Here is a 279,404-nt window from a genome sequence, read left to right on the forward strand (position 1 = left end):
TGAAACTTGGAATATAAGTCACACCTGGCGATAAATTTTACGATCAATTGTCGTTCTGAATTTCCACCACTAGGTGGCACTATAATCAAGGAGTTTAAAATCAAGTGCATTTGGTTCACAACTCCCATATACTTTGTCGCACATTCAAAAACCTTATATCCATGCGTTCAATGAATTGTGCTGAATCTTGTGATATAGGCCACGCCCATTTCCACCTACCGTTTTTTTCCGCAAATTCGCAAAATGTCGCAAACTTACTTTTTCGAACTCCTCCTAGGCAACTTCACCGATTGGCATGAAACTTTGCACACAGCATCTGTGGACCCTCACAACAAAAAGTTATTAAAAGAATTTTGATATTCCAAACAATACTCAAGTTATTAAAAACAACTTCCTGCAGATTTCGTTGTAAACAGGAAGTGCTGCATATCTCCACATTGGTGTATCCGAATGACATAAAACTCAGTTTACTACTTCCCCATGAGCCCATGAGGCTCTGTGCAAAATGTCAGACGATGACCACCAGGTGGCGCTCTTTAAATTGAAGTATTTTATATCTCAACATTGGTTGGGCGGATTAACACGAAACTTGGTATAATTATTGTCAGTGCCCTCCTGAGTATATCTGACGAAGGACTAATCGATCTGCCACTAGGTGGCGCTGTGGTGGCAGTTCAACTTAATATTTGGCACTGTGCCAACACCATACACTGTGAAACCTTCTATTTACGTGTTTTCTGAATTCAGCTGAATTGTGTGGTGTAAGCCACGCCCACTTTCGTGGTAACGTTCCATTCACTAAGTCGCGACAAATGAAAAACTCACTTTTTTGAACTCCTCCTAGGTGATTTGACTGATTTGCACCAAACTTTGCATGAAGCATCTGTGGACCCTTCTGACAAAAAGTTATTAAAAGAATTTTGATCGTCCAAAAAATGCTCAAAATATAAAACAACAAATTCCTGCACATTGTTTTCAAAACAGTCTTTCATATCTTGACCAAATACAGTCTGATTACCACTATACTTTTGCTGATTGTGTTCCATGGCCCAATGACAGTTTGTGCAAAATTCGGTGCAAATCGGCCAATAGGTGGTGCTCTGGTGGCAGTCTAATTAGTGTGAATGGAAGTAAATTGGAAAATCCTCAAATCCTCTTCAAAACTCATCAACTTTCAACCTCTTCTTGTCCCTCATCCTTTGAGCTAGAGACACCATGTCAACTTTTAAAGAGTCAGAAGACCTTGAACACATTAACTGTACATAATTATCTATCTTTATCTTTATTTTGGCCATGACCAATATTCTTTTGTTTATGAACACTGGTAGATAACTATCTTGCCACCAGGTGATCTTTGGCTGCTCCTGACGCTACCGTCATAAAAAACAAGAGACCGCACATGCGCAGTTGGGCACTCTCAGCTGATTGTAAACAGATAAGATGGCGACAAGACGCAACTTCAGTGTTCATTTAAAGCTAGACATTTTGAAATATTCCGAACAAATGTCGGGGGAATACGCCGCGGGGCATATGACGCCTGGTATGCAGAAAACGGCAACAAGACCTTCACAAAAGGAGGGAACATGAGAGCAGCTGACAAACGCAAGATAATGGCTTACCGTCTCCAGGTCCAGTAATATCCTCTTTGGTTGGTGTCATGACTGCCCAGTACCTGGACAACCGAGCCGTGGCGAAACACAGGTATCTGGCATGTCAGAGGAGAAACGAGCTGTTAACATTTCTCTTTGTGTTAGGTAACGTTAAAGGCATTAGGCTGACCAAATGTTCTCTTTTGCCCGGTGTTTCGGATTTACTCGCAACCCTGTTAACTGGCGACCTTCAGCCGAATGCGTCTGCGGTTGTCGTAGTGACAACAGCTGTTTTCAACCAGGAAGAGAACACGTAGCTGTCCTCGCGAAGGCCTCTTTATTCAGTTTTTCGGAAGAATATCAAAACATAGCCGACCTGATCCGTCTTTGGACTCTTGTTGGAGGATCCCAGTCACGGACCGACACTCAGTCGCGGTTTGAATCACACTTGTTATGACGGAATGTTGAAAACACGAAGAGGCCAAGTTGCTTTTCCTGTAAATCTAACTCCTATCTCGAATAAATTTTCTAAATAGGCCTACACAGTTTCGTCTCTGGTGCCTGCCTAAATAAACATGTGCCATATTAAAGAACCGTTCAGCCCTGTGAAATGTAAAAAAGAAAATTTTCACGGGATTCGAACCCGCTTCGTCATGGGAAAATAAATTAAGAACGCACCATTAACGGGGTACGCCACTATGACAACGCCACTTTACTGACAGATCCATTAAAAATCCGACAACGTACAGCCAGCTATGTCTTCACATTGGGAAGTAGCTAGATCAACTTGTGACCACACTGTCCATGCACTGAGGAACATTTTACATTCTCACTGCTTTCCAATACAAAAACCAGCGGTTTTAAATCCACTTAATTCATAAACATAACGTTTATTGTTGTGCTACAGGTCGATAAAGCCAATATTCATATACTCACGTGGAAATACTTTATTTTAAATTAAGCAATAAAGCAGCAGCTGTATAATCGATGTATCTCTACGATAAATTATCTATTTATGTTGTAGCATTAAGGCGATTAAAAGCGTACAAATATGACAAACACTAGGCTGTAGGTAAGTCCATTAACCCCTGCAAAGCGTTTTAGAGTACCGACGTGAAGTTAGTTTGACGTTGAATATTCGGATATTCATTTTGGGTTCAACAGTGATTTCCTCTCATAGGCAGAAAATAGTGAGTAACAAAGAGAAGGGCTAATACCCCCATACCCCCATTACTGGACCCAGACACCCCACACCAATGTAGAATGGTTTTCCCAAGTGGGCCTAATAAGGCACACCTCTTTATAAATGGGTTTCAGGCTCTATTTTATCGATTATCCAACGGCAAACTAACTTCAGCCGGAGTCACATGCAGTGCACTCTTGGGATCATTTGGTCTTGCCATGATCTGAGAAAGTCCCTATTTACGTAGAATATTAACTTGATTTTTGACACTTTCACTTAGTTCCGATGTCATGTTTCATACCAGAACAATGCCACCGAGTAAACAATGATCTGCTGGAAACTACAAGCACAGCCACATTAATAAAAGGTGAACACTGAATGCAAGTTTAGTTACATGAATGACAGCCAGATGAGTACATCAGATCTACTTGTGCGTCATCTCAAGGAAATATGACCTTTTGGCCAAAGGAGTTGTGGTTATGTTGCAGGATCTTACTTGTTTCTTCACTGTACATGTTTGGTATACCATATAGCCTACCATGTGTGTTTTTTCTGAACCACCCTCAAATGTATTTATTGTTATTTCTAGGTTTACATAAAAGATGTGATTTTCAGTGTTGCCTATGAAGGCTACAACATGACGTTATCTTGCGTTACGTTTATGAAGTAGGCCTAACTGGATTTATACAGCTGCTGCTTTATTGCTTAATTTAAAATAAAGTATTTCCACGTGAGTATATGAATATTGGCTTTATCGACCTGTAGCACAACAATAAACGTTATGTTTATGAATTAAGTGGATTTAAAACCGCTGGTTTTTGTATTGGAAAGCAGTGAGAATGTAAAATGTTCCTCAGTGCATGGACAGTGTGGTCACAAGTTGATCTAGCTACTTCCCAATGTGAAGACATAGCTGGCTGTACGTTGTCGGATTTTTAATGGATCTGTCAGTAAAGTGGCGTTGTCATAGTGGTGTACCCCGTTAATGGTGCGTTCTTAATTTATTTTCCCATGACGAAGCGGGTTCGAATCCCGTGAAAATTTTCTTTTTTACGTTTCACAGGGCTGAACGGTTCTTTAATGTGGCACATGTTTATTTAGGCAGGCACCAGAGACGAAACTGTGTACGCCTATTTAGAAAATTTATTCGAGATAGGAGTTAGATTTACAGGAAAAGCAACTTGGCCTCTTCCTGTTTTCAACATTCCGTCATAACAAGTGTGATTCAAACCGCGACTGAGTGTCGGTCCGTGACTGGGTTCCTCCAACAAGAGTCCAAAGACGGATCAGGTTGGCTATGTGTATCATACCCAGACGCACAAAAAAATCTCTTAACGTCATGGTAAAATCCCAACAGGAAGTCGGCCATTTTGTTTTGAATTTTGTTTTGGCTTTTTGATGGCTTCATCGACCTCATCTCCTCATGAAAATTGATACACAGATCAAGAATGGCGAGCTCTTACATCTGATAGGGGCATCGCCCATGGGGGGGGACAAAATGCCTCTATAGTGCCCCCTTGAAATTTTCAAAAAACCCTCCACATAGGGGTTTTTTTGGAGTAGGAACATGAAAATTGGTACACATGTGTATGTTGTCCAGACGGACATAAAAGTCTCTTGCACCAATGGTCTACTCCAAACAGGAAATCGGCCATTTTGATTTTGACTTGTCATTTTGGCGTGATTTCCACATGTTGTATTTTAACGAACTTGTCCTAGGGATTTCATCCAATCGACTTCAGATTTTTTACAGATCATCCAGAGACCATGCTGATGAAAAGTTATTAAAAGCTTTTCTCTACGTCAAGGGGTGTGGCCGCTATGGCGCTTCCCTTGCCACCAAATACGTTTGGCATTTTGATGGCTTCAGCAACCTCATATCCTCATGAAAATTGACAAACAGGTCAAAAATGGTGAGCTCTTGCATCTAATATGGGCTTCGCCCATGGGGGGGACAAAATGCCTCTATAGCACCCCCTTGAAATTTTCGAGAAACCCTCCCCATAGGGTTTTTTTTGGAGTTGGAACATGAAAATTGGTACACATGTGTATGTTGTCCAGACGCACATAAAAGTCTCTGGCACCAATGGTCTATTCCAAACAGGATGTCGGCCATTTTGATTTTGACTTGTCATTTTGGTGTGATTTCCACATGTTGTATTTTAACGAACTAGTTCTAGGGATTTCATCCAATCGACTTCAAATTTTTTACAGATCATCCAGAGACCATGCTGATCAAAAATTGTGCTCTGCATGTCTGTAGGTCAAAGGGCGTGGCTGCTATTGGCGCTGCCATTTTTGATCCATCGCCATGCATATTGAAGCAGCTCTCTCTTCCACATAATTCATCCAAACTGCTTCAAAATTTCTGTACATGATAAGAGCCCCACCCTCAACGCCTCTATATGCTCGTAGGCAATGTCGCTCATACCGCCCCCTTGTGCAAACAGGAAATGCCCTATTATACATTGACATTGTCCGATTTGCTTGAAATTTCACATGTGTGATGAGGGTCCGCTCCTGGACACACCTGCACACGTTTAGTTACAGTCCTAGTGCCCATGGTGGATGAACAAAACATTGCATTTTTTCACTCCTGCCAGGTTTTTTCTCCCTCTCGCTTCGTGCCACAGCCCCCACGTGCCTCAGGCCCCTGCAGTTACATGGGGGAGCGAGGGCCCAATCACAGCTGCTTGCAGCTTTAATTTAATTTGATATTTGATGTTTATGGTTTATTTACAACCTAGTTATAGATAGCATGTAGCCTTTTTTTTTTAAGATTTTTTTTGGTCAGTTTTGCCTTTGATAGGAAAGTTAAGTGTGAAAGGGGAAGAGAGAGGGGGAATGACATGCAGCAAAGGGCCACAGACTGGAATCGAACCCGGGCCGCTGCGGCAACAGCCTTGTACATGGGGCGCCTGCTCTATCCACTAAGCCACCGACGCCCCGAGCATGTATTTACTTTTTATTCAGAACCACACGTAGGTCTACCTGTATGGAAGAATGAGCATGTGTTGATAGTGAGGCAGAGATAAAAATGAAAAATAAACGAAAAATACAGAAACATTTGGGTTGTTCTTATCGGACACGATTCAGTGGATCAGGCTTCAGTTACCAGCCAGTCACAGCACCACCTGTACGCTATACCTTCATCATTTACTCTCAGCTCAGATTCAAACCTGTATGTCCTTCTGTTCCAACATTGCTGTTATATCATATATCATATCATATATCTTATATCAGAAATTTCTTAATGTAGGCTGTTTGGTCTAAAGAATGATTTACTACCGTGCTATCATAGACATACAGTACAGGCCAAAAGTTTGGACACACCTTCTCATTCAATGCGTTTTCTTTATTTTCATGACTATTTACATTGTAGATTCTATTTGCTTTTTGTATTCTTGTATAGGGGCCCGATCGCATCGTCTGTGCTGACTTTGGGGTCTCTAGGGTGACAGGGGACTGCACAGGTGCCCCTAAAGGCACTAAAATCTCCAAAAATAAAGGGAAAAATGCTTTTCTTTAATATTTCATAAACACTTTGAGCCAGATGGCTGAAAATTTAGTATGTGCATTGTGACCAGGAGCGTGACGAGTGTGCTGAGTTTCATACCTGAGCGACCTTCAGAAGTGTCAAAGGTCAGGGGGTATCTGGCAGGAGAGGCCTCATCCTGAGCTTAACTGTTTAACCCTCGACCTCAGCCTAATCCTTACCATTTCTGAATATGTTGCTCAACAGAGGGTGTTGTGCATGGATTCGCTGGTCCTGTTGCAATACGACCACCGTAGAGCTACTTAGCTTTCAAAAGGCCTACTGGCTTGACACTCGAGGTCATCAATCTATGTCCAAAATAAAGTTCACACACCAAATTTCAAGTCATTTGGTCCATTTTTGGTCGAATGGCATTCACTTGAAGTTTCCAAATGGCGATTACTTGAAGGCCCGCCCATCAGAAAGTACAGGTCTGAGGGACACCAAACTGACGCCTTTCTGCTCGTCCCAGGCCACTGAACGACATATAAAATAATCAGACTTCCACGACTTTTAGAAAAGAATTTGCTTCAAACTGACCAGCTGTGTCAGAGGCTGTTAGAGTGTATGAACCTGACACCCTCTTGAATTTGATTTTGTGAGACATCCAGTTTAGAAAACTAAATGACTTGAGGGGTTTGCGTTTTGTATTCTTGTATAGGGGCCCGATCGCATCGTCTGTGCTGACTTTGGGGTCTCTAGGGTGACAGGGGTGCACAGGTCCCCATAAGTCACTTAAATCTCCAAAAATTGAGGGAAAAACGATTCCCGGTCGCATCCTCTGTGCTGACTTTGGGGTCTGTAGGGTGACGGGGGGTGGGGGGGGTGGGGGGGTGCACAGGTCCCCATAAGTCACTTAAATCTCCAAAAATGGAGGGAAAAACGCTTTTCTTTAATATTTCATTCATTCATCACTTCGAGCCAGGAGGCTGCTATGTGCATCTTGACCTGGTGTGTGACAAGTGCGCCGAGTCTTGGACCCCAGCGACCTTCCCAAGTGTCAGACGTCTCCCCATTGCAACTTGAAGAGTGGGCACCTCGGTAGAGTGGGCACCTCAGTGTTCAATTCGCAATTTAGTCCAAAATGTGAAGGGGAAAAAAAAATCAATAATTATGAAAATGATCTGAATTATGTTCAAATCATGTCCACTTTACATTATTTCAGTCTATTTTCCAAATTCTTCTCTTTTTACATTTTGGACAAAGTTTTTAAAAGCAACATGACACTCTTTTTATTCTCTTTTAATCATGCCAATCTTTGAATATTGTGGCAAGCCAGGGGAAACCTCTGGGTCACCACAGCAGAGCGGGCAGACCCACAGGCTCAGGGCCTGCAGCCCATCAAGTGATCAGAGAGAGAGATTTACTTGCCTTTCTCCCAAGCACTCAGTTTGGTTGAGGACAAGCAGCAGTCAACATTTCTCTGGTTTCCACATGATTGAAGATCCTCAGTTCACGTGAGATTTGATGAACTTTGATGAACCCCACACCACAATGGAACCATGTGCAAAGTTAATAATGTTTGTGACTCACCTGGTCTCTCTCCCTCCTCTCCACCCAGGGAAGCTGGGCTGCATCCCCCACATCAAGTGTAACTAAATTGAAAGCCTCACCACTCTCTCACTCTGTGCCACCTAGGATTGATATGGCCATGAATCCTTCAGCCACAGGTGGACTATGAGAGAACAGGCCCCTGGCATATGGCCTGGTAAAAGGCCCCTTGTAGAAGTATTTTGAATAGCAATAGGATCTACAGTGCACATACATAGGCTACACTTATCAATGGAGCCATGGTTCCCCCACTTTTTGGTCTGGGGTAGCAGGGTTAGTGGGTCAAGGTCAAATATCACCTATCTACAATAGTTATGGCTATATATCAAGACTATGCCTGCAAGGTCAGTAAAAGTGAACTACTCAAAATGAATAAGTACTACAGTTCCTTGTTCAAAGGCTTTGCTTGGTTGAGTAGTTTGTAATGGGTTTGTCTCAATGAAAGCAGTGTTGATGAGCCAGTTATAATTGTAACTAGGTACGTCTCAGGATCACACTTCTTGTTTGCCTGGGAGTAGGGGTTTTCTTCCTACCTGTTGCATCTAACTGCAATTATACAGTGTTATAAGCAGATGCAAAGCATTTATACTTGACCTTGTCATTATAAAATGCTTTATATTGTGAGTATTTAGTGCTTATAATTGCAATTTTAGTGTTATAAGCAGATTATAATTTATCATAAGCATGACTATAATGCATTATAAACATGGGATGCATTGCTGCTGTTACCCAGCATTCTATTGATATTAAAAAGAAAATGTACTATTTAATACTTTTTTAAAAGCAACTACTCTAGCACTTTAACTCAAATAGAGAATCATCCAGCTTCATAACATTCAAGAGGCTTCTGAAGGTGTGGATTAGGACCAACCAGATCTGTGACCATGTGTAATCACCTCCATGAACTTGATGTAACAGAGCAGTGTACAACAGGGCCATGTGCAATTTCTTAAGCACTTTAATATGCAGTATGCACTTCATATTTATAACTGTACTATTTATTAGTAATATGTAGTAGGACAATGTGCAATCTTCATTTAGTACTGGTCAATTTTCTGTTATGCAGTAGCACTTTATCTAATATGCACTAGCACTTTGTAAGAGCATTGTGCAATTTAGATTTGTATTATTTAAATCTGTGCAATCCATGTTATCTATGCAACAGCACTTTATTTACATGCACCAGCACTTTATGGTAAGCACTTTCCTTTTTTGCACACTAGCTCGACCAGTCTCTGTACTCTGTTCTGTGTACTTGTATGTATATGTCTTGAATGATCTGTGTACTTTTATTGTGTATGTTCTGTTTCTTTTCTTTTTTTGTATTTTATCTGATGTAATATCAACCTGCCAAGGGACTACAGATGGAAACTAGCCCATGGCTATAATCTGGCATATTTACGTGTATATGTTCATTAATATGCACTGTCCCTTTTTAAATAAATAAATTGAACTTGAAATTGAAAATAAAAACTTTGACTGATCACTGACTTCACATTGACCAAAGTAATTTAAGGTTTAGAAACCCTGCTCTAAGCACTGACTCTTAAGGGCTTTGTAAATAATTCAAGAATACACATTTTGGACAATTTACTAGCAGACAAAGCAGCCAGCAGGTGCAAACCTACAGAAAAAACGCTCAACATTTACACCAATAGTAATAAGCTGGTTAGAATAAGTGTATATTAAAAATAAATTCACATCCAAACATGAGATATCAACTAGAACATGGTTTATTTCTTTTGCTGAACAAGCACATTACTGTTTGTTTGGTTTCTTTTTTTTCCTACGCTGAAGGAATCCCATTCTGATTCATCACCCAACTGATCCACTGTGCCATCCAACTCCAAGTCGTCTGAAGAACGATCCACTGCCGACTCATCTTGCGTTTTAATAGTCCGCTACCGGTGCTGTCCTAATGTCTTCCATTTTGTCTGTGTCTGTTCTACCACCTTTTTGTCCACACTTTTCTGCAGGGGGTAAAACAAAGAAAGAGAAACTCATGACTGAAAGTTCTTGTTAAACCAAGTCACAATCTGTGATTTGTCAGAGCATGTGAAGAGCGCATGGTGATTCCTAAACAACTACCACAGTGCAGAACTACTGTATGTTGTTTAGGCGTTATCATTCTAACCTATGTTCTGGTCGTGCTGTGGAATCACAGACTGAGGCTCTTAAGCTTTGCCTTTATGAAATATCCAATCATCAAAATTAACATGCTCTGAAAATGACTGAAGCCCACCCATATAACCCACTTAACACAAGGTCTGCAAAAGCTTTTGAGATTTTGGGGCGTCGGTGGCTTAGTGGTAGAGCAGGCGCCCCATGTACAAGGCTGTTTCCGCAGCGACCCAGGTTCGAATCCAGCCTGTGGCCCTTTGCTGCATGTCACTCCCTCTCTCTCTCTCTCCCCCCCTCACACTTACCTGTCCTGTCCATTAAGAGGCAAAAATGCCCCCCCTCCCAAAAAAAAAAGATTTCGAAGTGTGCCCTGTTCCGGATATGTCTTAAATCTAACAAAAAAGACTGGAATTACACATAGCATTTGAGACCTTGAATCCATGTCCCACCTTGTCACGGGGCTCTGGGCAAGATGAAACGCCTCCCACAGTAGCTGGAGGAGTGTTGAGAGCAGACACCGTAGGCTGTTCCATAAGAACGGCGACTGTGTCCACGAATGCACTGTCAGGCGAGGTTCTTGGCGGACCCTCTGCTGGTTTCTGTAAAACACAATAAAAAAACATGTGTTCCCCAATAGTTAGGAGAGTGGGCCCTGATCCGGAAAGTCTTAAATCTATCAAAAATGACAGGAATCAGGCATAGCGATTGAGACCTTGAATCCATGTCCCACCTTGTCACGGGGCTCTGAGCAAGATGAAACACCTCCCACAGTAGCTGGAGGAGGGTTGAGAGCAGACTCCGTAGATGGAACGGCAACCATGTCCAAAACCACACTGTCACGCTGGGTTCTTGGCGGAACCTCTGCTGGCTTCTGCAAACACAATACAAAAGCATGTGGTCCCCACTAGTTATGACATTGCCCTGTGAGAGTAAACAAGTTTCTGCCTGACAGAAATAGGCTGCTGAACAAGAAGGAAAACAGGCAGCTATTGAACAATAGTGTTTGGCCTTTTAAAGACGTTGCACAAACCACTCAACCTTGCACATCTGAGAAAACATTGCACAAACGTAGTATATTGGCTTGCATAAACTGATACATACCTTTCGCCATGGCCAGTCATTTCCTCCATAATCATAGGAAATTTCTTCGCCTATACTTATGGGCTGGATAGCGCAGAGGCAAATGTGACTCTTCTTATCAACCTCCACTAGCCTCATCCTACTATTTGAGTTCTTGTGGTCGTCGTTAACGAGCCGACAAAGGGACCCATCTTCTTTGGCGCCATCAACACTTAAACAAACAACATCATCCAGTTTTTGAATAAGCGGTGACGTTAAAGCAGTCAGGCAAAATGCAATTCTAACCTACACAACCAACAGTACAAATTGTTTTAATCTCAAATAAAACAATTTGCGCAATTGAATGCAATTGCATTGCATTGAGATCATTGCGAACGTGATGCATTGTGAGCTTGTAGATCTGCTATTTTCACTGTAATTGTGAACTTTTTTTTTTTTTAACAAATCTTCTCTTATGGGGGTCCCTGGCACAAAAGGTGTGTTTCCACCACAGGAACTTCGGGGTAATTTTACGGGGCCAGGGCCGTTGGTGTGTGTCTCCACTGCAGGAACTTCTCCAGCAGGGCCATTTACAGGAACCTTTACGGGGCCGAAAGGAGTCCCTGCCTCGGGGTAGGTACTCAGATCAGCCCTGAAAAATTCCGGGTGGGGCTTGAGATTTACTCTGTGCTGATTGGGCAGACTCAAAGCGGGGTGTGACGCCAAAAGAAAGCCCCGAAATAGCGTTGTTAAAAAAACATCTTCACGTCCAAAATAAGAGAGAATAAGTCAGTAAAAGACGTATGAGAGTGGTAGTAGTAAAAAAAATAAGTATGATAAATACGCAATTACGCAACGATCGAAACGACAATTTAAACTGACTAAAAACAATTTGCGCGATGATTGTTGCACGTCGCCGCCAGAGCCCGGGTCATGGTCTGCAGTGGAGACATGGCCACTGAGAGGGCCGAATGAGAGGACGGTTCCTGTAAATAGGGATGCACTGATCCACATTTTTTCACTTCCGATCTGATCCCGATACCTGAATTTGGATATCTGCCGATACTGATACTATTCTGATACCAGAGCTCTGTTTGCTTTAATATTATTATTATCATTATTATTGTTGATTTTATATGAGGCTGTAACAAACTCTTCTCTACAGGCAAATATGATATGTACGTATGTATGCATGTATGTCCCAAAAGGCAACTTGAGGTAAGTATAAGGTCAGAAAAGCAGGAAATCCTGTTCACAGGAAAAATCCCATCCTGAAAACAAATATGCAGCTGTACGGGTTTCAAATTGATTGTCAATATTTATTAAATTACAAGACAGTGTTAAACTACTAGTGCAATATACACTATCAAAAAACAACCTGTCATATTAATCTGAACAGCACAGATACAAATCAAGTAGACACTACTATGTATTAGTGTTGTCACGGTACCAAAATTGGGACCCACGGTACGATACCAGTGAAAGTATCACAGTTCTGAGTAGTATCACAATACCACAGCAAAAATGAGGCAGATGTGCCTTTTGTCATTTATAAAAAGATAAATCACTTTTCTATAATACATCACTGATATTTCAATGGAATAAATTACTTATTGACTTATTCATGCTTCAAAAACAGCATCAATAAGTGATTAACATAGGGGGGATCAAAATAAAATAAAAATCAACCAGCCACCCTCCTCCCCTGACAAGTTAAGAACAGTCCCTAAAGTGCGGTGAGGTTTGTGGACCGTTACCTGCCACAAAGAGAGAAATGTGAACGGCTCGTTTCTCCTCTGACACGCCACATACCTGTGTGCCGCCACAGTTCGGCTGTTCAGGTACTTTTGTGCAGTCATGACGCCAAGAAGAGGACATTATTGGACCTGGAGTCGGACTTCTCTGATGCCGGTAAGCCGTTCTTGCGCCGTGCAGCACTATGAGCCTCCACCATATTTGACAGGAATACATTCCCGTCTGTGTCTGTGACCCCCGTTCAACCCACAACCGGCAGGATTCACCTTTAGTTTCTGCTGCTGGTTGAAATCTGTACTCCGCGCTGAATGATTTATTTTGCGCGCACAAAACTATTTTTAGTCGCAAATGCGAGTAAAATGCTCGCACCATAGAGCTCTGTAGTGGGAAACAAATCACTGTAGCATATAAACAAATTGAACCTACAAGTAAAAATAAATTAATAATAACTTTAACTGCTTAAAGATACTCAATAGCTCAGTTCATACCTGAAATGTCACTGGATACAAACTACTGCAGCGGCATATCGAGTGCCAGGTGGCCAGCGTGCACCGTTATTGGACGCCGCATGGACACTCATGTTCTTGTGATTGGACTTTGAACTTATCCCACAGTAGTGGTACCTGAGGTACCGTAGTACTACAGTACTCCAACATTATGGTATCATATGTACCGTCGTGTTTTAGTACCGCGGTCAGTGCAACACTACTATGTAGCAATCATCATATCATTCCAGCAGACAACGTGAAAGCACAGACGCGGCTCGTGGATTGGAAATATCAGCAGGTGGATCGGAAATTTCCGATCCATGAATTACGTTGGTATCGGAACCCGATACCGATACTGGATCAGATCGGCCCCATCCCTACCTGTAAAGTTCCTACACCCCTCCCTTTACCAGAACTCCTGCAGTGGAAACGCGCCTAAAATGTTTTTTGATGATGGGGGTCCACGGCCAAATCAGTGTATATCATATCAGTGTAGGGGTCCTTGACATGAAGTTTTTGAAAACCACTGGGCTAAACAGTGGATTTAAGATGGGCACATTATGAAATGAATTATGAACCCAGCATTATGAAATGCAGGGTGAGAACTTGCAGCCAACATTTTCCTTTTTTTCCTGGTAGAGTGAGATGTAAACCTACCACAGAGACTTTCCAGCGAACATGAAAACGTGTTGAGTAGGTGTGTATACCTCTCTCCTCCTCTGTGCTTCCATGTCAGAGATAAGGTCGCCTCTATACTTAAGGATGAAGTCACCTTGGTTGAAGGGTCTTCTGGCAAATACTCCACGCTCCATGCCCTGTAACAAAAGCGGCAAAGTTTATTCAGGGGTCAGGGGAAAAAATTATATGACCTGGCTCCCTGACTTCAGTATCATTACTGAGGCTCAAAATCATTGATTGATATACTATTGATATACTAGTAATATTGGACTCAGATTTAAACTTTGAGCAGGGCTCTACAGTGCGAGCGATTCACTCGCATTTGCCCCTAAAAAAATATGTGTGAGAACCGGAAAAATGATTTAGGTGCACAGTGTGCAAGTCAAGATCAAAACCTGTTTTATCTGCCACCGTTCAAAAACTACAAATCCCACAATTCTCTGGTCACAACGCAGGCGACAACGCCACACTGTTACCTGTTGTATATTGGCCTCAGGCTTGGCCGATTGTAGCACTACAGAGAGTCCAAGAGGATCGGTGTGTGTCTGTGTGGGACTGTTTTTCTTTTAAAAAGAAGTTACTGCACAGCGTCAGGTGTGCAGAACCTGCATTGGTGCTGCTGCTGTCTCACGGGGCCAACACCAATCCATATAATTAACCAACCACAAAGCCGTGTACGATTGCTGCGTGGCTAAAATGAAGACAGCCAGTGAGTCTAACAAGTCAAATATCCGCCGACACGGGTCACTGACTGAAGAGTTTGAAAGTATAACTTAACATGAACGCAGCTCAAACTGACCCGGTGCCTCAGCAGTACAGGGTGTCCTCCCGTATTTTACCTGGGTTGCTGTACCGGAGCTTGATGTTTAAAAAAATAAATAAATAAAATGCCAGGAGCATGTCGCGGCGGAGCAGAGAACAGTTGAATTTACAGCTGAAGAGCTTACATGTGGTGAAGACGTACAGCGGAGACCCGTCAGTCTCAGGGTGCATTTTTCATTAATATAAACTTCAGCCTCAAAGCTGTCTGTCCTCAGACTGTCCTGACCTGTCCCTGAACATCACAGAGAGAACGTGGAGCTGTGTGACAGGCTGCATTTTATTTACATCAGGCTGATAATCATGATAATTAATACATGCTAAGTAACAAGCTTGTAAGCTTACCAAATCAGATGTTACTGTGATTTAAGTAGTTGTAGATGTAGATGTAATTCATATTAGTTCAAACATTATTGAATATCATAACATATAAGGCTAATTTATGCTTAATGTGTCAAATATTGTGTTGATCATAATACAGAACAAGTTATTGTCTGTTGATTAAAAATATATCATGTTTGTATATTCTGGGTCACATTAGAAGTGTTTAGGGTGATTTTTTACTGTTCTGTTTTATCTTCTCGTTTCTGTGGTCTTTCTTTTAGTGTAAAGCAGTTTGAGTTGCACTTTATGTATGAAAAGTGCTGTATACATAAAAATCATCATCACTATCATTATACCTCCATCCATAACAACATAAAAAATGAAGTTTGGAAATTTTGGTTTGGTAGATTTTTGGTCAGTGTTTGGGTCACAAGAAGGAGAGGAGGAGGAGAGAGGAAAGAGATAGAAGGAGAGGAGAAGGGGGGGGGGGGGGAGAGGAAGAGGAGCAGGAAGGAGAGAAGAGAGAGGAGAAGTGAAGGAGACCAGAGGGGAAGGAGAGAGGAATGAGAGGAGGAGAGAAGATGTTACTTTTATGAAAGTTATGTTTTCCAAATTAAAACATAGCTTACTGAGGATCGATTCAACCATTCATTTGTGATTACACTGATCACTAGCTTTTAGTCGAGTTTCTGAGCCTTCTGTGGGTATAACCCATGCCCCATGAAAGGAAGACGGAGCTTAATAAGCGTGACGTGCCCGGTGTTTCGGTTCAACTGGTGAGCGTGTTAACTGGTGACCTCTCGTAATGTAGCTAATATAATGTGAGAAAGTCGCTAGTTAACACACTCACCAGTTAAACTGAACCGGAACACCCGGGCATCCTAGCTAAGCACCCCTGTTTTGCTCATATTTTTTCCTTTTGAAAATAAGTCGCGTATTTGACGCAGCTAAACGGGGCTAAAGTTAGCAACATCACTCGTCGTTTCATATAATCCGTTACTTCCGCCACTATTCCGTTCGTTAACATTTAGCATTGAACAGTTCAAAGTATCAGCAATGTTAGGACAGGACTAATGGTAGGCCTACTAAACCCTCACGCTTTATGAACGTATTTAATGACAAAATAATTAACAAAATGTTCTTACCTGTAGCGATCCATGATGTTAAAGTGTAGACCTATGTAAACGTCACGACTGATCGCTGCAGTAGAACGATTCGCATTGGCTCGATGTGCGGAGGGGCGGGGATAATCGTACACACTTCCGGAAGTGTGTATCAAAATGTAGTGGCGAAGTCTCGCCGCTAGGGGAGCAAGGCATACACACATGATACACACAAATCTCAAAAATCGTGACATGTGGGACCCCCTCTGAAACTTAGCTGTAGCATTCTGGAGGCGCTCTTGAGTTGATTTAAATGAAAAAACTTGTGGGGTCCGATTTTTGGACCCCACAAGTGAAGTGGTCCCCACGAGATTGGTGGGCTAACTCCTTTTTGGCCCCACAAGTTATGGCATGGGAGAGCACACACACACACATACACACACACACACACACACACACACACACACACACAGTGCTGGCAGAACAAATGTGGAGTGATGAGATTAAGAATGTGGAACAGCTGACATCACTTTGTACTAGCAAAGATGTGACTGACTATGACTGGGTGATTGAGTAAGTGTAATATAAACATGAGTTATAATATTTTCATCCTTTGTTTCTACAAGGACCACTCCTATGTCCTGCTTTCATCACCAGATGATCTGAGGGCCAGACTTGGTGATGCCTTGGCTAGGGTGGAGAGTCTGGAAAGAGAGAAGAGGAATGCAAAGGATAGAGAAAGGAGGTCAAAGAACACTGTGTGCAGTCTTCTGGAGGATCTCAGAGGAAAGAAACTCATAAATGAGAGCTGAAAGACAAGCTTGATTCATACTCAGGTAAAATGAAAATACAAATTTGTAGAAAATCTAAACTTAGTTGAATTATACTTTACCGTCTTTGTTTAGATTTCCTTGTTATTTCAAGTGTACTTAATAATTAGCTTCTTCTGATTGAATTTCAGATCTTCCAGTACACCTCCTCTCAAAAAACAGCCATGAGTACACCAAAGACCAGAGGGAGTTTGCCATCAGTTTCCACTTACACGGTCCAAAGGCCTACGCATATCTGAGGGAGTCCCTCAGTATTAATCTCCCACATCCACATACATTTGCAAAGGTATTGTCCATGTTATTTGAAGTCATGTTTTCTACATAAATTGTGCATATTTTATCCCTTTATGACAAAATAGAGTGAACTGCAGCAATAGCTACACTTACACTACACTCTTTATTAACATTACCATGAATAAATAATGACAAAACAATGAAGAGAGAGCCCCCTTCTCTGACTTTAATATTTTGCCAATGTGTAATGGCCAATATGGCTTCCAGTGATTAGTGATCAGCCTCAAAAATCCTGATCAGGGCATCCATATTAAATAACTGCTTTTTCTTCTTGCCAAAGTGGATGAGTTCTGTGGATGCGAAGCCTGGCCTCAACATGGCAATGTTGGACATGTTGAAAAGAAAAAAAGAGCAAGATCCAGGTAAATATGAATGTGTGTGTCTCATGTTGGATGCCATGTCAATTAAAAAACATGTCTAGTATAATCCTCAAACCCAGAAAATGTCTGGATACGTTGACATGGGGGATGGTGTGAATGAGACCGATATTGCCACTGAGGCTCTTGTCTTTATGGTGGTTGGCCTCCAAGGCCATTGGAAGGTTCCAATAGCGTACTTCCTAACCCAGCCCCTGTCCCCAGAGACACAGGAGGTACTACTTGTACACGCACTGGAGGAACTGCATGAGTGTGGCATAAGAGTTGTGTCACAATGGCTGGGCATGCCTCCAATGTAAGCATATGCAACAGACTTGGATGCCAGCTAAAGGGAAACCTGTTGAGCTCCTAAAAACATCTTTTCAACATCCAGTGACTGGTGAGAGGGTGTTCGTGATGATGGATGCTTGTCATATGTTGAAGTTGGCACGGAATATGCTACAAGCATACAGTCCAATCACAAGCACAACTGGCCAGATCAACTGGATGTACATTCTTCATCTGAATGATGTCTGTATGTACCATGTAGACTAACTTAGTTTGACACCTATCTCAAAAGACTTTTATAGCTGCTGGATGAGACAAACAGCCCCAACTCTTCACCAGCATGTAACCAGCCAAGCTGGCAGAGAGGGTGGGGGGCAGGCGAGCGGCTGAGGAAGGGGGCAAAGTGAAGATTGTCTCTCGCTGCGGGGAGAGGAGAGAGGGCTATTCATTGTGCCGATGGTAGCTTGGAAAAACCCCCCTAACTGTGTCACACGGGCAGAAGGGAAGGCGGCCGGAGCTCAGCCGGTCCCCTTCTCCACACTTTGACTTATTTTATCCTACTTGGTTCTATTTCTCCCTCTCTGGGAGCCTGGGCTCACCGCGCAGCAGCCCACCGCATCCATTCACCCCGTCCCTCCCTCGGTGCCTCTCCTTGACCAACTAACCTAAATACTATAAACAGACTACTAACTGTAAACCTACACTAAACTACGCTATGCTAACAATACAATTCTACAAATTACTAGCTATTCTCTCTGCTCTACTACTCTCTCTGCTCTGATCCAACCTACTCGCTATCAGTTTGATATCATAAGGGGAGGAGTTAAGGGAGGAGGGCAGGCTTTAGCATGGACGGTTAGTGATGTCATTCGCCCTGAAAAAGAGTCATTCGCCTCCAATGTAATGTAATGTAAATTCAAATGTTGTAACCAGGTTTCAAGCTGTACAGGGCACTCCATACCACATAATTTAAAATAAAATGTAGATTTTCAACAGTTTGCACTAAACTGTCAAGATTTTGAGCAGGATCAGTCAGTAACACTACTATACAACCAGAAACAATGATTATCAGCTGGAAAAAATGGTTTTAGGGTTTAGTTACTCGTTAAGCGTATAAGTTTGTTTTAGATAGCTACTGACTATTAAAAAATAATAATAAAAGAAAAAAAACTGATGCAGATGGGTTTGCCTTTTGAGGACATACTGTAGCCTATATAGCAAATGGCACCGTTTTTAAAGTTATGAGATTCTTTTCTTTTTTTTTCTTTTAATCATTTATCTTTGAACACAGGCATATTTCCAAGGTGGCAATCTGAATTTCTTGCAAGGGCCTGCTCTCTCTACTGGCCCCTCCACCCAAGAGCCCCAGTGCAATCTCACTGCCTGCACTGTCTACATTTATACCCCTGCCCTTATTATTTCAGTGGAGAGAATCCCTTCATATTATAAAGAAGACTTGTTGTGGGGGATTCAGAGACTTGCATAGTTTTCATGCGGTATTTCAAATGTAGCTCCTGCCATCTGGTGGCACTTTTTACATTACTATAACAACATTTTGGCAGAGACATTATTACCCACAGTGACTGAAATAATAATAATAATAATATTAGGACAAGAATAATCTGGCGACATCATGTACGCCATGAAAGACGACCAGCAACGATTGGACCAACATGTAGTCCGTCATGTCTGTAGTCCAAGCCACAGCAAGATTTTATGACTCCATAACTTCCTAATCTGACATAGAGACCGTCAGAACAAACAAACATGTCATGTAGTCTGACCTAGCATTAGCATTTTGAAATTATTTGCTCCTTTTTATTACCTACCTTTTGCCTGCTGATGTGGATACTTTCCTGTTACCTGCCTCTTGGACTAATTACTTGCGTACCAACCAGGGTTGAAAATTAACTTTTTTTGTCCTCCTGGCACTGTGGCTGATGGATGGCCATTCAATAGACTACTGTTGCCTTTTTGGCTCACTGTAAAAAAAAATACTAATTTTACGGTAAATAACTTTAAATTTTTACAGTAGTTTTCTGTCTTTTAAAAATAGTATACAAAACTGTAAAATTACAGATATTATCTGTAAATTAAGAACCCACCTGTTTTTTTAAAGTGTCATACCAGTAATGACAAACTATGTTTATTTCTCATTTTTTTTACAGAAAATTTACTGTATTAATTATACATTATCTTTCTGCTTTTTTAAATTACAGTCAAATTTATGTAAAATGACAATAATTATCTGTAATTAAACATGTAGCACATTATATTTATGGTTTATTTCTATACTAACAATCTAAAGTTTTTCTCTGTAAATTAACGATAAATCTTATTGTTTTTATATTCATATGTACTTTTACATTCAGTCTCTGTAATTAAACATGTAGCTTGTTATATTAAGGTTTTTTTCTATACTAACAATCTAATGTTTTTCTCTGTAATTTAACAGTAAATCTTATTAGTTTTACATTTATATGTACTTTTACATTCAATGTCTGTAATTAAACATGTAGCTCGTTATATTAAGGTTTATTTCTGTACTAACAATCTAATGTTTTTCTCTGTAAATTAACAGTAGATCTTAGTTTTATATTTATATGTACTTTTATATTCAATTTCTGTAATTGAACATGTAGCTCGTTATATTAAAGTTTATTTCTGTATTAACAATCTAATGTTTTTCTCTGTAAATTAATGGTAAATCTTATTAATTTTATATTTAGCCTATATGTACTTTCACATTCAATGTCTGTAATTAAACATGTAGGTCATTATATTAAGGTTTATTTCCATACTAACAATCTAATGTTTTTCTCTGTAAAGTCTAAGTTAGGGTTAGGGTTGTGATATTAGGGTGTAGAAAACATCTATCTGCGATAAGTTTCTACTTGTGTGTGCTTCAGCCCACATGCCCAAAACTTGACAAAAAACAAGATATCATTAAAAGAAAACATTAACAGAGTGAGTAAAATATTTCTGGGTGGTGATACAGCATCCACAGCAACCCATACAAACGATAGAAAGCCTGGAAAGATCTCTGTAATAACTGACAAACAAAACATCATATGCAGTCATTCAACAGAGAAGGACGGAGGTTTCTCCATTTAATAGAGGATAGTAGTATATTTTAATCTGTCTTAGATCACTGGACAGGACTAATAAAAAAAATTGTATTCATACACTGCAATGAAAAAAACATTTGGACAATCAATTAAATATAACAGCCTATGCGATGAGGGATGTAGGGGAACGTTATTTAATTTATTTATTTATGGGGGGGGGTCTTTTTTTCTTTTTTGTAATAAGAGTACAGTAGATACTAACCTATGATTGATGATTTTGAGTTTCCTGTTATGGGCTCTTATTGTGAAGGGTGAAAGAGCCGAAGTGGTATATGACTATATTGACTGATGGGAAAAAGGGAGAAGTCGTCCTTAAGTTACTGGAGCCTCCGTGTTTATTATTTTATAGTTTCACCAAGGCAGATATAAACCCTTGGCTAAACGGTAATGCAAAAATTTAGATGCCAACCCCTTAAACACAGAAGAAGAAGACAAAGAAGAAGAAGAAGAACTGCCCAATGACAACTCTGCGCGCCTTAATTTGAAAATACGTCAGTTTGAATGACTGCTGCGGGACATCGGCGCGACTGACTGCCCATCAAATAACGTTACCTAGATTAATAACTGGCTTCTTTTACACCTGCTTGCTTATTTAGTGAGTCGTGGCTTGTCATTGTTAACGGAGAACAAAAAAAACTGGAATATGGAGACAACAGAAGAGTCCGGCGGGATCTGTTTCGTCTTCTAACTACACGAACTTCACCTTATTACTATTATTCTGGCGACATCAGGTAAGAAACCATTCCCTGTTATATTTTCTGTAAGTTGATAACCTAACATAACGTTATTGTTTGTAATTTCATGTCAATTACTGTCTGTAACCGTCAGGATACTAGCTAAATTAGCTAACGTTAATGTTACAGGTAAGTTAACATTGAAGTTAGCTAACGTTATAACGTTAGCTTGTTGGCATGATTAATGCCAGCAAAACATAACGTTAATATTGAATGGAGAGTAGTCGGGAGGCTTTGCTTGTTCTGTTTGTAGGCAGCAATTCTTTGTAATGACATTAACATTACGATCGTTACAGTTGGTTGTTGCTGAGTTAAGTTAACCTAACGTTAATTTACGACTCAGCTATAACGTAACGTTCAGCACTGTTGGTGAACGAATTTGAGATGTAAGCTTAAAGTAACGTTGCTGTATAACGCAAACCGTAATGGTCTTCGAAACGTTAGGGGGTTGATATAGACACAACTTAAGAATTTCATCAAAACTGTCATGCCCCTTTTTCATAAAATTGCCTTTTGGAGCTGTGTGTGTGTGTGTGTGTGTGTGTGTGTGTGTGTGTGAGTGAGAGAGAGCGAGAGAGAGAGAGAGAGAGAGAGAGAGAGTACATATATATACTGTATATACATAATATATATACACACAGTATATATATGTATGTGTCTATGTATGTACATATATGTACAGAGAGAGAGACATAATTGACAGATAGAGACAGAGCATGTGAAAGTATGTGTGTAAATGATTAATGTAGATCCTCCTGATGAGCTGGTTGGCACCCCTAGCACCCACTATGAGTGTGTGAATGGGTAAATGATAGACATGAGTTTAGAGCACTTTGAGTGGTTGATAAGACTAGAAAGGTGTGTTGGGAAGAGGAGGAGCTAAATATGATCATTGGCAATAATTCATAATTATTAATATTAATTATGGATTATTAAAATATTTGATTAATTAATTAATAATTAATTAATTATTACATAAGCATAATAATCGAATTAGCTTACAGCAGGGCACCACCGGGAAAACCGGACCAATGATCAGACGTAAATTCAGTCTCAAGAGTGTTCACTTAGGAAGCTAATTCTAGGGAGATATCAGCAACTATAAGATGAACAGGAAGGAGTGGAGCTCAGGCACTGACTTTGTCAACCAGCTTCATCACAGTATACAATGAAAAACCAAAGCAACCTCTCTTTACAGTATAACAGGGTTTATTCACACTGATGACATTAATTTACAACCAACATCAACATTGCTCTATAAACCCTATCAACTATAAAACATTACCGAATCAACCAGCAAGCATCAAGAAGGGTGTGCGTGTGTGTGTGCGTGTGTGTGTGTGTGTGTGTGTGTGTGTGTATGAGAGTGTGGGAGAAAGTGGGTGAGTGAGCGAGAATATGTGTGTGTGTGTGTGTGTGTGTGTGTGTGTGTGTATGTATGTCTGAGCGAGTGGGTGTGTGAGAGAGAGAGGCGTGTGAGCGTAGCAAGATGGCGGCTGTGACGCTGCGAGCTACGTCACGCAGTGGCGGCTTGCCAAGAAAGCATGCACTCAGAAAAAGGAGGGAGCGGTAGAGAGGAAGTTCGAATTGCTCGGCCCAAGTGTAGGTTAGTGGAAGAGAGGAAGAGAGAAAGGGACGACTCAGGAGTGTGGTCACGCAGGCGGTATTGAGATGCAGTAACCCGCCTGTGTTACGCAGAGACGCGCGGCTCAGCTGGTGAGCGGCGTGAATCTGGACATTGAACCAACACAGCCGAAGTACTGATCAATCCCGGCGTGCGGCGGGCGACACAATAGCGGTCCGACGAGGTCGGATCACTGTGTATTACAAGCAGACACAAACGGGCAGGAGAATAACAGACAGCAGCAACACAGGCAATATTTTTACAATATCAATGCAGCCAAAATCGGACGCGGCGGTCCGTATCAACAAGCCCTTACAAACTTAAAAAGAAAACACACACTAACTACTATCTGCCCAGAGCTAAAGCCTCTTACTGTTGCAGAAGGTGGAGTGATGTGTCGGTCGCTCGCACGTCCTTTGTTACGGCAGAGGTGAAGTGGTTAGCGGCTCACAGCGGCTAACGGGTCCTCGGCGAGGGGGCAAGTCTCTGACGAGGCGAGTTAATTCCGGCTCGTAGCGGGGAATCACTCGGGGAAAGAAGGGGGTCCTTGTCCTTCTTCTTGAAGCAGGCAGTCCTTGTTATCTACCAAACTTCGCATCCGCGGGCATCCGGGTGAGAGGGTCAATCCGTGGTCTCGTACCGGGCTACTCTGTGTTCCTCGGCGCACAGAGTGAGGGAGAGGAGAGATCAGCTCGACCAGCGAGGGAAATCCGTAGGCCTAAAACGCGTCTAACTGTGCACAGTAATAACTCTTTCTAAAGCGTTCGCCACGTGGGACGAGTTGCTAAGCTTTAGGAACAGTTGTGGGTACTTCTATTAGCTATGAGGATCACAGCCAGAAGCGTTTCCCTCAGGTACGCTCTGTGATGATATACCCCGGTGTGACGTCACCGGTGCGGGGTTGGCCGTGGCGGATTTCACCCAATGGGAGCTGTGTATTTCAGGGGACCTCTGCTGGTCAGCTGGGGTGCTGTGTTGGGGTTTGAATCAGCTGATTCACACAGAGAAAAGGGGGTTGACTGATTCCTTTGTTCTTTTGGGCGCCAACATGTGGTCTCAGGCTTTGATTGTTACATGTAGGCCCAAAAGTTTATGGATAAAGTGTAGGCCTTTGTTATAAATCCTTGTACGGCACAACAGGTGTTATATAAGTACAGTCCATTTACCATATTCTTCACTGTGTCCAAACTGTATTTCACACAGGACCCCTTGCAGTGCATCACCTGTGAGATCACAAGAAGGCTGAAGAACCAGGAGTGACAAGATATCACTGAATTGTGGGTGCATGATTAAACCCAGGGACAGATGGACAAACAGAGGCAAGACATACATTATTGGATTTGTTTCATGAAAACAAGTTCAGATCAGTTACAATGAGAATGTTTTCTGTGAAGCTGTTGAGTAGTACTTTGCATGCTCATGTCTCCAACAGTAAGCCAGTGGTTGATAATGTTTGTGTATCTGTGTGTGTTTTCCCCTCATGATCCAGAAATTTTGGGAATGAAAAAGCTCCTGCCACAAGATCTTCAGAGCCAGTGAGTATTTATGTTATCCTAACATAAAGACAGTGATATCAAAATGTGGCAATATGCATTGTTGAAATGAAAAAATGTATTGTGGTATCAGCTCTTTTATTACTTCTGAATACCTCCAATAAAACCGGCAAACCTGCCTTGAGGGATGTCACCCACATTTTTTTATTTGCTCATTATTATTTATGATTATAAGCTATAACGTGTTACCACACTAACACTTACCATACAGTTTCATAAGAAATGGAAATACAGTGAAAATGGCATTGTTATGCATCCCTTTAAGCCTTTAAAATAAGCGAAAATATTTTTTTCAATCATACATTTTCTTCATTCAAGATCTGTTCCAATAGGGCTGGACAATGTACCGATAATAGATCTTATTGTGATATGAGACTAGATATTGTTATGTTGTCAGATTTTTTAGATCATAATATTGTTTTCCTGGGCTTAAAGTGATAGTTCAGTTTTTTTAAAGTGGGGTTGTATGATGTACAAATAGCCTCTAAGTATATTAGATGTAGTAGATTGCTCTTAAAATAATACCACAGTTTAAGTGTACGCCATGAATACTATTTTTTCCAGTGCATTAATTGGTCGGGAAAAAGTTTACCTGGAACTAACCAACTCACGTCATATATTCCTCCACGCAGCCTGCGTGCTGAACTCGCCAGCTCTGTGTTGACTCATATTGTTGCAGCTCTATATGATACTGCTTGTGCTTGTCTTGGAGAAAGTTACAAAGATGTAATATAGTATTTGACACAGCCTTGTTATGTATGTGCAACTGCCTGGTTCATTATGAGTACAATTTACAGTCTCACCTCCAACACTGATGACTGCTAATGATGAGAAACTTGCTTATATTTTTTAGGACAAGCATTGGAGCAGGGTTTACGGGGGAGAACAGGCACCCTAGACCATCATTGGTAAGTATCAACTGCAGATGTGACCACTATTCCAAAGCTTAGATTGTGATTGTGATTGTGATATTATTAATTATGATTTTTATTGAGTGTGGAGTGCACTGTGAGGCGCCTCCAAATATGTCATCTGCGTCCAGATAAAATTCAAATGTAATAGGCGGGTTTCAACCTGTAGAGGGCACTCCACATACAGATTTTAAAGGGATAGTTCAGGTTTTTGGACATGAAGTTGTGTGAAACACTGACCATCTGTAGCTCTGATGTGACGGTGTCACTACTGTCAATGAGCCTCCTGCTCTGAGAAATGGCTGTAGCTTACCGGAGAAAAAGTAGTTCTGAAGATAAAAGGGGGACACGTAACCAAAAGGTTTTAAGCTACAAAAAAGTATGCATGTGTTTTGTTAGACTATTTCAATCATTTTAAAACATCCCCGCATTACATTGATAGCAAGGTCTGATGTAATGCGGGGATGTTTTAAAATTATTGAAATAGTCTACACAACTTCATGTCCAAAAACCTGAACTATCCCTTTAAACTACTTGCACTAAAATGTCAAGATTTAGACCTGAATCAATCAACAGCATTGCTAAATAGTAGTAGGTCTTTGTTAAGATGTGCTCTCTCACTATTGGTGTGTGGCGCTAAACCAAAACTACAGTTGCATCCAAATTACCCAGAGGTAAGCAGGTAGCACACACAGATCTTCAGAAAAGGTAGACAGGTCTCGATTTCACCAGTTGATTTGGCCATGTCAACTAAACATGCTAATGCATGAAATACTCTGATGAAAGCCACCAGGCCGAAACGTTAGCATGTTTAGTTGACATGGCCAAATAAACTGGTGAAATCGAGACGTGTCTACCTTTTCTGAAGATCTGTGTGTGCTACCTGCTTACCTCTGGGTAATTTGGAAACATTGCCAAATACCCAGATAGTTTTCTGCTGAAAGAAAGTGGTTTACGGGGTTGACGATCTCATAAAAGTATATTCGCAAGACATTTCCACCAATAGCGATAAAAGAACTAACCTTATTTTTATCTTGTGAGTAGGCATTGGCCTGGGCCGCTGCACTGAACGCACTGCTTGACACATTCTCTCACAGCTCGCGCAGAAAATAGACCAGACACTGAAACAATCGCTGCAGGGCGCGAGCCGGTCACACTGTGGATGACACAATTGGTTAACATGGGTGCCGAAAGGAAACTGGCAGCGCTTCGAGGCTATTTGCAGCGCTTCTGCAGGCCGTGTGGCCCTGGCGTGACGGGTCAGAGAGGAGGGGCAAGCAAGAGGTCCACGGTCGTTTCTAACGTAATGTTATAGATAATTGTTTTATGTGTTTTAATGTGTAAGTATGTAAATGTTTTCAAAAACGTTTATGTTGAAATAAAAATACCTACAAGTAGTTATGTTTCCTTGTATTAATACATATACAAGTATGTTTCCTTGTATTAGTTTGCCCTCTTGTGGACATAATGCGAAAAAATTTTTTTTGAATGGTTCGAACCTATGAGTTATTTTTAGAAGGAATATTCGAACGTCATTTTTAAGCAATTTTGACAGCCCTAGTGTGAACCGTAGGTGAGCTTGAACATGACTCAGAGCTAAGAACCTGAGAATTCTGGCCTGAAAACATGGTGTAAATAAGTCAGCTCTGCATGTTGGGGCTTTGGGAGATTTGGATTACACCAGACCAGACCTGGAGGCATTTTAAAAATGTTTTTCACGTTTGAAATGTAGTCACTGTTTAATGCAATTGTTTGGGAAAATGCTACAACTGTGAAACTCCAGGAGTGTTTTTTGGACTAGAAACTTTTAACAGCATGAAAGAGCATGAAAGCGAGTAGATACTGACTGTATTTTCATGTAAAGTGAAATATTTCTTTAAGCATGTTAAAAGAAATGGTAAAAAAACCCCTGAAATCCTACTTTTTACAGGAAGGACTTCTCAGCGAATCTTATTGTGTCCTTTTTCCCCCTTTTTCCTTGCAGATGCACAAAAGATCCAACTGATTGCTGCCAATTTGGAGGAGGATTCCTCGTTATCTGCCATGTTGCACTGTCACTTCTGGTACAGATTCATTGACCTTTTGTGTTATGTTTTGTTTTTACTTAATGCACTGTATAGGTAGGATTCTAAATTAAAATATGCTTGTCCACAAATATTACCAAAACTACAGTTTACAGAACCCCCAGGGGTCAGGAGAATATTGTAGAAAATAATAGAAAATTGAACAGGAAAAAACAAGCTAAAAACAGCAGACCACCACCCTGTCAATGACTCTCCACCTGTTTCAAAGGTGAAATTATGAACTCATCATGATAGTAATGCTAACAGACAAAATAGAGACATGGAGAAATATAATTTTTAGTTTTCAGTACCTCCTGGGGGGCTCTGAAGAACTGTTTGTAAATAACTGGTTGATATTGTAAATTTATTTATTTATTTATTTATTTGAAAGGGACAGTACACATTAATGAACATCAGTATGTGAGTACACGTGTAAATGTGTCGGAGTTAACAAGCCTGCTAATTTACATCCGTAGTCCCTTGGCAGGTAATAGACAGACAGACACATAGGAGGTAGACGAGAAAAAAAGAAGGAATAATAATAATAACAGTACACAAGGAGTTCACATTAAAATACCCATTCATACATAGACATAAAGTGCAGTGTGGATTCTATAAAGTGCCGGGTGTAAAGTGCCAGTTGTTAAAGTGCAAGTGCATGATAGTTAAATAGATCCACATGTGGTGGCCCACTCCTGCCGCTTAGAGTGGACCAAGACATCGGATACTTAGCAGCAGATGAAAAGTCACATTCACAATTTAGGTACACAAAGATAATACATCACAGTGCAGTATAGTGCAGTGCATGCATACATACGTATATGTAGGCATGCACTGCACAACAACAACAAAGACAGTGCAAAGCATGGCGGACAGTCACAGAGCACGGCACATACGTATATGTATCGCGCTCTGCGAGAGGTCCGCCTAGCCATGATTACAGTGTTGGTTTGTTTTGAGCCAGTTTTTGAGGTGGGCCTTAAAGGTGCTGTAGGTAGGGCATTCTCTTATTGTACATGGTATGTTGTTCCAGATGTTACTGCCCTTAACCGACATAACAGATTGTCCAAAAGTCGTGTGTCTGTAAGGTACTTCGCAATCTCCCCTGGAATTGGCTCTGGTGGTTCTGCCACTGCTAACTTTAAGTTTTATATATTCTTTTAATGGAGAAGGTGCAAGTCCATTCAGTGTTTTGTAAATAATACAGGCGTACTTAAGAACTTTAAAATTTTCAAAACTCAAGAGGTTGTACTTCTCAAGGATATGGCAGTGGTGGTGAGAGATCGGTTTTCTGTCAAGGATTTTTAGGGCCCTTTTATATAATGATTCTATTGGTTTAATTGTAGTTGTTCCAGTGAGAGACCAGTTTGTAAAACAATATTCAATGTGGGAAAAAATCATAGCATGCATAAACATTCTGGCCGCATTAACTGTCAGCGATGGCCTAATCTGCTTGAAGTTAAGTAGATTGAATTTGATTGTTTTTGAAATCTTTTTAACATGATTTTTAAAAGAGAGAGTAGGATCAAGAACAACACCAAGGTACTGGAATTCTTTTACTAACTCAAGTTCCTCTCCTCTCAGGAATACATTTGATTGTGTGACCTTCACTGGCTGTTTGGAAAACATCATACAGTTTTTTTGGTATTTAAAAGGAGACATGAATTCGTGAGCCAATTCTGGATATCGGACAACGCTGACGTGAGGATGAGGGCGGCTTCTTGGGTATTTTTTGCAGATGTGAGAATTACAGCATCATCCGCGTACATCTGTATGTGAATGTTTTTGCATACTAACGGTAAATCGTTGATGTAAAGTGAAAGTAAAATTGGACCGAGCATGGAGCCTTGTGGGACCCCCACTGGACACTCCAGGTATGGTGATTTGACTCCGTTGACCATGACACACTGTTTTCTGCTTAATAGGTAAGATTTCATCCACTTGATGGCTTGTTCCGAGAAGTTATAGTGGGTAAGTTTGGTTAAGAGAATATTGTGGTCAACGGTGTCAAATGCCTTTTTCAAATCTAAAAACACAGCACCAACACAACCATTTTTATCCAGAAAGTTTTTGGTTTTCTCTAAAAACACAGTGATGGCCGACACTGTTGAGTGGTGGGCACGGAAACCAAATTGCATGGGATGCAAGGGGGTATAGCCCTTGTTCAAATGCTCAGTTAATAATGTTACTACCCATTTTTCTAATATTTTAGAAACAATTGGTAGAATGGTGATTGGTCTGTAGTTATTTTTGTCAGTTTTATCTCCAGATTTAAAAATTGGATTAACCACACCTATTTTACAAGCAGGTGGGACAACAGAAAGCTTGATTGACTGATTTATCAGATGTGTAATTGGTGGTATCAGAGCGTCCTTGTGTGCTTTTAAGAAGTTGGTGTCAAGATCATAGATATCCTTGGCTTTAGAGCTATTGAGGGATCCAATGATATTGGCTACTTCAGTTTCAGATATCTCCTTTATCTTGAAGATGGGTTGTGTGTGGTTGATAGGAGTATAGTCGTAGTCAGGTGGATTGAACAATTGCGATATCTCATGTACAGAATTAATAAAATAGTTGTTTAACTCAGTAGCAAGGATAACAGGATTTTTCACCAACTTGTTGTTAATATTAAGTTCCAGCTCTTTGTTGTCTTTTTTGGTCTGTTTGCCAGTTAGTTTATTAATATTATGCCAAATTTTTTTACCATTCCATTTCGCACTTTCAATGATAGTCATGAAGAAATCAGCTTTAGCCTTACGCAATGTCTGAGTCACCTTATTTCTTGCTGATGTGAATTTTTGTCTGTCTATAGTCAGACCCGATTTCAATGCCGATTTAAGAAGGTAGTCCCTAACTTTCATTAGTTGTAAGCAGTCTGAATTTAGCCAAGGAAGGTTGTTTTTTTTTCTTCTTTGGCTCCCTTTTCTGGAGAAAGTCCCCATAACTGTTTTAATTTTTGTTAAAAAACTCTCACTGTTGTAATTTATGTCATCGGAGGAGAAGATGTCATTCCAATCAAGTTCCTTTAATGCCGTTTCTAGATTCTGCTGTTGGCTCTTTGGGATTACATTGTGTGGCATAGTATCAGATCTAGTTTTAAATGAGTTTGGGAAACGCTGTTTGGTGAGTTTTCTTGTGAAAAAAATTGCATTGTGGTCTGATAATCCTGTCAGAAAATTATGGGTATGGGTGATTCTTTCGGGTCTGTTTGTAAATAATAGATCAATTCTGGTTTGTGACCGGTTGGTGACTCTTGTAGGTTTGTCTATTAATTGAGTAAGGCTGAAGTGATCTGCAATGGATTTCAAGTTTTTCCTATCCTTATTGTCGTCCCAGTTTATGTTAAAATCACCGATTAAAATGATCTCATTTTTTTGGTCACATAGGTTAAGAAGTGCTTTAAGTTGTTCATAAGAATCTACTTTAGCTGTAGGTTTTCGGTATATACAGATCACAGTTAAGGACATGTTCACAGAGAGTGAGATATTAACTCCAACACATTCTAATTTGATAGTGTTAGGCCACTCTAAGCTATTGCATTTCAGGTGGCTTTTCACATACAGGAGGACCCCCCCACCTTTTCCCTGAACTCTGTCCCTCCTGAAAACGTTGTAACCAGGCATTGTAATAACTGCTTCAGGTGAAGAATGTGACAACCATGTTTCTGACGAGCCCAAAAAATCGATATTGGAATTAAACATTAAGTGCTCCAGTTGTTCTCTTTTGGGGGTCAAGCTCCTTACATTTAAGTGACCTCCAAGTAGTCCCTTTCTTTTATATCGTGGGTCCCATATTATCTTTGCCTGATTTAATGTTTGGAATAATTTAAAGGACCGATATTTTTTCATTACTGGGTTTCTATGAAGAGCTTTACACTTACCCCCGCTGTTCTTAGCTTGAGGGGTGACCTGCCCTAATGAGTGTGTCAGACCTGTACTAGTCTGTGCATCAATTGAGTGCGGTGAGTCCAGCTGCAGGACCTTTCGCCGTTGCCTCAGGACCGTTGGTTGGACCGGTGTTGTAGTGGCGCCTGAGGGCAACAGGTCGATGTGTTCGTCCAGCTGCTGGGCATGAGGCCGTAGGCGCTGATCCGCTGGAGGGGCCGCCGCCGCCGCCGCCGCAGCATTGCTGCCCGGGAGCACCAGGTTGGAGATAGCATCCAGCTGCTGGGCATGAAGCCGTAGGCACGGACCCGCTGGAAGGCCCGCCGCCGCCGTGTTGCTGCCCGGGAGCACCAGGTTGGGGATAGCATCCAGCTGCTGGGCATGAAGCCATAGGCACGGACCCGCTGGAAGGCCTGCCGCCGCCGCGTTGCTGCCCGGGAGCACCAGGTTGGGGATAGCATCCAGCTGCTGGGCAGGAAGCCGTAGGCACGGACCCGCTGGAGGGCCCGCCGCTGCTGCTGTGCTGTTGCTCGAGAGAAACAGGTTGGTGTGTAGCGGCCAGATTGTCGGCTGAGGTGGCCATGTTGGATGCGGTGAGAGCTGTCGCAGCCTTGGTGGTGGAGGCCAGGTTAGCTGCGGTATGGCAGTTAGCTGTGTTGGTAGCCACGTTCGCTGTTGCGTTGCTAAATTGGTAGTATCGAGGCTGTGTGTGTTCATGGGTAGCGGTCCAGGGTTCGTTTCAATGTCACCAGCCAAAAGCAGGATAACTGTGAGGTGGATGAGTCCCAAGAGACGTCTGGGAGTGTTTGTTTGTTCGTGATGTATTTGTGGCCCGGTTCGGCCTTTGTCCATGAGTCGAGAAAACAAGAGGTGCTGGCTCCCTTTAGCTGCGCGGTAGACTTGTTCACAGTTTTTTGTCATAAACCAGGGACGTACCGTACAGAGAAGCAGATATAGGATCACGAACCCAGTTAAGCAGCACTTCGGTGGTGAAATTGGAGGTTTCTCGACGGCTTTGGTTGGTTTTTGAGGCGAGCATGCAGTACCTGCCTGACTGCGTGCAAGCCTGACGGCAGCCATCTTTTTGTATTTACATCTGAATACTTTAAATAAACGGTTTTAGAATCAGTTGTGGTTTGTACCTTATTTGTAATTATGTTTCCCCTCCCCACTTTAATTGAAACTGAAAATCTTTAGATGTATCTGCTTTGTATTTCTTAAGTATATTTTCAGTTGAGGATATTTCACAATAATCTTAAAGATTATATTTTATGAGGATTGGAAAAAAGTCTGCTATTAATCAGTGCAGTAGTTAAAATATTAAATTCGACAAAAAATTCTGTAATTCTACAAAAAACTGAATCATTGAATATTGGAGTTTGTACTTCTACAGTTTTTTGGGTTTTTTTTTACATTATTTTACATCTAAACAAACACTACAAGTTACAGATAATTTTAATCTGTTTTATGCAATGTATTCAGACTTCTTACTTTGTTATTTTACAATCTTAAGCATGTGTTGGCACTTTATTGAAGGCGTTTGATTGTAATAATTTAGGAAAAATCTGTCAAATTATGGAATTTTCTGCAGAACCTTTAATGAAAATGTCTGTAAATGTAAGCATTTTTAGGATATTTTACTTTCATTTTACAGTTTTTGTTTGGCAGCCGTTGCTGCCAGTCATTTGACTGCATTTTAAAGGTGTTTTGGGGTTTATTGAAGGTGTTTGATTATAATAATTTAGTAAAAATCTGTAAAATTACAGTATTTTTCTGCAAAAACTTGAGAATTACCACTTTATTGAAGGTGTTTGATTATAATAATTTAGTAAAAAATTTGTAAAATAACAGTATTTTTCTGCAGAAAAATTAAAATTATCACTTTATTGAAGGTGTCTGATTATAATAACTTAGTAAAAATCTGTAAAATAACAGTATTTTTCTGCAGAAATTTTAGAATTATCACTTTATTGAAGGTGTTTCATTATAATAATTTAGTAAAAATCTGTAAAATAACAGTATTTTTCTTCAGAAATTTTAGAATTATCACTTTATTGAAGGTGTTTAATTATAACAATTAAGTAAAGATCTGTAAAATGACGGTATTTTTCTGCAAAAACTTGAGAATTATCACTTTATTGAAGGTGTTTGATTGTAATAATTTAGTAAAAATCTGTAAAATAACAGTATTTTCCTGCAGAACTTTTAATGACAATTTCTGTAAATTTAATGTTTTTGAACTTTATTTGAATTACAATATTTTACTTTTATTTGACGGTTTTTGTTTGGCAGCCGTAGCTGCCAGTCATTTACCCTTTTTTTACATTTTTTTTTTTTACAGTGCTGGTGAGTGAAGCAAATCTGACAGCCACTTGCATATTTTACCAGCATTTAGGTCGTGGCTGGTGCTAATTTCCAGTCCCAGGATCAACCTGTGCTCGATTAAAACCTTTTATTTCATAGCTTCTGCCTAAATTAACACCTAAAGCATTTTTATTTGCAATCAAAAATAGGTAAGGCTATAGAACCTCCTTCTCTGTAACTATGTCTTATGCCAGTTTGTTATGCAAGTTGTTGTTAATCACTGTCTCATTCCTGAATCTCTTTAGGAAATGTAGTTTTTGGTTTTCAGTAGGTTTACTGTAAAACTTCTTTAATGTTTTTGTCCGTGGATTTTATGTTTACTTCTCTTTCATGTCTTTAAATGTGAGGGGTATTTGTAGGGATAAGAAGTTCATCTGCAGAGGCAAAAGAAGCCACCCCTCTATATATTGTTTATTCATTTTCTTATTTATTTTTGTTGTTATTTCATTTCATTATATGTATTTAATTTTCATGGCTTATGCAAATACACAGCGAACATTCAGAAGTTATACTGTCTTGTTTAGTGAAGGATGTATAGTTTTATATGGTGATGATGTAGTAGAGCTTAGATCGGGCCCAAAAAATCCACCCGAGCCTGTGCACGTTCTGTCCGAGCCCGGCCCGGCCCTTTAACTGAAAGAGCCCGAGCCCGGTTTAAACCCGAGATTTTTTTTTTTTTATGGATTGGGCCATTACAACTGATGTTTTGAAGTAGAGTTGTTTGAATAACCAAAATCTGTTCAGAATGATCTTAATGAACTGTGCAACAATGAGGAAGGATTATGTCAGAACGGGATGTTTATTTAGGCTATAATGATCCAAAAAACAGTGAGGCTATTAATGCACTTATAATAAACAATGGCTACATAAACTCTGAATGGTTTACTCTACTCTGCTCTAATATAATTTAACAATGTTGAGTGTAAAATGATTTCTGAACAAAAAGGATATTTCTATAAAATAAAAAAAAAAAGTAGTGCAAAAACGAGAGTCACAGGCTATAAAAATGAACAAGGCATGGCACAAACAGGCTATGCAATCTATGACAAATGAACAGTGATAACATACATGAAGGGAGGAATTCACATGCACGGTCAGTGGCGCCGTCAAGGGGGAGGTAAAAACGTCAACTTCCATTTTAATTGTGTATATTGTTTGGTCAGTGGCTATAATTGTTTTTAATCTGTTTCATTTGTAGATCGACTGCCTCTGCTGTTTTGTTTTGTTTGGTTCACACTGCTTTGTTGAGAATATTATTTTGTTAAGTATTACTTTCTGTATAGGGTTCTGTTTCGTTTTCATAAATAACTTGGCCCTTTTGTGGCATTTATTGTTTCTGGTTTTTCCCCAAGAGAGAGACTTTATTCAGTGTGCTAACATCCTGCTCCTTCTTTTAGTGTACGAGTGCTGGGGGGCCGCAGAGGTATGGTGATAGAGCTCTCACCTGTGCTTCACACACCCCCTGATTTCGTGTGCTTGTGGTAAACTTTTTTTTTTGCACTTACCTCACAATTTAGTTTACCCCTTTTAGCGTTGCGTGTGTGTGTGTGTTCTTTTTTTAGTCAATAATGAAAGTATGTGTTTTTTTTTTTTTTTTTAAGATATTTTTTGGGGCATTTTGCCTTTAATGCCGCTAGCCCAGTGAAACCGCAAAAACAAGCGTCATCTGGCTCGGACGTTGCCCTGGTTAACAAGGTTTGCATTGTGTTTTTGGGGAACCGTGGCGACCTGATGAGAAATGGGCTTCTGGAACAAGACAAAGATGGACGACAGGTACCCAATCTCCGAGACTGGGTACCTGCAAGGGAAAATGACCTGAGGTTGAGAATAATGAATAGGCTGGAATATTGGCACCCCCAAAGCCAATTACTAAGCCTAAGTGACAAAGTACCCTCTGAAAGTCTGCTAGATAATGGGAATACAGTACTATCCCATCTCGGACCAATACAGAGACAAATCAGCCAGTGTACACCACAGCAACAAGATGAACACCAGGAGCCACAAAGACCATTAGCCTTCATAGAGAAGGATGCTGGCGGCCAAGATCAAGGCAACACGGAAAGAGGTTAGTCAACCTTCAGAGCTACAGAAAGGTGTGGAGACGAAAGGGATCCCTAGGAAGTACAACAAACTGTCTATACCTGAGTCACTGGAGACTGCCAAGCAAAGGCTCACAGCTCTGACTTTCTGCCTAAAAAGATACACAAGAGAAGTAGAAGCCAGGAGAATAAAAAGGATGTTCTCCACCAACCATCCAAAGTGTACTCTCAGTGGCAAGGTAACAACATTAGAATAGATCCACCCAGGGCTGAAACTGACCAAATTGTAAGAGCATATGGGAGAAGGAGGCATCACATAACACCGCTGCTAAGTGGCTAGTGGATCTAAGAGCAGACCACAGTAATCTCCCAGAACAAGAGCCAGTTACTATACAACAGCAGACATCCAAGAAAGAGTATCAGATATGAAGAGCACCGGGCCCTTACATGATCCACACCTACTGGCTAAAGAAACTAACTGCAATCAATGAATGCCTGGCAGCACAAATGAACCAGCTGCTGATGGATGGGACCCATCCAGAGTGGATGACCCGGGGACGGGCAGTCCTGATCATGAAGGATTCCCAGAAGGGCGCAATGGCGCACATGGCCCAATACATGAGCACGGCCCAGAAAGGAATTGGTAGTAATACCAGGGAAGCCAAGCACCAGCTACTGGTCGATAGAGCAGTCACCCAAGACTGCAAGACCAGGCAGACCAAGTTGTGCACTGCCTGGATAGACTACAAGAAAGCATATGACTCAATGCCACACACATGGGTAATGGAATGCTTGGAAATGTACAATAGCAACTACTGTATCAACACTAAGAGCCTTCATCGAGAATTCAATGGGGCTGTGGAAAACGACTCTGAAGGCTAACTCAAAGCTAATTGCACAAGTTACCATTAAGTGCGGCATATACCAAGGTGATGCACTGTCCTCGCTACTGTTCTGCATAGCCCTGAACCCCCTCAGCCAGCTCATCACAAAGCGTGGCTATGGATACCGGTTCCGAAGTGGAGCAGTCACCTCCTCTACATGGATGACATCAAACTGTATGCCGGGAGTGAGCGTGACATCAACTCACTGATCCACCTCACCGGGATCTACAGCAATAACATCAGAATGTCATTTGGACTAGATAAGTGTGGTCGGATGGTGTCCAAGAGAGGGAAGATGATCAGAACCGAGGGGGCTGAACTACCAGAAGGCAGCATTGCAGATGTTTAGGTCAGCTACAAATACCTTGGGGTCCTGCAGGCAAATGGGAACCACAAGGAGGCTGCAAGAAAGTCAGCCACAGCCAAATACCTACACAGAGTAAGGCAGGTCCTGAAAAGTCAGCTGAACGGAAAGAACAAGGTCAAAGCCATCAACACATACGCCCTGCCACTGGTATAATAAACTGGCCAAAGGAGGAGATAGAGGCCACCGATGTCAAGACAAGAAGGCTTCTCACAGTGCATGGAGGGTTTCATCCCAAGTCCAGCACCCTGAGAGTGGACACTAAGTGTAGAAAGGGGGGCCAAGGTCTGGTGAGCGTCAGAGCCACTGTCCAGGATCAGGATGAAACAACCAAGATCCAGGAATACATCAGGAAGGAAGAGGACCATCTTCCTGATGTATTCCTGGAAAATGACCTGCAAAGTGAATACCTCAGGCAGCAGAAACCAAAGAATGCAGAAGAGGAGGACGAACCATCATGGGAGGACAAGCACCTGCATTTCACGTACCACTGACAGAGTGAAGAAGTGGCCGACATCAAGAAATCCTGCCAGTGGCTGGAAAAGGCTGGACTGAAAAAGAACACAGAAGCATTAATCATGGCAGCACAGGAACAGACGCTTAGTACAAGATCAATAGAAGCAGGAGTCTACCACACCAGGCAGGACCCCAGGTGCAGGGCTGTGCAAAGATGCTCCTGAGACAGTTCAGCACATCAATCAATCAGTCAATCAATCAATCAATCAATTTTATTTATAAAGCCCAATATCACAAATCACAATTTGCCTCACAGGGCTTTACAGCATACGACATCCCTCTGTCCTAGGACCCTCACAGCAGATAAGGAAAAACTCCCCCTAAAAAAAAACCTTTAACGGGGGAAAAAAAACCGGTAGAAACCTCAGGAAGAGCAACTGAGGAGGGATCCCTCTTCCAGGATGGACAGACGTGCAATGGATGTCGTACAGAACAGATCAGCATAATAAATTAACAGTAATCCATATGACACAATGAGACAGAAAGAGAGAGAGACAGAGATGCAGGACAGACAGTAATGACAGTAGCTTACAACAACATTAATGAAAGTAATAATATTATAATTATAGTTCTGGTTACTGTGGTACAATATGTTGAAAGTATATATTAATATCTGATAGTATACATATGTGACAATAATCATATGTGTATAATAACAGTAGAAGTATGACTAATGATAACAGCAGCAGCAGGAGGCATCTGGCAGGACCACGGCAGCAGCACAGCCACACTCCTGAGAGACAGTGGAGCACAAAGGCTCCAGAGAAGAAGCAGGGTGTAAGATGCAGGCAGGAAGAGCATATATGGAACACCATAACCAAGTGGCTGGCATAGTGTACAGGAACATCTGCACTGAGCATAGGTTGAAAGTCCCAAGGTCACAATGGAGGACACCTCCTACTGACCAAGCTAAGATCCCGTGGGTCCAGATCCAGACTGACAAACTGGTGAAGGCTATCCAACCGGACATTGTGTTGATCAACAAACAACAGAAGAGGGCAGTGGTGATAGATGTAGCAATTCCGAGCCACAGCAACATCTGGAAGAAGGAACACGAGAAGCTTGAAAAATACCAAGGGCTGAAAGAGGAGCTAGAAAAGATGTGGGGCAAATAGTGGTGCCAGTAGTAATCGGAGCACTCTGGGCTGTGACCCTCAAACTGGAAGAGTGGCTCCAGCAGATTCCAGGTACAACATCTGAGGTCTCTGTCCAAAAGAGTGCAGTCTTAGGAACAGCTAAAATACTGCACAGAACCCCAAAACTCCCAAGTCTCTGGTAGAGGACCCAGGCTTGAGGAAGACACACCACCGCCCCCATATACATATATATACAGTACAGTACAGTACAGTGTTTTATATATATATATATATATATATATATATATAAAACACTCATCACATATGGACTGACACTGGGTTACATTCTGAGCTAAAAATAAAAATCCTTTAAAACTGAACTTCAACAGGGAACAAACTGTCAGACATGAACATTTTACTTTTGTTGAAGTTGGACTTTAAAGGCAAAATGCCCTAAAAAAATATCTTCCAAAAAAAAAAAAAAAAACAGTTGCCGCATGTCATCTTCACTTGTCTTTGACAGTGTGTCATCCACGGCTCCATCACACACACTGGATAGACATACACGATCAGGCTCATTGCTACGTTTTTCCTCAGTGAATTCGACATTGTCAGTGTAATGGGTGATTTTCTCCCTGATGGCTTTTGTTGATAGCTTTTCCTTGCGCACACCATTTGATTCAAGGATGCTGGAGTAGACTGACTTTAGGTCTGTCAATGATGAGGACTTCTCTGGCCCTGAGTCTAGAGTGAACTAGGCTGACAAACTCAATGTCTGAGGCTACTATGCCAACATTAGCTTCTTGCTTTGGAAGGTCCTTGGCTTCATCACATCTCTTTTTACAACATTGGACATTGTGCACCCAACACTTGAGGTGATACTTGATATCAATTGCACATGCATCATCTGAACTGATAGCAGCACTCAACTGAACTTGTTGTTACTCTCTTGGACAGCTTCTCTCAGCTGTTGGCCTGCATTGAATGACGAAACCTCATGAAGAGGGTATTTTGTCTCCTTCTGACAAAAGAAGCACAGATCTGCACTGGCAGCAGCTGCCGATGAACAGGTGTACCGGTTCTCGCTGGATGAGCCTGGTGGACTTGATTCAGCTACAGGTGCAGAAGGTGGTCAGCCACGCCTTTTCTGAACAAGCTCACTCTCACCTTCTTCACATGCTTTACGGTAGCAAGCTTTTGCACGCTTCAGGTGCACAATGTTGCAGGTGGTTGCATAGCAATTCCTGTGCCATGATGCTTTCCTGTTTTGCAGATCTTCTGTACGATTGGAGTCTATTGCTGATCTGTGGGTAATCAGCATATCCATACTGTCCAAACTCATGGACTAAATGAGGGAATTTGGAATATGTCTCCAGTGATGGTTCTTTCACCAGACCATGCTTATCTTTCTTCTGGCACTGGATACATAGTTCAAAATCTGTTTCTAGTTTTGCTTTCTTAGTGAACAGGTCCTGTGCCATCTTGGTAGGCCTACTGCTCTCTATGGCGGGATAAGATCTACAACACAAAAACACAAAAAGTCAGACTGGGATGGTCACATGTGTAATTCATTATATAAAATTACAGTAATACTTAATACCCAATAATAGGCCTACTCTTTCACATGATAGTCATGACACACATGCACACACACTTAGCTAGTGTGATGGAAAATTCGGGTATTTAAACATATTTAACCTATAATGTGTTGTATAAGTTTACTTGTTTTGATGAAACTGAACTTCTAACCGAATGAGTGTTGAATGTGTGTTGCTCATTTAACCCCTACTGTGACAGCAGTGAGAGACACCAAGGTCATGAGCCAGGGAGGCTCAGACACCAAGATTATGAGCCAGGGAGGACAACAAGTGTCCTTGTTAGTCTCAAGAGATGTTGTGTTTTAGGAATGTCAAGGCGCTACATATTTTGACTGTTGATGTGCATGTGTTATGGGAACTTTAAAGATAGCAGGGTGAGAGGACTTTCTAGGCACTCACTGACTGACTGACTGTTCATGCAGTTGTATGTTTGAGTGTCTCCATTCATGAATGCTTATTAAAACTCAAGAAAGACAGCCGACATGTGAGGACTTTTTCTTTAAACTGTTCATTAAATAGTAGTTTTGCCACCACAAAATTGGCAACCACGAAGGGACCTCATCTGTGAGTGGATTCTGGAATTCTGGACTGAAGGTGTGAAGACTGTGCGCACAGCAAGAGCCAAGGCTCTTACCACCTCAAACTCCCCCACAAAGGAAGGTTGAGAGGAGGGCCTGATGTCTGGAAAACCGGGATTCCCTTCACTGTTGGGGTCCAATGAACTTGGTGGCTGTCAACACCTCGCTGTCTTTTCTGGTGAGTTTTGAGGACTGTGCAAGTCTAGGTTGTCAGACGTGCCAGGCACCGTTTCTGGGAAGCGAAGTGCAGGAAAAGTGGTTAGTGGTTAGGTTAGGAACCTAACACGACACCTGATTATTTGAGCCGTTAAAGGCAGAAGAAAAGCTGTCTGGGTTAAAGGAGAAGTAGAGACACTTGCTGTCAAAGTGGAATAGGCAGAGTTAGTGAAGTGTTTTTTCTATATTTCCTTTTTGTAAGTCGTGCACATTTTAGGGTAAAGGTAGAAAAAAAAATTCCTTTAAAGTTTGCACATTTTTTAAGATTGATTTTTGCTTCCACAAATTTGACTTACTTCTAATACTACTAAGAAAACTGAGAGTTTGATTACAATGGGATCTGGACAGAGCAATACCTCAAAAGGGAAAATTGAGCCTGATTATGGCGCTCCCAATGTGAGATTTATGGAGATTAATTATGGAAAGGAGAGCGTGGCTCAGTTAGATCTGTGGGTCAATAAGTGCTGTTTTCCGAGAACAGGCAGCCTGAGTGTTAAACAGCTTGAGGTTTTAGAGGTGAGGTTGACAGACTTAGAAAGAAGGGGAGTAGAAGTTTGGAGGTAAGGTCAAGTTCCAGGCGGATTGGTCAGCTTTTAGTGGTTGGATGAGTGAAGCCAAGCATAGGCAGGGCCCCAAAGGTTTCCTGGTGCAGTGTTTGAAGCTGGATTCGGACCTCAACTCGGCTCCACCTGAACGGCCTCCACTGTATGTTGAACACCCCCAACCGGAGGGAGCAGCTGACCTGACCAGCTGAAGATTGAAAACAAAGTTCCCTGTTTGTTTGGACTGGGGAAAAGTGGTGGCGGTTAAGCAGGATGCAGATGAGACTGTCTCTGCTTATCTATACCGACTGAGACAAGCAGCGATGCAGTATGGTGGATTGACCGAACTTGAGGAAAGTCAAAAGGAGGACACAAAGACAATGACCGTTGTTTCAAGTGTGGCAAAAAGGGACATTGGGCAAGAAACTGCCGTAAAGGGGGAAACAACAAGAAAAAAGATGGGGCAGATGAGTCCGATTGACTATGTGGTGAGAGTACGAGGACGGACGAATCTGGTGACGACACTGGCCTGGATAACCAACCAACGCTTCAGACACGTGAGAACACTGACACTAACACAAATACAGAAACACACAACACGCACATCATGACTGATGCAGAGTATGAGCTTGTATGAGCGTTTCTGACGCGATTCTGCATCTTGAATCTAAATAGAGATAGAGTGAGCATAGCAATATGCTGGCTGATTTTTCAGCGGAGGCATACAAAAAGGAGGCCTCAATACACGCTGTCAGTTAAAGGTGTTAAACTCTCTTTCTTGGTGGATTCCGGGGCCACAGAATCATTCGTAAGAAGTTGTGATTTTCCTCCTATGGTTAAACCTAACTGAGTGGGAGATATCAGAAAACAGATGGGGTTGCTGGAGTAGTGATTATTGAAAAATACACTGCGCTCACTCCGCTGAATTGTTTTGATTCTGACACAGGGAAATCTTTCAAACACTCATTTTTGTATTCTGACAGATGCCCTATCAATTTGATGGGACAGGATCTCATGTGTAGGTTGGGCATTGTACTGATCTGTACACCTGACGGCATTCAGGTGAGGAGAGTGAATGAAATGAAGGAAAGTTCTCCTTTTTTCCAAAACGCTGAGGGACAGTTTGTGTGCGATCGAGTTGAAGATGGATCTCTCTCTCCCTCTGTTTTGCTGCAGCTCTCAGAGACACACACACACACACATGCTGACGTCACATGCCTGCACTGCACAGCACAGCGTCACTATTTCACACACTGACCGTGATTATGAGGACATCTGATGTAATACAGGACAGGAAAAGGACAGGTTACAGCTAGATTGGTTGTATTGGAATGACATTAATTGTGCTGTCTTGGTGAAACTTCCTGATCGATTGCATGAGTTGATTTTGTCACAAAACTCTGATCCACGCATCTCACTGGTAAATCCCAACTGTGCAGACCTGGGTCTGTGGGTGCGGGAGCTGAACGCCACTCCATGCTGGAAGTCTACAACTGATCCTCATATTGGTTTTAATAACAGAATGAGGGTGTACAGAAAGAAACTAAATTGTGCCATTGAGACTTCCCGTTCAGTCATGTTTGCAGACAAGACTGGGTTTTGATACTGACATGTGCATGGTTAAATCCCTTGCAGACATCCCAGAGCTACAGCAGGTTCCCGCTTATCTCTGGGCCAAAAGTAAACATGATGTGTCCTGTGAGGCAAATTGTGATTTGTGATATTGGTCTTTACAAATAAAATTGACTGACTGGTTGATGTTGGTCTATAAAAAAACTGCGAGCCTGTGATAATAACACCTAAATCAGACAACAGACCCTGTCATAATCGTTATCCTCTCAGATGTGAAGCAGTTGAAGGCATTAAACCTGTGTTTGATGCTCTGTTGAAAGGGGATGTGATTGTTCCATGTGCAGACTCTCCTGTGAGAACGCCTATATTTCCTGTGCGTAAAATACGACCTGATGGCGAAGCTGCAGAGTGGAGATTTGTGCAAAACCTGCAAGCTGTAAATGCTGCTGTGCAGGCCAGGGTGCGTACGGTCCCAAAGTCCATATACAATTGTGTCCCAAGTTCCAGCTGATAGCAAATGGTTTTCAGTTGTTGATCGGTCAAATGCTTTTTTCAGTGATCCAGTACACCCAAACAGTCAATTCTGGTTTGCATTTTGATTTGAAATTCTGCTTTGAGAGATAGTTTGGAAACTCTTGTACTGCCTAAAGGAAGTGTTTTGTTGCAGTATGTTGAAGACCTGTCGATTGCGAGTGCGACCAGAGAAGATTGTGTTAAAGACACCATCGCCTTGCTGACTCATTTGGCAGAACAGGGCCATAAAGCCAGCCTGTCAAAGATACAATTTGTTGCGAAAGAGGTCACATTCCTGGGTCACGTGATCTCTTCCTAATTATGCTGAAATTGAGGCACCATTAGCAGCAATTGCTCATGGGAATGGCCTGAAAGCATCTGATCGTGTCATTTGGACTCCTGACGCAGAGAAATCTTTTGTTGATTTGAAATTTTCTTTGCAAACACCTCCTACTCTTGGACTGCCTGACTGTACACGACCATTTACCCAGACTGTTGACGAAAAGGGTGGGTACATGACTTCTGTACTGTTACAAGAACATGGGGAAAAAGCGACCTGTAGCTTATTTTTCATCTAAACTTGATAGTGTTGCTGCAATTGACACACATGACTGTGTAGCTGTGATAAATTCTGCCTGCTCTCCCAAGCCAGATTTGAGAGACACACCAACTGATAACGAGTTCTTTGTAGATGGATCAGCTTCAAGAGACCCCAGCACTGGTAAAAGTGTCGCAGGTTTTGCCGTCAAAACACTGCAGGAGACAGTGATCACATGTCCTTTGTCATCCTCACATTCGGCTAAAGCAGCTGAATTGGTGGCTCTGACAGAGGCATTTAAACTGGCAGAAGGCAAATCTGTAAATATTTACACAGACAGCAGATATGCTAGGGGTGGGGTTCATGATTTTGGACAAATCTGGAAGGATAGGGATTTCTTAACTTCAACGGGGAAATCTATTGCTCATCATGTGCTGCCATTGTCTTTAGCCTTACATGCTACCTCACTAACACCTGCTTATACTCCTACAGTTGTGGCTACGGCTGAGATAACAGACCTGCAGATAAGGGCCTCTCCGGTGGAGAAGGCCGTTTGACAAAAAGCAGGATGTACTGTGGTTATGTCGCTACCTTTTTCATGTCTTTGCTAAATTGACACATGGTTTGGACCACGTGTCAAAGGGGGAATGATGAGATGAGATGAGATGAGATACAGAGATACTGCTTTACTAGAGGGTTTTCCAGTTATGCCATAGAAGTTTGCATGGGGGTTATGCCACAGAGTTTTGCAAAAGATGTGTGATCTGTGCTACTATACTTTATAGTATACCTTTTATACTAATACTTTTGATCACTTGCAAATGGATATCATTGAACTAACAGCTTAACAAAACAAAGTTTGTTTTGGTGATTGTGTGCATGTTTTCAAAATGGGTTGAAGCTTTTCTCACAGCTAAACAGGATGCAGCAGCAGTGGTGAAGGCTTTGATGACTCTGATTCCCAGGTGGGGAATTCCACCTAAAATCAGCTTTTGTGAGCGTAGCCTTGAAAACTGTTGGTTAGTTGGTGAGTATTGATTTGAGACACCATTGTGCATATCACCCAGCCTCTGGAGGGGCATGTGAGAGAGAAAATGCAACTTTAAAAACAAACTTGTGAAAGTGTGTGAGGAGACTAAGATGTCATGGACAAAAGCTCTTCCTATTGTATTGATGCACATGAGGGCTAGGAGGAGGGGCAGAAATGGATTCAGTCCATTTGAGATCTTATTTGGCAGACCTCTCAATACTGGGATTGGGCCCGTTAAAAGGCAGTTGCCAGACACTGGTCACTGCGAGGATGAAATGTTAAGATATTGTGCAAAATTGTCCTCTGTTTTGTCTGAAATCCACCAACAGGTGAAAGCTGCCCTGCCCAAACCAGCGGAAGGGAAGCTGCATGACCTCAATGCAGGCGACTACGCTGTAGTGAGAGATCTGAGACGAAAAAACTGAAAAGCTCGCAGGTGGAACGGTCCGTTCCAGGTGCTTTTGGTGACGGAGACAGCAGTCAGTAGTGATGGTATGGATCGCTCAGATATCGCGTCTGGGTGTGTGGCAGACATGTTCATCAGGCACTTCAGCCTGGATGGTGTGGCAGGTGCTACTTGGCTAAGTTGCTGCCTGCTGTGACTATTGTTCCTGATTTGACTCATTTTGACACAGACTATAATCACTGCTACCCACCTCACAAAGCAAGACGAGCTGTGGTAAGGGTGCCCCCTGTGGAGAAGGGTTTTGGGGGTTTCCTGCCAAGGTGAGGAACAGTAAACAGTGCACACAAGATTGATGCTGTAGCTGTGGACTTGGAAAATCTCACAGGCAACGTGGCTACAGGATTTAGCTCACTCACATCAGCAGTACAGGGCCTCAGAAATGTGGCCAGCCAAGGGGGGGTTGTCACATTGTGGGTACTGATTGCAGTACATACATACCTGACATCACTGATAACATGACACATGTGGTTGCTCATCTTAATGATCTGCTACATCTGGAGAAGCACCATGACACTGAGTTTGGAGCAGGTATGGACCTGTGGTCCTGGTTTTCTTGGAGTGGATGGAAAGCGTCACTAATGCATCTGTTTGCCCCTGTCGTAGTCATTCTGCTGATGCTATGCATTGTTATGTGTTGTGTCGTTCCCTGTGAGATATCTTTGATTACATCAATGGTATCATCTGCTGTAGGGCGCTACGTGCAGATGGATCTGTGGACTCCTCCTTACAATTCACAGGAGTCACTCATTTAAGTTTTTCTTCTGATCCACATTTATGTGTTTTAGTTTAGAAATGTTTTGATCATTAAAGTTGATTCATTAGTAGTTTGATTAGCAATCACATTTTTACATTACACTACTTCACATTGATTACACTTAGCATTAGTTTAGTAGACACCATATTTACTCAATTTATTCTTTTGATTTTCACTTTCATTATTATTATTTTTTTTTTTCATTTTTAATTTTTATTACTCATTTTATAAACTTTCGCATGACAGTCAGTGTTCCCTTCATTGATTGTGTATTCTCATTAAAGCTGACATTTTTCATTTATGCTTATCTTGCTTTAGCTTGGAGTTTAGTTTAAGGGATTTTTTGTCCTCATCATGTAGAGGTAGTGTAGTTAGACGGACAAGTCTTTTACCTTCTCCTTCATCATATAGGGAGGGGGATGTTTGGCTTACCTGTGCTTGTGGCCTGTGACTTGTGCCTGGGTTTTTGTCTCCCATGTTGGAGACAGGTGGTACTGGCGTTTGGCTGGTACGGGTGGTACTCGTAGGTCATAAGGTAATTAGATAATGGGGAATTTTCCATGCTTATGGTTTAGCATGCTAAAAAGGGTGGAATGTGATGGAAAATTCGGGTATTTAAACATATTTAATCTATAATGTGTTGTATAAGGTTACTTGTTTTGATGAAACTGAACTTCTAACCTAATGATGTGTGTTGCTCATTTAACCCTTACTGTGACAGCAGTGAGAGACACCAAGGTCATGAGCCAGGGAGGCTCAGACACCAAGATTTTGAGCCAGGGAGGACAACAAGTGTCCTTGTTAGTCTCAAGAGATGTTGTGTTTTAGGAATGTCAAGGCGCCACATATTTTGACTGTTGATGTGCATGTGTTATGGGAACTATAAAGACAGCAGGGCAACTTGACAGGACTTGCTAGGCACTGACTGACTGACTGACTGACTGTTCATGCAGTTGTATGTTTGAGTGTCTCCATTCATGAATGCTTATTAAAACTCAAGAAAGACAGCCGACATGTGAAGACTTTTATTTAAACTGTTCATTAAATAGTAGTTTTGTATGGGGTGCCGTTTGTAAAGTGTCTCACGCTGAAAATAACATCAACATTTTGCCACATTTAGCTTCAAACAATGTTTAAAAAGTGTTGTGAATTTTTTAACGTCACCTTTTACCAGCAATATTTGTTAACTTAGAAATATATTAAATAGTTAAATCTAAATATTAAATGTGGCACCTAAATGTTAAATGTTAAATCTAAATATTAGATCTAAATCTAAATCTAAATATTAAATCTAAATCTAAATGTTAAATCTAAATGCTAAATCTAAATCTAAATATTAAATCTAAATCTAAATGCTAAATCTAAATCTAAATGTTAAATCTAAATGCTAAATCTAAATGTTAAATTTAAATGCTAAATCTAAATGTTAAATCTAAATGTTCTGGGTGAAACTAAATATTTAACTAATATGCAAATTCACACTGCTGGTCACTGGAAGTACCAAAATAAAAGCTCGAGATGGTCAGACTGTGTTTATAGAATCAAATGACGAATTAAAACCAACTTATCGGGGGAAATGAACACTTGGACATACATTAACGTGATAATAACTACCTAAAATAACAAGAAACATTTTATTTGACGTGTACTTTGAGTTGTTAGTTGCCCTTCGGAGGGATTAACAACCTAAGCTAAGCTAACAACTGTTAGCTGTTAGCCCCGTTAGCGGTCTGTAATGACTCATTAACTCTTAAACGGTCTGTGAAAAAAATATTTTTTTCCAGGGGATGTCTTAGTTACAACATGATTGAGCTAGCAAAGCAGTTTTGTGTTGCGATGTGTGGTATTTATTCAGTTTTGGGAAATCACGATGTCTAGAAAGCATCAGTGGCCACAGCAGCAGCAGCAAAGCTAACATCAGGACATCATCTGTTAAAAGCCTCCCGTTGCTGGATACGACATGAAACTACTCCAGGTAGCTCAATTATCTTGTAACTAAGACATCCCCTGGAAAAAAATATTTTTTTTACGCACCGTTCATTGAGTTAATGAGTCATTACAGACGTCGCTAACGGGGCTAACAGCTAACGGTTAGCCCCGCTAATCTACGATAACCATGTTATTAATTTCAGAATGCGATAGTAATGTTTGTTCAATCATTGTGTTTATAGACTTTACAAACACCAGATTAGTCTAAACGGTGATATAGTGAGGTAATGTGAGATATTCATATATATGTAGCTAAACTCTGCTGGTTTTCTACCCAAAAGTATTTGTAAACAACAAGGTGATTCCCTCCGAAGGGACACTAACAACTCAAAGTACACATCAAATAAAATTTCTCCAAACATGTTTCTTGTTATTTTAGGTAGTTATTATCACGCTAATGTATGTTCAAGTGTCCATTTCCCCCGATAAGTTGGTTTTAATTCGTTATTTGATACTATAAACACAGTCTGACCATCTCAAGCTTTTATTTTGGTACTTCCGGTGACCGACAGTGTGAATTTGCATATTAGCTAAATATTTAGTTTCACCGAGAACATTTAGATTTAACATTTAACATTTAGATTTAGATTTAGCATTTAGATTTCACATTCATATTTATATTTAGCATTTAGATTTAACATTTAGATTTAGATTTATATTTAGCATTTAGATTTAATATTTAGATTTAACATTTAGGTGCCACATTTAAAATTTAGATTTAACTATTTAATATATTTCTAAGTTAACAAATATTGCTGTAAATGTGGTAAAAGGAGACATTAAAAAATTCACAACACTTTTTAAACATTGTTTGAAGCTAAATGTGGCAAAATGTTGATGTTATTTTCAGCGTGAGCCACTTTACAAACGGCACCCCATAGTTTTGCCACCACACTAGCTAGTGTTGTTTGCTAACTATATAAATTTGATGATATATGACAATAACACTCTTTCACATAATAAGGAATGACACACACCAAACTGTACAGTACTGTTAACTAGCTAAGCTTAGTTTGCTGGCTAGTGTTGATAGGTAGCTAATTTGCTAACATTAGCTTAGTTAGCAATACCCATAAAGTATGAAATATGATGACATCAAATACATAAAAATGAAGATATATACTTACTGTATCTCTATCAGATGTTAAAAAAAATCTTCCCGGGGGATGACACTTTACAACCTGTGGGTCATTTTGGACCCACTTATGGAATCTTGGGTAGCCTACTTGGCAGAACCTTTCTGCCTGAGAAGAACATAATTTCACGTTAACAAAGCAAACAACAAAGCACCAGAAAATGACACACCCAACAGAAACAGTCATATCTCAGGCTAGGAAGGTCGCATCGACTCACCGTTTTTGGTTTGCATCTCTAGCACCTTCACTCCCCGAGTTATGAGCAAAAGAAAAATTACTTTCACCGGACTGGCCAGGAGTAGGTCAGTAAGCCCGGCCAAAATACATCTACTGGATAGCTGAGGTTCCCCAGAGTATGTCAGTCCAAAGCCTGAGTCGATTGGACACTCTGGGCCAGAGAAAGGGCCACAGGCTGGACTCAAACTCGGGCCGCTGCGGCAACAGCTTTGTACATGGAGCTCCTGCTCTACCCACTAAGCTAACAACGCCCCTGATATGTGGCAACTGTTTGATAGTGCCTCCATTTTATAAATATCAATGTTCATATTATTATGTTGCAATTTTTACAGTTTGAAGTTGGCCTGAAAAGACTTTGTCTAAACTTGATTAAAAAAAAAAACAAACTCAGTGATTGCTGGCATGGCATTGTAACAGAGTTCTTTGCCTAGAGGTGATTTTTGCAAAAACAATAAAAGCGACAGAAAACGACGCCCCCAACAGAAACCATCATATCTCAGGCTAGGAAGGTCATATCAACTCACAGTTTTTTTTCTACGTACTCAGTAATAAGTAGTTTGATTTGCATCTCTAGCACCTTCACATCTCGAGTCATGAGCAAAAGAAAATGTAATTTCACTACACTGAGTACAAGACTGTTCTGTTAATTTCACTGGACTGGCCAGGAGTAGGTCAGTCAGCCCAGTCAATAGATAGATGGATAGCTGAGATCCCCCAGAGTATGACAGTCCAAACCGTGGGTCAATATGACACTCTGGGCCAGAGATATGGCTCTTTTTGTGCTGGGTGCAGTTGGTTTTTTTGGCATTTTACAATAAAGTACTGTAATTTCACCAAATCCAACCAAAAAAAAACGAAGACATGTTTTTTTGTCTTTATATGAATCCAAGAATTGAAAATAACTGTCTTCAAAAATTAACATTCCCAAAACATGACCACTATAATTTGTGACATAGGCCCCCCTACTATTTGGTCTTTTCAAATAAACACTATACTGACACACAGTTCACGTCAGTTATGTTAATGCCATCTAATAATTGGTGATTAGTTTATTAGTTCAGGAGGGTGGGACAAAAAGTGACAAAGCAACATTCTGAATAAGTTATTAATAACTTACAGAAACACTGCGTGGAATAGTCCATCTTCAACTTCTCTCCCCTCTCTCTGTCTCTCGCTAAACACTCACAGTTTGAACAGCACTGTGGCACTCGTGTCTGTCGTCAGTCCTGACAGTTGTGCTACTATAATGCTTAAAGTTAACAGTTTGTGGGTCGGGTAGTTAATTAATGGGTATTTTTTAGCATCCAGTGCTTTTGTGTGTGTGTATGTAATTTTAAATGCAAACATTACTTTAAATGTGACAGCTCATTTGGCTTTCTCTTCCTGCAGAAGTACCTCCACTTTAAAACATATTTTTTGTTGTTGTTTGAAGTCCAATGCTCCACCCTCTTCAGACTTTCTGTAAGGCATTTTTGACTTAATGCTCCTCACTTCTTTTTCTGTTTTTTCTTTTTCCTCAGTCTCTGCAGTCTCGTGCCCTTTTATGGGGATTTGCGTAGCGTTTATTCATGCTAATTAGGATCACCTGACAAGCATGTTCAATTTTTGTGGACAATGGGATTTATCATGAAAAGAACACAGGTGCAAACCATGCTGCCGTTTAAGACCATGTAGACTTTTATTAGGACCTTTCTTAAGACCAAATTTAAGAAAAAACTTGAAAGGCATTGGTAAATGAGACCCATTGACTTTACATCATAAAATTTGTTGGAAAAAAAAGAATATTTTTAAGAAGCTGAAGCTGAAGACAGTCACAGACATCCATGAAGAGCTGTACATTTTGTCATTTGAAAGGTTTCTTAAACTCAAATAATGTAGGACGAAAGGCTGACTGAATTACGTAGGGATAAAGATTTGGATAACAATAGTGTGAATTTAGACTAATTAACAAGCAGAAAAACAATAAGGTGCCAGTCAGCCCATCTGGCTTCAACACCTAAATATTGTTTATACACTAGAGGGCGGTGTTGTTTTATGTTTTACAGGGAAGGGGAAGTGCTGAAAAAACAGATACTGCCTGGCCATAAACAAAAGATTGACACCTAGATTGAGACCTGATCCTTGCTTCCCATACCGTTAACGGTTCTTCATCATCTGAGAGCACACAGAGCCAGGCTGTCTTTGCCTAAGCTGGCTCAACATGCCTTAGAGCTCCAGTCAGAGATACCAGGTACCAAAAAGGTGGTCATCAGATTGCTCTGTAAAAAAACAGGCTCAAGGGATGAGTTTTCCTGTCCAGTAAATATAAAGTTTTTTTAGTTATTTTGACAGTCCAGAGCATTTGTGTAGACTTTACATTAAAATTTTGTGTCATGGATGAATTGGGGTTTACAGTGTGTTCTGCCAACTTCTGCCTTTGAGGAGCATAAAAAAAAATTATAAAAAGTATTACCGTAAAAAGCAACATTGCTTAATTAAGGTGAGAGAGATATGCTGGCAGGAAATTACTATTTTTGTAAATTCTTAAGTGAATATACTGATTTTGTCACTTCAGTTGTTTCTAACATGACAGCTGAACATTCTGCAGCTCTGAAACTTTAAACTTGATGCAGCAGATTGAAATATCATGAACTGTTTTTACTGTTCCATAATCAGTAAGATGTAGAAATCTGAAGTGTTTGGACATATCAGAGTGAAATGATTTTTACTGATTGAATACTGTCTGTAATAAATACCAACTGACCAATCAATTTTTTTTAATTGGTGTTCTGTCTGCTGTAGTATACCAGCAGTGTAAAACAGACCATAGCAAATCAGGACCAAGCATTAAAACGTGATCCAGTGGTAACGTTATCATATGGTTTCACAGGGATTAATACCGCACTTCCTGTGCAAGTAAACGTCAGTCTGATTAATAATATAGTGTGCTATTAATTTATAATACTGCCTGTGACTTTATAGAATACCTCATTTAAAGCCTGCATAAAAGCATGGACAGATAGACCAGAACATATTCTGTAATTCAGTAAGAGCAAGAACGACCTTACACACAATACAGTAGGCACTACAAATGATCTAACAAATGCTCATGATAGACTGTTTCTGGCAGCTGTTATGGTAATATTTATAGAATAATTAACTTCAATAAACAATTTCAGAACTTGAACTTAACCACTGCGTGTACAGAAATTTTCCAATAAATGTATACCAGCTAGGTGATTTATCTGATTAGTTAGAAGAGTCAGTCTTATTTTTTATTGAATCAACTTTCTTTAATGAGTTTAATTCATGGTGCTCTCTGTCAGTGCAGGTGGTGCCTTGCTGGAGTGCAGCGAGCAAGAATGTGATCACCGTGAAAAAGTTGGAAGTCTGAATGCCATCAAATATGGACTGTGGCAGCAGGGGCGATTCTAGGATCAGAGGTTTAGGGGTGCTGAGCACCCAGAGAGCTGCCCGGCCAGTCAAGATAAATTTTACTGTTTTGTACATTTTAACTCAACTTCATTCCCACATTTGTGAAAGAAAAGCACAACACTTTTTGAGAAAGTCTGTGACTAAACCATCAAATCTGATAAAGGTTATTTAAATGCTGAGCCACAGCAAAAGAAGAATGGATTGGAATCATAAAAGAAACATATCGTAACCCTAATTTCTGGGGGAGGATAACTCATTTTGATACAGCAGCTCCTCAACATACACATAAACAGTATGTATGTTTCTTCTAAATAGTGAGTACCAAAAATACCAAAAATGGAACTTGGATTTATTTTTTGGACTTTTGTTTGAAATGAAATGCAGAACATGTAACATTAACACATTCACAGTAATTGACTTTTTCAATGTTTGTCTCTGCCTTTTCCCTTCTTGTCTGTATTATATAATACAAATACATAAATAAAAATACACTTCAAAAAAAGTGCTTGAAATCTACAAAATAATAATAAATACACACAATAGGAGTTATAATGTTAATGGGCATCCAGTCAGTTAGCTAGTCAGTAGCACCTTGGCTTTAATCAAGGGCGTAGGTTTGATTTTCACATTTGTAGAGTCATAAAAGTGCTCCATGGCGGCGACCTGTACGTTGATGATTTTTTAATGCAATTTCACGTCATGTGAAACTGATCACTGCTTTATAATGCATATTTAGATATCTACACGAAATACAAGAATGTGTTGGTTAATGTATTCTCTAATGTTATCAGTTACATGAATATACACTGATAACTTCACCACATCTGTCCGTATGTACTTCCCAGGGTAAACTATAATAATAACAATAACAGTATACTCCGAAGGGGCTTAACTTCAGTACCAGCCTGCGGTCTTTAGTTGGGTTGGTGACAGTGATCCGAATTGATATTGACATCGGGTAAAAACATATATTATGCATGAATCAATATTTTTACTTACCTCTAGTCACAATGCTGAATCTCACTATCAACATATCTTTGACAATTCAATCTCACCTGTGAGGCTCCTGTCTCTCCTCTATCTCCCCCTGTCTCTCTTCCATTTCCTTCTGCCTCTCTTCCTGCCTCACCTCCTCCATCTCCTCCAGTCTCTCTACTACTTGTCATCTGACAAAAAATATATTGATGCAAGCCATGTGAACAGTGGGATAATCTGAGATGATGAGTCATAGATTTTGAGTGTTGTAGCCTGAGGAAAACATACTGTATGTTTTACAATTGTGTAATTCATTAAACAACATCTGAATGTATATAGGCTAAAGAACAGCCATAATGTCAACACAGGTTAGTCAGCTTCATCATGTTAAACATAAATAAAATAAATCAACAAAAATGTAAATGCTCCAAAATCATTATAATACAACTTTGTGCAAAATGTTGCACTTACACCCATATCTGTTTTTACTGGGAGCAGTGGATCTCTATTCTCCTAAGTCTCTCCTTCACACACCATGGATGCTGAAGACTGTCACTGAAGGAGCTATTATATATAGTGTTTACACTTTATTTAGGGTATTCAGACTGTTTCTATCAAGTCATCTTGCCACAAACATTAATTTGAACTGTGTCATCACTACATGACATCTATGATTGCTGATGGAGCATATGAAGTGGAATTTCATGTTCTCTGGCATATAATATTGATCTAATAGTTGCCAAACTTAGCTCAGCTAGTATTAGCTCATCTCATTATCTAGCAATGAGTTGCCAAGGAACGCCATTCAGTTAGCCTAGCATCAACAGGTGTTTGTTTATCTTATTTACTGAACCAACCGACTCACCGTTCACACTCGGCGATCCAGTGTGGAGCGCTAACGGTGACGCGCGTGTATGTGTCGTTCCCTCACGAATTGCCGTGAACTGTACGGTGACGTGCACCCACAAAGTCAGTGGAGAGAGCGGCGCTGGGGAGGACCAATCACACGTTACCAAAATAACGGTAGAGCCAGATGGCCCAATTCCAATCCGGCCCCTAAAGACTCAAGCCCTGAACCCTCACTGACTTAACTGACGTCAGCTGTAAGAGAGTCTGAAAGGGCTCCGGATGCTATAAAGAGGAATGGGACAGCGCTTATCCCCCTCTCTACAAAATGTTGTTGACACTGGCGGCTCTGGGCGTGATCATTTATTGGTTATTGTCAGCACGAACAAGACATGTGAGGGATAGACTCCCTGATTAGTCAATCCTTATCCAAGCACTTGCATTGCAAAATGGGCAAGTTGAAATAATGAATTTACTGTGTTTTTACCATATGCATGTTTTTTCTAAACTCGCTTCAAAAGTGTTGTAAGTGATATAGTGATATCTATCTTGTATATATATATATATATATATATATATATATATATATATATATATATATATATATATATATATATATATATATATATATATATATATATATATATATATATATATATATATATATATATATATAGTTACCATTTGTAGATCTGCCGCCTGTGTTTATTTGTTTACGGTTTTTTTTTTTTTAACACTTCTGATGTTCCGAGGGCAACCCCTGTATTTGACGTCACAACGCTATGAACTGTGGGTAATTTCCTTACCGTAAGTCCGCATCGATGCTGACCTATGGTAAGGGGGCATAAAGGGCTCACTCACTGACTCACTGACTTGACAATTTGACAATGGGACAGCCCTCACACACTCACGCACTTCACATGAACGCGCCTCTAAGTCAGTGAGTCTGTAAGGGATCGGATTGGAATTGGGCCGATAAAAACAGAGTAGCCGTTTCTCAATCGTCAAGTTCGGCAGTTCGGACTTGTGGACTTAGCAAGTTCGGACTTGGTAAGTCCACGCAAGGGATTTCCCAAGAACGGGAGGACGGGAGTACAGTCATTTCTGCTTTTGGAACAGCAGCGAACTTGATGATGTCACCACCTCCGCTCGCCTTGGCTGTTGTACTGTGTTGTATAGGCCTACATGCATTTAGAATAAAACAATATAAACACAGCCCAGCCCTGCGTCTTTTCATTGTCATTGTAAGAAATTAATATGTATATGTTTTTAACGTTTCAACATATATAACTGACACACAAAAATATATAAATAGCCAAAATATTTTCATAAAATGTCTTTTAAAACCTTTTCCCCGCAGCTGGCTTCTGATTATAATCTAACGTCAAGTGCGGGGGGGTGGGGGGTGGAGAGTTGGTGGTTATTGTGATCGTGAGCACTGGCGAGATGGAAATCAAAAATCAATAACGGATCGGAGAAGGCGTCTTGGCGCAGTTATTGCAGCAGGACTGCTGTACCTGCAGGCTGAGGAGGAGGCTGCCCAGCTGAGGAGGCAGATCCCAGAAAGACAGCGGAGAATGAGGATGAGGATGAGACGTGCGATGCTTGCATGTCTGTTCGATATGTTTGTCCAGTTGTGGACAAAGTACCCAGGAATATCACAAGAACAAAAACTCAGTCACAAGTAAAAGTGCTGCATACCAAATCTGACTTGTGTAAAAGTATCTGGGTATTGTCAGCAAAATGTAGGAATTAAAAGTTAAAAGTACTCATGATGCAGAGTGACCCAGTTTCAAGTGTTGTGATCATCATATGCATGAATATGTATTGAATATTAATTGATCAACGTCGGCTACATGTAAGCAGCATTTAAATGTTGTCACGGTAGAACTAATTTTAACACCTGTCATTGGTGTCATTGCAACTTGTAAATATGAAACAACCAGGGCTGCCCCTGACCAAAATGGGGCCCTAAGCGAAATTTTATTTGGAGGCCCCCATCCCAAATGTATCATAGGTACAAAATAACCGTACAACAACTTGCCATTTAACTTGACAACCTGTATTGGCAATAACAAATGTACTGTAGATATAGTAGTTTGGCTGTATGAGTCAAATAAAATAAAAAATTAAAATAAAGAAATAAATATTAAATAAAAATAATTTCAAACTGAAATAAATAAATAAACAAATCTGAGTCACAAATAGCCATCAATTACTCATCAAAAGAAAGTAACTTCCACCACCTCAATCGCCCACCCTTGATTAAACACTGAAAATAAAATAAAAGAGGGGGACAGGTTTTTCCTATTTAATCTTATTTTGTTATATTTCTCCCTCTCCCCTCTCTGGAGGCTTCCGATCTCCCTCAGCCCTCCGCCTCTCCCACCTTAATTAAACACTGAAAACAGAAATAAAATACAGAGACATTCTTTTCTATTTTCATCTTATTTAGCTATATTTCTCCCTCTCCCCTCTCTGGGAGCATCCGACCTCCTGGTCCGCACATACCCCCGAGGCTCAGGTCTCCCCGTCCGTGGAGCCCGCCCGCCTGCCCTCCCAACCCTGCACATACTCCTGAGGCTCTTTTGGACGACATGTCGACAACTCTTCACCTGCTGCAGCTCTGCAAGTGCCTGCCAGTGCACCCCTCTGATTGTTCAGATGTGGAGTGCTGTCAATCATTGCAGCGACGCATGGGCGGTCAGGTCTCTTCTCTCCTTCCTCGAGCTGATTCTACGCGCGCCTCACGGTAGCGCATGTGTGCATCCATTGCGCATATGCGCAAATGCGTCCCCTCGCGCAAAATGTGGCCCCCCATGGAAGATGAGGCCCTACACACAGCGCGTGTTCTGCGTTTAGGGAGGGGCGGCCCTGGAAACAACAACATATAAAACAAACTATTTGAAAAGTAACTATAGCTATCTAATAAATGTAGCTTGAGTAGAATGTACAGTATTTCCCTCTAAGTAAATGGAAATACCCAAAGTACAAGTACATGAAATTTGTACTTAAGTACAGTAGCTACTTGAGTAAATATACTTAGTCACTGTCCATCACTGCATTTGTCTCATCATAATGCTTTCTGTCTACTTTTTTATGGAGACTTGACAGTTTACTTGGTACACCTAGAAAAAACAACAGCAGTTTAATATTCAGTCTAACATTTTATTGAGGTGTTGAGTTGTAGATTGTGGTGCTGTTGAACTGTACTGGATTACACTGACAGCAGTTTCTCATGTCTGTCCTCACCAATATAAGTGGGATCAAACAGGTCAGATGTGAAGAGGAAAATTTTATTCAGCCACACTTCAGACATCATACAGGTATACAATTCATATCAGATAATCAATATTTAAAATGCTGTTGAATAAATACTACAATAAATGCAATTAATCTTTAAATACAATAAATAAATTACAATAAATTCTTAAAATCATTATTGAATGGCAAAAATACATGGGCCTAAATAAGCAAAAGAATGCAAAGAACAATAACATGTTACAACATTTAATAATATATCTTATACTGAGACTGAATATTGCCCATTAGACATACCCCAAACGAATTACATTTCATATTTAACCACTACAGAGATATCAGCCACAAATTTCAAAAGGTCTACCAGAGAGAGGCTGCTCTCGGTGGCAGCCTGAGTGCTCATACACACGTTTATTATCTATGAGCGCTGACACCGCTAGATGACAGCGGTGTCAACGCTCATAAACACGAGGGCTGACACCGCTGTCATCTAGCGGACCTCAGTCACATTCAACTGGGCTCTATTAAAACATCGACCACGGGTCTGACGTTTAAACTACGCATGAAAACACTATGTTCTGTGACAAAACAACAGTAACAAAAACAAAAGTATTGGTATGGCTTACAATTGTGCGCCTTTCCCTCACTTGTCATTTTCCAATGATTGTTGCGAAATGCATGCTGGGATACCTGGCTGTCTAAAGTCCACACAAGTCTGCTCCAATGCATCCCCGGTGAAATGGGTGTTGCGACAACACATCCGGGAATTTGGACTGAACTTGGCCAGATGTGAACTTTGAATTGAAACAGTACTTGGGCTGTGACTGATGACGTGTCACAAGTCCACAAGAACACAAGTCCGCACAAGAACGCATATTGAGAAACGGCTAGTGGCGACACTCCCATAGGACTCCGTTGTAAAACATGGCGGACAGAACTTCCGGGTTATGGAGCCCTCTATAGTTCCAAACATTCCTCCCGTGGAGTCGGACCCGTTTATTTCAATGGCAGCATGACGAGAAACTCCTGAGGTAAGGTGATGAAATATCGACCAATTTTAAGTCATTAGGTGTGTTTATTATATCGGAGGTTTTTTGTATGTTCACAATGTAATTATGTTTTTTTTTTGAGTCAGGAATTATGATTGGTTTTCAGACATTGCCTGCTAGTTCGTTAGCTCGACGTCGCCAGCTGTGGAGGTTTAGCACCGTTTTGCACCTGACATTTGTGGTGTCCCTGCTTGATTAATGAATCACAGACAAATCACATATAGTTGGGATGATTACTAACAGGTTTTATTTATAGTGCGTTCCAGGCAACCCATAACTCGTGTTTTCACAACCTGTAACCCATGAAAGTGCACTGGAACGGCAGTCAAACCCGTAACTTCCCACCCGTGAACTTGTACCAGATCGATGTACTCCCAGTTACGCTTTCTGACGTCACACAGCCCTCTAAACCAATTACCGTACTCCTCTAAACAACAATGGCAGCCCTATGGATGCGGTGTTGATGCAGGTGATACACGGTGAGAAATAGACGTAAAATAACCCTAATGTTAACACATTATTGGCAGCCACTCTAACAGCTGGTTTCCAGTGCAAGAATAAATCAAAACAAAATACGTTTTCAAACACACAGATAACGTAAAATAAAAAGTATATTAGCATCTGTGACCTTATGCACCGTTTCTCCTCCTCCGTTTCACTCAAATGAGCAAGAAGTAGGCACCTTTGGTGATAGAAATAATGGAGAAGCACAAACAAACGGTTCGCCATGTTCAACGTTAAACAGGAAGTAACTGGCAGTTTGCTGTAACTTTCCTGCCTGGAGCGTACCATTAGATTTTATCATCCAAACCTGACGGTGTTAGCTAAGGGTAACGTTAATAGGATGTGTTAGCTTTTATTCGTTTTCTCAACTGTTCCATAAGAAGATAATGTTGGACAGGCGCACATACTTCTGCCTGAGTAAGTAAGTAAGTAAGTCAATTTTATTTCTATAGCATATATCACAAAGTGCTTTACAGCAAGAATAAAAAGCAATAAAATAAAATACAGATAGAGACAACACAGAAAAACACACAATGGCACAGAAAACAGATAAAGTCACAGTCACAGAGGCCTCAAAACATCAACATCAGTAACCAGTAAAGTCTTTATTAAATACCTAACTTTACGTACGGTGTATTCTTTTAATGTTTACATAACATTAACAGTGTTATTATCTTATAATTTAATTCGTGTTTATATGTATGCCGTGGGATGACAGACTAAAATAGGACTACTATAGAAGTACTACTACTACTTCTGTCAGCATTTAAGGCATATATTATGTTTAACTTGGAACTATGTCACAGTCACACTATAGAGGCTAGACAGCTTAAAAATGCTATTTCAGCTTGTCTTTGAATGTTACATTCATAAACTTAATCGTACAAGACCAAAACATTGCACAGTGGTTTAAACACTATGGGAGTATATCACAACACCTGTTACCACTGAATTAATGATATTATTTACCTCTGATTTAAAAATATTACATGTTTATATGGATCGTTGAGTTTAAGTATTTTAAATTGTGTCTTTTAGGTGATCCTGAAAGAGCCTTGTGAAGTTTATGCTGTCAAAAGACTCCACAAGTGAGGTAGCTAGAAATTACATGAGCAGCAAATTATTTTGTGGCTGTTCCTTTTCTTAGTTGTGTATGTGTGTCATGTTTTCTTCTTGCAGGGTTTGCTGTTCCTAAAGCTATGCATTTTCCAGCTCCAGTGATGGGAACAAAGTGACCACCCTTTGCTGAATCACTTTTTTTTTTTAAATTGTACTTCTTTCTTAATCCCAAATTTATTCTCTTTTGTTGTGCAAGAGCCCTCTCTGCTCTCTTTCTTAAGAGTGTCTCCACCCTAAGTTGCTTCCTTAGGTCCTCCACACTCGCCCTGTCATGACTGGCACCTAGCACACTGGTCCCTGGATCACCTTCCCCTGTCAAAGTGGCTTCTTCAGTGGCAGCCCCTGACTGACTGGCCCCTGAAAGTCCGCTGACCTCTCCTTCATCCTCTATCTGCATACTGCCTCCTGGTATTTCCCTATCATTTTCAGATTCTGCCTCAATTTCTCCCTCATTCTCTGTAATAATAACAAGGTGTTGTTGCGGTTAATATGCATTTATGCTGCCTTTACATTAGCACCTACTTTCATCTCCTGTTTAGGGGTACACTACATTCCAATTAAACAAAACTGTATCTTTATGTGAAACAAATCATCTGCCACACTCCTGGACTAACAACATGTACATAAAGTTTATTTTTTTAGCAAAAGATGAAGATGCCCGTAGATTATCCATGACATTGCCCGGTTCATTCTGCAATGGATTATTCCACAAGCCATCAGTTTTTTTAATCAATCAATCAATCTATTTTATTTATAAAGCCCAATATCACAAATCACAGTTTGCCTCACAGGGCTTTCCAGCATACGACATCCCTCTGTCCGTATGACCCTCGCAGCGGATAAGGAAAAACTCCCCCAAAAAAAACCCTTTAACAGGGGTTCGACAACCTTTCCCCTATGGCGTCTGCATGTGACACATTTGGATATGACCTTCCTTGCAGCAGTGTTGGCATTTGTTATCCAGTATTTTTTCCTGAGATGGCACAGCATGTGATTCCTTCCTCCGTGTCCCAGCTGTTGATGTATGTGGTGCAGAATAAGCATGGAAACATATATATCCTTGGACAGGATCACAGGGTGCAGTGTTTCCCACAGGACAGGAATCTATTCGTGGTGGTGTGGTCCTGGGGGGGGGGGTGATTTTTCAATACTCATCTGTGTGAAGAAGTGAACATCCAACGTCAGAGTTAATTACTAACGAGCAGAACCTTACAGCCGGGCTCCACCGGCTGCAAACCTATGTCACGTCAGTGTAGCGTCTCGGCGTATTCATTTGGGCTCCACTGACTGCGTACGGAAGCGACACGTAGAGACGCCAGCGGGGTTGTTTACTGTTTGCCGAGCCGAGAGGCTGCATGTAGGCTGCATGAAATGTTAAAGCATTTTCCACCTAAATTATTACATATATTTGAGTTACCTACAAGTTTACTGTACTGTTTGTCACTCGCTTTCAAATGTCCGCCACGGACATTTACACAATATCACGGATAAACATGGGTAAATGCATAGAAAAAATCATCACATATCACCTCTGATAATGGTTTATTAATTTAAAAACACATTGTGCTCGTTTAGCACACTATTTCATATAGTTTTTATCTGCTGGAGGGTCGCGTAGGGGAGCATAGCGCGACAAAAATAGAAGAGCCGCGTAAAATAGAGAGTTGTCCCGCGACAGACGGGGGTTGTCATGCCGCTCCCGTTGCCAGTGGAGCCACTGTAATTGATTAACAGGGTGGCGAGCTGCTACGGGACTCGCACTGCAGTTAACACTACTAACAGCGTGAGTTAATGTCTCTGCACATGTTGAGCTTCCACCTATGTTAATACAGACACAGGCTAATAAAACAGCTAATATAACATGATGAGTTAGAGTTGTTTGGACCACTTTTGGACTTGTTTGCCCACATATTTGTACCGAGAGGTCTTTGGATCCGTTCTGCTACTACGTCTGCTTCTTCTTTTTCTGGTGGACCAGGTGCGTTAAGTGCGTCTTTACGATGCATACCGCCACCTATTGCACCGGAATTGTAACGACAAGCTACATTCACAGACACTGAGTCCCATTATAATGTGTTTATGAGCGAGGTCGAACAGGTAGCACCAAAAGCAGAAAAATCTATATGTGGCGGAGATAATTTATTCGTGGCGCACTGCCACAGATAAATGAATGTATGGGAAACACTGGGGTGTTTACTTTCCTCCGGCATGGCAGCTCTGCTCAAACGACCACCCACTCTCAGTACTCCGTCTTCCCATACTGGATCAAGTTTGTACAGCTGACTGTTCTTCTTGACATTTCTGCCGGCTTTCAGTGAGGCAATTTCATCCTTGAACCTTTGACCTTGCACAAACTAATAATTGCCAGCTCTGCCTTAGCATAATCTTCAGGACACAAACCTTGTCTGCTGACTGTGGTTTTGAAATTGTGCATTCTTTTCTCCAATGTTGTCCTTTGTTTCTTGGGTCATTCTCAGTTATGCTGATGGCAATATAGATTTCCTTTCTTTTCTGTGTCAGTTGTTTGAGCAGTTGTTTCAGTCTCAGAAACCAAGCCACAGTTGTTTTCAGCTTCATCCAAGTTGAGAAGTAGTTGATCAAATAATTGGTGTGATTATCTGTGTCTTTTGTGATGAAGTTAACTGACAGGTCTCTCTTCACCTCTGGGTCATCTGAAGAAATCACACTGAAATCCAAATTAGATTCAGGCCATTCCTTCTCTGGCTTAGAGAGAAACTCTGGTCCATGAATCCACCTTTTGCTGGCTAAGAAGTCATCCACTTTCATCCCTCTGGATGCCTCATCAGCTGGATTCTCCTTAGAACCAATATATCTCCATTGTTCAACATCACTTGCTTGTCTTATGACAGCTGTTCTATTTGCAACAAAGGTGTGGAAGCACTTGGTTTCATTGCTGATGTATTTGAGGACTGTTGTGCTGTCTGTCCAAAACGCTGATCTCTGCAGTTGAAGTTGCAGCTCTCTCTGTAGCATCCTATCCACACACACAGCGAGGACAGCTGCTGTAAGTTCCATCCGGGGAATAGTGGTTTGTTTTATTGGAGCAACTCTGGCCTTTCCAAAGAGGAATGCAACATGCAGCCTTTTGTCACTGTTCTCTAACCTCAGAAAAGACACCGCACCATATCCCTCCTGACCAGCATCACAAAAGTGGTGCAACTGTGCACTGATGGATTTTCCAAAATCCTTTGGTTTAAAACAACGATCAACCTTAAACTCCAATATCTTTCCAAGACCTTGTAGCCAGTCAAACCACTGTTGCGAGAAGGGCTGTGGAATTTTTTCGTCCCATCCATAACTCCTCTTACACAACTCCTGTAATATTAACTTGGCTGGCAGAGTGAAAGGGGCAAGAAATCCCAAGGGGTCATACAGAGAACTGACAACTGACAATATACCTCTTCTTGTCTGTGGTTGTTCTTTCACTTCAGTTCTGAACTTGAACTTGTCTGAGTCCACACACCACTGGAGTCCAAGTGCGCTCTCCAGTGGAAGCCTGTCCTTGTCCAAATCGAGCTCTTTCACTTCCTTTACTTTGCTTTCCTCTGGAATTGATGTTAAAACCGTGCGGCTGTTGCTCATCCACTTTCAGAGGTTAAATCCTCCTTTGCGACAGAGTTTAGTCAGGTCTTTCACTATCTGTATTGCTTCTTCTTCCGAAGACAAGGACTTTAAGCAGTCATCTACGTAGAAATTGCGGTTGATGGTACTGACCACTTCAGGAGAAAAGTGAGGCTGGTTGTCATCTGCCGTTTTCCTTAGTGCATAATTGGCGCAGCTCGGTGAATATCAGCTGTCACTGCAACTGGCTCCTGTCGGAATCTGATAAGGACACCAATGAGGGAGTTTGTCAGATTGGGACCTGGTAACAATTGACAATTTAGTGATGTTCCCTTGTACACTGCTCCACAATCAAACACCACTCTCAACTTTCCTTTCCTGGGGTGGTATACACCGTGGTGTGGAATATACCAGACCTTTCCATCATTCTGATTCAGTTCTTCTGCTGGAACAATCTCAGCATAGCCTTGGTCAATTACATCACTGAGAAAAGATGTATATTCCTCTTTAAACCTCTCATTTTTTCCAAACTTCCTCTTCAGGCTCATCAAGCGCTGTTCTGCAATACAGCGGTTGTTTGGTAGGATGGAATTTTCATGCCTGAAAGGTAAGTCAAGGGTGTAATGGCCATCTTTCAGCACTGCTGAGCTGTCAGCAATATTCATGAACTTCATGTCTTCTCTTGACATTTCAGCCTGTTCCTCTGATGACTTCTCACTGAAATCATGGTTATATTGATTAACCAGCATTTCCTCAATGTTTGCAATGGAAATTCGATTGGTGGTTATAGCAGAACAGCTAGTTTGTTTCCCACCGTCACTTCCACCAAGTGGACCATTAAGAACCCATCCCACTTTGGTTCTCACCGCATAGGGTCCGCCTCCCTGGCTATTAACCAGTTCCCATGGTTCCATCATTTCAGATGCATTGATTCCAATGAGTAAGTCTATATCAGAGTCAATTTCATGAAGTTCAGTATCCCTCAGATATGGCCATTGATCGACATCTTCCTGCTTGGGAATATTGAGCTTTGTCACAGGCATGCATTTTTGTGTGAAAACTTCAGGCAGCTCAATGAAGTTGTTCCTGTCCAGTCCAGACACTGCCAAACCTGATATCACATGACTGTCCACAGTCTTTTCCTGACCCATTGTTCGTAACAGAATGCGGCTTCTTCGTCTGCTCACATTCAACCTTTGAGCCAGACTATCTGTGCAGAATGTACCAGTACTGCCAGGGTCCAAGAAGGCGTAGGTCTGCAATATCTTGTCACCTTTTAGACACTTTACTTGAGCTGGGACAATAGAAAGGATGCTGTCGTCCTCACAACCGGCCCCAATATGGCCACATGTCTGGGGTGCAGCAGTTGCAGTACATACTGTTGATTTACTTGGCTGTTCTGATTGTTCTGCGGATGTTCCTTTATCCTGATGTTCAATATGGAGAATTCCCGGATGCTTTTGGCTGCACACATTACACTCCAGTCGACTCCTACAGTCTCTGCTAATGTGGCCTATCTGCAAACAGCCAAAGCAGATTCCCTTCTCCTTGATGAAGCTGATCTTATCACGGTGAATTTTCCCTTTAAACTGTGAGCACTTGTCCAATGAGTGACCACTTTTTTTACAGAACAAACAGCCTTGATAAGTACAGGTGGAGGAAGAGCTTTCCTTTTTCTCTGTCCACGCTGACTTAGCTTTTCCCTCTATTTCAGTAACGTTGGTGGCAAAACTGCTTCCTTTGTGCCTTTTTGTTTCCTTTATTTGCCTTGGAGTAAAACCTTTAGTTGAAGTTATAGGTTGTGTATCAGGAATGTTGCCAAACAAGGGATCTGATACAATCCTGACTTGTTTTTCAATAAAGCTGACTAGATCTGAAAACAAAGCCCTCTGCCCTCGCCGCTCTTGCAGGTCACAGGCGATATTTCTCCACTTTTCTCGAAGCTTATAGGGCAACTTCAGCACAATACTGTTCAAGATAGTGCAAGCAGTCGCCAAGGTTGTTTGTTTTTCCCTCCACTCCATTTTCAAATGCTCTCATAAAAGCTTGGTACTGAAGAGGATCTCCGGTAAACAGTGGAATATCGCTTGGTGGGAGAGAAGATGAAAGATTCTGTTGGACTAATAAAGTAGTGATGTCATTTTGTCTTTGCATGATATTGATAATGTCATTTTGACTGTTATCCCTCAGCATTGGAGTTTGAGAGTGAACATGGCCCACTGACCTTCTCTGTACATTGGTGTGGGCCTGCATGCTGGACCTCAAATGAGTTTCTTGCACTTGATTTGTCACCTGAGTCTGGATGTTGGTTTTTACTTTTGTTTTTGGAATCTGTTCCTGTGTCCTTTCCTTTGGACGAACAACCAGTGGTGGAGGTAAGATGTCAGTTAGCTCTTTTTCAAGAATGTAAGAAGCTGCAGTAGGATTGAGATTACTAATGGGTTGAGCATTAGCCTTTCAAAATAAGAGTGCATTCCATCTGACACTCTTGAACCACTCCTTGATGCATTAGCTTCCAATACACTGATTTTAGCATTAGCAGCTGCCATCTCAGTTTCCAACTCCAGTCTTTCCTTTTCCTTCCTCAGTTGTTCCTCTTGTGCCTCTATTAGATGTTTTTTCTTCAATGCTGCAACATGTTCCATAAGAGCTGCTCTATCAGCTTCAGCCTTGATGCGTGCAGGTGATGTTTTAGAGATACGTGATAACTGAGATGAAGCTTTTACATGGCTTGATTTAGAGCGTGAGATGTTAGAAACACTATCCCCAGGTTCAATTTCCTCATTATCAACATCAACATGTTCAGAGCACTCAACATCAGGTTGTGCATATGGCTGACCAGCATCAACAAGCCACTTTTTCACATTTTCTACAAAGTCATTATAGATTGTCATGTGTGTGAAACCACTTGTTTTGTCTTTCCACTTCATCCTGGGGTATAGGCAAGCTTAAGAAAGACTCATGCTCCTCCTTTGCTTCATCACAGCATTTGATGAAAGTGGACAATTCATATTGCACATCAGTGACATTTTCCTTTGATTCCATAAGCATCCGAAGACCTTTCATAAGTTTGCTTGCTTGCTTGCTTGCATTTTGATTTTCTTGCTGCTTGATACCTTTCTATGCGGTATGCCAGACCCTTTGCAGTGACTTTGATGTCTCTTTTTTCCGGTGGCGTGGACATGTTACCATCTGGCTTTGCATTAGTAACGTCAGACATAGTGTGTGCTTCGTCTTTAACACACGCGTCAAACTTTGCAGCATAGCCATAAACAATTTATGTGAGCAACATCAAGCTCAGTGCATACTTCTTTCAATGTAGGCTATGCAATACCACATCCACAAACTATATAGAAACTTAATTGAAACAATATATCACACCACAACCGGAACCTACAGGACCAAACAGAAACAATGTATTGCTCAGTCCGCAACCATTTGCGCAGCTGCATCAACAACCACACCGACACATATTACGTGACATTTCACGCTAATAAGGCCCACAAATAAGCACGGCAACAACAATTCAAATAATCAGCACCGGCCTCATTCATGTCCGACACAATTGACAACGCCAAAGACAATACTGAGCAGTGAGAACATGACAGCCAACTCCAATCGTTGCACCGCTTTCCAATAGGGCTTTACAGTCAATGTTTGTCTCATGCACATACCATCTCTGTGCGATGTTTCTTGGCTGTGATGTGGCTCCTTCTGGCTTTGCTGTGCCTTGATATTGCGTGGCTGCAGGTCCTTTGTTTGGCTTGTCGGTGAGGACTTTCTACTACTACTACTACTACTACTACTGAGGTACAATATGTTGAAATTATGTATTAATATCTGGCAGTATACAAGTGTGACAATAGTCATATGTGTATAATAACAGTAGAAGTATGACTAATGACTAATGATGGCAGCAGCAGCAGGAGACATCTGGCAGGACCACGGCAGCAGCACAACCACACACGTCACGCTGTCCAGGCAACGCTGCAATATGAGTTAATCTGAGAGACAGTGGAGCACAAAGGCTTCGGAGAAGAAGCCAAGTTAGTGACATCCAGAATGGCCGAGTTAGCAAGATGCAGTAATAGAATACGAGAGAGAGAGAGAGAGAGAGAGAAGGTGCCCGGTGTATTATAGGGGGGTCCTTCGGCAGACTAGGCCTAAGTCAGCCTAACTAGGGGCTGGTACAGGGCAAGCCTGAGCCAGCCCTAACTATAAGCTTTATCAAAGAGGAAAGTCTTAAGTCTAGTCTTAAATGTGGAGACGGTGTCTGCCTCCCGGACCGTAACAGGAAGATGATTCCACAGGAGAGGAGCCTGATAGCTGAAGGCTCTGGCTCCTGATCTACTTTTGGAGACTTTAGGGACCACGAGTAACCCTGCGTTCTCAGAGCGCAGTGTTCTGGAGGGATAATATGGCACTATGAGCTCTCTAAGATATGACGGAGCTTGACCATTTAGAGCTTTATAAGTTAACAGTAGGATTTTAAATTCAATTCTGGATTTTACAGGGAGCCAGTGCAGAGAAGCTAAAACAGGAGAAATATGATCTCGTTTCTTAGTTCCTGTTAGTACACGTGCTGCTGCATTCTGAATTAGCTGGAGAGTTTTTAAGGACTTACTAGAGCTACCTGATAATAGAGAGTTACAGTAATCCAGCCAAGAGGCTGGTTAAATATGGACAGGAAATAGGATCCAGCCAATCTGGCCATAACATCATGTGCAAATGGAGATACTGTATGTGTGTATGAGTGTTCATGTTTATGTTGTTTTAAGTGTGAAATGACTTGGGGGGGGGGGGTTTCCCCCACTGCAAATCAATTTCCTTGTAATAAAGCCAACTTACTTTTACACCAGATACGCCTCTTTTTTAAATCATTCCTGTTCCGGGAAATCGGAGTGGGAGGGTCACCTGTTCGAGTCCCCGTCCGGACCAAAATATGAGTGCGAGCACACAGTTTGAGCAGAAACAGAGCAGATCCAAATGCAAGCAGAGGCTATTTGAGTGTGAGGGCAGGGTTTCTGAACATGAAATCAATAAATAATGCTCTCAAACTAATTGACCACTCTCTTGAATAAAGACTGATAAAGCTCAGTGACCTTCTGCATCTGTCGATATTACAGTGGGCCTTTCCCAAACCACCCCCTACACTGTCTTCCCAAGCACTGTTTCCATGATCACATGGAATGTTTGCATTAAGTACAATCCCAAACCAACTAATAGATAGATAGAACCAGTCCATCTAAGAAAGTGGCATTGTTGGGCCTGGGCATCTGAGGGTTCATTCCAGAATGTTTTAATATAAGCCCCAGATCTAAATATAAAGGCAATATGTATATTAAAAAAAAAAAATAAGAATAGACCTGGAAATAATGATAAAAAGCTCCCTATCTAATGAGATAAGACAAGATGAGGCAGTGGTGCAGTTGGTAGCACTGTTGCCTCACAGCAAGAAGGTTCCCCACGAGGTCCCCTGTCACTCCCCCTTTCCGTCTACCAGTGTGGTGGAACAGGAGTAGGGCCTGCAGTCTATCTTTATTTATAAAATCTTAGTCTCAGTCATCTACGTAATTCGGTGATGTTAAATCACATATTATTCTTGTAACACTTGTACTCTTTTTAAATCTTGCTTCATTTTCTGATTTTTGCAATTTTGTGTAAATTGAATATTGCTTTTTGGATAACTTTAAAATTATCTTTTGAAAAAATTCATTCATTCATTCATTCATTTATCCATCTTCTAACCGCTTCATCCTCTTGAGGGTCGCAGGGGGGCTGGAGCCTATCCCAGCTGACATCGGGCGAGAGGCAGGGTACACCCTGAACAGGTCGCCAGACTATCGCAGGGCTGACACATAGAGACAAACAACCATTCACGCTCACATTCACACCTATGGACAATTTAGAGTTACCAATTAACCTAGTCCCCAATCTGCATGTCTTTGGACTGTGGGAGGAAGCCGGAGTGCCCGGAGAGAACCCACGCTGACACGCGGAGAACATGCAAACTCCGCACAGAAGGGCTCCCACACCTGGGATCAAACCGGCAACCCTCTTGCTGTGAGGCGGGAGTGCTAACCACCACACCACCGTGCCGCCACTTGAAAAAATTTTTTTTTGAATAATGTGAAAGAATGAATATTTAAAAGGAAAAGTGAAATAACTAATAATTAGTCATGTGATCCATGTATGTTTAGCACACCTGTGAGTGTTCATGTGATTCTGTTACGCGAACCTGAAGCAGCCATGGCAAAAGGTGTTGTTCGCTCCTAATAAAATCACTTTGATTCAGTTCGGTGTGGTTTAAACTGATGATTTTATCTGAGATGTTCCTGCGGCCGACCAGCACCTGATCCTTGAGACTGGCTGTGCAGAGGGAATTCTATTTACTTATTTTTTAGCACTTTTCATACAAACATGCAGTCCAAAGATAAAATTTAAAGAACAGCACAAACAACTATACCTTAAGTTTTGCAAGACTTGAAAATTACAACAATAACACATTAAAATATTAAAAAAGCAAAAAAAAAAATAAAACAGAACAAACTAACAAAAAAGATGATTAGTCCATAGAATAAAGAGAAAGTAAGTAAAAAAAATAAACAGCAGGGATAAAATAAGGTGAAAACCAATGGTGAAAAATAAAGACTGTAATGTTACTCCGCCTAAAAAAGTCTGTTTAAAGTAATAGGCCTTGAATTTACTTTTAAATATAACGTTACCAAGAGAGCTTGGCTTATGAAGTAGCATAGATTGGAAATACTCATGTACACCAACCTAAAAGTTTTCAAAATTGTATTGATAGCACTGGCAAAATTTTCTGTATCTATTCAATACAAAATAATAACCACTATGATTATTTTTAAAATCCCGAGTCAGAAGTTATCTGAGGAAAAACGTTTTAAACGGTAAGCAAGATACCAGAGTGGAAACGCCCCTGAGCTACGCTGTTTGTCCAGTGCAGTGTCCTTCTCTCTACCACACCTTCAAGTGTGTGCGGTTTGCAGTCAAATAAGGAGCCAGCTTTCTTGAGCTTCCTCAGGAAATAGAGTCTGTTAATTGTGTTTTTACATACAGCCTCAGTATGGGGCTTCAGTTACTGTGTACATTATTATTATTATTATTATTATGATTATTATTACTGTTATTATCATTATCTTGTGTTTTAAAATATGTAGGCTACTCTGTCAAGTGCCAACGTGCTTTTGTTTTGCTGCCGCCATTAATGTCAGTTCTCTGATTTAGCTGATTGGTTGATACCAGAGCCCTTGAATAGAGAGTCGAGTCATCCCCATTCACTCTAATGGGCCATTTTTTTCACAGCAATGGTGGTTCGCGGAGCTTCTCAATAGTTCCCGGAAGTAAGTGGCACATGCTAGCAGCGCAATGGAGTTACAGCAGAAAAGACCGGCTGTGTTGTACTTTTAACGGGTAAGATGTCCAAAGACTCAAATTTTACATTATCAGCACAACTTATCTAAATTAACATGTGCATTAAAGCTTGTTAGTGGATTATCTCCCATTAAATTAGCAGATTTATGTAATGTTAAAAGATAAGATAACAGATTAGGCTAGGACACTGTACATACTATACACGCCATTCAGGTAATGCTAACCATGAACAGCCTGTTAGTTTTAAATTGTCTTCTCCTAAACCATTTTATCTAACACTGGCAAGTTAGAGTGCTTCCAGTCCTGATTTTTTGCGATTATTGAATATTAGCTCAGTTAAATATGACATTGCTGCATGATTGTTGAGTGGAGGAGGTGAATTTAAACAAAAACGTAAGTTATGGTCTGTTTTTTAGGCTTTGTGATTATGTTGAAGATACCTGTCTATAATGTGTTACAGCTCAGCTGATATTACATTGATAGCGAAGTGAGAGGGAAGTTTGAGGACCTGAATGAGATCTAAAACACAAGATTAAGTAATCTTGATAAATGAAACATACCAGGCTAAATGGGGAATTATTCTAAATACCAAATGTATGTATATATTACTGTGTTATACATATGATCGTGCTAAACATATATTCTATCACAGTATTAGATATGTAATCTTGTATATTTGTAACCTTCTGTAGGAGCACTGGGTGGTGGCAGAGCAGTGATGCTGCAGGACCACTGTTTGAGAGAGGACGCTACAGGTAAGTGCTGAGTCGATCTTGGTGAGACTTAAAACTTAACAAGGTGTGTTTCAAGTAGTTCCAGAGATAAGGAACCATATTTAATATGTATTATACTGCATTTTATATTAATTATATAAGTAATTATATTGAATATAATATATGATATACAGTGTTGGGCAAGTTACTTTGAAAATGTAATACATTGCATATTCAATTTTTAATTCAATTCAATTCAATTCAGTTTTTATTTATAAAGCCCAATGTCACAAATCACAATTTGCCTCACAGGGCTTTACAGCATACGACGTCCCTCTGTCCTTGTGACCCTCGCAGCGGATAAGGAAAAACTCCCCAAAAAAACCCCTTTAACGGGGGAAAAAAAAAGCAGTAGAAACCTCAGGAAGAGCAACTGAGGAGGGATCCCTCTTCCAGGACGGACAGACGTGCAATAGATGTCATACAGAACAGATCAGCATAACAAATTAACAGTAATCCACATGACACAATGAGACAGAGAAAGAGAGACAGAGAGCGAGAGAGAGAGAGAGAGAGAGATGCAGGTAATGACAGTAGCTTACAACAACATTATTGAAAGTAATAATATTATAGTTATAGTTCTGGCTACTGCGGTACAATATGTTGAAAGTATGTATTAATATCTGGCAGTATACAAGTGTGACAATAGTCATATGTGTATAATAACAGTAGAAGTATGACTAATGACTAATGATGGCAGCAGCAGCAGGAGGCATCTGGCAGGACCACGACAGCAGCACAACCACACACGTCACGCTGTCCAGGCACCGCTGCGATATGAGTTAATCTGAGAGACAATGGAGCACAAAGGCTCCGGAGAAGAGGCCGAGTTAGTGACATCCAGAATGGTCGAGTTAGCAAGATGCAGTAATAGAATACGAGAGAGAGAGAGAGAAGGAGAGAAGGTGCCCGGTGTATTATAGGGGGTCCTCCGGCAGACTAGGCCTAAGTCAGCCTAACTAGGGGCTGGTACAGGGCAAGCCTGAGCCAGCCCTAACTATAAGCTTTATCAAAGAGGAAAATCTTAAGTCTAGTCTTAAATGTGAAGACGGTGTCTGCCTCCTGGACCGTAACAGGAAGATGATTCCACAGGAGAGGAGCCTGATAGCTGAAGGCTCTGGCTCCTGATCTACTTTTGGAGACTTTAGGGACCACGAGTAACCCTGCGTTCTCAGAGCGCAGTGTTCTGGTGGGATAATAAGGCACTATGAGCTCTCTAAGATATGACAGAGCTTGACCATTTAGAGCTTTATAAGTTAACAGTAGGATTTTAAATTCAATTCTGGATTTTACAGGGAGCCAGTGCAGAGAAGCTAAAACAGGAGAAATATGATCTCGTTTCTTGGTTCCTGTTAGTACACGTGCTGCTGCATTCTGAATTAGCTGGAGAGTTTTTAAGGACTTACTAGAGCTACCTGATAACAGATAGTTACAGTAATCCAGCCTTGAGAGAACAAAGCGTGGACCAATTTTTCTGCATCTTTCGGTCAGGATAGGCCTAATTTTCGCAATATTACACAGATGAAAAATGCAGTCCGTGAGGTTTGTTTTAAATGAGAATTAAAAGACAAATCTTGATCAAATATTACTCCGAGGTTTCTTACGGTAGTGCTAGAGGCCAGAGCAATGCCATCTAGAGAAACTATGTCATCAGATAAAGAGTCTCTGAGTTGTTTGGGGCCAAGAACAATAACTTCAGTTTTGTCTGAATTTAACATCAGGAAATTGGTGCTCATCCAGGTTTTTATGTCTTTAAGGCAGTTATGGAGTTTAGTTAATTGATTACTTTCTTCTGGCTTCATCGATAAATACAACTGTGTATCATCCGCATAACAATGGAAATTTATAGAGTGATTTCTAATGATGTTACCTAAAGGAAGCATATATAGAGTAAATAGGATTGGTCCGAGCACAGAACCTTGCGGAACTCCAAAACAAACTTTGGTACGTAAGGACGATTCATTATGAACGTGAACAAACTGAAAATGATCAGATAAATAAGATTTAAACCAGCTCAGTGCAGAACCTTTTAGGCCAATTAAGTGATCCAGTCTCTGCAGTAGAATTTGATGGTCAATTGTGTCAAACACCGCACTAAGATGTAATAAAACACGTACAGAGACAAGTCCTTTGTCTGAAGCAATCAGAAGGTCATTTGTAATTTTAACTAGTGCTGTCTCAGTGCTATGATGCACTCTAAATCCTGACTGAAATTCCTCAAATAGATTATTATCATGGAGAAAATCACACAGCTGGTCTGCGACTACTTTCTCAAGGATCTTTGACATAAAGGGAAGATTAGATATTGGTCTATAGTTGGCTAACACCCTGGATCCAGGGTGGGCTTTTTTAGTAGAGGTTTAATTACAGCTACCTTAAAAGACTGTGGTACATAGCCTGTTAATGAGGATATATTGATCATATCTAATATATGAGTGTTAACTAAAGGAAAGACCTCCTTAAGTAGCCTAGTTGGGATGGAGTCTAAGAGACACGTTGATGATTTAGATGAAGAAATCAATGCGGTCAATTCTTGAAGAGAAATTGGGGAGAAGCAATCTAAATATATATTAGGTTTTACAGCTGTGTTTGAGGTTAGATAGGTACTATCTGAGGACAGGAGGTCATGAATTTTGCCTCTAATAGTTAGAATTTTGTCATTAAAAAAGCTCATAAAATCATTACTGCTAAGGGCTAAAGGAATACAAGGCTCAATAGAGTTTTGACTCTCAGTCAGCCTGGCTACAGTGCTGAAAAGAAACCTGGGGTTGTTCTTATTGTCTTCTATTAATGCTGAGTAATAGTTTGCTCTGGCATTGCGGAGGCCCCTCTTATAAGTTTTGAGACTGTCTGTCCAGATTAAACGAGATTCTTCCAGTTTGGTTAATCGCCAATTCCTTTCAAATTTTCGCGATATTTGTTTTAACTTCCGGGTTTGAGAGTTATACCAAGGAGCGAACTTTCTTTGCTTTTTTAACTTCTTTTTAAGAGGAGCTACAGAGTCAAGTGTTGTTCGAGCCTACAGCGCTATCGACAAAATGATCAAAGTCGGTCGGAAACCTCTGTTACTGAGGACTTGGTATTGAATTTAATGACGGAGTAATCTTTTCCTTAAATTTTACAGCACTATCTGATAAACATCTAGTATAGTAACTGTTGCTGAGTGGCGTGTAATCGAGTAAAAGAAATCAAAAGTAATCAGATAATGATCCGATAGCGAGGCATTCTGTGGAAAGACTTTTAGATTATCAATTTCAATTCCATACGTCAGAACTAGATCGAGGGTATGGTTAAAACAGTGAGTGGGTTCATGTACACCCTGACTGAAGCCAATGGAGTCTAATAATGAGATAAACGCTGTAGCCAGGGAGTCATTATCAACGTCGACATGAATGTTAAAATCGCCTACAATAATAACTTTATCTGATTTAAGAACTAAACTGGATAAAAACTCTGAGAATTCAGATACAAATTCAGAATACGGGCCAGGAGCACGGTACACTATAACAAATAAAAGTGGCTGCGAGGTTTTCCAGGTCGGATGTAAAAGACTAAGAACGAGGCTTTCAAATGAATTATAATCTAGTTTAGGTTTAGGGCTGATTAACAGGCTAGAGTTAAAAATGGCTGCAACTCCCCCTCCTCGGCCGCTGCCTCGAGGAATGGGTATTATTATGACTGGGAGGAGTGGACTCATTTAGACTGACATATTCATCTTGACACAGCCAGGTTTCAGTGAGACTGAGTAAATCAACATGATTATCTGATATTAATTCGTTTACTAACACTGCTTTAGACGATAGAGACCTGATATTTAACAGTCCGCATTTAATTCTCCTGTTTTGTCTTTCTGTCACAGAAGAGGTTTTAATTTTTATGAGGTTGTTATGCACAACTCCTCTTTGTTTAATTTTAGATTTAAATAATTTAGGTGGTCGGGGACAGACACCGTTTGTATAAAACTATGAAAACTATGGCTGGGTAACTGAACTAGAAGCTCAGAGAGGCGTATAGGACTGCGACTCTGAGTCCTGGTCTCAACTCTGGGTTGTCAGGGATTTAAATTACTAATAAAGTTTGCCAGGTTCCTAGAAATGAGGTTCCATCCAAAGTGGGATGAATGCCGTCTCTCCTAATAAGACCAGGTTTTCCCCAGAAAGTTTGCCAATTATTAACGAAACCCACATCGTTTGCTGGACACCACCTGGACAGCCAGCGATTAAATGATGACATGCGGCTAAACATGTCATCAGTGGTCAGATTTGGGAGGGGTCCAGAGAAAACTACGGAGTCCGACATCGTTTTTGCATATTCACACACCGAGGCAATATTAATTTTAGTGACCTCCGATTGGCATAACCGGGTGTCATTGACGCCGACGTGAATAACAATCTTACTGAATCTACGTTTAGCTTTAGCCAGTAGTTTTAAATTAGATTGAATGTCGCCCGCTCTGGCCCCAGGGATACATATGACTATGGTCGCTGGTGTTGCTAATTTCACGTTTCTCAGAATAGAGCTGCCAATAACCAGAGTTTTATCCTCAGCGGGTGTGTCGCTGAGTGGGGAAAAGCGGTTGGAAACGTGAACAGGCTGGTGGTGAGCCGTGGGCTTCAGCTTGGAGCTGTGCTTCTGGCGAACCGTAACCCAACCTCCCGGCTGAAAGGGAGTTACTGGAGGACAGTTAGCAGAGGCTAAGGCTATGCTATGTGGCTCCGCACCGGCTACAGGGGGCTGGCTAACTACCGCAGCTACTGAATGGTTTTCCATGGTGCGGAGCCGCGCTTCTAATTCACTAAGCCTCGCCTCCAACGCAGCAAATAAGCTACACTTGTTACAATTACCACTGTCGCTAAAGGAGGCAGAGGCATAACTGAACATTTGGCACACCAAGCAAGAAAGAGCAGAGGGAGAAGCCATCGCTAACTTTAAAGCTAATGTAGCTACCAAGGCTAGTAACGTGCAAACAACAGCTAAGAGATTAGCGAGAAACTCGTAGAAAGGAGGAGAGCTGTAAGTGCTTAAACAGAACTAGTGTGGGTTAAGACTTGAAGTAGACGTTAAAGCAACGTTAAAGCAACTGAAGTGAGAAAACAGGCTTCTAGAATTCACCAGAGCTGAAACGGGCGTGTTGGTGAACCCAAATGCAGTACCAGGCTCGCAGGGATAGTTGGTAATGACTTTTATTAGCACCACAGCAAACAGGGAATGCAGCAGGCAGAATAAACACAGGATAAAGTTCGTTCTTCGGGCAAGTTGCCCTAACACAGTCTCTGAAGCACAGATAAGGGGAAGAGAAGCGGCTGGGCTCAGTCACGGAACCGAGGGGAAGCTCCAGAGCCCCCGGTTCCACACAGTTCAAAACTCTTTCACAGAGAGGAGAAGAGATGTAGCTTACGGCAGCCGAAGGTGGCGAGGCAGGCGCTCCGTAGGCTGAAACGCCGGCTGATCGAGCTGAGAAGCCGACGAGGAGTGAGCTGAGGCGAGGTCGGGAGCCGGTGTGGGGGTCGTAGCCAGAAGAGCCGTCAGCGAAGGCAGAAGCACCGTTGAGGAGCAGGCAGGAGAGTTGACGAGGCCGGGCGGAGGAGTCGAGACCAGACGAGCAGGCAGAAACCAGAGACGCTGAAGCAAAGCACGAGGTCGGGGACAGAAGGCAGGTGAGTTTACCGGGAGGCAGACGAGGAGAGCAGGTCGGGGACAGGCTGAGTTGGCACCGGGAGATCAGGCAGGAGAAGAACGCTGGAGAGTCTCGCATAATGCAGAAGAACAATCTGGCAGTGAGTGAAGGTGCTGGAGTGGCTTATATGCAGGCCTGATTGCAATGAGCTGCAGCTGTGAGGCAGGTGAGCAGAGTGGCCTGATGAAGTGGGCGTGGCTGGCAGGTAGAGTGGAAAACTACTGCAGCAGTGTTGCAGGAGAGGACTGAGAGACAGGGATTGTGACAGAACCCCCCCCTCAAGGGACGGCTCCTGACGCCCCAAACAGTTCCAGAGGAGCCGGGTGGGTGGCGGGGGCCTGGAGGAGGGCTAAAATTCCTCAGAGGCCTCCGTCCCAGTCTCTTCATCCTCTGAGGCTGATCCCTCCTCCTCCTCCTTAGACCCAGATGCCTCAGATGCAGGAGGAGACTGAGGGTCAGTGTTGGGGCCACCTTGTGCAGAGGTGAAGTTGGAGGGCTGGTCAGGGTGTTGGCGATGGAACTCCCTGATGAGCCGTGCGTCCAGGATCTGACGGGCTGGAACCCATGACCGCTCCTCCGGACCGTATCCTCCCAGTCGGCGAGGTATTGCAGGCCTCTCCCACGGCGAGAGCGTAACAGGCGGTGCACCGTGTAAGCAGGGGCCCGTCAATGCTGCGAGGTGGAGGTGGCTGGGAGGCAGGCTGCAGGGGACTCTCTCGGAATGGCTTGATCCTGGAGACATGGAAGGTAGGATGGATCCGCATGGTGCGGGGCAGCTTGAGCCGAACCGCCACAGGGTTCACTACCTTCTCGATGGGGAACGGCCCAATAAACTTGGGGGCCAATTTCTTTGACTCCACCCTCAGAGGAAGGTCTCGAGTTGACAGCCACACTTTCTGTCCCACCTGGTAGGGGGGAGCCGGTGTACCGGTCAGCGGCTCGTAGGAGGGCCGTCCGAGCCTGCGTCCAGGTCCGGCGGCAACGGCGAATAAAGGCCTCCACAGAGGGGCAGACAGTCTCTTTCTCCTGCGCAGGAAACAGGGGAGGTTGGTAGCCATAGGCGCACTGAAATGGAGATAGCCCGGTGGCAGAGCTGATGAGGGTGTTGTGGGCGTATTCCACCCACAGCAGTTGAGTGGACCACGAAGCAGGGTGCTTGGAAGCCATGCAGCGGAGCGCCGTCTCCATCTCCTGGTTCATCCTCTCGGACTGGCCGTTGGATTGGGGATGAAACCCGGAGGACAGGCTGGTAGAGGCTCCCAGAAGGCGGCAGAATTCCCTCCAGAAAGCAGAGGTGAACTGGGGGCCTCGGTCTGAGACCACGTCGGATGGGAGGCCGTGGAGCTGGAACACGTGCTGCAGAACCAGTTCAGCGGTTTCTTTGGCCGAGGGGAGCTTGGCCAGGGGCACGAAATGAGCCATCTTGGTGAACCGGTCCACTACTGTCAGGATGGTGGTGTAAACTCCTGACAGTGGCAGCCCAGTAACAAAGTCTAATGAGATGTGGGACCAGGGTCGGTGGGGCACAGGCAGAGGGTGCAGGTGCCTGGCGGGAGCCAGCGTGGAGCCTTGTTCTGATTGCAGACTGGGCATGCATTCACAAAGTCTCTGATGTCTTCGTCCATGGAGGCCCACCAGAACCGCCGCTGCAGAACCTCCTTAGTGCGGAGAATTCCGGGATGACAGGTGAGTCGGGAAGCGTGGGCCCACTGCAGAACCTCAGACCTTAGCTGCTGGGGGACGAATAGGCGGTCTTGGGGGCAGGAGCTGGGCCCCGGCTGGTCCTCCAACGCAGCTCTCACCCGCTCCTCCACCTCCCAGGTGAGAGTGGCCATCAGATGAGAAGCGGGAAGGATGTTGTCTGGACTGGAGGGACCCTCCTCCCCGATCATGAATTGCCGGGACAGGGCGTCAGGTTTTACGTTGCGGGAGCCCGGCCGGTAGGAGAGGGTAAAACTGAATCTGGCGAAGAACAGAGCCCACCGGGCCTGACGGGAGTTCAGTCTCTTAGCAGAGCGGATGTACTCCAGATTCTTGTGGTCGGTCCAAACGAGGAAGGGGGTCTTGGATCCCTCCAACCAGTGGCGCCACTCCTCCAGTGCCAGCTTCACCGCCAATAGTTCTCGGTTCCCGATGTCATAATTCATCTCCGCTGGAGACAGACGCCTGGAGAAAAAGGCACAGGGGTGTAGTTTCTGGTCCTTGGCAGAACGCTGAGAGAGCACGGCCCCTACCCCCACATCAGAGGCGTCGACTTCCACGACGAACTGTCTCTCGGGGTCAGGGATCAGAAGGATGGGGGCCGAGGTGAAACGCCCCTTCAGGAGCTGGAACGCCTCCTCGGCAGCTGAAGTCCAGCGGAAAGGGACCTTGGAGGAGGTGAGGGCGGTGAGAGGTGCTGCCACTGTGCTGTAGCCCCTGATGAACCTCCTGTAGAAGTTGGCGAACCCCAAAGCGTTGCAGCTGCTTGCGAGAGTCAGGAACAGGCCAGGAGGTGACGGCTGAGACCTTAGCGGGTCCATCTCCATGCGGTCCCGGCCAATGATGTAGCCCAGGAAGGAGACCGAGGAGGCATGGAACTCACATTTCTCGGCCTTGACAAACAGGGCGTTCTCCAGGCGTTGCAGCACCGTCTGGACGTGGAGGATGTGTTCCTGCTTGGACCGGGAGAAGATCAGGATATCGTCTAGGTAGACGAACACGAACTTGTTGAGCATATCTCTCAGCACATTGTTGATGAGGGCTTGGAACACTGCCGGGGCATTGGTCAGCCCAAACGGCATCACCAGATATTCGTAATGTCCTGTGGGGGTGTTGAAGGCCGTCTTCCACTCATCCCCCTCTCGAATCCGCACCAGATGGTAGGCGTTGCGGAGATCCAGCTTGGTGAAGACGGTGGCCCCTTGGAGCAGCTCGAAAGCTGAGGCGATGAGGGGAGAGGATAGCGGTTCTTCACCGTGATGTCGTTCAGACCTCGTGTCGATGCACGGCCTCAGAGACCCATCTTTCTTGTCAACGAAGAAAATCCTGCCCCAGCAGGTGACGAGGAGGGTCGAATGATTCCCGGCCAGGGCATCGCTGATGTAGGTCTCCATGGCCTCCCTTTCAGGTGCGGACAGGGAGTAAAGACGGCCCTTGGGGGGTACAGAGCCGGGAAGGAGGTCGATGGCGCAGTCGTAGGGCCGATGTGGGGGCAGAGATGTGGCTCTCGCCTTACTGAACACCTCCCGGAAGTCGTGGGAGTCAGAGGGCACCATGGAGAGATCAGGGATGGAGCAGGGGCTGGCAGACGGCGTGGGGGCCCCCGTCGGTCTGAGGCAGATCTGCTGACAGGAGGGGCTCCTTCCCGGGATGGACCCAGAGTACCAGTCTGATAGCGGGTAGTGGCGTCGTCGGCACGGGAAGCAGAGGCTGTGAGGTCGATTGGGAGAGCTCAGGATATGAAACCGGATGGTTTCAGGATGGGTGCCCGACAGGAGCATAGAGATGGGGGGGGTCTGATGGGTGACAGTTCCCAGGAGATGACCATCCAGAGCGCTGGCCGGCATGGGGCAAGGGAGAGGATCTCGGCTGATGTCCAGTTGGCGGGCGAGTTCCTCGTCCATTAGGTTGACGTCTGCCCCAGAGTCGATGAAGGTAGCGAGGGTGTGGGACCCCCCTACCAGCAGGAGCTGGACGTGGAACAGAGGTCGTGGGCTAGGGGCAGAGTTCTGGGACCGGCTCAGCAGAATGCCCCTCTTTACTGCTGAGCCCTCCCTTTTGCTGGACACCGGGAAACAAAATGGCCGGCCTGGCCACAGTAGAGGCAGAGATTTCCCCGGCGTCGTCGCTCTCGCTCCTCCGGTGTTAGGCTGGTCCGTCCCACCTGCATGGGCTCCGCCTCCATGTATGGGTTCAGGAGGTGGGACAGGAGGGCTGGGAACCGTCGTTGACGGAAAGATGGCGGTGATCCCCTCCCTCGTGGCGTTGTTCCCTCCTCCTTGCCTGAATCCGCCTGTCCAGCCTCGTGGTCAACTCGATGAGTCCGTCCAGGGAACTGGGGAGGTCGAACGAAACCAGCTCATCCTTCACGTACGGAGCCAGCCCGTTGAGGAAGGCGTCACATTGGGCGGCGGCGTTCCAATCACTGAGACGAGCCCGGGTCCTGAAGTCAATGGCGTAGTCAGCAACTGTCCGATCCCCCTGCCTCTGGCTCATGAGACCCCCTGTAGCATCAGGCCCCAGGGAAACGGGACCAAAAACCTTGCGCAGCTCCTCTGAGAAAGCCTGGAAAGAGGCGCAGGCTGGTGTGCCTCTCTCCCACTCTGCCGTTCCCCACAGACGTGCTCTTCCAGTGAGGTGGTTGATGGCGAAGGCGATTCTAGCCCCCTCTGTGGCGAAGGTATGAGGTTGCAGGGCGAACAGAATGGAACAGTTTGTCAGGAAAGGGTTACAGCCCTCAGGGTCCCCTGCGTAGCGTTCTGGCGCCCCCACCCGGGGCTCGGGTGCAGTACTGGAGGGCGGCCCCGGGGTCGGAGCAGGAGGGGCTGGAGCCGCAGCAGGAACGGCGTGTGGTGTCATGGCGGCCGCCATCTGTTGCACCTGGACGGCTAGCGAGGTTAGCGCTCGTTCCAGAGCAGACGCCGACTGACGAGCCTCCGCCGCGTTAGAGGCTAACTGAGCCTCATGCTGCTGGAGCATGCCCTCCACCCGGGCTAGGCGAGACTGAGGTGAAGCAGGTCTGCTGGGTCCATTTCTGGCCAGATTGTACTGAAACGGGCGTGTTGGTGAACCCAAATGCAGTACCAGGCTCGCAGGGATAGTTGGTAATGACTTTTATTAGCACCACAGCAAACAGGGAATGCAGCAGGCAGAATAAACACAGGATAAAGTTCGTTCTTCGGGCAAGTTGCCCTAACACAGTCTCTGAAGCACAGATAAGGGGAAGAGAAGCGGCTGGGCTCAGTCACGGAACCGAGGAAGCTCCAGAGCCCCGGTTCCACACAGTTCAAAACTCTTTCACAGAGAGGAGAAGAGATGTAGCTTACGGCAGCCGAAGGTGGCGAGGCAGGCGCTCCGTGGGCTGAAACGCCCGGCTGATCGAGCTGAGAAGCCGACGAGGAGTGAGCTGAGGCGAGGTCGGGAGCCGGTGTGGGGGTCGTAGCCAGAAGAGCCGTCAGCGAAGGCAGAAGCACCGTTGAGGAGCAGGCAGGAGAGTTGACGAGGCCGGGCGGAGGAGTCGAGACCAGACGAGCAGGCAGAAACCAGAGACGCTGAAGCAAAGCACGAGGTCGGGGACAGAAGGCAGGTGAGTTTGCCGGGAGGCAGACGAGGAGAGCAGGTCGGGGACAGGCTGAGTTGGCACCGGGAGATCAGGCAGGAGAAGAACGCTGGAGAGTCTCGCATAATGCAGAAGAACAATCTGGCAGTGAGTGAAGGTGCTGGAGTGGCTTATATGCAGGCCTGATTGCAATGAGCTGCAGCTGTGAGGCAGGTGAGCAGAGTGGCCTGATGAAGTGGGCGTGGCTGGCAGGTAGAGTGGAGTAGAGGGAGGGAGAGTGGAAAACTACTGCAGCAGTGTTGCAGGAGAGGACTGAGAGACAGGGATTGTGACAAGAGCAGTACAGAGACGCTGTCACAGAAACACCGGAAATGACACAACTCGCTTACCGCAATACGTCAGCAATCTTCCATATTAGCATATTACCAGTTACCGTCATTATAATATTATAATATTAGTAGGCCTTATAAAATAGAAGAGGGTCATGTTGTTTCATAGCGGCTAATTAAAGCACAGAGTTTTAATTACAGTTCATTAACTTACAAATCCAGTAGTGGGCGATATTGTATAGTCTGATGAAGGCTCTCCTCTGGAGTGCAGATCTGACCGATTCACGCATTCACATGCAGTGGTTACAACTTTGTATTAAAATCCCCTGCTTATGTAAATAACAGTGTGATGATATTAAACAATTAAATCGTCTAGACCTTTTCAAATAAAGAGATACCGGCAACTGTGGACACAGGGACGACCAGACACAGGATCAAAGTCTGATAACTTATGAGACAGGGATGAATATTTGAGAGCCAGTCATATGAAACACATTAGGCAAATGCTGAGGTTAGCACAACAAAAGCAAATTGGCTTGCCAGTCAGTCACTATGACAAGTGCAAATTAATACACCAGAGCTGGTCGACCCACCTGCTGGTTTCCAGTGTGCTGATCACTTACAACAGCACCCAACACTGAAATATAAGTAAACATTTTAAGGAATTATACTGCAGTAATACTGCGTGCCTCGTGTCAGGAGTGCTGCAGGATGAGGACCATTAATGTTACAGTTCAGGAGTGGCAATAACAATGATGTTAAAGGTCCAGGGGTGCATTGTGGTGCAGGGGCGCTCACAGCATGATGCACAAAAATGGTGGGAATTAAATCTGCTCTAAGCTTTGTCTTGCCCTTTTTGGTCTTGGCAAACTGGTCTGCACCAAAATGTGCCTGCAGTGACTTCCCACACACAACTCACTTTTGTCTACCCACAGACATATCCCATTGTGGTTGAATGCAAACAGTATTCGGGAACACTTTATACATGAGACAACTTCAAACAAATGCAATTAAAACTGATGCCACTTGTCATACTTGTGCCTTATCTCACAAGGCAATGTCAGACCCAGGCATATATACGTGTGCCTAACCATATCTCCTCTTTCTTTTTTTTCTCTTTCAGCACAAGAACAACAGGGGGATGCAATGGAGCCTGAACTCACCCCGCAATGAAACAACCCCTTACCCTCAACTCCCTGGGTTTTGCAAGCCTTTCTCTGTTCCTTATTTTTAATAAACCAAACACTGAGCTTCCCAATAGTTTGGTCTTTGTTTGTGGAAATGTGCTAATGCAGTATTTGAGAATGATAACCTTACATATTTTTGTTGTTGTAGTCTGTAGTGAGTCTCAGGTTACTCCTGCTGACTTAGGCCCAAAAAAAAATTCTCATCTCTGTGTCAATAAAGAAATTGTGCATGTGTACCTCTCTCTCTAAACAACTGGAACATCCCCACACAGCACCATGGTGGAGACTGTACGAGAGGACAACACAGAAGGAAGGGCACAGACAAACTGCTTGACATCCAAGTCATGTTTCTGAGTTTATTAAAATTAATTTGTTATAGTAAATAAGTACATAGTAAAAAGACAAAGATACATAAAATATATATGTCTATAAACTGCTGCTGCTGCTGCTACTGCTGCTAGCCCAGTGACCCACTGTGCTGTCACTTGACAGTCATTGGTAGTCACCCGTCAGTCTCCTTCTGTCCCACTGAAAGTAATTAAGATAACATTAGTTATAAATCATTACAACCATTACATTATCAATAAATGTTAGGATGTGATTACTCTTGACAACCATACAAGACTAAGGACAGAATTGAAAACATCATTTAAAGCAATAAAAGGAACATGCTGTTTCACCAAGGTAAGGAAAGACTGACATATTTAAACAGGGCAGACAATAATATACTGTGTAATAATACATTTCTATCATATAATTATGCTATGTCATTAATATACTGGCCTGTATACATATATAAATACATATCCTTATCCACATCCCTTATATTTAAACTGTGCACTGTGTACATACTGTGTAATATTCCTGTGTGCAATATTTTGCCACTTCCTGTGGGATATCAATACATTCCTATATTTTTACAGTAAGAATACTACACATCATGTGTATTACACTCATTCTGTGCAGCTATTAATCATGAGCATACAGTATCTGTTTCGGTGAAAGGTGTATATGGATTTTCTATTATTTTCATTATGTCTAATTTGTATTTAAAAAATATTTTATCCTTTTTCTATTGCCTCTGCTCTGAGCTGCTGTAACGTGAATTTCCAAGGTTGGTATTAATAGAGTCTTACCTAACTGTAGTAAACTAACACTAATCCTCAAATATTAGCACATTTTACTTTAAAAAACAACATAAAGATGTAACTGTTTATGGCGTGCTACACGTATATTATAAATAAATGTAGTTATTGACAGCTACTTACCAAAAATCGGAGTTCTGTCTTTCAGTATTATGTATTTAAACGGCCCGCCAGTAACTTCCGGGAACTATCCGAGGTCTACATGAGTCACGTGACGCACAAGCATTTTGGACTTCCGTTGTCGCGACTCTGTTATATTCTACGGCACTGGTTGATGGTTGATACATGCATGTCTATGGTTGATACAGCCGTCTAAATACCGCCTACTTTGAGTTGACTTATTTTATTGGTCTTGGCTTTTAGTTTTTGCATAAAGTAAACCGCGTTGATTGGTCCAATCAAATGTCAGTCGCGTTGGCAAGGCAGTTAATATCCCGCCTACTCTTCCTTTATTGGCTAAGAGAGAGACATTGGCATTGGGTTGACGCTGGGGATTGGTTAGAAAGACGTCCGTCACGAATCAATTTTTTTTCCCTCAGAAAAAAAAGCAAACAAAAAAAAAAAAAACAGTCGAACAGGCAGAGACGGCAAGGTATATCTCAGCTATTGTCACTGAAATATAATGTTTTTATCAACGAAGCCGACACTATCCGTTCTGTGGATTTAACGTGACACCTACAAGCATTATAATCGTGAGTAAAATAACTATTTCTGTTTGTCTTTAACATGCGGTCAATCACATACAGTGGAATTTTGGGTAGCTGTCTTTCAAGTGTATTGTTGTCAGAGAAATTAGCTCATTTAACGTTAGTGCTTGATCAGTTAATGAACACACCGGGACATCACGGCCACTGTACTGCGGTGTTAAATTGAAGATAAAGTCTTTGTATCGTGGGTATTACCACAGTGTGTGATTTATTTACAGGCTGTTGTGAAACAAGTAGTAAAGTTGAGGTGCTTTGGTATGTCTATCAGCAACACTGAAGTTGGTAACGTTAACGTTATACATTAGCAAGGATAGATCAACATTGTTTACTGTATGTAGTTAAAGCTACATTTGGTTATTTTCTATTTGATAAAATGGACAGGTGTATTTAAAAGCTCATCGTCATGTTTATTAATCGACACCGTGGTTAGTTAACAGTTACACCGAAGTGTTAACTGGAGCGAGACACTAACTTGCTTCCATTCCATTCTCCCAGTCATGCCAGTGACTGGGAGAATGGAATGGAAGTTATTCAGATATTAGCTTGCAAGCTAACCACTGCTAGCTAATTTCCAATCGCCGGGAGATATTTAACAATTTCGGCCAACTTCTAATTAAGCTTAAATCTATTTATTGTAAAATGTAGACTTCTTACTGTGCGTAAATGTAAATGTGCGTATTAGTAAATTGTAACGATAGTGTGTTCTCGCCCATTTCATGCACGGTGTCCTGTCAGTCAGAGCAGGTTACCTTGTATTTTTTCCCCGTTTCTTTACCTTCTTTTATTAGCATTTTCGTAGCTTCGTGACGCTATTCTGTGATTATTTGCCAGTGCTGGTTAATTCTTTAATCTTTGAGTGTACATGTATATAAACCATTTGAAGGTCCAGGGTGTAGGATTTACGGGTATATATTGGCAGAAATGGAATCTAACATAATGAGGATGTTTTATTTAGTGTATAATCACCTGAAAATACGATTTGTTGTGTTTTCGGTTCTTAGAATGAGCCCTTTATGGGCCAGTGATGTTTCCAAAGCCTTTAATGAAATAGGGATGCACGATGTTGGATTTTTGTTGCTGATATGCCGATATATAACAACTTATTTAGCCTATAACTGATACCAATACAGATATATCCACTTTTGCCCCACCTAATTTTAGTGGTCATAAAGTCTCCTCTGTAGTGGAATTAACATCAGTGTTTCCCACAGGATTTTTGGAGACTATTTTGGACATATTTGATTTAAAGGCATCAATCTGGTGAATTCAGAGAGCCAAGTTATGATGGCAGAATATGCCTGGATTTCAACATGTTTGTGCTTTTTATGTGTGATAAATGTTCTTTTTTTTACTGATAAAAACACTAGTGGTATGTTATGGTGAATGGTTACACTTAAAATATGGCTAAGGATTAGTGGTTAAACATTTCAGTAATCAAAAGAAAAATGACTTGCGTACTGGTCTGCCTCTGGAGGGCTATTTTATTATTTTAAATCATGTGCAGACAAAATATTCTTTTAAAACTCTCTCACACACTCACAAACAGAGTTACAGATAGACAAAACAATACAAAATACACACTACGAAAAGAAAACAAAAGGTAAGACTCAAATTAATTACACACAAACAGACACAAATTACTGCTTCTTTGGGCATTTTTTTTAATTTTAATTTTATTTTTAAAGCATTACTGCTTTCCTCCTTCCCTCTCTCCCTCCCTCACAATTTGCAAGTACGGCACCCTGAATCAGAGCATTTAATTTTACGCGGCTTCAAGAAGATTTCAAAAGCCCTCTGGTAGTTGAATGCCTCAGGGACAGGCCCATTTATGGCAACCCACTGGATCCGTCGCGTGTGCGATGTGGCTGAGGCGCAGGTGCCGGAGCTAATCGCAGCCATTAAAGTCAATGTACGCTGCTCCACCAGAAACGCTGCACCGTGTCCTAGCCGCGGCCTAGAAGCGTCTTGGCACTCTGCTCCACTAAAAATACGCGCTGGGTCTGTTTTTGACTGACGCCGCACGATGGCGCATCAATTTGCACAGACCAAATAATTCAAACAGGAAGTCACGTGCAGAAAAGATGAGAGTATCCGGTCAATTTCAAAATAAAACACTCATGAAAACTCCGAATAATATTTCACATCACTACATCTATCAATATGACGTCAAAGTTGGTGGCCCCAGGCCTGAAGTCAAACACTAAGTGGGGCTCAGAGGAGATTTCTGCAGATTATCGCGTGACTTTATGATCTCTCGATCCGCCAATTCCAGCCGCTTGCATGCACGCTGCTATAGTTCCAGTGGACATTGACACCTGGCACGGGATGGCAGAGAATTCTCAGTAGGCGCTCCAGCTGGTGCACTACAGAGGGATGTTCATTTACCGGAGGCATTTCATATCTGGCCGATTTTTGGAGACTATGGCGGGCCGCCATAGTCTCGTCAATGTATGGGAAACACTGAACATGATATAACGCATGTATACTCTTGTCATGATGGCCCACCAGTAGGGTTGGGTTGGTTTTCGGTAATACCAATTCTTGGACTGGGATTTTTTGTTTTTGAGACCGTCCGGACCGCATATGTCATTTTACAGCCTGTGTCTGCCTCTTCGCCAAGCACACAGCGAGCAGGAGAGAGAGGGGGGTGGGGGTGGGGCAGGGACTGAGCTAGGGGGTGCGAGTGCGCATGCGCCGAGGCCTCTACTTTAGCCTGGAGTTTGTTTATCAGTGACAGGGAGTCGATAATGGCAGACAATTTAGTCTCGAATAAATCAAAGAATGTGCCAATATGGTAAAACTTAGGCTTTGAGCCAGACGAAGGAGGCAACCCCTGTTTGCACTAACTGAGTAAACTAAACCTGCAAATTTATTTGTAAGGAATAAAAGAAACAACGTGTTACTGTCACTCTGTTGTCCTATGGTTGTTTTTTATTTGAAATGAGTCAATTGTGCCCCCAAGTGACGAAAATCCGGTATTACTGACTTGATACGGTTTTTCACAAAAAGCTGACCGTTTTTTGTTTTTTTTTTCTCATACGACCCAACCCTAACGACCAGTAGATGGAGACATGAAATACAGTGCTTTTCAGTGTATGAAATATTCATTCATTGTGCAAAATAAGAAGTATGTCAGCTGATTCTAATAGTTAATTTTAAAGTCAATATTGGCCGATACCAATGACATGCTAATATTATCACGTGACATGCAATTTTGATGTCCAGCACACTTTATAAGTAAGCATAGAGAAAATGCTGATGAAATTTGAAGTTATGAATCTGTTAATTTCTGCTTATCAAATAAAAATTAGAATTTAGAATATTGAATGTCCCACAAAGTTTAAGAAATATTAGTATCAGCGCTGATCAGATCAGACAGATGGATGGAAGTAGCAGCTGTTGGTGAGTGAAAGCAAACTTAAAGGCGCTGTATGTAAGAATGTGGCCATAACGGTTACTGCACTCAAATTCAAAATACTGCCGCGAGTCGTGTCCGCCCCCCCTCCCCTACAGATTCGAGGTTGCTGGACAGCGGCACCCTGGAGACTGATTTGTTTGCCCAATGGACGGCTGCTGTGGCAGGGCCGCGTCGCCGCGTCTGTGCTCTTCGGTTTTCCAGCGAAGATCGAGCAAGTCCGGCTTCTCTGCTGCTAACGCTGCTGCCGGGATACAGCTGAGGAGGAGCCAGCTGCTAATGCTATGTACCGGGACACTGCTAATGCTGCTTGCTGTGCTGCTGTAGCTCAGTCGTAACTGTAACTGATGCTGAGACTCTACTGACTGTGTGACTGGTAGACGGCGGTGGGTGGCGCAACAGGCCAAAACACAAATTCAAAACATAAACGTTTTGATTTGCGGACCGTAATTTTTATTTTATTTTTTAAATGCAAATATTCTGGCTGTGCTATTGTTGTCGGTGAGATCAGTATGTTATATGAACTTTATTCCTTAGTCTCTGTGACATATTAGGAGGATTTTATGACTATTTGTTTTAGATTTCTTACATATAGCTCCTTTAAGAGCCAGCGCACTGAAGACTAAGTTTTACTTTCACTGTGCCTGGCATTCTGCTGTTCCATCGGTGCCCTTTGTCAGTGGAGCAAATAATAAGAGAACAGCAAATACATTCAAATTGCATCAATTACATTCAATTGGGTCCAGCCCCAAAAATACACAATCAAAAGGTGGCAGCAGATGTTTTCATTGTGGTGAGCCTCCAAAAATATATAAATGTGTGGAAAACTGATGGCTATGATCTTAAGTTGATCAAACACTGGGGGTGGTTGCATAAACATGTTAAATGTGTTGATTTTCCTTTTTAAGCAGTGCTTTAGTTGTGAATATTGCAAGAGGCTGTTATACCGATATCTCTGTTTTAGTGTTTTGTAAGGAATGATTGAGCTGTGATGGAGTAAGTGCTCTAGATGTGTAATACCTCTTCTTCTCTATGAACTCAATGCTAGTGGTTTGTTTTTGATCTGAAAATCCAGGTTGTGTCAGATTGGGGTAAATGTGTTTGAGGATGTCACAGTACTCACACAATGCATCCCCATGATGGTTCACTGAAATCTGCATTATGATTAGGGCTGGGGCGACGTGTTGACGTCATCGACTACGTTAATACGTCGACGCAAATAATTCGCGTCAATGCGTTGATTCAAACAAAAAAATGGCAGTGTGCAGCAGCAGTGCTGTGCTATTGTGTTATGGCTTATTCAAGTGCTGGAACGGCTCTGCTCGGGGTTTGGGCCGGGCTCGGTTATAATTGTCTCACTCGGGTCGGGAAAATGCAGCCCAACACGTGCTCTAGTGTGCTCACCTGTGTGTGTATGTGTGCGCACACACACTGGGGCCAAACTCCGCTGTGCTTGTTACAGAGAGCAGAGGAGAATTGTAAACGTGCAACCATGTAGAGACAGAAATGACATATTGATAAATAACATAAGACTATTAATAGGGGTGGGCGATATATATATTTTTAACGATAATATCGTCATTGTTGTTTTAACGATGTGCAAATTTACGTAATCGAGTATGCAAATGACTTCACAAAAACAACTGAAAACACACGCTGAAAGGTTGAAACCCCACACATTCACTGAACAAGAGTTACGTAACTTGCGTGCAGCAGCACGCCACAGTACGCCTAGGTGGTCACATGATCTCTCACTGGCACCTTCCCGTCAGGTTAGCCTGCTGCTAAACAAACATTAGCAAGACAACATAGCAACACCGCCCACGGATGCTCCAGCAGCTTCGGAAGACGTGGGTCAACTGTAGTGACAGGTCCCAGCTTGTCGGGCTAAAGTTCGCAGTACCGGAAGACCGTCTACGGAGCTACCTAGCCTAGCCACAGTTAGCTGAACGAAGCGGCAACATGGCACAGTTTCAAGTCTCCCCGCCGGAAAAGTTCACCTTCAAGGCTGAAGACTGGCCTAAATGGATTAAACGTTTCGACAGATTCCGCATTGCTTCTGGATTAGGGACCCAAGCAGAAGAGAATCGCAGGAATGTGATCTTTGAGAGAGCAAAGTTTAATCAGCGGCTTCAAGAAACGGGCGAGATGGCCGACAGTTTCATTACGGCGCTGCACTGCCTGGCGGAGCACTGTGGTTACGGGGCTCTACATGATGAGATGGTGAGGGACAGGCTTGTGGTGAGTCTGCGGGACAAACGCCTATCTGAACAGTTGCAAATGGACCCGGAATTGATGCTACAAAAGGCCGTCACCAGAGTCAAACAGAGAGAGCAGATAAAAAAGCAGCAAGAAATGTTAAGAACATTTTTCCATTAATATCATCCATGAGAAACAATTAATGAGCTACAACTCAGGCTGTTAAAAACACATATTTAAAAGAATATCGTCTAATTATCGTTATCTTCAAAATCCCCCAAAATATCGAGATATTATTTTTTGTCCATATCGCACACCCCTAGCTATTAAGTTTGTTTAATGAAAGGACAAGGTATAGACCAGGGCCCTATTTCAGAAAGCAGGATTAGTGAAAACTCTGAGTATGTTGAGCTTGAGATGAGGAGAACTCAAAGTTTTCCGTTTCACAAAGCCAGCTCAGTGAAACCCTGAATCAGTTACTATGGCAACTTACTCCCTGAAGCAAACCTGCGAGCAAGCAGGTTTGCTTCATCTAAGCCTGAGGCTGAGCGTGTTGCAGGTGGGAGAAACATGGCGTGTCCTTTTGTGAATGAAGTCGTGGACGTTGGGGCACAGTTCATTTAGAGGCTGTTGCGTAAGGAGAAGGTGATTAGACCCCGTTTGGATGTCCGCCCAGAGGAGTGACTATATGAAAGATATAATTTCACCTCACACTGTATCATTTATCTTAACGATCTGTTCCACACAGATATATCATATATTACACATCATGGATTTACACATCAGTGAGGCAAAGGTTTGTTGGGCCGTAAGAAAAGTGACTCTGGTTCTGAAAAGACTTTGGCCCGTTTTTGTGGTTTTCCCTGGGCATAAACCAGGATTGATTATCAAAGTATTTACAATGCAGCTGCGGTGGCTTAATGGATTAAGCGGATGCTTCGTAATTTGATGCACAGTCCTTGATGCAGCGGCTGCGGGTTCAAGCCCAGCCTGCAGCTTCCTGCACGTGTCGTTCCCCTTCTCCTCTTAACGTTATGCTGTTTTGCCATTAAAGGCAACAAAAGCCCAAGAAATAATCTTTAAAAAAAGAGGAATTCCACAGAACTGCAGGTTTGTCAGTGTTCCATCAGCTCCATCAGATTACAGCTGAATAAGAGGATTTAGCAAATTATATTAAAATATATGAGCACTGTTGTGATATAAAAATGTTTCTATATTTTCTGTATTTTAGACACACATTAACTCATCACATTACAAACGTCACTTCACATTACCTATTAACATGCTCTGCAGTCTGTTCTCATCACACCTCATGCTGTTTGTCTGCAGCTGCCGTATTAGATTTTTTTTCATGTCTTCATTTGCGGTCATTAAAATCTCTGATTCAGCTGGGATGAAACACGTGTCTTTCTGCTTCCTGCCACTGAAAATCTGCACTCAAGGGATGGGCATCTATTTTCGATTATCGATGATTGTTAAGGCTTTTGATTGATGACAAATAATTTTGATCGATAGTCGTAGTGTTTCCCCTACAATGCCTGGCATAGGTCCGGCGAGTCACCGTGCCAATGAGACCCTTCCGCCCGGCGAGCACGGCGGCTCGACGGGCCTACGAGACCCCCGCCGGACCTATGCCAGGCAAAAAATCAGAAACAGACGGAGGCTCTCATCGCTCTCCAAAGCCTCGGCGGCTTCCCTTGAGGCCTCTGAAAACACTACGCCATTGAAAGACGGAGGTTTTGCTGAAAACTGAAGCCTGTAACTCTGGCTGGCAACGGTTGTAAACACCCAGGGGTGAACTGCGCATGCGTGCCATTCTTCCTCTTTGGCCTGGGGGGTTGAAGCTCAAAACTGGGGCAGCTGCGCTCTCTTGCGGCGACAGTCTGCACTGCACTCTTTTGTTTTCTCTCTTTTGAAATACTCTCTTATCAATTAATCGATAATTAATCGTTAATTTTTTTGATGATTGAATAATGAATTTTGATCGTTTGCCCATCCATACTGCACTCAGTTGATGATGGCCTGTGGTGCTCGCCATGAAGGCGCGTTCCTCAGGCTGAACATACTCAGAGTTGATTGAATGATTCTGATCAGCTGTTCTGGAACTGAAAACTCAGAGTTTCCCAGCTCAGGCTCAGTCAACTGAGAGATCGGGATTAGGCTCAGAGTTTGTTCAGCCTGCTTTCTGAAATAGGACCCTGTTCTATAGGAAAGGTAACCTTAAATGACTTCTATTGTGATCTGGTGGGGGAGTGCCCCCCTTATATAATGGTAGGGGAAACACTGATGTTTCAATAAATGTTAATGTTAATCAGAAATGTTTTGGTATTCATATTATTTAAATTGCCTCATTAATAGGGGTGCAACGGATAAAAAAACTCATGGTTCAGATCGTATCACGGTTTTGAGTCACTGATTGGATAATTTTTTTCGGATCAGAAAAAAAAAAGACGACAAATATAACTTTGTCCTCCATTTATTTTGTAAAACACTTTTGCCCATTAAATTAAAACAGCATTCAACTAAAGATGTCCATCCAATGTTTAATTACAATTTTAAATTATATAAAAACAACTTTAAGTGCAATAAGGCATGATATCTTCTTCCTTTAATGTGGACAGTGAATTAAAAATAGACTTGTACCGATTAATCGGCAATGCTCGGAACCGGGCCGGTTTTCACGTGATCGGCCATGACCTGCGACCGGCCGGTCAGTCTAAAATATGCAGATTTAAAACTCCGGTCAAATTCCCAGCGCGCCGCATGATTGACATTGTGTAACATCAGCAGCGCACACACATACACACACGCACACACACATGTGCAGCTCATGGCTTGGACGATGTGAGGAAGTGAAACATGGGCGGCTTCTCACCTTAATCATTCACGCACACCAGGGTCCAAAACTAACACTCGCCACTCGCCAATTATGGGTAGATTTTGTCTCTGGCTGGTAAATTTTTAAGACCACTCACCACTCTGGCGAGTTATTTTTTTTACCAGAGAAAAATGCATTTTTTGTTACTGGAGAACGATGCTGGTATCGGCTGGTTTCCTGGCAGAGTAATGTGTATTTCAGGCAGAGACGATCTTTGGTCACGTAAGTGCATCAGTCATGACGTAAACACAGCGTGCCAAGGTGGATAGCTGTTGTTACGCTCGTTGGCGAGGCGCAGCTGTGAGGCTAGCGGAGCGTTAGCTGCAGCATGACCGGAGGGAAGCACAGCCAGTTAGCCTCCGCTAGCTTCCCAGCTAGCCCTGGCTCTCCGTTTGGATCCAACCAGAGCACCGAGCCCCGAGGTTTGTTATTCAGGTTAAAGTTGGAAGAAGCAGCAGGTTTGTTGGGCAGCTGAGTGAAGCTGAGTGAAGTGGAGCCTGCAGAGGAAACACTGGGACCGTCTGGATGTAATAGTCCGTGGAGGTGCTGTGGTGCTCAGCTGCACAGATAGGAAACCCCTCGGCTGACAGGATGTACCACTCTCTCACTCCACTACTTTGCTAATAGGCTCATTCAAGATGAGCTGCGCCTCGCCTGGAAAGTAGACGAGAGCAGGCAGCCGCAGTGGGGGGCGGTGACAAAAAGCCGCGGTGAAGTCAGACAGTTTCCTGACAGTTTCCAGCAGCCTTCAGTCTGTACAGGAAGTCACAGTCACACTTAGATCCAGTCTGGAATGATGTCAGTTTTTTAAAAAAGTGATCAGACCCATATATCAGTTTGTTCTCAGTCTCCAGTTGTTTTAATTATAATAGATTAATTTATTAAAATGCTTTGCAGGTGATCTGTAGTTTATGTTCATGGTTTATCCTCCATTTTACATGAATTCCCCTGTAAATCAGCATCATATCAGTTTGTCCTGTCCCCTCAACTATACAGGCTAAATAAACTGTGCTTGACTATAAGGTTCATATTTTCAGAGGAAAAAAATACAAGACAACAGCTTTCATTAAGGCTCAGTCAGATACAGTCAGGGCTTCACATCTGTAGGCTACAGATGTTATTTTAAGAATCCTCACATCCCACTGACCACAAGTCTGTGTTGCTAAATACTTCAATAATTAAAAAAGTCCAATATTAATATACAGTAGACTCTGTATAGTTTATGATGAATGTAGAGCTATTTAGTCTCTGATGACTTAACTTCACCATCAGTCACACAACATGTTTTCTGTTACAGAATAAACCTTCAAATCAGACAAATACAATCTTAATCTCTAAAATTCAACAAAAATGAAAAGTTTATCTAACACGTCATCTTGTTGAGTCGACATCTAAACCAATCAGCTGTTAGATCAGGTGAGAGCCAGGCGGTGCAGTCGGTGGAGAGCAACTGCAGCACCTGGCTCTAAAAACTGCGGCCGCCTCGCTCTCGCGGTTTTATCACCGTCCACGTTTGTAATACGTCAGAGCAAGTCGGGATGAAGTCGGACGCAAAACTAACCAGCATGCATTGTGTGCCGATCGCCGGTGATCGAATCTGTGCAGGCCTGGCTCATCTCAAACGAACCTATTGTTAAAGTACCTCCATGGTCTGAACCCCCATAGAAGAAGAAGTAAGAAAAAGTATCGTGGCGATGCTGGCCAGGTATTGTGGAGCCTCCCGCAAAAAAACAAAAAACTAAAGCAAAAGAACCTGCTGAGGCAGGTTCTTTTGCTGAGGCAGACCGACCGACAACCAAGAGACGGAGGTTAATGTTGCTGCTGCTGCTCCCGCTGCTGCCACCCCCCAGTCTCATCCACCGGCAGCATTAAGTGACTTAACTTTTTTTCCTTTAAATTATTAATTATTTGGTTGGCTGGTAAAATATCTGCCTGGCTGGTAAAAAAAAGGAGAAAGTTGTTAATTGTCCGTGTTAAACTGAACTGCAGAGCTCTCACTGCTGCACTGTGCCGCTTGAAACTGACGAGGCGTGTGTCGGCGTGCCGAAGATGTGCATATGAAGACCTGTGTGAATTTTCCACAGGAGATATTTTTACTTTTTTGTCTTGTAAAGAAATTACCCACAAATGCTTTACATCAAGAATTGTTATTTTATTTATCTTTGTTTTTATTTATGTATGCCTTTTTTACTTATTTATTTTAATACTGTACCTGAAGTTATATTTGGGCAAAAAGGAAAATGTTTCTTAACCTGTGTCACTGTTTTTATTTGTTTGTTTGAGATGATTATTGAAAAGTTGGTTGTATCTTTGTTAAAATGTTCTAATAAAGCAAAGATAGAAAATATTGCAATATCTTGTGTGCTGTAAAGTGGTTTGAAAAAAATGAAATCTGAATCGGCCAAAATCGGAATCGGCCATCCAGACACTCTGCAAATCAGAAATCAGCATTGGCCCAAAAAATTGTAATCGGTGCAAGTCTAATTAAAAACAGCTTGAAGTGCAATAGAAGGCATGATATCTTCTTCCTTTAAACATGGAGAGTGAATTAAAAACTAGCCTATGTCCACATCATTGAAAAAGAAGAAAAGAAAGAAAGCAAAGCATACCTGAGCTTATAATTTCAAATTCTTTTTCAAAAAGATAAGGATGTCTACATTGTCTGTGGAGAGTGTAGACCTCTTTGCAGTCACTATGTCCCCTGTTGTCGAGAACACCCTCTCGCGAGCAGGGCCGTCGCAACCGGACAGGCAAACTAGGCAATTGCCTAGGGCCCTGAGCTGGAAGGGGGCCCCCAGAGACTCCTGACATTGGTCCATATCAATGACAATATGATGGAATCCCTATAGACACTGCAACAACGACAACACATTGGAATCCCCCCTAATGGGGCCCCCTACTAGCTGCTGCTTGCAAGTGGCTAGAGGGGGCCTCCCAGAGACTGCTGACATTTGGTCCGTAATCAACGACACAACTTGAAACCCCCTTAGATACTGCAACGACGACACGTTAGGAGACCTCCCTAATGGGGCCCCCTACTAGCTGACACAATGTGAAAGAGAAAGAGAGACAGAAAGAGAGACAGAGAGAGAGAGAGACAGAGAGAGAGATGCAGGACAGACAGTAATGACAGTAGCTTACAACATTAATGAAAGTAATAATATTATAATTATAATTGTGGCTATTGTGGTACAATATGTTGAAAGTATGTATTAATATCTGATAGTATACATATGTGACAATAATCATATATGTATAATAACAGTGGAAGTATGACTAATGATAGCAGCAGCAGGAGGCATCTGGCAGGACCATGGCAGCAGCACAACCACACATGTCACACTATCCAGGCACCGCTGTGATATGAAGCACCACAGTTCCTTGAGAACTGCAGTATCAATTTTGCATAACAATGTCACTTCATAAACTGATCAGTTAACAGTCACTTTATTTGGGTTCAACCTGAGAACTAATTGATTTGATGTGATTTATTTACCTTCTGTAACAACATCAACACTTAGGTTAAACAGATAGGCTTCAATTTGCATTCTGTAAGACAACAGGAGTGCAGCAGAGGCACAAGGAGAAATAACTGGCATACGCCAGAGGGCACTGAGAGCCAGAAAAAATGGCATATGCTACATACGTGTATATACAATCTGCTGATAATAGGCCTACATGCGGCTTTAAGGCTACTTGTAGTGGAGTATTTTCACACTGTGCTATCAGTAATTTGACTTAATGAGTGAAAGTGCAAATGCACTATTGTTTGTTTCAACACTCCACACTGTCACAGGCATTGCACCTTACCTTACCGCTTCATGTCTTCTGAGTGTCGGATGCGGGGGGGTCCTCCAAGGTGCCTCTTCCCTGGGGCCCCCAGAGTGTCTTAAAACAGCCCTGCTCGCGAGGCACTGAAGTGCCAGGCACAGCGAGATAGCATCTTGCTATCATGGCAATGCGAGGGTATTTACGCTCATTGCTTTTCCACCATGTCAGTGGATCACCATCTACTGGAATGCTGCTTGCTGCCTGGTAGGATGCCACCTCCTCTTTGATGGTGTCAGCAGAAGTCTTGCTGCAAAGGTCTCTCCAAAAAGCTCTGCCATGGCCGACTTCTTTTATGGAGGAGATGTGTCCAAGTTTGCTCCTGTTGGCTCTGCAGCTTGACCCTGCAGAAAAAAATACTTGATTAATTAAACCAATTATTTATTTTCATATTTCATAGGCATGAAAAATGTGGCAATAAGATTTAATAAAAGCCATTATTATTCAAAATAAAAATATGTAAAATATAGCATTTTTAAAAAGGATTTTTTTTTTCTTTATCTCTTCAACGCCCAGACTGCTCACAATCTCAGTGGTGAGATCACTGTATGTCCTCTGGCGTAGGGCAGGGTCTAGGTGAGACAGGGACTTGAACCTTGGATCCAGTGCAGTAGATCTGTGAAGGTAGTCCTGTAGAGTAGGGGGTGAAGTGTATCTGGGCTTCAGGTCCTCTCTAATGGCAGTCTTGACATCTCTTGTGATGGTGCTGTCTTCCTCACTTGGGGCTATGGATTGTAGAATCCTTGTTTTCAGAGGCAGGATCATGGACACAGATGGTGCAGTTTCAGTGTTCAACACAGTTGTAACTGTTTTGAGGATTTTGAGCACCTGGAGGACCTCCTCTGCCACTTTCACATCATCATCATCAGACAAGGTGATGATGTCTCTGACATTTTTCTTCAGGGTCTTGTCTGTCAGTGCAGAGTATATAACTGCCTGCTGCTCAAGATAACAATCCAACATATCATAAGTTGTAGCGGTTTGACACATGAAACAAATAGTTTTCTTTTACTCAGTCAAACCCCACAAAGGAACCATAAAACCCATAAAACAGGTCCCTTAACACCACAATTAGATTGATTTTACCTGGTTTCTGTAGAGCAAAAGAATTATACTCAATTTTCAAAAATACAAATACAACAGTAATCAGTTTCAGGAAAGTATATATTTTTTTCACGAAAGAAAAGATCCTTTCCGTTCCGTTCAGTCAGTTCAGTCCAAGTCAAACAAAAAACTCCACTCCAGGATTTCCAAATAACACATCACAGTTCAATTCAGTTCAATCCACACAGTTTGTCAAACAAAAGAAAACTCCACCCCAGGTTTTCCCGTAAACAAGGAAGTAAAGAAAAATCCACTGTTTGCTCTGATTCAGTTCAGTTCCCAAACACATGATAAGTAACCAACTCACGGGACCGTGGGTGAATGCCATAACGCTCCGGTGTTGTTTCGGGTGTGGAGGCTCCATAGGATCCCTTGATATATCCATGGCGGGGACTTCCAAGGTGAGGCTGATGACCAGATGGATGATATTCCACAGGGAAACGTACCTATTTCGCGGACTTTGAACGGTGTAAAATGCTGTGGTAGGCTTAAAACGCAGAGGACTTCTGGCTCATTTCTCACTCGCTGGCGTCTCCTGCCATACTGCCAGGAGCGGCATAATGTAGGGGCCGGTCTACCTGGGCTCAGCTGATCGGAGCCATCCCACTGGCCGATAGCACTGCGCTGAATTGATTTGGTTTTTAGCATTATCTGCTGTGACTGGGATATTAATATTTGGCCTCTCTATCTTCCACTTTGCCACTGCTTCTGTCAGTACCTGCGGCAGATTTGTGCCTGTGTGACTCTCATAGAGGGGGCATGTCTGCAGCACAGGGCTTCTCATCTCTCACTCCTCTGTGATGTAGTGAGCAGTCATAGTTACATAGCTTTCCGTTGCCCTGGACTCAGCTGCCGGACACTCTCCGGACAGCTGCAGCCCACTCACTCACTCACTCACAAGTTATCCAGTAAGACTGAGAGACACAGTGCTGCTTAATCTGTTGGTCTGTATGTTGCACGTGCTATGCCAAATCAGTCTATGAGATGAACTGTATGACCGCGGTAGCAAACGTATGATAATGTGGGCCTTTTTCACCCTAACTTTTGGCTGCGCTGATTTCCGTTCCCAGTTAAGACACGCCATGTCATGCTGAGCTGCACCAGAGATGGATCTTCTCCAGTGCAGATCCAAAGGCCGGGCTGCCGACCCTCAAGAAGGTAGTGGTGACGTTCTCCCCCTCAAACAAGCTTATGGGTTGTGACACTGAACTCACCTCTGCCTGCAGGAGACCAGAGAGAAAAGTGTTTTTTGAAGTCTCTGTGTGTTCAGCTCTCAGTACTCAGTTTCTCTTCAGTGTCCTGTTTTTACTTTACCTAGATATCTGCGAGCGGCACGGTGGTCTGCGGGCGGCGCGGTGGTGTGGTGGTTAGCACTCTCACCTCACAGCAAGAGGGTTGCCGGTTCGATCCCGGGCGTGGGAGCCCTTCTGTGCGGAGTTTGCATGTTCTCCCCGTGTCAGCGTGGGTTCTCTCCGGGCACTCCGGCTTCCTCCCACAGTCCAAAGACATGCAGACTGGGGACTAGGTTAATTGATAACTCTAAATTGTCCGTAGGTGTGAATGTGAGCGTGAATGGTTGTTTGTCTCTATGTGTCAGCCCTGCGATAGTCTGACGACCTGTCCAGGGTGTACCCTGCCTCTCACCCGCTGTCAGCTGGGATAGGCTCCAGCCCCCCGCGACCCTCAAGAGGATGAAGCGGTTAGAAGATGAATGAATGAATGAATAGATATCTGCTTTATTTTACAGTTCCATGTTCCATGTCCACCATATCAGAAGGTGTGGGAAGTTTCTGCTCGAAAACTCAATATTTCCTTATTTTGGTGCTTCACAATAAAAGTTTATAAATTACATAATAATGGAGGACTTTAATTAGAGATGTACGGATACCACTTTTTCCTTCTCCAGGGCTGTACAGTGTGACATATATGTCGCACATGCGATGGAAAAAAATGTTTGTGCGATGAATTTATTTGCCTAGTAGTACGTGTGCAACAGACTGCTTGTGAGCCGCTTGTGTGTGTGTGTGGTCTGCAGTGATGGGAATAACAGCGTTAAAAATAAACGGCGTTACTAATGGCGCTACTTATTCAGTAACGACTAATCAAAAAAGTTGCTGTTTCCCCCAGGGGTCGCGTTAACCGGGTATTCTCAGTCACTGACCGTTTTTTTTACAACAATGACCGGAAAATCTGAAGGCCGTCAGTCATTTTGACTGGTTGCAATTACCACCCCTGCCCACTTGGCGGCAGAGTGCACAGTCAGTGGTTTAAGTGGCTGCAGAGAAAAAGTCATTCATCTGCTTCATGTAGCGTTGTTGACATAACAGCCTGGAAAACACCGGACGTGGAACCGAAGTGCAGCGCCCAGCAGCGGAGGCAGTTTTCAGTCAGCGCCCATGTTAACCTATCTGACTGTCCGCACAGGCCGCTGAGCAGAGCGGAGCGGACCGTACCAAACAGGAAGTTGGACACAGAAAAGACGAGAGAATCCGGCCAATTTTCAAAATAAAATAGCAGCACGCACTGTGGAACGTGAGGAGAAAATACCGTGTTTATAATTCAAAATAACACAACAGTGCATAACCAAACACATTTTTCAATACCCTAATCACTTCATTACAATTTTAATTTTGTGCCACCGAGCCTACAGGCATAACTACATAACGCTCTGGACACACCGGATGTGTTAGTGCTGTCCGGTGTGTCCAGAATGGCATGGGTGTGTGGATGTCTGTTCATCTTTTCGTTCATGTCCTTATTAATGCACACTTTATAACTTGCTTGTTGGATTTATTAAAAACGAACGAATGAAAACTAAATGTCTTTGAATATCTTTATTATCATTTAAAAACGAAAATTAAAATGACCGGTAAAAATAGATTATGACCGGATTTTTATGACCCTGTCGGTCAAAATGACCGCTGATGAAAAAGTCTAGCGCAACGTCTGGTCTCCCCCGTTATAACACCGTTACTGTTACTCACAATAAAATGCGCCGTTACTCGGCTTTACTTGAGTTCACTGAAGCGGCTTTCACCCAAGCAAGCTCCTTCTCAGCAGAGCTCTAAAGTTTTTTTTCTTTGGTGATGGCAGGTGAGGGGGAAGGGAGGGAGAGACAACCGCATAATTGATGATGATTGGCTTAGGGAGAGTAAATTTCATCATAAACCAATCAGAGGCAGAGTAGGGCGGGTATTCACAAGCACACAAGCAGGGTTGTCAGGTCCGCTTATAGACCCGTTCACGGTTTGTACACAATGATGACGTAGTACGTATGCGCGCGCATTTTGGCAACGGAAGTATGGCGGAGATCGACAGTTTGTCAAGCTATGCAAGGGGATTATCAACAAAAGATCGCGAATGTTACCTCAACAAGTTGACTTTGACAAATGGTGTCCGACTTCCAGATCCGTGTGCTATTAATGAGTGGGTTGAAGACGTTAGCAAGTGGCCGAATATACAGTGGCCAGACATATATATACGTATTTAATTGAGAAACCGAGCGTGTACACCAGAGAGAAATTACGAGCCTATAAATCGCTGGATGCTTATGAGTATGTTGTCTGTGGTCATGTACAGAACGTCAAATACCATGACATAGACTCAGAGTTTTGTGTGTTGAAATCAGAAATTCTCCCTAGTCAAAGACAAGGACACAAGACAACGATGTATGAGGCTTGGGTTATAATCAACCAACGAGAAAACTACGTCCTCACAGCGAATTGCACCTGTATGGCAGGGTAAGTAACCTATTATTTGGTGTTGTGGGCTTGTAGCTAACATAGTTCAGAGCTCTATGATATAGTGGTTATGCAAACATGAATTATGCTTCTGTTTTACTGTCCTTTCAGGTTATCATTATGGATCAGCCAGTATGTTTATTATGTTTTTGTGAAATTTCAGGCTTGGGTCATGCTGCAGCCATGCAGCTGCAATATTATTCAAAGTTGAGCTCTATGTTAGGATGGGAAGGACAGAGAAAGCAGCAGTTACTTCTGGAGTGTGCATGTGGAAAGACATCAGCAGGAAAGAAGTCAGACCAGCTCCATTGAGGGAAATCAGCTTCCACAAACCAAAGAGGCTAGGCAGGCAGCTTCCAGCAGCTTCAACATCTGCTAGGAAGAATAGTATCACACCCAGAGGCATGTAATAGTTGACAGAGCCTAGATAAGTTTCCATTTGCCATAGTGCATTTAATTAATTCTCAAGATTTCTCCTCATTGTTTTGACACCATAATGTAGCCTGAGAAAGGTGTTACTTGGTGATTCAGAGATGAAAAACCTAAAGGCCTACAGACACAGTTTGAATAATGTCAGTATCATTTGTTATGTTAGTTTGAATATGTCTGTGCATTTGTCTTCAGATTACTGATTCTAGAAATTAGATTGTTTGTTATCTATTGTACACCTGCGTGTTTAAAGCTCTGCTTAACTGGTTTAAGAAGAATTCAGTCAGTATTCTTAAAATGTGAATATTATGCAGCACAATAATTGTGTCTTTTTGTTGCTCTATTATCAGTGTTGACAGATGATGACATCTGGGAACTGCAGGTTGTGGACCCAGGTGCTGCAGTGCTGACAAGCCTGGAGAATAGTGACACTGACACTGCATCATCTGACACTGATTCAGAGGAGCATCCAGACTTACCTGAGCCCTTGACTGCTTTATTTGATGCAACACTCAGGGAACTCACACCACAGGAAATGCAGGTGAAATGTGAGGATACATTTCACAGACTAAAAACTACACTACAACCTCATCAATGTGAGAAACTGGAATTTGTGACACAGCAACAGTCAAGGTCAAAGGAGTGGCACACCTATAGGGCTGGTCGGATCACAAGTACCAAATTTCACCATGCGACCACAACTGACAAGATTAGCAAAGCATTCCTAAATGATATAATGCAGTACAGCAAAACACAGTTAAATGTCCCATCTGTGCTCTGGGGTGAAAACATGGAGGAAATGGCAAGACAAGCCTACACTGCATTTATGTCCCAAAGCCATCCAGATTTCAGCATCAGCTCATGTGGCTTAGTAGTGCAACCTTCTGAGCCACACCTTGGATCATCGCCAGACGGGATAGCAAGATGTACCTGCTGTGGCAAAGGGGGTAGAGATAAAGTGTCCCTACAAATACACAATAGCCTTCAAGGATGCACAGAAGACAAGCAGTTTTGTCTGGACAAGTCATTCTCATTGAAACATTCACACCCATACTACTATCAAACTCATCTTCACATGTTTGTGTGTGATGTTAGCTACTGTGACTTTGTGTTGTGGACGAAGGAGGAGTTCATTGTGCAACGTATCCTAAGAAATGAGGAGTTTCTGCAGGAGGCTTTGCCAAAAGCACAAGACTTCTTTATCTCGAGTGTGTTGCCTGAACTACTGACAAGAAAGCATGACCCTGTATTGGTGTCACAGAGAGCCTGCAAATACTGTGAAAGGCCAGATTTTGGCAAAATGATAATCTGTGTCAAATGCAACAACCGCTTTCACTACAGCTGTGCACAGATCAAAAGGAAGCCAGAAACATGGTTATGTAGGAAATGTCTGAGAGTTGAGGCCTGAATGCCTTCATTTAGAACTGGGCAATATATTGATATTGTGATATGAGACCAGATATGGTCTTAAATGTTGGATATGGATTGTCTTTTCCTGGTTGTAAAAGTTGCATTACAGTTAAATGTCATTGTCATTGTGTAAATATTTTGTGAAAGCACTAATAGTCATCCATATTGAGGTATTTGGTCAAAAATATCAATCTGAATCTGGTCCATATCACCTAGACCTACATTTATTAAAGTTTGAAACAATGAATTCATCAGCAGCCTTTTCCTTACATTTTATGTTGTTGTTATTGACTGCTGTGTGTAGATGCACTTCAGTGCAACAAGACATTTAAAGTTTTATTCTGTAATGCTATGTATGTATCCATCCATAGAGATAATTTGCGACCTAAAATTAAGGATATTTGACAGATTTGTTTATTTACACTACTGTTTACAACATACAGAACCAGTTTGATTCTAATATATTGTACATACTCCTACTTTCCATGTTGTTAATGTTTAATCGCACTTTAATGGCACCTATGTTGTTTGTATACATTTCTCAAATGGTTATTTTGGAATGAAACTCTGTTAATAACATCATTACAAATAAAAGTGATACTGCACTCTGAATTGTTGTAGTCTGAGATAATCTGGGGGAAAAAGGACCATTAGACACATCAGCGGCAGCCAATGTTGGAAGGTTTATTATAATTCAGTTTTAAGTACAGTTTTAAGTTTTAAGTACAGTAAATACATGTTTTACAGATGTAAATCACTTTATAACTCATACATGGTTATGGGTAACTCATTTGGGAACAACACTCTTACAGAGGTTTGTGAGGGCACCACATACAGTCACAACATCATCTAGTATGTTAACCTGCGACACTGGAATAACTGCAAAATCTTAAAGTTCTTCCACCGACCAATAACTCGTTCCACATGGATCCTCACACGAGAAAGTTGTCTAGATGTGTCCACTTCCTGTGCAGAAAGCTGCTTTTTTCCTTTGGTAAAATGAGGGATACGAAGGGTTGCACCATAAGCCGCAAGCTCATCTCTGATGAGAAATCCTCTGTCTGCTAAAACCTCATCCTTAGGCTCCAAAAGTTTGAAGAAACCTGACTCTTTAGTGATCTGCTTGTCTGAAACCCGTCCACCCCACCCAGGAGACAGAAATGAAATTGCACCAGCTGGAGTGATGCCAATCAAATATTTAATGGTGTTGTTGTGTTTATAATTTGACCATGTCTGGGCCCTGGCAGTCAGATTACTGGGTCTAGCTATGAAAATTTCAGTGCAATCTATTATGCACCGGCATCTTTTAAAGTTGCGCTTGAATATTTTTGGCACATTTTTAAGTATTGCCCCCTTATTTGGCCATTTAATGAGTGGCTTGAGGACCACGGCCATAGCAGGGACCCAGCTCCGCAAAATATTTGATATGGTGGTTTTTGATACCTTAAATCTATATGCCAAGTCAGTATTACTTAGGCCCAACCTTAATTTCATCAATATAACCAATAGGTGGTCCTCTACTGTAAGTTTTTGGCTAATTCTTTGTACGCTGCACGTTATTTTTGTAAGCAGCCACTCAAAGATCACGGAGGTCAGTCCTGTGAGAAAAATCAATTGTCCAATGTTGCACTTAACAGTGGTATAGGAAAATGTAGATTTTTGCAGCTCCTCTTTCAGCTTTACATTTTCAGCTCGTAGTGTGTCAAACTCCTGTCGCAGGTTGACATACTCTTCCTGAAGTTGACTGTGTCTCAGGTTCAGATCATCGTACTCTCTCCTTGGAACTGGGATATCCTCCTCAGCTTTAATATAGAAAAGTGAAAAATTAGCATGTGCTGCAACCAATGCAGACAAGTTCACAATCCAGGGTTCTCTAACATTTTTACCAATGAATTTTCAAAACTTCCATTATACTTTGCCCCATTCCCATAACTTTATTTAAGTACTTTAAAATAGATAGGCCTATATTGTAGTATGATTACAAGGAGAGTAGGAGAACAGGAAAAGAGGGGAAGAATAAGAAGAGGAGGAGGTGAAGCGAGGGAGAAACAATACCCCAAAACAGTGTGTATTAAAAACTTTTCATAAACATTGTTAATTCCAAAACCACTTCAAGGCCTGGAAAACTGTTCTAATTTAATAACTTCTCCTGGAATTTCATGACGGTGGGAACCCTGACAATAGGTCAGTTAACTGTAAGATTAAATATATTCATACCAGGACAATGATCCATACTGCATTCTTGTTCTGGAGTTTCAGAATGAGCAGGTTGATTTACTGCAGTGTTAGGTCTGTCATCTCTCCTCCTTTTCCTATGGTACCTACAGTAAAAACAGCAGAAATTTACAGTTAGACTAATCCATATCACAAAACAGCAGCTGTAGGCACCAAAGCTTATGCAAGAGAGGAAAACAAACTAAAAAACGACTGAGAGGGGGCAACTCTAATTACTCTTACCTGTCCATCTTTGCCTCGGGTTCTGGCTTTGTTTTGTGTACACAAACACAGAAGGCACAAAATCAGGACTACTAGAGTCCAATGATGCCTCACCTGCAAATAAAACACACACACACGTTTGTTTACTAGTCAAATCTAACGCCAGCTAGTCATCAAAGTTTAGCTGCATTTGATTATTATTCTACATCGTACAGACAATCACTAATGTAAACCAGGCTTTCCAGTAAAATCAAAGAGTAGATAGATAACCTTACCTGATACAAAGTGGGCGCTGCAGACGCAAGCATTTTTGATTATGTCCTCATTCCAGTCAACACGTTTAATCGCTTGCAGCCACAGACACCGCCGGTTGCTCTGAAACGGTCGTGATCCTGTCGGAATCCTGTAAAACTTTAGTCCGCCGGTGGAATATCGATTCTGACAACCGTACACGCAACAACCAGACATTTTGATGCTGGAAACAGTTTTTATCCACTTTTAAATGCTTGCTATCTCGTCTGTGTCGGTCAGAACGGCTGGGGAACGCTGGGGAACAACACCACTTCCGTTGCCAAAGTGCGCGCGCAACTATTTGATGACGTTGGCCGTGAAGGGGTCTATTAGCAGCGTCTTTGGGTTTGTTTTCTTGTGAAGTCGCTTACAAATATTGGTAGTCGCGGGTTGCGTTTTTTTTGGGCTTGTTTCTGAAGTGGAGTTGCTTATTTAGGCTTGCTCTCTAAACATCACCTTTCTCTATATCCGTCTGATGTGTTATTTAAATGCATGATAGTATCGTGGACTGCAGGATGTTTCCACAGCTCCGCTCCCTCCGCCCCTCTCCCTCTCTGCATACACACAGGTGACGGTCAGTCAATGAGACTTTTAATGGAGAATTAATGAAGGTTCTTACACATATACGCACAACAGTGTAGTGTAGTGTAGATAAGTGTACAATGATTTATAATGATTTATAATGATTTATTCTATTAAATGTCAATTTCATTCATTTAACATATTTAGTGTTGAGTTTCATTACATACAGTTCCATTGGGATGGGGGGGGGAAGCAATTTGACATATTTGAGCATTATACAAAAGTAACGCTATAGTTACCTTTCCAGGTAATTAGTTACTTTTCAAATGCAGTAACTCAGTTACTAACTCAGTTACTTTTTGAGGAAAGTAACTAGTAACTAGTAACTATAACTAATTACACTGGTGGTCTGTTATTTTCTCGTAAAATCTGACACACAACATGAGCGATGGCTCATCCTTATCCTACAAAAAAAAAAAAAAAACAATCACTAGTCTACATGGTAGTTGTAATCTACTGTGATAACGACCATTCGTAGTATCCTGTATATCCAACTACAATTCCCACAATTCCTGTGTGGTTACCTCTAGCCTCTCCCATCATCACTTCACTTCGCGACGGTGAAAATGAAGAGGTATTTTCAGCACCTCGACAAAAACCCCAAACAGAAAGAGAACGAAAGAGAAAAAGACACACTTAAAGAGGATACTAAGTACTTAAAAATTATGGCAAAAAGGTAGTTTCTTGCAACCCTAGAATTAAGATAAAAATATTCACAAACAAAAAACACTTCTGGTTGCTGATAAGTAGTGTTTAACTTTTGATTTTTCACACTAAAGATTAAAACCCTCGGTGCACAATGCAGTGCAAGCAGACAGATGCGCGACTCAGCAGCATGTGTCACTGACACCAGACTCAGAGCGCAGCGGACCGGTGGAAAATGTCACCATCAGCATTAGGGAAGGGTCACGATTTTCGAATTTTGAATAGTCGTTTTATTTTTGAAAAATCGATTTTTTAATACGACTATTACTATTCGCCCCCCTCCCTCCCCCAGTTTGTGCTGCCCATCCCTAATCAGCATATTATTTTACATCAATAAAATCTATTTACTTTTATTTATTACTGAATTAGCAGAACTTTGTTAGCAGCTTTTCTTCAATAAAGATTAATAAAGGTAAGTCTAATAATATCGCAGGGAGGAAGAGTAAAATCAGAAACAGCCACAGTGTGATGTTAGATTTAGGGCAGAAGACAACAGGCTCTTATTGCACCTCTGCAAACAGCTCACCTCAACAGGTCATTGTCTTGTACCTGCCTTGCTTTGTGATGGAAAAACACATGCAGCAAAAATAACAGGCGACATTAGCCATGGATCAGCTTGCAACTAAACATGTAGCCTATTTGTAGAAAATACCAAGATATATTTCCTGTATCACCATTCAGCCTGATAATACAGAGATATGAATTTTAGTCCATATCACCCAGCCCTAATACTAAGGTATTTAATGTTAGGTATTGGCATTCAAAGGCCAGTTCAGACCAAAGATTCCAGACACAACAAAACAATTTTCGGACATTGCAGAGAAAAGTTGCATTGGTCTGAATGAGTCAGTTGCACATCGGCTCAGGTTGGCTCATGCAGAGAGATTCAACCGGTTCAATCATGGGCATGGCATCACAAACTGTTTCGAATCTTGTAACCAATCAGTGGCAAGCTCTTGCTTTTTTTTTGTACAGCTGGGTACCCACATGGGCCGTACCCACATGGGCCGTACCCATGGGCGCAAGCTGTGGCTGTTGCACACACACAGTAGTAGTAGTAGTAGTAGTTGGAGTAGTAGTAGTAGCTGTCACAGACATTTTGAAGATGATGCACTACAGCGCAAATAAAAGGTAACGTTAGGGCAGGCCACGTGCGGCCCAGAAGCAACCTCTGAGTGGCCCGTGCAGGGACTGGTACCGAGACCCGGTATAAAATGGCCCGATATATACAGGGCGTAAAATTAACACCCGGCAAGCACCAATGGCGGGTAAAATATGAGTTTGGCGTGTTAAACAAAAATACTTACCCGACCATTTCTGCCAGCTGTGTCAGACTATTTTGACCCTCGCGGCTTATTGTACGTGTGCCGGGAATGCATGAGGTCAGCTACCAGAAATTCTGGCATTCTATGATAACTTCTGAGCAAGATGTGGCGACACATTCATGGTGTGAAGCCACTGCCAGAAAAGAGGAAAAACGAAGATGAACATGTTGGACTTGTACAAGAAGAACAGACCGTTAAACGGAGTACAAATGTTGCATGGCTTTTTATTGAAAAATGGAAACTAGATGAGGCTGGCCAGCTGTGTGGCTGACCTACGACCCCCACACCAACACGATGAGCTGCACCTTTGCCGCAAGCACACCAAAGAAACCAAGGCAAAATCCCTTTGTTTTAGGGACACAGAACATGAAATTATAAAGTATTAAAGACCACGAGAGGTCTAGATGCCACAGTGATTGCCTGAAAGCCTCTCAACCTATGAACTCAACCCCTCTGGTAAAGTCAGTGACGGTGACCCAACCCAACGAAAAGAAAAATGATGACCATGTTCAGAACTGCCTTGGGAAAGAAGGGAAGGCCGATGGTGGACTTAGAGTGGCTCTGCGAGTAAGTGTTTTAACTCTTCAGTCACTATAAAATTGGTGAGAACTGTTGAGTTTGAGTTAGCGTTAACATCAATAACGCTTTTTGTCGGCTGCTATCATGTTAGCTAGTATTAACTACTGCTAACTACTGTTAATGTTACCCCATGAACGCTTAGTTAACTTAATACTACTAAATTGGAAACATAACGTTAGTCCTCTAACATAGCCTGAACGACAGATATCGCAGATACAAATGCAATGAAACTGAGCCTAAAGCTCAATACTGCAGTCAGATTCTCTTTACCATTTTCCAATCCAAAAGGACTTTTTCTTTATGTTCTTTATGCTGGAAAAATGTACACATGATTTTACAGAAACTTTTAAGCAGTGTTAAAAATTAAGTAAATCTTGCCTCAAAATTCTGCTTTGGTAGAATTTTGCATTTGAAAATGTATTTCGAGATTTACCTCATTATGTTTGACTAAAACCTTTATCCCAGCGCCCTAAATTTATCCAGTCTGTATACCTCTGATTAAAGCTTCATACTGGCTCACTCAAAATAATATGTTGCAATTTTGTCTTCTTTAAGTGATGCTAAAGTTGGATTTTCATACTAAAAATGTAAGGTAATTATTTTTAGTCAAACAAGGCATGATTGTTTTATTTGGCTAGTGAAAAATTTGTTTGGCTACAGGGTTCAACGTTAAGGTTTTTTTTTTTTCACTTGCCCGGTCGGGCAAGTTGGTCAGAGATCTACTTGCCCGAAGTCAGTTTTTACTTGCCCTATAAAAATTGTTTAATTTAAGTGGCTATCAAATAACAAAGACTGCAGTTATTTTTATGTTATGTAATCTTTATTCACACTGGGTCTCATTCATGAAAAGTGAGTAAATCTGTGTGTAGATTTGCACATAAAAGCTTACTCTACTAAAAACCTACTCCGGATTCAGGAACGCCGCGGGAAACTCAGATTTGATCGTAAACACGTGTGTATGATCATGAATGCCAATCCATCGTAAAGTGACAGCGCACTCCCTGTAATCATCAATTACCATAAATCCCCGCCCATGAATAGCCAATGACCACCATATAAGGAGGTGTAGGTGAATCCTGTCGACCTGTCAGTCATGGCGCAAAGAAAGAAAGAGAAAGAAAGAAAAAAGAATTTTTCTGAAGCAGAGATCGAAATAATTTTGGGTGAAGTGGACTTAAGAAAAAACATTTTATTTTCTTCAGTTAGTAGTGGTGTGACAGGGACAGGGAGGCAAAGCGAAGGCCTGGAGAGAGTTAACAGATGCTGTTAATGTTGTCTCCGTAGTACAAAGAACCATGTCAGAGGTGAAGCGTAAATGGTTTGATATGAAACTGGAGGCAAAGAAACGCATAAGCACACACAAAAAAAATTACAGTGGTCACCAAACAAACAGAAGATTCATTTGTGGGGTTTTGAATGAAGTGGGAATGGGAAACCAGAGATGTTTTGTGCATATGGATAAACTCTAAATCAGTGATGGCTGTCGGAATGTAGAGCTATTTAACATTTATTTTAACAAATGATACGGATAACATATAGCCTACAGCAGTTTGTATGTATCGTCTTCAAATTATTTGAATCTTAATAGCCTAAAGCTCTGTTTTATACAACGTAAATTAAACATTTTTCAAATCAGATTTATTCATTCAATGTATTCAAACAGCCACAAAAAAAAAAGTGTTGTCTCAAATAATTCTTTCAGCTGGCGCGTGCTCCTTCGTGGCTCCACCACCTGCTGCTCCTGCTGCCCCTGCATGCTGAACCCAGGCACCAAGGCTGAAGAGGCTGTGATCAAGCTGTCGTCCTTACGGATATTTTTATTGTCATCATTCAACATGTAGAAAGAACGTGTAATCTACTGATTCGATTTACATAGATAATTCACAATCATGAACCTAATGTGGATCTTAAACCTGCTAATTGCCAACTAATTTAACTAAATGTGTTATATTTTTAATATTTTGTCATGTTTAGGTTACGTGTTTCAAAGGCATCTGTGTATTGTGTACATAACAGAGCGCAATATGAATTAAAATTGTAATTTCCAATAGTGACAAGCAATATTTATGTGTTTTACTAAATTAGCACTACAAGTGGTCAGGAGCAGGAGTAGATTTTGTTAGTAGCTACGAAAAGATCGGAGCTACTAAAATATTGATGAATGCGGACATGCACATAAATTTCCGTCTGCGAACAGTTTACACACAAATTCCTTCTGCTCATGTTTCATGAATGAGACCCACTGTATTTATTAATTAAAACAACATATGTCATGTATTGTAGCTTAATTCCTACACAAAAATGACAGTGTCAGGGCTTAAAGTGAAAAATTTGTCAATTGTTCTCCGTCTATAACAGGGGTCACCAACTATATTTGTCAGAGGGCCAGAATTTTACCGGACAGTCACCTTGGGGGCCGGACCCCCAAATAAAAATTAAATAAAAGTCAAATTTTGGCATAACATTATTATTTGATGTTTATTGTTTATATTTTTTTTCCATTTCATTACAAAACTGAAGGCATTTTTAGCCTTTATGAGTCAGGCTCCTATCACCTATACCATAGTCAACCACCAGGAGTGAGATATTTTGCCTCAACTCAATTAAGTCAACTTTATTTATAGAACACTTGAAAAACAAACACCATGGAAGTGAAAGGAAAAGGCCTCTTAACACAGGTAAAATGGCACTCTCAAAGGCCATGAAACGAAAAGTTGATGTGGAAAACAGATCCTTTAATGATGACTGGACTGAAAAGTATGCATTTATCATGCCAACCTTCGATATGCGTCACCTGTATGCCTCATTTGCAACGAAACTGTTGCTGTTGCAAAAGAATATAATCTGCACCGTCACCACAACACTAAACATACAAATTTCAAGGATTCATATCCTGGGCAGTCAGAGGCCCGTCAGAGAAAAATCGCCACATTGAAATCTGCCTACTCCCGTGCAAGTGGCATTATTACTCAAACTTTAACTGATCAAGAGAGAGTAACGTGTGCATCTCTGCAGGCTGCCTGGGTGCTTAACCGGCCTTTCACGGAAAGTGAGGTTTTAAAGGAGTGCATAGTCACCGTTCTGGAGGAACTTGCCCCCGACAAATCCATGGACAGAGTTATTGCATCTGTCAAACAAATACCTCTCTCTGCTTCAACTGCTGCATGTCGTGTACACGTCTTGGCAGAGCATGTCCAGCAAGCTGTCATTGATGGGATCAAGGAAGCCAAATACATTTCGCTGGCTATTGATGAGTCCACTGACAACACGGATATTTCACAGCTGTGCGTTTTTGTCAGATACTTTGATGGCAAAGATTTCCGAGAGGAGCTGCTGGCATTGCTTCCGCTGGAGGACAACACCACTGCTGACATCATCTTTGGAAAACTGGAGAATTTTTTTAAAAGCCATGGATTGTCCCTGGATAAAATCAACCTGACAGTGACAGATGGTGCACCTGCCATGACTGGCAAAAACAAGGGTCTGGTGAGCAGAATAAAGACTGTCGTTCCTAAAACTAGCGCACTTCACTGTATTATCCATCAAAGCATGCTGTGCGCAAAGCCAAACGGGGAGCTCAAAGAGGTGATGGAGAAAACAATGAAAATTATTAACCACATCAGAGGAAATTCAAGCACACAGCACCGCCTGTTCCGCAAATTTGTGCTCGAATCCCAGGCTTCTCATGATGACCTGTTGCTCCACAATGGCGTGCGCTGGCTCAGTAAGGGCAAAGCACTGGAGTGCTTCATTGAACTCCGTGCCCAAGTAGTGGATTTTTTGAAACAAAGTAAATCAAAAGCGGCAGCTGACCATCTCCGCATCATGCAAGACAGAGAATACATGTGCAACGTTGCGTTTTTAACAGACATTTTCTCCCATCTGAATACACTTAATCTCCAGCTGCAAGGAAAAGAAAAATCAGTGGTGGATTTGGTGGAAAAACTTGATGCCTTTGGGAACACACTTGATCTGTTCCACGCAGATTTGTTGTCAGGGAGGCTGCTGCACTTCAACACACTGAAGACGGTGGAAGAAAGCAACGTAACAGACAAGATGAAGACATTCATCACACAATTAAAAGACAACTTCTCTGCTAGATTCAATGACTTTTTCATTTCCAGGGATGTCATTGGATTTGTGCGTAACCCATTCACCATCAGCCCAAGCGGAGAATTCTCCACAAACGCGGTGAAAATGATGCCGTTGGACGAGGCGGCCATTCAGAGTGAGCTGGCTGAAATCCAGGCTGCAGGCGACATGAAGGCTGCTCTCCGTGGTGCTGAAAGCCTGAGTGCATTTTGGGTGTCTTGTCCCGAGGACTATGGCACATTGAAGACGCTGGCTATGTATGTGCTCACCATGTTCGGTTCAACCTACATCTGCGAGGCTGCGTTCTCCAAGATGAACTCGATAAAAACACACGAGAGGAACCGACTGTCAAACCAGTCTTTGGGGAACTGTTTGCGCATAAGTCTGACAGCGGCCAAGCCTGATGTGAAAAAGTTGGTGTCAGAGGGGAAATGTAACTTCAGCCATTAAGCAGTGTGAGTAGCCCATTTCAGCCTTGTGATTTGAAATCGCTAGCCCACTTAACGTTTTATTTGATGTGCGAACATTATTTGTGACCTGTTTTGTTCTGGTACCAGGTTAGTATTTATTAGGGACCGAGCCCTAAGGCAGAGGACTGCTCAAGGAGCAGTCCTCGCCAAAGGCGAGGACCCTATTGTTTTTGGTGCGTTTCTTAGGGACCGAGCCTAGAGGCAGAGGACTGCTCAAGGAGCAGTCCTCGCCAAAGCGTGCGTTTATAAGTGACGGGGCCCAACAGTAGTGGAATTACTCACAAAGAAGTCCTCGCCAAAGGCGAGGACCCTCCCTATAGTTTTTGCCGCATTTTTTCTCACTGACCAGTCCTCGCCAAAGGCAAGGACACTATTGTTTTTGCTGTGTTTATTATTAGGGACCGAGCCCTAAGGCAGAGGACTGCTCACAGAGCAGTCCTCGCCGAAGGCAAGGACCCTATTGTTTTTGGAGCGTTTATTATTCTTTATTCTTCCGCCGCCTCTTTGAACTGGAATTTGACCCCCTAAACATGCTCAAAAACTCACCAAAATTGGCACGCACATCAGAACCGGTGAAAAATTTTATAAAATGATGACATTAACCCCTAAAGTGCCAAAATGGGCTCTCTAGCGCCACCTAGGCACACAAAAATGGCCGCCACGGCCTGTAGGAACATCGTAGAAACATGAAACCAAAAGTGGCGTGTTCGTCTCATCAAGACCTAAAAATCACGCGCTGACACCCCTGACCTAAATCCAACAGGAAGTGAGATATTTGCCCTTTCAAAGTAAGATTTTGCCTTAAAACTGCCTTTCCTAAAAAATCTTCTTCTCATACACCGCTTATCCAATCGGCTTCAAACTTGCACAGATGACAGATCAACTCCTTCTAATCAAAAGTTATTCGTAATTTTTTCATTACTCGCTTCGTTTGGATTTTATGGCCTCCATAAGGTGAGATGTCAGAAAAACGTCCTGACGATCTTCCAAAGCTGTCCCATAGGAAATGAATGGCAGCAGGGGGGAGAAAGAGACCAATCTTAGGGCTTTTTCTAGCATTTATAGCGTCTCCATACTTTGTGCTACAGACTCCATTCCAACTCTCAAATGTTGCCACAGGTCTCATCTATTCACTCATGTTTTCATCTTTTTCATATCTTTTATCGTTTTTGATCGGTGCCTCTCAAAGTACCATGAGCAAAAGTGGAGAAATTCTCAGTTTACAATGGGTGTGTATTGCATGGAATGCTGTGAGCTAGAGTGGAGAGGGCTCTAAAAATCGTCTAAAACTTTTGTCTTTAACTCGCTGCCATGGCCACAATTTTCACTGTACAGACACAATTTATACCACAAAACGTAGGAAAATTTGTCCAGCTCACAGATATGTTGTCCAGCTCACAGATATGTTGACATGGGACAGAGAAATATAAAACGCGACACGTACGTTCACGAGAAGTGCCTGTCTCTCAAAATCACTTTATTTTCTTGCTTGGACCAACGGTTTGGGCATGCGAAGCATTTGTTCAAGGAGTTAAAACCCATTATAAACAGCCTTTGGTGAGCTGCTCTCCTTAGCTGTCTGTGTGTGCCACAGGTGCTGACAAGTCATTAATCGCCATGACAACGGCTGCACACACACACACACACACAGCCACACGGCTCTCTCTGTCTGTCTCACAATCTTTAAAGGACAGATTACAGCAGCAGAAACTTCATTTCAAACAGAACACACACATTACTAACCCCTACAGTGCCAAAATGGGCTCTCTAGCGCCACCTAGACGCACTAAAATGGCCACTACAGCCCGTAGGAATGTCGTATCAAGATCAAACCAAAACTGGTGTGTTTGACTTACAAATCACGCATTGACACCCATGACCTGATTCCAACAGGAAGTGAGCTATTTGACCTTTCAAAGTAAGATTTCGCCTCAAACGTGGTCTCAAGAAAACACATCTCCTCCTACACCGTTTATTTTATCAGTTTTAAAGATGCACACATGCCAGCTCAACTGCTACTAAACAGATCTTCTGTATAACTTTATCTCTCTCATCATCACATTATTTTCATGATTGGACCAACAGTTTGGGAATGGGAAGAACTTGTTCGATGAGTTAAATCTCCACTGAAAGAGGTGTCTGTCTCTCTCTGCTCTTCTGCCAGGTGCGCCTACTTAATTACCATGGCAACCGCTGTCACACACAAACTCACAGAAACATGATGTCTGTGCGTTTCTAGATCTTACATTCAGACATGACAGAGGGAGCATCTCCATTTTAACCCTTTAGGTGCCAGAGTTAATTGAGGAAAATATTCCATTTTCATTTCAACGTTTCAAAAGGCTGTGGCTTTAAAGTGGTGACAGATCAAGGCATACTGTAAATGAGAAAACTATTCATCATGACCCAAAGTTTGTAATAGGAGTAAATTAACTCATCCAATTTGCATATTGTGGCATCACCAGCAGGCAGCCATATTGGATTTCATAAATCTCAGTCAAAAAACATTTTGAACACATTTACACAGTAGATTTATTTTGTTTTGTGTTGTTTTTGTCATGTCTTCCTCAAAATGAAGGAAGAGGAATCTGATGGGAAGAAATTCGCCCATCTAATTTGCATAATGTGACATCATTTGTACATACCTACAGCTACAGAAAGCATTCAAACATCAAACCGTTCAGCTCTGTAAGGATTTTCTGATGTTTGTGGCGATATGTTTGATATTTCTAAATAATTCACAGTGACGACATATGCTGGGGGCCGAAACGGGCGTGAGTGCGAGGTCCCGCCAAACGCTGCTTGCAGCTTTAATTATTATTATTATTATTATTATTTCTTTCTTCCGCCGCCTCTTTGAACTGGAATTTGACCCCCTAAACATGCTCAAAAACTCACCAAAATTGGCACGCACATCAGAACCGGTGAAAAATTTTATAAAATGGTGACATTAACGCCTAAAGTGCCAAAATGGGCTCTCTAGCGCCACCTAGGCACACAAAAATGGCCGCCACGGCCTGTAGGAACTTCGTAGAAACATGAAACCAAAAGTGGCGTGTTCGTCTCATCAAGACCTAAAAATCACGCGCTGACACCCCTGACCTAAATCCAACAGGAAGTGAGATATTTGCCCTTTCAAAGTAAGATTTTGCCTTAAAACTGCCTTTCCTAAAAAATCTTCTTCTCATACACCGCTTATCCAATCGACTTCAAACTTGCACAGATTACAGATCAACTCCTTCTAATCAAAAGTTGTGCGTAACTTTTTCATTACTCGCTTCGTTTGGATTTTATGGCCTCCATAAGGTGAGATGTCAGAAAACGTCCTGACGATCTTCGAAAGCTGTCCCATAGGAAATGAATGGCAGCAGGGGGGAGAAAGAGACCAATCTTAGGGCTTTTTCTAGCATTTACAGCGTCTCCATACTTTGTGCTACAGACTCCATTCCAACTCTCAAATGTTGCCACAGGTCTCATCTATTCACTCATGTTTTCATCTTTTTCATATCTTTTACCGTTTTTGATCGGTGCCTCTCAAAGTACCATGAGCAAAAGTGGAGAAATTCTCAGTTTACAATGGGTGTGTATTGCATGGAATGCTGTGAGCTAGAGTGGAGAGGGCTCTAAAAATCGTCTAAAACTTTTGTCTTTAACTCGCTGCCATGGCCACAATTTTCACTGTACAGACACAATTTATACCACAAAACGTAGGAAAATTTGTCCTGCTCGCAGATATGTTGACATGGCATCTCTGACACGTACACATTTTTGCTGAGTGGCTCCAAAGCGAAGGGAGCGCCGATTTTTTTCTCATTCACTCCCATGTAAACTCAGAGGAGAAATTTCTGGAAACAGCTTAGGTGCAACACATTTTAAACTCGCTCCCCTGACCACATTTTTGACTCGAGAAATATAAAACGCGGCACGTGCGTTCACGAGAAGTGGCTGTCTCTCAAAATCACTTTATTTTCTTGATTGGACCAACGGTTTGGGTATGGGAAGGATTTGTTTGAGGAGTTAAAACCCATTATAAACAGCCTTTGGTGAGCTGCTCTCCTTAGCTGTCTGTGTCTGCCACAAGTGCTGACAAGTCATTAATCGCCATGACAACGGCTGCACACACACACACACACACACACACACACACACACACACACACAGCCACACGGCTCTCTCTGTCTGTGTGTCTCAAAATCTTTAAAGGACAGATTACAGCAGCAGAATCTTCATTTCAAACAGCAAATACACATTATTAACCCCTACAGTGCCAAAATGGGCTCTCTAGCGCCACCTAGACGCACTAAAATGGCCACTACAGCCCGTAGGAATGTCGTATCAAGATCAAACCAAAACTGGTGTGTTCGACTTACAAATCACGCATTGACACCCATGACCTGATTCCAACAGGAAGTGAGCTATTTGACCTTTCAAAGTAAGATTTCGCCTCAAACGTGGTCTCAAGAAAACACATCTCCTCCTACACCGTTTATTTTATCAGTTTTAAAGATGCACACATGCCACCTCAACTGCTACTAAACAGATCTTCTGTATAACTTTATCTCTCTCATCATCACATTATTTTCATGATTGGACCAACAGTTTGGGAATGGGAAGAACTTGTTCGAGGAGTTAAATCTCCACTAAAAGAGGTGTCTGTCTCTCTCTGCTCTTCTGCCAGGTGTGCCTACTTAATTACCATGGCCGCTGTCACACACAAACTCACAGAAACATGATGTCTGTGCGTTTCTAGCTCTTACATCCAGACATGAAAGAGAGCATCTCCATTTTAACCCTTTAGGTGCCAGAGTTAATTGAGGAAAATATTCCATTTTCATTTCAACATTTCAAAAGGCTGTGGCTTTAAAGTGGTGACAGATAAAGGCATACTGTAAATGAGAAAACTATTCATCGTGACCCAAAGTTTGTGATAGGAGTAAATTAACTCATCCAATTTGCATATTGTGGCATCACCAGCAGGCAGCCATATTGGATTTCATAAATCTCAGTCAAAAAACATTTTGAACACATTTACACAGTAGATTTATTTTGTTTTGTGTTGTTTTTGTCATGTCTTCCTCAAAATGAAGGAAGAGGAATCTGATGGGAATAAATGTGACATCACTTGTAAATACCTACAGCTACAGAAAGCATTCAAACATCAAAACGTTTAGCTCTGTAAGGATTTTCTGATGTTTGTGGCAATATGTTTGATATTTCTAAATAATTCACAGTGACGACATCAGCTGGGGGCGGAAACGGGCGCGAGTGCGAGGTCCCGCCAAACGCTGCTTGCAGCTTTAATTAGGGACCGAGCCCTAAGGCAGAGGACTGCTCACAGAGCAGTCCTCGCCAAAGGCGAGGACCCTCTTGTTTTTGCTGCGTGCGTTTATAAGTGACCGGGCCCAACAGTAGTGGACTACTCACAAAGAAGTCCTCGCCAAAGGCGAGCACCCTCCCTATAGTTTTTGCCGCATTTTTTCTCACTGACCAGTCCTCGCCGAAGGCGAGGACACTATTGTTTTTGCTGTGTTTATTATTAGGGACCGAACCTAGAGGCAGAGGACTGCTCAAGGAGCAGTCCTCGCCAAAGGCGAGGACCCTCTTGTTTTTGCTGCGTGCGTTTATAAGTGACCGGGCCCAACAGTAGTGGACTACTCACAAAGAAGTCCTCGCCAAAGGCGAGGACCCTCCCTATAGTTTTTGCCGCATTTTTTCTCACTGACCAGTCCTCGCCGAAGGCGAGGACACTATTGTTTTTGCTGTGTTTATTATTATTATTATTATTATTATTATTTCTTTCCTCCGCCGCCTCTTTGAACTGGAATTTGACCCCCTAAACATACTCAAAAACTCACCAAAATTGGCACGCACATCAGAACCGGTGAAAAATTTTATAAAATGGTGACATTAACCCCTAAAGTGCCAAAATGGGCTCTCTAGCGCCACCTAGGCACACAAAAATGGCCGCCACGGCCTGTAGGAACGTCGTAGAAACATGAAACCAAAAGTGGCGTGTTCGTCTCATCAAGACCTAAAAATCACGCGCTGACACCCCTGACCTAAATCCAACAGGAAGTGACGTATTTGCCCTTTCAAAGTAAGATTTTGCCTTAAAACTGCCTTTCCTAAAAATCATCTTCTCATACAGCGTTTATCCTATCGACTTCAAACTTGCACAGATTACAGATCAACTCCTTCTAATCAAAAGTTGTGCGTAACTTTTTCATTACTCACTTCGTTTGGATTTTGTGGCCTCCATAAGGTGAGATGTCAGAAAAACGTCCTGACGATCTTCCAAAGCTGTCCCAAAGGAAATGAATGGCAGCAGGGGGGAAAAAGAGACCAATCTTCGGGCTTTTTCTAGCATTTACAGCGTCTCCATACTTTGTGCTACAGACTCCATTCCAACTCTCAAATGTTGCCACAGGTCTCATCTATTCACTCATGTTTTCATCTTTTTCATATCTTTTATCGTTTTTGATCGGTGCCTCTCAAAGTACCATGAGCAAAAGTGGAGAAATTCTCAGTTTACAATGGGTGTGTATTGCACGGAATGCTGTGAGCTAGAGTGGAGAGGGCTCTAAAAATCGTCTAAAACTTTTGTCTTTAACTCGCTGCCATGGCCACAATTTTCACTGTACAGACACAATTTATACCACAAAACGTAGGAAAATTTGTCCTGCTCGCAGATATGTTGACATGGAATCTCTCACACGTACACATTTTTGCTGAGTGGCTCCAAAGCGAAGGGAGCGCCGATTTTTTTCTCATTCACTCCCATGTAAACTCAGAGGAGAAATTTCTGGAAACAGCTTAGGTGCAACACATTTTAAACTCGCTCCCCTGACCACATTTTTGACTCGAGAAATATAAAACGCGACACGTGCGTTCACGAGAAGTGGCTGTCTCTCAAAATCACTTTATTTTCTTGCTTGGACCACCGGTTTGGGCATGCGAAGCATTTGTTCGAGGAGTTCAAACCCATTATAAACAGCCTTTGGTGAGCTGCTCTCCTTAGCTGTCTGTGTGTGCCACAGGTGCTGACAAGTCATTAATCGCCATGACAACGGCTGCACACACACACACACACACATAACCACACGGCTCTCTCTGTCTGTGTGTCTCACAATCTATAAAGGACAGATTACAGCAGCAGAAACTTCATTTGAAACAGCAAATACACATTATTAACCCCTACAGTGCCAAAATGGGCTCTCTAGCGCCACCTAGACACACTAAAATGGCCACTACAGCCCGTAGGATGTCGTATCAAGATCAAACCAAAACTGGTGTGTTTGACTTACAAATCACGCATTGACACCCAGGACCTGATTCCAACAGGAAGTGAGCTGTTTGACCTTTCAAAGTAAGATTTCGCCTCAAACGTGGTCTCAAGAAAACACATCTCCTCCTACACTGTTTATTTTATCAGTTTTAAAGATGCACACATGCCAGCTCAACTGCTACTAAAGAGATCTTCTGTATAACTTTATCTCTCTCATCATCACATTATTTTCATGATTGGACCAACAGTTTGGACCAACATTTACACAGTAGATTTATTTTGTTTTGTGTTGTTTTTGTCATGTCTTCCTCAAAATGAAGGAAGAGGAATGTGATGGGAAGAAATTCGCCCATCTAATTTGCATAATGTGACATCACTTGTACAGACCTACAGCGACAGAAAGCATTCAAACATCAAAACGTTCAGCTCTGTAAGGATTTTCTGATTTTTGTGGCAACATGTGTGATATTTCTAAATAATTCGCTGGAGGCCGAAACGGGTGAGGTCCCGCCAAACGCTGCTTGCAGCTTTAATTAGGGACCGAGCCCTAAGGCAGAGGACTGCTCACAGAGCAGTCGGACCCTATTGTTTTTGGTGCGTTTATTATTATTTCTTTCTTCCGCCGCCTCTTTGAACTGGAATTTGACCCCCTAAACATGCTCAAAAACTCACCAAAATTGGCACGCACATCAGAACCGGTGAAAAATTTTATAAAATGATTACATTAACCCCTAAAGTGCCAAAATGGGCTCTCTAGCGCCACCTAGGCACACAAAAATGGCCGCCACGGCCTGTAGGAACGTCGAGAAACATGAAACCAAAAGTGGCGTGTTCGTCTCATCAAGACCTAAAAATCACGCGCTGACACTGACCTAAATCCAACAGGAAGTGACGTATTTGCCCTTTCAAAGTAAGATTTTGCCTTAAACCTGCCTTTACTACAACAATCATCTTCTCATACAGCGTTTATCCTATCGACTTCAAACTTGCACAGATTACAGATCAACTCCTTCTAATCAAAAGTTGTGCGTAACTTTTTCATTACTCGCTGCGTTTGGATTTTGTGGCCTCCATAAGGTGAGATGTCAGAAAAACGTCCTGACGATCTTCGAAAGCTGTCCCATAGGAAATGAATGGCAGCGGGGGGGAGAAAGAGACCAATCTTCGGGCTTTTTCTAGCATTTACAGCATCTCCATACTTTGTGCTACAGACTCCATTCCAACTCTCAAATGTTGCCACAAGTCTCATCTATTCACTCATGTTTTCATCTTTTTCATATCTTTTACCGTTTTTGATCTGTGCCTCTCAAAGTACCATGAGCAAAAGTGGAGAAATTCTCACTTTACAATGGGTGTGTATTGCATGGAATGCTGTGAGCTAGAGTGGAGAGGGCTCTAAAATCGTCTAAAACTTTTGTCTTTAACTCGCTGCCATGGCCACAATTTTCACTGTACAGACACAATTTATACCACAAAACGTAGGAAAATTTGTCCTGCTCGCAGATATGTTGACATGGAATCTCTCACACGCACACATTTTTGCTGAGTGGCTCCAAAGCGAAGGAGCGCCGATTTTTTCTCTCATTCACTCCCATGTAAACTCAGAGGAGAAATTTCTGAAACAGCTTAGGTGCAACACATTTAAACTCGCTCCCTGACCACATTTTTGAAGAAATATAAAACGCGACACGCGTGCGTTCACGAAGTGCCTGTCTCTCAAAATCACTTTATTTTCTTGCTTGGACCAACGGTTTGGGCATGCGAAGCATTTGTTCGAGGAGTTCAAACCCATTATAAACAGCCTTTGGTGAGCTGCTCTCCTTAGCTGTCTGTGTGTGCCACAGGTGCTGACAAGTCATTAATCGCCATGACAACGGCTGCACACACACACACACACACACATAACCACACGGCTCTCTCTGTCTGTGTGTCTCACAATCTATAAAGGACAGATTACAGCAGCAGAAACTTCATTTGAAACAGCAAATACACATTATTAACCCCTACAGTGCCAAAATGGGCTCTCTAGCGCCACCTAGACACACTAAAATGGCCACTACAGCCCTGTAGGAATGTCGATCAAGATCAAACCAAAACTGGTGTGTTTGACTTACAAATCACGCATTGACACCCAGGACCTGATTCCAACAGGAAGTGAGCTGTTTGACCTTTCAAAGTAAGATTTCGCCTCAAACGTGGTCTCAAGAAAACACATCTCCTCCTACACTGTTTATTTTATCAGTTTTAAAGATGCACACATGCCACCTCAACTGCTACTAAAGAGATCTTCTGTATAACTTTATCTCTCTCATCATCACATTATTTTCATGATTGGACCAACAGTTTGGACCAACATTTACACAGTAGATTTATTTTGTTTTGTGTTGTTTTTGTCATGTCTTCCTCAAAATGAAGGAAGAGGAATCTGATGGGAAGAAATTCGCCCATCTAATTTGCATAATGTGACATCACTTGTACAGACCTACAGCGACAGAAAGCATTCAAACATCAAAACGTTCAGCTCTGTAAGGATTTTCTGATGTTTGTGGCAATATGTTTGATATTTCTAAATAATTCACAGTGACGACATAAGCTGGGGCGCGAGTGCGAGGTCCCGCCAAACGCTGCTTGCAGCTTTAATTAGGGACCGAGCCCTAAGGCAGAGGACTGCTCACAGAGCAGTCCTCGCCAAAGGCGAGGACCCTATTGTTTTTGCTGTGTTTATTATTATTCTTTATTCTTTCTTCCGCCGCCTCTTTGAACTGGAATTTGACCCCCTAAACATGCTCAAAAACTCACCAAAATTGGCACGCACATCAGAACCGCTGAAAAATTTTATAAAATGATTACATTAACCCCTAAAGTGCCAAAATGGGCTCTCTAGCGCCACCTAGGCACACAAAAATGGCCGCCACGGCCTGTAGGAACGTCGTAGAAACATGAAACCAAAAGTGGCGTGTTCGTCTCATCAAGACCTAAAAATCACGCTGACACCCTGACCTAAATCCAACAGGAAGTGACGTATTTGCCCTTTCAAAGTAAGATTTTGCCTTAAAACTGCCTTTCCTAAAAAATCATCTTCTCATACAGCGTTTATCCTATCGACTTCAAACTTGCACAGATTACAGATCAACTCCTTCTAATCAAAAGTTGTGCGTAACTTTTTCATTACTCGCTGCGTTTGGATTTTGTGGCCTCCATAAGGTGAGATGTCAGAAAAACGTCTGTGATCTTCAAAGCTGTCCCATAGGAAATGAATGGCAGCAGGGGGGAGAAAGAGACCAATCTTCGGGCTTTTTCTAGCATTTACAGCGTCTCCATACTTTGTGCTACAGACTCCATTCCAACTCTCAAATGTTGCCACAGGTCTCATCTATTCACTCATGTTTTCATCTTTTTCATATCTTTTATCGTTTTTGATCTGTGCCTCTCAAAGTACCATGAGCAAAAGTGGAGAAATTCTCAGTTTACAATGGGTGTGTATTGCATGGAATGCTGTGAGCTAGAGTGGAGAGGGCTCTAAAAATCGTCTAAAACTTTTGTCTTTAACTCGCTGCCATGGCCACAATTTTCACTGTACAGACACAATTTATACCACAAAGCGTAGGAAAATTTGTCCTGCTCAGATATGTTGACATGGAATCTCTCACACGTACACATTTTTGCTGAGTGGCTCCAAAGCGAAGGGGCGCCCGATTTTTCCATTCACTCCCATGTAAACTCAGAGGAGAAATTTCTGGAAACAGCTTAGGTGCAACACATTTTAAACTCGCTCCCCTGACCACATTTTTGACTGTAGAAATATAAAACGCGGCACGTGCGTTCACGAGAAGTGGCTGTCTCTCAAAATCACTTTATTTTCTTGCTTGGACCAACGGTTTGGGTATGGGAAGGACTTGTTTGAGGAGTTAAAACCCATTATAAACAGCCTTTGGTGAGCTGCTCTCCTGAGCTGTCTGTGTGTGCCACAGGTGCTGACAAGTCATTAATCGCCATGACAACGGCTGCACAAACAGACACGCACACACGGCTCTCTGGTCTGTGTGTCTCACAATTTTTAAAGGACAGATTACAGCAGCAGAATCTTCATGTCAAACAGCAAACACACATTATTAACCCGTAAAGTGTCAAAATGGGCTCTCTAGCGCCACCTAGGTGCACTAAAATGGCCACTGTGGCCTGTAAGCATGTCGTAGACAGATCAAACCAAAACTGGCATGTCCTAAATCCAACAGGAAGTGACCTATTTGCCCTTTCAAAGTAAGACCAACGGTTTGGGAATGGGAAGAACTTGTTCATCAGTTAAATCTCCACTACAAGACGTCTCTTCTCTGTGTTCTGTCTCTCTCACTCTGACCCTAGCTGCACCTGCTTAGTTATCATGGCAACTATTGTCACAAACTCACAGAAACATGATGTGTGTGCGATTCTACAACTTACCTGCTGACATGACAGCGGCACAATCTCCATTGTAACCCTTTAGGTGCCAGATCTTATTGAGAAAAATATTCCATTTTCATTTCAACATTTCAAAAGGCTGTGGCTTAAAAGTGGTTAGAGATAAAGACATACTGTAAATGAGAAAACTTTTCATCATGACCCAAATTTTGTCATGGGAGTAAATTAACTCATCTAATTTTCATATTGTGGGGTCACTAGGCGGCGGACATATTGGAATTCATAAATATCAGTAAAAAAGCCTTTTGAACATATTTACACAGTAGATTTCTTTTGTTTGGTAGTGTTTTTGTCATGTCATCCTCAAAATTAAGGAAGAGCAATCTGATGGAAGTAAATTAACTTATGTAATTTGCATATTGTGGCATCACTAGGTGACAGCCATATTGGCTTTCATAAATCTCAGTCAAACAGCATTTTGAACATATTTACAGTAGATTTCTTTTGTTTTGTGTTATTATTAATATTATTAGGGACAGAGCCCAAAGGCAGGCCCTGAACATGCTCAAAAACTCACCAAACTTGGCACGCATGTCAGGAGTGGCGAAACATTTTAGACAATCAAAAAAATTCAACCCTAAAGTGCCAAAATGTTCTCTCCAGGGCCACCTAGGCGCACTAAACTGGCCACTGCCACCTAGGTGCACTAAACTGGCCACGACATAAGCTGGGGGTGGAAATGGGCGCGAGTGCGAGGTCCCGCCAAACGCTGCTTGCAGCTTTAATTTACTATGCTATTTTAAGTTACGCCAGTTGGTTTTTCCTCCTTTTTTTTGTCCTGAGAAGTCTACTAGTTTGAAGCTTGTTGTTGAGACTTTGAAATAAAAACCAAATGTTAAATAAGGGCATGAGGAAAAGTTATGTTAAAAAAAAAGAACTGTGTGAAACAATAAATGTTAAACAGTGCAGCGAGTCTGTCCTCATTTTGGAATGTAGCCTAAATAGAGTCATAAATGGTGGGGATTACTGATAGTTAAGAGTCTCAGTTGTTGCTGTTTTCAGTTGCTTTAATAGTGTGGACCACATGATATTTTCTTTTTGATCCTCACAATTTTGGAATCCAGTCGCGGGCCGGATTGGACAGTTCAGCGGGCTGGATTCGGCCCGCGGGCTGCCAGTTGATGATCACTGGTCTATAATTTTGCTCCCTACTTGAGCCACACAGCAGTGTTTCCCCTAGGATGGAGTTGTAGCAGTGGAGGTGAAGCACACGTATGAAAAATAATTTTCACTTGCGTCAAACTTTTTGTATGCTTGCAAAGCACAGCCTGCTGGGATGTTTCTATGTATCTACTGGCACCATAAGGGCTCTTTAGGACTAAGTACATACAGTACTTTTGTGCACTGTAATGAGCAGGTGAAATGTCTGTCTAGCTTACATATGAGGTGTCTCAAGATTTAGGACCATGCAATTTTATTGAATATAATAAAAGTAAAAAGTCACATGACATGCTGCTGTTTTGTGCTATGACCTATTTAAGTGTTGGAAGTTGTTATTTACGTGCCAACGCCTGAACACAACACAAGCTTAGCACGAGTGCTGTGCGGTACTGCTGTGCGAGCAGCTGTTTGTCTGTGCGTAACAGCAGTCTCTTGATGGCTATTTACACAGTGTCCATAACAATAACTTTGTCAGCTGACAAACTGCACCGGGCTCGGGGTCAGGTTTGATCAGGAAAATGCGGCCCGAGCCGCTCTAGCGTGCTCACCTGTGTGTGTAGCGGAACTCCGCCGTGCGCAATACAGAGAGCAGAGGAGTATGTTGTTATGTTATTATATGAAGCGTCTGTCGCGCAAAATAATATCAATGGGGGCTGTGGGCAGGACATTGTTACACAGCTGTGCCTGTGACTTCAGGCAGAGAGATCGCTGCATCAGAGCAGAAGAGCATGTTTTAAAATACATTAATTTTATCAATTAGTTATTAACTTTTACTATTTTTAGCAACTTGCCCGATGGGGCAAGTGAGGTTGTTAGTTTACATGCCTGACCTTGAGTTTTACTTGCCCCGGGCAATCGGGCAATCCTTATTGTTGAGCCCTGTGCTGAGATATGCTGTAATAGCAGAGGGGGCTTGTAACCTTGTAGGGAGAGGAAGAGAGAGCGTGTCAGATTTGTTTTCCAGGAGTGGATGTTGGTCTGTCTGATGCAGCATCCCAGCTAGTCCGCCTGTAGGCCCTGTTCTACACAGGTGCAAATGTTAACTGAACATCATTTGGCATCACTGTAAATGTGTGTGGGAATTTCCTGCATTGTAAGTGCTAGATTTGCAGGAAGCTATGAAATAATGTGCAATCCAGTAGTGCTACACGATTTGATAAAAATGTGCAATTGCGATGGACAATATCGTGATTTGCGATTGCGATTACAATATAATTAGAATATACAATCAGGGTGTCTGCGGGGTCTTAAAAAGTATTAAAAGTTGATAAATCAAATGTCGGAAAATTAAGGCCCTTAAAAAGTATTAAAAAGTCTTAATCGTGATTTTATGAAGTATTAAATTTTCTTGGCATTCAAGCTTTGACAAAAAGTATCCATGAATGTATAATTTATTTTCCTCCTCGCGACTATTACAAACAATGATGTGTAGGTAGGCACACTCGGACTGCCACTCGGGGCTGTGCGCGTACCTGTGCTCAGCATATCTCACGTCCAGGCGCCAAACAGAGGAGCAAAAGACAATAAAAAATCCTTCTCATCTTATCTGAGTTCTGTTGTATGTTTATGCTCTAAGATTTAATTGCAAACTATAACTGTTTAGTAAGTTAAAGATGCGTTGCTGCTAACGACAGCTTGAAGAGGCGATGAGGTCTTAAGGTTTTTTTGGAAGGTCTTAAAAAAGTCTTAAAAAGTATTGAAATTAACCTCAGGATTCCTGCATATACCCTGACAATATAATAAATAAATGGTATTATGAGTCTTTTTGCTTGATTCAGTGTTTCCCCTACATTACATTAGGAGGGCACTGACCTGACGTAGTTATTGTTATGGACAGACAGTGTGTCAATGACCATCAACAGACTGAGCACAGTCAAACACGCTGCTCACACAGCAGCACAGCACGGAACTGTACGCACAGCGGAGCGAACCTGTGTTGCGTTCAGGCGATGTCACGTAAATGACAAATTCCAGCACACCAGAGTCCATGATTTCCCTGTGACACTTACAAATGTTTGCTTAACTGTGCTTGGATGTTGTTTTATGAGGCTCTGGCGGCTTTCAGTTGTCTCTTTGTCTTTAACGTTACACAGCTCGGCTTTCTCTCGCATGTACTCTTCCTTCTTTTCCCTGTGCTGTGTTGTCTCAAGTGCTGATATAGATTGGTCGTGTTGCCGCAGGACGTGGCGACTTTAACTTTTAAACTTTTACACAGCACGTCTTTCTGTTCAACTTCACCGTACCTGAATCCAAAGTATCGCTATGTAATAGACGTTGCGTTTTTTTTTCGCCACCAACTCAAGCTGTTCTTGGTCGAGCTCATGCTCTTCTTCAGCGTCTGTGTTGGTCACTGCTGCATGCCGGCTGCATGCACCAAGATAGCTTGTGGGCATGATGTCTACAAACTCCACACACTACAGGAGAGGCAGTCACGTTCACAGGCACACACGTTAACATTTATTTACATTAATCGCAGCCTTTTATGCAGTTATGTAATCGCACAGCCTGACATCGCGATTGCGATTAGATTAATCGTGCAGCACTACAATCCGGCCCTGCATTGTGCTATTCACGGTGGCAGGACCACACAGCTCCAGGGTGTTTGTGTGACAGAATACATGTTTGGCTTCTCTGTTGAGCTGTAGCATCAGGGTGTTGCACAGATCCATGAGAATGGTAGTCCTAAGTGCACTTTAAGCCATTCACCTCTCTCGCCAATGACTGGGTAGTGTCACAGGAAATTTATAGTGACAATTGTAATCAATTTCATGTGAAACGAACATCATTTTTGGATTGGTGTAAACTGAACAAAGGGACAATGGAGGGAGGCCTGATCTCACTACAAACGCTGTGGGATACCATCCAAAATATTAAGACCGAGATGCTGACCCATTTTGACTCAAAGATGGATCCCATTTATATCAGTTTGTGCAACATCCAAACTTCATTAAATACTCTTGGAGAACAAGTCTCTGAGCTGGAACAATGTGTCAGCTCAAATGAAGACAATGTTCAGGATCATCAGACCCAGCTTCAGCATCTGGAAAAAGAAAATGCTTACCTGGTCGACAAAGTAGAGGACTTGGAGAACCGAAGCAGATCCTCAAATCTCCGTTTTGTAAAGGTTCTTGAATTGGCAGAGGGCTGTGACATTTACAGCTTCATGTCCAAGTTGATTCCGGACCTCCTGGGACATGAGAATTTTCCTGTGCTACCGGTCATCGAGAGAGCTCACCGCAGTCCTACCACCCAGCGTGATGTCCAAATCCATCCTCAGCCCATCCTGATCAAACTCCATAACTTTCAGGATAAAGTGAAAATCCTACGCCTCGTTCTCTCTTCTCTCTTCGTTATCCATGCACACTTAGTGTGATTGTTGACGGAGAAACTAAGCTTTTTCGCTGTCACAAAGAGGCTGAGGCTGCCTTTGTGTCTCCCATGAGCTTTCCATCCTCTCTGTCCTTGATGAACTTGCCGGCATAACTTGGATGTAAGAGGTGCTCTTCTCGATTTCCTTTCCCCTTACAAGTACCTTTCTTTATCCAGTAGTTTCCCTGCATGTACTGTTGATCGTTTGACAGTACAAAAAGACAATTGAGTTGTCCTGGGAATAGTATGTCATGGTATAAGACATTCTTCTGTACAGCGGTTAGTCTACTCTAAAGCCCAGCATACACTGTACGATTTTTGACTGGTTTTGACCCGATTTTTGACCCAAATTTTGGTCGGCCGGCACAGACATTTGCACAGTTGAAGCAGAGCCACATGCCGATTCGCCAACGTCTCTGCAGTATGAGTGCCTGTTCGACGTTTCTTCTTCCACCTACCACAACCGCTATCAACAAGAGAAACCCTGGCGAGAGATAGCCAATATTCTTCAGCTGCCTGGTAAGTTTTTTCTGCTCTCATTTTCAAGCAAGCGCAATAAACATACAAGCTAGCGCACTAGACGAGGTACAACACACACACACACACACACACACACACACACACAGAGGATGCACCCGGCTGTAGCCGGCTTACCTCCAACTCTCGTTGTAAAATGGTCAAACCATACTGTCCATGTCTCTCAAGCCATCTGCGAGTCCATATGCGCCGATGCCTCTTCTTTTTGGATGTTTCGGCACACAGTATAGCGCAAATCATCAAAGCAAACCGCTTGTCCTGCTTCGTTGACAACAACGGCACTTCCGGAACAAATCGGAACTTTCAAATGTATCTTTATTGACAGCTGTCAACGGGCAGGACAGTCAGCAGGGGGCCAATGAGCCGTTTTCACCCGTACAGTGTGAGCTCTCTGAACGTGCTTGATGATCGGAGTGTACAGTGTAAGCACATAAATCGTGAGCTTTGGCCGCACATCGCAGACAACTCACTCGTACAGTGTAAGCTGGTATTAACAAGATTTTAAAAATCGTACAGTGTATGCTGGGCTTTAGTTGTACTCAATTTTTGGCATGTTTACTTTTTCGGCCGTAAATGAGGTCTCAGTAGTCATGAAAACTGACTGTCGTAAAGACGCCGCTTTACTGTAACCTATTGACTCACCTTTTTCCTCCTTCATTCTGACATTTATGCTGCATACTTTAATGAATTACGTATGTGTACTGAAAGTATGAGATATTAGAAATACGTGACTATAGGTATATAGAGTATGCCCCCTATACTCTTTATTTATTTATCCTCTCTCTTCTCTTTTCCCCCTTTTCATACACTCTTGTTTCTAGAGATGCTCCTTCATTTTCTCCCGTGAGCTTTCATCTGTGGATATTACCTGAGTTTTTATAGATATATAGATATATTTTCCTTTTCTGGTCAAGTGTTGGGCTGCAATTTAATGTACTTGTGTTTGTGATGTGGTTCATGTTGTCTTGTGTATCTGTTATTCATGTGTGTTACGTGTACAACCTTTTCATGTATCTGTCGATCAACAATAACCTCAACTTATGTTTGAGCAGTGACAGTGCTAGTTATGACTTGTTTGGAAACTGGATAAAACAAAAGGATTAAAAATTATACATTTGAACATTAGGAGCCTCGTACCAAAAATTGATTTACTCAGAGCATGGGTTGCCTTTCACAAACCAAATATTATTACACTCTCAGAAACATGGTTGAGTAGCAAAATTGCTGACACTGAAATCAAACTACCAAATTATGTGTTATATTGAGCTGACAGATGCAGCAGAGGTGGTGGTGGGGCTACATATGTTTTATCAAACCTGTCTTCTGAACTAATAATTCCTCATACAGACCCAAAATATTTTGAGTGTATTTTTTTTTTTTTAAATTAATTCTACACTAGAATAAGTATATCATGATTGGAAATGTATACAGACCCCCAGCCGCACCAGCAGAATCATCTAATTATTTGAGTTCAACTATTAACTCCATCGACTGTAGTAATGAAATTATTGTTTTGGGTGACTTTAATAAGAACTGGTTAGATAGGTCCTCCTGTAGAGACAAAAATGTTTTTTTCAAATTTGAACCTTACACAATTAATTAATGAACCTACAAGAGTCACTCCATCCTCTCAGTCTTTACTTGACTGGATATTTGTTTCACATTCACATCACAAATGCTGGTGTTCTGTAAGACTGTCTCAGTGACCATTCAGCAGTCTACTGTATTTGGAAAATAAAACTACCTAAATCCCCTCCAAAATTAGTTAAAATTAGACAACACAAGAAAATGGACTTTAATATGTTTATTTATGATTGATTTTCCATTAACTGGGAAAGATTTCAATTAATACCTGATGTTCAAAATGCATGGGATTTCTTTTATTCTAAATTCATGGCCGTGATTGACAAACACGCTCCATGGAAAATGGCCAAAGTTAAAGGCAGACACAGAGTGTGCCAGGGCTGACGTCAAAACCCAGAAGTTTAGCATCGCGCTGGTTCCCGGAATAGAAAGTGAATGTTATTTTTGCATTGCGTTTTGGATCATGTCAGAAAATAAGCTCTGTGGCTTACACAAGTTTCTGATACTTACAGGTTTTGTTCTGCGAGATAATCTTCACATATGAACACCTTTCATACCGCATTTGAAGCTTAAATGTGATCGCCAGAAGTAAAAAGCTAACGTTAGGCTTTAACGGGCTACATGACTACTCCATGGTCGCATGACTCTTGACGTCACCGCCACTAAGCTTTCAACTGATTCAGGGCTCGACAGTGCAAGCGTTTCACTCGCATTTGCGACTAAAAATAGGTGTGTGCGAACTGTAAAAAATATTTAGGGGCACGTGTGCATAAAAAAATCAGCCGAAGCAGCCTATATTTTTGTCAATAAAAAAAAACGCAAATGTTGGAGGAACTCAGCCATCTTCCCTCTTCCCTCCCTCCGGCACAGTGAATATAAGTCCCACTGTCGGCAGCGTGGAAATAAGTCAAAGTGTAGAGGAGACGGACCAAGAAAAGGGGCGTACCTCCGGGGAAGCCTGCTCCATTCTCCCCGCAGTTAGGGACCGTTCTTCACAGCCAGGCTGTCGGCTGGGTGGAAATAAGTCAAAGTGTGGAGGAGACGAGGGACCGGGAAAAGCGATGGACCCCCGGGGAAGCCTGCTCCGTTCTCCCCGCAGTTAGGGACCCTTCTCCACGGCCAGGCTGTCGGCTGGGTGGGAATAAGTCAAAGTGTGGTGGAGAAGAGGGACTGGGAAAAGCGGCGGACCTCTGGGAAGCCTCCTCCGTTCTCCCCGCAGTTAGGGACCGTTCGCCACAGTACCGCTGCTGGACAGGGTGGAAATAAGTCCTGCAGAGTTTCAGAGGACCTGGAGAATGTTTTAGGATAGTAATAACATTATATAAGATAATCATATTGCAAAGATAATATAAGATAATAACATTAAAGACAAAATTAAATTGCAATACTTTTTCAAAACTTGATGATTTTACCTTTCTATACATTTTGTATACAAATTCATTAAATAATTTTGCTTGTAAATGTCTATTTGCATCATGTTTATTAAGGAAAACACATTATTTGATAAATTTACATTGTGCCCCTAAAGTTCTTTGTGCGCTCCTTACTTTTTCAACTTAGGAGCACATGTGCTCCTTGGGAAAAAAGTTAGCGTCAAGCCCAGTGACTTCGGTTGCTTTATTTTAAAAACATTGTATAATGGGGAAATCAGACTGTTTAAGCTAAATAAGAAGCTGTAATGGCAGACTGCCAGCACTCCTGCCTGTTTGGGGGTGATGATGTTTAATGTCCCCGACAGGGTTTGTAGTCGTATTGAGCAACTTGTTAGCAACCGCCTTTTTTATGTATTATGTATGTTTACACGTAAAAGCTTCAAAATTCACAAGTAGGGTATTGACGTGTTTTATGTCGTAGAACGAAACCTGAAACTCACGAGAGAACCAGAAGTGCTAAAAGCGCTAACGGAGTTCCGGGTTTACTGGCACACTCTATTTGCCTTGGATCAATTCTGAACTTATATCCATTTTTAGACAGAGGGATAAAGCATGATCAAAATTTCGTTTGTCAAGGAAACATGATGATTGGGAAGCATACAGACAACTAAGAAATATCAGCAAGACGCAAGTTTGAAATGCAAAATCTAATTGTTAAAAAGAATGTCTAAGTGAAAATGCCAAAAATCCTAAACAATTTTGGAGTAAAATAAAAAACATTTCATACTTCAGATAAATGCTCTATTAGTCAACTAAGAGCTGCAGACACAATGCTGATAGATCCGTCACTTATTGCATGTGAGCTCAGTCAACATTTTTCCTCGCTTAACTCCTCAGACTGTACACATGACTTCTAATTTCATCACACCTTGTCAAAGTCATTTTTATTTTCATACAATAACTCCTGTTGATGTCTGCAATGCAATTTGTGATCTAAAAGAGAGCAGTGGTCCTGGACTAGTTGGGATTGAAACCAAGTTCATTAAATTAGCATCTCTTATTCTTAATTATCCATTGGCTGACCTGTTTAATCTTTCATTAAGTACATGTGTAGTTCCAACTATTTGGAAATGTACACGTGTAACTCCTCTCCACAAGGGTGGCGACACACTTGACCCTAATAACTACAGACCTATTTCAATTATTTGTGCCATTGCCAAAGTATTTGAGAAAATTATTACAACTATTATTACAATTACAATTATTACAGTACCTTAATATCAATAATATTGTTTGCGCTCTTAAAATTAAAATTTACCAATGATACTTCATCTGCTTCTGATCGTGGTCATCTCACAGGAGCAATATTTATTGATCTCACCAAAGCTTTTGATCTGGTTGATCACTATCTTCTGTTAGACAAGCTTCATGCAATTGGTCTCTCCCAACATGCGCTACTATGGTTTAATTCTTATCTTCACAATAGAAAGCAATGTGTTGTATTGAGAGGATGTAATCAGACCTACTTATTCAGCAGAATGGTGTCCCTCAAGGCTCTACCTTAGGACCACTTCTTTTCTTAATTTTTATAAATGATCTCCCACTCTGCTTCTCCAACTGTTGTGTACAATTATATGGAGATCAGACACTTCTATACCACTAATTCAAGAGGCCCTTCAATTGGAGTTTAATGTTTTTCAAATCAGCGGCTTGTCAAGGGACTATATTCAACTTATCTTGCATTGTAACATGCATTATGACAACTTAATAAGGTTTATGTATGTTTGTAAATGAAGTGGAGGAGCCTGCAAGTGTTTAGTTTAGTCTCAGAGGCTCTGTGGACTGCGGACTCCGCAGCTCCGCTCAGCTGTCGAGAGAAGTGTACTTCTGCTGCTTCTTCTTCTTGTGTAACCTTCACTGCATGAAAAGCTGGATTTTCGCCAGTAAGCGGCACTGTAGATCGTCGTGGAAGTTCACGTTTACGACTGCACGCGGCAATTTGCAGGCAATACCGAAAACTGATGTGAATTGTCAGAAATTGACGCGGGCCTTGCTTGGCAGTCCCCCCATGACCCCACTTCCCCTAATTCTAGGGGAGGCTTTAACATGTAAATGAAAATGCTGTGAGCTATACAAATGCAAATCAGGGTAGCAGGGGGAGTTTTACCCCAGGTTCCATTTTTCTAAAAGGTATTAACTTCATTAAAAAATCTCTGGTATAAATAGATCAGGCTTAATATAGCCTAATTATAGACTCTTAAATTTTAGGTTGAATTGATTTATTTAATGAAAGTATGCTAGATTAATTACTGTGTATGTCATTAGCAATGGCATATCATGACAGGATAGTAGCAGGCTCTGTACGTTATCCGACTTGGCCCTTTAGGATTTTTTCTCCCAAACTCCATTTTTGAAATAGCGCTTTCTGTGGTCAAAATACTGTGTATGACAGAGTCCAGTGTTGCAGTGTTCACAGAGGCACCGAGGTCTTTTCTTCAGTCTTGGGACTTCCATCTTTCAACTGACTGCACACCGTGTTTATATCACAGAGCTTCATAGGTACACCATGCCTGTTTATATCATAAACATATGCGAGCTCGTCCCGCGAGTTCTTCCGTATAACAATGACCTCGCATGTGATTGGACAGGGAGCCCTCGTCCAATCATGAGCGAGGTCATGGGCACCTCGTCCAATCACATGCAAAGTCATGGGCATGACTCATACAGCAGTACCTGCAAGACGAGCATATACAGACATGTTTTTATTCTTGTACTCAGACCTTTTCCTCCATTTCCTGTGTTTTAACTGCCGTTTCGTGAACTACAGTGGCTGGACGGCGTCTCACCTTCAACTCTTCTGCATGGACGCGATCAACCCCTTTCAGGCAGTCCGCAGACCGGCGAGAAGAAACTGCTGAATGCTATCAGTGGGCTGTCTCGTCAACTTACTCTGCTTGCTGCCGATGTGAATGAGCAGTTCACTGTAGTGAACTCCAGGTTGCTCTCCATAGAGGATAGGTTGGCTGCTTTGGAGTCGAAAAAGTGTGTGGAAGAGACTAACTCTAAGAAGAAGAGACGGGTGCACAATCCCAAGTTTGCGGTAAGAATATGTTCGGTGACTGCTAGCTAAACTATAAGTAGCCTAGTAGCCTTGTAAAAGAACAAGTGAGCAGAACCAGTGTAAGCTGTTTTATAAAAGTGTATGTTTTTGGTCTTGTAATTTACAGGAAGCAGTACGCCGTCTTCACAACTCGGAGACAAATTGTAGGCGCTACGAACCGGGGCAAGCTTAAGATTTAAAGAATATGCTTTCATTCTGCTGTATAAGGAAATAGATACGTTAATAGATACCGATCTTAACCATTCATTTTGTTTTCACAGACTAACCTCGCCTCATAACGAGACCGTGACTTGCTCGGAGCTATGTCCTAAAGTCCAGATTTACATAACGCTGATAGTGACGCCATTGTGTGTAAGTAACTTTAACTGTTTTGTTCCTGTTCCTTCCTTGTTTAATTATACTGTGACTTACGTTTTTTTTTTCATACCACGCTCATTCGTTCGAGAAGAAAGATGGTAAGACTTATTAGATTAGATCCGTTTTTGGTCAGTGTGACTACCATCTTGCACTCCACCCCCATTTTGTAGCAAAAACACCTAAAATGACATACCCAAATTAAAATGACTGTCGCATCTGAACCGCTCTGACTACATGCATGCATGAGGTCTTGCCAGAAAGAAAACTCTCTGAAGTTTGTTGTGAAAGTGTCAGAAACACTCTAGGTGATACAGAGACAGAGTAATGGGCCTCTGAAGTCAGTAAAAAGTAAGTAAAAAAAAAAAAAAAAAAAGATTTTCAGGATGAATAACTGTCTGTGGCTTCATCTGAGCAGGTAAATGACACTGTGAGGCTGTAGGCACACTATCAATGAACATTTGTTTCAAGTTTGAAGAAGATTGCTCAACGTATGACCATTCTACAGTGTTTTTACCATGAAAAGATCCAGGCGGAGCTCCACATGACAAGAGTGCTCACTCCGCTTCAAAACAGTACTATCAGTGATCAAACAATACTCAGCCAGCTTCAGATATTGTACCTTATTGAAATCAGGTGTGATTATGATAGCTGATGTTGTTTATGACACAGAAACACCATAAAATATCACCAAATAAAGCCATATGAAACGTGAAAGTTGTGATCCCACTTTCTAGGCGGTATATCTCAGCCAAAAATAGTGGTAGGAGTGAGATCTCACCATTTATAAACCAGCTACGTGTCCATTGACGGCTCGGCATGAGATCGCAAGTAATCCTTTAACTTTTCCCTTCGAAAAACGGCATGACATGACTTGTCACCACTCATCGCGATTTTGGACTTTGTGTGTTTAGGCTGCTCTGGTGCGAGACCCATAAGGAATAAAAGAAAAACGATGCCAAATCGTTGATACCAAACATCACATGGTTTGATGACGTAGTGCGCCTGTGAGATGCCATTTAACAGAGCACAGACGCCGGTCTGAGGGGAGTTAAAGAGGCTATTTTTCAGGTGCATTAATAGATGTGTTGTGTCCATACGCAGTGCATTGCGCAGTACTGATTGTCTTTATTGATTGTTTTTACAGCTGCTGGAAGCAAGACAGAGTGTGCTTGCCGACGATGAGGTGGACCTGTCTGGATGGATTGTGTGACCTCCAGTCTTTCGTAGCCAGGAGCTCACCGAGCTCTCTGCCTTGCTGCAGTTGAGATTAGAGGCAATTCCCAAGTACAGGGTAACGCACCACAGACATTTGTAAAATGGACCAAATTCAGACAGAATGCCGCCAGTTACCTACAGCTCCGAGGCGGCAGACAGACACTTCACGGTGCTGTAGGATTTTGGCCTTCTCCTGAGCTTCCCATTTGTTGTATGGACATTTTTGTACATAGTTGTGTGTTTGTGTTTCTGCTAATAAAGCTCTGTCTTTGAATAAACAGCATGTTCCTGGCAAATTTTCCTTTCCTCAATAAATTCATATGAATATGAATGAATGAATATATATATATATATATATATATATATATATGTATATGTATGTATGTATGTGTGTATATATATATATATATATATGTATATATATATGTATATGTATATGTATATCAAAATCTATATATATAATTTGCTCAGGTGATGACAGCTTGGGGTCGTTTACACAGGCTTGAACAAAAAATGCATCAGACTTAACCTTAACCAGACTTAACCTTGCTTAGGTAGGGTACCTTTCTCTCACCCTTTTCTCTCCCGGACTGTTATTCGAAAAATTGTCGAATAGTTGCCATGATTTTCGAATAGTGTTTTTGCTTGTGCTGCCCATTCCTGGTTTTAACTAGTTGGCGGCTTTTATTTTGCTGTGGCGGTGTGCCATGACAATTACATGTAGAGGAAACCCTGCAATTTGAATGTGGTGATTGCTGCTTCAGGTCTGAAAATGGTCGTCAAGAAAGTTTAAGACTTTTCCCAGAAATGGGCCTCTGGTCTGTGCACACTTGCTTCCCTACTCAATCACACACACACACACACAGTGGCCACGGATAACAAGTCCAGTGGTGCAGCTATGCTAGTTGTGGGTAAACAAGCTGAGGCCCACTGACTACCAGCCTCTATACAAGGCTTCATTCTATTCAGTAGCTCTGTTGATATTCCATTGGTGAGGTGTGCTACTGCAAGACACCGTTGTGTGTGTGTGTGTGTGTGTGTGTGTGTGTGTGTGTGTATATGATATTTTTAACACTTGACAATGTAATCTCTCCTGTATTTACCTAATTTAACATGTAATTGCACAATATGAAAATGTTGACTTTAGTGATCTAGTTTGGTTTACTTTATGTGAGAACCATACCAAATAATGAGCAGCTGCTCTGCTGTGTACTCAGACAGTTTTGTGAATCTAGAAAGGATTCATCCTCGATATGGCAATGCACAGATATTGATTAGACTCAATGTATTGCAGCTTGTTCCTTGTTTTGACTTGTGGGATGTATAAAGTGACTGTATCAGGGCTTGACGCTAACTTTTTTCCCAAGGAGCATATGTGCTCCTAAGTTGAAAAAGTAAGGAGCGCACAAAGAACTTTAGGGGCACAATGTAAATTGATCAAATAATGTGTTTTCCGTAATAAACGTGATGCAAATAGACATTTTACGAGCAAAATTATTTAATGAATTTGTATACAAAATGTACAGAAAGGTAAAATCATCACGTTTTGAAAAAGTATTGCAATTTAATTTTGTCTTTAATGTTATTATCTTATATATATTATCTTGCAATATGATTATCTTATATAATGTTATTACTATCCTAAAACAGGGGTAGGGCGCAGAGGACAGGATTTGGGGGAGCACAGGCTCGTTCATGAGCTACAGCTCCATGGTGACCGCTTCCAGGTCTACTTCAGGCTTTTCTCTACTGTTGGATGCGCGGCGCCGAGGTGTCGTCACAGCGCGTTGCGGTGAAATTAAAATAAATTCAATTCGAGCGCAGGCTGGCGGTGTGCAGACGCCGCGGCAGAGCGGTGCGCTCTTGTGCCACGGTAGCACATACACAATGAATGGGTTCGTTGGCGGAGGTCTGCACTTTGCACGCTCTGTGTGAAAAGGGCTTTATTTCCACCCTGCCCAGTAGTGGTACCGTGGCAAATGGTCCCTAAAGGCCTCTACACATGATCAGCTGTAAAACCGCTTTGCGCTGGCTGTCCCATTGTTTGTCTACGGAGAGGGCAGCAATGCCTGACAAAGCGGCACTGCTACCCTTGGTGTTGCGCACCGCTCTGATTTTCCGCCTGAGCGCTGCGCTCAGAGTTGAAATTATTTGAACTACGGGGAGAACCCCGGAGGTCCGCCGCTTAACCCGGTCCATCTCCTCCACACTTTGACTTATTTCCACACTGCCGACAGTGGGACTTATATTCATTGTGCCGACAGTGGCTTGGAAAACTGCCCATAACCGTGTCACACGGGGAAGAGGGAAGAGGGAAGGCGGCTGGAGTTCCTCCAACATTTGCGGTTAGATTATCTTTTTTTTTTATTGACAAAAATATAGGCTGCTTAGGCTGATTTTTTTTTTGTGCACACATGTGCCCCTAAATATTTTTTACAGTTCGCACACACCTATTTTTAGTCACAAATGCGAGTGAAACGCTTACACTGTGTATTGGAAAATCAAGTATAAATGGTTGCATAGTTTTTTTAAGGCCACCAGCATGAGACTCACTTTGGCGTTTAGAGCATTTAGACTCATTCTCTCTAGTGGCTCTCCCCCTCTCACAGACGCACACACGAAAAGAAAGAACATGCACATCAAAAACACTCCTCCGCCCATCCATCCTCTAGGCCAGGGGTAGGCAACATGTGGCTCCGGAGCCACATGTGGCTCTTTAGCCCCTGTCCAGTGGCTCCTTGAGCCTTTGAGAAAAGAATTCTATAGAAATTCATTCTATGAATCCAAATGTTGCCGAACCTTGATAGCAGTTGCTAGTCTTGAGTCTCCCTAGCTGGTTAGCTATGGATGCCAAATCCATAAAAGTAAATTGAACTAGAACTGCAAGCAGTTATGAACGGGGGCCAAGCCTCCCTGTGCAACTCGGCCCCCGGGTGTCGCGGAGCCCTTGGAAGTCGGCCCGACCAAACATCACTAAGCTGTATGGCTGGCCTCAGGAGCGACTCTGCATCACGCTCACTAAATTTCATGTGAATCTGATCAACTCTCATGTCACTTGATGTTTCTCTGTTTATAGCGCCCCCTACCGGTTAATTTGTGGCAAATTTGGCCCAGAGCCTCTGGTTGACGTCTGAAACAAGTGAATTGAGTTTGACGTTGATAGCTTTTACTTTGACAAAAATATGCAACGGTATGTGTTTTTTAGCTAGCAGAAAAAAAATGTTTATTTATAAGTACCGCAGTTTTTGGAGTAGCAAAATTCTTTTGATAACTTTTGATCAGGCCAGTCTGGAGATTGTACGTGTAAAGTTTCGTGCAGATGGAGCTTAAACACTAGGAGGAGTTTGAAAAATTAGGTTTTTGATGTGTAGTGACTTACTAAGAGACATATGCAGTGGGAGTGGGCGTGGCCTATGTCAGAAGATGCAACTCTATTTAGGGAACACGTGGATATAAAGTTTATGAAGATGTGTTTTAAAATGTGGAAGTTACAGGCCAAAACGCGTTTGCCTCAGTTGTAGCGCCACCTAGTGGAGTAGACACACAATTTTTGGTATGGGTGGTCTGTGTGCTATTCTATATATACCCTGTGAATTTCAAAGCCCTCAGTATAAAAACAAATGTTTGTTGTTGATCTTGTAATAAGCCACGCCCACTTTGACCAGTCGTGATAAACTTCAAGTTATGGCCTCAGGAGTGACCCAGCATCATACTCACCAAATGTCGTACAAATCGGTGCTGCCATTTGAGAGATATAAATTTCCCATTTTTGCAGCACCCCCTAGTGGCCAACATTAGTCAAATTTGGCTCATACCCTCAGAGTCACATGCCAAGCAAGGATCTCAGATTTAGTGTTGTTAGCATTTATTTTGACTGAGATATGCAACAGTTCGCGTTTTTATAGGTAGGTAGCAAAATGCATTTGTTAATAATTTGTGCATATTTGTACCGAACAAAATTCTTTTGATAACTTTAGATCAGGTCCAGCTGACGACTGTCTGTGCCAAGTTTCACGCTGATCGGACAAAATCCCAAGGAGGAGTTTAAAAAAGCAGGTTTTCCAGTTTTCATGATTTTGTGAAAAAAAAATTATAGGCGGAAATGGGCGTGGCCCAGCCCAAGTGATTCAGCACTATTCAGGGAATCTGGGGATATGAGGCTGTTGAATGTGTGACATACAGTGTGGGAGTTATAGCCCAAAACGCGTTGACCTTGGTTATAGCGCCCCCTGCTGACGGACCTATGTCATTTTTTGCGTCTGAGGTACGTGCAGGGGTCTGGACCAACCCTCCAAATGGCACCACCCTCCCTTGCACGGTTTAGCCTGCAGCATCACTTTTACCAACGGAAAAATAAAAATAGAGAAAAACTATAATAATAATAATAAAAACCCGAACAAAAACAATAGGGTTCCCAGCACCGCTGGTCCTGGGAACCGCGTATGCTTGCATTTGCGGTTCCCATAATAAAAATAGAAAAATATATTCTCTAATAAAATAGAGAATGTAGTAGTGCGTGGATAGATTTGTTTGCTCTCACTGCCAGCTCTGCAAAATTTAAGTACCAGATAACTATAAATAGTACCCTGCACAGTGGCCGCCTTGTGGTAAAACATATTAACAAATGCTTATTTAGACCATAAGTATAAGCTAATTTAGACTTAACAGGCTATGTTACCTTGATTATAAGGCTGAAACATGTTTTGTGGCTCCACATAGATTTTTTAAAAATTCCTTTTGGTCAAAAATGGCTCTCTTAATGGCAAAGGTTGCAGACCCCTGCTCTAGGCTGCTAAAGTTACTATTTAGTCGCATGTTGCGATCATGGGGCACAGTGGTGCTCCATGATCGCATGTTGCAATCATGGAGCACCACTGTGACTTCCAAATATTATGGACTGGAGAACTGTTTGTTTGTTTCTAGCTTACAGTGAATAAATCATCCTCTTTAGCGGCAACATGAAAACAGTTTAACTTAATGAGTTTAACGATAGCGTGAGTAGAGGAAGTGGTTGTTTTTGTATCTGCAGGGCTCCAGACTGTGACTATTTAGTCACATTATACGACCATGGAGCACCAGTGCAACTTGCAAATAGAGTGGTGGAAAAAAGTTTTCGGACACCCTTAAAATTTTACACAATCTCAAATATTATCATGAAAAATCTTTTTTTGTGTTTCAAAAGGTGTGGCTGCATTAGACAGATACAAACAAATACAAATTATATTTATTTGTTTATTGTTTACAAGAAAAACTAACAAAACTAAATTCTTGACAGTTTCAATATGTCAGTTCTCAACATTGTCGGTATCAAAGTCAACAAATAACAGAGAATGTGTTCAAAACTGAACAAAAAATAAATAAACCATCACATCATCAAATTAATATTTAGTAGTCCTGCCATTGGCACGTAGTAGAGCTCTAATCCTGGCTGGCATGTTCCCCACGAGCCTTTCACACTGTTGAGGGGTAATCTTGTCCCATTCTTCTTGAATTACTGCTTTTAATTCTTCTAAATTCTTTGGTTTATGCTTTGAAACAGACCTTTTGATAATCCACCACAGATTTTCAGTGGGGCTCATGTCCAGGGATTGAGCTGGCCACTCTAAGACCTGGATACTGTGCTCCTGCAGCCAACTTCTACTGGCCTTGGATGTGTGGCAAGGGGCATTATCTTGTTGAAACATCCAGTTTTTACCTCAACGGAACAGTGCACGCAGAAGGGAGCGTGTGGGTTTCGAGAATAGTACAATACTTGGTAGAGTTCAATGTGCCATCACAGACAGTGAGATGACCAACACCAGCAGCACTCATGCATCCCCAAACCATGATACTGCCTCCACCATGCTTGACAGTAGGTACTGTACATGCTGGAGATAATGCTTCGCCTGGCTTTCTGCGTACCCTCACATTAGTAGGAGGAAGATAAAGCTGGAAATTGGACTCATCTGACCACAAAATCTTCTTCCAATTCCTGGCTGTCCAGTTCTTGTGTGCCTGGGCCCAACGACGCCGGCTAACCTCTGTCTCTCATTGATCAGGGCTTCTTGATAACCGTAGGACCTTAAGCCATGATCTAAAAGTCGGCCACGTACAGTGCGGGTGGAACACTGGACACCAGTTTGGTTTGACCACTGCTGCTGAAGCTCCCGTGATGTCATTCGGCGGTTTTGCCTGCACATGCGGATCAGGATGCGGTCATTTCTTGCTGAAGAAAGCCTTGGACGCCCAGATCTTGGTTTGTCTTCCAAGCTGTTGGTTCGTCTGTATTTCTGCAGAGTGTATCCAACTGCTGAAGGACTGCATCTGCACTTCTGGGTATCTGGCGGAAGCTGTACCCTTCCTGGCTGAGAATCTTTATCTTCAGGCGTGTTTCCTGCGTTAGGTTCCTTGTTTTAGCCATTTTTGTGTCTGAAGAACTTTCAAATGTGCTGGCTTTATGTAGACACGAAGCTTGGCAACAAAAATTGTGTCTTTTAATAAAAAGAACGACCTTCATCACTGGTACCAAAATGACCCAATACTCAAAATTTCTTATGTATTTTTATGGAACCAATCAATTTTAAGTTTTTAATGGCTTTTTTAGGATTTATTTAGTATTTTGGCTGTGACTGTACTAAAAGAAATTGCACTTGAAGACCTAAGAGTGATTCTTAATGCAATATTTCACAAATGCATGGGGTGTCCGAAAACTTTTTTCCACCACTGTATTATTGTTTTTTTTCCCAGCTTACAGTGAATAAATCCTCACGTTTAAAGGTGCAGCGGAAACAGTTTAACTTCCTGCAAACTGCTAACATCTGACCATTGACCAGAAGCTTCAAGTTCACAGCAAAAACATCAACACTTCCAGACCCACATGAGCTGGATGCTTCAAAATAAAAGCACCGGTGGTTCCACTGTGATTTCTTTACTTTAAATACTTTCAACTTTATTGTAGTAGTACTTAATTTAACTTTATTGTAACAGTATTTTATTTAAGATTACCATGACAGTATTTATCTAACTATAATGTAAGAGTATTTTATTACCTTTATTATAACAGTACTTCTATTTTACTTTATTGTAACAGTATTTTATTTAACTATATTATAAGAGTATTTTATAACCGTAATTTGTTTAGCTTTATTGTAATAGTATTTAATTTAACTTTATTATGATAGTAGCTACTTTATCTAACTTTATTGTAACCATAGTTTATGTAATAATTTTGTATTTTAATCTTAAGTACTTGAGAAGAGATTTATTGAGATATATTGTGTATCATGATATAGCCTAAAAATATCATAATTAAGCCATACTGTCCAGTCCTACCCTTACTACTCTGTAGTATGTGTTGATACATACAGTGCAGTGCATATTCCCTGAATCTGTTTGTGTTCATTAGTCCTGTGTAGCAGTTTGGGGATGCAGAGCCCCCGTCACCTCCTCACTGTCAGTGCCTGTGCCTGGGTCAGCAACCTCTGTTACTGTAAGTTAACCCTATGGGCCCTAGGCCTTTTTGGGGTATTTTTACTGCCTTTACTTTTAAGCTCATATCACAGTCATTATAAAGGCTACATACACATGCTATATCTTGTGTTTTTCAGGACAATCTGGGCTAACCAGATTTGCCATCATTACATGTCCTCCTATGTGCCTGTATTTTATATAAATTTTTATATCATTATATAATTTTTAAAAAACAAATTCGTATGACTAAATTCTTACATTTTTACATGTATCTCACCATAGCAAGTTGGAAAATGACATATTCTGCCATATCTGAAGAGGGGAGACTCTCTGGAATCTGGCAATATAAGAACCATGATGGTGGGACATTCTGTTACTTCACAGCTGTCCAAAACATGTGGTTTGTGCCAGGCGGACATGATTGTCACTTTTTTTTCATTATTGCATATTTGCATCTTGAAAGTCGGACTACAAATGTGGATAGACAGGGAGAAACACACGCAAGCCTAAGACGTGGTAAGATACGATATTCCTCACTATATGAAGTGACTGATAACAAGATCTGTATAATGGATTGTAAAGAAATTCGTCAGGTTTTTATTTTGTAGACACTTGATCTGTATTTGTAGCGTGATGGGATGACAGCACAATGATGTGTGTGGTATCACTGGAAAGCTCTGCTCCTGCGCTTTCATGTGATATGTGTGGCATTTCTGCACGAGCCTGCATTCGCGAGTAATCCATCCAACAGTAATGTGTGTGCAAAGCTGTATGAAAGCTCTGTTATACATAATTTTAGTGTAACTGTATCTTTTTTTTTTTCGCTGTTAAAGTGCTTGGTCTTCTCGGAAAGCTACGATTCCGTTGTTTCATGTGATACGTGTGGCTTCTCGCTATGACGAACGGTTGTGGAGAAAATCCATAGAGAAGAACAGGTGTGAATTTGGACGCACTATGCGTCGTTCAGGCCCATAGGGTTAACCTCCAAGTGGAATGAAACCCCCAAACCCTTTTATTATTCCTTTGTTGAGTCCTCGTTGTCTTCCCCATGTATTGTCAGTCATTTTGTTGGTGAAACAAAGTCCCTCATGTAGTCTTTTTCTCCCTCTGATGGTTTGTCCTACACATCTGTCTTTGTTTCCTGCATTGTGCTAATGAATGGCTAATTAACACTCCAGTAAAGGCCATGAGCGATCGGTCACTGGCGTAGTGGAAATTGGTCATTGGGAATACAGTTTCAATTGCCCAAACACATAATGGACTAATATTTGGCAAACTTTGTGCTGACATGTTCACGTAATTATAGTTCTAGTCTAGTTTTATTCAACATTTTAGTCAATGAAAATTTATGACATTTTGGTCATGATCTTTAAATTATTATGTTTTGGGTTTTTTTTTTTTGTTTTTTTTTTTAATCTTTAAACTAGTCGCATCAGAAAGTAGAATGTAGGTGACAGGTTGTATAAAAATTTCATTCAGACAATTCTTTTCTACAACTACAATTAACTTCTACACACTTATTAAGTGTAATTTCTCCAGCAGTTGTTTTTGACAGGTGTAGGGGGTGATTTACGAGCACACACACTTACTGATCATCATTTGAAAAGCTCAACATCTCTTTTATTTATGCGCTCAAAAACTTTGATGCCAAAAATAATTAATCTTAGACAACTAGGATTTGTACCCAGGTTCATTGTAAACTCTTGACTCATTGATCTCACTGTCAAGAAGTAGAAAAAAAACTTAATGAAAGCCTATATTCTTTGCAGCATATTTGTTTGGAGGTTCAAACTCGTGTCCTCTCACAGAGTTGGTGGAGAAAAGTAAACTCTCATCTCTGTCAGGGAAAACTTATCTGAGTCCAGACTTTCTACTTACATCACAGCTACGCTGACATATAACTGAGCCTCCTACCTGCCTGTCAAACAATATCAACCCATAAATCTTCTCCAGTCCGACTGAGTGGAGTCCTGAGGGGATCAGCTGGCGGTGGCTGCTTGCTCTGATGCCGCTCAGCGTCTAACGAAAGATCAGCCGACTATTCACTGGAGTTTACCAGCCTGTCGCTCATGCGGCATGTGAAGATAAAAGTTAAAAAAAAAAGTTCATTTATTTTATTAATCCCCCTGAGGGGAAATTCAGTGTTTTTACTCTTGCTTGTCAATTACACATAGGTCCGAAAGACACACACATGCACAAACAGGACCTATACATGCACAAAGTGGAGAGATGTCAGAGTGAGGGGGCTGCCCTTGGTGAGGTAATTACAAGCATGGCCATTCACGGCTTTTAATAGCCCCTTTGCCACCAACATTTCCAGGAACTGTTATTTCCAGGAATTTATTTACCTGGATAAAAGAATTCCTGGTAATCTGTGTGGTTTGAATTTCCACCGCACCTCAAAGTTCCGGAAAATGTATTCAAATCTGGCTGATGATGTAGATGATTCGCCATGTGCCCTTTATTTAGCTCCACTAGCTTATTGGCTGGTAACATGGCAACATTAGTGCTGTTAGAGAGAGGATGGACGGCAGCGCTGGTTATCTGCTGCGTGCTCCGCCGTCTGTCAATACCCACCGGCTGTGTTTGCTGTGCGGAGCGGTGCAGCTCCACCGGAAGACATCTCGGTGCACTGCCATGATTAATATCTCCTCGTCCATGGTGTTAACGGGGTGAAATGACGTCTGAAAACCTCTGACCTGTTGACTTCAGGCCTGCCTCTGCCCATTATGTAGTTTTCAAGGTGTAGTGCAGGGAAATATGATCCGCCGTGAACACTATGTATTTGATTTTGAAAATTAACCGGATGTTTTATTGTGTTTCTGTGCACGACTTCCTGCCCCGCACGATCTGCTCTGTGCTGAATTGCTGCGTTGTGCTCCGGCATCCGGCAAAAATAGAAGTCCTGCGTATCTGTTGCAGAGGGCTCCGGAGTGCCGGAGCTGAGACGTAGCCGGAAGGCAGCACAGCCGCAGCCGGTGGAAACACACACATTGACTAGAATTGAATCCTATCGGCTCCGCTGCCGTGCCGGAGCGGAGACGCAACCAACACACATCTGGTGGAAATAGGCCGTCAGCCAGCAGCTAAGTTTAAGAGTATTTTAAGATAAGTGTCAAACTAAGTTAGTCTACATACAGACAGCTGTCTTGAGCTTATTAGTAACAGTTTGCTATCAGCTGAACTAGCATGCTGTCCTTGTGTAAGACATAACGTTAGTGTCGGTGGATGAGAGACTGTGGACGGAGCATCTTGAATATCGCTGTCTGCATGTTTACATGTTCATACTTGCTGAACACATGTATTGATAAAGTATTGGCTTCTTATTCGCTAAGGTTTAATTTCACTGACAGTAACAAGCGTAGCTGCGGTCAACTCAAGTAATTTTCAAGTTATCTTGACTACGTTTCCACCGGGGCCACTCGACCGTTCACTGGTCACCGTGTCGTCTGTGTACGTGTGTGTTGATTAGGGCTGCAACGATTAGTCGACTAATCGAAGACTAATCGACTATTAAAATAATCGGTGGCTATTTTAGTAGTCGACTAATTGGTTTGAATCATTTTTCATAGAAAAGTACTATAAAAGTACCCCAAAAGCTTCTTACGTTCAAATATCGGCAGCTTTACACACTGTCCCATGATGGTGAACTAAAACCCTTTGGCGTGAGTATGAAACAAGACATTAGATGACATAATTTGGAGATTTGGGAGAGACAGAATGACATTAGTCGACTAATCAAAGAAATAATCGACAGATTAGTCGACAGTGGAAATAATCGTTAGTTGCAGCCCTAGTGTTGATGTGTGTGTTCATGTGTGTGTAGAATAGAATAGAATAGAATAGAATAGAACAGAATAGAAAGCCTTTATTGTCATTGCACAGTAACAAGAGGATGCTACATATACAACGAAATTGCGGGGGCTACTTCAAGGTGCAGACAAGAAATACAGATAAGTTGTGTTTGCATAACAGTAATGCAACAGGATTGTTGCATAAGTAGTGTGCAATGTAAAGTAAGTAACGTTAGCATAAATACTAAGTGACAAGAGAGGATTTTATCCATATGCATAGTTGTGTGGATTTACAGTGGAGGCAACAGGAGCGGCGCGACTATTTTTGTCGCGCTATGCTCCCCTACGCAACCCTCCAGCAGATAAAAACTACATGAAATAGTGTGCTAAAGAGCACAATGTGTTTTTAAATGAATAAGGGTCAGTGACAAATAAGGGTTGGCAACATGAACAATTCAGAAGTATCTTCAAAAATAGTTTTCAAAGCATGCATCAGATTTGTTAAAATGTACATTCTGTATTTTTCTTGGTTTTATGTCATTTGAAATGACATTTGCACCATTTTTTATGAAAAGTAAGACTGAATGCTCCTGAAAATGTCAAATGGTGTAACCACGAAAGAATGATAAATATTAAATATTTTATCCACCTATAGTAGATTTAAGTGTACTTATAAAAAAAAAAACTTTATTTCAAAAGCATTAAATTGAAATAAGATATTTTTGGAGTATTTCTATATTTAAATTTTAATGCATTTTGGCAATACTGAGCAGGACATTTCCTGAAAACACCCCTTTTTTTCTAAATAACGCGTGACAAATTATGTAAAATTTGTTAAAAAACACAGTGTTGCACTGTTGCAAAAGTGGATGACAGTTCAGGTTCATTCTCTCCTGTTGTGTGGTAAGTGTGGTCCATTCGCAAACTTTATAACTAAAAAAACTTTTCACTACTCTCTATCGACGAACTACTAACACTCTCTGCTGTTTCCTCCTCCTTCTTCCTTCCTTCCGCTGTCTTTGTTGGTTCATTTATACACGCGAAACGCGTTCTCTGGCTGGCTGGATTGTCCACTCGGTCTGCCGTACATACATGGCGACCTCTCTAAAGCAAGGCCCTTGCTATATATATTTAAATATAATGTGTGTGTGTGTGTGTGTGTGTATATATATATATATATATATATATATATATATAGCATAATTATAAGGTTACGAAAACCAGACGAATTTTATTTTATAGCGATTATACACTTGTATAAACATATTAATGTAGAATGTTCAGATTCAGATTCAGATTGACAATAAACCATGCCAAATATTACACACTGGCCCTTTAATGTTGAGTAACATTTCTACTTTAAATGAATTATTGGATTTTTAGGTATTTTAAAGCTACTGTACAAGATCAAAATGAGTTTTTTTTTAAATTACATCTTTAATTAGCATCATAAACTACTGATATCTAACAAATTACTATCATAAACTGCTGGTATTTGACATAATTGCCTATAACAGAAAGGCTCTTAATAGGAGTCAAATGGTGTAACCGGTTACACCATTTGACATTTCATTTTAAAATCGAATTTGACAGGCATTACCATGGACACCTGTGTAAGCACATGGCCTTAGTCTCAATATTTCAAACATAATTTTTAAAGTAAATATTCATTTTAATGATTTTTATGAATTATTAATGTTTTTCTAGGGTCATACCATTTGACATGTAAACTTACCAAATCTGACCAGAGTCTAAAAACGTCAATTTATTAATAATTTTAAGAGATTCTAACCTCGTCATGCAGCAGTTGTGAACATCAGAGGTCCTTCTCTGTAATACCATTTCCTGTCGCATGGCCTTCTTTACAATATTAACAAAACAGCCTCTTAAATGGTGGTTACACCACTTGGCACTTAATGTAGTTTACTTGACTTTCAGGATTCCCCAAATTAAATTTCATATTTAGAACAATTGTATTACATTACCTTTATTGAATATAAAAAAGTAATAACTTAAAGATCATGGCATACTAGTTGATATGGTGTTTTATTGAGAATTTTAGTGTTTTTAAGCAAGTTTAATAATTTGGTGCAAGTTTTTATGGTTACACCATTTAGACATTTTTGCCATTATCCTCTAATATATTCTCATCGTCGTCGTCGTCCTCCGCTTATCCGGGTCCGGGTCGCGGGGGCAGCAGCCTCAGCAAGGAAGCCCAGACAGTCCTCTCCCCAGCCACTTCCATCAGCTCTTCCGCGGGAACCCCGAGGCATTCCCAGGCCAGCCGGGTGATGTAGTCCCTCCAGCATGTCCTGGGGCGGCCCCGAGGTCTCCTCCCGGTTGGACATGCCCGAAACACCTCCCAAGGGAGGCGTCGGGAAGGCATCCTTACCAGATGCCCGAACCACCTCAACTGGCTCCTCTCGATGTGGAGGAGCAGCGGCTCTACTCCGAGTCCCTCCCGAATGTCTGAGCTCCTCACCCTATCCCTAAGGCTGAGCCCAGCCACCCTGCGGAGAAAACTCATTTCAGCCGCTTGTATTCGCGATCTCATTCTTTCGGTCACTACCCAGAGCTCGTGACCATAGGTGAGGGTTGGAACGAAGATCGACCGGTAAATCGAGAGCTTCGCTTTCTGGCTAAGCTCCCTTTTCACCACAACGGACCGGTTAAGCGCCTGCATCACTGCTGACGCTGCCCCAATCCGCCTGTCAATCTCCCGCTCCATCCTACCTTCACTCGTGAACAAGATCCCGAGATACTTAAACTCCTCCACCTGAGGAAGGATCTCCCCCCTGACCTGGAGTGGGCAATCCACCCTTTTCCGGCTGAGGACCATGGCCTCGGACTTGGAGGTGCTGATTCTCATCCCAGCCGCTTCACACTCGGCTGCGAACCGTCCCAGTGAGAGCTGGAGGTCACTGTTCGATGGAGCTAGGAGGACCACGTCATCCGCAAAAAGCAGGGACGAGATTCTCCCATCACCGAACCTGACACCCTCCACCACTCGGCTGCGCCTAGAAATTCTGTCCATGAAAGTTATGAACAGAACCGGTGACAAAGGGCAGCCCTGGCGGAGTCCAACCCTCACCGGGAACAGGTCCGACTTACTGCCAGCCACGCGAACCAGACTCATGCTCCTTCGGTACAGGGACTGGATGGCCCTTAGCAAGGGGCCACCCACCCCATACTCCCGGAGCACCCCCCACAGGATGCCCCTGGGGACACGGTCGTAAGCCTTCTCCAAATCCACAAAACACATGTGGACCGGTTGGGCGAACTCCCATGCTCCCTCCAGCACCCTGGCGAGGGTAAAGAGCTGGTCCACGGTTCCGCGTCCGGGACGAAAACTACATTGCTCCTCCTCGATCCGAGGTTCAACTATCGACCGGACCCTCTTCTCCAGCACCCTGGAGTAGACCTTACCGGGTAGGCTGAGGAGTGTGATCCCCCTGTAGTTGGAACACACCCTCTGGTCCCCTTTCTTGAAAATGGGTACCACCACCCCGGTCTGCCACTCCAGAGGCACTGCCCCCGATGTCCACGCAATGCTGCAGGGGCGTGTCAGCCAAGACAGCCCTACAACATCCAGAGCCTTGAGATATCCGGGACGAATCTCATCCACCCCCGGGGCTCTGCCGCTTCGGAGTTGTTTCACCACCTCGGCGACTTCTGCCCCAGAAATTGGACGACCGCCCGAGACCCCGTCTCTGTTTCCTCACTGGAATACGTGTTGGTGGGATTGAGGAGCTCCTCAAAGTATTCCTTCCACCGCCCGACAATGTCCCCAGTTGATGTCAGCAGCTCCCCGCCCCCACTGTAAACAGTGTGAGCAAGTTGCCGCCTTCCCCCCCTGAGGCGCTGGACGGTTTGCCAGAACCTCTTTGGAGCCGATCGATAGTCTTCCTCCATGGCCTCACCGAACTCCTCCCACGCCCGAGTTTTTGCCTCCACGACTGCCGCCGCCGCGCTCTGCTTGGCCCGCCGGTACCCGTCAGCTGCTTCCGGAGACCCACAGACCAACCATGCCCTGTAGGCCTCCTTCTTCAGCCTGACGGCTCCAGCACCAGCGGCCTTGCGGCCACAGCTCACAACCGCCGCCTCAACAATGGCAGAGCGGAACAAGGCCCATTCGGACTCAATGTCCCCCTCCGCCCTCGGGACGCGGTTGAAGCTCTCCCGGAGGTGGGAGTTGAAGATGATCTTGACAGGTTCTTCCGCCAGGCATTCCCAGCAGACCCTCACTGTTCGTTTGGGCCTGCCAGGTCTGCGCGGCGTCTTCCCCCACCATCTGATCCAACTCACCACCAGGTGGTGATCAGTTGACAGCTCTGCTCCTCTCTTCACCCGAGTGTCCAGAACATATGGCCGCAGGTCAAATGATACGACTACAAAGTCGATCATTGACCTGCGACCTAGGCTGTCCTGGTGCCACGTGCACCGATGGACATCCTTATGTTTGAACATGGTGTTAGTTATGGCCAAACTGCGACCCGCACAGAAGTCCAATAACTGAACACCACTCGGGTTCAGATCGGGCAGGCCGTTCCTCCCAATCACGCCCCTCCAGGTCCCGCTGTCATTGCCCACGTGAGCGTTGGCAATATATTCTCTCAAAATGAATTAAAAGCAGAAATTTTATACTGGATCCGCACAAAATTAAAATTTGTAAGTTAATCATACATTTATTTTCAAATTTTAACCCTTTTAAATTTGACTAAACCATATGAACACAAAAAAAGTAGCGTCACGTCATTGACCCATAAACCATTATCGGAGGTGATATGTGATGATTTTTTTTCATGCATTTACCCATGTTTATCCGTGATCCTACTGTTTAAACTATGTATTTTAATACAGTTGAAATTGTTTATTGTAGGGGTGAAACGGTACACAAAAATCTCGGTTCGGTACGTACCTCGGTACACAAGTCACGGTGTGTTTTTTTTTTTTTCGGTACAGTAATGAAAAAAATAGACAACTATTAAATATCTTTTACTTATTGGTAACCTTATTAAAACATACCACCAGCAGCAGTTAACTCTTGTTACACCATTTTTGAATGAAACAAATATGTATAAAATCCTGCTTTTTCACATTGTTTGAATGAAAATAGAAATATAAAAGTGAAAAATAAAATCCTGCTGTTTTTTTAACACATTTTTTGAATGAAAAATATAAATACAGTGGTGGAAAAAAGTTTTCAGACACCCCATGCATTTGTGAAATATTGCATTAAGAATCACTCTTAGGTCTTCAAGTGCAATTTCTTTTAGTACAGTCACAGCCAAAATACTAAATAAATCCTAAAAAAGCCATTAAAAACTTAAAATTGATTGGTTCCATAAAAATACATAAGAAATTTTGAGTATTGGGTCATTTTGGTACCAGTGATGAAGGTCGTTCTTTTTATTAAAAGACACAATTTTTGTTGCCAAGCTTCGTGTCTACATAAAGCCAGCACATTTGAAAGTTCTTCAGACACAAAAATGGCTAAAACAAGGAACCTAACGCAGGAAACACGCCTGAAGATAAAGATTCTCAGCCAGGAAGGGTACAGCTTCCGCCAGATACCCAGGAAGTGCAGATGCAGTCCTTCAGCAGTTGGATACACTCTGCAGAAATACAGACGAACCAACAGCTTGGAAGACAAACCAAGATCTGGGCGTCCAAGGCTTTCTTCAGCAAGAAATGACCGCATCCTGATCCGCATGTGCAGGCAAAACCGCCGAATGACATCACGGGAGCTTCAGCAGCAGTGGTCAAACCAAACTGGTGTCCAGTGTTCCACCCGCACTGTACGTGGCCGACTTTTAGATCATGGCTTAAGGTCCTACGAAGCTATCAAGAAGCCCCTGATCAATGAGAGACAGAGGTTAGCCCGGCGTCGTTGGGCCCAGGCACACAAGAACTGGACAGCCAGGAATTGGAAGAAGATTTTGTGGTCAGATGAGTCCAATTTCCAGCTTTATCTTCCTCCTACTAATGTGAGGGTACGCAGAAAGCCAGGCGAAGCATTATCTCCAGCATGTACAGTACCTACTGTCAAGCATGGTGGAGGCAGTATCATGGTTTGGGGATGCATGAGTGCTGCTGGTGTTGGTCATCTCACTGTCTGTGATGGCACATTGAACTCTACCAAGTATTGTACTATTCTCGAAACCCACACGCTCCCTTCTGCGCGTGCACTGTTCCGTTGAGGTAAAAACTGGATGTTTCAACAAGATAATGCCCCTTGCCACACATCCAAGGCCAGTAGAAGTTGGCTGCAGGAGCACAGTATCCAGGTCTTAGAGTGGCCAGCTCAATCCCTGGACATGAGCCCCACTGAAAATCTGTGGTGGATTATCAAAAGGTCTGTTTCAAAGCATAAACCAAAGAATTTAGAAGAATTAAAAGCAGTAATTCAAGAAGAATGGGACAAGATTACCCCTCAACAGTGTGAAAGGCTCGTGGGGAACATGCCAGCCAGGATTAGAGCTCTACTACGTGCCAATGGCAGGACTACTAAATATTAATTTGATGATGTGATGGTTTATTATTTTTTGTTCAGTTTTGAACACATTCTTTGTTATTTGTTGACTTTGATACCGACAATGTTGAGAACTGACATATTGAAACTGTCAAGAATTTAGTTTTGTTAGTTTTTCTTGTAAACAATAAACAAAAAAATATAATTTGTATTTGTTTGTATCTGTCTAATGCAGCCACACCTTTTGAAACACAAAAAAAGATTTTTCCACAAATATTTCATGATAATATTTGAGATTGTGTAAAATTTTAAGGGTGTCCGAAAACTTTTTTCCACCACTGTATACATTTCTGCTTTAACAGTTTTACTCAATTAAAATAAAAAGTATAGTGCAGCTGGTCAGCTTTAAAGCCTGCTCAGATTCAGTTTTACTAGGAACTTACTTAGCTTTTCCACTTTGTTAAAGTGCAGTAAACAAAACATGCTTATATCTAAAGTGCAGTTTAAACAATTTTACTCAACTCCAATGGCGCTGATTATTTCTTTAGAGCGATGGTCAGGGAAACACTCTTTCTTTTTAAACGACGACGATATTGTAGTTTGCACCAGATTGCTTTTTCTAGTCGTGCCGGTTAACGTTCAAACTCGGGTGGTGTCGCTTTAGATGCATTAGCATGTTAGACGTGTTTCCAAGTACATACCCGGCCGCTGTTCTGCAGTGTCGGCACACTGCTTTTGTCTTGTCAACTTGTTTATTTCCATCTTCGTATTTTACCCTGAAACCAAAGTGTTCCCAAACGGAGGACTTAAGGTTTGCGCGTGGGTCTTCAGGTTCGTCAGGCTCACTTGCCATGTTGTCAAAATGCGAGAATGCGCTGCACAAAGTGAAAGCGGAGATTTACGGGACTCGATCCGTCACTCAGTTATGTCCGTCTGGGAACTCGATATTTTAAATGGTTCGGCTCGCAAAAACGGAATTAAAATAAAACAAAATAAAATAAAATAATATCCTGCGCCCAATAATTCGGTACAGGGTCGTGCCGAACCGAAAGTCGCATATCGAACGGTTCGACACAAATACATGTACCGTTACGGCTCTAGTTTATTTTATATTGTATTGTAAATATATGTAATAACTCAGGTGGAAAATGCTTTAACTTACCCATTTCATGCAGCTTACACGCAGCCTCTTGGCTCAGCAAACAGTAAACAACCCCGCTGGCTTCTCTACGTGTGGCTTCCGTACGCCGTCAGTGGAGCCAAAATGAATACACCGCGACGCTACACTGACGTGGTACTACATAACGTGGAAACACCAACAGCAGCACTCAGCTGTTATATGACATGATGTAAAGAATAACTCCTTTTCTATCTAAACAGCCTTATCGATCAGACTAATGTAGCTTGTATTGGGTAATAATACCAAAGTTATTATAAATTCTGTTACTAACACATTCCCTGTTAAAACCACAAAAGTTTTAACCCCTGAATTCATCCATTTTACCACAGCAGATTAAGATGACAGATTTCTGTATTATACAAAAACAAATGAATGTAAATAACTGATACATTCAGATGTCTTAGCTGTCATGTTTACTGAAACCATTCTACGAAAATGTAGCTGCATTTTATAATTATCTTCACCTTGTGTTTGTAATCTACATTATGTACAATGTACCAATGTGTCACAGTTTCTCCACATCATTTATGTGAAATCAAAGTTTCATAGTAAAACACATTTTGCTTCCTGGATCAATATTTGTTCCATGCAGTGATGTTGTCTCCTGAGTCTTTATTTGCTTACTTATAAAACAGTATGCCTTGTGTATTTTTTACCTATTAGGTTTTAGGTAATGCACCAGATTCCAGTTCATCCTACATGTTTGATACACCATCCAGGCCTAGAGCCTGACTGTTTGAGTATGTTTTTATGACATGTAATGAGATACAACGGTGTAAACCAAATTCTGAACACTAAGGTTTCATTATACCAAAGAACCCACTTGTCTTTTGTCAAAAGAACTTTATTTTTTAGCAAATGTAAAAAACATAAACTACAAAAAAATAAATACTAATTAATATACGCTAGACAGATGGATAACACAGCAGCATTTTATCTGCAATACTAATAGTGTCCAGTTCTTTCCATTCAGGCGTCCATGCCGTCCTGTGTTGGATATGCCAGGAGTTTCCTGATCCGGCTGGTCACTGTGTAGGCCTCCAGCTGCCCCTTGGCTGAAGAGACGTGTAAGGCACTTCCTCCTTTGAGGGTCTCTCATACTGGGATGCCAGGTCCTTTGGGATGGGGATTTTGGGGAAGATGAGCCTCATCAGGTCATCTACAGTCTGTAAAGTATTGAATTTAAATATTGATTTCCTTGTGTTTTTAATTTAAGTGCTTCCCTGAATCCACCTTTCTTGTATATATTTCAAGTGTTGCCACAACTATTTCATATTTTTTATCTGATGGTATATGTTGGTAGTAAAAATAAAATTTACAAATTACTGCATGTAGGGTCTGTTTTTACAGCCTTTGCTGAGGGTAAAACTAAGCTAAAAGAATACATTTTTGCTCAGATTCCTCTGTAATAACATAGTCACTAGGGTTATATGTTGAGTGATGAAGGTCTCCTAGCTCTGTTTAAGTTTCTCCCTCTTTTTCCTTCAACACAACACGAGGTCTCGTACTTGGTCTGAAAACTATGCCCTTTATAAATGTTGATGACAGCCAAAAGTCCAAAAGAAAAGAAAAGTGTATGTGTCCATATATATATATATATATATATATATATATATATAAATAAATATTTGTGTGTGTGTGTGTGTATATATATATGTATATATATGGATATAAATAGATAGATAGATAGATAGATAGATAGATATACAGTACAGGCCAAAAGTTTGGACACACCTTCTCATTCAATGCGTTTTCTTTATATTCATGACTATTTATATTGTAGATTCTCACTGAAGGCATCAAAACTATGAATGAACACATGTGGAGTTATGTACTTAACAAAAAAAGGTGAAATAACTGAAAACATGTTTTATATTCTAGTTTCTTCAAAATAGCCACCCTTTCCTCTGATTACTGCTTTGCACACTCTTGGCATTCTCTCGATGAGCTTCAAGAGGTAGTCACCTCAAATTGTTTTCCAACAGTCTTGAAGGAGTTCCCAGAGGTGTTTAGCACTTGTTGGCCCCTTTGCCTTCACTCTGCGGTCCAGCTCACCCCAAACCATCTCGATTGGGTTCAGGTCCGGTGACTGTGGAGGCCAGGTCATCTGCGGCAGCACTCCATCACTCTCCTTCTTGGTCAAATAGCCCTTACACAGCCTGGAGGTGTGTTTGGGGTCATTGTCCTGTTGAAAAATAAATGATCGTCCAACTAAACGCAAACCGGATGGGATGGCATGTCGCTGCAGGATGCTGTGGTAGCCATGCTGGTTCAGTGTGCCTTCAATTTTGAATAAATCCCCAACAGTATCACCAGCAAAACACCCCCACACCATCACACCTCCTCCTCCATGCTTCACAGTGGGAACCAGGCATGTGGAATCCATCCATCCTTTTCTGCGTCTCACAAAGACACGGCGGTTGGAACCAAAGATCTCAAATTTGGACTCATCAGACCAAAGCACAGATTTCCACTGGTCTAATGTCCATTCCTTGTGTTTCTTGGCCCAAACAAATCTCTTCTGCTTGTTGCCTCTCCTTAGCAGTGGTTTCCTAGCAGCTATTTGACCATGAAGGCCTGATTCGCAGTCTCCTCTTAACAGTTGTTCTAGAGATGGGTCTGCTGCTAGAACTCTGTGTGGCATTCATCTGGTCTCTGATCTGAGCTGCTGTTAACTTGCGATTTCTGAGGCTGGTGACTCGGATGAACTTATCCTCAGAAGCAGAGGTGACTCTTGGTCTTCCTTTCCTGGGTCGGTCCTCATGTGTGCCAGTTTCGTTGTAGCGCTTGATGGTTTTTGCGACTCCACTTGGGGACACATTTAAAGTTTTTGCAATTTTCCGGACTGACTGACCTTCATTTCTTAAAGTAATGATGGCCACTCGTTTTTCTTTAGTTAGCTGATTGGTTCTTGCCATAATATGAATTTTAACACTTGTCCAATAGGGCTGTCGGCTGTGTATTAACCTGACTTCTGCACAACACAACTGATGGTCCCAACCCCACTGATAAAGCAAGAAATTCCACTAATTAACCCTGATAAGGCACACCTGTGAAGTGGAAACCATTTCAGGTGACTACCTCTTGAAGCTCATGGAGAGAATGCCAAGAGTGTGCAAAGCAGTAATCAGAGGAAAGGGTGGCTATTTTGAAGAAACTAGAATATAAAACATGTTTTCAGTTATTTCACCTTTTTTTGTTAAGTACATAACTCCACATGTGTTCATTCATAGTTTTGATGCCTTCAGTGAGAATCTACAATGTAAATAGTCATGAAAATAAAGAAAACGCATTGAATGAGAAGGTGTGTCCAAACTTTTGGCCTGTACTGTATATATATGTATGTGTGTGTGTGTGTGTGTGTGTGTGTGTAAATATATATATATATATATATATATATATATATATATATATATATATATATGTATATATATAAAGGGAATAAAAATAAAAATCCAAACTGTCAGACATGAAAATTGCACTGTTGCTGAAGTTGGGTTTCAATGGACTCATTTAAACTGTTTAAGAAAATATAATTTCCCCTCGTGGTGAAATAAACTGCATCGTTCACAAATAGCCCAGGAGTGTCAAGCCTTGTGTGAGGTTGATGTTCAAAGGTGTCACTTAAACATTAAACAACAACATATGTAGCCATAACACTGTTCATAATTCTGGGGACCTTGTCAGTCTTCCCCGGATTGGCAGCAGTCAGTGAGGTTGACACTTCAGACATCTCCCAGGTCATTCCCACAACAGTAGATGAGGAGGTCCTCCGGAACTGTTCTGGCTTATAGACACTGGATGAAGAAAGGGAGATGGCTCGTCCACCTCAGACCACCTCAGCCGAATCAGTGGATGTAGATATCATCAACACCAAGGCTGTTCCCCATGGTTTCTATCGTTCTCTCAGGCTCACATTGGACTTAGCTATCTTCAGTGATAGTGGCTAGATGGAAAAAAATCACTGCCATAGTGAGAAATGTACCATATTGTAGGCAAGAAAAATAACCAAAGAAACAACACTCTTATTAGGTGTTTCAGGTATCTAAAAATACACTATTCTGTCAGTTTAGATTAAAAAAAAAAAAAAAAAAAAAAAAAAAGTTCTGTAATTTATGCTGAACAGCAATAGAAAGTAACAAATACTTACACATCTGTGGCTTTGTGTGGGTGCACATGAAATGATGCAGCACTCAGTATTGTTACATTTTCTCTAAGAAAAAAGACAGAATCATTCCAACAGATGTTTTTGATAACTGTAGATAACCGTTGAACTGTAACATTAGTCTGTTTAGCTGGGAGAATACTGCATATTAATCAGTAATTGTTTTTTTGGTGTACCATTCACTGAGTTAAATAAGCTCAATTTCATCTGCTGGCTTCTGAGCCTTCAGCACACCAAGGCACCTAACATTATAGTTAACCACTGCATTATTGCAGTTATGCCAACCACACACTTTAACATTAACTTACACGTTAACATTAACTTCAGCTAATGCTACTATAATGTTACACGGTTAACATTGCTCCTCTGCTATGTAATATTTGCCAGATGTGGACATGTACGCAATTAGCTAAACTTACTAAGACAACTTAAATACTTGCCTCTAATGTTGACCTCGAATTATAGAAGCTAACTTTGTTAGTGGCAATTTAGCACAGCAAGGTTGGTGCAGTGTTCACTCAGGTTGCCAGTGTAGGTAGACGTGCTTAAAAATTGATATTTACGCACTTGTAGAAGAGATTGTTTCATACTTGTAGAAGAGATTGTTTTGTACTTGTAGAAGAGATTGTTATGTATTTTTTTTTTTTTTTTGACTTTGTAGAATATATATTTTTTTGTACTTGAAAGACATGCTGTGTTTATTTCTGAAGCATGATGTATTAGAAATATGCTGCGTATTTGGTTGATAGGTACGTTTTCTAGTTGCAAAACAAAATCCATTAATTTGTTAATTATGTTTTAAATTTGCAAACCACATTGTATTTCTTAGTGGATCATAGGGCTTGACAAAACACACTTATGACAAAACACTATTATTTGTTTGTTTGTAAAAACATGAAAAACATCTTGTTATAACAAGATTTTTAGGGTTCTAACCCCGAAGGGGTAGAACCCTTCTAAGATTGTACCAGTTTATTATTAGGGTTCTAACCCCGAAGGGGTAGAACCCTTCTAAGATTGTACCGGTTTATTATTATTATTATTATTTTTTGTTGTCTGCCGCTTGAGCTCAAATTCCCGTGAGCTGGAATGAGCCAGAAACCTGAAACTTGGCCCAATGATTGGAAATGATGTGCATCAACTTTTATTAAAATATGAGCCCAGTTGGCCACATGGTGGCGCTGTAATTAAGGCTTAAAAATGACTTTTTTGGGAGGCCACGCCCCTCACACCATAAGTCCGAATGACTTGAAACTTGACACACAGGTCCAGCTCAATGTGCTCTACAAAAAAGCCTCAAGGACCATTAAGCTCCGCCTGACTAAATTTTTTGCTAATTTGCATAATTTGAAAAACAGTAACATGACATAAACGTTTACATTTTTAACTCCATCACTACCAAACTTGGTACACGGCTTTGGGGGATGACAAGACACATTTCTATTATAAATGTGTGCCAGATTGGTCAAAAAACATGGCCGCCATGGACCAATGAATCTTCGCTGTGGGCGGAGCTTAGAATTGATTGGCCATAACTCCCACACCCTTTGACCTATCATCACCAAACTTGGTGGGTAGGTCCACAATGAGACTTGGAAGCTGCCTACCAAAGCATTTTGAGCTCAGCCTATAGGGGGCGCTATAAATGCCACACATCTGTATCTCAAAGACCATTGGATGGAATTTCACCAAATTTGGTATGCATGCTCTAGGGATGGCTATTAACTAATATCTTGAGTGCCATGTTGATAGGTGAAAGTGGGCGTGGCCTATTCGTCATTAACCGTCATAATTTGCGTTTTATTAATTTATGACCAGCTGGAAGGACCTAGGGACATGAAACGTGGTACATGGACTATAAATGACATCCAAATACTGCTCGAAAAATTTGGTCCCAATCGGCCTTATGGGGGTGCTATAACATAGAGTGTAAAGCTTGAAAGGCTCTGCCCGCCGCACCACAAGTGCGATTGACTTGAAATTTTACACACACATCCTCCTGATAGTCCTCTACAAAAAAGCCTCTTGCACCATGAATGCCGCCCTTACAGAACTTTTGCTAATTTTAATAATGTTAAAAACAGTAAAATGAATAAGCTTTTTAAATATTTGTGCTATCAACACTAAACTTGGTATGAGGCATCGGGGGACCGAGGCACTCATTTCTATTATAAATGAGCAAGATCGGACGAAAAACACGGCTGCCGTCAAGCAAAGTGTCCTTGGAAAGGGCGGGGCTTAGCGAATATCGGCTGTAAAATGTTAACCATTTATCCGATCGTCACAAAACTGGGTAAATATCATCAGAAGGGGACCAAGAACACACCCAAAAAAAGATTTTGAGATTGGCACATAGGGGGCGCCACCGCCATTCCCAGATATTCCCGTTTTTTTCCCCAAACCATTTTCCCATTGAAAATGAATTACGGAATCTTCAAAAATCACAAAATTTCAAACGGTAACTACCGATTCATACTTTCAGCTAGAAACTCCATTCAAACCGGAAAATATTCAGCGTTTTCTGAAACTTGGTTATAATGGAAGTCAATGAGAAAATCCTTCAAACTCACTCATCTTCACCCACACTTCACGAACTCATACATTCACGTAGAAACTCCATTCCAACTCTGAAATGTTGACATTGCCATCGACTTTCAGTGACTGATTCATATTTTCCATATCTCTTTTAGTTTTTCCTATACCAGCTGTTTAAAAATCATGAAATTTTCAGCCCTTCTCAGAATTTATAATGGGTGTGTATTGTGTGGAATGTTGAGAGTTAGAGTGGGTGATGTCATCGCTAGAGTGCACAGCACCTCTGAAATCATCAAGAAATTTTCTCTTAAACTCGCTGGTGCAGCCACATCGTTCACTCTACATACACAAATTGTACACCAAATTGTAGGAAAAGCCGTTCCGGTCGCAGAGGTGCGACCGCTGAAGAAAATGGATTTAGGGTTTTGGCTGCAGGTGGTCTAAAAGGACAACAAGTCCAACCAACTGCCCCATTCACTCCCATGTTAAGTGAGAGCCCAAATTTCTGGAAGAAAGCAGACCATTCCACTTATGTCCATCATGGCTCTGGCCTCATTTTTCACACCACAGAAATGAAATTTACACCTTTGTGATCCGCATCCTGTCCTATCCCTCACGGTGTGCTTTTTGTAGCTGTAGCACTTAGGGTTTTTCATTAAACAGTTGGAGTTTGAGAGGAACTTTTGGCTCAGTTTCTGCCTTTTCTTGGTGTATTTAAATTTGACTGTGCCATTGCCAACTGGTGATTGGCTGAATCAACTCCAGCCGTTCGGCCAATCGTCTGTGTGTCACAGCACAGTCAAATTTGAATATTTCAGCAACCTGACTTCTTTGCAGTTAAAGCCTCATCATACAGAGGTAATTACATATGTGTCAGTCTGCCTGTCTCTGTCTTTCTGTGTCCATCTTGGACATTTTAGACTGCAGTCTTTTTTAGCTGTTAAGTTAAGCTGTTTTTTCTGTCTGTAAGTGGACATACACACAGACAGACAAACAGACTCACACATACACAAACGCGCGACAGCACGTGAACATACACACATTCAGGCATGCATGCACACACACACAGACACACAGTGATACATTTACTGCTATTAATAATTAGCATATTGGTATGGGGATACTAGTTTGCAGCGAGCATCAGGCACACTCAAAATTTCATGTGAAATTTTCTAGTTCATTCATTCACTCATTCATTCATTCTTGAAAATGAAAATTTCATTCATGAAAATTTCAAATGCTCTGCAGAGATCAGATGAAGGCCACAGGATTTGTTTAAAGCCAATTTCCCAATTGCGTAACTTATATCATCAGGCCTTATGACCACATTATCATGAGATACATCGCCAACAGTAAAAACATCACTTTTAACACAGTTAAAAAGCTCCATGTAATGTCTTCTCCATAATTCCATAATATGTACACTGCCACTTACCCCCTCCATACTGGAGGACAAAGGTATTTTACTATGATTCATAATCTTGACTTCATTCCAAAAATCATTAACATCATTTTGTTGCATCTTCCTAGCCAATGCATTTGCTCTCAGAGTCAGTTCATTTCTCTTAATATAATGTACTGCATATTTGAACCTAGCAACAGCTTTCTTTTTAATTTCACTCTCAGGTCCATGCCTTGATTTACCAGCGATAACCCAATTTTTAAAAGCTTCTCTGGCTTGCTGGTGGAGTTCATCCACATACTCATTCCAGCCTGGCCTGAAGCTGTACTTCTTTGCTTTTCTCTGAATAAGTGGTTTACTAGCCTCATTCAGACCCTGCACAATTCTGTCATATAGTACACATAGCTCTTCTTTGTGATTTGGCATACCACAGTTGAAATTATCACACATTATAGCATCATATGGAATTTCAATGTTACCTATGGTCTTCTCAGTTTAGTCATGATAATGTAGCTGGTCGTTCTCTGAGAGTGTAGCCCACTAAATTTTCCCACCATGATTAACCTGATTATCATCCGTGGTCATTGTAGGTAGGTTTTCTACATTGAGCATAATGGAGACAGGCATGTGGTCCGTTGTTGCAAACCCATACAAAATCTCAACTTTATCCACACATTCATGGGCATCAGCTGTGCTTACACAATGATCTAGCCAGGATGTTGTATTCCAAGTGTCACTGACATTTGTATAGCTATCTGTTGGCAAATGGATCTTACTTGTTAACAAGAGCTTATTATCATGACAAAATTCAACTAGGTATCGGCCAAACACAGACTTCCTATCAGAGATATCTGCATTCAAATCACCCATTACATACATACGGGTACATTCATTTTCCTCAATAAAAGAGCCAATAAAAGCAAGCTTTTGAAGATATTCATTCTCGTTACTGGAACATTCATAAGGTGTGTAAACTTTCAAAATGATAAGAACATTACCATTATAAGAAACTTTTATTGCAACACACCAGTCTACTCTCAATCTAATCACACTGATCAGAGGGTCATATTTTTTATGCCACATAATGGCCACACCTCCAGGTATTCTGCCTTGAACCAACCCCAAGCTCAAATATGTGGTTGACTCCCCCACCCCATGGAAGTTACTATGAACAGAGTTAAGCTTGTCCAGGTCCCGTTTAGCAAGAAAAATTTCTTGTAGACAAAGAATGTCAGTTTCCTCAAGGAGTTTGTCAACAACAAGTCGCCGTGCCTTATCCGCTGCATTGTGTCCTAGACGCAGGCCGCGTGTGTTATATGACACAATTCTCATGAGAAGTAGATAAATCTTATGCATGTCACCCAAGTAAGCAGCGATGGACGAAATGATTACTGCATGTCATTTACCCAAGCTTTCTCTTTACATCATGTTTCTCTCCACTCTCCTTTCTGCTTACATGTATAACTCCTTGTATGTTCACACAGTTGATCCTAGGTTCCAACTCCAATGTAGTTACTCAGTCTTGTTAATCATTAATGATATGGTGCAGATTTTAAGTTTAATACTATTATGGCCAGGACAGTCTGACAGACTGACAAACAGACATTGCAGGTCTCTCTCACTCTGTGAGTTTTGCTAATATTTGATGACTTCCCATCCTACAACATAAGTGAATCAAACATGATGTCAGGACATTTTTTACCCTTGAAGAGGGCGGCACATGTAGGCCTATTTTAGATTTAGTAAAATGCCACAGATTAGCCTATGTTTTTGGAACTTCACCTGGTTGAACAATATGGTAAATAGGCCTACTATCATTTTGATTTCATTTGATTTGGAAACATAAAACATTACACAACATTTTTATAGACTAGTGGTTGTTCAGGTGGGGTTAAGAAAGATAAACACAAAAAGCAATGTTGTAGGAATTGAGCAGAGAGAAAACAATGACATAGAGTACTGGGCCTATCCTATTTGTACCTAGCTAATGTATCTGGGTCTCGTAATAAAGAAAAGGAGGACACTTTGCTTTTTTTTTGGATGTATGGACTGCTCTCTTTAATGCCAGCATTTGCACACAACCACTGCTTCCTGTTCATGTATCCTATATTCGCCACATCGTGGATTATCTAAATATTCTCCATCAGGGGGCGCCATATGAACACAATAGTGTCATAGACCACAGCTCTCCTAGATCTGCTGCTGACATTACACTATTTGGGTGCAGCTCTTAAAAGACTAACCCAACCTAAAAACGCCTGGAAATAGTTCTATATTTTGTCCATATTGAGCTTATTTTTTCAGGTAGTACCAAGTATTATACACCATATTCAGGAAAATCTTCCATTTTATCTGATGCAGTGTAAAATCACATTTATGTATGACCTTTGAATGAGCATGCCATATTTCACAAAAAAATTAAATTTCCCAGTAAAGAAAACTTGTGTTTTGTTGAATATCTCAGTCAACCAGGGCAGGTTTTTTTTTCAATGTGAAAAGTTGTACTTCGGTGTTTTGAAGCAACATATGAAGTTTTGTGCAAATGCCCTTTTTCTTCTGTGAGTTACAGGTAATTGAGGCGGACTTTACCACTAAAGACCTAATATACACACACAATATACTAAACATCAGCAACTAACAGGAAAAATAAATGTAGATTTTGTCAACATTTTCATATACCAACAATAATTAATGACTTAAAGAAGTTGACTTCAATAACCCTGGCTCTCATAGAAGTGTTATATATATGTTGAAAAATGGCCAATCTGTTGATAAATGGAAGACCAGAATTTTTTTATTTATTTATTTTTTTTTTTGTCTTGAAATGGCAACTTTCTGAAGACAAATGATTCATCATAATGATGATAGTAATAATAAAACAAATAACAAACAGGTAACAAAGTGCTTCAGAATAGTCACAATAATTATTATAAAAGATGAAATAATTATATTAATGATGATAATAACAATAATAATAATAATAATGATGATGGTGATGAACGGAAAAGAGGCCAGCAGAGGATTATCTCACTCCCGTGCCTCTGGCGTCACATGATAATCACGTGATTACACACAGGCTTTGTTGTCAAAAAGGCATAGTTCAGGGACCCTCGGAAAGCAGAGAATCTCACGATTCAGATGCTGTTTATAGCTCGTTTCTATCATAAACGGTTCGGAAGTTGTCATGTTTTGGTGATGTTTTGTGAGACATGTGCAAGCGTCGCGTCGATACCGCGTGCGATCTAGTGTCGGTGTTATGCTTGGTTAGCTCTGTTTCCGTACCACGGAAATACACGGACCCTGTGCCGATACTTCCGGTCGTAGATGCAACATTCAAGGACCCTTGGAAAGCGGAGAATCTGGCGAATCAAATGCCGTTTACAGCTTGTCTCTATCATAAACGGTTTAGAAGTTGTTTGATGTTTTGTCAAACACGTGCAAACATTGCATCGGTGCAATATTCGTCTTTTGAGGGTTTATGTTTTTCCAAAAAATCTACTCAGCCATTTGGCTACTTTTGCTACAATACTCACTGTAATTAGGAGATTCCACAGAAAAATTGAGAACAGACAGTTTTTGGATGTTATCAAGATGAACTATGCTGTTTTTTGACCAACAAACAAAACCCTTACAACATTTATTTTTACATGTTCTGCTACTAAAATTATCTGTGGAGTAATCTTTTTGAGTGAATAAATGTAAGTTTTTCCCACAATAAATTATTATTATTAGTATTAGTATTAGTAGTAGTAGTAGTCTTCTATCCAATTAATCTAATTTGACTAATTAAATAAAAAATTTGTAAGAAATACAAAATGTAACGTGAAAGTAAAAAGGCTCCAAATCCTGATATAATTTGTTCATTATACTATTGACTAAGGCAATGTCAACCGCGTCATATAAAGATACCAGGGTAAAATTAATGAGTTTATAGTTGCCATTGGTGGTGGCTGTCCGTCGGTGAATTAGGTCCGGGCTGTACATTTTTGGAATACACGTTTACTGTCAGTTAAATTGAGGTCACATTACAGTTTACATTGCTTATAAAGGCTGAGTAGTGTAGCACTTAAAATACAGAACTCATCACGGCCAGTTGGCCTCAAGGATTTTGACTCGGGAAAGGAGTCTCTGCCGCCGTTGTCATGGCAACCAATGACGCCCGGTGCAAAGCGGGGAGAAATGACAAGCAGTCGGATAAAATTATCGCCAAAGGACTAATAAAACACAATTTGTATTTCTTGCACCTCTCCATTGAATTGACCTCCACACACCTCTCGGTTGAAATGAAATGATCGCAGCTCATTTGATGAGACACAGAGCCTGCTGTTTTGAACCTCAAAGCATGTCTACTTTTCGTGTAAACCCTGCGCCATCCTGTGGCTAAACACCAAGTATACTAAAGCCATTACAAGTTCTCATTTTCAAATGATTAGCCTGTAAATAATGCCTCCAATAATGCCTGCTGCTGATAATAATCGTAGTAATAATAGGCTACTAGCCTATTGACCGGGACCTCTGCTGGTGACTTAATGTTATAGATGCTCAGGGAACGTAAAGTTTTTCCACAAAAAAGCATTCACGCACTCAAGCTAAAATGACAATTATATGCCTATCACATCCTTCCAAACAACCAGCGCTTATACTTTCACAGAAATAAAATAGATGTGAACCATATGGTGTAGAAAGACAGCGGTAGGCTATAATATAAGAAGTTATGGTTAGCACGCTAAAGTTTTATTCTGAAGTTGTTACACTTAACTTCCGCTTCCGGTCCGCCGTTGTCACGGTTATATAAAAAAAAAATAGAAAAAAAAGAATTTGCAGAAATCAAAATTGGGCCGTTTTTTCACTTTGGTTTTTCCGTATTTTGGTTTTGAAAGAGAAAACGGGAAAACGGAAGCACTTCCATTATTTCGTTTTGTCTCTCAAAACGGAATAACGGGAAAACGGCCGTATTTCCGTAAATCCGTTTTATTTTGAAAACAAAATATCAAACTATCAAAAGGTACACGGACCCTCACTACCACATAATACCACTTCATGCAAATGAAGCTATTATGTCATGTTTGAATAAAAAAGCCTGCATGTGCACATGTTGCTATAGTTATGTGACTTTTGAGGTCACGTCAATATATTTAGAATGGTTTGATAATTTGCCACTTAGACCATGGGGAGGAGACCAGCCGAATAAACTGATCTGTGGATGAGAAACTTGCAACTGAAGAAGTTACCCCCAGCCCCCGGCCTAGACACTGGGGAAGGTAGGGAATCTTGAGGTCACCGGATGAGGGAACTTCTCGGTTGAAGAGCCAGATTAAGACAGTCTGTATCTTGATGGAGGTGGTGCAGGGGTGGAGGTGGGCTGGGAGTTTTGCTGAAATGACAGCTGGATGACAGCAGAGAGAGAAATTTGACAGCTAATGACGGATTGGTAGAGAACAGGGAGAGGCTGGCAGACTGTGACTTGTTGAAATATGTGAAGAAGGGTGGAGCAAGAGGATAGTGGGAAAACAGAGAAGTGGCTTTGAGGTATACTTACGTAAAGAGATGGTCTTCCTGTCTGAACTTTCACTTACCTTCATTTAGGTAAAATCATAATAGTACACTCACATCTGTGCCTTTAGCCTTACAGAATATTTTACAGCCTCTCCCATACACATCCATTATTATCTCCAGATTTCTCCCAAAATTCTCTTGATCATGGAACTGTGATTGCTTAAACATTAAAATACCTTTTGAAACTTTGAAATACGCATCAATAGGTAAAATTTCAATTTATGTTTTGATGTTCAAATGGAGTCTCTATGTGAAAGTATACCACAAATGTTATTAGCATGTAGGCTAGCTGAAAACCCGATTTCAAGAAATGTGTGACTTGGAAAGAGTATGTATTGCTTGGAGCTTTCAGGGACAGAGTGGGGAACGTCTTGCACTACGGCAGATGAGGGTCACGGTGGGTGGTGAGGGTCACGGTGGCTGGTTTGGGGCGGAACAGGTTAGAACCCGCAGATTGCTGCTCGCGGCTATATTTTTTTGTGTCTTGGTGGGATAATGCCCTTTCATTTCAAGGTTTAGTTATGCAAGTTAATGTGGTGTGCTTGTTGACCATCTGAAATTTATACATGCATGCTTTGCTGCTGATCCAACAATGTAAATTCTTTTTGTTTTTCTGTTGTTGTTGTTGTTGTTGTTGTCATTGAGCAGTAAGTGAGATTGTTCCAAGCGACTCTCTGGGTCTGCCAAACGAAGCCGCCATGTCAGTGACTGTTCATGAAAATCGCAAATCCCGAACTAGCACAGGCTCCATGAACATCTCACTGTTCCACAAGCCTTCACATCCTGACAGTGTCCTGACCCACCTGAACACATTGAGAAAACAGTGCATGTTTACTGATGTCACTCTGTGGGCAGGGGATCGCTCCTTCCCATGCCACAGGTAAACACATGCTTACAACATTTGTGCCTATTTACCATTCAATCGACAACTTTTCCCCACCACAACAGAGAGTAACAGCAACTAAGTTTTCTAGATAGACTTCTTACAATCCTTTTGTGCTTTTCTTTGTTTTCTTCATAACTTCTGGACCTGCAACTAAATGCTGTGTTTGTGTCTTACAGGGCTGTCTTGGCAGCGTGCAGTTGTTATTTTGAGGCCATGTTCAGTGGAGGGCTACGAGAAAGTCTGGACAGTGATGTCAATTTCAGAGACAGTATACACCCTGAGGTACAACTACTTTTGCTAAGGAAAAGGATACCGTATTTTTATGCCTCTTCACCAGCGATAGCCGCGGCCAGAGGCATTTTGTTTTTGGGTTGTCCGTTTGTCTGTCCCATTCTCATGGAAGTGACATCTCAAGAGCACCTTGGGGGAATTTCTTTAAATTTGACACAAATGTAAACTTGGACTTAAGTATGAACTGATTAGAATTTGATGGTCAAAGGTCAAGATTACTGTGACCTCTCAAAACATGCTTTGCCCATTATTGGGAAATTTATCTGATAATTATGACAAAATTTCACACAAGATAAAATGATTAAGTGATGACATTTTATATCCCAAAGGTCAGCTACACTATGACATCATAATGTTCTGCATAAAACACTTTTCTGGCTATTATTCAGTGTCATATCTCAGGAACAGAAGAGGAGACATTTAGTCAGATACAGAATTTGTGACACTAATCTTGGGTGTCCACCTTGAAACTGTGCTGATTGTATAGATCTTCGGTGCTGTCAGGGGGAATATGTGTGTGAAGCATCCATATTTTCACAGACATGGTTGTATATTGTAAGAGAAACTTGAATGGTGCATGGAGGCATACAGCCGCAGGGCAGTATTTTTAGTTTAAACTAGTCAGAAAGCCAACAAGACCTAACATTATGTGCATAAGTAAATATCCATCCCTTGTTCTAATATTAATACTAGTGACACCCAGCACTTCCATGTTTTGTAAATGAAGCAGTACACAGCCATGCTGATATACAGTATGTGTTAAGCTCTATGAAGCATCTCTCCAGATTGATGCTGCATCACCATGTTTTTCTGTGACTACAACTTATTGCGCCCCACTCATATCTCGGTTGGTGAAGGTAGTAAGGAGTAACTTGGCTATGTAATGTGGTTAGATAACTCCTTCTAAGAACAAAGTTGTTTGAGGCATGCAGAAGCCCTAGAATTAGTCATTGTGTCAGTTGTGCATGGTGTTATGTCAGTGGTTAATGCTAATTCCCTACTCTTCCAGGTCTTGGAGCTCCTGCTGGACTTTGCCTATTCTTCACGCATCATCATAAACGAGGAGAACGCAGAGTCATTGTTAGAGGCGGGTGACATGTTGCAGTTTCATGACATTCGGGACGCAGCAGCAGAGTTTTTAGAAAAAAACCTGCACTCATCAAACTGCCTGGGGATGATGCTGTTATCAGACGCTCATCAGTGTAAAAGACTGTACGAACTGTCATGGAGGATGTGTCTGCTACACTACGAGACGGTAAAGATGACTCAGTGTTTTCTGGCTTCCTGCACTAACCAAAGCCCCTTTCCCACTGCACAGAAAATCTCACTAATGTTAAATAGTTTATCTTAACACAAAGCAGAGGTCATACAGAACAGCAGGAATTTAAACAGTCAACACTAATGACAATAATAAACCCTTAAACTATTATGTAATACATTTTCTTCCACACTTGATCCTGACTTTTTTATCATTGCGATTATATTGTAAGTATCAATATGAGTAAATGAAAGTTTTTCATCTCCCTCTCCTCACTCATGTAGAGTTAGCAGCTGAAATATAGATGTATTTCAGAGAAGATCCATGTGAAGCTGATATTTGAATTCACAGGTTAAATGTACAATGCATGTAATCCAAGTGTTTGTCTGTCCTTTAGGTCAGAGAATCAGAAGATTTCTATAGCCTGTCTAAAGATAAATTGCTGGAGCTGATTCTCAGCGATGAGCTCGAAATAGAAGATGAACAGGTGAGTGATGCTCTCTTTTCTTTATTTTCTTTCCTTCTTTTCTTTTCTTTGATAACATTTCTAATGCTTTTTGACTAGATATCCTACAAGGCAGGTTCAGTGGATTCACCAGTTTCTATGCTCTATTTTTCTCCTTAATAATCTAATATAAGATGGCAATTATTCTTGAAAACTGGTAATCCATACCTACTCTTTGTGTTTCTAAATGCATTTAGTTCCCTCCATTATAGCAAAGAGTGGTGTGATCGCAACATACCAGCTAAATGCTTCTGTTGTGGCAGGTTGTGTTTAACTCTGTACTGCGGTGGGTCAGATATGACTTGGAGGGTCGGCGTCACCATTTACCAGACCTACTGAGGGGAATCAGGTTGGCACTTCTGCCGTCTGAGTGTCTGCTCGAGGCTGTAGCCTGTGAGGAGCTGGTTATGGCTGACAAGAGGAGCAGGTACGTTCTGTCAGGGAGCTTATAAATCCATATAAAGCTCTGGTGTCTGTCTTTCTTCTTTCAGCACACGTTTTTCTTTCTAAGATTAGAAAATATAAAATTACTTATTTAAAATCCCAGGAAATATTGCTTGTTCTTGTACTGGTCTCAAGTAGTTATACATGTGTCTTTGTATGTATACATAACGGCAGTCTTAATGGAAGTTGCTCCCCCAGCAGGAAGATACCACACTGCAAAAACTGCTTAGCAATGGCCTGAGGAATGTGAGAAAGAGCTCAAGACATCAACATGGCCTTTAAATTTCCCAGATTCCAATCTAATAGAGCATCAGTAGGACATGCTGGTACCTCAGAGGTCCTGTGTCCTAAACAGGTCAAAGCCATACATATATACAGTACAGGCCAAAAGTTTGGACACACCTTCTCATTCAATGCGTTTTCTTTATTTTCATGACTATTTACATTGTAGATTCTCACTGAAGGCATCAAAACTATGAATGAACACATGTGGAGTTATGTACTTAACAAAAAAAGGTGAAATAACTGAAAACATGTTTTATATTCTAGTTTCTTCAAAATAGCCACCCTTTGCTCTGATTACTGCTTTGCACACTCTTGGCATTCTCTCCATGAGCTTCAAGAGGTAGTCACCTGAAATGGTTTTCCAACAGTCTTGAAGGAGTTCCCAGAGGTGTTTAGCACTTGTTGGCCCCTTTGCCTTCACTCTGCGGTCCAGCTCACCCCAAACCATCTCGATTGGGTTCAGGTCCGGTGACTGTGGAGGCCAGGTCATCTGCCGCAGCACTCCATCACTCTCCTTCTTGGTCAAATAGCCCTTTACACAGCCTGGACGTGTGTTTGGGGTCATTGTCCTGTTGAAAAATAAATGATCGTCCAACTAAACGCAAACCGGATGGGATGGCATGTCGCTGCAGGATGCTGTGGTAGCCATGCTGGTTCAGTGTGCCTTCAATTTTGAATAAATCCCCAACAGTGTCACCAGCAAAACACCCCACACCATCACACCTCCTCCTCCATGCTTCACAGTGGGAACCAGGCATGTGGAATCCATCCGCTCACCTTTCTGCGCCTCACAAAGACACGGCGGTTGGAACCAAAGATCTCAAATTTGGACTCATCAGACCAAAGCACAGATTTCCACTGGTCTAATGTCCATTCCTTGTGTTTCTTGGCCCAAACAAATCTCTTCTGCTTGTTGCCTCTCCTTAGCAGTGGTTTCCTAGCAGCTATTTGACCATGAAGGCCTGATTCACGCAGTCTCCTCTTAACAGTTGTTCTAGAGATGGGTCTGCTGCTAGAACTCTGTGTGGCATTCATCTGGTCTCTGATCTGAGCTGCTGTTAACTTGCGATTTCTGAGGCTGGTGACTCGGATGAACTTATCCTCAGAAGCAGAGGTGACTCTTGGTCTTCCTTTCCTGGTCGGTCCTCATGTGTGCCAGTTTCATTTGTAGCGCTTGATGGTTTTTATGACTCCACTTGGGGACACATTTAAAGTTTTTCAATTTTCCGACTGACTGACCTTCATTTCTTAAAGTAATGATGGCCACTCGTTTTTCTTTAGTTAGCTGATTGGTTCTTGCCATAATATGAATTTTAACAGTTGTCCAATAGGGCTGTCGGCTGTGTATTAACCTGACTTCTGCACAACACAACTGATGGTCCCAACCCCATTGATAGAGCAAGAAATTCCACTAATTAACCCTGATAAGGCACACCTGTGAAGTGGAAACCATTTCAGGTGACTACCTCTTGAAGCTCATTGAGAGAATGCCAAGAGTGTGCAAAGCAGTAATCAGAGCAAAGGGTGGCTATTTTGAAGAAACTAGAATATAAAACATGTTTCACCTTTTTTTGTTAAGTACATAACGCCACATGTGTTCATTCATAGTTTTGATGCCTTCAGTGAGAATCTACAATGTAAATAGTCATGAAAATAAAGAAAACGCATTGAATGAGAAGGTGTGTCCAAACTTTTGGCCTGTACTACAGTACAGGCCAAAAGTTTGGACACACCTTCTGTATATATACAGTACAGGCCAAAAGTTTGGACACACCTTCTCATTCAATGCGTTTTCTTTATTTTCATGACTATTTACATTGTAGATTCTCACTGAAGGCATCAAAACTATGAATGAACACATGTGGAGTTATGTACTTAACAAAAAGGTGAAATAACTGAAAACATGTTTTATATTCTAGTTTCTTCAAAATAGCCACCCTTTGCTCTGATTACTGCTTTGCACACTCTTGGCATTCTCTCCATGAGCTTCAAGAGGTAGTCACCTGAAATGGTTTTCCAACAGTCTTGAAGGAGTTCCCAGAGGTGTTTAGGACTTGTTGGCACCTTTGCCTTCACTCTGCGGTCCAGCTCACCCCAAACCATCTCGATTGGGTTCAGGTCCGGTGACTGTGGAGGCCAGGTCATCTGCCGCAGCACTCCATCTCTCTCCTTCTTGGTCAAATAGCCCTTACACAGCCTGGAGGTGTGTTTGGGGTCATTGTCCTGTTGAAAAATAAATGATCGTCCAACTAAACGCAAACCGGATGGGATGGCATGTCGCTGCAGGATGCTGTGGTAGCCATGCTGGTTCAGTGTGCCTTCAATTTTGAATAAATCCCCAACAGTGTCACCAGCAAAACACCCCCACACCATCACACCTCCTCCTCCATGCTTCACAGTGGGAACCAGGCATGTGGAATCCATCCTTTTCTGCGTCTCACAAAGACACGGCGGTTGGAACCAAAGATCTCAAATTTGGACTCATCAGACCAAAGCACAGATTTCCACTGGTCTAATGTCCATTCCTTGTGTTTCTTGGCCCAAACAAATCTCTTCTGCTTGTTGCCTCTCCTTAACAGTGGTTTCCTAGCAGCTATGTGACCTGATTCGCGCAGTCTCCTCTTAACAGTTGTTCTAGAGATGGGTCTGCTGCTAGAACTCTGTGTGGCATTCATCTGGTCTCTGATCTGAGCTGCTATTAACTTGCGATTTCTGAGGCTGGTGACTCGGATGAACTTATCCTCAGAAGCAGAGGTGACTCTTGGTCTTCCTTTCCTGGGTCGGTCCTCATGTGTACGAGTTTCGTTGTAGCGCTTGATGGTTTTTGCGACTCCACTTGGGGACACATTTAAAGTTTTTGCAATTTTCTGGACTGACTGACCTTCATTTCTTAAAGTAATGATGGCCACTCGTTTTTCTTTAGTTAGCTGATTGGTTCTTGCCATAATATGAATTTTAACACTTGTCCAACAGGGCTGTCGGCTGTGTATTAACCTGACTTCTGCACAACACAACTGATGGTCCCAACCCCATTGATAGAGCAAGAAATTCCACTAATTAACCCTGATAAGGCACACCTGTGAAGTGGAAACCATTTCAGGTGACTACCTCTTGAAGCTCATGGAGAGAATGCCAAGAGTGTGCAAAGCAGTAATCAGAGGAAAGGGTGGCTATTTTGAAGAAACTAGAATATAAAACATGTTTTCAGTTATTTCACCTTTTTTTGTTAAGTACATAACTCCACATGTGTTCATTCATAGTTTTGATGCCTTCAGTGAGAATCTACAATGTAAATAGTCATGAAAATAAAGAAAACGCATTGAATGAGAAGGTGTGTCCAAACTTTTGGCCTGTACTGTACATATATAGCTAACAAGGCATACAGTAATAAAAGCTTAACACTCTCCAGTAACATTCAGTGTCTGGCTGCTCTGCTACCATGCTTTTATGTCGTCGTTGAGACTAGGGTGACCAGACATCCTGCATCGCGCGGGACTGCACAGCATTTCTGTCTCTTTTCATGCGTCACACAAATTGAGACCATGTCAATTGAGACATGTCTCCTGTCTCCAGATGTTAAGAATCCTCACATCCCACTGACCACAGGTCTCTGTGTTGCTGAATACTTCAATAAACAAAACAGTCCAGTGTTAATATGGACTCTGTATAGTTTATGATTAATTTTAATATTTAGTCTCTGATGACTAAACTTCGCACTGGGGGCGGATGTCCCACATTGTCCCTCACAAACCTACTCCTTGTCCCACATTTGGTTTATTAGGACCTAGTCACCCTAGTTGAGACATGAGTTGATCGGAGTGGCAGTGATATCACCAGCACCTTTCTGAAAAAAATTTGAGCTTTCTAACTAGAAGCAGTCACACAAAATAGGCAGAGCAATCTGAAAAAAGATGCTGGGCTTGGTGCTTTTTCTCCTTATTGGAAACAAATGAAAAAGTTGCTGGTGCTCAGAAAAAAACGCTATGTGCACACAGGACGTAAGATACGCCCAGTCACTCTTACGTGCTGCTAAAGACTAAGGGGGTGTTGGCTGGTGACAGAAGATGCCACCATATGTCCCCTGCCACCAGATCAATAAAAAGCAGAATTCAGAGATTTGTGGGAATGAAGACATGTTGGTAGAAAATAAGATATGACAAAGGTGTCTTTATCTCTCAGAAGTCATGATTTAACTTTCGTCTCCAGGTCAATAGTAGAAGAGGCAATGCAGTGTAAAAAGAAAATCCTTCAGAATGACGGAATAGTGACTAGTCCATGCGCTCGACCACGCAAGGCAGGACACACACTGCTTATCCTGGGAGGCCAGACCTTCATGTGTGACAAGATATACCAGGTAAAAGACAGACACACAGTCCTCCTTGGAAGACCTGTTTTCATGTGTGACAAGATATTGCATGTGTTATAGAAAGTATAAGGTGTCCAGTTGGCTTGGCTTAAAGTGCATATTAAATGTTAATAAATGAGAGGAATTAGTTTAGAAAGTAAAGCATACTCCTCATTGTTAAAAAGATTATTAAGCTTGTTTCCTGCGAGAGTTTACCGCATACCGTCATACGTAATAATGGATTACTCCTATAGAGATCCACTCACTACCACTGTATGTATGATGTCCTGACAGCCCAGGGTTGTAAGATGCATCCTATAATTACAACATCAGCCGGCCATTAATGGGCAGGTTGCTGGTTCGATTCCAGGGTCCTCTGCAAGACACTGAAACTCCAGTTGCTCCTGGTGTATGTATGTGGGGGAAAATGTAAAGATGATTTTAAAAATGTGATTTTTTAAATGTGAAAACCGAGAGTCAGAGATTGAGCTACACTGATATAGAACTGCAGATTCAAACCAAATTCTGCATGAAATTATTTTAAAAAATCAATGCAGATGTCAAAAACTCTCTTTTTATGCCTCTGCGCCAGTGATAATCATGGCCGGAGGCATTATGTTTTAGGGTTATCCATCCGTCCGTGCATTCCATGCTTGTGAACGCAGTATCTCGACAACACATCAATGGAATTTTTTCAAATTTGGCACAAATAAATATATATATATATATATATATATATACAAATATATATATATATTTAGCCTATATATTATAGCCTATTCAAGTGCTGGAATTTGTTATTTACATGACAACGCCTGAACACAACACAGGTTCAGCTCCATTAGTGCCGTGCTCGCTTATAATTGTCTCAGACTCGGGTCGGCTTTGGTCAGGAAAATGCGGCCCGAGCCGTGCTCTAGTGTGCTCACCTGTGTGTGTGTGTGTGTGTGTGTGTGTGTGTGTGTGTGTGTGTGTGTGTGTGTGTGTGTGTGTGTGCGTGTGTGTGTGCGTGCATGTGTGTGTGTGTGCGCATCAGGGCGTGCACGATACAGAGAGCAGAGGAGAATTGTAAAGGCGCGACCATGTAGAGACAGAAATGACATGCCGTCATGTAAATAAGATAAATAACATAAGACTATTTAGTTTGTTCAACAAAATTACAAGGTACAGACCTGTTCTATAGGCCCGGATATGAAGCGTCTGTAGTGCCAAATAATATGACGGTAGTTTCTAAAGAGCTAAGCAGCGGTGGCATATATATAAATACATATTGGGGAAACCCTGCTGTTTTTGGTATGAGTTCTTCTGGGTCATCATGTTTTTCTTCAGCAACATGTACAGTTTTCAGAACTCTCTCCGGCAGCCATTCTCGCCTCTGAACTTTTCTCTATGCTCTCACTCTCGGTAGTGAGAGTTTTTCTTTATCCACTGCGAGGGTCCTAAGGACAGAGGGATGTCGTATGCTGTAAAGCCCTCTGAGGCAAATTGTGATTTGTGATACTGGGCTTTATAAATAAAATTGATTGACTGAAAATTTATTGATTGACTCTTGCCGGCTCTAGCACGCCTGTAGCATGCAGCAGTGAAATGGGTCCCCGCTGAAACACTTTCCCGCTGTGCACGTTCCGGACGTTGTTTATTGAACGTAATATCTCAAAGCTCAAGCTCAATGTTTCTCAAAGCGCAAATGCAAAGAATTTATAGATTTCTCCATTTATGACCAATTATATCATCAAAAATATTCAGAGAATCGGGGCGTCGGTAGCGTAGCGGATAGTGCCGGCGCCCCATGTACAGAGCCATTGCCTCGCTGCGGCAGTCGCGGGCTGCATGTCAGTCCCCGCTCCTCTCTCTCTCTCTGTCTCCCCATTTTACACACTGTCCTATCCATTAAAGGCAAAAAGCCCACAAAAATAATCTTTAAAAAAAAATATTCAGAGAATCTGGAAAAATCTCTGCATGTAAGGGGCAAGGCTGAAAACCAACATTAAATGCAAGTGACCTTTGATTCAGACTGCACTGAGAGATCAAAGGTCAAAAATCAATATGATTGTATAACAGATATTGCTAAATGGGCTCAGGAAAACCATTGTCAGTAAACACTGTTTGTTGCTGCATCTACAAATGCAAGCTGAGACTATATCAACAACATCCAGAAACTGTGTCCAGAAACATTTTTGGGCCCAAGCTCATCTGAGATGGACTGACAAGAAGTGGAATAGTGTGCTGTGGTCTAAGGAGTCCACATTTTAAATTGTTTTTGGAAATCATGAACATTGTGTCCTTCGGGATAAAGAGGAGAAAGACCACTAGGATGTTTACCAGCTCAAAGTTCAAAGCCAGCATCTGTGATGGTATGAGGGTGCGTTTGTGCCCATGGTATTGTGGGTAACTTGCACATCCGTGAGGGTGCCATGAATGCTGAAAGGTACATACTGGTTTTGGAGCAACATATGCTGCCATCCAGATGATGTCTTCTTCAGGAAAATCTCTGCTTATGCTAGCAAGACAATGAGACACATTCTGCGCATTCCAACAGTGTGGCTTTGTAAAAAAAGATGCAGGTATGAGACCAACGTGCCTGCAGTCCAGACCAGTCTCCCATTGACCAATTCAAATGGACTGTCGAGCACCTTTAGTGGTATGTCAAGCAAAAATGAGAATGAATTTCACTTTCAAAACTTCAACAATTAGTGTCCTCAGTTCTCAAACGCTTAGAGAGTATCTTTAAAAGAAAAAATGGTAATATCACACAGTGGTAACCATGCCCCTGTCCCAACTTTTTGGAACATGTTGCAGGCGTCAGATGCCGAATGTATGTTGTCATGTGTATGTTTACAAAAAACAACAACAATAAAGTTTAGCATTTTGTACATTAAATATCTTGTCTTTGGGCTGGAGTCAATTAAATATAGGTGTAAACAGATTTGCAAATTATTGCCTTCTGTTTTTATTTATGTTTCACACAGTGTCCCAACCTTTTTGGAATAAGCGTTTAAGTACATTTAAAATTGTATGTGCAGTACTTGGGTAAATGTACTAACTTTACATTCTGCCACTGAAAATCAGAGTGGAAGTGCCACCTTATGGTATTGACTGAATGGGCATGTTTACAGTGAACTCTAGACACGTCTTGTCAGGAAACAGGAGGAGGGGAGGAGACTCCCACTGACTGAGAGTTGACTGGTAACTGACTGGAAAACTGATGTCAGCACCTAAAAGGCATTTGGCTGGGGCACAGAATACAGTGCCAGAGCCCAATGGTCCCTGGCCCTGAAAGTGCAAGGACCCTAATGTTGTTATAGTTGTTTCTAGTGTTGCCTGGTGGACACAGGAAGTGGTACAAAATTTCCAAGAGTCATTTCCACTGCCACACACTCTATGCAGGAATAACATCTAAGTTGTATACCCAGTGTGCAACAGTTGTTTAAATGCATGCCCTTATCAGCCAGCGTCACGCCAGTACCCCAGACTTGCGGGAAGCTGTGAGAGCCCACTCGTTGCTGCTTGCAGCTTTTTTAGTTTTGTTGACTTTGAAGTGTGTCTTTTATTGTCTTTTAAACCTTATTCCATTAAAATCAAATAACCACTATTGTTGCCTTATTTTTAGGTTGACCATAAAGCCAAGGAAATCATACCTAAAGCAGACCTCCCCAGCCCCAGGAAAGAGTTCAGCGCATGTGCCATTGGCTGTAAGGTTTATGTCACAGGAGGAAGAGGATCAGAGAACGGAGTCTCTAAAGATGTCTGGATCTATGACACTGTCCATGAAGAGTGGTCTAAAGGAGCACCCATGCTAATAGCCAGGTGAGTTACGTTAAATTACAGTAAACAGAAAACTAACAGAAGTATGTCATATAACTCTTCCACATTTATGTGTGGTCTGTCAATATTAATGTTTATTTAGAGTTTTACAAATTCATTTTGAGTGGTACAAATGTATGTTGAGTGGTACACATTCATATAGAGCGAAGTTGAAAATTAGCACCCACTACTGGCCAAATGTAGGTGAAAGTGATAGATGGTGGGGTAATTTGATCAACCTACCGGACACAGTGGCGGGTAGACAAAGGGGGCATTTAACAAATTACTCAATCTCTCAGTCTACAAGCTGCTTGAAAGCAGCAGGCGTAAGACGTTGGGCTTTTTCTTCATTGCAGTGATTGGCACCTTGGGTGTTGCGATCGAATGTGTGTTAGCACATTCAATGTGTTTCCATTCACAGACCCTACAATGATGGAGCAATGCTGGCCACCGTCCTTGTCTTGTACACACTTCTCCGTTAATGTTGTAGCTTACCAGGAACCCATGGGGGGGGTTCCAGCGTTTCATTTGCACTTGCCAAAATGTGGCTGACATGCACACCATTCCGCTTGTTGTGCTAACCTCAGCACATGTTGCTAGTGATGAGCTTAAAGTTTGTGTGTGTGTGTGTGTGTGTGTGTGTGTGTGTGTGTGTGTGTGTGTGTGTAACCACAAGTGACTATTACAAATAATAAATTAATACATTTATGGGAAAATGTGTATTTCTGTGCATATTATTATTATTATAATAATAATAATTATTATTATTATCATTATTATTGTTATTATTATTATTGTAATTTTTTTTATAGCAAGTCGGGCATTACACAAAAGTTAGTTATACACAAAAGTGATTACAGAATGATGGCTAGTAAACAAAAATATAAGTGGCTGGTAGAATTGAGGATCTACCACCAAAATCATAGTGTCTTCTTCTTCTTCTTCTTCTTCTTCTTCTTCTTCTTCTTCTTCTTCTTCTTTCGGCTGTTCCCTTTAGGGGTCTCCCCAGTGAATCATCTGCCTCCATCTAACCCTATCCTCTGCATCCTCTTCTCTCACACCAGCTGACTTCATATCCTCTTCCACAACATCCATAAATCTCCTCTTTGGTCTTCCTCTAGGCCTCTTGCCTGGCAGTTCCCACCTCAGCATCCTTCTACCGATATATTCACTATCCCTTCTCTGAACATGTCCAAACCATCTCAGTCTGGCCTCTCTGACTTTATCTCCAAGACATCTAACATGAGCTGTCCCTCTGATGTACTCATTCCTGATCCTATCCATCCTCGTCACTCCTAAAGAGAACCTCAACATCTTTATCTCTGCTACCTCCAGCTCTGCCTCCTGCTTTTACCTCAGTGCCACTGTCTCTAAACCAAACAACATCACTGGTCTCACCACCATCTTGTACACCTTTCCTTTTAATCTTGCTGGTACTCTTCTATCACACATCACACCTGACACTTGTCTCCACCCATTCCAACTTGCTTGCACATGTTTCTTCACCTCCTTTCCACACTCTCCGTTGCTCTGGGCTGTTGACCCTAAGTAATCCTCCACCTTCTTTATTTTTACTCTCTGTAACCTCACTGTTCCACTTGGGCCCTTCTCATTTACACACATGTATTCTGTCATTCCTCTCCTTTCCAGGGCATACCTCCACCTCTCTAGATTTTCCTTCACCTGCTTCCTGCTCTCACTACAGATCACAATGTCATCTGCAAACATCATAGTCCATGGAGTTTCCTGTCTAGCCTCATCCGTCAACCTGTCCATCACCATAGCAAACAAGACGGGGCTCAGAGCTGATCCTTGATGCAGTCCACCTTAAACTCCTCTGTCTCACCTACAGCACACCTCACCACTGTCCTACAGCTCTCATACATGTCCTGCACCACTCACCACTCAACATACTTCTCTGCCACTCCAGACTTCCTCATACAATACCACAGCTCCTCTCTCGGCACCCTGTCATATGCTCTCTCTAGATCAACAAAGACACAATGCAGTTCCCTCTGACCTTCTCTGTACTTCTCCATCAACATCCTCAAAGCCAATACTGCATCTATAGAACTTTTTCTTGGCATGAAACCATACTGCTGCTCACAAATGCTCACTTCTGCTCTTAGTCTTTCCACTACTCTTTCCTATACTCTTTCCCATTGTATGGCTCATCAGCTTTATCCCTCTGTAGTTGCCACAACTCAACACGTCTCCTTTGTTCTTAAAAATCGGCACCAGCACACTTCTCCTCCATTCCTCAGATACCCTCTTACTCTCTAAGACCTTGTTGAAAAACCTAGTCAAAAACTTTACTGCCACCTCTCCTAGACACTTCCATACCTCCACAGGTATATCATCAGGACCAACTGCCTTTCCACTCTTCATCCTCTTCAGTGCCCTCCTCACTTCAACCTTACTAATCTTTGCTACTTCTTGCTCCACAATGGTCACCTCTTCTACTCTTTGTTCTCTCTCATTTTCCTCATTCATCAACTCTTCAAAGTACTCTTTCCATTTTCCCATCACACTTGCAGCACCTGTCAATACATTCACATCTCTGTCCTTAATCACCCTAACCTGCTGCACATCCTTCCCATGTCTAGCTCTCTCTCTGCCTTGCCAACCTGTATAAATCGGTCTCTCCCTCCTTACTGTACAACCTATCATACAAGTTGTTGTACGCCCTTTGTTTGGCCTTTGCCACCTCTACCTTCACCTTACACTGAATCTCCCTGTACTCCTGTCTACTCTCTTCAGTCCTCTCAGTGTCCCACTTCTTCTTAGCTAACCTTTTTCTCTGTATACACTCTTGCACTACCTTATTCCTCCACCAGGTCTCCTTTCCTTCCAAATGACACACCAAGCACTCTACCTGTCTCTCTGATAACATTAGCTGTAGTTTCCCAGTCATTTGGGAGCACCTCCTGGCCACCCAGAGCCTGTCTCAACTCCTCCCTGAAAACCACACCACCCTCTCCCTTTTTCAGCTTCCACCACTTCGTCCTCTGCTCTGCCTTTGTCCTCTTCATCTTCCTCACCACCAGAGTCATCCTACACACCACCATCCTATGCTGTCTGGCTACACTCTCACCTACCACGACTTTGCAGTCACTGATCTCCTTCAGATTACATTGTCTGCACAAGATGTAGTCCACCTGTGTGCTCCTACCTCCACTCTTACAAGTGACCCTATGTTCTTGCCTCTTCTGAAAGAAAGTATTCACTACAGCCATTTCCATCCTTTTTGCAAAGTCTACCACCATCTGTCCTTCTGCGTTCCTATCCTGGATACCAAACTTGCCCATCACTTCCTCATCACCTCTGTTCCCTACCTTGACATGTCTGCACCAATCACCACTCTCACCTCTAGGGACATTCTGCATCACTTCATCTAACTCACTCCAGAATTTCTCCTTCCCTTCTAACTAACGTCCTACCTGTGGGGCATAACCACTAGCAACACTGAACATCACACCTTCAATTTCTAGCTTCAGACTCATCACCCTATCTGACACTCTTTTCACCTCCAGAACATTCCTAACAAACTCCTCCTTCAGGATAACTCCGACTCCATTTCTCTTCCCATCCACACCATGATAAAACAGCTTGAACCCTGCTCCTAAGCTTCTAGCCTTGCTACCTTTCCACCTGGTCTCCTGAACACACAGTGTATTCACCTTCCTCCTCTGCATCATGTCAGCCAACTCTCCAGCTTTCCCTGTCATAGTCCCAACATTGAAAGTCCCTACTCTCAGTTCTAGATTCTTGCCTTTCCTCTTCTCTCCCTGCCTATGAACACGCCTTCCTCCTCTCCTTTTTCGACTAACAGTAGTCCAGTTTCCACCGGCACCCTGTAGGTCAACAGCACCGGTGGAGGTCGTTGTTAACCCGGGCCTCGACTGATCTGGTATGGGAGTCATATTCGTGATTCACATGTGTGATTTGGCATAGGTTTTATGTCGGATGCCCTTCCTGACACAACCCTCTGCATTTATCCGGGCTTGGGACCGGCCCAGTGAGAACACTGGCTTGTGCCCCCTTGGGGCTGCATTCAGAATCATACTTTCTGAATCTCTAAATACCCTGGTATTTTGTGATACCTCAAGAAAGCTTAAGCCTACCTTCCTCCACGGAGTATTGACTTGTCAGAGTTGCCCTTGTAGGGTGATCAAGCCTGTTTATTCTGGATTCACACTAAAGGACTTTTACTCAGCATCCTGACATCAAAGGATAATTGGTGACCAACCACTGGGTCACCTTCACTCAACTGAAAAAGCTCTCAACAACCCCCCACATCACCAGATGTGACTGGAGAGTTTACAACACGTCGCAAACTCTGGAAACAAAGAAACAGACTCATCCACATGGCCTGAAAGGTGTTTCAAACGTAACTTTATTGTCTCACATGTTGGTGTCATGCAGGAAGAAGACTCGGCACCAGGTCCCCTATGGTGCAGACGACTGTGTGTACTGTATGTTAATGTCATAACACCTTTCCCTGCAGTTGTCTTTTAAGAGGAAAGACAGAAACATGGATTCCAGGGACCAACATGTCTTGACTGTAATTTTATGTTTCACCTTTCTCTCTATTTCAGTGCATATACATACACAGGTATATATATCTGATGTTATAACATGATCACCATGTATAACATCGAAATCTAAATTAGTAATGTCTGTTGACCACTTATCTATGAGTTGGTAATATCCTGTTGCAGACAATGTGTGTTTGGTATCATTCAATAGCAGACAGCGCCACGCTGATAAATATGGAAGCATTAGAAATGTCCCAAGCTTCAGTAACCATTTAGGAAGCACTTAATGTAAATTAAAATTTAATTTAGCGAAGGTACAGGAGGGGAGGAGTGAAATGTCCCGCCAGTGACAGTGAACTGCTCCTACAGGACATCAGCCTTAGAAGACAGCTGGCAAGGCCAATCACAGCACAGAGGCCAGAGCCTGCCTGCCAGTCTCAACCCCTTTGAACAACTATAAGATGAGTGAAAAGAAGGAAAGTTAGAGAGAGAAAGAGACAAAGAACTTGAAGAAGAACTTTTGAGAAGCCGGCGGGCCATGCTGGGCCCCATCCTAGCATGGTCCCGCCGGGCAATTTGATTGCATCCCGAGCAGAACCAACAGAAAGAACTTCATACCACAAAGTCTGCCTAATGCTGTGTTCCCACCAAACATGATTTAATCGCTCGTAACGCACCGCCCGTTACGCCCGAGTTTGGACGCTTGACCATTTTGTTAATTCGCGTTATCGTGTCATTCGCGTGAGTAGCGGGGAAGCTGGCTGTGCTAACTGGAGCTAAGCTAGTGCTAACATTCATAGTACAACCATTCAAAAAAACTAATTAAAGACACATATTTACAGAACTTACCAAGTAGACCAGTCTCCTCGGCGTCTTTCACCCAAGCCTGCTCCTTTTTGTTGCGGTCTCTGTAGAGTAGACACGTAGTATCATATAGCTCCGGGTAGCCACTGACGACCATGGCTGACATAACCACCATCGCTGCTTTGTACCTGCTCTGGAAGTCCCAGATGCATCGGAGGGCCAAACGCCGTCGTTTTTGGGTTCACCCTATCCTGCAGCAGCGCATCCAGCTCGGCGAGTTTCACCACCTCCTCCAGGAACTCCGTCTGGATGATAGCCGCTTTCAGTGGTACTTCAGGCTGACTGGGGCCCAGTTTGAGGACCTGTTGGCAAGGGTTGGTGCCAGGATCTCCCGACAGGACACCAACTACAGGCGCTCCATTTCAGCTGCGGAATGTCTGTCCATCTGTCTCCAGTGAGTAGCAGTTTATTGCTGTGTCAACAACGTCCAGTTGTTGACACACGCCAGTGACGTCGGGAGAATCTCAACGTTGATTGGCTTTCGCGGCACAGCGTCACGCGAATTCACTTCAAAAGTTCAATATTTTCAACTCGAGCGATGAGGCGTTGGACGCAAATTTCACGTCTATCACGCCGCGCTAGACGCCTCTATCGCGTCCATCGCGTCGCGCTAGACGCGTCCATCGCGCCTAATCGCGTCTTTGCATTGACTTTGTATGTATTCTTGATGCATTCATAGTTGCATTTACCCATTGTCTTGTCTGTTGTTAGTTGTATTGCGTCTTGGTCTCCTGTGTCAGTAGTATTAGAATAAATGTTTGTCTATAAAGTCGTCGCCTTGGTTACCTGTAGGATCACATTCAGTCACTTTATGGGTGCAAAGATTCTGGCTACTTGAGCTCTATTTGAATTGACAGTTGATAATTAATAATTTCCCCAAAGTGCGTTAAACATTCTTGTCTGATCAACAAGAGGTGTGGTTTTATTAGTCTGACTATGACATTATATCGCTGGACGAATAATTATAGTGGTTATGTTAAATAATTCTTATTAACGTCACTTTTTGCTAATATCGAGCTAATCAAACCCTACAGTATTCGTGGTGAAAAACGTAGGCACCTGAATAAACTGTTTATAATCAAATAAAAATTTACATATATGTAATGGTGGAGAATTTCGGCAAGCATTTATTTAATAAATGCTGCCACAGAATAAATTATAAATTATGTACCACCAATATCATCAATATTTCTTACACCCTGCCCTTTGCAAAGACTTTTTAAGTGATGGCAGCCATGTTTTTCAATCTTGGTCATTTATAATGGGATCGTATATTCAGCACTACATACCTGTATACCAAATTTGGTGTTGATAGAGTCAAAATCTGAAAAAGTGTCTTCATATTACTTTTCCCATTATGCAAATTAGCAAAGAAGCCATCATGGTGGATGTAATTGTCCAAGAGGCTTTTTGGTAGAGCAAATTGAGTTGTAGATGTGTGTCACTTTTCAAATCAGTCAGACTCACGGTGCCCAAGTGCTTGCTCACACATAAGGAGTGCGAATGCAAGTAGGGATGTCACGATACAGAAAATTCAGTAGTCGGTGCCGATACAAGTAAAATTACACGATTCTTGATACCAAAGTCGATACCACGGTAAAATAAATAAAATAATCCTAAGATCCCATATACTTAAACAAGAAATACTTTATTAAAATATTTGCATATAAAATGACATTTCTATCAACAGATTGATATTACTTCTATTTTTATTTTTCTCTTTTCCTCTTTACCTATTTTTCATTGTAAAAATCATTGATCAACAACCACAATAAACTCAATAAACTATTTAAATATTTACTTTATAAATCACGCTGACAGCGTTTGAGCCAACCACAAGAATGTGTGGAATTTCGTTGGTTTCATTTATTGTTTGTCCTGTCCTGGTGCAAACGGCATCTTTGATGTCCATGGTCCGGTTGTGGAAAAATCAAACGTCCCAGTACAATAAATCAAACACACCCCAAACGCTGTGTTTCGGAAGTAGACCCGCATGCGCAGACACGTACTGCTGAGAGTGAAGTCCCTGATCGTTAGTTGACACGCAGCTTGTTCAAGCTGTTCTCTATGTTGCTGAAATTAAACAAAATAACATGGAACATATCTGCTTATTATGCTACTAATTTTAATTGGGATATTTTTTTTTTATCAAAGTCTTTTTTTTGTTTTTCAGTTACACAAGATAGTACAAACAACACATAATTACACAAACAGACGTAACCTGAACACATATACACACACACAGCATAAAACCCTCCCGCTCCACCCCCAAAACACCGGACCAATAGCAGGGACAAATATAACCAAGTATACAACAATATACAACAATGTATATACATACACATATACACACACATATGTGTGTGTGTGTATATATATATATATATATATATATATATATATATATATATACACACGTGTAAAAATTAAGACATTTACAAACAAGTTTTCCTTCATTCTTAACAGCAATTTCCCAGGGTCACGTATCTGTTGTACACAGTTAACACGTTACACAGTTAGGTTGGTAGCTGCCACACTTTCAACAAAGATATGAATGGTTGCCAGGTAGAATAGAATTTCTAAACAGATCTTCTAATGGTATATCTGATTTTTTCTAGATGGATATGACACATTACCTCTTTAATCCAATATCTGTATGTTGGAGGCTGAGAGTCTTTCAGTTTAGAAAGAATAAGTCTTCTGGCCAACAGAGAACAGAAGGCAATCATATTTATATTACACCCTCTAAGAGAAACGTCCACTGAAGCCACCCCAAACAATGAGATTAAGGGGGAAGGGTGTATTGTTTTCCCACGTATTTTAGAGAAGGCCTCAAAAATGGATTGCCAAAATCTGGACAACTTTAGACAGGTCCAAAACATATGCAACAGTGTGGCCGGGACTTGTTTACATTAGTCACAGGTAGGATCCAAATCTGGCTTGAATTTAGATAATCTATCCTTGGACCAATGAAGACGATGTACTATCTTGAAATGTACTACTGCGTGTCTCAGGCATACAGAAGAGGAATAAATCCTCTGTATAATTTTTTGCCAGACTGGTTCTGAAATATATTTCAGAACCAGTGTGCAAAGACACGTCCATACGACGTCTTTTCAACGTCATTTTTGCACGTCTAATTTTTGTCCCCTGAAGGTACAGAGTGTTACGCCAGGCGACGTCTTTTTCCCAACGTCAAATGAACGTCCATTATTGACATCCACAGGACCTCCGTATTCTAGTCCAAATGTGGTCGTTGTGGACGTCTTTTCCACGTCAAATTTAAACTCATTTTAGACATCGTTTTTTATATTGCTTGTGTTCTGTGCATAACTGTAGTCCCATTTCAGAAGGTGGAATACTGTTCCAGTTAATTTTCCTATAGCTTCATTTGATTGTCTCAGCAGCAGATGGTAACTGGAAATGCTTACAAAGGTGTAATGCATTTCCACTTCTAACCAGCTGCTGAGCCAAACGAAGCTACAGGAAAATTAACTGGTACAGGAAACAGGTCCTCCACCTTCTGGACACATGGGACTACAGCAGGGCTGCCCCTGACCAAAATGGGGCCCTAAGCGAAATTTTATTTGGAGGCCCCCATCCCAAATGTATCATAGATACAAAATGACCGTACAACAACTTGCCATTTAACTTGACAACCTTTATTGGCAATAACAAATGTACTGTAGATACAGTAGTAAAATAAAAAATTAAAATAAATAAATAAATATTAAATAAAAATAACTTCAAACTGAAATAAATAAATAAACAAATCTGAGTCACAAATAGCCATCAATTACTCATCAAAAGAAAGTAACTTCCACCACCTCAATCCCCCACCCTTGATTAAACACTGAAAATAAAATAAAAGAGGGGGACAGGTTTTTCCTATTTAATCTTATTTTGTTATATTTCTCCCTCTCCCCTCTCTGGAGGCTTCCGATCTCCCTCAGCCCTCCGCCTCACCCACCTTAATTAAACACTGAAAACAGAAATAAAATACAGACATTCTTTTCTATTTTCATCTTATTTAGCTATATACCTCCCTCTCCCCTCTCTGGGAGCATCCGACCTCCCGGCCCCGCACATACCCCCGAGGCTCGGGTCTCCCCCTCCGTGGAGCCCGCCCTCCCTCCCAACCCCACACATACTCCTGAGGCTCTTTTGGACAACATGTCAACAACTCTTCACCTGCTGCAGCTCTGCAAGTGCCTGCCAGCGCACCCCTCTGATTGTTCAGATGTGGAGTGCTGTCAATCATTGCAGCAACGCATGGGTGGTCAGGTCTCTTCTCTCCTTCCTCGAGCTGATTTTACGCACGCATCACGGTAGCGCATGTGTGCATCCATTGCACATATGTGCAAATGCGTCCCCTCGCGCAAAATGTGCCCCCCCATGGAAGATGAGGCCCTACGCACAGCGCGTGTTCTGCGTTTAGGGAGGGGCGGCCCTGGACTACAGTCAGGTTTCTCAGGCTTCTTCTTCTTGCATACCGGAGGTTGGCACCTGGGCCAATCGGAGTGGCTTTTATGGGGTATGTTATGATGCCACACTGCCTCAGCCAATCACAATGGCGTTGACTTCATTCAACATGTTGTATTAAAAAGAATACATCAGTATTTTTGAATGGAAAAACAGGAAAATGTAAACAAACAAATATTACTTTTATTAATTGGTTAAATTTATATTAATAATAATTGTTCAGCTCTCTGAGCTTGTTCAACAGCACCCTCTACGGGTGCCTTTGCACATTACTTACCCTAATAGTATTTTCCTTTCAGTTTCATTTTCGTTTTTGGGCATGCAACAACAAAGCCATGTGCAGCTCTCATTTCTAGTCAACAAGGCCGGGCAAATATACGTCTTTCTACAAAAAATTAAAAGAAGGAAAGAAAAGAGAATCAAAAAACTAAACAAGACTTTGCCTTCAAACGGAAATCAGTCTCCTCCTGGTCTTTTTTCCCCACCTTCTGATGTTAACTGTCTGCCTAGCTTTGCAAGGGTGGCTTTACGCACAGTGAGGGCAGAACAATAATAATAATTCAACCTTATTTCTCAAGAAATATGGTTTAATCACAAATAATATACAGTACGGGCCAAAAGTTTGGACACACCTTCTCATTCAATGCGTTTTCTTTATTTTCATGACTATTTACATTGTAGATTCTCACTGAAGGCATCAAAACTATGAATGAACACATGTGGAGTTATGTACTTAACAAAAAAGAGGTGAAATAATTGAAAACATGTTTTATATTCTAGTTTCTTCAAAATAGCCACCCTTTGCTCTGATTACTGCTTTGCACACTCTTGGCATTCTCTCGATGAGCTTCAAGAGGTAGTCACCTGAAATGGTTTTCCAACAGTCTTGAAGGAGTTCCCAGAGGTGTTTAGCACTTGTTGGCCCCTTTGCCTTCACTCTGCGGTCCAGCTCACCCCAAACCATCTCGATTGGGTTCAGGTCCGGTGACTGTGGAGGCCAGGTCATCTGCCGCAGCACTCCATCACTCTCCTTCTTGGTCAAATAGCCCTTACACAGCCTGGAGGTGTGTTTGGGGTCATTGTCCTGTTGAAAAATAAGTGATCGTCCAACTAAACGCAAACTGGATGGGATAGCATGTCGCTGCAGGATGCTGTGGTAGCCATGTTGGTTCAGTGTGCCTTCAATTTTGAATAAATCCCCAACAGTGTCACCAGCAAAACACCCCCACACCATCACACCTGCTCCTCCTCCATGCTTCACAGTGGGAACCAGGCATGTGGAATCCATCCATTCACCTTTTCTGCGTCTCACAAAGACATGGCAGTTGGAACCAAAGATCTCAAATTTGGACTCATCAGACCAAAGCACAGATTTCCACTGGTCTAATGTCCATTCCTTGTGTTTCTTGGCCCAAACAAATCTCTTCTGCTTGTTGCCTCTCCTTAGCAGTGGTTTCCTAGCAGCTATTTGACCATGAAGGCCTGATTCGCGCAGTCTCCTCTTAACAGTTGTTCTAGAGATGGGTCTGCTGCTAGAACTCTGTGTGGCATTCATCTGGTCTCTGATCTGAGCTGCTGTTAACTTGCGATTTCTGAGGCTGGTGACTCGGATGAACTTATCCTCAGAAGCAGAGGTGACTCTTGGTCTTCCTTTCCTGGGTCGGTCCTCATGTGTGCCAGTTTCGTTGTAGCGCTTGATGTTTTTTGCGACTCCACTTGGGGACACATTTAAAGTTTTTGCAATTTTCCGGACTGACTGACCTTCATTTCTTAAAGTAATGATGGCCACTCGTTTTTCTTTAGTTAGCTGATTGGTTCTTGCCATAATATGAATTTTAACAGTTGTCCAATAGGGCTGTCGGCTGTGTATTAACCTGACTTCTGCACAACACAACTGATGGTCCCAACCCCATTGATAAAGCAAGAAATTCCACTAATTAACCCTGATAAGGCACACCTGTGAAGTGGAAACCATTTCAGGTGACTACCTCTTGAAGCTCATGGAGAGAATGCCAAGAGTGTGCAAAGCAGTAATCAGAGCAAAGGGTGGCTATTTTGAAGAAACTAGAATATAAAACATGTTTTCAGTTATTTCACCTTTTTTTGTTAAGTACATAACTCCACATGTGTTCATTCATAGTTTTGATGCCTTCAGTGAGAATCTACAATGTAAATAGTCATGAAAATAAAGAAAACGCATTGAATGAGAAGGTGTGTCCAAACTTTTGGCCTGTACTGTATATTCATATTTATTAAAAATGTTGTTAACAATAATATGGTTATTTAACATTCATATCAATTTCTTCCTTGGACGTCCACTTGATGTCCAAAAAAGTTACCTAGCTCGACGTTCAAATGTCAAACTACATATTGACATCCAAGTGGGGTCATGGTTAGACGTCCAAATAGCAGACCTAATTTGCACATTGTGTAGGGGTACAGAATTGGTCTTGGACCGACGGACGCAATATAGACATGATCTGCACGCCCATCAGACATCTCATGTTTAGGTCCCTCTAAGTCTGTTTCCCATTTATGTTTAAGAGACTCCAGACTGGTCGCTTGGTGTGAATTGAGCAATGTATAAATTCTGCTGATAACTTGTTGGGTGACAAGGTTTTTGTCACTGGGGCATCAAGTGACAGACCAGTTATGTTGAAGGATCGTCTAAGCTGGTTCCAGATCTTAACTGAATGGATCACAATTGGGTCGGATGTAAAGTTTGAAATGGGCTTTTTGAAAGGTAGTTTAGCACACAATAGAGCTGCAGGGGAGGTGAATTCAATTGAGGCCCTCTCCAACACCATCCAACTGAGGCTATCAACATCATTCCTCATCCAATACATCAGTGATCTAATATTTGCTGCCCAGTCGTGGTACATAAAGTTTGGGAGCGACATGCCTCGCATTATACAGGGCAACTGTAAAATATTTTTACCTATCCTTGGTTGCTTCTTATTCCATATAAAGGTTGATATCTGGCTATTCAAGTTGAAAAAAAAAGATTTTGTTAAAAGAATGAGAAGACTTTGAAATAAATAGAGAAATTTAGAAAGTACACTCATCTTGATTGAAATTATCCTTCCCCTTAAAGAGAGAGGTAGGGCATCCCATCGACCCAGATCTTGTTTGAGAGTTAATAACAGGGGTTGGTAATTAGCCTTATAAAGGTCCTTGTAATTACGTGTTACCCATATACCTAAATACCTAAATTTTTTAGGGCTAGTCTTGAAAGGGGTTAGCCCAATATTTATCTCTTCTGCAGAGGTAATAGGCATCAGCTCGTTTTTCTGAAGGTTAACTTTTTAGCCAGACATACTTCCAAATTTCGCAAGTAAGCTCAATAGTTCTGGAATACTTGAGAGAGGATCCGATATGAACAGCAACATGTCATCAGCATATAGAGAGACTTTATGATCCGAACCCCCCCCGATGAATCCCCTTGATTGTGGAGCTCTGTCTTAAGGCTATCGCAAGTGGTTCGATTGCAGTGGCAAATAGGAGTGGTGAAAGAGGGCACTCCTGTCTCGTGCCTAGTTGGATATATTACTTGTACGTACTGCTGCCAGTGGGAGCGTGTATAAAATCTTAATCCAGGCTATGAATTTAGGGCCAAAATTAAATGTTTCTAAAGTTTTAAAAAGAAAATCCCACTCCACCCGATCAAGCGCTTAGTATCACCTCCTTATTGCCGTGGTTAGGTGGAGGGGGGCCACACAGGATATTAAATAGGCGTCTGATGTAAAAAAAGAAAAAAAAAAGAAGAACGGTCCTTTACAATGCCTGTCTGATCAGGAGAGATAATGGTTGGCATTACCTTCTCAAGGCAGCGTGCTAAGATTTTTGCAAGGATTTTTACATCTGTATTCAGGAGGGAAACAGGCGATATGAGCTGCAATTGAGAGGGTTTTTATCCTTTTTAAGCAACAAAGAGATAACTGCTTCACACATGGAAGGAGGTAAGGATTTTAAGAGGAACGATTCTTCAAATACTGATAATAATAAAGGAGAGTTGATTAGAATTTTTTTTTAAAAATTCAGTTGGAAAACCATCTGGCCCCGGAGATTTGTTGCTTTGCATGTCTCTGATTGCTGAGATGATCTCCATGGTTGAAAGATCCCTCTCCAGTTCAGTAACTAACTCTGAATTTACAGATGGTATATTCAGGGGCTTAAAAAAAAATCTTCGAATTCAGATGCATTAGTGGATGAATCGGAAGTGTACAATAATTGATAGAATTTACTGAAGCAGGAATTGATTTCTTTATTATCAGTACATTTTCTACCATTATCATCATTTTTTGCTGGGATTGTTTGGTTAGCTGATCTTTGACGCAGCTGATGTGCAAGCACTCGCCTAGCCTTTTCCCCGTGTCCATAATGGCCATGCCTTGTTTTCGAAATGAGATATTCAGCCTGTCGGGTAGATAGAATGTCAAACTCCGTTTGTAGTGTCATATGTTTTTTAATTAAATCTGTTGAAGGGGAGTGGCTGTATAGCCTGTCCAGTGTTAGTATTTTGTTAGTTAACTGTTTAAGGAGTCCATTTGTCTTTTTTTTTGTTAGCACAATATGAAATAATCTGACCCCTTAGATATGCCTTTAATGACTCCCAAATAGTAAGAGACGACATTCCTGGAGTTTGATTGATGTCAAGATAAAATTTTATTTCAGATGAAAGAAAACTGACAAAGTCTTAAGTAAAGAATTGAGTCGCCATGGGTGATATATGGGCTGTGTTTCAGGAATGAGTATTTTCATTTTCAGTGGCCCACGAAATAACTATGGCCCCATAATCACATTCTACGATGAAATGTAAAATTCTTTTGTCAAGAAAAAAATAATCAATACACAAATAAGTTTTATGAACTGGGGAAAAGAAGGAATACACCCTTGAAGCAGGGTTGCGGAAACACGTCAGCTATTCCATAAGTTTCAAGAAATAGGTTGATAGATTGAGCAGATTTGGTGAGGGGCTTTCTCCCGAGACCGCTCCGATCAAGAGGTGAGAGTACACAGTTTGTATCACCGCCAATTACAAGATTATGTGTCAACATATTTGGTAGAAGGGAGAAAATTTTGTTAAAGAACATAGGATTGTTCCAGTTTGGCGCATAAATACAGGCAAGTATGACTGGAAGCATATATAGATTCCCAACTACAATAACATACCGCCCGGCTGGGTCAGCCTGCACATAAGCTGTGTAGCTCTGTTGAAAGCCTATTTGTTGATGAGTCTATGTGAATGTGATTTGTGTTGCAAACGGTCTGGATTAGTGCAGAGATTGTTTAGATATGTGCAAGAATCTGTCTGTGAACAGTATTAGCAAACTAAACACTTAGCTTTGGCGAAGCCAACTAACCAATGACCTTATTGCAAACAATCACAACAATAACTCATTACAGCATTAAATCACATATAACAAGTCAAACAGTCTTGCTTAGCCTGTAAAGCTGTGATGAAGCTATGCCCAGTTGTTACTTTACCGATCCTTGAGTGGTCACTTGGTGGTGTACTGCTTCGTTAGCTGGCAGAAGAAGGCGGGAAAGAGCTGTGGTTCCAGATGTAATCTTGGTTTGTCCTTTGTTCCAAAGGTGAAACTCAGAGGAAGCTGGTCGCTCAGGGTTTAGCAGAGCTAGACACTGGGTGCTAATTCACTTGGTTCTCTTTGTTGCTGGAAAGGTAGTTGCAAACCTTGTGATTGCAAGAGAGTCAATGGAGTAAGGGCCTGGGCATCTGGGCTGGTCCAGGCCCAGCCGAAAAGAGATGTGGGCTGCTCAGCAGTTCCCGAGTAAGAGAGAAAATTGTTTGAAGGGAGCAGACCTTCTATGGATGCCTGTGACATCACAGAGTCACATGTCCCTGTAAAAGTCCTGTCCAATCAAGTTTTGAGACTTGAGTCTCACTTAGGTGTGAGGTGAGACATTCTGGAGATGGGTCTCAAATAGCTGTCTTTGTTTGGAGAACAAAGAGCATGCAGAGAAGAAAGCCTTTGCATGTCCAGTTTAGATTTTACCAAATGACAAATCATCTGTGGTCCCGTAAATCCCAACAGAGTGTTGCACGTCTCAAAGGCTGTGCTCATAGGAGACCACCGGACTCTCCCAGGGGAGGGGCTGGGGGAGAGAGGGAGATGTCCAGACAAAGCTCTGCATGGAGCATGGACGGTTCAGAAGCAATTTGGAATAAGTTAAAAGCAATTAATAAACAGACAAAGTGGTGTTTAAAACTGCATATATTGCTAGCAGATCTATTTTCTGGTCTAAAGTGTGGCCGTGACTGGTTCCGAATGTGAGCTTTAGCAGGCAGCCGCTCTCTCCTCTTCCTCGTCATCCCCTCGCTCTGAATGTAGGCATGGACTGTAACGCCATATGGCATATGCTGCCCCATCAGTTCCGGAAGAGTCATAGCACCGATTCTTACGCTGGTATGGGTTCTTCCGGTTTTTCAAAAAGATGAGTATTGCCGGGTTTTTTTCATCATGGAATCAAAAGGTATCGTAAGTGTTGTTTTTCATGACATCACTAAATGCAAGCATTTTTAATGCTAAATTGCTATAGTGTACTGAAATAGCAAAAGGGGATTGAATTTCTACCTGTTGTAACATTTTGCTAAGGTTTCTGACAAGTAATGTAGTTGCCAAATATTGACCAGAAAGAAACCAAGAGAGGATCAAATTAAAACTGTCTCTTGTTTCATCATCCATTGTTGTTTGTTTATGAGGGCCCTGTTCATCATTTGTAGCTTTACTAATTGTGGCTAATATACTGTCATCAAGCTAAAATAGTCCTGTTTGTTCTTATCCAGCTACTGTGTTTTTTCTGGAAGCAAATTGAGGATTGATTTATTTTTTTAAAGATATTTTTTGGTGTTTTTGCCTTTACTTGATAGGACAGCATCAGTGTGAAAGGGGGAGAGAGAGAGGAAATGACATGTAGCAAAGGGCCACAGGCTGGAGTCGAACCCGGGCCACTGCGGCAACAGCCTTGTACATGGGGCGCCTACTCTATCCACTAAGCCACCAACGCCCCGAGGATTGATTTATTAATAATGCATGAAGTTATCTGAAATAACAAGTCAGTGTTTTCTCTATAATTGTACAGCCCTGGTGGGCTGCCAGGTCAAAGGGAATGCCAGACTGAAAAAAGTCTTCTTCTTTTTTCTTTTATATCCATCCTTGGGAAATCAGTGATTTGGGAGCCTCTCTGGTGTTATGCAGAAACATAAAATTGTTCACACTTGTTTCATTCCAGCTCAGCATGAGCGTCTTTACTGTGTTTTGCCGTCATTTATGGACTCCTCTCTGTGCTTCCGCAGGTCTTTCACTGTGTTTTTGACACACACACACACACACACACACACACACACACACACACACACACACACACTGTTGTCTGCCATTTTGTTTTGTAGGCCAAACGGCTCTTTGATCACCACACCCACCTTTGTCTCTCTCTCTCTCTCTCTCTCTCTCTCTCTCTCTCTCCCGCACACACACACACACACACGCACACAGGAGCACAGGAGAGGAAAAACAGGTGAAGTGACCATTGCTTAAGTTGACTATGTTACGTGCAATAGAAGCAAGTTCCTAAAACGCAAAGATGGGCAAATGTGTGAAATTCAAGCCAAAATATCTACATTTTTTTAAACATAACCTGAGTCTGGTGACAGTGGCTAGAATACTAGTAGCTCTGCTGCTGATGGAAGGGAAGCTTGCAAGGGCTCTCCTGTTGATACAGCTGCACCCCCGACAAGCTCACAAAGACAGGCTTTAATCCGTTTCCCACTGAGCAAACCGATGCTGTGACAACGTCTTTTAGACTTCATGGTCCGATGTAGAAATGACATTTCCATCGGGTGCAGAATGAAAGTTTTTACAACATCTTTTTTGGACCTCTTCTGGACGTCTAGTTTTGACGGCTACAGGACATCTGTACAAGGTTAAAATATTGTCCAAAAATGGTTGGTATGGATGTCCTCTCGACGTCTTATATGGACCAAATTTTTTATGTACAAAAATATTGGCCAAGTTATGGTCCATTTACAACCTTGTGTTTCAATGAAAATATTCAGTACAGCATTCAAAATACACTTCAATTGTTGTCTTCCATTGTGAGAACATACAAATACCATTATCTTGGGTGTATTGTAATGTGTATATGTAATGCGTTGTGTATGTCCCCCTTGTCCCTATTTTCCCATGAAATACACTTTATTGTTGTCTCTCGCAAATTCACATCTCTCACAAATCACAAATTCAACTTATTTTGTCTATGTTTAATGTTGTGTATGTTTAATGTTGTGTTTAATGTTATCTTGTGTATGTTTAATATGTTTTTCTGGATGGCGCATGCTTAAGGTCTTCCCCAGCATGTTTGCGGACAGCATCCTCAGTCCCCTCTTTAAATGTTTTCAGTACAGCCCCTGAAAAAGTTGGAAGACAAAATATGTTATCTCACTGTATGATACTTAATTTCAACACTAGGCGGCGTTGCTGTCAAAGCAGCTTCTCCATACTGACAAAAAATAATAAAATAAAAATTAATAAAATTGATAAAATTAATTTTCACCCATTTAGAAATTAGATATTTAAAATCTGATTACACAAGTGTGTTTACCACCCCCCTAAAGTCCACAGTGTACTCTCAATTCAGTATTTACAACTTCCAAAAAGCGAAAAAACGCTTATATTTTTTAAAAACTACAATTCCCTGGGACCACGCCATGCAGTCCCAACATAGTTGTAGTTCTTCTGATTTGCAAAGTACAGTTCTAAATAGGGTTGTAAAAAATATATCTACCCAGTATATCTAATATTTAGAAAAGCCGAACTAGTTATTACACTGCATCTTGATGAACTATGTTAAGAAAAAGTAAAGATGTCGGCTAATTTTCGATATTTTAGCTAATACGCTAGAAACGGCGTTTTTGGGACAGTAGGTGTGTTTGCGGCTTGTAAAATAGGGTCGTAAAAAGATAGATCTACTAAATATATCTAATATCTAGTAAAGCCGAACTAGTTATTACACTACACCTAGATGAACTATGTTAAGAAAAAGTAAAGATGTCGGCTAATTTTCGATATTTTAACTAATACGCTAGAAACGGCGTTTTTGGGATAGTAGGGTTTTTTTGCAGCTTGTTGTAAAGTAGGATCATAAAAAGATAGATCTACTGAATATCGAATTTCTAGTGAAGCCGAACTAGTTATTACACTGCATCTAGATACGTGCTGCCACCAAAGAGGTTGTGGTCATTTTACGTATTTCTGTGAGATCAGGTTGAAAATGGCACAAAGAATGCAAACTGTCTGATAGTAACTTTGATGCTAACGTTAGCTAGCTAGCTAGCAATGTTAGCTACAAGTAGAACTGCATGGATGGGGCATCGGTGGTTTAGTGGTAGAGCAGGCACCCCATGTATAATGGTACATTCACACCAAAAGCGACCTGAGCGCCAGCGGTCGCTCAGGTCGCTGGCATCGCGCTGCTTGGCAGCAGCTCCAGCAGAGGCTTGCAGCGACCAAAGGGGCGGGGCCGGCTGCTGCAGATGTGTCCATCAAGGCTGACACGGCTGTTCACTTTACAAGGATGAACAAATATATCGTATATGTTTTCACTTTGTATTATCCATGACTTTCATTACACAATTAAAATAACGCTAATAAACACAGTCAATATAGAGTCCTTTATAATTATGATTTTACTCTCCTGTTGGCACGTAGGACCACTGAGAAATGTAATTGGTGGTAAATAAGTGGGAGCTCTTTAATCGCACTTTCGGAAGCCTGCTTTGTACTGCATCGGCGTATTTGCTGAGGAAACACAGGGACCGGAGCCGTCGGGCCGTCTGGGTCCACAGAGTCCTGCAAACCCGGCAACTCCACGGTGAATTTCACCGGCTCGTACAGCTCCGGGAGAGCCCAGACCGCCGTACCCGAATCCCGGTCTGCAATTGGCTGCTGCTTCGGCAGCGGCGCTGCTCATTTGCATAAAGTTCAGCTTCTCTCAACTTCTACTTGACGCTCTGGTCGCTGGCATCACGCCGCTCGCTGCAGCCGACGCCCCTGACGCCCTTTGTAGCAAGCGTACATTGAAAATGAATGGCTGCCGGCCGCTTATGACGCTCATGACGCTTTTGGTGTGAATGCACAGTAAGGCTGTTGCCGCAGCGGCCCAGGTTCGAATCCAGCCTGTGGCCCTTTGCTGCATGTCACTTCCTCTCTGTCTCCCCCTTTCACACTTGTCTGTCCTATCAATTAAAGGCTTAAAAATGCCCAAAAAATATCTTTAAAAAAAAAAAAAAAAAAAAAAAAAAGAACTGCATGGATGGGCAGAAGCATAATGTTACGTTAATGCTGGTTCATGGCTAGAAAAAAAACGAACCATAATTTAATTTGGTCCAGACCTAGACATAAACGGTAGTAACTGGACCGAAAAAAAACTGTTTAATAATTGAACCATAGCCGTGCAATAACGTTAGCTAATAACGGTCATTGAAATTGGCCCTGACTAAAAGCAAAGCTGGAAATATTCTCAGACGACGATCATGAACACAGTAAAAGTTCACAGGAAAAGTAGACATTAAAAAGATTTGTATTGCTAACATGAAATAAAAGGTAATGTGCTAAATATAGCTACTTACCGATCAATTCAACCTCTCTCTCTGTCTATGTCTGCGACTCCGACCAACTGCAGGCAGCTAAAAATAAACGGCTACATAAATTCAAATTTGGCGGGTTCACACTTGCACAGAACACCCAGGTAGCAACCGATGCTGCTGTGCTAATACTGCACACACACAGGCATGTGCACACACACACACACACACACACACACACACACACACACACACACACACACATTACAAATGTGTTGGGAGTCCACATGTGTTAAGGTTTGATTACAGAGGCTGTTTTAAAATTCCATGTGGTGTGCAGAAAAGAATCGACTACAGCGTTCAAATATTGAATGTCATATCAACGTTCAGATGAAGTCGTAGTATGACGTTCAGATGCACAACCTATTACGGAGGTCATGTAGACGTACAGATATGGTCCTGGACTGACTGACGCGATATGGACCTGATCTGGCGGTCCAGTCGACGTCAGATGTTTGCCAAATTTGGCATAAGAGGAAGTACTCCTCTTACTTCTACAAGACCGATAATGGTAAGGTTTGGTACCAAGAGTAAATTAAATGTGTACATGGACCTGCACTTGAATAGCACCTTTCTAGTCATCCAACCACTCAAAGTGCTTTTTACCCACACATTCATACACTGGTGGTTAAGGCTACCATACAAGCTGCCATCTGCTACTCAGTTTTTAAATACACTCACACAACAATGGAACAGCCATTGGATGTAATTTGGGGTTCAGTATCTTTGACATGTGGATCGGAGGAGCCGGGGATGGAACTGCTGATCTTTTGATTAGTGAACGACCCGCTCTACCTACTGAGCCACAGCCACCAACGTTCTTGTTGTCAAGCCATGTTTCGTGTGTTATTGGATTAATTTGATAATAATATGCTGAAACTTGTGATTACCCTTAGTAATTACTTGGGTTGGGGTTAGCCCCCACTTGATCACATATGTATCAGTTCATAGCTGGCCTGCTAAATATCTCTACTATAAAATGATTGTTGGCTGCAGTGCCACTTGAATGACCTTGCTTTGGCAGTGACTGCAATTTGTCTGGTTAGATGTGGTTTATCAAATCAATGACTACTTAAATATTTTGACCTGCTGCAGTCAGAGTAGTTCCTCAGTGACATCAGAGGTAGACCACACTCTACAATGTTTAATGAAAGATCCATATCAGCAAGCCCATATATTGTCTTAAGTATGCACACACATATTGTAATGTGGGTCTTTTCTTCTCCAGGTTTGGCCACGGTTCAGCTGAGTTGGAGAATAGCCTCTATGTTGTTGGAGGTCATACAGCTATAGCGGGAGTTTTCCCTGCGTCTCCATCTGTCTCCCTGAAACAGGTATTGACATCTTCATGATAATTGTCTCAGAATTAATGTTTTTTATGTATTAACATTATGAAACAAATTATTAACAAATGATGATTAACAAATATGAAAACCTAATTGTGTGTACATGTACACAAGTACATACAGGGTGTAATGTGAATGTTATGAGGTAAAATATCTGCTGGTCTGCCTTTGACTCAACTCTACGCCATATCTCTCTTTGAAATCAAAGATGACATGTATGTAAGTGTGACTATGTAATGTTGACCTAGGTTGAGCGGTATGACCCTCCCAGTAATAAATGGACTATGATGGCTCCCCTAAGAGATGGAGTCAGTAATGCAGCCGTGGTCAGTGCCAAACTCAAACTCTTTGTTTTTGGAGGGACCACCATACATAGAGACAAGGCCTCCAAGGTTGGTTGATTTCTATTTTTAACCTTCTTGACAATTACTGACAAGGCAGTTCTTTATATTCCACAATTCACTTTGTGAATTGACCGCACCACCATATTGAAAGTATAGCAAAATATTTTATTTTTTTCTGATTTACAGGTTACAATGAAGAACTTGCTGCCATAGAATGTTCTGTATACCACTTGTGAATGTGTTTGCATTGATTTTATAATGTAAGACATGTACAGAACAAAATAATAGGACTCATTAGCACAACCTATTCCATGATTGCCTGAAATGACCCTGCCTTAAAATGAGCGCCCCGTCTAAATGATCCATAGTGCATAGTCTAAAGTGCATGGCACAAGTGCATTTAGGGTTTGTCCAACTCCACTGTTGCTAGTTAAACAGCACATAATCAGCACAAAGTAAGGTGCTAGGGGCAAAGGAGTTGTATTTAGCCCCTAATTAAACATATGTGTGTTTTGGCCTTAACATGAATTCACTGCTTTTTACATGGTGAATTCAGCAAGTTACTGAATCGAGCAGCTGTCTGCTGAGAGTAAAGCAGTAAGAGCAGCAAAGTAGTTATAAAGTTGACAGAGGAAACAAAACTTAACTTTTAGCTTTGAAAATAATCAATGAAGCTTCATTGCTCCTTGTGTGTAAGTGTGCACAGTGTCTCTTAATGGGGAGTCTGACAGCAGCTCTGCTCTGATCTCTATACTCACATTTTACAGAATGCCATTCATATTTTCCTCAGTAATGATGGTCAGTCTGGAACTAGCAGTGGCAGTTGTGCTGCACTGTGCACCCCTTTGTCCCACTTTGCACTGGGAGTAAGACAGGACGTCAACACTACAATCAATTTTAGTGTTGCACCTGAACAAAATCAATGATTGCTCGGACTAACACCTGTCAAACGTCCTGTGTTTTCTAAATGTCTAGGTCCAATGCTATGACCCTGTGGGGAACCGCTGGAATATTGCAGCTGAGTGCCCCCAGCCTTGGCGCTACACAGCGGCTGCTGTCTTAGGGAGCCAGATCTTCATTATGGGTGGTGACACTGAATTCACTGCTGCCTCTGCTTATCGCTTTGACTGTGAAACCAATCAGTGGACTCGGGTGGGCGACATGACGTCCAAACGGATGAGTTGCCATGCCGTGGCCTCAGGAAATAAACTGTATGTGGTTGGAGGTTATTTTGGGACGCAGAGGTGTAAAACATTGGACTGTTATGACCCCACATCAGATAGTTGGAGCTCCATCACTACTGTGCCTTATTCACTGATCCCCACTGCCTTTGTCAGCACATGGAAGCACCTACCTGCCTAAACTGGGAGACACCAGGAGCCTGTAATTCCAGGTATATTCTTAACACTGACACAAACATATAGCCAGCTCGCTGAAGGTTCTGAGCAAACTCAGTGCAATTTTTGCCTTGCATTATTTGCAAGGCAAATTTCTTTTTTTTTTTTTTTTTGGTGGTTCGTGCTTATTCGCTTTAAAGAGCAAATTTACAGACGGTACAGACTTTAGATGTAGCTAGTTAAAGGTATACTTTGCTGTTTTTCCATGGGGGGGGGGAATATCACAGTCCTTTGTAAAGAAAGCTGGTTAAATACTATATTCTGAATGAAAGACATGTCATAAGTTCCTATTGTCTTTTACAAATTAAAAGAAATAAAAATACATTCAGCTCACTGTGAAGTCAAGTCACTTAGCCCACGAGATACTTTCCTTATAGCTGTATCATAAAAGGAAAAATAAGTCAACGACAGTGGGGTGTTTAAATTCATGTTCACATTATCTGTATTTTAAAAATCAAAAGTTCAGGTTCTTGAAATAATTACAAAGTTAGCTCGGGTCAGCAGTTCTCCCTCTCTGCTGAGCACAGCCTGAGACAAGCCCTGCTTTCCCTTTGTGAGTCGGTTAACGGTCTGCCAGAACTTTCTTGAGGCCAACCGAAAGTCCTTTTACAGAGTTTACAAATCATGATCAGTTTAAAATTACTAAGAATGAGCAGTTCTTATAATGAATTATTATTCAAAAATTTAGCACATAAATTTTTATCTTTTGCTTAATTGAATTTTGACTTAATATCCTGGTCTCCAGATCCCATGAGTCGCAGTCGGCATCTTTTCAGAGTAGAACAATTAATTATTAATGGAGTTTGGCCCTGCGTCTCCCCAAATGATATGCTGATGGTATTGTTTGCTCCCAGTGAACACGGCATTGGTAAAACTACCTAACTGATATATGTTGTGAAGAGTAGCTGCAATCCAGAAAATCCAAACACAAGTACAGAAGGAAATGACATAGAGGTAGAAGTACAGAAATCCACAGTCTTAATAAAAAACTTTTAGTTTGATTCAGATTACAGATTAATCTCTGACTTTCCTCTAAATTACACATACAGGCAGTCACCATTACTGTGGATTTTTTTCGCCTAATTAAATATAAAGTAGTATTTATTACAACATTCAGGCAAACAGTTGCAAATGGTCCTCCAAACTGGTTAGCCAGGGGCAGGGTTGTACAGTGTACAGTGGCAGGGTTGTACATATGTCCCACGCACTTAGCAAAAACTGGTCTGTGTCATGAAACACATTCCCACTGTAGCACCAGTGCTATACAGCATTGTGCTGCATGTGCCAGAGACAGAAGCGCTTTGTTTAAGGCGAGTGTGTGTGAGGTCAATCAGTCAAGCATTGCTATTCTGCTTGGTAGTTCACACTGTGTGACAGTGAGGTGGCACCTGGATGCGGACAACAATTTTGTCAACAAAAATGCAGCAGCACTGTGATGATACAGACATTTCATACACCAGACCTGTAACATTATATTACACTGGCCTGCCGATCCATCCATCCATCCATTTTCATCCGCTTATCTGGGGCCGGGTTGCAGGGGCAGCAGGCCAAGCAAAGCACCCCAGACATCCCTCTCCCCGGCAAAGTCTTCCAGCTCCTCCTGGGGGACCCCAAGGCGTTCCCAGGCCAGACGAGATATGTAATCCCTCCAGCGTGTTCTGAGTCTGCCCCGGGGCCTCCCGCCAGTGGGACGTGCCCGGGACACCTCCAGCGGAAGGTGCCCAGGAGGCATCCTAGTCAGATGCCTGAACCACCTCAACTGACCCCTTCCGACGCGACCTGCCGATGCACAATCAAACCACATTTCATCCATTCCACCGTCATTCTGTTTTTCCCTGTTTAGAGTCCAGTCTGTGATGTATTTCTCACCACCTTTACTTCCTGTGTCCGTTCTATGTGCATGAATATCAATACAAATACTAATAAATGAATAGCCTGGAGATAATCAAAACAAACCTGATGAAGCCATGGGTGGAATGCATTGTTTGTGACACTTCAAATGAAGACTTATTTAAAAGAAGAATAAGCAATTCAGCCCTCTTGTGTGTGGTGAATCTACAGCCCAATTCTAATCCGATCCCTTACAGACTCACTGACATGGTCGGCAGATCTGCAAATGGTAACAATATATATATATATACGATAGATATCACTATATCACTTACAACACTTTTGAAGCGAGTTTAGAAAAAACATGCATATGGTAAAAACACAGTAAATTCATTATTTCAAACGTACCTCTTACCCATTTTGCAATGCAAGTGCTTGGATAAGGATTGACTGATCAGGGAGTCTATCCCTCACACGCCTTGTGCGTGCTGACAATAACCGATAAATGATCACGCCCAGAGCCGCCAGTGTCAACAACATTTTGTAGAGAGGGGGATAAGCGCTGTCCCATTCCTGTTTATAGTATCCGGAGCCCTTTCAGACTCTCACACTCAATCACTTACAGTTGACGTCAGTTAAGTCAGTGAGGGTTCGGGGCTTGAGTCTTTAGGGGCCAGATTGGAATTGGGCCTACTTATTTACTATAATTTAAACAATGTCTACTTTTTTCAATCAATCAATCAATTTTATTTATAAAGCCCAATATCACAAATCACAATTTGCCTCACAGGGCTTTACAGCATACGACATCTCTCTGTCCTTATGACCCTCGCAGCGGATAAGGAAAAACTCCCCAAAAAAACCCCTTTAACGGGGGAAAAAAAAAACGGTAGAAACCTCAGGAAGAGCAACTGAGGAGGGATCCCTCTTCCAGGACGGACAGACGTGCAATAGATGTCATACAGAACAGATCAGCATAACAAATTAACAGTAATCCACATGACACAATGAGACACAGAGAGACAGAGAGAGAGAGAGAGAGATGCAGGTAATGACAGTAGCTTACAAAAACATTGTTGAAAGTAATAATATTATAGTTATAGTTCTGGCTACTGTGGTACAATATGTTGAAAGTATGTATTAATATCTGGCAGTATACATGTGTGACAATAGTCATATGTGTATAATAACAGTAGAAGTATGACTAATGACTAATGATGGCAGCAGCAGCAGGAGGCATCTGGCAGGACCACGGCAGCAGCACAACCACACACGTCACGCTGTCCAGGCACCGCTGCGATATGAGTTAATCTGAGAGACAGTGGAGCACAAAGGCTCTGGAGAAGAAGCCGAGTTAGTGACATCCAGAATGGCCGAGTTAGCAAATGCAGTAATAGGACGAGTCTGCTATGCTGACGTATTGCGGTAAGCGAGTTGTGTCCTGAGTTAGCAAGATGCAGAAATAGAATATGAGGGAGAGAGAGAGAGAGAGAGAGAGAGAGAGAGAAGGAGAGAAGGTGCCCGGTGTATGATAGGGGGGTCCTCCGGCAGACTAGGCCTAAGTCAGCCTAACTAGGGGCTGGTACAGGGCAAGCCTGAGCCAGCCCTAACTATAAGCTTTATCAAAGAGGAAAGTCTTAAGTCTAGTCTTAAATGTGGAGACGGTGTCTGCCTCCCGGACCGCAACAGAAAGATGATTCCACAGGAGAGGAGCCTGATAGCTGAAGGCTCTGGCTCCTGATCTACTTTTGGAGACTTTAGGGACCACAAGTAACCCTGCATTCTCAGAGCGCAGTGTTCTGGTGGGATAATATGACACTATGAGCTCTCTAAGATATGACGGAGCTTGACCATTTAGAGCTTTATAAGTTAACAGTAGGATTTTAAATTCAATTCTGGATTTTACAGGGAGCCAGTGCAGAGAAGCTAAAACAGGAGAAATATGATCACGTTTCTTAGTTCCTGTTAGTACACGTGCTGCTGCATTCTGAATTAGCTGGAGAGTTTTTAAGGACTTACTAGAGCTACCTGATAATAGAGAGTTACAGTAATCCAGCCTTGAGGTAACAAAAGCGTGGACCAATTTTTCTGCATCTTTTCAGGTCAGGATAGGCCTAATTTTCGCAATATTATACAGATGAAAAAATGCAGTCCGTGAGGTTTGTTTTAAATGAGAATTAAAAGACAACTCTTGATCGAATATCACTCCGAGGTTTCTTACGGTAGTGCTAGAGGCCAGAGCAATGCCATCTAGAGAAACTATGTCATCAGGTTTTTTTTAGTGCTAAATTCATTTGCAGATCATAGATCATAGAAGAAAACACTGAATTTGAATAGTTTAAACTGCAATAGACTTACCTGATACTTTTATACTTTTGCTACAATTTTGTGGCCTGTGCTATAACGTTTCAACCTCTGTTGCACCAGGGCTATGTGCAAAAAAAAGTTAATGTACAGCCCTGGCCAGGAGAAAGCTCGAGAAAAGGAGTTTTGTAACCAGTACTTGTGCAGGCAGCGTGCATCACAAACACCCTTAGTTCTCACCCTTACTTCTCATCCTTGCTGGCTGCAAATTGAATTTGTCCCCAAGCTTTTCTGTGTAATTTTCAGTCCAGGACAGCTGCAGTACAGCATACGCTCCCAGTCTGGAAGGCTGCTGGGCTCTGTTATGTAACATCTTTGCGGCCACCATACTGCTCTCATTTCATCTCTATTCATTAAATATAGGCTTACAACACTGCCATCTTCTTTAGTCTCGATTAACCAGAGCTAAAGAAGAAATCTAGCCCAAAATGCCCAGACCAGGCGATGCCCATGATGTAGAGTACTTCTGTGTTGATCTCATCAGTAAGCAGCACCAAACCACAGGCTACTTTTTGTGACCAGTAAGTTTTCAACAGTGAAATATTTCGAGATGACCTGTTTCGATAAGCAAGAACAAAGTGTTTCTGATTGGGTTTCAGTCTACTGAAATATTAGTTCAGAAATGGAACAAAGCTGTAGTACTGAACTCATAGCTAGTTTGATAGAGTAGAGAAATACATATTTTTAGTAGAGAGCAATGGCGGAAAGTAACGAAATACATTTACTTACACTGTAAAAAACAACCTATAGAATTTACCCAATAAACCTGAGGTAACAATTAGCACAAATTTTATTTGGGTAAATTTCATCCCTTTTTTGAGGTAAGAATAAACTCAACAGTTATGAAACACTAAAACAAATTAGGTAAAATCTACTTAACTTTTCTGAATACATTACACAACTAATTACCTATAAAAACTGAGTAATAATAACTCTTGATTGTTAGTAGGAAAATTTAATCTACCAAATAATAATTAGTAATAATTTTATTTTAATCAATATGATTAATTAACTATTACTTTTTCGGAGAAGGTCAGATTTACTTGAAAACTTATATTTAGATTCTGGAAATGGTGTTGAGGTCAGGTGAACAACTTTTTTTTAATCAATGAAATGATTCAAACCCTCTTCATGATGCACATTCAACAAAAACTAGTGTTTTAAACCCTTCAAATGAGGACTTGGAGGTTTTCTTCCCCACAAACACTTAACACAAGCCCTCATGCCATTAACCCTATGGGCCCTAGGCGTTTTGGGGGTATTTTTACTGCCTTTACTTTTAAGCTCATGTCACAATCATTATAAAGGCTACATACACATTTTATCAATATTTTTTCAGGGCAATGTGGGCTATCCAGATTTGCCATCATTTCATATTCTCCTATGTGCCTGTATTTTATATTAATTTTTATATCAATGAAAAAAACAAATCCATGTTACTAAATTCTTACATTTTTACATGTATCTCAGCATAGCAAGGTGGAAAATGACATATTCTGCCATATATGAAGAGAGGAGACTCTCTGGAATCTGGCAAGATAAATACCGTGATGGTGGGACATTCTGTCACTTCACAGCTATCCAAAACATGTGGTTTGTGCCAGACGGACATGATTGCCAGTATTTTGTCATTATTGCAAGAAATTCCATTGACTCATTCACAAGTCAAAAATGTGTTTTATCTGAAAGAAACATGTAATATTTACATCTAAGATAATAAAATAGTCAACCAAGTGCAATGATGTCCTCTTTGTTTGCAATAAACAAAGTTTGTTGTTGTTTTTCAGTTTCAGTTATATACTGGGGGGCATTTTGGGCATGGGGGGGGCACGTGTCCCCCTCAATGTATATGGTGACTACTGCCCTGTCAGCATGCATAATTAGGCAACAGTTGTCTGGGTGCACAGAGGTGAAGTGGCTGGTCTTGTCATACAAAGTTTGACGAGTGTCAACTGGACAATATGGAGTTATTTGCATCTTGAAAGCCGGACTACAAATGTGGATAGACGGGCAGAAACACACGCAGGCCTAAGACGTGGTAAGATACAATATTCCTCACTATATGAAGTGACTGATAACAAGATCTGTATAATGGATTGTAAAGAAATTCGTCAGGTTTTTATTTTGTAGACACTTGATCTGTGTGATGGGATGACAGCACAATGATATGTGTGGTATCACTGGAAAGCTCTGCTCCTGCACTTTCATGTGATATGTGTGGCATTTCTGTGCGAGCCTGCATTCGCGAGTAATCCATCCAAGAGTAATGTGTGTGCAAAGCTGTATGAAAGCTCTGTTATACATAGTTTTAGTGTAGATTTATCATTGTTTTTCGCTGTGAAAACATTGGACTATCGACAAGTCCTTGGTCTTGTCGGAAAGCTGCAATTCCACTGTTTCACGTGATATGCATCGCGGAGAAACTCAATAGAGAAGAACAGGTGTGAATTTGGACGCACTATGCGTCATTTGGGCCCATAGGGTTAACACCTTCACACCTTCTTATTTATCTGATCATTTTCAGTTTGTTCACGTTCATAATGAATCATCCTTATGTACTAAAGTTTGTTTTGGAGTTCCGCAAGGTTCTGTGCTCAGACCAATTCTATTTACTCTACATATGCTTCCTTTAGGTAACATCATTAGAAATCACTCTGCAAATTTCCATTGTTATGCGGATGATACTCAGTTGTATTTATCGACGAAGCCAGAAGAAAGCAATCAATTAACTAAACTTCATAATTGCCTTAAAGACATAAAAACCTGGATGAGCACCAATTTCCTGATGTTAAATTCAGACAAAACTGAAGTTATTGTTCTTGGCCCCAAACACCTCAGAATTCTTAGTCTGATGATATAGTTTCTCTGGATGGCATTGCTCTGGCATCTAGCACTACCATAAGAAACCTCGGAGTAACATTTGATCGAGAGTTGTCTTTTAATTCTCATTTAAAACAAACCTCACGGACTGCATTTTTTCATCTGTGTAATATTGCGAAAATTAGGCCTATCCTGACCTGAAAAGATGCAGAAAAATTGGTCCACGCTTTTGTTACCTCAAGGCTGGATTACTGTTACTCTCTATTATCAGGTAGCTCTAGTAAGTCCTTAAAAACTCTCCAGCTAATTCAGAATGCAGCAGCACGTGTACTAACAGGAACTAAGAAACGAGATCATCTTTCTCCTGTTTTAGCTTCTCTGCACTGGCTCCCTGTAAAATCCAGAATTGAATTTAAAATCCTACTGTTAACTTATAAAGCTCTAAATGGTCAAGCTCCGTCATATCTTAGAGAGCTCATAGTGTCATATTATCCCACCAGAACACTGCGCTCTGAGAATGCAGGGTTACTCGTGGTCCCTAAAGTCTCCAAAAGTAGATCAGGAGCCAGAGCCTTCAGCTATCAGGCTCCTCTCCTGTGGAATCATCTTTCTGTTGCGGTCCGGGAGGCAGACACCGTCTCCACATTTAAGACTAGACTTAAGACTTTCCTCTTTGATAAAGCTTATAGTTAGGGCTGGCTCAGGCTTGCCCTGTACCAGCCCCTAGTTAGGCTGACTTAGGCCTAGTCTGCCGGAGGACCCCCCTATCATACACCGGGCACCTTCTCTCCTTCTCTCTCTCTCTCTCTCTCTCTCTCTCTCTCTCTCTGTCTCGTATGCTATTACTGCATCTTGCTAACTCGGCCATTCTGGATGTCACTAACTCGGCTTCTTCTCCGGAGCCTTTGTGCTCCACTGTCTCTCAGATTAACTCGTATTACAGTGGTGCCTGGATAGTGTGACGTGTGTGGTTGTGCCGCTGCCGTGGTCCTGCCAGATGCCTCCTGCTGCTGCTGTTATCATTAGTCATACTTCTACTGTTATTATATACATATGATTCTTGTCACATATGAATACTATCAGATATTAATATATACTTTCAACATATTGTACCACAGTATCCAGAACTATAATTATAATAATAATTATTACTTTCATTAATATTGCTGTAAACTACTGTCATTACCGTCTGTCCTGCATCTCTCTCTGTCTCTGTCTCTGTCTCTCTCTGTTTCTGTCTCATTGTGTCATACGGATTACTGTTAATTTATTATGCTGATCTGTTCTGTACGACATCTATTGCACGTCTGTCCGTCCTGGAAGAGGGATCCCTCCTCAGTTGCTCTTCCTGAGGTTTCTACCGTTTTTTTTTTTTCCCGTTAAAGGGTTTTTTGGGGGGAGTTTTTCCTTATCCACTGTGAGGGTCCTAAGGACAGAGGGATGCCGTATGCTGTAAAGCCCTGTGAGGCAAATTGTGATTTGTGATATTGGGCTTTATAAATAAAATTGATTGATCTGCCCCGCACCACTTTTGCAGGCCTTCTTCCACTTCTTGTGCGCATGTCCGAATTTGCCCCTCACGTTTTTCCAATCTTTTTTTACTTTTTTGATGCCCTTTCCCATTGCCATCACTATCTCTTTCTACACATTTTCTACTGCTATTTTATTAGAGTGCAGGGCACTAGAACAGTCATACAAATGGGGGTGTGCCCATACAAGTTCGCACAGTTTTTCCTCCTCGCCCGCCATATTTCATACCTGCTTCTTCTGTGAATAACAGAAAGTGGTTAATTTCAAGTATGTGGCTTGCATTATCACCCCCGCAGGCAAGGCATGGTATTACACGCGTCGCGTATCAAAAAAATGGACTCAAGCACGTATAATGGCGGCCAGTGCATCTTGATGTGTCACAATACGTTAGCGTCTGCGTGCCTTTGCGGTGACTATGAAACGGCCCGTAAAGTCTCGGTGACGTCAGAGGGAATTTTGCCTGGCTGCTGTCACCCAATAGGGAGCAAGATTTTGAATTTTGGAAGTGATTTACACCTTTGACAGTTACTGGACCAATGGGGGCCTGGCGCGTTTCCTTTGTTCTCAGACTCACTGGTTTTGTGAAGGCCTCTCTATTGTTTAAAACACGTGGCTGAGGTCCCAACAGTGGAAACAGGGCTTTTGTGTCACAGGCATTTTCTTCAGACTTGAGATGTTAATGAGCTGAGCTGCAGTTTATCTGGCAGTATTGTAACAGAGCTCAGTACTGTTGCACATAGAGTGAACATCAAATTCATTTACAGTACTTACGAGCCCATCTAAATGATTGCGAGCCTTCAGAAATGTCAGTGGGATTTAAACACTTAAAGCCCCTACAAGGAACTTTCATTTTGAGTTGATTTTGGCGACCCTGTGGACAAAAGCCGTAGTGTTTTTGCCGGAATGAAGCCTACATTTCCCATGAGCTCTAGCGCGTATTGTCGCAAAGACGCTTACCTGGCTCGCGCATGTGTTTGTTTTGGGGATGAATGAAACATCAACACGGGAAAACTTTGCCCCCGCTCCTATCGGGGATCCCAGCTCCCCTCTGCCGCGCCCCAGCTCCACCTCTCCGGCGTAAGCGCCACCACCGCTGGGGTAAATGCAGTGGTCGGCTGGTAAGGCTGAAGACCTGTTTGCCTTGCCTCTTTATTTCTCTGCAATCGCTGGACCCTGTCGACACCTGGCTGGTACCTGTTGTCGGCCAGGACGAGGTGTTCCAACCCCGTGGCCCCTGCTCTCGTCGTCCCCGCTGGCGCGGGGTGAATCTGCGCAACCTGCGGCCTCTGTGTGTGGCTCCCCGGACAGCTAACGCTGTGGACCCGCCGGCTCCTGCCAGGATTGGGCAGGTAAATGCTAGATCGCTAGTGAATGACACGTTTATCCTGAAGGATTTCCTGACTTCCCGAGGACTGGATTTTCTCTGTGTGACTGAGACATGGCTAACTGTTGGTGAGTCCAGTGCTTTCACAGAACTTTTACCCGATGATTGCTGCAATTTTAACTCCCCGCGGATGTCGGGTCGAGGAGGAGGAATAGTGACTATTTATAAGAGTCACTATAAATGTAAGCAGCTAGGTAAGATGACGTGTGCTGTCTGAGTGCTGTAAATCGTTTCCTCCTGGAAGCGACCTGCGGCGGACCTGGAGGCAGTTTTCTAAAGGTATAGATATACACTATATAGAAATAGCTTATCTTCACACCGATGGTCTCATTTGCTGTTGTAGGTCACGCACAGACATCAGCAGAAACGAGAGACTTTTGCATATCCAGTTAAAAGTTCCTTGTAGCGGCTTTAACTGGTACCAGAATGACTCAAGATTTTTAAAATGTTCCATGGTAAAAAAAAATAAATAAATAAAAAGTCAGTGACAGCAGCAGTATTAGCATTAAGAAGCTATTCTTCTTTATACAAGAGCTGTCAGTGTTCACCCAGGCTGAAGATCACTCAGGGCTTGACGCTAACTTTTTTCCCAAGGAGCACATGTGCTCCTAAGTTGAAAAAGTAAGGAGCGCACAAAGAACTTTAGGGGCAAATTGTAAATTGATCAAATAATGTGTTTTCCGTAATAAACGTGATGCAAATAGACATTTACAAGCAAAATTATTCATTGAATTTATATCCAAAATGTACAGAAAGGTAAAATCATCAAGTTTTGAAATAGTATTGCAATTTAATTTTGTCTTTCATGTTCATCTTATATATATTATCTTTGCAATATGATTATCTTATATAATGTTATTACTATCCTAAAACATTCTCCAGGTCCTCTGAAACTCTGCAGGACTTAATTCCACCCTGCCCAGCAGCGGTACCGTGGCAAACGGTCCCTAACTGCAGGGGAGAATGGAGCAGGCTTCCCCGGAGATCTGCCGCTTTTCCCGGTCCCTCTTCTCCGCCACACTTTGACTTATTCCCACCCAGCCGACAGCCTGGCCGTGGAGAACAGTCCCTAACTGCATAAATAAGTGATTAACATAAATAAAATTAAAATCAACCATCCACCCTCCTCCCCTGACAAGTAAAGAACAGTCCCTTCATAAGTAAAGAACAGTCCCTAAAATGCGGTGAGGTTCGTGGGCCGTTACCTGCATCAAAGAGGGAAATGTGAACGGCTAGTTTCTTCTCTGACACGCCACATACCTGTGTGCCTCCACGGCTCGGTTACCAGGTACTACTGGGCAGTCATGACACCAACGAAAGAGGAAATTAGGCTACTGGACCTGGAGTCGGACTTCTCTGTCGCCGGTAAGCCGTTATCTTGCGCCGCAGAGCACTATGAGCCTCCACCGTATTCCTGTCTGTGACCCCCCCATTCAACCCACAACCACCAGGATTCGCCTGACAAGGTGATAATAGGGGCGCCCAGCGCCCACTCCACTAACTTAACGTGGAAATGAGCGGTAGTCTAGAAAACTGGTGAGTTTTTTTTTTGTTTGTTTGTTTGTTTGTTTGTTTTTGGAGGGCGCCCTCACATAGATTGCGCCCTGGGCATTCGCCCACATTGCCCATAGCAAAAACCGTCCCTGCCTCCTCCAAACTTTGACTTATTTCCACCCTGCCGACAGTGGGACTTGTATTCATTGTGCCGACAGTGGCTTGGGAAACCGCCCATAACCGTGTCACATGGGGAAGGGGGAAGAGGGAAGAGGGAAGGCGGCTGGAGTTCCTCCAACATTTGCAGTTAGAGTATCATATTTTTTTATTGACAAAAATATAGGCTGCTTCGGCTGATTTTTTTATGCGCTCATGTGCCCCTAAATATTTTTTACATTTCGCACACACCTATTTTTAGTCGCAAATGCGAGTGAAACGCTCGCACTGTCGAGCCCTGTCACTCCTCATGATGATTGCTTGAAGTATCCCTGCACAAACACTCACATAATCCTAGTCCTCTGTTGTCCAGCTCGACAGCTCATATTTTTACTGCTCCTGCTCTCAAAGCTGCTTTTTGTTTGGTGTCACAATATTCAGCAGAACAGAGCCAATTTGAATGTAGAGCTCTTTTTTATGTTAATGCATGACAGTAGATTAGTACATGTAGCCAAGTGAAGTGTGCTGAGGCATCCTTCTCCCCGCTTCACACACAAAGTATAAGCTATGTGAAAGTGAGCTAAACATCAGTGGTTGCTGCTTACGTTGCTCATGTTTATTCTGCAAACTTTGAGTTTGTGGTTTGTCAGTGTCTGTGTGTCCATGATGTGCGTTAGTGTGCACGTCCATGACTGTATGAGATATTATAGGGATTAAGCTGGCTAAGAACATGTCAAGATTATATTACTGAGAGAGACAATCCTATAAATACTTTGCTGAAGTGTCAGCCAGTGAGGAGGAGGAGGTGAAAGAGGACATCAGGGAGGACACAGTTCAGAGTTAATTGAGGAAATTATGAAATAAGTCTACATTCTGCATGGTCCCAGTGTGTTAGCAGAAAAAACACACGTAGATTTAGATATTAAATCTGTACACTATATTGAAAGTTTGTTTTCCAACTTACATTTCCATCCTCTGTCCTGCATACAAGATGCCACAGCGCCTAAAAAAACATATAGCAGGTTCGAACTGGACACGGTGTCGTGCCAAGGTATTTATCTCCGACAGGAAGTGTATCCCCTGGCCGCGGGGGTGTGCATGCATTCAGCAGAGATGGAGCCACATTACTGCTTTCATTTTTTCCGTTTGATTTCATCTAAATAAATGAAAACTACCAACATTTGCATTGTTTGATTCATCATTTTAGTGTTGTGATTTTATCAACAAGGTTTTGCAAAGTAACACATGGCTCATCCATCAAAACAAATGCCTTTATTCTTCTGCATGTGTTAACGTCGTATTACACACTGTACTGAACTGAAAAACCACGGCAACCTTGTATTCTTCTGTAGCCTATGTGTTAACATCGTATTACACACTGTGCTGAACTGAAAAACCAAGGCAACCTTGTCTTTTTCCTCCTATTAATTGACATATAATGCGTATAATGTAATTCACGATTTTGTAAATGATTTATTGAATTAAATAACTTTGATATTAAAAATGATCACTGTAATTGTTTGCTGGCCTCAAGTAGGTCTACATCTATTTCACTCGAAATGTAACTTACTGTAATGCAAATATGAAGCCTAATCAAGTGTTTTATTTTCTGTGTACTTCAGATCGTAATCGATAACCTTAGTGCATATGAACAACTTTCCTCTTTTCTAGGCACAGTTACAGGGGGGAAACAGATTATTTCAGACTGTTTTTCTACCTGCCAGAATCTGTATCCCCTCCTATAATGCACAGATGAAGCCTAATCATCAAGTGTTTTATTTTCTGTGTACTTCAGATCATAATCAATAACCTCAGTGCTGAGGTTGCTGGGAGTGCTGAGAATTGGGGTTATATAATGCCTAGTTGTACTTCCGAGAATATTTTGGTGATAGCATCACAAAAGTGCTTCAGATCATAATCAATAACCTCAGTACTAGAGCACTGAGGTTATTGATTATGATCTGAAGCCTAATCATCAAGTGTTTTATTTTCTGTGTACTTCAGATCATAATCAATAACCTCAGTGCTCTAGTACTCTACCTGGACACGCGATTCCTTCGTAGTTAATTATGCCAATTAACTGAGGTCAGGGGTGATTTATTTCGTGAAGAGTATAGGCTACTTGTTGAAAGTTGTTCATATGCACTAAGGTTATTGATTATGATCTGATGTACACAGAAAATAAAACACTTGATGATTGGGCTTCATCTGTGCGTTACAGTAACGTTACATTTCGAGTGAAATAGATGTAGACCTACTTGAGGCCAGCAAACAATTACAGTGATCTTGATTTTTAATATCAAAGTTATTTAATTCAATAAATCATTTACAAAATCATGAATTACATTATATGCATTATATGTCAATTAATAGGAGGAAAAAGACAAGGTTGCCTTGGTTTTTCAGTTCAGCACAGCGTGTAATACGACGTTAACACGTAGGCTACAGAAGAATACAAGGTTGCCATGGTTTTTCAGTTCAGTACAGTGTGTAATACGACGTTAACATGTGCAGAAGAATAAAGGCATTTGTTCTGATGGATGAGCCATGTGTTACTTTGCAAAACCTCGTTGATAAAATCACGACACTAAAATGATGAATCAAACAATGCAAATGTTGGTAGTTTTCATTTATTTAGGTGAAATCAAACGCAGTAACGTGGCTCCATCTCCGCTGAATGCATGCGCGCTCCCGCGGCCAGGGGATACACTTCCTGTTGGGGATAAGTACCTTGGCACAACAACTGAAATGCTGCAAAGTATGTCAATTTTCTGTAGCACTGCCAACTTCCTTGCGGCTCCCATTTTAACCAGTTGAGCTGGTCAGTCAGGATGCCTGGGCACACAATCTGCAGCAATAATTTCCTCACAGTCTATATACATTACAGTCTACCATGATTTGTGTGTATAATAATAATAATAATAATAATGATGATAATAATATAAAGGATATGTTTGATATGAATAATATGAAGGATATGTTAGATATGATGGAAATGTTCTGATTCTGATAAATGATCAAATATGCATCCAGTGCATCCACACATCAAAACAGCGAGCAAGAGAGATGAGATGAGAGAAACACACACACATACACACAAGTGGACAAAGACAGAGCATGAGACTAGAACAGAGCAGAGGAGCAGAATTGATCACTCAGAGGGAATGTGTTTCTGGTATGAACGGCTAGGCAACTGCTGACAGGCGGCTGCATGACAACTGATGTATCTGGGTGCTTCCATTTCCAATGTGAACATGATGTAATGGGGTTTTCGTTGTTGTTGTTGTTGTTGTTGTTTAAAGAAAGACCAGCATATTTTAATCAGTCACCGTACACTCAAATGAAGTATTTTTAAGAGGAAACACAATTCAAAATACATCACCCTAAGTTCTGTCTTTTTATATAGTTGAGATCAGGTCAGCTAATTATAGGGACTTAGTGTTAGGATTTTATTCATACAACTACTCCTAATAATTTTAGCCGCAAGCGACAGTTACGGGGTTCAAGCTAGAAAGCTGGGTAAGATCAAGACCTTTGACAGTTTAGGACACCTGTGTCGAAAAGATAAACATAAAGATAAACAACAGGTTTTATGACAATCAGACAGATGCTCACTCATTTATGTCCAAATCTCTACCGGGCCATTCTCTTCTTTGGAAACTGTGTCGCCTCCTGTTGGTCAACTGCAGGAACACTTTGGGGACATGCCTTAATGGCTTAGTTAAAAACATCCACTGAGTTTGTTGATGTTCGAACAAACCCTCATTGATTTATGGCCAAATTTTGCTAAAGGTAATTGCACTTGTTTGGAACAGGGGGTGCCCCCTATCGACCGCTTTCAAGATCATTTAAGACACGTGGTTCATGGTTATTATTTTACATACCCTTCAAGTTTTGTAATGACTGGACAATCAATTTCTGATTTATGGTCTGATTTGTATTATCCCACACCCATTTTTTTGCATCTGTGATGGTTCTTGAGGTTTTTGTAGAATCCATTCACCCGAACATGTATGTCGAATTTCAAGCCAATCTGACATACAGTGATGGTTGTCTTTCAAAGCAAAATTTCTTCAACCTTAATTATAGCGCCCCCATCTGGCCTATTGGCATTGTATTTCTTGAGCACCATTCGCACACAACTTCCAGTTATGGGTGAAAACTTCATGTCTCTGTGATGTACCATCTCACAGGAATCTGCAAAAAAAAAAAAAAAAAAAAAATCCCTAAATAATGATAGTAAAACTGGACAAAAACAATAGGGTTTCAGCCCTTCAGGCTTGAACCCCTAATAAAACAGGATATAAACAATAAGGTTTCAGCTCTTCAGGCTTGAACCCCTAATTATAAAACAGGACTAAAACAATAGGGTTTCAGCCCTTCGGGCTTGAACCCCTAAAAATCAGTAGAATGGGAAAGAATGTCATTTTCAAAACTTCAACAATTAGAGTCCTCAGCTCCCAAAGACTTACTGAGTATGTTTATAAAAAAGGTGACTTCACACAGTGGTAAACATGCTCAAATATAGAATGAGTGTATTTAAAAAAACAAAAGAAAGTTCATCAGCTTGAGCATTAAATATTTTGTCTTTGTACTCAATTAAATATAGATTTTAAAAAAAAAGGATTTGTAAATCATTGTGTTCTCTTTTTTTAACATTTTATTCAGCATCCCAACTTTTGGGGAATTGGGGTTATATAATGCCTAGTTGTACTTCCGAGAATATTTTGGTGATAGCATCACAAAAGTGCTGTAATCAGTAACACATTACTCAGTAACACATTTACAGAAAGTACTATTAGAAAGTAACTTATTACTTTCAAATGAAGGTAACCAGTAGTGTGTAATGTATTACATTTTGAAAGTAGCACTGCTGATGACACAGCTGTATGTTCACCTTAAAACCAGTGAGACTTAGTTGGAACAAACTTAAGGACATCAGGAAGTCAGACCACAACAGTTGCTGTGGTTGTTGCAGTGCTGATTTATCAGACAGTCTAAAACTGCTTAGGATAGATATAAACAGAGATATGTCATTTTTTTCCAACCAGTGGACTGATGATCAGCATGTTCTTTCACTGTGGACAGTCCTAATCTTTCTCTCTTGTCTCCCTCCTGTCTTCCTGTCTCTTTTCAGGTGTCAATGTCCACTGAGAAAGGACTCAGACTGGAGGAGAACTTCGGAGACTCCACTCTGTACTCAGCAGCTGGCTTAGGCTGTAGCTCCACACAGGGTCCTGTGGAATTCTTGAATTCTTAAAAAAACAAGTTGCACCTAAGTCCTTAGAGGTGTGGTTAACAAGCAGACAGTACAGCAGACAGGTCTTAACACACAAAGAGAGAATTACTCTGCATATGACGCTTCCTAAATAATGTGATACTCCTATATCTGGCACTTTGATGAATCTGACCGCTGGATATCCACTTTTTTGACTGAAGGAGTCACTGATTGACTCATACAAAACTATAAGTGTTTTTTTTTTGTTTTGTTTTTGTTTTTTGTTTTGTTTGGTTTTGTTTTTTCTTGGGGGGTCATGGTGGTGGTTTCCCTTAAAGATTCACAACATAAAGTTAGCCTTTATTCAAATGATATATTATTTTTACAAGACTCCTGTGTGTCATCACAAGAAACGTTCAGTCTCATTTGCAGAATCTCCATGATCTCAAACTATACAAGAACTAGTATAAACAAAAGTCAGACTTACCTTTCTTTAGATTTACAGTGTACAACAAGAGAATTTTTGGCTTCTCAGCATTTGCTTGGAAACATTTTTAAATTTGGGATGTGTAAATTAACTATTTTTAATTGAATACTGAATGTTATTTATAGTTCCAGGTTTTATTTGTCTGGTGTTGCCATTGCATAGCTCTGCTGTCACAACAGAAATGTACAAAAAAATATATTGTTGACAGAATAACAGCTGTATACACTGATCACCCAAAACATTCCAACCACTAACAGCTGATGTGAGTAACATTGATCATCTTGTTACAATCCAATGTTCTGCTGGTAAACCTTTGGTCCTGGTATTCATGTGGATGCTACTCGACATGCTTCACCTACCCAAACACAGTTGCAGACTAAGTACACCCCCTAACGTTACTCCCTGGAGGTGGGGGTGGTTCTTAGTCAGCAGTGGTGTTCAGGTGGGGGTAGCACGTCAAGTGGCATCCACATAAATGCCTGGCCAAATGGTTTCCCTGCAGAACATTATTGTAACAAGATGATCAATGTTATTCTTATTACCTGTCAGTATTTTTTATGTGTGTATAGAGCTTGAAAAACACAGTAATGAAAAAGATGTGATCGTGTTAAACCTAAACATGAATACAAATGTGTGCTGATTGAGTTACTTTGACCAAAAGGTGATTCATTACAAATACTCCTTACTCTGCTCACTTTATGGGGTGTGTGAATTGACTTTCTAAAGTCAAAACAGTTCAGTTCAGTTCAGTTCAGTTCAGAAAACTTTATTTATCCCATGTGGGCAATTCAGTTTACAGCTCCCAGTTCAATAAATAAAAGCACAAACAAATACAACAGTCATTCATTAGACATACAACTTTTATCACTCAACTCTCAATTGTCAGTGGATCAGTTGAACTAATGGTTTCCCAGCAGTGATACCTTGTACATGTGCAAATATGCGTACATAAGTATTCGATCAATAAAAAAGAATGAATAAATGGGATAGAGAGTAAATAAATAAAGTAACAAAGCACAAACCTACTCATTAAAATTGGCATTCATCAGCCTGATAACTGAAGGGATAAAAGAGTTTGAGTAGCGATTTGTCTTCCTCGGGGGTGCATAGTAGCACCGCCCTGAGAGCATTAAATTAAATCTACTGGGCAGTCCTTAAACTGGCCATTGTTGTGTGGTTCAGAGTGACATGACATGAGCAGCATGTCAGACGGACTGTCATTCATTTATTCACTGCTTAGTACAGGAAATTCTGTAGAGCAAAATATGTAGTGTTAGGTCAATGGAGTCCACTAAACTAAACATTCAGACAACGCTACAAGACAGCAAACACACTATGTAGTAGGGCTGCCCTATATCAGGAAAACATGCAATATGCAATTACATCGTTGAATATTGCAATGACAATATGACTCACAACAAATAAACAGATTTCAAATATGTCTTTCTGCTTTAGGTTGGAGCGGCTAATATCAATCTCAGACAATGAATAGTCAGTGCACACTGAATAAAAAAAAATAAAATGCAGTGATATTGATAGATTTCAATGTTGTGAATGGGTTCCCAATAAAATTTGTGTTTTTATACAAACTGTAGTGTTAAACTGGAGTTTGATGTTGAAGTTGAATAAAATCCCAAATATAATAACTTTATGTAAATAAACACAGACTGTATATGTATCTGTATATACAGTCTATGAGCAAAACATTATACAAATGTCACATAATGAGCTAAGAGCACCAAAATCATCTACCCAGTATAAGGCGTATAACGTGAGTTTCTATGTTTTCTTTTCACTTACTGAGACGTTGAACAAAACCGTAAACTACAACAGAATTGGTCTTGCACGAGATGTAAGATTTATACAGTATGAAAATGGTAGCCGCCACTGAAAATCTTTTTTTCAACAGCATGTGCTCCCTGGAATGTAAAACATCATCGGGTCATCATCAATATTAGTCAATACAATATTGATAAGTAGCACAACCACATTATCATAATGTAGCATTATCAGGGAAAAACTAGCATCCCCTGGACGGTAAAATAACATCGTCACTGACATGGGTGATTACGGGATTTGCTGTCACAGCAGACATAGGATAACAGGAATGTCTGTAGTAATATCCTACATATCCGTGAATTTGGGTGTATTTTATGAACCTTAAAATACACGGTTATTATCTAGCAGTGGTCCCGGGAACCTCTGTGCTGCTTCGCTGTCATTACAAGGAAACCACGGTGCACCGAGCCTCAGAGAGCCGGGGATGACAGGTGAGCAGGTAGACAGTTGTCAGATTTGTGCAGAGCAAAAGAACAAATGCACTGACACATCATGGACAGTATGATGATAACATCCAAAACACAAGTGACATGAGAAATACTTTCAAATCTAGTAAAGTCACCCAATGCCACTGTTTCAACACAACATACAGCATGTGAATATATGGCATGTGTAAATCTACTGTTAATTACAATACCTTTATCGGGTTTATTGATAATCACGATGAAGGAAAACTTTAATAATATTGTGCAGCCCTACTATGTATTAGGCCACAAGTGAACATTTCTGATCAACAGTGATGTTAAACATGTCAGCTGTTTGTCAGACTGTAGGCAAGCAAACATTTTGAAAACACGAACTCAGCACATTTCAGAGAAATTAAAAAAATGAACATGTCCTCAATACTGATAAAAGTCTTAACCTGAAGGATGCATTAAATAGAAGACAGCTTGTTTGTCCTGTCACACCTGTAAAAATGAGTAATACTGAAAGTGTGACTGAAGAACAAATGTTTGCTCTTTCATTTAAATTGAACTCAAATGACCAAAGTTTGCTCTGGGTCAGTTGGATCTCATGCCCTAAGTCAGTGTTTGACTCTGTCAGCTAAAGTGCCAATACAGAAACCACATTGTATTTAATCAAGAGTATGATGAATCCTACTTAAAACCATAGTGTTCATATAGTCTTTTCACTTAATGTCTTTCTTTTGAGTGATGATGCTGCATTCAGTACAGGGCCAAATAACTCTCTTGTGAGGACACGATAACAGATGTCCGTGCCCAAAAACCTTTTAAATGACAGACAATTACTTATGCCTTTACCGAGGGTCAGAGAGACCTTTGCTGAGCTCCAAAACATTTTCCAGTCATTTCTTTAAATGCTTTTATGTCCCAAAATGATGTAAAAGTACAGGAAACACATTTGTTAGCATGATCTATTGATTTAATTAAAATGCACATTTGACTGTCTGACATCTCAATTTGCACATGTACTCCTTTGTATTTCCAGTAGCATGTTTCAGTGTTGAAGGAACATGTGGGAGTAAAATAGCAACACTAGAGTTGTGGCACTGGGATGTTGGTGACACATCAGTTATACGGAACATCTTTGATTTCAGACATCAAACTATTTCTGTTTTTAGTAGGACACATATGAGAAGCACACAACAGCCTCATGTACAGTGTCCTACAGACACCACCCCTATCCCATAAGCTGTTTCAATATACTGAGCAAAAAATTAAAAGTAACAGTTTTCCTTTTGTTCCCATTTTTTCACAGGTTTAAGTTAAAGATCAAAGACTTTTTCATGTGCTCAGTGGATATATTTCTCTCAAATTTTGTTCATAAATTTGTTAAAATCAATGTAAGTGAGCACTTTTCCTTTTCTAAAATAATCAATCCACCTGACAGTTATGTCATATCAAGATACTGATTAAACAGCATCATTAGTACACAGGTGTGCCTCAGGATGGTCACAATAAAAGGACGCTCAAAAATGTACAGTTTGATCACACAACATGATGCCACAAATGCCACAAGTTTTGATGGAGCGTGCCATTGGCACACTGACTGCAGGAATGTCCACCAGAGCTGTTGCCTGCGAACTGAATGTTCATTTCACTGCCACAAGTTGTCTCCAATGATGTTTCCCTAAATGTGGCAGTACATCCATCCAACCAGCCATGCAATTGCACAGGTTAGTTACAATATCAAACTGCTGTCAGGTCAAGACCCTGGTGAGGATGATGAGCATGCAGATGGGCTTCCCTGAGATGGTTTTTGATGGTTTGTGCAGACATTCTTCAGTTGTGCAAACAAATTGTTGCTTCAGCTGTTTGGGTGGCTGCTCTCAGATAATCTTGCAGGTGAAGACATATGGAGGTCTTGAGCTAGTGTGGTTACATGTGGTCTGTGAGTGTAAGGTTGTGTTTGGATGATCAATTTACTATCATATGCCATCTCCAATGCAGTTACCCTGAATTTGGCAGTACATCCAAGCAGCTTTACAACCTAAGACACACAAGCTAAGGACCTCCACATTTAGCATCTTTACCTGTAAGATAGTGTGAGAGCAGCCACCTGAACAGCTGAAGCAACAAATGGTTAACACAACAGATAAATTTAGCTCAAACTGTCAGAACCCATTTCAGGAAAGCTCATCTGCATGCTCATCATCCTCACCTGGGTCTTGATCTGACAGCAGTTAGTCATTGTAACTGACTTGTGTGATTGTGAGGCTGGTTTGATGTTCTGCCAAACTCAGGGAAATGACACTGGAGCTGGTGAAATGAGCATAAAGATTAGGGGCAAAAGTTCTGGTGAACATTCCTGCAGTCAGCAGGCCAACTGCAGGCTCCATCAAAACTTGGAACATCTGTGCCTATTGTGTTGTGTGATCAAACTTAGAGTGTCTTTTTTCCCCTGTAACACCTGTGCACTTCTGATATTTATCAATGCAGTCATTAGTTGTCAGGTGCAAACTATTTTCTACATGCTGGAAATTACACCAGCTGACAAAACAGACAAAAAAAATGGCACAAATATTCTAGCAGGATTTTTGCAGGACACAGATGCATCATGGCAGAGAGGCTGGCTGGTGTTGTAAGTCCTGTGCACCCTGTCCAACTGTTAATAAAGCTGCCATGAGGAGACTGCAAACTGGTGGACTGTATAAATCTCTGACTTTAACTTGCCTCAAGTTAAATTAGTCTCTGCAGTTGGATTTCAGGAAGATGTTCCAAAATACTTTTAATCTGTTCTTTAGAGTTTGAAGAAGTGAGAAGGGATGTGTTTTTGAAAGAACTGAGGATTTTTTTAAATGATTTTGAAAAACTAAAGACAATTTTGTGAGAATAAAAAAGTTTGATATTGTGTGTTTTTATTGGTGAAAATAAACACTTTTTAAACTGCATGTCTCTTCAGTGTAAAGAGGATGATGAAAGTATTTGCTACTTTAGGTTGGACAACATTTATTTATTTGTGTCTTTTTAAACACATCAGTGTTCAATCAAAGGAAGAAACATTTAAAAAAAAAATTACTGCAGCAAATTAAAAACAGCATCCTAAAGTTACCTCAGAGGAACTCTCTATTATGGACCACAAGAGGAGAAACAACAGCCTGTTACTGTTGTCAGGAATCTGCTATCTGTTTCCATCAGTGGCTTTCTGCTTCAATTGTTCTTTTTTTCTGACTTGAACCAAACAGCCAATTAAATACTTAGAAATGCCTGTGAGATCTTTTTAACTCATTACAGCAGTCAAAGGAAACTGACTGCTGTAATGAGTAATGATGACTTGGTGGTAGTGAAACTAAACTACTGCTACTTTTGATGCTGAAAACGTTTCACTGTTTTTTGAGTTTCGTCCAGCAGGAATAAGTTATGAACAAAATATTTGCATATCACTTTGAGCTGATATGGTGAACTTGTTAGCAAACAATTTGTTTTTTGTTTTTTAAATAGCTTAGTGCCAGCGATAGCAGTGGCTGGAGGCATTATGTTTTTGGGTTTCCTGCCCTCACGTATGGATGTACGTTCATCCCATCCTTGTGAACACAATGGCCTCTAGTTTCACAGACCGGGCGAGGCACAGCGCACCTGCGCTTCGCCAACTGGGTGTGGCCAGGCGGATTTTGCAAGTTTGGCACACTGTGCGCCCTGGTGCAGCTACTCCTCTTTCCCACCTCCGTCCCTTCTACCTGCGCAAGTCGGAAAGAGGGAGGAGAGAAGGCATGGAGTGGGTTTTACACAGTTGATTCACATCACACCAATCTGGTTTTCTGATGGTTTCCTTTGCCGACGTGCTGACGTATTGCGGTAAGCGAGTTGTGTCATTTCTGGTGTTTCTGTGACAGCGTCTCTGTACTGCTCTGGTGAATTCTACTAGCTACATTAGCTTTCCAGTTAGCGATGGCTTCTCCCTCTGCTCTTTCTTCCTCTGTGTGCCAAATGTTCAGTTATGCCCTCTGGTTATTGGCAGCTCTATTCTGAGAAACGTGAAGTTAGCAACACCAGCAGCCGTAGTCAAATGTATCCCTGGGGCCAGAGCAGGCGACAGTGAATCAAATTTAAAACTGCTGGCTAAAACTAAACGTAGATTCAGTAAGATTGTTATTCACGTCGGCGGCAATGACACCCGGTTACGCCAATCAGAAGTCACTAAAATTAATATTGCCTCGGTGTGTGAATATGCAAAAACTATGTCGGACTCCGTAGTTTTCTCTGGACCCCTCCCAAATCTGACCACTGATGACATGTTTAGCTGCATGTCATCATTTAATCGCTGGCTGTCCAGGTGGTGTCCAGCAAACAATGTGGGTTTCATTAATAATTGGCAAACTTTCTGGGGAAAACTTGGTCTTATTAGGAGAGACGGCATTCATCCCACTTTGGATGGAACCTCATTTCTAGGAACCTGGCAAATTTTATTAGTAATTTAAATCCCTGACAGCCCAGAGTTGAGACCAGGACTCAGAGTCGCAGTGCTATACGCCTCTCTGAGCTTTTAGTTCAGTTACCCAGCCATAATTTTCATAGTTTTATACAAACGGTGTCTGTCCCCCGACCCCCTAAATTATTTAAATCTAAACTTAAACAAAGAGGAGTTGTGCATAACAACCTCATAAAAATTAAAACCTCTTCTGTGACAGAAAGACAAAACAGGAGAATTAAATGCGGACTGTTAAATATCAGGTCTCTATCATCTAAAGCAGTGTTAGTAAATGAATTAATATCAGATAATCATATTGATTTACTCAGTCTCACTGAAACCTGGCTGCGTCCAGATGAATATGTTAGTCTAAATAAGTCCACTCCTCCCAGTCATAATAATACCCACATTCCTCGAGGCAGCGGCCGAGGAGGGGGAGTTGCAGCCATTTTTAACTCTAGTCTGTTAATCTGCCCTAAACCTAAACTAGATTTTAATTCATTTGAAAGTCTTGTTCTTAGTCTTTTACATCTGACCTGGAAAACCTCGCAGCCACTTTTATTTGTTATAATGTACCGTGCTCCTGGCCCGTATTCTGAATTTGTTTGTTTGTTTTTACCCAGTTTAGTTCTTAAATAACTAGAGCTGTCTTTATCAAGCATAAAGAATAACATTCATGTCGACGTTGATAATGACTCCCTGGCTACCGCGTTTATGTCATTATTAGACTCCATTGGCTTCAGTCAGGGTGTACATGAACCCACTCATTGTTTTAAACATACACTCGATCTAGTTCTCACGTATGGAATTGAAATTGATAACCTAACAGTCCTTCCACAGCTCCTCTTAAAAAGAAGTGAACAAAGCAAAGAAAGTTTGCTCCTTGGTATAACTCTCAAACCCGTAAGTTAAAACAAATATTGGCGATTAACCAAACTGGAAGAATCTCGTTTAATCTGGGCAGACAGTCTCAAAACTTATAAGAGGGGCCTCCGCAATGCCAGAGCAAACTATTACTCAGCATTAATAGAAGACAATAAGAACAACCCCAGGTTTCTTTTCAGCACTGTAGCCAGGCTGACTGAGAGTCAAAGCTCTATTGAGCCTTGTATTCCTTTAGCCCTTAGCAGTAATGATTTTATGAGCTTTTTTAATGACAAAATTCTAACTATTAGAGGCAAAATGCATGACCTCCTGTCCTCAGATAGTACCTATCTAACCTCAAACACAGCTGTAAGACCTAATATATATTTAGATTGCTTCTCCCCAATTTCTCTTCAAGAATTGACCGCAGTGATTTCTTCATCTAAATCATCAACGTGTCTCTTACCAGGGTAACCATATTTTGATTTCCAAAAAAGAGGACACTCGGCCGGCCATGACATAGCCTACTTAAATGATGCTTGCAGTTTACTCAAAGATGTCTTATAATTTTAATATATTTAAAGTTTATATGTATGGATAGAAAATTCAGTTTTATTACAAAATAATATCTCTCCAAGACAGAAATTCAGATAGGCTCCAATAGGGGACATATACACACACTAGAGTGTGGCGATCCGAGCCCGATGGTACCCAACGGGCCAGGCCGGGTTTAGTCAAAAATGTAGCTATAAATTGTATTCGGGCTCGGGTCGGATTCGGTCAGCTTTCAGTGAAAATGTAGTGTAAAAATAAATAAAATCCTATTGTCTGTCCTGTTTATTGCTTGGGCACTGTTATTTACGTGACAACACCTGAACATAACACGCAGACACACATTGGCTGTTTGTTTCTACCTCTCCCCTCTCTGGAAGTCTCGGACCTCCAGCTGCCCGCCTCTGCCTTGATTAAACGCTGAAAATAAAATAAAAAAGGAAGACAGGTTTTTCCTATTTTATCTTATTTTGTTTTATTTCTCCCTCTCCTCTCGCTAGAAGCGTCGGACCTCCCGCCTCCCGCTCCCGTCTCAAACACGGAGGTCTCCCTCTCCGCAGCTGAGCACCCACGGCGCATGTCCGGCCTGTTAAATAGCCTGTAACCACTGTGTGACGCAAACTCAGTTCTTTGGTCATTAAATAATGTCGGGCTCGGTTCGGACAGAAATATGCTGCCTGTGCCGTACACTAACACACACACACACACACACACACACAAACACATGGAAAACCGGACATTATCATCAGTTTATAAAAACCCCCTGGACGCCCTGTACGGGACGTGAAAAGTGGACATGTCCGGGTAAAAGAGAACGTTTGGTTAGCCTACCTTTTAGGCCAATTAAGTGATCCAGTCTCTGCAGTAGAATTTGATGGTCAATAGTGTCAAACGCTGCACTAAGATCTAATAAAACAAGTACAGAGACAAGTCCTTTGTCTGAAGCAAACAGAAGGTCATTTGTAATTTTAACTAGTGCTGTCTCAGTGCTATGATGCACTCTAAATCCTGACTGAAATTCCTCAAATAAATTATTATTCATTCATTCATTCATTCATCTTCTAACCGCTTCATCCTCTTGAGGGTCGCGGGGGGGGGGGCTGGAGCCTATCCCAGCTGACATCAGGCGAGAGGCAGGGTACACCCTGGACAGGTCGCCAGACTATCACAGGGCTAACGCAGAGACAAACAACAATTCACACTCACATTCACACCTATTGACAATTTAGAGTTATCAATTAACCTGTCTTTGGACTGTGGGAGGAAGCCGGAGTGCCCGGAGAGAACCCACGCTGACACGGGGAGAACATGCAAACTCCGCACAGAAGGGCTCCCACGAACCGGATCGAACCGGCAACCCTCTTGCTGTGAGGCGAGAGTGCTAACCACCACACCACCGTGCCGCCCATAAATTATTATCATGGAGAAAATCACACAGCTGGTCTGTGACTAGACTACTTTCTCAAGGATCTTTGACATAAAGGGAAGATTAGATATTGGTCTGTAGTTGGCTAACACCTCTGGATCCAGGGTGGGCTTTTTTAGTAGAGGTTTAATTACAGCTACCTTAAAAGACTGTGGTACATAGCCTGTTAATAAGGACATATTGATCATATCTAATATATGAGTGTTAACTAAAGGAAAGACCTCCTTAAGTAGCCTAGTTGGGATGGGGTCTAAGATAGGCTGACCAAACATCCTCTTTTGCCTGGACATGTCCACTTTTCACGTCCTGTCTGGGGGGGTGCTTATAAATTGATGACAATGTCCAGTTTTCCTTGTGTGTGTGTGTGTGTGTGTGTGTGTGCGTGTGTGCGTGTGCGTGTGTGTGTGTAATCCCTGAGAGGCTGCCTTATCGGTGGATCTCCAACACTCGCAACAAGGAAGCAGCAGACACCCGCGGCGCAGCATTATTCTAAGCTTCCAAGTTGCCAAAGCGCAAGTGCAACTTCACAGATGAACTGCAGAAAAAATTCCCAACTTACCATCCCGGTCGGGATATATGGGAGGCTGAGTGCACCGTATGCAAAGCTGGCACATATGATTCTATGTCTAATAAAGGTGCCGGGGACCTCAAAGTTGGATTTTCTAATACAGAAGAGGTATTATTGAGAACATTATTTCATATTATTTATTTATTTGTCCAGTAAGACTTGAAAAGATAGCTATTATTTTACAAGTTGATTTTTCTAATACAGAAGAGACATTATTTCTATCATTATTTCATTCCAGAGATTTTACATTTATTTTACATTTGTATTTATTTTTGTACAATTGAAACTTGTAAAAAGATTATTATTTTAGGCATAATAAAAGCAAGTTGAGTAATCTCTGAGAAGCCTATCTGAATTTCTGTCTTTGAGAGGCAGCGTCCTCCTGATAAATCCTGAGCTCTATCAGAGCTGTCTAAATAAATACTTCAGAAGCTAAAAGTTTAATTTCATGTTTCATAATACGGATGGTTGGTTTAAATATCATAGTATAAATGTCCTTTATGAAATTAAGACTGTGTAACAAGTTAGTATACTGTACAGGTCCGGCAGAAAATATAACAGTAGCCTACTGCTAATTCTCAAACAGTTTCAGTTGGACGTTGCATCTCAACTGCTCACACGTGCCACCTGCTGGTTGTTGTTGCGCACTGCAGCTACTCATGGATCAATTATTTCACCCCCTTCACTGTGGAAGTGAGTAACATCTGTATGTGAAAATGTATGTGAAATGGTTAACAAAGGATGACAAAGGCCATTTCCACATATGTAATTAATTAAGCTATTAATTCACACTACGCAACTAAATAATATATCACACATTTTTGAATAAAATATATTTCATATGCATAGGCCTATTTATTTATTTTATTAGATTCTGTGCTTGCATAATTTTGGGTGTTACATTTTTAATAGAATGGCCATTCTACCCATAAATATCATATATATATATATATATACAGTGGTGGAAAAAATGGCTGAGAATCTTTATCTTCAGGCGTGTTTCCTGCGTTAGGTTCCTTGTTTTAGCCATTTTTGTGTCTGAAGAACTTTCAAATGTGCTGGCTTTATGTAGACACGAAGCTTGGCAACAAAAATTGTGTCTTTTAATAAAAAGAACGACCTTCATCACTGGTACCAAAATGACCCAATACTCAAAATTGCTTATGTATTTTTATGGAACCAATCAATTTTAAGTTTGTAATGACTTTTTTAGGATTTATTTAGTATTTTGGCTGTGACTGTACTAAAAGAAATAGCACTTGAAGACCTAAGAGTGATTCTTAATGCAATATTTCACAAATGCATGGGGTGTCCGAAAACTTTTTTCCACCACTGTATATATATATATATATATATATATATATATACAGTACAGGCCAAAAGTTTGGACACACCTTCTCATTCAATGCGTTTTCTTTATTTTCATGACTATTTACATTGTAGATTCTCACTGAAGGCATCAAAACTATGAATGAACACATGTGGAGTTATGTACTTAACAAAAAGGTGAAATAACTGAAAACATGTTTTATATTCTAGTTTCTTCAAAATAGCCACCCTTTGCTCTGATTACTGCTTTGCACACTCTTGGCATTCTCTCCATGAGCTTCAAGAGGTAGTCACCTGAAATGGTTTTCCAACAGTCTTGAAGGAGTTCCCAGAGGTGTTTAGCACTTGTTGGCCCCTTTGCCTTCACTCTGCGGTCCAGCTCACCCCAAACCATCTGGATTGGGTTCAGGTCCGGTGACTGTGGAGGCCAGGTCATCTGCCGCAGCACTCCATCACTCTCCTTCTTGGTCAAATAGCCCTTACACAGCCTGGAGGTGTGTTTGGGGTCATTGTCCTGTTGAAAAATAAATGATCGTCCAACTAAACGCAAACCGGATGGGATGGCATGTCGCTGCAGGATGCTGTGGTAGCCATGCTGGTTCAGTGTGCCTTCAATTTTGAATAAATCCCCAACAGTGTCACCAGCAAAACACCCCCACACCATCACACCTCCTCCTCCATGCTTCACAGTGGGAACCAGGCATGTGGAATCCATCCGCTCACCTTTTCTGCGTCTCACAAAGACACGGCGGTTGGAACCAAAGATCTCAAATTTGGACTCATCAGACCAAAGCACAGATTTCCACTGGTCTAATGTCCATTCCTTGTGTTTCTTGGCCCAAACAAATCTCTTCTGCTTGTTGCCTCTCCTTAGCAGTGGTTTCCTAGCAGCTATTTGACCATGAAGGCCTGATTTCGCAGTTTCCTCTTAACAGCTGTTCTAGAGATGGGTCTGCTGCTAGAACTCTGTGTGGCATTCATCTGGTCTCTGATCTGAGCTGCTGTTAACTTGTGATTTCTGAGGCTGGTGACTCGGATGAACTTATCCTCAGAAGCAGAGGTGACTCTTGGTCTTCCTTTCCTGGGTCGGTCCTCATGTGTGCCAGTTTCGTTGTAGCGCTTGATGGTTTTTGCGACTCCACTTGGGGACACATTTAAAGTTTTTGCAATTTTCCGGACTGACTGACCTTCATTTCTTAAAGTAATGATGGCCACTCGTTTTTCTTTAGTTAGCTGATTGGTTCTTGCCATAATATGAATTTTAACAGTTGTCCAATAGGGCTGTCGGCTGTGTATTAACCTGACTTCTGCACAACACAACTGATGGTCCCAACCCCATTGATAAAGCAAGAAATTCCACTAATTAACCCTGATAAGGCACACCTGTGAAGTGGAAACCATTTCAGGTGACTACCTCTTGAAGCTCATGGAGAGAATGCCAAGAGTGTGCAAAGCAGTAATCAGAGCAAAGGGTGGCTATTTTGAAGAAACTAGAATATAAAACATGTTTTCAGTTATTTCACCTTTTTTTAAGTACATAACTCCACATGTGTTCATTCATAGTTTTGATGCCTTCAGTGAGAATCTACAATGTAAATAGTCATGAAAATAAAGAAAACGCATTGAATGAGAAGGTGTGTCCAAACTTTTGGCCTACACTGTATATATATATGGATGGATATATATATATGCATGGGGCATATTTCAATATTTGAATGAGGGGCACATGTCCGTGTTATATGGCTTAGACAGGGTGGGGTATGGCGTGAATAATGAGGAGAGAAAAATAAGTAAACAGAATAAAAAGCAGGGGGCGGTACGGTGGTATGGTGGTTAGCACTCTTGCCTCAGAGCTTGGTTGCCAGTTCGATCCCGGGCGTGGGAGCCCTTCTGTGCAGAGTTTTTATGTTCTCCCCGTGTCAGCGTGGGTTCTCTCCGGGCACTCCGGCTTCCTCCCACAGTCCAAAGACATGCAGATTGGGGACTAGGTTAATTGATAACTCTAAATTGTCCATAGGTGTGAATGTGAGCGTGAATGGTTGTTTGTCTCTATGTGTCAGCCCTGCGATAGTCTGGCGACCTGTCCAGGGTGTACCCTGCCTCTCAACTTTATTTATATGGCACTTTTCATACAACAGTAACACAAAGTGCCTCACAGAGGTTAAAAACAACAAAGATCCAAACAGAAAACAAAAAGAAAAGAGAAAACCCAACCCTCCCACCCAACAAAAAGCTATTTAGCTCATAAAATTGAGCCTCTTTTTAATGTTTTTAAAAAGTCTCTGCAGCTCTGAGGTTCTCCGGCAGGCTGTTCCACAACCGGGGGCCATAATAATTAAATGCTGCCTCCCCGTGTGTTTTAGTCCTAACTTGTGGTAAGGTTAGCAATTTTAAAACTGGTGTAATGTGCTCCCGCCCTCTGGTCCTCGTCAGCACTCGTGCAGCTGAATTCTGTAATAATTGTAGATCTGAGATACTCTTTTTGGGAAGACCAGAGAGCAGGGCATTACAGTAATCTAACCTACAGGAGATAAAAGTATGCATCAGCACCTTCGTGCTGGCCTGAGGGAGAAACGGGCGGACTCTGGCTATATTCTTAAGGTGGTAGAAACCTGCCTTTGTTATGTTTTTAATATGTGGAATAAAACAGAGCTCAGAGTCAAAAATCACACCCAGATTTTTTACAGATTGTGTTGGTTTAAAATCCTGTAGTTTTGGTAAAAGTTTCTCTCTCTGGCCTTCAGGACCAATGACTAAAACCTCTGTTTTGTCCTGGTTGAGCTGCAGGAAATTCACTGCCATCCATGATTTTATATCTAAAATGCAGTTAAAAAGGGCATCAATTGGCCCTGTGTCATCAGGAGACACGGCGATGTACAGTTGCGTATCATCAGCATAACTATGAAAGCTGATGCCATGCCTCCTGATGACGTCCCCCAGAGGAAGCATGTAGAGATTAAAAAGAGTAGGACCTAAAATTGACCCCTGGGGGACCCCAAACTTTATCTCATGGGTTCCTGAGGAACGTATATCCATACTTACAAAGAAGTGTCGATCAGTAAGGTAAGAGACGAACCAGTTAAAAACAGTACCAGAGAGGCCGACCAGGTGCCTCAGTCTATTTAATAAAATGTGATGGTCTACTGTATCGAAGGCGGCAGTTAGATCCAGTAGTACCAAGACTGTGAGTTTATGGTTATCTAAATTGCACCTGATGTCGTTTAAAATCTTTAAAAGGGCTGCCTCGGTACTGTGGTTCATCCTAAAACCAGACTGATACTTCTCTAAAGTGTTATTTGTATTTAAAAAATCATTTACTTGGCTAAAAACCAGTTTTTCTAAATTTTTGCTTAAAAATGGTAAGTTGGATACAGGTCGATAATTATTAAGAATGTTGGGGTCTAAATTGCTCTTCTTCAGAAGGGGCCTCACCACCACCGTTTTCAAGGAGGCCGGGAAGACACCTGTCTGAAGAGAGCAATTCACCATGTACAGTAGCTGTTTCTCAGAGAATCCATAAAATGTTTTAAAAAATGGTGTGGGAATTGGGACTTTATTTGGGAGAAAACTCAACCAAGTGTCCTTGCATCAACCAGGGCAAAACTCTTCAGTGTTTCCTCAGGTAAAAGCAATGATCCAGGTGTGTCGACAGTTAAAATCTGTTGCGATAAGAGACTGGATCTGATGTCATTGATTTTACTTCTGAAGTGGTCTGCAAAGTCCTCACAAAGGGCATTGGTTGTTGTCTTAGGTGATCTGTTAAAATTACTGTTTGTTAAAATATCAATTGTGGAGAAGAGGAATTTGGGATTGTTTTTATTGTCAGAGATTAGTTTTTTGAAGTGGGAAATTCTTGCCTGTTTGACTGCGTTATTGTAGGTTTTGAGATGTTGACTTAATATTTCATAGTGGACTGTTAGGTTTGATTTTCTCCACCTTCTCTCAGCACTCCTGCAGCATCTTTTCAGTTGTTTGATTTCCTGATTTCTCCATGGGGGAGTAGGCTTTGTTCTAATTGTTTTGATTAAAAGTGGAGCCATTGAGTCCAGCGTTGACTTGAGTTTGTTGTTAAAATTGCCCACAATAAAATCACAGGGTGCTGTTAAAATCTCTGCAGGAGTGCTCTGTAAAATCTGGATAAAATTTGCAGCCACTTCAGAAGTTAGGTAGCGTTTCCTCACTGTTCTCACCGGGGCCTCCTGATGGTTAAAACTGGTGATGTTAAAAAACACACAAAAGTGGTCGGACACAGCCAGATCCACAACAGAGGACACACCCACGGACAGGCCATAGGTTATGACCAGGTCCAGGGTGTGCCCTCTGCTGTGGGTCGGCTGTGTGACATGTTGTTTAAAATCTAAACAGTTTAAGAGGTTTAAAAATTCTCTGGATACTGGGTCCGAGGTCTTGTCAATGTGTAGATTGAAATCACCAGTTATTAAAATCCTGTTGTAGGTGGAGTGAATGATTGATAATAATTCAGAGAAATCACTGATAAAAGAAGTGGAGTACTGGGGTGGTCTGTAAACCATTATGCAAATGCTCAAATGACGTGTAACTGCAAAAAAAAACTTCATTTGAGGACATTGTGGTTTTTGTTACTGATGCAGTTCCGCCTCCTCTTTTACCTCCCCTAATAGAATATAAATAGTTAAAATTTGGTGGGGAAGCCTCGGTGAGAACAACAGGTGCGTCGGTGCTAAGCCATGTCTCCGTCAGGAGAATACTGTCTAGGTTATTGTCTAAAATTAAATCATTTATGATAAAAGATTTGTTTAAAAGGGAGCGCATGTTCAGCAATGCCATTTTAATGTTTGTGCTGAACGTGCACTTTTCGTGACTTTTCAAATGGATGTTAAAAACACGGTTAGGTCTAAAAACATTCCTGGGCTTCAACTTTCTAAGTGTAATGATAGTTTTTATGGTTTGAACGTCCTGTGTTTCCGGTTGCAGAGAAGGTGCTACTGAGGGAGAAGTGTGTGTGGTGCAATGTGTAGTGGAGGAGGGTGGAGGTGGGTGAGCAGTGAGTCAGGAGGTGGCTGTGGTGCAGGATCGGATGGTCAGGTCAATGCTAACCCTAACCCTGATAAAAGCCGTGATCCCTCCTGGTTTGGGTGGAGGCCGTCCTGTTTAAAAAGGTGGGGTCTGTTTAAAAAAGCTATAAAATTGTCCACAAAAGGGATACTTTTGGACAGGCAGTATCCCTTCAGCTGACGAAGGCTGAACGAGGTGGGGGAAGCGGGCCGGAAATAATTAGCCACTTCCCCGTGTCCAGCAGGCGGTCCACCAGGGAGATGAAGTCCTGCTTGAGGACCTCTGACTGCTGGTTCCTGAGGTCGTTGATACTGGCCTCCAGGACCAGCGTGGAGGCCAAGCTGTGCCGTGCAGTCAGCTGGAGGGCGGAGGATGCAACCTCACTGACACGCACCAGGGTGGCAGAAGGTGCAGCCGTTGTGCACTTCCACATGCCTGACCATGGAGGTCCCGATCACCAGCACAGAGCGGGTGCGCTGCTCCCGAGTGCGCGCCTTCGACTGCCTGGAGGTTCGACGGTGACGAGATGGAGCCCGATGTTTGTGGCGCCGGGCCACGTTTCCTCCTGACCGGGATGGAGGGGAGGGGTCAGGCTGGACAAGCAGACGCCGATTCCTGGACTGGTGAGAGCCACGGCCAGCTGGATGTAGGCCTACAGGTTCCACAGGCGAGCTGGACGAAGCATCCATGGGAGGGAAGACCTGCAGGCTTAGGATGTCATACCTGTTATCCAGCGGCAGCTCCGGAGGCGGAGGAGGAGGAGATGGACGAGCCCCAGAGCCCCTAGCCACCACCGAACAGGGCTCCCTCAGCTTGAGTGGAGTTGAGCTCACCGGTGCTCCCGCTCCACCATAGCACGAGGTGGAGAGTGCCGATGATTTGGGCTTGGCTCCCTGGCGGTGCCAGCGGGACTGGGCTAGTGCTGGTGTCTGAGTTCCGGTGGTTATGGAGCCGGTCCACGGCAGGGTGGTGTTGTTCGTGGCCATCATGCTCCGGTCACCAGCGCCGAATGCCGTCAGGTGAGCAATATGTTTCGCCTGGGTCATGGCGACGGTGGTAAAATCCAGGAGGATCTTTTCCCTCTCCTTGAGGTCGGCCTGCAGTCCGGAGATGCTCTCCCTCAGTTTTGACAGGGTTGGGAGGCAGGACTCACACACCGCCAACATACCTGCGGCCTGTACTGGAGATCTGTTCCCCGGGACACACTATCAACACACGGAGGTGAGTTAAAATTTTTACCCTCGGTCGTGGGGCCGAAATATCCAAGGGGACCTTTCCCAGTTTTAAGGGGGCAGTCCGCTTCAGGTGGTGAGTTGTAGGTCTCCCACAGTTAAACAATTTTTAAAAGTTGGCGCCTCGCTAATGCGGCTGGCAACTTCCGCGTTCATTTCTGCGGTAGTCTATGATCCGTGACAACCACAGGCCCGATGGCTTAAAACCTTAGTCCATGTTTAAAAAGTACATACAATAAAAGTGGTTTGTTAATAAAAGAAGCGAGAAACTGGATTCAAAGCTGTGTTTTACTGAACCGAAGTGGCGGGGAAACCAGTGACGCCACGCATGCGCATGCGAGGTTGCCATTATGTAACATAATGTTACAACATGATATGAAGAGATAATATAGGCTATAACAGAGGTAGCCAACGCGGTGCCCGCGGGCACCTGGTCGCCCACAGGGACCACGTGAGTCGCCCGCAAGGCATGTTCTAAAAATAGCACTAGTCACCATGGCGCTCCATCTAAAAAATTTTGTTGCTGTTTTTTTAATCAAAAACGCTTGTATTAATGTAGATTTTAAAATGTCAATATGTAATATAAAAAAATTAAACAAAAATGTTTTATGTATGAACTCTGGTCTTGTCTGAAGTCAAAGGTCATCAATATAGTGCGCATGTCACACCATCATCTGAGACAGGAAGCGGGTGCAGCTAGGATGAGGCTCTAGATGTGATTTTTAACCCCCAAAATGAAGAAAACATGGCAGAAAAGTGAAAGAAAACATACCATTTTCACAGTGATTGGGAGGAAGAGTTCTTTTTTACGACAGTGAAAGAAAAATGTGTGTGTCTCATTTGCGGGACGACTGTTGCGATGGCAAAGCGGCACAATGTGGAGAGACACTTCAGTACGTGTCACAAAAGCTTCGATGCTAACTACTCACCTGGCAGCGCTTTACGGACAGAAAAAGCCCGTGAGTTAAAGGCAGGTTTGGGCAAACAACAGTCTTTTTTCACGAGGCCGGTGATAAAATCACAAAAAGCAACTGAAGCTTCGTTTAGAGCTGCCAATTTTTTGCTAAAGAGCAAGAAAGCCTTTTCGGACAGGGATGTTTTGAAAGATGCAATGATGATAGTTGCAAACACTGTATTCAAAGATGAGAAGAATGGTCCCGATGCCATCTCCACTCTCTCCGATGTCCAGCTGGGGGCAAGTACGATGGTTAGAAGAATGTCAGCTATATCCGAAAACTTGACAGAGCAACTGGACCGGGATCTGGCTAAGTGCAGGTGGTTTAGCATTCAGTGTGACGAGTCCGTGGACAGCACCAGTACAGCTCAGCTGATGATGTTTATCCGAATGGTGTTTGATGATTTCTCCACCAAAGAAGAACTCCTGACACTTCTGCCCCTGAAGACAACAACGAGGGGAATTGACATCTACAACGCGGTGAAAAGCTACTTTGTGGAGAAAAAGGTACCATTAGAAAAGCTGGTGTCGGTGACGACAGACGGGGCTCCTGCCATGACGGGCCGGCATGCAGGCTTCATTGCGCAATGCCAAGGTGACCCAGACTTTCCAACATTTCTACATTACCACTGTATCATTCCCCAGCAGGCGTTATGTGCAAAAGTAACTGGCTTTGATCATGTGATGGCTCCTGTCATGAAGATCATAAATGGCATCCGCACCAAAACCAAACACACACAGGACATTTAAGGTGCTATTGGAGGACCTGTCAGCTGAATATGGTGACCTGTTACTGCACACAGAAATCCGATGGCTCAGCAGGGGACGGATTTTGCAGCGTTTTTTGTCACTTCTGGGCGAAATCAAAGAGTTTATGCAATCTAAAGGGGAAGACACCTCGCTGCTTGAGGACACTGAGTGGATACTTGACCTTGCATTTTTAACGGACATCACTGGGAAACTGAACCATTTGAACTGTGAGCTGCAAGGCAAAGGTAAGACTGTCGCCGACATGATAAGTGCTGTAAACGCATTTAAAGCTAAGATGAACATTTTCTCTGTGCATTTACAGAGAAAAAAAGTGCTGCACTTTCCCTCCGTACAGTCAGTGTTGAATGACAATGCTTCTGCATCTGCAGCTTTTGACAAAGCTGTAGAAAAGTACTCCCAAGTCATAAACAGACTAGGGCAAGAGTTTGAGAACAGGTTTTGTGACTTTGATCAACTTGAGACATGTGTGTCATTCGTTTCAAATCCTTTCATGCAAGTGGACATGACATGCACTGCTGAGCAACTAAGTGCTATGCTCAACTTGGATGTTGGACAGGTAGAGATGGAAATCCTAACGTTGCAAAATGACCTCCACCTCAAAACCCATCAGTCTGCACCAAACTTTTGGTGCCTTGTGGACACAGAAAAGTACAGTGGTGTATGCACAGCAGCTATGAAAGCTGCCTGCCTTTTTGGTTCAACCTATCTCTGTGAATCAGCCTTTTCTAACATGAACTTCATCAAGAACAAACACAGAACACGCCTTACTGATGCACACTTACAAGACTCAATCCGAGTTGCGGTGTCAAATTATACACCAGATTACAGTACATTGGTGAACAGAATGCAATGTCAGGCTTCCCACTAACTGACATTTACAGACAAAGAAAAGGGATACCATATCTATTCACTGAACCACCATGACAACATTAAACTCAAATATTGCACAAAAATGTGAAAAATAATTTGTTCAAGAAGTGAGTAGTACGAATGGGATTCATTTAAAAATGTGAAAGAGTTGATTTTTTGTTTTTGAGTTGACCTTACATAACTGATGATTTGTACAAACATGAGACAGAGTTCATGATTTGTTAAAAAAATGTTACAAAGTTAGTGGTTAAACAAGACATGATTTGAAGATATGACTTGTTAACTTCTCACGACTTATTGCTTAATGATTTCCTAAAAATGTTAAAAGTGATAATTTGTACAAAAATATAGCAGGTGTGAGTTTGAACAAAATGCTACAAATGTGCTTATTCATACAACACTGTCAAGAAAGATATTTACAAAAATATCAGAGATGTGATACCCCTGACCTGCAAATGTTGGAACAGATTGTCAGAAATAAATGTTGCAAGTTGAAATATATCTGTGTTTCCTACCATCATTGTTGTGGAAATCATTGTTAATAATAATTGTGAGGAATAATTAACACTGACATGTGATCAGACAGTCTCTTCACATATTATTATTATTATTATTGTTAAAAGGTTATCTGTGCAACTTTGTTATTCAGGAAGTTTGTATCAAACAAGTAGCCCTTCGTACTACTCAGTACCCCTGAAGTAGCTCTCAGTCTCAAAAAGGTTGGTGACCCCTGGGCTATAATATATTGTAAAGATATATATTATGACATAATACACAGTATAATATAACATGATATGATATAACACAGTATAACATAAGCATAACAAGATATAAAATAGTGTGATGTATTGTAGTGTAATATGAACATTAAATATGACTATAATTAAATAATATAACATGGCACAACATAACACTATGGTAATGACCCATGGTGACGAGGGCCAGAGTCAAACTAGGGAACTGGAGAGGCAGGCGAGAGGTCCTCGCACCCAACCCCCAGCGGCGCGACCAGGGGCCCCGGCGAGAGACAGGCAGGGCATGCCAGCGAGGAGACCCACCCCTCGTAACCCCACCACCCTCTGTTGTGGTTAAATTGTTGTTGTGGCGGGCCTGCTTTAGGATGTGCCCCCCCCCCCCCCCCCGGCCATCACCACAAACATAATTAATGCACTAATAGTGATAATGTATATTAGCAATCAATCTACAGTACATCACAGGAAGAATTTAATAATTTTATAGTGATAATAGTGATCTAATAACAATAACAATAATAATATTAATAATCATGATAATAGTATTAATAATATTGATTATAATAATGATAATGACAAAGGTGTTAATAATAGAAATGCTAGTGCTAACCATGATGTTGGTGATTTATTAACTGATTAGAAAAATGGATAAACAGGGAAGAGAAAGAGCTAAATAAATTAAGTTAATTTAAAAAAAAATCAAAAAACAAAAAAACAAACCAAAGTAAAATAACCCATAGATGAGTTGGGGGGGTCCTGGCAGAGCTTTATGTCTGTATAATCTAGCGTTGAGATATTGGGTCAGAGGTTGGGGGCATTGGTGTCACCAGCAATAGGCAGAGGTGAGGATGGGGATGTGTCAGTGTGTGTATGAATGCTGGTTTGTGTTTGGCTGGTCTTACTGATGAAGGGGGTCCAGTATAGCTGTGAAATGAATCCATTTGGTTATTTTTAAATGCTATTTGTCTTTCTATTGAAATGTGTTCAGATAGTAGGTGATGCCATTGGGATGATGAGAGGTTATGTCTGTCTTTCCAGTTTAAGAGTATTACCTTCTTAGCGATTGTTAGAGCGACCAGTATGGGTTGTTCATATTTCAATGGTGGTTCAACTGATGTAAGATCTCCCAGCAGACAAACAGATGGGGAGACTGGAATGCTGCTACCTATGATTCTAGATAATGTACGTGTGATGTTTGTCCAGAATGATTGGATGGGTGGGCAGAGCCAGATGGCATGAAAGTAATTATCTGTGGTGTTTGATGTGCAGTGTGTACATTCATCATTGTCTTTGAGTCCCATTTTGTGTAATTTATATTGTGTGAGGTGTACTCTATGTAGAATTTTATATTGGATAAGTTGCAGTTTGGGGTTATTTGACATTGAGAAGGTATTATTACAGATGTGCATCCAGGAGTTGGTGTTTATGGTAACTGTTAAATCTCTTTCCCAGTCTTGGACTGGTTGTGGGAGGGTATTGTCTGTTTTAATTAAAAGTTTGTATAGTTTTGCGAATGTTTTTTTCTGAGAGGTTATACATTTGATAGAATAGTGGAGGTGTGTCCAGGCTATTGTCTATGTTGATTTTACCTTTCAAGCAGTGCTTCAGTTGTGAGTATTGTAGAAAGGAGTTATTGCCAATGCCATATGTAACCAATCTCAGTTCTAGCTCAATAGGGTAGACACTGGGTGGTACAGAAACAGTATCAGTGTATCACTTCACTATCACATGGACCAGTTATCAGGTTCTAGGTTCGGTGCGGGAGGAGGAAGTGTTTAGCAATATGCATGAAGTAGCAAGAGTAAAATCACATGAACAGGTAAGTTTAAAAACACGTTACTGTATTAATTATTTGTGTAACAAATAATAAATAAACATTTGTCACAATAAACAATGAGGTCTTTTCCTTTCTTCAACAATGTTATTCACACTGTGACCAAAAACAAAAAAAAAACAAAACAAAACAAAACCTATTATTGTTAGTGACTTTTAGCTCTCAATGTGTTAAAGATCTACTTTAAGTTTATCCTGCGCTAATTTTAACCCTACAGTTAAACTATGCTTTAATATTGTCAACACAATGAGTTTTTACATTTTTTAACAATGTACCCTTTAAAATGAAATGAATTTATCAAAATGCCCTTTAAACTGCTTATCAAAATACCTCTAAAAGTTGAATATCAATTTACAACACTTCACCAAACAATGAAATCAAATACAAATTCAACACAATAAAATTACAGTATGCTCCTTTAAAGCATGAACAGTTTCTCTCTTAATGTCCTTTAACAATGATGTCTGCAAGAACCAAAATCCCTCAGTGTCATGGCAAAAATCAGTCCTACCAGAATGATGATGGAAACAACAGCTCAGATATCTCAGAATCGTCTCATCAATAAGCTTGGCTCGCCACGACTGCTGAACTCTACTACCACTGTTGCAGCGCAGAGGAGCAGCAGAAGTAGTCCACACTCTTGAAAACACACCAATCTAGCTTCAACAGAGACAAGGAAAAAGACGCGGCCTGCAACAGGCCAAAAGAAAAATTACGCATTTGCCCTTTAAATTTGAACACACACATCCAGAGTCATAAACGGCTTAAATACATTTATAAATAAATACATTTTTTTTATTACAGCGCATGGCCTTACACACGGCATGTACAGAAATAATGCAAGCTCAAATTAGCATTTTCGCAATTATTTAACAGTAAACAACAGGTCGGTACCAACTAATTCACTCACAAAATTACCAATAAAATTCACTCACCAGAAAAGTTCTGTCATAGGCACACACTCCAACTTGTAAAGAAGCACGGCTCACAAACTCCAGGTTTTTGTCCACTTTGCAGAGACAGGTCACATGAGGACAGAGTAAATAGCGTTTTTAGATACCTAACTTCACAAAGCAATAGCTCTTGCTCGACTTTAAACAGCTAATATGACTGCTGTTAGCAAACACAGCGGCAACAAGTTAGCTAACACTCACGTTTTCTCCGGCGACACGATGTCTCCACTTAATTCGACGAACGGCCAAAAAGGGAAACTTTATCCACTCAACCTCTCCAGCAAAAAAGTAAAATATCAATTTCTCCAGTATAATCCAACATGTAAATCCTCAGAGCAATCCAAGGTGCGTCTGTGTCTGATCCGCTCGCGCAGCAGAGAGAGTTAATCGGAAATGCAAGTGAGCTTAATTGACACGGAGTGAGCTTTTAACTGACATTTTTGGATTACAATGTAATATTTAATGTCTGATAACATGGGTTACACAAATTTCTGTTTAAGTTTTTCAAAGGATATGAGTGTGCCATGCTCAAATAAGTGTTCTAGATGTGTAATGCCTGCTTTTTTCCATGAATTGAATAATAGTGGTTTATTCTTAATTTGGAATTCCGGATTGTGCCAGATTGATGTATATTTGTTTGAACTTATGGGGTGTCCAGTGATTTGGTTGCATTTCCACCAAGCTGTCACAGTCACTGCTATAAAAGGGTTTTTGAAACAGTTATGATGTTTGACTGATTGGGTGAGGAATGGAAGATCTGATAATGATAAGTCTTGATAGTTGTGTTGTTCCACATCCAGCCAGGGGTGTTGGGTATGATGAGTTTTTTGCAACCGTATGGGTATGTACTGAAGATGATTTGCAAGGTGGTAAAATCTAAAATTTGGAGCAGCTAGGCCTCTGCGGTCTTTAGGTTTCTGAAGGGTGGATAGTTTTATTCGTGTTTTTTTATATTTCCAGTAGAATTTGGTTATGACAGAGTCTATTGTGTTACACCAGTGTGGTGAAGGATGAGTCAGTGTCATAGAAAAAGGTAGTTTATTTTTGGCAGTATGGTCATTTTTATTGCTGCTATTCTTCTGATCAGTGAGATTGGTAAGTTGTTCCAGCGAGTGAGGTCTTCTTCAATGCTTTTTTGTAATGGTATATAGTTTAGAGAAAATAGCTCTGACAGCTTGGTGGAAACACTGATACCAAGGTATTTAATGTTGCCCGTTTTTATTGTCAGGGAGGTTTTTTTGGATGCAGTATTCCAGTTTCCTTCACAGAGTGGAAGAATTTTGGATTTGGACCAGTTTCAGAAAATTTTGAGAATGTGGAAACGAAAACTTCAGGGAGGGTTGTTGAGGGGTTTGTTAAGTACAGTAGGATATCGTCTGCATATAAAGTAATCTTGTGGTGAAAATGATTTGTTTGTACACCAGTAATGTGAGTATTTTGTCGAATGGCGGCTGCAAGAGGTTCAGTGAATATTGCAAATAGTAATGGAGAGAGTGGACATCCTTGTCTTGTGCCCCGTTGTAGAAGAAAGCGTTGAGAGGTGATATTGTTAGTTATAACTGAAGCGGACGGGGTGTTGTAAAGAGTTTTGATCCAGTGAGTGAACGACTCCCCAAAACCAAACTTCTCAATGGTAGTGAAGAGAAATGTCCAGTTGACTTTATCGAAGGCCTTTTCTGCGTCCAGTGATGTGATTATGGTGTTGAGGTGATTTCTCTGGGATAGACTGATGATGTTGAATAAACAACGCATACTGGTGGATGAGTGCCTGCCTTTTATGAATCCTGTTTGGTCTGGATGAATTATTGTGGGTATGACTGTTTCTAATCTGTTAGCTAAAGTTTTGCTTATTATTTTTAAGTCACAGTTGATCAGGCTTATTGGTCTGTAGCTGGAGGTGAGAGGTGGATCTTTATCAGGTTTGAGCAGAACTGAGATATGAGCTGAATTCATGTGTGTGGGTATGGTTCCTGATGATCTGATGTCATTGACCATTCTGTTGAAAAGGGGAGATATGAAGTGCCAGCGGTGTTTATAAAATTCTATTGGGTAACCATCTGAACCAGGTGATTTGTTGTTGGGCATGGAGAAAATGGATTTCCTGAGTTCTTCTGAGTTCAAGGGTCAGTCTAATAAGGTTGCTTGTTCTTCTGTTATTTTTGGTAGTTCAATATTGTTGAGGAAGGAGTGGATGTCGGAGATATTTGTTACATTGTCTGAGCAGTAGAGAGTTTGATAGTAGTTACAAAAAAAAAATTGTGTTTATTTCTATTGGGTTGTATATTAAGTTTCCCTGTGGGTCTTGGATAGTTGTAATACTGTAAGTGATTTTTCTTTGTTTCGTTTCAGTTGTTTCGCGACAAATTTACTTGATTTTTCATTATGTTCAAAATAATTCAGTCTCATTCCTTGCATGAGAAATTGAGTTTGCTGATGTATTATGTTATCAAGCTGTGTTTTAACTTTCTGTATTTCATTTTGAGTATGTTCAATGGGGTTGCAGGATTGTTGAGAATGGAGATGTTTCAGTTTATGTTCCAGTTCTTGTTTTTTTTCTTGTTCCTTTTTCTTCTTGTGGGTAGAGTATGAGATGATATGGCCCCTGATGACTGCTTTTGCTGTTTCCCAAAGAATGGATGGAGATATTTCTGGGGAGTCGTTCAGCTCTATGAAGGATGTCCACTCTCTCTTGAGAAGGTTATTAAAATCTGTGTCTGCTAGGAGTGAAGTGTTGAACCGCCATCTACTTGAAGGGGTTTGTGTAGGTTCTTGCACTATATCAAAGCTGATTGGGCCATGGTCTGAGATGATTATTGGATGAATTTCTGAGTTGTTAATCTGAGGTATAATAGAATTGCTTACTAGAAAGTAGTCAATGTGGGAGTAACTTTTGTGAGGGGGTGAGCAGTAAGTGTATTCTTTATGAAGTGGGTTTTTGGTTTGCCAACAATCGCTAAGTCCAAGGTCTTCCATGTATTTTTTGATAATATCAGATGAGTGCTATGATCTGTGAGTGGTTCCAGGATTTGATCTGTCAAGATTTGGACTGAGGATTGTATTAACCCCCCTACTATAATTGCTGAATCAGAAAGATTACTGAGATGAGAGAATACTGTATGGAAAAAATGTGGGTTGTTTTCATTGGGTCCATAAATATTTGCAATTGTTATTTTAACATTTCTGATGTGTCCTTTAATGATAACAAAACGGCCATCTGGATCTGTGATTGTAGTTTCATTGTGATATGGGATATTTTTATTTATCAAGATAGCAGTTCCTCGTTTTTTGGAGTGGTAAGAAGCAGAAAAGATTTGATCTATCCATTTGGTCTTAAGTTTTATATGTTCTGATGCTGTGAGATGTGTTTCCTGTAGTAGGCAGAAACTGGGTTTTATTTTAGCCAGGTGGTTAAGAGCTTTAGTACGTTTTGCCTGCGACCCAATACCTCGGATGTTCCAGCTGATGAACTTTAAGGATGACATTGAGAATGATATAGTTTGTTAATAATTAAATCTCTGCCAGTCCCCTCCTTTGCTTCCTGTGACATGTATCATATGTAAGCATATTATAGACATACATGTGCCCAAAAAATGTATGAGAAGGGAAAACAGTTAACAAAAGCACGAAACAAGACATAGTTACACTAAAACACAGAAGAACAACAACAACAATTAGCACAATGAGTGAGTATGAGTGTGTGTCAGAGTGAGGGTGTGTGTGCTTGTATGGGAATGAGTGTGTGTGAGTGTTTGCTTGTGCGTGCACGCACGCAAGCGCGGGCGTGTGCGCCTGTCAAGTCAAAGTCGGAGAACAGGAGAGATTAATCAAGGGTGAGCAAGAGAGACGAAGTTCGTTTGTTATTTAAAGAAGGGGGGAGGGTGGAACGAGGAGTGAGATTTTTATGTTTACATCTTCATTGGAAAGAGTTTGAGCATTTAAGCTTATGTCCGCATGTTATATGAGCCAGGGTGTGATGGAGGAGTCCCGGAATAATTGTCCTTCTATGTACAGTTTGTCCACAACCAGGGTGGCCCGTTCACCCTTCTGCCTGCGCTGCTTGAGGATGGGGTACAGTGTTTTACGTCTTTCAGTTATTTCCTTTGGGAACTGATCGTTCATCCCGAACACGGTTCCTTTCAGCTCCCTGCCTTTGCTTTTCACCAGTTCTTTTTGTTGGAAGTGTTCAAACTTTGCAATGATGGGACGGGGGTGTGATCCGGTGCGGGCTCCAAGGCAATGTATACGGTGAAATGTGATTTTGTTGACGGTGTCTGATGGGAGTTTGAGAGCGGACTGCATGAAGTTGCGAACGAGTGAGTCAGGGTTATCTGTCGTGCTTTCGGGGATTCCTGAGAAAATGTTGTCTCGCATCGAGGCCGGTTCTAAGCAGGGGCAAGAGGGGGCAATGCCCCCTTAAACAATTAAATGTCTTGTCCCCTCAAATCAAATCCACCAAAAAAGGCACAAAACTGAAAAGTTTTCTCATCTGTCTCTACTCCACTCCGTGATGTGTGCCGGTGTGCCGGATTAACTGGTGTTGAATCAACTGGTGAGACAGATGTGTGGTAGGCGTGGCCTTTGTGAACCCATTGTCAGCTAACCAGTAAATAAACATTGCGATCGCTTCGCGTCTGCATTTCATTCATCTAAAGCTGTCGTTTGCAACATTATGATACAGTATACTGGTCTGGACATCATTCACATTAATGAATCGCCGTTTCCACTGATATCCTCCAAAGACACATTGAGCCACGGAGATGTCAAGCCAAGACGAGAGCCAGGAGAGCATGATTCCCTGTGACATTCAGCAAACACTTCACAATAACGTAATAAAAACCTGAATGCATCCAAAATGTGAGCGGGTGATATGTTAAAGTCACACGATTTAAGTCGAGAGGCTACAATACTAACGTTTGTCCGTGCATCTGATGATTAGCGTTTCCTACACCTGTGCGCACCTGTGCATCCAAATCGCTTTAAAATTAGAGTTCACAGTCATGTGAAATGTTTATGAATGAGTTTAAATGAACTGTAAAGAATATCGCTGTGTTGAGCGAAATTACAGTGTGTAGCACTTGGTGTAAAACACGATCGATGATAGTATCACAAGTTAATCTGAGCAGTCACATGTTCCCACAGTGAGCTGCTCCACACTACATGCCAACACTTCTGACTGTATGTGTAACTCGCGGGCTGTGGGAAAGCACAGACAGCTCACAGATCCACTTGATATGGAAATAATAATGATATATGATAAAGACTGATGACAGGAACATTTTGTAACCGACTTACTAGCATTTACAGTTTTGTAAACAGGCATTAACAGAGACACTTACGTTGCCCACTCCGTACTCGACGGTCACGCAAGTTACGTCGGTTCTTTTTATTAATTGTTATAAATTATTATTGTATTTGTTATGTTGTGGTAGGCCTATATATTTATATATATGCGCATGCGCCCGCGCGTGCAGCCTGTTGCAGTCGCTCCTGCTCGTTGTTCTCAGTTTTCTTACTTTTTTTGCTTTATTAAGTTTGGTATTTGTGCTTGCTTTTTGTGATTGTAATTTTGAAACTGCACCCTCTCAAAACATGCTGACTGAGAGAGTTGTACTCGTTTTCCTCACCCTGGAATTACTTATTTCATTCGGACCCGGCACCATTGCGCAACAACTTCATGGCCGCATTGTTTACTCCAGAGATCAGCTGATCGCGCTGAGGCCGGCTGGCTTGGCAGCCGGAACATCGGAGATACCAGCTGAACTGTGGAGGAAAACACACAGGATGCAGGGGAGGAAGTAAACAGCGGCGGAAAAAAGCAGGGTTGAGACAACGGAGGCTTACGGAGAAGAGAAGATATAAGCCGTGTCTCCCCTCTCATCATGGGCAATGTGAGGTCACTGGCAAATAAGATGGACGAGCTGACAGCGGTCGCCAAAAGTCAGAAGGAGTACCGGGAATGTAGTCTGATGTGCTTCACTGAGACATGGCTTCACCAGGACATTCCCGACAACAACGTCTCCATCAGCGGCTTTCAGACTGTTCGGGCCGACCGGGACTGCACCGAGAGCGGTAAGCGAAAAGGAGGGGGGCTTGCTGTTCTAGTAAATAACCGCTGGTGCAGTCCTGACCATATTTCTATTAAAGAACGAATCTGTTGCTGTTGGACTCAGGCCGTATTATTTGCCCAGGGAGTTTTCACATGCCATTATTGTGACTGTTTACATCCCCCCCTCTGCCAACCCGACGTCGGCATGTGACGTCATTCACTCCGCCATAGCCCGCCTGCAGACTAAACACCCAAGTGCCTTCATAGCTATCTCGGGTGACTTCAACCATGTCACCATGGCAACAACATTACCCACATTCACACAGTATGTGAGCTGCCCTACCAGAGAGGAGAGGACACTGGGCTTGCGGTATGCAAACGCCAAAGATGCATACAGCTGCTCCCCCCTCCCCCCTCTGGGTAGGTCAGACCACAACCTGGTGCACCTCAACCCCTGCTATGTACCACTAGTCAAGAGCCAGCCTGTGACCATGAGGACAGTGAGGAGATGGTCAGAGGAGGCTTATGAGTCACTGCAGGGCTGTTTTGGTGTGACAGACTGGCAGGCACTCTGTGAGCCACATGGGGAGGACATCGACGGGCTCACAGAATGCATCACAGATTACATCAGCTTCTGTGTGGACTCCACTGTCCCAGCCAGGACTGTCCATTGTTACCCAAATAACAAACCGTGGGTAACAAAGGACATCAAAGCCATCCTAAATGCAAAGAAGAGGGCCTTCAGAGCTGGTGACAGGGAGGAGGTGAGAACAATACAGGGGGAGCTGAAGATGAAGATAAGGGCAGCTGGAGAGGTACAGGAGGAAGCTGGAGAGGAAACTCCAGCAGAACAACATGAGAGAGGTCTGGAGTGGAATGAGGACCATCACTGGCTTCAGGACCAACAACCACAGAGGAGTTGAAGGCAGCGTGGGCAGGGCCAATGAACTGAATCTGTTTTTTAACAGATTTGACACTGCTGGACCTGCCCATCCCCCCCCCCGACTCTTCTGCTGTCTGTCTTGGTCAACCATCTCCCACTCCACCCTCTTCCCCCACTCCTCCCTCTCACACCTCAACACCCTCCTGCTTGACCCCCCCTCCTCCTCCTCCTCACACCTCCTCCCCCCGTGGTCACACTGACTGCTCTCTCCATCATGAGGACTACACCCCTCCCCCACGTGTCGTCACCTCCACAGTGTGCTTCACTGCTGACCATGTGAGAAGACAGCTGATGAGACTCCACTCAAATAAGGCTGCAGGCCCTGATGGTGTCAGCCTCAGGGTGCTCAAAGCCTGTGCCCCCCAGCTATGTGGAGTACTTCAGCATGTCCTCAACATGAGCCTGAGTCTCCAGAGGGTCCCCTTGCTGTGGAAGACATCCTGCCTCGTTCCTGTGCCTAAGACGTCGCTTCCCAGTGGCTCCAAGGACTACAGACCCGTGGCATTGACCTCCCACATCATGAAGACCCTGGAGAGACTTGTCTTGGAGCAGCTCCGGCGCATGGTCAAGCCACTTTTGGACCCCCTCCAGTTCACCTATCAGCCCGACTTGGAGTTGAGGACGCCATCATCTACCTGCTCAACCGTGTCTACACCCATTTGGATAAGCCGGCGAGCACTGTGAGGGTCATGTTTTTTGACTTCTCTAGTGCGTTCAACACCATACGTCCAGCTCTACTGGGTGACAAGCTGACAGCAATGCAGGTGGATGCCCCTGGTGTCCTGGATTGTAGACTACTTGACTGGCAGACCACAGTATGTGCGCTTGCAACACTGTGTGTCAGACAGAGTGGTCAGCAATACTGGGGCCCCGCAGGGGACTGTCCTCTCTCTCTTCCTCTTCACCCTCTACACCACGGACTTCAGCTATCGCACTGAGACCTGCCATCTTCAGAAGTTTTCTGATGACTCTGCTATAGTTGGATGTATCACCAAGGGTGATGAGGATGAGTACAGGGCTGTTGTGGATAACTTTGTCACATGGTGTGAGCAGAACCATCTGCAGCTCAACGTGGCAAAGACAAAGGAACTGGCGGTGGCTCTGAGGAGGACCAAGACACCGGTGACCCCTGTTTCCATCCAGGGGGTCAGTGTGGACACTGTAGAGGACTATAAGTACCTGGGGGTACACATTGACAATAAACTGGACTGGGTTAAGAACACTAATGCTCTCTACAGGAAGGGCCAGAGCCGTCTCTATTTTCTGAGGCGACTGAGGTCCTTCAACATCTGCCGGACTATACTCAGGATTTTCTATGAGTCTGTGGTGGCCAGTGCTATCCTCTATGCTGTTGTGTGCTGGGGCAGCAGGCTGAGGGTGGCGGACGCCAACAGACTCAACAAACTGATCCGCAAGGCCAGTGACGTCGTGGGAACGGAGTGTGACTCTCTGATGGTGGTGTCAGAGAGGAGGATGCTGTCTAAGCACCAAGATGTACCACTGAGCACCACAGGAAATCATTCCTGCCTGTGGCCATCAAACTGTACAACTCCTCCCTCTGAGTGGCCCTGTGACTATTTCACACACTGCAATAATTTAATCTAACTTGTGCAATAACCCCATTCACCCTGACTGTATATATTTTGTTTGTGTAAATAATCTTGTTCAGTTTACAATATATATATATGTATATATATATATTTATTAGGGACCTCGGCCTGAAAGGGCGAGGACCCTCTTGTCTTTGCTGCGTGCGTTTATAAGTGACCGGGCCCAACACCAGTGGACTACTCACAAAGCAGCCCTCGCCGAAGGCGAGGACCCCCCCTATACTTTTTGCCGCGTTTATTCTCACTGACCTTTATTATTAGAGACCGAGCCCTAAGGCAGAGGACTGCTCACAGAGCAGTCCTCGCCAAAGGCGAGGACCCTATTGTTTTTGGTGCGTTTATTAGGGACCGAGCCTAGAGGCAGAGGACTGCTCAAGGAGCAGTCCTCGCCTTTGGCGAAGACCCTCTTGTTTTTGCTGCGTGCATTTATAAGTGACCGGGCCCAACAGTAGTGGACTACTCACAAAGAAGTCCTCGCCAAAGGCGAGGACCCTCCCTATAGTTTTTGCCGCATTTTTTCTCACTGACCAGTTTATGCTCAAGGAGCAGTCCTCGCCTTTGGCGAAGACCCTCTTGTTTTTGCTGCGTGCATTTATAAGTGACCGGGCCCAACAGTAGCGAGGACCCTCCTATAGTTTTTGCTGCATTTTTTCTCAGCCTAAGGCAGAGGACTGCTCACAGAGCAGTCCTCGCCAAAGGCGAGGACCCTATTGTTTTTGGTGCGTTTATTATTAGGGACCGAGCCCTAAGGCAGAGGACTGCTCAAGGAGCAGTCCTCGCCAAAGGCGAGGACCCTATTGTTTTTGGTGCGTTTATTAGGGACCGAGCCTAGAGGCAGAGGACTGCTCAAGGAGCAGTCCTCGCCAAAGGCGAGGACCCTCTTGTTTTTGCTGCGTGTGTTTATAAGTGACCGGGCCAAACAGTAGTGGACTACTCACAAAGAAGTCCTCGCCAATGGCGAGGACCCTCCCTATAGTTTTTGCCGCATTTTTTCTCACTGACTAGTCCTCGCCGAAGGCGAGGACACTATTGTTTTTGCTGTGTTTATTATTATTCTTTATTCTTTATTCTTTATTCTTTCTTCCGCCGCCTCTTTGAACTGGAATTTGACCCCCTAAACATGCTCAAAAACTCACCAAAATTGGCACGCACATCAGAACTGGTGAAAAATTTTATAAAATGGTGACATTAACCCCTAAAGTGCCAAAATGGGCTCTCTAGCGCCACCTAGGCACACAAAAATGGCCGCCACGGCCTGTAGGAACGTCGAGAAACATGAAACCAAAAGTGGCGTGTTCGTCTCATCAAGACCTAAAAATCACGTGCTGACACCCTGACCTAAATCCAACAGGAAGTGAGATATTTGCCCTTTCAAAGTAAGATTTTGCCTTAAAACTGCCTTTCCTAAAAAATCATCTTCTCATACAGCGTTTATCCTATCGACTTCAAACTTGCACAGATTACAGATCAACTCCTTCTAATCAAAAGTTGTGCGTAACTTTTTCATTACTCGCTTCGTTTGGATTTTGTGGCCTCCATAAGGTGAGATGTCAGAAAACGTCCTGACGATCTTCCAAAGCTGTCCCATAGGAAATGAATGGCAGCAGGGGGGAGAAAGAGACCAATCTTCGGGCTTTTTCTAGCATTTACAGCGTCTCCATACTTTGTGCTACAGACTCCATTCCAACTCTCAAATGTTGCCACAGGTCTCATCTATTCACTCATGTTTTCATCTTTTCATATCTTTTATCGTTTTGATCGGTGCCTCTCAAAGTACCATGAGCAAAAGTGGAGAAATTCTCAGTTTACAATGGGTGTGTATTGCACGGAATGCTGTGAGCTAGAGTGAGAGGGCTCTAAAATCGTCTAAAACTTTTGTCTTTAACTCGCTGCCATGGCCACAATTTTCACTGTACAGACACAATTTATACCACAAAACGTAGGAAAATTTGTCCAGCTCACAGATATGTTGACATGGAATCTCTCCCACGTACACATTTTTGCTGAGCGGCTCCAAAGCGAAGGGAGCGCCCATTATTTTCTCATTCACTCCCATGTAAAGTCTGACGAGAAATTTCTGGAAACAGCTTAGGTGCAACACATTTTAAACTCGCTCCCCTGACCACATTTTTGACTTGAGAAATATAAAACGTGACACGTGCGTTCACGAGAAGTGGCTGGCTCTCAAAATCACTTTATTTTCTTGCTTGGACCAACGGTTTGGGCATGCGAAGCATTTGTTCGAGGAGTTAAAACCCATTTTAAACAGCCTTTGGTGAGCTGCTCTCCTTAGCTGTCTGTGTGTGCCACAGGTGCTGACAAGTCATTAATCGCCATGACAACAGCTGCACACACAGACACAGGGCTCTCTGTCTGTGTGTCTCACAATCTTTAAAGGACAGATTACAGCAGCAGAAACTTCATTTGAAACAGCAAATACACATTATTAACCCCTACAGTGCCAAAATGGGCTCTCTAGCGCCACCTAGACGCACTAAAATGGCCACTGCAGCCCATAGGAATGTCGTATCAAGATCAAACCAAAACTGGTGTGTTTGACTTACAAATCACGCATTGACACCCATGACCTGATTCCAACAGGAAGTGAGCTATTTGTCCTTTCAAAGTAAGATTTTGCCTCAAACGTGGTCTCAAGAAAACACATCTCCTCCTACACCGTTTATTTTATCAGTTTTAAAGATGCACACATGCCACCTCAACTGCTACTAAACAGATCTTCTGTATAACTTTATCTCTCTCATCATCACATTATTTTCATGATTGGACCAACAGTTTGGACCAACATTTACACAGTAGATTTATTTTGTTTTGTGTTGTTTTTGTCGTCTCTTCCTCAAAATAAAGGAAGAGGAATCTGATGGGAAGAAATTCACTCATCTAATTTGAATAATGTGACATCACTTGTACATACCTACAGCTACAGAAAGCATTCAAACATCAAACCCTTCAGCTCTGTGAGGATTTTCTGATGTTTGTGGCAATATGTTTGATATTTCTAAATAATTCACAGTGACGACATAAGCTGGGGGCGGAAACGGGCGCGAGTGCGAGGTCCCGCCAAACGCTGCTTGCAGCTTTAATTAGGGACCGAGCCCTAAGGCAGAGGACTGCTCACAGAGCAGTCCTCGCCAAAGGCGAGGACCCTATTGTTTTTGCTGTGTTTATTATTATTATTCTTTATTCTTTATTCTTTCTTCTTTCTTCCGCCGCCTCTTTGAACTGGAATTTGACCCCCTAAACATGCTCAAAAACTCACCAAAATTGGCACGCACATCAGAACCGGTGAAAAATTTTATAAAATGGTGACATTAACCCCTAAAGTGCCAAAATGGGCTCTCTAGCGCCACCTAGGCACACAAAAATGGCCGCCACGGCCTGTAGGAACGTCATAGAAACATGAAACCAAAAGTGGCGTCTCATCAAGACCTAAAAATCACGCGCTGACATCCCTGACCTAAATCCAACAGGAAGTGAGATATTTGCCCTTTCAAAGTAAGATTTTGCCTTAAAACTGCCTTTCCTAAAAAATCATCTTCTCATACAGCGTTTATCCTATCGACTTCAAACTTGCACAGATTACAGATCAACTCCTTCTAATCAAAAGTTGTGCGTAACTTTTCATTACTCGCTTCGTTTGGATTTTGTGGCCTCCATAAGGTGAGATGTCAGAAAAACGTCCTGACGATCTTCCAAAGCTGTCCCATAGGAAATGAATGGCAGCAGGGGGGAGAAAGAGACCAATCTTCGGGCTTTTTAGCCTTTACAGCGTCTCCATACTTTGTGCTACAGACTCTATTCCAACTCTCAAATGTTGCCACAGGTCTCATCTATTCACTCATGTTTTCATCTTTTTCATATCTTTTACCGTTTTGATCTGTGCCTCTCAAAGTACCATGAGCAAAAGTGGAGAAATTCTCAGTTTACAATGGGTGTGTATTGCATGGAATGCTGTGAGCTAGAGTGGAGAGGGCTCTAAAATCGTCTAAAACTTTTGTCTTTAACTCGCTGCCATGGCCACAATTTTCACTGTACAGACACAATTTATACCACAAAACGTAGGAAAATTTGTCCTGCTCGCAGATATGTTGACATGGAATCTCTCACACGTACATTTTTGCTGAGTGGCTCCAAAGCGAAGGGAGCGCCGATTTTTCTCTCATTCACTCCCATGTAAACTCAGAGGAGAAATTTCTGGAAACAGCTTAGGTGCAACACATTTTAAACTCGCTCCCCTGACCACATTTTTGACTCGAGAAATATAAAACGCGACACGTGCGTTCACGAGCAGTGGCTGTCTCTCAAAATCACTTTATTTTCTTGCTTGGACCAACGGTTTGGGCATGCGAAGCATTTGTTCGAGGAGTTAAAACCCATTATAAACAGCCTTTGGTGAGCTGCTCTCCTTAGCTGTCTGTGTGTGCCACAGGTGCTGACAAGTCATTAATCGCCATGACAACAGCTGCACACACACACACATAACCACACGGCTCTCTCTGTCTGTGTGTCTCACAATCTATAAAGGACAGATTACAGCAGCAGAAACTTCATTTGAAACAGCAAATACACATTATTAACCCCTACAGTGCCAAAATGGGCTCTCTAGCGCCACCTAGACACACTAAAATGGCCACTACAGCCCGTAGGGATGTCGTATCAAGATCAAACCAAAACTGGTGTGTTTGACTTACAAATCACGCATTGACACCCAGGACCTGATTCCAACAGGAAGTGAGCTGTTTGACCTTTCAAAGTAAGATTTCCTCAAACGTGGTCTCAAGAAAACACATCTCCTCCTACACTGTTTATTTTATCAGTTTTAAAGATGCACACATGCCACCTCAACTGCTACTAAAGAGATCTTCTGTATAACTTTATCTCTCTCATCATCACATTATTTTCATGATTGGACCAACAGTTTGGACCAACATTTACACAGTAGATTTATTTTGTTTTGTGTTGTTTTTGTCATGTCTTCCTCAAAATGAAGGAAGAGGAATGTGATGGGAAGAAATTCGCCCATCTAATTTGCATAATGTGACATCACTTGTACAGACCTACAGCGACAGAAAGCATTCAAACATCAAAACGTTCAGCTCTGTAAGGATTTTCTGATGTTTGTGGCAATATGTTTGATATTTCTAAATAATTCACAGTGACGACATAAGCTGGGGGCGGAAACGGGCGCGAGTGCGAGGTCCCGCCAAACGCTGCTTGCAGCTTTAATTATTATTATTATTCTTTATTCTTTCTTCCGCCGCCTCTTTGAACTGGAATTTGACCCCCTAAACATGCTCAAAAACTCACCAAAATTGGCACGCACATCAGAACTGGTGAAAAATTTTTTAAAATGGTGACATTAACCCCTAAAGTGCCTAAATGGGCTCTCTAGCGCCACCTAGGCACACAAAAATGGCCGCCACGGCCTGTAGGAACGTCGTAGAAACATGAAACCAAAAGTGGCGTGTTCGTCTCATCAAGACCTAAAAATCACGCGCTGACCACCCTGACCTAAATCCAACAGGAAGTGAGATATTTGCCCTTTCAAAGTAAGATTTTGCCTTAATACTGCCTTTCCTAAAAAATCTTCTTCTCATACACCGCTTATCCAATCGACTTCAAACTTGCACAGATGACAGATCAACTCCTTCTAATCAAAAGTTGTGCGTAACTTTTTCATTACTCGCTTCGTTTGGATTTTATGGCCTCCATAAGGTGAGATGTCAGAAAAACGTCCTGACGATCTTCCAAAGCTGTCCCATAGGAAATGAATGGCAGCAGGGGAGAAAGAGACCAATCTTCGGGCTTTTTCTAGCATTTACAGCGTCTCCATACTTTGTGCTACAGACTCCATTCCAACTCTCAAATATTGCCACAGGTCTCATCTATTCACTCATGTTTTCATCTTTTTCATATCTTTTATCGTTTTTGATCGGTGCCTCTCAAAGTACCATGAGCAAAAGTGGAGAAATTCTCAGTTTACAATGGGTGTGTATTGCACGGAATGCTGTGAGCTAGAGTGGAGAGGGCTCTAAAAATCGTCTAAAACTTTTGTCTTTAACTCGCTGCCATGGCCACAATTTTCACTGTACAGACACAATTTATACCACAAAACGTAGGAAAATTTGTCCTGCTCACAGATATGTTGACATGGAATCTCTCCCACGTACACATTTTTGCTGAGCGGCTCCAAAGCGAAGGGAGCGCCCATTATTTTCTCATTCACTCCCATGTAAACTCAGAGGAGAAATTTCTGGAAACAGCTTAGGTGCAACACATTTTAAACTCGCTCCCCTGACCACATTTTTGACTCGAGAAATATAAAACGCGGCACGTGCATTCACGAGAAGTGGCTGGCTCTCAAAATCACTTTATTTTCTTGCTTGGACCAACGGTTTGGGCATGCGAAGCATTTGTTCGAGGAGTTAAAACCCATTATAAACAGCCTTTGGTGAGCTGCTCTCCTTAGCTGTCTGTGTGTGCCACAGGTGCTGACAAGTCATTAATCGCCATGACAATGGCTGCACACACAGACACGGGGCTCTCTGTCTGTGTGTCTCACAATCTTTAAAGGACAGATTACAGCAGCAGAAACTTCATTTGAAACAGCAAATACACATTATTAACCCCTACAGTGCCAAAATGGGCTCTCTAGCGCCACCTAGACGCACTAAAATGGCCACTGCAGCCCATAGGAATGTCGTATCAAGATCAAACCAAAACTGGTGTGTTTGACTTACAAATCACGCATTGACACCCATGACCTGATTCCAACAGGAAGTGAGCTATTTGTCCTTTCAAAGTAAGATTTCGCCTCAAACGTGGTCTCAAGAAAACACATCTCCTCCTACACCATTTATTTGATCAGTTTTAAAGATGCACACATGCCACCTCAACTGCTACTAAAGAGATCTTCTGTATAACTTTATCTCTCTCATCATCACATTATTTTCATGATTGGACCAACAGTTTGGACCAACATTTACACAGTAGATTTATTTTGTTTTGTGTTGTTTTTGTCTCTTCCTCAAAATAAAGGAAGAGGAATCTGATGGGAAGAAATTCGCTCATCTAATTTGCATAATGTGACATCACTTGTACATACCTACAGCTGCAGAAAGCATTCAAACATCAAACCGTTCAGCTCTGTAAGGATTTTCTGATGTTTGTGGCAATATGTCGACATAAGCTGGGGGCGGAAATGGGCGCGAGTGCGAGGTCCCGCCAAACGCTGCTTGCAGCTTTAATTAGGGACCGAGCCCTAAGGCAGAGGACTGCTCACAGAGCAGTCCTCGCCAAAGGCGAGGACCCTATTGTTTTTGCTGTGTTTATTATTATTCTTTATTCTTTATTCTTTCTTCCGCCGCCTCTTTGAACTGGAATTTGACCCCCTAAACATGCTCAAAAACTCACCAAAATTGGCACGCACATCAGAACCGCTGAAAAATTTTATAAAATGGTGACATTAACCCCTAAAGTGCCAAAATGGGCTCTCTAGCGCCACCTAGGCACACAAAAATGGCCGCCACGGCCTGTAGGAACGTCGTAGAAACATGAAACCAAAAGTGGCGTGTTCGTCTCATCAAGACCTAAAAATCACGCGCTGACACCCCTGACCTAAATCCAACAGGAAGTGAGATATTTGCCCTTTCAAAGTAAGATTTTGCCTTAAAACTGCCTTTCCTAAAAAATCTTCTTCTCAGATCAACTCCTTCTAATCAAAAGTTGTGCGTAACTTTTTCATTACTCGCTTCGTTTGGATTTTGTGGCCTCCATAAGGTGAGATGTCAGAAAAACGTCCTGATGATCTTCCAAAGCTGTCCCATAGGAAATGAATGGCAGCAGGGGGGAGAAAAAGACCAATCTTAGGGCTTTTTCTAGCATTTACAGCTCCATACTTTGTGCTACAGACTCCATTCCAACTCTCAAATGTTGCCACAGGTCTCATCTATTCACTCTTGTTTTCATCTTTTCATATCTTTTACCGTTTTGATCTGTGCCTCTCCAAGAACCATGAGCAAAAGTGGAGAAATTCTCAGTTTACAAAGGGTGTGGATTGCATGGAATGCGGTGAGCTAGAGTGGAGAGGGCTCTCAATATCGACTAAAACTTTTGTCTTTAACTCGCTGCCATGGCCACAATTTTCACTGTACAGACACAATTTATACCACAAAACGTAGGAAAATTTGTCCTGCTCGCAGATATGTTGACATGGAATCTCTCACACATACACATTTTTGCTGAGTGGCTCCAAAGTGAAGGGAGCGCCGATTTTTTTCTCATTCACTCCCATGTAAACTCAGAGGAGAAATTTCTGGAAACAGCTTAGGTGCAACACATTTTAAACTCACTCTCCTGACCACATTTTTGACTCGAGAAATATAAAACACGGCACGTGCGTTCAGGAGAAGTGGCTGTCTCTCAAAATCACTTTATTTTCTTGATTGGACCAACGGTTTGGGTATGGGAAGGACTTGTTTGAGGAGTTCAAACCCATATTAAACAGCCTTTGGTGAGCTGCTCTCCTTAGCTGTCTGAGTGTGCCACAGGTGCTAAGAAGTCATTAATCGCCATGACAACGGCTGCACACACACACACACAGCCACACAGCTCTCTCTGTCTGTCTCACAATCTTTAAAGGACAGATTACAGCAGCAGAAACTTCATTTGAAACAGCAAATACACATTTACAGTGCCAAAATGGGCTCTCTAGCGCCACCTAGACGCACTAAACTGGCCACTGCAGCCCATAGGAATGTCGTATCAAGATCAAACCAAAACTGGTGTGTTTGACTTACAAATCACGCATTGACACCCATGACCTGATTCCAGCAGGAAGTGAGCTATTTGACCTTTCAAAGTAAGATTTCGCCTCAAACGTGGTCTCAAGAAAACACATCTCCTCCTACACCGTTTATTTAATCTGTTTTAAAGATGCACACATGCCACCTCAACTGCTACTAAACAGATCTTCTGTATAACTTTATCTCTCTCATCATCACATTATTTTCATGATTGGACCAACGGTTTGGGAATGGGAAGAACTTGTTCGAGGAGTTAAATCTCCATTAAAACAGGTCTCTTCTCTGTGTTCTGTCTGTCTCTCTCTGCTCTTCTGCCAGGTGCACTTACTTAATTACTATGGCAACCACTGTCACACACAAACTCACAGAAACGTGATGTCTGTGTGTGTCTACCTACATTCAGACATGACAGAGGCACAATCTCCATTTTAATCCTTTAGGTGCCAGAGTTTATTGAGCAAAATATTCCAATTTCATTTCAACATTTCAAAAGGCTGTGGCTTGAAAGTGGTGACAGATAAAGGCATACTGTAAATGAGAAAACTATTCATCATGACCCAAAGTTAGTCATGGGAGTAAATTAACTCATCTGTTGTTACATCACTAGGCAGTGCCCATATTGGATTTCATACATATCAGTAAATCAACATATTTACGCAGTAGATTTCTTTTGTTTTGTGCTGTTTTGTTGTCTGTTCCTCAAAATAAAGGAAGAGGACTCTGCTCGGAATAAATTGATTCATCTAATTTGCATATTGTGACATCACTTGTACATACCTACAGCTACAGAAAGCATTCAAACATCAAAACGTTCAGCTCTGTAAGGATTTTCTGATGTTTGTGGCACTATGTGTGATCTTTCTTAATAATTCGCTGGAGGCCGAAACGGGCGAGGTCCCGCCAAACGCTGCTTGCAGCTTTAATTATTATTATTTCTTTCTTTCTTTCTTCCGCCGCCTCTTTGAACTGGAATTTGACCCCCTAAACATGCTCAAAAACTCACCAAAATTGGCACGCACATCAGAACCGCTGAAAAATTTTATAAAATGGTGACATTAACCCCTAAAGTGCCAAAATGGGCTCTCTAGCGCCACCTAGGCACACAAAAATGGCCGCCACGGCCTGTAGGAACGTCGTAGAAACATGAAACCAAAACAGCCGTGTTTGTCTCATCAAGACCTAAAAATCACGCGCTGACACCCCTGACCTAAATCCAACAGGAAGTGAGATATTTGCCCTTTCAAAGTAAGATTTTGCCTTAAAACTGCCTTTCCTAAAAAATCATCTTCTCATACAGCGTTTATCCTATCGACTTCAAACTTGCACAGATTACAGATCAACTCCTTCTAATCAAAAGTTGTGCGTAACTTTTTCATTACTCGCTTCGTTTGGATTTTGTGGCCTCCATAAGGTGAGATGTCAGAAAAACGTCCTGACGATCTTCCAAAGCTGTCCCATAGGAAATGAATGGCAGCAGGGGGGAGAAAGAGACCAATCTTCGGGCTTTTTCTAGCATTTACAGCGTCTCCATACTTTGTGCTACAGACTCCATTCCAACTCTCAAATGTTGCCACAGGTCTCATCTATTCACTCTTGTTTTCATCGTTTTCATATCTTTTATCGTTTTTGATCTGTGCCTCTCAAAGTACCATGAGCAAAAGTGGAGAAATTCTCAGTTTACAATGGGTGTGTATTGCACGGAATGCTGTGAGCTAGAGTGGAGAGGGCTCTAAAAATCGTCTAAAACTTTTGTCTTTAACTCGCTGCCATGGCCACAATTTTCACTGTACAGACACAATTTATACCACAAAACGTAGGAAAATTTGTCCTGCTCGCAGATACAGTACAGGCCAAAAGTTTGGACACACCTTCTCATTCAATGTGTTTTCTTTATTTTCATGACTATTTACATTGTAGATTCTCACTGAAGGCATCAAAACTATGAATGAACACATGTGGAGTTATGTACTTAACAAAAAAAGGTGAAATAACTGAAAACATGTTTTATATTCTAGATTCTTCAAAATAGCCACCCTTTGCTCTGATTACTGCTTTGCACACTCTTGGCATTCTCTCCATGAGCTTCAAGAGGTAGTCACCTGAAATGGTTTTCCAACAGTCTTGAAGGAGTTCCCAGAGGTGTTTAGCACTTGTTGGCCCCTTTGCCTTCACTCTGCGGTCCAGCTCACCCCAAACCATCTCGATTGGGTTCAGGTCCGGTGACTGTGGAGGCCAGGTCATCTGCCACAGCACTCCATCACTCTCCTTCTTGGTCAAATAGCCCTTACACAGCCTGGAGGTGTGTTTGGGGTCATTGTCCTGTTGAAAAATAAATGATCGTCCAACTAAACGCAAACCGGATGGGATGGCATGTCGCTGCAGGATGCTGTGGTAGCCATGCTGGTTCAGTGTGCCTTCAATTTTGAATAAATCCCCAACAGTGTCACCAGCAAAACACCCCCACACCATCACACCTCCTCCTCCATGCTTCACAGTGGGAACCAGGCATGTGGAATCCATCCGTTCACCTTTTCTGTGTCTCACAAAGACACGGCGGTTGGAACCAAAGATCTCAAATTTGGACTCATCAGACCAAAGCACAGATTTCCACTGGTCTAATGTCCATTCCTTGTGTTTCTTAGCCCAAACAAATCTCTTCTGCTTGTTGCCTCTCCTTAGCAGTGGTTTCCTAGCAGCTATTTGACCATGAAGGCCTGATTCGCGCAGTCTCCTCTTAACAGTTGTTCTAGAGATGGGTCTGCTGCTGGGAGCTCTGTGTGGCATTCATCTGGTCTCTGATCTGAGCTGCAGTTAACTTGCATTTCTGAGGCTGGTGACTGGATGAACTTATCCTCAGAAGCAGAGGTGACTCTGGTCTTCCTTTCCTGGTCGGTCCTCATGTGTGCCAGTTTCGTTGTAGCGCTTGATGGTTTTTGCGACTCCACTTGGGGACACATTTAAAGTTTTTGCAATTTTCCGGACTGACTGACCTTCATTTCTTAAAGTAATGATGGCCACTCGTTTTTCTTTAGTTAGCTGATTGTTTCTTGCCATAATATGAATTTTAACAGTTGTCCAATAGGGCTGTCGGCTGTGTATTAACCTGACTTCTGCACAACACAACTGATGGTCCCAACCCCATTGATAAAGCAAGAAATTCCACTAATTAACCCTGATAAGGCACACCTGTGAAGTGGAAACCATTTCAGGTGACTACCTCTTGAAGCTCATGGAGAGAATGCCAAGAGTGTGCAAAGCAGTAATTAGAGCAAAGGGTGGCTATTTTGAAGAAACTAGAATATAAAACATGTTTTCAGTTATTTCACCTTTTTTTGTTAAGTACATAACTCCACATGTGCTCATTCATAGTTTTGATGCCTTCAGTGAGAATCTACAATGTAAATAGTCATGAAAATAAAGAAAACGCGTTGAATGAGAAGGTGTGTCCAAACTTTTGGCCTGTACTGTATGTTGACATGGAATCTCTCACACGTACACATTTTTGCTGAGTGGCTCCAAAGTGAAGGGAGCGCCGATTTTTTTCTCATTCACTCCCATGTAAACTCAGAGGAGAAATTTCTGGAAACAGCTTAGGTGCAACACATTTTAAACTCGCTCCCCTGACCACATTTTTGACTCGAGAAATATAAAACGTGGCACGTGCGTTCACGAGACGTGGCTGGCTCTCAAAATCACTTTATTTTCTTGCTTGGACCAACGGTTTGGGCATGCGAAGCATTTGTTCGAGGAGTTAAAACCCATTATAAACAGCCTTTGGTGAGCTGCTCTCCTTAGCTGTCTGTGTGTGCCACAGGTGCTGACAAGTCATTAATCGCCATGACAACGGCTGCACACACACACACAGCCACACGGCTCTCTCTGTCTGTCTCACAATCTTTAAAGGACAGATTACAGCAGCAGAAACTTCATTTGAAACAGCAAATACACATTATTAACCCCTACAGTGCCAAAATGGGCTCTCTAGCGCCACCTAGACGCACTAAAATGGCCACTGCAGCCCATAGGAATGTCGTATCAAGATCAAACCAAAACTGGTGTGTTTGACTTACAAATCACGCATTGACACCCATGACCTGATTCCAACAGGAAGTGAGCTATTTGTCCTTTCAAAGTAAGATTCCGCCTCAAACGTGGTCTCAAGAAAACACATCTCCTCCTACACCGTTTATTTTATCAGTTTTAAAGATGCACACATGCCACCTCAACTGCTACTAAACAGATCTTCTGTATAACTTTATCTCTCTCATCATCACATTATTTTCATGATTGGACCAACGGTTTGGGAATGGGAAGACCTTGTTCGAGGAGTTAAATCTCCACTAAAAGAGGTGTCTGTCTCTCTCTGCTCTTCTGCCAGGTGCGCCTACTTAATTACCATGGCAACCGCTGTCACACACAAACTCACAGAAACATGATGTCTGTGCGTTTCTAGATTTTACATTCAGACATGACAGAGGGAGCATCTCCATTTTAACCCTTTAGGTGCCAGAGTTAATTGAGGAAAATATTCCATTTTCATTTCAACATTTCAAAAGGCTGTGGCTTTAAAGTGGTGACAGATAAAGGCATACTGTAAATGAGAAAACTATTCATCGTGACCCAAAGTTTGTGATAGGAGTAAATTAACTCATCCAATTTGCATATTGTGGCATCACCAGCAGGCAGCCATATTGGATTTCATAAATCTCAGTCAAAAAACATTTTGAACACATTTACACAGTAGATTTATTTTGTTTTGTGTTGTTTTTGTCATGTCTTCCTCAAAATGAAGGAAGAGGAATCTGATGGGAATAAATTCGCCCATCTAATTTGCATAATGTGACATCACTTGTACATACCTACAGCTACAGAAAGCATTCAAACATCAAAACGTTCAGCTCTGTAAGGATTTTCTGATGTTTGTGGCAATATGTTTGATATTTCTAAATAATTCACAGTGATGACAAGCTGGGGGCGGAAACGGGCGCGAGTGCGAGGTCCCGCCAAACGCTGCTTGCAGCTTTAATTAGGGACCTCGGCCTGAAAGGGCGAGGACCCTCTTGTTCTTGTAGTGTTTATTATCATTATTATTAGGGACCTCGGCTGAAGGTCGAGGACCCTATTGTTTTTGGTGCGTTTATTAGGGACCTCGGCCTGAAAGGGCGAGGACCCTCTTGTTCTTGTAGTGTTTATTATTATTATTATTATTATTATTGTTTCTTTCTTTCTTTCAGCGTACGCGACTTTCAACTGGAATTTGACCCCCTAAACATGCTCAAAAACTCACCAAAATTGGCACGCATGTCAGGACTGGCGAAAAATTTTATAACATGAAAAAATTAATCTGAAAAGAGCCAAAATGGGCTCTGTAGCGCCACCTATCAGTCTGGACCACTAAAATGGCCGCTGCAGCCAGTAGGAACGTCGTAGGAAGATCAAACCAAAACAGCCGTGTTCGTCTCATCAAGACCTACAAATCACGCGCTCACACCCATGACCTAAATCCAACAGTAAGTGAGCTATTTCCTTTCAAAGTAAGATTTTTCCGAAAAAAAAGAAATTCCTTTAAAAAACATCTCCTCCTACACCGTTTATCGTATCGGCTTCAGACTCGCACAGATTATTCTTCAACGTGTCCTTATCAATTATTGTGCGTAACTTTTTCAATCCTCGACTGGTTTGGATGTTATGGCGCGTTTCAGGTGATGTGCGCCAAAACCTCCTGATGATTTGTTGTGCCACCTAGACACACTAAAATGCCCGGTGTGACGGGTAGGAACCACTTAGAAAGACCAAACCAAAACTGTCTCGTTCGTCTCATCAAGTCCTACAAATGTCGCACTGCAACCCCTGACCTAACTCCAACAGGAAGTGAGCTGTCGGTCTTTGAATGTAAGATGGCGTTTTTCACAAATTCTGTCGATCAAAAATTATTTGCTCCTACACCGTTTATCATAACTGCTTCAAACTTGCACAAATTACAGCTCTACCCCTGCTGAACATTACTTGTGAAGGACTTTGTCATAACTTGAACGGTTTGGATTTTAGAAGCGTTAGAAGGTGCAGGACACAACTCCTCATGATGATCTCTGGAAGAAAAGATGAGGGCCAACACACTGTAAACTTGTGATTAAGGTGACATTTTTCAGGCCATAGACATACAAGCTTTATATGTTTGCGTTCAGAACAAATTTATCTATCTGGTGATGCTTTCAGATTTAAGATGGGACCCACGGTTTGGCATCTGGAAGGATTTGTTTGAGAAAGTTTCAAGCCATTCTGCTCTGTGTCTGAGCTGCATGCAGTCCTTAATTAGCATAACAAAGGCTTCACTCTGACACACTGTCAGAGTGAAGTGTGTGTGGTCACACAGACATGACAGTATAACATTTACCAAACTCATCCCTAAAACTTTGTCATACTTATGTGACAATAATCATATGTGTATAATAACAGTAGAATTATGGCACACACAGACAGACACGAACACACAGAGACACACAGACAGACAGACACCCACACACACTCCACTCCCTTTTATTATACACATATGATTAGTGTCACATATGTATACAATCAGATATTAATTCAACATATTGTACACACACTCCACTCCCTGCACCCCCCTTCTCTCTCTTTCTCTGTCTCTCTCTCTCTCCCCCCTCTGTCCTCTTTCTCCCTTTTCTCCCTTTCTGCATGTCTAACTCGGTCGTCTATGTCTGTGTGTGTTATACTTCTACTGTTATTATACACATATGATTATTGTCACATATGTATACTATCAGATATTAATTCAACATATTGTACCACAATTGCTAGAATTATAATTTTAATATTATTGCTTTCATTAATGTTGTTGTAAGCTACTGTCATGATCATCTCTCCTGCATCTCTCTCTGTCTCCCCTTCTGTCTCATGGGGTCCTGAGGATAGACGGATGTTGTATGCTGTAAAGCCCTGTGAGGCAAATTGTGATTTGTGATATTGATTGATTGATTGATCGATATTTGTTTCTTGACTCAACAGCATTCAGTGACAGTATTTCAGTTACAGATGTAGTAAATTTAAAGACTCTGCAATGTTGCACCATTGCTCACTCAGAAATATTAACAAATAATTTGCAATATTAGGCTATAGGAATTATGTTCCATCAGTGTGACTAATAACATCATTGATAGAGATTATTAGTCATTGATAGTACGTCTTTGAAGGGTCATAAAGATTTTTAAAATGTAAACAATAAGACCTACATATTATGAGCATTAAACATTTCAGAGCTGATCTGACAGACTGACAGTCTGGTCCTTGTGCACAGTGTTATTAAAACAAATAAATATAACAACGACAGAGGTTTGATTTGATCATCACACATGTCAACGTTTCATTAGGTCACATGGCTTATGTCTACAAATTGCAAAATATATGCTCACAGCACCTTCATAAGAACCCTTTACAGTTTTTAAAACTGAGTTTGACTTATGATTCTGGCTATTGTGGTACAACATGTGGGAAGTATATATTAATATCTGATGGTATACATATGACAATAATCATATGTCTACAATAGCAGTAGAAGTATGGCACACACAGACAGACACAGACAGACACACACTCCACTCCCTGTTCTCTCTCTCTCTCTCTCTCTCTCTCTCTCTCTCTCCCCCCTCTCCTCTTTCTCCCTTCTCTCCCTCCCAACACACTGTAAACCTGTGATTAAGATGACATTTTTCAGTCCATAGACATACAAGCTTTATATTTTTGCGTTCAGAACAAATTTATCTATCTGGTGATGTTTTCAGATTGAAGATGGGACCCATGGTTTGGGATCTGGAAGGATTTGTTTGAGAAAGTTTCAAGCCATTCTGCTCTGTGTGTGAGCTGCATGCAGTCCTTAATTAGTATAACAAAAAACTCGCACACATTATTCTTCAACGTGTCCTTATCAATTATTGTGCGTAACTTTTTCTGTCCACAAATGGTTTGGATATAATGGCGTGTTACAGGTGATGTGCTCCCAACCCTCCTGAGGATTTGTTGTGCCACCTAGACACACGAAAATGCCCGCTGTGACGGGTAGGAACCACTTAGAAAGACCAAACCAAAACTGTCTCGTTCGTCTCATAAAGACCTACAAATGTCGCGCTGCAACCCCTGAACTCCAACAGGAAGTGAGCTGTCGGTCTTTGAATGTAAGATGGCGTTTTTCACAAATTCTGTCGATCAAAAATTATTTGTTCCTACACCGTTTATCATAACTGCTTCAAACTTGCACAAATTACAGCTCTACCCCTGCTGAACATTACTTGTGAAGGACTTTGTCATAACTTGAACGGTTTGGATTTAAGAAGCGTTAGAAGGTGCAGGACACAACTCCTCATGATGATCTCTGGAAGAAAAGATGAGGGCCAACACACTGTAAACCTGTGATTAAGGTGACATTTTTCAGTCCATAGATATACAAGCTTTATATGTTTGCGTTCAGAACAAATTTATCTATCTGGTGATGTTTTCAGATTGAAGATGGGACCCACGGTTTGGCATCTGGAAGGATTTGTTTGAGAAACTTTCAAGCCATTCTGCTCTGTGTCTGAGCTGCATGCAGTCCTTAATTAGCATAATAAAGGCTTCACTCTGACAGTCTGTGTGTCAGAGTGAAGTGTGTATGTGTGTGGTCACACACACATGAGGTTTTAAATTACTTTAAAAATGACCTTTAAAGTATTTCCATGTATTTTATCAATTTTATGTCTCTGAACCCAAGAGACTGACCTGGAGGGTTGCAGTAAATCACCTCATTTCAAGTACAAGTCAGTAACAGTGTTACAAACATCAGGAAAGAATATACATCTTTGAGGAAATGTTACATTCAACAACACAGTAGTCTCATCAAACACCTTTCTTTTGATGTAATTGACAGAAAAATTAAATGTAGTCTTTTTGATGCATACAACATTATGTATACTGAGTGCAATCTGTAACTTTGTCTGCCACAAACAGGAAGTATGTGAACGTGTGAGATATGTCAATATGTCAGCAAACTCTCTCTCTCTCTCTCTCTCTCTCTCTCTCTCTCTCTCTCTCTCTCTCTCTCTCTCTCTCTCTCTCTCGTGTCCTGTTACTGCATGTCAGTAACTTGGCCTCTTCTCCAGAGCCTTTGTGCTCCACTGTCTTGCAGGTTAACTTCTATCACAAACTGTCAAAGTTTCATTAGGTCACATGGCTTATGTCTTCAACTTGCAAAATATCCGCTCACACCACCTTCTTAAGAACCCTTTACAGTTTTTAAAACTGAGTTTGACTTATGATTCTGGCTATTGTGGTACAACATGTGGGAAGTACGTATTAATATCTGCTAGTATACATAGGTGACACTACTCATATGTGTATAATAACAGTAGAAGTATGGCACACACAGACACACACACAGACAAACACACACACTCACACACACACACACACACTATCTCTCTCTCTCTCTCTCTCTCTCTCTCTCTCTCCTCCTCTGTCCACTTTCTCTCGTCTCTCCCACTCTGCATGTTGAGAACTGGGCCGTCTATGTCTGTCTGTCTGTGTGTCATACTTCTAGTGTTATTATACACATATTATTAGTGTCACATATGTATACAATCAGATTTTAATTCAACATTTGTAGGTCTTAGTATATATTTGTGTCTGTTTGCTGCACTTAGATCCTCAAAGCAGCCAGTACACATCACTCAAGCTTTCACTAGGTCACATGATTTCAAATGAATATGGATGTGTTGTTTGATCATCACACATGTCAAAGTTTCATTAGGTCACATGGCTTGTGTCTACAAGTTTCAAATTATGAGCTCACACCACCTTCATAAGAACCTTGCATTTTTAACCCTGCGGGACATCTTATAAAAAATCACACCTGTCCCCTTTGGAACGGTGTGGACAACTAAAAAATATTAAATATTAATATATTTCTCTACATTTTTGCTTAAATCTTTTAACCAAGTTGTACTCAGATTATGCATATCAAATATTCATTCCTTTTGAGGATTTTCACAATTTATTTGCCATTTTATTTACATGAAGTCACTGTTACTTTAATGAAAAAAAAACATGAATTAAGATTAACTATATAATAAATGTTGGATGGATTTTTATTTTATTTACCACAGTCTGTGATATGTGAATGATAAATAACAACACCAATTTTGATGCATTATCATTTTTGGGGGCAGTTTCTATTTTTCAATAAAAATAGACACTGTTCCCCTTCAGGACTTTTTTTTGTCTTTGTTGAAAAACAACCATAAAAATTTTTTTTTTTTTTTTTGATTTTTAACTCCTAGTCAGAGTATACATACCAAATATTAATTGTGGGTGTATGTATGAGAGAGAAAGACAGGGAGAGAGAGATAGACAGAGAGAGAGAGAGAGAGAGAGAGAGAGAGAGAGACATGGAGAAAAAAAATAATGTAACCTTAGAGCAACCTGCAGCTCATAATTTGCAAATTTTAGCGACACAATAACACTCACACACACACAAACACTCCACTCCCTCTCCCCCCTCTCTCTCTCTGTCTCTCTTTCTCCCCCCTCTCTCCTCTCTCTCCCTTCTCTCCCTCTCTGCTTGTCACTAACTGCCGTACTGCATATCAGTAACTCGGCCTCTTCTCCAGAGCCTTTGTGTTCCACTGTCTTGCAGGTTAACTTCTATCACAGCGGTGCCTGGATAGTGTGGTGTGTGTGGTTGTGTTGCTGCTGTGGTGTCAAATGCGTCCTGCTGATTCTGTTATCATTAGTCATTAGTCAAACTGAACTTGAAGTGCCTGTGCTGTCACCTAAGTACGTGGTCATTAATTAGCATAACAATGGCTTCACTCTGACAGACACAGGCCTGTGTGTGTTTGTGTGTGTGTGTTGTTTGATCATCGCACATGTCAAAGTTTCATTAGGTCACATGGCTTAGGTCTGCAACTTGAGCTGGGGGACGACGGCGGGGGGCCGAGGTCCCTCCCAACGCTGCTTGCAGCTTTAATTATTATTCTTTCTTTCATCCGCCGCCACTTTAAACTGGAATTTGACCCCCTGAACATGCTCCAAAACTCACCAAAATTGGCACGCATGTCAGGACTGGCGAAAAATTTTATAAAATGAAAAAATTAATCTGAAAAGTGCCAAAATGGGCTCTCTAGCGCCACCTATCAGTCTAGACCACTTAAATGGCCGCTGCAGCCAGTAGGAACGTCGTAGGAAGATCAAACCAAAACAGCGTGTTTGTCTCATCAAGACCTACAAATCACGCACTTTCGCACTGACCTAAATCCAACAGGAAGTAGGCTATTTCCTTTCAAGTAAGATTTTCCTAAAAGAAATTCCTTTAAAAACATCTCCTCCTACACCGTTTATCATATCGACTT

General features: G+C 41.9%; 3 protein-coding genes and 1 long non-coding RNA gene across 14 annotated transcripts; 3 read left to right on the forward strand and 1 right to left on the reverse strand.

Annotated features, from left to right (window-relative positions):
* Positions 1-9,595: 9,595 nt before the first annotated feature.
* LOC125887568 (N-lysine methyltransferase KMT5A-like) lies at positions 9,596-16,283 on the reverse strand. 4 transcript variants are annotated; one of them, XM_049574519.1, is made up of 6 exons: positions 16,248-16,283; positions 13,989-14,096; positions 11,081-11,270; positions 10,710-10,850; positions 10,429-10,578; positions 9,596-9,828 (listed from the first exon to the last, which is right to left on the reverse strand). In XM_049574519.1, exons 1-6 carry the CDS (start codon positions 16,259-16,261, stop codon positions 9,760-9,762), a joined length of 672 nt encoding a protein of 223 aa, XP_049430476.1. In that variant the 5' UTR covers positions 16,262-16,283; the 3' UTR covers positions 9,596-9,759. The 4 variants fall into 4 exon arrangements, with proteins under 4 accessions (XP_049430476.1, XP_049430475.1, XP_049430478.1 ...); XM_049574518.1 differs by having other exon boundaries at positions 13,939-14,096; positions 16,248-16,276; XM_049574521.1 differs by lacking the exon at positions 10,710-10,850 and having other exon boundaries at positions 13,939-14,096; positions 16,248-16,276.
* Positions 16,284-21,602: 5,319 nt separating this feature from the next.
* On the forward strand, positions 21,603-28,652 carry LOC125887585 (uncharacterized). The gene is made up of 5 exons (XR_007449180.1): positions 21,603-21,832; positions 24,663-24,736; positions 24,949-24,994; positions 25,866-25,920; positions 27,908-28,652. It is a non-coding gene; the product is annotated as an uncharacterized LOC125887585 (long non-coding RNA).
* Positions 28,653-87,289: 58,637 nt separating this feature from the next.
* Positions 87,290-231,920, forward strand: LOC125887535 (kelch-like protein 25). Of its 8 annotated transcripts, none has more exons than XM_049574441.1 (13): positions 87,291-87,490; positions 161,303-161,511; positions 174,650-174,881; positions 175,064-175,169; positions 176,188-176,433; positions 176,834-176,923; positions 177,205-177,368; positions 181,877-182,024; positions 185,626-185,822; positions 207,595-207,700; positions 207,961-208,104; positions 209,032-209,449; positions 226,172-231,920. In XM_049574441.1, exons 2-12 carry the CDS (start codon positions 161,466-161,468, stop codon positions 209,416-209,418), a joined length of 1,866 nt encoding a protein of 621 aa, XP_049430398.1. In that variant the 5' UTR covers positions 87,291-87,490; positions 161,303-161,465; the 3' UTR covers positions 209,419-209,449; positions 226,172-231,920. The 8 variants fall into 8 exon arrangements, with proteins under 8 accessions (XP_049430403.1, XP_049430398.1, XP_049430401.1 ...); XM_049574444.1 differs by having other exon boundaries at positions 161,303-161,410; XM_049574439.1 differs by having other exon boundaries at positions 161,317-161,511.
* On the forward strand, positions 112,093-116,968 carry LOC125887203 (SCAN domain-containing protein 3-like). Its single transcript, XM_049573855.1, has 3 exons — positions 112,093-112,182; positions 112,310-112,414; positions 115,442-116,968. Exons 1-3 carry the CDS (start codon positions 112,093-112,095, stop codon positions 116,966-116,968), a joined length of 1,722 nt encoding a protein of 573 aa, XP_049429812.1.
* Positions 231,921-279,404: the final 47,484 nt, after the last annotated feature.

The sequence above is a fragment of the Epinephelus fuscoguttatus genome, linkage group LG4 (genome assembly GCF_011397635.1).
Source record: "Epinephelus fuscoguttatus linkage group LG4, E.fuscoguttatus.final_Chr_v1".
Classification (NCBI taxonomy): Eukaryota; Metazoa; Chordata; class Actinopteri; order Perciformes; family Serranidae; genus Epinephelus; species Epinephelus fuscoguttatus.

Bases quoted from the DNA above. Each gene is read 5' to 3' on its own strand.
- LOC125887535 (XM_049574441.1), top strand. From the start codon at position 161,466: ATGGGGATTTTGGGGAAGATGAGCCTCATCAGGTCATCTACAGTCT. The intron at 161,512-174,649 runs GTAAAGTATTGA...GTCATTGAGCAG, and splicing joins CATCAGGTCATCTACAGTCT to TAAGTGAGATTGTTCCAAGC. The intron at 174,882-175,063 runs GTAAACACATGC...TGTGTCTTACAG, and splicing joins CGCTCCTTCCCATGCCACAG to GGCTGTCTTGGCAGCGTGCA.
- LOC125887568 (XM_049574518.1), bottom strand. From the start codon at position 14,093: ATGGAGCGTGGAGTATTTGCCAGAAGACCCTTCAACCAAGGTGACTTC. The intron at 11,271-13,938 runs GTAGGTTTACAT...TGTTTGTTTAAG, and splicing joins TTCGCTGGAAAGTCTCTGTG to TGTTGATGGCGCCAAAGAAG. The intron at 9,829-10,428 runs GTGGGACATGGA...TACCCCCTGCAG, and splicing joins GCCCAGAGCCCCGTGACAAG to AAAAGTGTGGACAAAAAGGT.
- LOC125887203 (XM_049573855.1), top strand. From the start codon at position 112,093: ATGAGGCTGGCCAGCTGTGTGGCTGACCTACGACCCCCACACCAACAC. The intron at 112,183-112,309 runs GCAAAATCCCTT...CCTCTGGTAAAG, and splicing joins AGCACACCAAAGAAACCAAG to TCAGTGACGGTGACCCAACC. The intron at 112,415-115,441 runs GTAAGTGTTTTA...GCATCTCTGCAG, and splicing joins GACTTAGAGTGGCTCTGCGA to GCTGCCTGGGTGCTTAACCG.